At 46.8% G+C, this 243,793-nt stretch overlaps 8 protein-coding genes across 48 annotated transcripts; 4 read left to right on the forward strand and 4 right to left on the reverse strand.

The window, feature by feature from the left end:
- The first annotated feature begins 24,571 nt into the window (after nucleotides 1–24,571).
- LOC111841817 (keratin, type I cytoskeletal 18-like) lies at nucleotides 24,572–32,110 on the forward strand. Its single transcript, XM_023807868.2, has 9 exons — nucleotides 24,572–24,675; nucleotides 26,009–26,388; nucleotides 27,047–27,129; nucleotides 27,590–27,746; nucleotides 28,399–28,563; nucleotides 28,746–28,871; nucleotides 29,704–29,921; nucleotides 30,320–30,339; nucleotides 31,775–32,110. Exons 2-9 carry the CDS (start codon nucleotides 26,017–26,019, stop codon nucleotides 31,888–31,890), a joined length of 1,257 nt encoding a protein of 418 aa, XP_023663636.2. The 5' UTR covers nucleotides 24,572–24,675; nucleotides 26,009–26,016; the 3' UTR covers nucleotides 31,891–32,110.
- Nucleotides 32,111–46,895: 14,785 nt separating this feature from the next.
- On the reverse strand, nucleotides 46,896–56,207 carry LOC111854156 (uncharacterized). Of its 9 annotated transcripts, none has more exons than XM_072714555.1 (6): nucleotides 56,056–56,207; nucleotides 55,929–55,972; nucleotides 55,515–55,822; nucleotides 54,504–55,340; nucleotides 47,122–48,310; nucleotides 46,896–47,052 (listed from the first exon to the last, which is right to left on the reverse strand). In XM_072714555.1, the coding sequence occupies exons 1-6, from the start codon at nucleotides 56,079–56,081 to the stop codon at nucleotides 47,045–47,047; spliced, it is 2,412 nt and encodes an 803-aa protein (XP_072570656.1). In that variant the 5' UTR covers nucleotides 56,082–56,207; the 3' UTR covers nucleotides 46,896–47,044. The 9 variants fall into 9 exon arrangements, with proteins under 9 accessions (XP_072570656.1, XP_072570655.1, XP_072570662.1 ...); XM_072714554.1 differs by having other exon boundaries at nucleotides 55,515–55,828; XM_072714561.1 differs by lacking the exons at nucleotides 54,504–55,340; nucleotides 55,515–55,822; nucleotides 55,929–55,972; nucleotides 56,056–56,207 and adding exons at nucleotides 48,662–48,942; nucleotides 49,012–49,428; nucleotides 49,529–49,572; nucleotides 49,656–49,807.
- Nucleotides 56,208–59,976: 3,769 nt separating this feature from the next.
- On the reverse strand, nucleotides 59,977–62,679 carry LOC140592122 (uncharacterized). Of its 6 annotated transcripts, none has more exons than XM_072714567.1 (5): nucleotides 62,530–62,679; nucleotides 62,403–62,446; nucleotides 61,886–62,302; nucleotides 60,206–61,816; nucleotides 59,977–60,135 (listed from the first exon to the last, which is right to left on the reverse strand). In XM_072714567.1, the coding sequence occupies exons 1-5, from the start codon at nucleotides 62,553–62,555 to the stop codon at nucleotides 60,128–60,130; spliced, it is 2,106 nt and encodes a 701-aa protein (XP_072570668.1). In that variant the 5' UTR covers nucleotides 62,556–62,679; the 3' UTR covers nucleotides 59,977–60,127. The 6 variants fall into 6 exon arrangements, with proteins under 6 accessions (XP_072570668.1, XP_072570669.1, XP_072570667.1 ...); XM_072714568.1 differs by having other exon boundaries at nucleotides 60,206–61,115; nucleotides 61,185–62,302; XM_072714566.1 differs by having other exon boundaries at nucleotides 60,206–61,148; nucleotides 61,185–62,302.
- Nucleotides 62,680–66,450: 3,771 nt separating this feature from the next.
- On the reverse strand, nucleotides 66,451–80,959 carry LOC140592044 (uncharacterized). Its single transcript, XM_072713876.1, has 4 exons — nucleotides 80,876–80,959; nucleotides 79,008–79,058; nucleotides 66,680–67,643; nucleotides 66,451–66,609 (listed from the first exon to the last, which is right to left on the reverse strand). The coding sequence occupies exons 1-4, from the start codon at nucleotides 80,957–80,959 to the stop codon at nucleotides 66,602–66,604; spliced, it is 1,107 nt and encodes a 368-aa protein (XP_072569977.1). The 3' UTR covers nucleotides 66,451–66,601.
- A 7,711-nt stretch (nucleotides 80,960–88,670) lies between these two features.
- rc3h2 (ring finger and CCCH-type domains 2) lies at nucleotides 88,671–116,305 on the forward strand. 6 transcript variants are annotated; one of them, XM_072714571.1, is made up of 21 exons: nucleotides 88,671–89,048; nucleotides 92,176–92,407; nucleotides 94,434–94,737; nucleotides 94,982–95,099; nucleotides 95,605–95,838; nucleotides 96,458–96,633; nucleotides 98,776–98,976; nucleotides 100,115–100,247; nucleotides 100,376–100,494; nucleotides 100,616–100,728; nucleotides 100,831–101,115; nucleotides 103,736–103,938; nucleotides 104,361–104,728; nucleotides 106,128–106,256; nucleotides 106,925–107,074; nucleotides 109,131–109,356; nucleotides 109,809–109,893; nucleotides 110,331–110,412; nucleotides 110,502–110,609; nucleotides 111,024–111,166; nucleotides 111,273–116,305. In XM_072714571.1, the coding sequence occupies exons 3-21, from the start codon at nucleotides 94,507–94,509 to the stop codon at nucleotides 111,397–111,399; spliced, it is 3,231 nt and encodes a 1,076-aa protein (XP_072570672.1). In that variant the 5' UTR covers nucleotides 88,671–89,048; nucleotides 92,176–92,407; nucleotides 94,434–94,506; the 3' UTR covers nucleotides 111,400–116,305. The 6 variants fall into 6 exon arrangements, with proteins under 6 accessions (XP_072570672.1, XP_072570671.1, XP_072570670.1 ...); XM_072714570.1 differs by having other exon boundaries at nucleotides 88,673–89,048; nucleotides 104,340–104,728; nucleotides 111,030–111,166; XM_072714569.1 differs by having other exon boundaries at nucleotides 88,673–89,048; nucleotides 104,340–104,728; nucleotides 109,134–109,356.
- Nucleotides 116,306–117,718: 1,413 nt separating this feature from the next.
- Nucleotides 117,719–178,458, forward strand: rabgap1 (RAB GTPase activating protein 1). Of its 6 annotated transcripts, none has more exons than XM_023831855.2 (27): nucleotides 117,719–117,856; nucleotides 125,938–126,139; nucleotides 134,302–134,331; nucleotides 135,045–135,240; nucleotides 135,664–135,898; nucleotides 136,227–136,401; nucleotides 136,946–137,103; nucleotides 140,348–140,458; nucleotides 140,929–140,995; nucleotides 141,096–141,198; nucleotides 141,287–141,456; nucleotides 141,762–141,930; nucleotides 142,196–142,289; nucleotides 145,618–145,768; nucleotides 163,601–163,714; nucleotides 165,245–165,319; nucleotides 165,825–165,950; nucleotides 166,883–167,026; nucleotides 167,522–167,563; nucleotides 168,222–168,350; nucleotides 171,746–171,838; nucleotides 172,486–172,596; nucleotides 173,431–173,535; nucleotides 173,812–173,895; nucleotides 175,400–175,471; nucleotides 176,353–176,550; nucleotides 176,815–178,458. In XM_023831855.2, the coding sequence occupies exons 2-27, from the start codon at nucleotides 125,990–125,992 to the stop codon at nucleotides 176,935–176,937; spliced, it is 3,225 nt and encodes a 1,074-aa protein (XP_023687623.2). In that variant the 5' UTR covers nucleotides 117,719–117,856; nucleotides 125,938–125,989; the 3' UTR covers nucleotides 176,938–178,458. The 6 variants fall into 6 exon arrangements, with proteins under 6 accessions (XP_023687623.2, XP_023687624.2, XP_023687627.2 ...); XM_072714572.1 differs by lacking the exon at nucleotides 117,719–117,856 and adding an exon at nucleotides 117,974–118,144; XM_023831856.2 differs by lacking the exon at nucleotides 134,302–134,331.
- Nucleotides 148,950–154,456, forward strand: LOC111854165 (probable G-protein coupled receptor 21). Its single transcript, XM_023831867.2, has one exon. It carries the CDS (start codon nucleotides 151,232–151,234, stop codon nucleotides 152,486–152,488), a length of 1,257 nt encoding a protein of 418 aa, XP_023687635.1. The 5' UTR covers nucleotides 148,950–151,231; the 3' UTR covers nucleotides 152,489–154,456.
- A 6,439-nt stretch (nucleotides 178,459–184,897) lies between the features above and the next one.
- On the reverse strand, nucleotides 184,898–238,235 carry strbp (spermatid perinuclear RNA binding protein). Of its 18 annotated transcripts, XM_023831826.2 has the most exons (20): nucleotides 238,129–238,176; nucleotides 237,906–237,983; nucleotides 221,632–221,697; nucleotides 209,203–209,350; nucleotides 206,034–206,245; nucleotides 205,671–205,839; nucleotides 204,860–205,013; nucleotides 202,544–202,638; nucleotides 202,140–202,235; nucleotides 201,646–201,757; nucleotides 201,362–201,459; nucleotides 200,095–200,200; nucleotides 198,161–198,244; nucleotides 197,158–197,366; nucleotides 196,704–196,859; nucleotides 196,118–196,252; nucleotides 195,864–196,004; nucleotides 194,614–194,740; nucleotides 194,483–194,533; nucleotides 184,898–189,845 (listed from the first exon to the last, which is right to left on the reverse strand). In XM_023831826.2, exons 4-20 carry the CDS (start codon nucleotides 209,203–209,205, stop codon nucleotides 189,751–189,753), a joined length of 2,043 nt encoding a protein of 680 aa, XP_023687594.2. In that variant the 5' UTR covers nucleotides 209,206–209,350; nucleotides 221,632–221,697; nucleotides 237,906–237,983; nucleotides 238,129–238,176; the 3' UTR covers nucleotides 184,898–189,750. The 18 variants fall into 18 exon arrangements, with proteins under 18 accessions (XP_023687594.2, XP_023687602.2, XP_023687608.2 ...); XM_023831834.2 differs by lacking the exon at nucleotides 237,906–237,983 and having other exon boundaries at nucleotides 202,544–202,635; nucleotides 204,869–205,013; nucleotides 205,671–205,836; nucleotides 238,129–238,235; XM_023831840.2 differs by lacking the exon at nucleotides 237,906–237,983 and having other exon boundaries at nucleotides 184,898–191,998; nucleotides 202,544–202,635; nucleotides 204,869–205,013; nucleotides 205,671–205,836; nucleotides 238,129–238,235.
- Nucleotides 238,236–243,793: the final 5,558 nt, after the last annotated feature.

Consider the following 243,793-nt stretch of genomic DNA (forward strand, 5'->3'; position numbering starts at 1 on the left):
AAATCGTTTCATGAAAGTACACCCCAATCTGGGCTTTGTGCTTGAGAGTTGCTTTTAAGGGACAGCTACACCTCCGCAGAGAAACCACAGAGTGGCTTAAGGGACACTGTGCATCTCCACGGCTCAGAGGTTCAGTGGTCTGTGTCAGGGGTGTGTGTGTGTGTGTGTGTGTGTGTGTGCGTGTGCGTGTGCGTGTGCGTGCACCTAGGCCGGGTATTCAGAATCAGGGCTGCTGCAATCATACCTTCCGCATTTACATGAGCAAATGGGAATGGTATTCAGATTGGTGGATTGATCTCGAGAGTCCGGTGTACTTTCTGTTTGTTCGGAACAAATGGAAATCAGCAATTGTAAGAGAATTGCGCGGAGAATTGTGATTGCTTCAGCGACAGAAAAAAATCACAGAGGTGGAGTCATTTGAGAGAGATAAGCTGTCTTTGTAATCTCCAGATAACCAGTATCATCATTCTCACCCACTTCTGGACTAAGGAAGATCAGGTCCAGCGCGATTTGGAAACGCATCCTGGCTGGATCCAGCAATTAAGCCCATAAAAAGACAGGGACTTTGGGGATGAGTCAACCGCTACTGCCTTTGATGTTGTGTTGGGCAAACTAAAGCACTGTGACCAGTTTATTATCTGTACTCACGGGTTCATGCAATTCAATTATAATGTTGTCTTAATGGCTCATTTTTGCAAATGGATCATTGTTGCTTATTACAGTTACATTTTAAATACTCAGGTGATACTTTATGTATTAGGTAGGAACCATTTTTGACTCCAGAACTGCCTCAACAGCAGAAAAGTTGTACATCCGGAGAAGCCTTTCTGCATATCACTGTGGTACTGAGCTGTTACTTTTGCACTAGTGGCCTTCCTGTTAGCTGTAACAAGACTGACTTCTTCTGACTTCTATCACTAACAAGGTGTTTTCAGCCGCAAAACTATAGACACCGTAGCGTGTGACAATCCCAGGAAGGTGGCTGTTTCTGAGATGCTAGAACCAACACTCACCACTATCAAAATCGCTTAGATCTGGCGTCTTAGCTGGACAGAACCTGAACCTCTTGACCCTGCCTGCTTCTGTATATATTTATGGGCTTTTTCGAGGTACAGGCCGCTTGCATTAACAGGCAGGTGTGCGTAACGAACCAGTCAGTAAGTGAAAACATGACCTCCATTATACGCAGCGTCTCACAATCTGAGAGGGATTTAGATTCAGATTTAAAGTGACGGTAAGGTGATGCATGGCAAGTGCCTGCTCAATACCCATTATGGTACGCGGTGCCAAATGACCATGGCCAAGATGGCGGTGCCGAGGGGGCGTCTCTGCCCCCCCCACCCCCCCCCCCCCGGACTGGAGAGCAATAGGAGAGGAAGGCAGCAGGCTGACATGGGTCTAAGCAGGTTGCTTTTATTTTTAGTGCAGAATTCATACGGCTTTCAGCAGTGAGACGTTGCGGTGGAACCTCTACCTGTCGTCTGAGCCTTGACTCGGCCACATTCTTGGACTCTGAGAAGAAAAAACCCCAGTTAGGACAGAGAGCCCCCCTTTACCAAAAAGAAGTGCCCCCCCCCCCCCCATCTCGAGCTCTGTCCATAGCTCTCCACAAGAGGGGACCCGAGAAGCTGAATGGCAAACTTCACCCGTCAAAGGTTCCTCTGCTTCTTCTCTGGGAGCCAAGCAGATGTCAGAGTTTGCGGGATTAGGGACAACCTCCTGCCCTTAGGCTATTGGGGGGGGCATTTAGGCTTATGGGGCCACAGCCACACACAGCAGCAATACCGCATTGGGGGGCAACACCGCGGTCCGAACAGTGCAGCTACCAAGGCCCGATTACTAAAATGTGTTTATTCTGCAGGCATTTACACCCCCTCCCCACAAAAAGTGCCCACAAGCCTCTCGGCTTTGGAGCTAATAGCTGAAATTTTGTGCGTAAGTTTGTGAAATAATTGGTCGCATGTGAGTGCAGCAGCGCGTGTTTCCCCAGTTTGCCGATATTGCTGGGGCCAGAAGTGTTCTCCTGATACGCTGATTGCTTCCGCGGGAGTCCGGATCGGCCAGATGGGGCAGGCGGAGGCGTCGCGGCATTAGATCGCGAGCAGGCATCAAAGCGGGGCCCTTATCGTTACGAAACGCCTGGATGAAAGCCACCGGGCCGTTTTACAGCGGGGCTAGCAAGCGGCCCTGCGTTGCCGTGGTTACGTCTACCACCCTCCGTCTCTGCAGTCGTTTGGACCCAGTCAGCGAACAACCCGAGAACAGGCTCCCAAACTCTGGGATGCATCATGGTCTGGGGTTTCCAGGATTCCATTCCTGGCTCTGCATGTGTTGCATGTCCTCCCCTGTGTCTGCTGTTATGGGAAAAGGGGTGGATGGGTAATGACATCACAGAAATCTTCACAGCTTAGGTCCACCATACGTTCCAAACGGAGGTGGATAGTTCAGGTCCAGAAAGTAAAAATCCAGTCCAAAATTTCATTTCAACTAACCAATTGAGTACTCTGTGACTGTTACTCTTTATACTCAAATGGTTGGTTGAAACAAAACCTTGGTCTGGATTTTTACTTTCTGGACCTGAACTATCCACCTCTGGTTCCAATTATATTACACCCACAAGCACCCCTCGGGCCTTTATTAACGCGCCCCGACATTTCCTAAGCAGAGAGCTTGTCCTTGGGCTCGGTCGTGTTGTTCCTGCGGTTCACACGAGGCTTTGTGCTCCCGTCTGCACTGTCCTGTGTCATTCTTTGTTGATCTGGTTTATAACTGGTTTACTTGGTTCTTGTCTTGTCCTGGCTTTGGTTTCTCCTTGGCCCCCCCAGCCATCCGCACCTATGTCCTTCACCAGTGCATCTCATTCCGGATCCTTCTGTCCAGTCAGCAGCCCCACGCCCCTGCACTGATCTGTTACCTGCATGGTCCCGTCGCGAGATGCGGCGTGCAAAAGGGGCGGCCGATATTTTCCCCAATTGTTTCACTAATGCTATCATTGCACAAAATTGGGGCTACCGTAGTGCTGATACGCACGGCCTAAGCAGCCCTCCATCCAATGAAAAACAAACCACAGCTTCTTATATGATTTTTCAATACCACCAGTAAGGGTTGAATCTGACCAGCCAAAGCACATGACAAAAAAGCCTGAACCCCAGCAGACTCCACCCCCAGTTGTTTGGTCAAGAGGGACTCTCCCCTGCAGTAACCTGACTTTTTTTTCTATTTTGACAAATCTGCGTTTCCAGGAAGCAGCTGAGGTCAGCACAGCATCTGTTGCTAGTTACATCCAAGATGCAGGGCTGCTTTGTGTGGGTTGCCGAGGCAACAGGACCTCTGCAATCAGATTTGAATGGCAGCGTCTTCAAAGTCAAATTCTGGAAGAAAACATACAGAATCGGAGTAGCCTGGCTGTTGGACCCTTAGGTCCCTAAGGATTTTTGTTCATATAGTCCATACCTGCAAAAAAGAATTTATTAGTATTTTAATAATATTTTAAGTTATTCTTAATTATTGTTAATTTTTACCGGGTAGGCTGACTCTTCGTCATTTAATATTTTATAATAACATGTTGTAATATCCCGAAAAATGATCAGAAAAATATGAAGCCAGACAGCAAATACAAGGAAGTACAAGATGAAAAAAATCATTAGGATTTTTTTACATGTCTGGTAGAAAAAGCCATGCCAGTACATCAAGTATAACGGTGTCTAAAGTCAAATATTCTGGCATGTTCTGCCTGGAATATCTAACAGAGTGGCTATGTGAGGCGTGAGATGCTGACTATGTGGTCACCAAGAGTTGACACTTGAAGATGCCCAAAAATAATAATAATAATAATAATAATAATTTCAATTTTCTATTCAATGTGGAACATACTCAGCATATTTTCTCCCATACTTTTACATTATGCTGAAAGACAAACACTTTAATTTTATGACCATGTGGTTCTTGCTATGAGCTGCCTGTCAGAGACCTTGAACACTTGTACAGCTCATATCCTTCTGTGGCCTGGATTCTGTCCCAACCTGGACAGACAGTAATGTCTCGACTGCCTTCAGAGTGCCTGAATGCTATAGATCAGTGGCCTGTTGCAGTGGAGAAGCGACTTGGCTCCTTGTCTTGCCTGCCCTGTGGTCCCGTAGGTGACCCACAGTTGGCAGTATGCACCGTTTTCGGGAGAACATGTGCTCTGCATGTGCAAGACCATGTGCAGAAACAGCAATTCTCACTACACTCTGAATATTTACACTTAAGACCTGTTCCTATTATTATGTCATAATGCTTCTTCCACTGTACATGAAATGGACCCCAAAACTGGAACTGACCTCCTATCAGCCAGCGTGATTGCATGCACCCTATTTTACAGATTTGAAGATTATGTGGATGTAGGTTCTTCCAATCCACATATTATACATTCTCGCATATTACTGTAGGTAATTTTCAGATTCCCATTGTATGCGATTGACCTTGGGGTGCGATTAGGCTTGATATGATTTTCACCTGCCCTGTGGTACCTTTGTTTGGATTATCCGGTAGCCTGGAGCCGGGCTTCCCTCAGAAGCTGTCAGTCACCCACTAATATTTGATTCTCGTGTAGCTTTTGGCTGCCATCGCAAGCCTGTCTGGCCGGCCGGCAGCGCCGATGTTGTGTCAGCCCGACCCGGTACCGTGCTCGGCACCGCGGCCGCTCTCTCTTAACCAGAGTGTTAGGTTCTGTCCCCGAGGGCTACATGCTGATTCAATTTTCGCTCCTTCCCCCCTCGTCCTTACAGCTGTTGTTTTGGATTAGCAAAATAGCGGCTGTCAGGCGAAATGATCCCTTTCCACCGCCACCCACCACGGCGGGGAGGCGTGACAGGTATGTCCCGGGGAGCGCTGGTCGGGACGGGGGCCCCCACCGGCGCCATGACGCGGTGGCCCGGCCGCCTCCATTCAGGAGACAGAAGCGGCCTGAGCCAATCACCCCTACGCCCTAATTTATTTTTTTGCGCATTCATTACATACTCCTGCAGTTCTGAAACCCCTCTTTTCCACTTTTCACTCCTGTGGCCCCTGTCAAAGTATTAATATAAGAAACACATAAAGCAAATCATGTTTACTGTGTCTGCGCAGCGCGGTCTGTGCAGAGCCCCTTGTAGGACGTGGCTGTTCTGTCATAACAATGCTGGGAAGTCTCAACAAAGCAAGAAGCGCAGCCATGACTCTCCTGACCTACATGTCCCGGCTTCGGTTCTGCTCCATGCTGACGGACGTCTTCAGTTCTGCTTCGTGCTGAAGAATGCCTTCGGTTCTGCTCTGTGCTGACGTACACCTTCGGTTCTCCTCCATGCTGAAGAACGCCTTCGGTTCTGCTCTGTGCTGACGTACACCTTCGGTTCTCCTCCATGCTGAAGAACGCCTTCGGTTCTGCTCCGTGCTGAAGAACGCCTTCGGTTCTGCTCTGTGCTGACGAACGTTTTCGGTTCTGCTCCGTGCTGAAGAACCACTTCGGTTCTGCCCATGCTGACGAACGCCTTCGGTTCTGCTCCATGCTGAAGAACGCCTTCGGTTCTGCACCATGCTGATGAACGCCTCACTCTACTTCAAAGCCCGTCAGATGGGATGCCTGAGAACTGCAGCCCAGCAGGTTTTAATCTCCCTTTGAACTGACGAGTCTTGGAAAATGACGGAGAAAAAGCTCCATTTGTCCAATCAAGAAAATGAGTAGGTGAGTCGGCTTGGTGCCACATCAGGAAAATGCCTGAGAATGGCGTGAGCTTCTGAGGCCCGGACAGGCACAATCCAAACTTACCGTGGCATCACTCTAACCTTTGTCTGGTGAACTCTTGCCTGCTTTAGAATAATTGTCAATTCTCCTTAATTCTAGCTATAATTACAGATATATTAATTTTGCTGCATATTTTTTCCCAGTGGATTACTGCATGCCCTGTGATGGGTTGGTGCCCCATCTTGGGTTATTCCTTGTGCCTGTAGCTTCCGGGATAGGCTCAGGACCCCCCACGACCCTGAATAGGACAAGTGGTTTCAGAAAATGGATGGATGGATGGATGGATTACTGCACATGCTGAACTCCTATCGCATAGGAGACAGAAAAACATAAAACATATTTAATGGACATTACCCACAATACCCTGGTACTCAGAGGAGCTTATCATCCAGCGACGGGTGTGACCGGACTGGGGAAAGTGAAGGCGTAAGCTTTGTTTCTGGGCCGCACCCTCTCAGAAGTGCAGCTCATCGCGACACTCCTGTTTCCCATCTCGCATCCCTGCCCTTGTAGTCAGGAATGGGGGAGGGACCTTCGGACACCCATATCTCCACCTGGCCCACGCTTCCTCTGGGAGACAATGGCGGGCAGTGCGGAGACCGTCCTGGAGCAGGACTGGGGCAGATTTATGGCGGAGGAAACGCACGCACGGTCGCTGGTGTCAGGTTGAACAATAGAGGATCCTCGGCATGGGGTGTCCCTGGAACTGGGGTGGGGGGATCGTTATTCTAGAACCCTCTTTTCCTACAGCCAGGAACTCCCTTCCTGAAGCGTCTAAGTGTGCCTCTGCGTTTCGGCGCTGGCGGTCCAAGGACCCAGACAAGGTCAAGCTGGGCCTCAACATGCTGTTGGGTCACATGGCCCTGCTTCATGGCCTCCGCCGAGGTCATGCCTGCTGTTGCCGATGTGAATGCGAGTTTATGAACCCAGTTCCCCAGGCTGTCCTTGGCCTGGGGGCCACAAGGGTCAAAGCGGGGGTGGTGTTCCAACATCCCATAAGAAGTTTACGGGAGTGGAGATTCTCTGGCATGAGTGGATGGAGAACCAGCTGCGATTTCAACCTGATATTTATCTGATATCTGAGATATCTGAACCAGAGATGGGCCTTGCACTGGTGACTGGACGTAGGAGGTGAATGCAGGTGGACATCAATCAACATAGTGCTAAAACCCCCCAAATACGAAGGGCTGAGGACCACTAAAGGAACAAGTTCTTCTCACATAAAACCCCAGATAGGGTTAGAGTTAGGTAAGTTCTTATACAGACCTCCAGGCAGTCAATTAGGCTTCCAAATGCTCAGGTTTTATACAGACCCCCAAACGTTAACATGACAGCACAAAATGAAATCCAACCACCCATCTTCCATAACTCTCCAGCTCCAGCACAAGGCTGAAGTGGGCGTGAATCCCAGCACAGGGCGGGAGACCACCTAGAGGGTATGGCAATCCATCACACACAACAAAAATCTACTCATGTTCATCTATTCAGCTCTTGAACCTTGAAAGCAATTTGAAAGACTTACATTGCATTTAGCAAAATAGTACCTTTGGATTTATTTAAATGTTGTATGAGTTATAATAACAATTTAAGCAAAGCCACCACTAATATTTCATCTTAAATAACCTGATAGCACACATACATCTGCCCGAGGTACATAAGTTACGTCTAAACGATGTAATACTCAAGTCGTTTGCTAATTGGTAAGATCTCAAGGCAGTCGCATAAGGCAACTTTAAAAACATCACAGGAAGATCACAAACAGACCATGATTGCTGCAGATCCAAAACTGACCTCTAATATATATCTATATCTTGACAGTTAGCAAACGACAGTATTACATTGTTTAGATGTAACTGGTGTGCATCAGGCAGACACTGGCCAGGCGTACAGTATATGTGCTATGTTGGTAGCAGCTAATAACAATAAAACTGGCAAAACATTACAGTGAGCAACAACACAGATACTGTAGGTAATACAGCAGCCTCTGTTCAGGGACGCAGCGTCACAGCGATGCACGCAGATGCAGGTTGAGCAGCCTTTGTGTTTGTACTGCTCCTATGGCTCCCCCTAAGACCAAGGCGTGGAATTACATGGAAACAATGACACTGGCTGCCAGCGTTTGCACCGTCCAATTTGATATTTGCATTGTACTATGAAGCAATTGTCTTTGTCGGTGCAGGATAAATAGCAGCTAATAAGCATTCGTGTTGTTGCCCACAGTCCAGCAAAATTTGATATAAATGCATGAGATTATTTTGTTTCATTAAGTTTTTCTCCCTTTTCTTTGACAATGCAGTAACAGCCATTCAGAGCATAAAGCAGCCTAAATATAGTGTTTAGGGTTGTTATACCACACGGTGGCCTGGCTGGTGATTGAAACTTTTTCATTTCGCTTTTGTAATGTCATGTGTCTGCAAGGATGATTGGCAGACTCAAGTGTGTGCGGATGAAATAGCTCCCGTGTTAATGAATAGAGCACTGATTGCAGGATCCCGAGCGGCAAATTACAACGCTGCCGCGGTGACGTGCAATTACCGGCCTGCCTTGCATATTCATGGCGCTGCTTTGCATACGCATCGACGCCCGAACTCAAGCAAAGGCCGAAAATAAAGCTAGCCGAAGTGAACTCTCGTTTGTCTGCGGATCAAGGTATCCCTCTCCCCCCCCCCACCCCCCTTTATTGTTGCTTTTCTTAAGCCGATACATTCTGCTGTAAGAAAATGAAATGTGATCCTTTATTTAAGACGTGCCATGTTGTCTTGAAGAGTTAAAAGCATTTTTATGTGTTTAAAAATTATTACTATAGAGTTTAATGGAATGAATGAAACATGACTGCGTCAGTGATTGTGTTGTGCTGTTAGTGATGTTTCAGTTTCAGTTGGCAGAACGAGGTTCAAATGAAATACAGAATTTTTGTGGTATTACAAAAGGCAGAGGATTCTGTATTCCAGGTTATTACAGAATTGTGTTCCTAAGGAAGTTGATGACATATTTTCTTTATTTATAGGTATCATATTGTTTAGAAAAGTATAATTATTAGTATTAGGCTCAATTGCAGTTTCTGTTAAATTTCTATTTTTCCTCCCATATTAATCAGTATCAGGTTTTAACATAAATATAGACATTGTCAAAGATTAATTGTAAATTTATATTGTAATTTTTTATATTATTGAGTTTAATGTTGTCATTGACGTCTTACAAATTGCAAGTTGCCGTAATTAAAAGTATCTGGTGACTTTTAAATATTACTGTTACTATTAATGTTAAAAATAATAGTAACAGACACCTGAAATACTGAAAAAATTAATTCAGATGAATATAATTAATTGTACCTCTAAATATGTGTATGCAAAAATAATAATACGACTTTCAAAAATAGAGAGGACCCTGTGTTAAATGATTAATATACATTGTCTAAAGGAAGAGGAATTAAAGCATCACCTACACTTTGGACTGTAATCAGCAGTGTAATCAGCATTTCTTTCTGAAGAAATGGATGTTATCAATCAGACACAAGGGTGTGATAATCATGTTTACAGTCTAATTGGAAGCTTGTGCAGACGGCCTGACTTTCAGCAGAAGACACAGCTCCTGTTTTATTGGTAATTAAAAACCGAGAGTCTTCCTTTGTATTTGTAAACTGGAACATTGTTATAAGACCGTAGCATATGACAAATTTTATCTGGAAATGTGCTGAAAAAAATAACTGTTTTTTTCAGTCGCATTGAATAATTAGTGTGATGTGATGTGATGCTCAGGAGCAAACCTGTGTACGATGTTACCATACAAAATCTTCAGCTGCTTCTTTCTGTAAAACTACACTGTAGTTACAATGCAGTAATTACCATGCGATAGTCACTCGCAGCCAGAGCCTCTTCTTAGGATACTAAATAGCATAGAGGCCTATACAGATATACTCATAATACTAACAGTATAGAAAGCATAATACTCAATTGCCGAAACCACAGTTTCAAGTTTTATTCATTTAACGTCTGACTTTAACAAATAAGCAGTATTTATGCAGCATAAAAGTAAACGAAGGAAACTACGCGGCTGCGTTTCCATCCTGTTTCTTGGAAACTGAACATTCAGACACAAAGTTAATTTAGGTTCACAGTAAAGAAAAGACTATAAATGGTCTCGGCTATACGTGTATCATGCCTTTAGTCTCGTGTTTCTTCTCATGCACCTAAAGCCCTTTTTAGTGACGATTACGACCTTCATTATATTAGAGAAAAGAAAGATGCAATCAGGACAATACAGGACAGCGGAGGAATCCTGCCGCAGGCCTGAATGGGAGACAGGCCTCCGCTGTCAGGCCTGCTGTATGTTACCGTTCAGAATATTCTTTTTAAACAAATCAGGTTTCAAGCATGTAGTATTATGTTGCTAACCTTCGAAGACAAGCCCAGAAGTTTATGCATAAATGACATTTCAGTTCAATTAGAGAAGTGCGAAAAAGATTCTATAATCAATGGGAGAAAAAAAAAACCAAATGTCCCCACAATGCAATAAAAACCTGTTATTTTGACCTTGTTCAGTCCCCATAAGGGAAAACTGGGTTTTATAAATATGTCACTGTAATCAAAAAACTAAAGGAGCCAAAAGTCCTGTACTTTGATTACTTATGGTTAAGGAAAGGCCTGGGTAGGGCTTAAGGTCGTCATGTTGGCATTAGAGTTTTCCCCATAGAAATGAATGGAGAGTCCCCACAAAGATATAATTAAAATTGTGTATTTGTGTGTGAATGTAATTATCAATTAATACATAATGTATATTATATAAATATGTTTTCTTTATTTACAAATTGTTAATACTTTTTCATTTTTATTTGTAAAACTTAGTTTGAATTCAAAAATTGGAACGTGTGTGTTTCTGAATATTAACGTATGTCTAAAAACATGAAACGCAGGATCATTTGTAGTTTTTGTAATGTAGTGTAAAACTGATATTAATTTGATTAATGGTCAGACATTATGAGCTTTTTACTTACCCTCCAGACGGTGTTAATATTCCACAGATATTTTCACGGCCCATACAGGAAGGGTGGACACCCTGACCTTGGCTGACTGTCCAGACTCAGCAGCTGATAACTAAAAACTGTCACTTACATGCACAATGTGTGCAAAAACAATAACTGTGCAGCCATTTATTTGAACAAGGGTTTGTTTGTATAAATCATATGTTGCTTATTTCTGTGGGGAATCTGTGATCCGCATTTTCACACCAGATAGCAAAAGAATCCCCCAGAACACTTGCCAGTAGATGCCAAAGGTCCTTGTGATTTCTGTCGTATTATGTTGCATGTGTCAGTGTGTTTGTGTGGCGGTATGCTACTTTAGGCAGCCTGCTGCCGTATTTAGTCTGAAACGCAGATCCTGTGGTCATGGAGAGACGTAGACTGGATAGACTCAGTCTGACAGAAAGCCCCCGTCTGCATGGAACAGAGGGATGACATAGCGGGATTGTTCGGTCACAGTCACCGGGAAATGTCATTTTGTATTCGCGAAACACTCCGAGAAGATGACTGCATGGCCCTATCTATTGTTTGTCTGAAGGTGTCTGGGGCTCTTTTCCTGCTTGCGATTGTTCTGTTATTCGTCCTGGCAGCTTTATGAAAAACACATTTAAAAGAGAACGCAAGTATTTCGCCCGCTTTAATCTTGCTGTGTAATTTGTACAGAAAATTGAAAATTATATCTTCCACCACATCACAACGCTGTTAAGAGTTCCCCTTAGGTTCCCGGGCAAGAATTCTTCTGTTAGTTACCCTCCTGTCATTTAAACTCATACCTTAGCGACCACTAAGATCTACTGATAACATCTACTATGGCCCTGTGTTCGTTTTAAGCGACTAGCCATTTTTCCACAAATGAGCGAGCAACCTGTAGACCGAAAAAAAACAATAAATTAGAAGGGAAGTCAGAGAGTGCAGGTGCTTACCCCTGCCATTGTTCACGGCGCTTTTGTATCTGTTTGCAATTTCACCAAAGATTTCAATCGCTGATTTGTTGGCATATTGAGCTATTTTCCCTGGCTAAACTGGAAGCCAATCAAAGGCCACAGGAGCGATGCTGGCCCAGCTGCGGACGAGGCCTGTACTGCAGCTTTGAACGCTGCTGAGATTGGCTCTGCAGATACCAGCAGGCTAATTCTGCTGAACTGTTCACTCAGTGCATTTTCAGTGTAAATAGTAAACACCCAACCGGCATTTTTCATATCTTCTCTTATGGCCTAAACTTACATAGAACTTTCGACCTACGATTGACGTGCACTCAAAATACACTCTTCACTGGAATTCCTGGAAGGTTCAGCTATCAGTGCAGCATTAACCGATATGTGTGCCTATAAACCCATGCCTTACAGAGACCTCACAATCACCCGAACGCCGACGAACATGACCACGCTGGGTGGTGTGCTTTTCCAAAATGGAAAAGGTTTATCTTTATTTTGTATTATGTACTGGTTTCTATGGAATCTGGTTAAATTAAAAAAAAACAGAAAGTGCATAAGACTGAATCATGACTTAGAATGAGGTTTTGCGAGGCAAAAAAAAAAAAAAAAAAATATATATATATATATATATTCACAATTAGCTTATTTTTTATTATAAAGAATGACTACATTTTTACATCTCCTACAATTCCTAAAATAAATGGTTTCAGGATGAGATATACATCAAATTAGGCAAAAAGCAGTACTTCTTGAGCTTCAGGGGCATCCTTCTGGAAGGATCTGGGAAGCAGTGTGCGGTTCACAGTGATCCCAGCAGCAGGCTGGCGCTGTCGTCGTGTTGGGTGCAGCCGCTTCTCTGGGACTAATTTTTGGTGGCGGTGTAATCAGAGATGGCAGGGGGTCAAGTGGGGTGATGAGCAGCATCCTGCCCCAGCTGGAGCTGCACGGCTGAATGGAGGCCTTGATCAAACACTGCGGACAAGACACCGGCCCGCAGCCCCCCCCCCAATCAAGGGGAGTCGGCACGATCGATCCGCCGGGAAAGCTGAGCCGCGATTCGGGATGCGGCGCGGTCAGAGGGGCGGAAGGCGAACCACGGCGTGACGGGGGGTCATGTGACCTGTGGGTGCGAGGCACGCGGCACAGGGTGACCTGGAAATACCACCAGCTGGGAGCCGCTGCCAAACACGACGTACATGGAAGGACAGGACTTGAGGATGCCACCCACAGTACAGGCTCACCGCGTCTAACCACTCCCATTACTGCCCGTATACAGTACTGCAAGGCTGCCAACCCTGCAGAAAAAATCAGCACAGACCAGCGCAATTTCTAGGGCTGGTTTGGTGTTGGTGTAGCTGGTGGAGCAGTGGAGCTAGTGGAGCAGTGTATCTGGCATAAATGTGATTTTACGAGTATGTGAGTCAGCTTAACCATTTCCAAAACTCTCCAAAAATCACCTCAGTCTTTGCAGCAACCATCCAATGTACCCATGTATGTGTTGACTTGACCATTAGCACACCATGGTTAGCTAATCAATGCGTCAGATTATTCAACTAATTGTGTTAATTAAGTGGGCTGAAATACATGGAATGGCTGAGGTGCCCCTGAGGAGAGGTTTGGGAACCGAAGCCGTGTTCATCTAGCCGTCCAGCAAGATAACCAGTCACTTTTTGGAGAATAGAAGGAAATTCTTGCGATTTTTATTCTATTTTAGTTCATTTTCATATGTTCTAATTTAAAATTGTGTTACTTTACTGAGCAAATATACACATTCCACCCAGATAAATAACCTTAAACATTGCCCTTGCCTGCCTAAGACTTAAAAAAAAAAAAAAATCGTGAAAGTTAGACTTTCCATCAAGGTTTTGGAGGTAGCGTTTGGGTTCTGTGTTCCTCGACAAGGTTACGGGGTCCCGCGGTGCTGAACCATGCAGCCCAGGGGACCTTGCGGAGGAAGAGGTGAATGTTGCAATTTGCTCGAAGGTCAAATGAAGGGGGAAGCTGTCGCATCTGATAGCAATCATCGCAGATAAATTATTTATTATTACCGCAGAACACTGCAGTTACATAGATATCAGTTTTATTTATTTTTATTCATTTATCTGATCAAACGTTATCCACAGCAACTTACAGTAGACGGAAGGGCTGCAGTTTATGTGTGCTGCCTGGGATTGGAACCCACAACCTTTGTATTGTTAGCAGAAAGCTCTACTTGTTAAACACCTTGCTTGAATATATGGCAGTAAGAGGCTGTCCCAGAGCTAACAGCTTTACAGCTACTGCTGCCTTAACGTTAGTGCTGGTTTCAGCAAGTCTTTCATGGAATATATATTTTTTGCAGACAGGTGCAGAATGGTGACAGACAGGTCAATGGAGGGCCGCTGCATTGCGAAGCCTATTCCAGGATTTGGTCCTTGTCAGAAGGTGATATTTTGTGCCTGGTGATATTCTCTTTTAATCATAAATAGGATTTTTCACTCCCCATGAAAAAGATCATGTTTTTCAAGTTACCTTTTAAGATATTCTACGAAATTTATTCACGGGAAGCTGCCTGAAATATTATCGCAACTCTGGTAATAAGGTGTAGTTTTTGCTTTTTTCAGAAAGATGTAATAAATATGTTTAGACTTTTTTCTCTCGCTCTCGTTGGATTTGACACAGGGCAATAGTGCCATCTGCTGAAACTGAGCCAGCATAATATTAAAAGGGAACATTCAGAATAACAGGTCCGCTTTGCTACTGAAATAGTTAAGCTCAAACGCAAAGCATTTCTTAATTTTTTGAAACCCCCACCACCCGTTATATCCATGCACAAGAAGGAACCACAACAAAGAACTTGTAGCTAATCACCGAAATTATTCACTCTGACAAGCGCGGAGTCCTACTCCATCTCCGGCAAGGAATACTTTAGCAAAATAAACACGTGGCGGTCTAACAGGTCTGCGTTTCAAAGCAAACTCTTTTGTTTCCTTTATTTTTCGAGGCGACAGTGACTCTTAAGATCCGGCTGGAGTGCAGCATGATTAATTAAAGATTACCTCATTCTCCCACGGGAGGTGAGGCCACATCTTGAAGGCATCATGCCACCGGCAGCGCTCCCATACGGGCGCTTGCAGGCGGAGCCGGGGCACTGTGCTGAGGGCTCCGCCGTGGCCATCGGCCCTATTTAGGTTTCTCTTTAATGAGGTCTGAAGCGCCCACAATGCCTCCCATTAAAAAGGCGTGCCTGCCAGCGCAGAAATAAGTTGCCTGATTGGAACGATGCATGAATGTGCATGCTGGAGATGCATCAATGCTCGGCCTTAGAGAGCCAGCAGGTAGCGTGATGAGACTGAGAAGCGTTCGTCTGCAAACAGATGGATGACAGCTGAACTCCTGTGAAAGGTTGTGTGTTTTTTTTTTTTTTGCTTGAGAAATGAATATTACATGAATTGTTGATATTACACGAACTGCTGAACTCAAGCAATTATCTTTTTAGATTAATGTGTGCGCATATCACATTGTCGGGTAGAGTTTTGCCTGTATGCCGCTTCTCATGTTATTTTTGCAAGCTTATTGACAACAGCTGTCAGTTTATCACATAATTAACCTTCCAGGAAATATGGGGAAAAGAAGGGAAAAGTAAAAGTTCACTAACACTTGTGGCCACTTGAGGGTGCTGCTCCCCAAGAGAGCTTCAGGAACCAGAAAAATGAAATCATTAACTAGTGAATTCCACCAGCCTACATGTTAAGAGTAATCGAGGATTACAGTTTTCTGAAACGATTCTATGCTAATTCAAACAGGTGGTGTATTTTTCTACCATCATCGCAGCGGCTTGTTCTGTTTTATCTGCATATTTTGCATGCGCTCGAAAGGTGACATGTGACATATACCGTACAAGTGTCATTGCAGGCAGTGCTCGGCGCGGAGACGTGAGGATGGAAGTGTGTGAGATCCCGTCACTTTTCTAGTGCCAAACTAGAAATCTCCTTTTATGTGAAGGTAATCCTTGAAAAAAAAGTGCGCATTGTTGGTAAGGTGATGATGCATACTGTAAGTAAGGAGATAGTATTAGGACGGGACTCATGAAAGAATATTGGAAGAATAGTGTTACTGTGAGCAAAGAAAAATATATTTCAAGGAATTAGTAAAGTAATCCCGTGACCCTTCTCAGGATAAGATGTTGTTTCGAGGATGTTGAAAGATTAGGGGTTAAATAGGGGTTTTAAGAACCTGAGGATCCACCCGGGATGCCGAGCAGCAGACAGGAAAATAATTAGCCTGTTTTGGCCTCTGTGCATCACAGCTGGTTTTTATACAAACACTGGAGCATTTATTTAGGTGCAGATGTGCATTGGTAGTAGTTTTGTTGGCTTGCCAGCAGTCTGCCAGGTGAGAGGCTCACCCAGAGGTGACGTCTGTTGCCCTGTGACCTGGCACCTTGGCCCGATTCAGCTCTTTTTACCCCCCTGCCCCCCCCCCCCCAGTGCCCTTTTGACCCGCTCTTCCTACTTACTCTTTGACTCTGACCTAATTCACGCAAGACAACATTTGCTTTCTGAGCAAATACGCAAAACAGGGGCGATCACAACAAGGGTAAAAATTGGTACCTTTGCTTGTCACGGGGGCTGTACCCTGGTAATTGTACCTTTTTAAGGTAGAGAAATGGACTCTGAGGAACGTCCCAAAGGTGCGAACAGCATTAATGTACCATAAATGGTACAGAAATGTTCCTCAGAGTTCATTTCTCTACCTTAAAAGGTACAATTACCTACAGTGAAGGGTACAATTTTGCAGACCCTTGAGGGTACAGCCCCAGTGACAAGCAAAGGTACAAATTTTTACTCTTTTTTTGAGAGTGTGTCTGTTGCACGTTGCGAACAGATGGAAATAAGTAAAAATGTAAAATTACAAATAAAATCTCAGTCTGATATCCTGGGAAAGTGAAACAGACATTAAATTAAAGTCATCCTATTTGTTTTTTTTTTAAAATAGTGTTTTGCAACACTTGTGAAGAACTGAGACTAATAAGCAATGATAATAATAGTTGTCACTTCTGTGGTTGATGTCACAGCTAAGCATTGTGAATTCAAAGCTATACATTAACAACATATGTATTTGTTTTGTGCTCTTTCCCCCATCCCAGCTTTACCTCCGAAGGCAGACGGCCTGCGGTATGTTTCCACAGAAACCAAGATTTACATGGTAATTCGTGCGTTGCATGAATGTATGCTGATTAGAATGCAAAACGCCGGAGATTCGGCTTGAGGGTAACCGCAGAGCCACCACAGAGGATAACGTCTGATTAAGGTGTTGAGAAATTTGCCGTAAACACACATTCCTCCCTACCAGACCATAACAAAACCACTCGCCAGCTAATTATTAGATTTATGAGAAGACATCTCTGCTGTAGTTGTTGATTTCATCTGTGTTCTTCTACCAGGGTTCTGGTGAATCTGGAAGCCATCACAGGATCATCTTCTTCTCTCTGCACCTGGGGCCTCACAGCTTACACCTTATCCCAATCTAGGCCCTTTTCAACTGAGGTCCAGCCAGCTAATTTTTTGTCTCAACCTCCCTGAAAAATAATTTCTAAATTCTAGGATCACCCCTGCATCAACCAGTCACCACTCGCCATTTAGAGACACCGATATGCCCAAACTGCAGGTCTTTGAGCTATGGGAGGAATTCAGACCTCCACCCTAGACAGTCATGAACAGCCTTAAAGTTTTATCACTCATTCCAGCTGCGTCTTTCCGACAGCTTGCCACCTGGAAGGAGAGAAGTCCTGCTGATTGTGTCAGTCTCTTCCTCTCCACCCCAAACCGTCCTCTGCACTTTCCATCAATCATAAAACACATCACAGGTGTAGTAATAACCACTTTGTTTTTAACACCTCTTTCAACACCTTGTTTTTAACACCGTGTTTTGTGCCTCGCGTCTCCACCCTCTGACCTCTTTCTTCCCGAATGCCCCTCCTCTCTGGGTGTTCCTCCCAACCTTCAGAAATGTCTCTGTCTACTACTAAAGGCACCCTTCACTCATTCCACATTACTGAGCTGCCCCTTGTAATTAATATAATTAAAATTACATAATATATTGACATGTAAAAAACGGCATGTCTTTATAATTAATTTATAATTAAAATGTAATGTTCACTATTGCTTATCAATTTTGTAGTCCTTGAACAATTAACCGAAGACTGATTAGTCAAGACGCATTTTTTTGCCTAAGTTAACGTGATTATTATTTCGGACCTCTGCATATCTCTGGGCGTGACTCCAACTAGCTCAGTTTGACTGATAGCCGGCTTGCATAGTGGGTAAAGAGCACCACGGCTGGGAAAGACAGACAGGAGTCTGTTGTCTTTTAACCCCAGTTCGCTACAAACAAAAGGGGTCGCATCAGTTACCCAGCATCTGACTTTTCTTGCTCAGCAGGAAATTTCAGTGGATCTATTGAAACTCAGCCCATTTTAATGGAATGGTTTTGACCCTAAGGTGGTACTAGTTATCAAACCTGTACGACCTCCTGATCACAATGGTCCCTCTGCTGAGCTTGTCGGTTTAAAGGTGGGATTTCCACGCCCAGGTTGGTGGGCAGTATTCCATCCAGCCGCAAAGGGCTGGGTGCTTTGCAGAGGGATTACTCAATTTAAACTAAATATTTTAATTTTTTTAATATTTTATATATTAACCCCTCATGTTATCATGTTCTTTTCAATTCCAGAAAAAGAGAAAAGAAGAGATTACAATTATGAAATCACTGATAAGTTCGACGGCAGATCCCCCACCCCGGTACGCAAAAATATTGTACATTGTAGATCCATGAACATCGAGAGATTGGGAACCCCCAGTTTAAAGAGCGACATGTCAGGCCTTTGCCATTGTTATCCACTAGTGTTTTTCAGTGGTCACTGCTTTTGGTGAATTTCTAACACTTAAAATGCATAAATCAGGCCTAACTTGTAGGCCTCATCTCCCAGGGCAGCAGGTAATAGGGCCCTTAGGGAGACGCCTCTCTTTGTGGTTCTCATTTCTGCAAGAACTTTGCGAGAAGTCTTCTTTAGAGCTACATCTGCGGTACCACCTAAAATGCTCTTCAACTGACTGAATATTAATATTCCTCATGTATCATTTCCAGTACCTTCTATTGTGTTCTGACACAGAGGAATCATTCTTGTGTGTGCTGTTTGTTTCTCCCCACTAATCGTGGTTTTCTTCTTGCACTGTCATGTGCCAACACATCCGTACCTCATTCCAATCTGTACCAGAAAATGACAAACTGTAAATAAGTCACTGGCCCATCCTGTGATGCCTGATTGTATTTGTTGAGTTTCCAGAGTCCTTCTATGTATACAGAGGGGAAAATAAGTATTGACCAAAATTGAACTGTTTGGATGTCATAGCACACATCATGTTTGGAGGAGAAACAGCGCTGCACATCACCCCAAAAACACCACATCCCAACAGTGAGGTTTGGGGGTGGGAGCATCATGGTGTGGGGCTGTTTTTCAGCATATGGTGCTGGCAGACTTCATATAATTGAAGGTAAGATGAATGGAGAAATGTACCGAGACATTCTTGATAAGAATCTGCTGCCATCTACTAGGGTGCTGAAGATGGACATTTCAGCAGGACAATGATCCCAAACACACAGCCAAGGAAGCTTTTAATTGGATTCAAAGAAAGAAAATAAATAAAGCTGCTAGAATGGCCCAGTCAATCACCTGACTTGAATCCAACTGAAAGTCTATAGAAGGAACTGAAGATCAGAGTTCACAGGAGAGGCCCCCGGAACCATCAAGATTTGAAGACAGTTTGTGTGGAAGAATGGGCCAAAATCACACCTGAGCAATGCATGTGACTATCTTCTCCATGCAGGAGGAGTCTTGAAGGTGTCATTACCAACAAAGGCTTTTCTGCTAAGTATTAAATAAATTTCGGTAAGCGTGTTCAATACTTATTCCCTGTGTCATTTCATTTTATTACACATAACTTAATTTACGGACTTATTTGTTTTGATTTCTTTGTATGTGTGGATTACGGATTACTTGGGTTGTTACCGACATCTGGTGTAAATGTCAATAGCCCATTAGAAATATATTTATTGAGAAAATTGTTCATGCTTTCAATACTTATTTTCCCTGCTGTATATTCTGGTATGAGACATTTATACCATTTATAAAATGAGTAATTAATGACAGGCTTTATTGGGACTGAAACAAAGATAACGAGGCCTTTATTGTCACTGGATACATAATACAGTGAAATTTCAAGTACCCATCGCAGTGGTATTAAAACATACAGTGACACACTTAAAAACGAAGGCAGGTAAAAGTAAAGAGAGAATAACCAGGTTTTTACCTAAGTTAACGTGATTATTATTTAGGCCCTCTACATATTTCTTGGCACGAATTGGCTCAGTTTAACTGATGAGTCCATGATGAATCTTATTTTCTCTTATATAGTTAATCTATTTGTACCATGCTTTTTGCTGACATTACCAAATGATAGTTTTTTTTCAAATAAAGAAAACCATTTTATGTTCTAATTCTTCTTAATTGTCTGAGTGTGGGTACTTAGAGATAAGAAAGTGCGTGCTTTGTTTTGTGACCATGTCAGCACGTAAGTTCTGAGGCGGGCGTCAACATGATGGTGGGATACTGAAAGATATTGAGATCGAAATGCAGGTTTTACCACCAACATGGTATTTAAAAATGTAGCTGACATTGTGTTTTTCTTTTTCCTCCAGCGGACGCAGAGCAGACTTGCCATGGGCCTGTTTGTCCGTGTGCACGCAGGCTGGTGACCCTGCTCCAGGCTACCAGCTATAGACATGCTAATAGGCTGTGTTGGCACTTTGCTGGGAACGCTGCTACAGGTGTTTGCTGTTTTTTTTCTTTTTCATCGCAAGGACTAAGGTGTGCCTGGTATTTTTACTAGATTTTTACTAGATTCTGCTTTCTCAGATCAAATGGGATGCAATTTTTCTCATTCCTGGTGTGAGCTCTGTGTTTCTCACGCATAACAATGGAAGACAGAGTGCCTGGAGAACTCTGATTGAATATTGGCTAAAGTAGAAAAAATCAACACCAAAAACGTATTCACTGAGTTGTTATGAAGGCTCTTCTTGTTGACTGCCATTTATTCTTGAATGGCGGCCACATTAAGTAGCCAGTGTGCAGCACTCTGCATGGTGTACTATTACAGTCTATACTTGTCTAACCTAAGATTATCTCATGCGTACTCAGAGTGCTGGATTATCAGGTATCACCTAGCTTTAGAGCTGTCCACCTCCACAATGTGCAATTTTCTTTGCATGCCAGCCTTGTTTGCTTAGCTTTGAAAAAAGTAATTTGGTTGTCTAAAGAGTCCAGCGACAGGAAGCTAAGCAAGACTGTTATTGTGAAATGTGTGAAACATTAGCATTAATCTCACTGGCTGCTTTGCTAACGGACTGAATTCTAAAATCTTTGGTCCTCTTATTTTTGTGGCCCAGTATGGACACTGACAGTCATCACAAATGGGCAGCTTGGACGATTTTGTAAAAACCTCTGTGAAACTTCTGAAAGTGGTCTGGAGTATTTTGCTTGAGTTCTAGTCAGCAGATGCCAGATTATACACTTACAAACCAATGCTTAAGGGTAATAAAACCAGTTACAATGTCTGATCATAAAAAGTAAGAAAGTAGTAAAAGAATCTGGATAAATGACTATATCTGCTAGAATAATAAGGAAGGTGTTCTCATATATGACAATATGTTCTTTAAATGCCATTTATTCTGTTAGTATTTTATGGTAATCTACAATAACACACCAAAACCCCTCGCCATTTCATCAAATCTGTGGTTCCATATCGTTTTTTTTTTTTTTGCCATTCATTCCCTAGGATACTAAGCACTTTACAATATATACACAAGGCAAGAATTAGTCCATGGAAGTATATTGTATATCAGGGGTGTCAAACTGCAGTCCTGGAGGGCCGGAGCCCTGCATATTTTTAGGTTTATCCTCATTTAACACACCTGATTCAACTCCTTGTGCTAATTACCAAACAGCTCTAGAGCTGAATCATTTGTGGTGGAACAGGGAAAGAGCTAAGCTACACAGGGCTCTGGCCCCCCAGGACTGCAGTTTGACACCCCTGATATACAATATACTTCCATGGACTAATTATTGCCTTGTGCTCATAATGTTCATTCGGTTTGTGCATTATAAACACTGATCACTAAGTACCTGCCTTTGGGTTGTTTGGGATTCAGGGGCGAAGGACACCGTGCCTCTGATCAGGTTGGCAGACTGATGCTGCTGTGGGGCCCTTGAGTGTGGCCCTTAACCCCCAGTACCATGGGAGCCACACACCGGCTGACCCTGCGCTCTGACCCCAAGCTCACACCCACCTGTACAGTATGTGTGTCTGTGTGTCTCCTGGAGATGAAACGAGGTGAAAGATGAAGAAAGATGAGATGAGATGAAAAGAGAATAAAGCACCACTGTTCTGAGTCGGGGTTATTTTACGGTTATTATTGTTAATTAAAACCATAACAAAGCATTTTTGGAAACTGAAATAAAATGATACGAAACAAACCTACAACTAAACAAAAACTATACATTACATTACTATACATTAACTAACTGATGTAAAAACAAGCATCAAAAACTACTCATTTAAAAAAACTATTTAGCTAAAGTAATCATTTATCTTTAATGATAATAAAATATGGATCGTATTTTGCCTGTTTTGAGGAAATTCGTGCATAATGTGCACTGTGTATTTGTATAGAATTATTTAAAGATCAGACATATGTAACAGCTCTAAAATTTTGCTAAAATTTAAACAGAAGCTAAAATATATAAACTAAATAGAAACATCTTTAAAAAGCTAATAATATCTATATCTATAAAAGCTAATAAAACACAGAAAACGAACTAAAACAAAACTGGATTTCAAATGAAAATAGAAATTAATATGAAAATAAAAACTAAATAAAAAAAAAATCAAAATGATACTATCACTGTTGTGAGCACACTTTGTTGTGGCGTTTCTCATATCCTGACTGAAGCTCTTCATCATTCATGTCACCATTCGCTGTTCATGTCACCATTCGCACTAGTTACAGCATCTATTTAATGGCAGTTCCACCTAATATGCTCATTCATGAACTGAATATTAATATTCCTCATGTATCATTTCCAGTATCTTCTATTGTGTTCTGACACAGAGGAATCATTCTTGTGTGTGCTGTTTGTTTCTCCCCACTAATCCGGGCTTTCTTCTTGCACTGTCATGTGCCGACACATCCGTACCTCATTCCAATCTGTACCAGAAAATGACAAACTGTAAATAAGTCACTGGCCCATCTTTAGCCGTCCTGTGATGCCTGATTGTGTTTGTTGAGTTTCCAGGGTCCTTCTCTGTGTATACGCTGGCATGAGACAGACCATATAAGAAATGCGAAAATGAGTTTTATTCTTGCAGTTAGTTCTACCATGTTTTGTGTCGACTTCACTTAACATGTTTTTAAAGGCAATTTCCAGATTTTCCCGATTAACCAATGATAAAATGGGTGTTGTTTTTTTCAAATAAAGGATACTATTGTATGTTATAATTCTTCTTAATTACCTTAGTGTACTTAATGATAAGAAAGTGTGCGGTGTGTTGTGTTACCATGTGAGGGCATAACCTGCACGGCGTCAGTCACAGAGACAACTGTGTCTGTAGTCTGTGGGGAACATTATTCAGGTGTGAAAGTTGTGTGAATCATGACCTCATCATAATTTCCCTATTTTGCCAATTCCCTCATGTCGCGTGTCGGAAGGCGGCATGAATCATGGTATCATCATCATTTCCTTATTTTGATGTTCCCACCTGTCAGGAATGTCTGTCAGACTGAAAACGGGTGCGAGGGGGGTGATTTGTAAAACATACACACGCCTCCTGGCCATTCCAGCAGCTCTCCCAGTGAGTCACTGACTGCGATATGATGTGGGGGGGGGGGGCAGAATACATTCCCCAGCAGGACTGTGGTCCCTCCCCGCCTGGCCCCTCCCAGACCTAAGCCCGCTTACGTCACGTGCGAGCACGCCCTCTGCATCCTGTGATGCAGGCCAGGTGTGACTGCCGAAACACACATCCTGCCAAGACAGTCGCTGATTTTTGGTAGCAAGCCTGCGGTATGAGTCTGAAAGGGAGACCTAGCTTGATTGGCTCAGCATGGAGACCAGGGCTGCTCAACTATTTTTCCCAGAGGTCCAAATTCCGGAAGTGACACAAAGCCAATGGACAGAGGCTCATTAGATTTCACCAGCAGCTTAACCACACAATTTGGTCAGCCAATTGAGTACCCCTTGTGTAGACAATGATGTTGAAAATGGCCTGTGCATCCATGATTTAACTTTAATATAGGATGCAACTGCTGCTAACATACAGTTTGTTTGTTCTCAGTAAAGACTCCAGTGCAGCAAAATATACAATGTTTATGCCTGTATTTTTTAACCGGGTAAAAACATACTGACTTCCAAAATAAACATACCAAGCATTTGCAGTTGTGGCGAAACTTGTTGACTTTAAAGCGCGGATTTAATAGCTCATATCCCACCAGTTGATAATTAAGCCACATTCTAACACCAGTGTTAAATATTAAATTCCCTCAGGATCACTTTTGAACGACTAGAAAACCGCAGCAACAACGGCTTACATTTACAAGCTTAAATACAAGTCCAGCCTGTTGTCCAGTCGATTCTCAGTTCTTCTTCCAGCTACTGAAGTGTTGAATATTTGATTCCCTTCGGTGTCGTGTTCCTTGTACCCCAGAGGCTGCTGGTGTTCGGTCTCAGCCAAAGGTTCCGCCCCCACGCAGGATAGCTCAGCCCTTACTTCTTGTGCCATATAAAGGATCACCTGCATCACGAGGGTCAGAACAAAGCCAGACCTCCACCAGGAGCTCTCTTCCAGGAATCAGTCACCCTCCAGGTCAGTGTACCTATGCACTTTTTCATTTCTATACTCTATGAAGCTATGAGTGGTTTGAGTATTCTAAAAACTATCAGTTATGCTCAAATAATCCATACGCATGTTGTGTTATGACAGCAAACATATATATGATATATATGTAAATATATATATGTATATATAGAAATATATATGGATTACATGTGTGTGTTTTATGTGTTTTATATATATATATGGATTATATATATATATATGGATTATATATACATATGTAAATAAATATATATATATATATATATATATATATATATGGATTTTGTTTCAACTTTTTCTCATGAGAAATTTGTCTGTATCACACATACAGCTTGATAATGAGAAAGTCAAACATTCTTTTAGATAGAGAGAACTTTGTACATGAAAGTACATGAAAACACCCTCCTTCTAAATACCAATTAAAATCCTTATATCTTAGGTGGGAATAATGCATGTTCTTCTCCATTCATGTTTAGTGGGCAGGTCCCTATTTAAACACCTCTGTCCTGTTTCCTATCTACAGCTCTTATCGCCGTTGTTCACATTTGTATTACAGCTACAGTTCCATTGTATTTTAAGTTTCATTGCCATTCTTGCATTTTGAGATTATGTTACCGTATGAAAATACATTTGCATTCAAGTCCTGTTACAGATAACACAAGAGGGTAAAACAAGATGAGCCTGTTCCAATCAGGACAGTGTTAGAGATACCGGGCATCCCTTTACAGGCAGGGAGTTTCATTTCAGCTGAAGCAGAGAGAGACCATGCGGCAAACAGCTGCAGTGTTTTACGTAAAAAAATAAGAATCGCTTTGGCCATGAAGTTGTGCTTCACCACAGCTTTCCAGCGCTAAGCAGTCTGTCACTTGATGCAGTGCAGCAAAGAAAGAGGCTTACATCCAATATGTCAAATGTGAAATTCAAATACCTAATAAACCTATCATCCATAATAATACATAATCATCCATCCATCCATCCACTTTCCATGAGTGCTTATCTAGAACATGGTCACGGTAAGCCTATCACAAGAGGCACAGAACATGAGGCAGGAGATATCCTAGAGGTAATGTGTCTATCACCTATACAATGAGATTTAAGCTTTTCCTTTTTAAAGTTTATGAAACTGCTCTGGTTTATGAACAATTTCTACAGTGTTTTATATTAATCTGGAAATGACTAATACAGTACGTTCGAATACGGGATTCTTAGTAATGATCATACAGATTGACAGGATACTGTCCATGTGTCTTCACTGCGGGACAGCAGTGAGTGCCTGCTCTTGTCTTTCATCACTGAATTTCGCCTCTGCTTCCCTCACCAGAGGCCACCATGACATCCGTGTACTCCGTGCAGAGTCTCTCAGCCGGCTGCAGGCCCTCCTTTTCCAGCATGTCGCTCAGAGATAACAGGCTGGCCCTCTCCAGGGCACCGGCCACGTTCTCCGTCCGCTCCCTCTCCATGAGCGGAGATCTCAACAATCTCGGCAGCCATTCTCTCGAAGCCATGCAGGTCGGGGCCAACGATAAAGAGGCCATGCAGGGCCTCAACGTCCGCCTCGCCAAATACATGGAGAAGGTGCGCTCGCTGGAGAAGGCCAACGCCAACCTGGAGGAGAAGATCAAGCAGCTGATGCTTGAGAGAGCTCCGAAAGGGCGCGACATAGAATCCATGATGGTGAAGGTGCATGTGATTGAACAGGAGGTCAGTGTCCAGCACCCCTTAGTGTGAACTACTACTAGTAATGTAATGAGTGGTGTGTGGCTCCAGAGGTTAGGACTCATGAGCAGAAGGTTGCCGTGCTTAAATCAGTGTCTAGTCACCATTTAGCCCTTGAGCAAGGCCCTTAATCCTAATTGCCTCAGGTACACTGTCTGTCCCTGCTCTGTGATCCACGCTTTGACTGATCGTTTACTTTGGATAGAGGATTTGGTCTCCTAATTGAATGAATAAAATGTAATTGCTGCAGACTGTATCCCTTAATCCTAGCAAATTTAACGCAGGCAAGACTGAACACACCTGGGCTTGCAAATCCAAATCCATATAGGGTTCGCTCCGTTAGAAGAGTCTATTCCTATAGACAGCAGTGTGTTGTACATCCCAAGCACTGGTTTTGGTTCCAAACACCAGTTACTCATTAGCTGGCTTTAGCTTGTGGGATAAATGATCAGCCATAAAACAAACAACATTTGCATTCTGGTTCCTGGCGTCAAAGCTCTGTAAGGGACAACAGAAGCCTAAAGTGGAAGACAAAATGAATTATGTTGCAGGGAGAGTATTAGAATACACAAAGCGGGTACATTAGGAGAAGCAGAGCCCAGCGAATGGAATGCTTCATGACACGTTTCGATTCCCAATTCAGGTGAGGAAGAAGACACTGGAGAACGCCCGCATCATGCTGGAAATCGACAACGCCAAGCTGGCCGCCGATGACTTCAGAGTCAAGTAAGTACCTGTCTGTCCTTGGGAGCCTATCTGAGCTGGAAATGCGGCAGCAAACTCCCTTCCAACTGGATGCTTCTTTTGTTACAAAATTCTTGTAATGTAAGACTTTAATTGGTTGGGAGCAAGACATTTTTTTTCCTCCTATTTCCTTTGGCATTGACTGGCTTTGCTAAAACTGATGTAATGTATGTGTGATATAGTCTCATTAAGCACATAATCTCTACTGTAGGTCATAATGATATTAAACTATTTTGATCTTGTCTGTTGCTAGGGCGTGGTTGGTCTCACAAATCACTTGTCTGATAATAGCCTTACACAACATCCCAAGCATTTAATCCATAGGCATGGATGACATGGGTTTTTGTATCGATGATGGTGGTACAGTAGAAATGGCTGTGTACTTTGAGAGGACAAGGACAAGGGCTTGTGCGCCGCGTGACACGTCTGCCCCTCTGCACAGATGGGAAGCGGAGATGGCATTGAGTCAGTCCGTGGAAGCAGACTGCCTCGCCTTGAGAAAGGCCAAAGCCGACCATGAGCAAATCATTGCCACACTGAAAGAAGACATGAAGAGCCTTCAGGACGGGCTACAGTTCCTCAAGAGGAACCATGAGGAGGTGAGCCATACCTCCTGGATCTGGGCACATTATGCAGATCAGCAAGGAGAGTGGAATCTAAGATCTGCTCCATCCCTGACAGATTCTCAAACTGATCTCTCATCAATCATTGACTTCTCATCAGCAAAATTACACAAGGAATCTTCAGATTATCCAACACATATGATAATTTAGAATTCCTCACTCTCAATGCATCTGTTTTTCGGTTTGGAAAGGGTTCCGTTTTCATTTCTAGAACCATCCCCCTGACATCTGGCATAGGTCTGAGATGCATTGTTACTGCTTTTATTTTTATGTTTTCATGCGAGTTTTGGACAGTGGGGTTAGTGGTGCTGCATGTGCAGACATGCGAAAAGCAGACACCCGGCCCTTTATGTTATCCTTTGGTGTGTCGTTGGCTTAAAATTTATACGCATGGTGTAATAATGGCACAAAGTTAGTAATCTGACCTTTATCAACCCTGTTACTGTGGGCAGTCAATTATTCATGCTAAGGGCATTAATTATGAAGGAGGAGTTTTCAACAGCTCTCTCCTCCGCGATATCCACACAGAACCTCTCTCCGCTTTCAGAACACGCAGAAACAAATACGATCTGTAGCCTATCTCTCTCTCTCTCTCCCTCTCTCTCCTCCTCTTTCTTCCTTGCTACAGGAGATAGCCAAGCTACGTGCTCAGTTGGCCACAGACCAGGTCAATGTGGAGGTGGACGCCAACCATGGTCCAGATCTGGGAGCGATATTGGCCAGCCTTAGGTCACAATATGAAGGCATTGTGCAGAAGAACAAGGACGATGTCGACGCTTGGTATAAGAAGAAGGTCAGTGGTTCTTCAGCCAGTGTTGACTCATCATTAATCAATCATCATTAACTGTGATACACTTGCATAACACAGAAATATGTATACGGCAGATGAGATAATTTCTTTCACCATTGCGTGCATTGCCAGCAAGCGCAATGACGTACTTCATTCACATTGCGGCTGCTGTTTTGTTCCTACAGCTCGAGACCATGCAGAACGAGGTGCAGGAGGGCAGCGAGGCACTCCGCCTTGCTCAGAACGAGCTGAACGAGAGGAGACGCTTCCTCCAAGTCCTGGAGGTGGACCTGGACAGCCTACGGAAACAAGTAAGGGCCTGCTAAGCCCAGAGCCAGCCCAAGAAAACCCCTCCCCTCCCCTCCCCTATTAAATCTGTCCTAACCCAGGCCAAATAACAGTCCAATGTGCCCCACACCTGACCTCGGATGCTTCCGTGGACATGACTGTTACTTGCTATGTGTTCATTTTTTTTTTAAAAACATTGTTGGTGGTTCTCGAAATACTTGCCTGAAGAAACCATCAAACTGTTCTGGCATTTTGACCAACCCTCCACATTTATTTGCATTCAACATTTACTTCTGTTAGTCGTCACAGGAAATAAATTACTCATTCACTTCTGTTTTATGGTGAAATTTTACTGACGGTAATGATCTTTCATTTATCTGAGTGAAAGGAGATCGGATGCATAGTACGCCTAATATCCAGGCACATTTTATCAGATAAAAACTTCTCAAGGTCATTTTGCCAGTAAACCTGGGGAATTTTTTTTCCCAGTAGTTTCCACAACTGATAATGAGTAGAGGTGCAGTACTACAGTGTTTACATTTAAATCACATTAGTTATTTGATAACTAAATTCCTCACTGGAATCCCGAGATACTCACAGCAACAGAAATATCTCAATTTTAGGACATTTTGTTTATTGTTTATACATTCTCTGCATTATGCACAGGTGTATGATGCAGGCTTCTCTCTCCCTTCCTCTCTCTCTCTTTCACACTCATACTCTCTCTCTTTCTCTCACACCCTCTCTCTTCCTCGCTCTTTCACCCTCATACTCGTTCTCTCCCTTTCTCTTTCACCTTTGTGCTCTCTCTCTCCCTCTTTCTCTCTCTCTCTCTCTCTCTCTCTCTCCCGCTAGGTGGCAGCTTTGGAGGGTAACCTGGGCGAAGTGACCCACAAGAACGCTGTGGATATGGAGCAGCTGCAGATGACCCTGTCGCAGCTTGAGGACACCCTGTCTCACCTGCGCCTTGATATGCAGAGCAACAAGACAGAGTACGAGCAACTGCTGCGCATCAAGCAGAACCTGGAAATGGAGATCGCGACCTACAGGAGGCTGCTGGAAGGAGAGGAAGTGTGAGTCCCTGCACCGATGTGGATGGCGGCAGTCAGGACAAGCTGTAGTGGCTCACGTTGGGTTCTGGGGGAAACCTTATGTAAGAAGCTGTGCAGATAACCAGTTCTTGGGTTGTGATCAACAGTGTTTATATTGATGTAAGTCGGGGTTCCCCAATTCCAGTCCTGGAGAGCTAGTCTGGAACACAGCTTGCAGATTTCTCTGCTCAGACACACCTGCTAAACCTGCTAATTAGCTCATGAGCTGAATAAGGTGAGTTTGAGCAGGGAAATCTATAAACTATGTTCCAGACTGGCAACCCAGGATGGGAACTGGGAAACTCTGCTGTAAGCCATTACGCACATGTTCATATATATATACATCATATAATAATATAATCTTTCTCCTTTCTTTGTAGGGTTAAGGAAGTCCCTAAAAGTGAGTATTCTTTTTTTATTAATGCAACTTTTTTTTTTAGTCTTCCATGACTTAAGGGTACATGCCACAGTAATATCGACCAACCAACGCAGGTGCTCTCAGCATCAACAGATATTGATTTGTAGAAATGGAACACATGAAATTCAAAATATCCCAAAGCATTAAGAGATAGAAATACCTATGCCATTGCATATTGAGAGCTATTATTTTCATATATTCTTAAAGAAGTGGTGCAAGATTTTTTCAATCCTAAATCTATTCCAAAACATTTTTTACAAATTAAAATAATTCAATTGAATAATAGCTGAAATGAAGAGCGTTACACTCGCATGAACAGTCCGTTGATCCAGGGCAACAGCGTGTGAACGTCAGCTATATATTTTCTTCAGACTCTGATTATCAGACTGCCGTTGTGTACATTCCACTGCAATTAATCGGTCACTTTTGGCACCAAGCCAGCCTTTAACTTGCCTATCTGTCATGGCCTTCTCTTGACTCACAGGTATGATGTCATTGTGTGAATAAAACAATAGTAAGCAGACACTCCCAGAGCAAATGAAATGCTACAAGTTGCACATTATATTGGAGCAGAGGGAGGAAGAGACCTGAGGCAGCCTCATTTTGTCTGCTCCAAGTTGCAAACCTCTAACCTTCAGGACAGTTAACCTGTGACCTGCCACCGTAGTGGATTCTTGTCAAACCCCTCCTCCATTATGGAACAGACAATGGGTTGTGGCACGGAATTAATTATAGATTAATTTAAACTGTACACAAAGTACCCTCCCAAAACAGAGTAGCCCTTAGCAACTGCATACAAATAAGTTGCTGGTTCCTTCTCTCTTTGTTTGATCCCTAGAGCTAAAAAAGAAAAAACACAAAATCACAACCTTGAGAAATGCTTTTAGTTTAGTTAAGTGTGTGTGTGTTTGTGGGGGGCAGCAAGACATAATCAGGTGACAGTCCCAGTTCAGTTTAATTCCTACCACCTGTACATTGTTTTGGCCTTTTTGTATTTGGGTCTGGCAGTAAACTGGGCCAGAGCCATAGACAGATCCAGAGAGAATGCATGAGTAGCAGGAGTCCTGTTTTTTTTCCTTCCCCATTATAGCCACCAAAATGCTGCTTTATAAGTCTCTTGAATTCCCTACTTTTGTTTCCATTTGATCCCCGAAAAGGGAGAAGCTCAAATAAAACTCCGCCCACTGCTTAAAGCTCTGAATCATGTTCTTTTCTCGCCCAAGCCAGTGCATTGTTTCCTGAGATCCAGGCAGGAAGTAAAATTACGTTGCAATTGTGCTACTGTACATGTCATTATCACCCACGGGCGTGCTGCTTTCTCAGATATAGCCTTCTCAGTTCTTTGGCACTGCGGCTCTTTCTGCAGCTCTAGCTGCGCAGTCCAAGCACATGAGCACATTTTTTCTTTGTTCTGCAGAGCAACCGGAAGTTCGGACCAGGAAGATCGTCAAGGTGGTCACCCAGACCATGGTCAATGGCAAGGTGGTGGACGAGTCCAGCGAGGTCGAACATTTTGAAGAGAAGAAGAAATAAAAGCGTCATAATTGCTTTATTCCCAGACTTCACCCGAAGTGCCCAGTTTCTTCATAGTTCCGGAGATCCTTCTGGAACATTCATACCAAAGTGTTGTTGAACCTGTAAAACTTCTGTGTAGCTCTTGTTTCAAATATTTATTTCATGGTAATGAAGTCAAAGGAATATTTCGGTTTCCATTACATGAATTTAATGAATGTAATAAAAAATATTTCAGTCAGCCACTGTCTCCTGGAAATTTTCATCCACAGACATACTGGGCATAGCACAAATGAAATAACACATTCCATTTCTTAAAGATACAGAACACATGTTCTTGGGACCTCAACCTTAGGTTAAAGTACATAAGTGTATCTTGTTAACCACTACATAAGTAGAAAGTCTCAACCTGGTAATGTTTATGTAAGAATAAAAATGTTTAGGAAGAATCCATAGACTGATGAGGCAAAAAATGATTATTTCCTGTCTAATACTTAGCTGCTCCTCAGGATGCTGCCAGACAGGGCCAGTCAATCCTAGGTGACATAGGCGGCTGCCTAGGGCACCAGCTTCTGAGGGGGTGCCGACTTGCCCGCCAGTTTCACTTTGCCTTGGATACAGGGCCCTGGCAGTGATGCTCGCCTAGGGAGCCACACCGGTACTATCGACAGAGCGACTAAAACATGGACTCTACAACAGCTCTGAAGATGTCCTGTGGTATCTAGCACAAAGACATTAGCAGTAGATCTTTTAAGTCCTGTAAGTTATTGTTCTAGCACATCCCACAGATGTTTGATTGGATCGAGATCTGGGGAAATTGGAGGTCAGAACAACACCTCGAACTCTACGTCATGCTCCTAATACCAACAACTGAACAATGTATGCAGTGTGGCAGGGGACACTGTCCTGCCGAAAGAGAGACCTTCCATCAGGGAATAGCTTTACCATGAAGGGGTCTACCTGGTCTGCAACAATGTTTAGGTTGGTGGTGGAAAGATGAACATCCATATGAATGGGCAAACCAAGGATTTCCCAGGAGAACATTGTCCAAAGCATCACACTGCCTCCACCAGCACGTCTTCTTCCTGCAGTGCACCTGGTCCTATCTCTTCCCCAGGTAAATGACAAATGATGCAACAGAAAACGAGATCCATCAGATCAGACCACCATCTTCCATTGATCCAAGATCCAGTTCTGACACTCACATGCCCCCAGTAGGCACTTTTGACAGTGGAGACAGGTTAGTATGGACATATGACTGACCTGCCCATATGTAGCAGGGCATGGTTTCCTGACACATTAATCCCATAAACATTAAAATTGCATTCAGTTTCTTCCATAGTAGCCCTTCTGTTGGTTCATACCACACAAGATAACCTTCATTCACATCTTACATCGATGAGTCTTGGCTGCCCAACACCCTATTGGCGGTTCGTGATTGTTACCTCCTCAGACCACTGTCGGGACCTACTCACCGCGGCTGACCGCGAGCACCCCACAAGCCGGGCTGTTATGGAGACGTTTGACCCAGTCGTATCCAGGTACGTATCCATTTCTTCTGTATTAATCACGTTGACTGAGTCCCAACTGTTTCCTTGCTGTCTTATATATCTCAGAAATGGACATGCTGCATTGTTACAAGAGAGTCACTTCATGGAGGGGTCATCAGTTAGTACACACACACATACACACACACACACACACAGAAATCATAGCTTATGGGTCAGTTGGTTTTATAGCATGGGGAGGTGGTTGGGTTGGCCTGGACAATATACAATGCAGTCCGGGTTACCTCAGAACATCTGGCTGAGGCTTCTGTGCAAAATCAATTCAAATGAAACCTCTGGAAAAATCTCTGCCAAACACAACTGGGGACATCATGTCTTAATAGACTTTGTTCAAGGCCTCAGTCACTGCACCATGAGGACTGTGTTTAGCTGGGATGAGGAGGTGCTGACTAACTCTGGGGACAGTGGGGGACAGGCCGTTTTGAGGAACTCCTTAACCCTGCAGGATATGCACTCCATTCAGGAGACGAGACCGCATTGCCTGTAGGTGTGTGTGCGTGTGTGTTGTGTATATATTACATTGTGGGGACCAGATGTCCCCACAATATGATAATAATCTGCTATTTTGATCTTGTGGGGACCATTTTTTCAGTCCCCACAAGGGGAAACTCCATTTTATAAAAATCTGTGACTGCAATCAAAGAACTAAAACAGCCAAAAGTATTTTGTTTGGCTACTTATGGTTAAGGTTGGGCTGGATATTGGTTAAGATTCTCATTGTTGGGATTAAGGTTTTGCCCATTGAAATAAATGAAAGATATGAATACAAACATGTGATGTGCGTGATTGTGCCCTGCGATGGGTTGGCACCCCCTCCTGGGTTGCTCCCTGCCTTGCGCCCGTAGCTTCCGGGATAGGCTCCAGACCCCCGCAAGCTTGAAGAGGACAAGTGGGTGCAGAAAATGAATGAATTCATATTTGACCTTTTTCCTACATTTGGATGTATTTATTTTTGGACAGAGTATAAAGATGCCTTTAATGCACAATGCCTGTTCCCTGCTGCTTAACAAGGTGGTGGACCTGCACCAATATGAGCAACCATTCTGTGGTGGTCATGGTCCACATGGTCTTATAACGGGCTTTTTACAGGACACCACATAAACCCAGTGCAGAAAACACTATTTCCTCACTGCATTCTCATATTACTAGATGATCAAGCCCACAGACGCTGCTAAACAAATTAAATCATGCTTCATACACATTAAAACAGTTTTTTCCAAAGCAATCATGGCTTTAAATTCAAAATAGAACTGTTAATTTTTATATTTAATCAGTGCAATATTTTTATTACTCTTATGCCTCACATTGAGTCGACTGCATTTCAATTTCGTTGTTCAAGTGACAATGACAATAAAGATTTAAGATCTCATCTTATCTTATCCTATCTCATCCTATCTCATCCTATCTCATCTTAGCTTATCCTATCTCATCTTATCTTATCTTATCTTATCTTACGATGTAGTCAGACGCATTTCACAGCCTCCCCACTCACCACATCTAAGCACTACTGACTACCTGGGAGGCCTCCAGACTCAGAACTGAAAGACAATTTCTAAATAGCTGTATGGTTCAGCCATCAGGCATCAGCATTAAATGTAGATGGAACTTTCCCACAACCATACTGTAGTTCTGCTTCTTCAGTAGGGACTGCATTTTTCATTGCCCTTATACAACACCCATTCCCACAAAGTGATTTACAGAACTCTCCAGAAATCGTAGGCAAAGGAGAAAAAAAAACACGTCCAACAGAACATATGCACGTTAAAAGTAACAATAAAACGTAAGAAGAATTAATTGGGTTGTCCATTACTGACATGTCTTTGTTTGACGAGATAAACACCTCTTTGGTCTCCAAACCTTTCCTCAGGGACACCTCAAGCATTCCACATATTCATTACATGTCACCACCAGCTCAATTAATTAATTAACTAGTTAGCTGAATAAATAAAAGAGGTACTGATTGGCTGAACAAGGTGGGTGTGCTTCAGTCAAAAATCGTATGGGCGTTTTGGACAGTTGCTTCAAATACTGTAGTGGTTTTAGGAGAGGTTTTGAAATGGCTAAGCTGACAGACACGACATAATAGTTTCACACCAACAGGAAGATCATTTAAACATTTTCTTGTCTAAGACTTTTGCGCAGTACTGTATGTACATACAATAAACAGGACTGCAACAATCTGTTTGCATTCTTAGACAGACACTCTGCATTGGCATTTAATTACTGAACATTAGGCATTTATGGCCTGAACATAAAAACATTGTGTAGTTATGCTCAGGCTACACAGCCTTCAAGTGGTTGAACGTCTTTCTGCTTAAAAAGGCTTGTTGATACACAGCCTAACACTAGGCCTACAGTAGTTTCGGACTGTAGGTATACTTTCAACTGCAATCTCAATTGCTGGATTATGCGCTCGTTCACAGACAGCAATTATGCATGTTTTGGCAGCTGTACAGAGGGCTTTCAGTCATGTAACATTTTAATGATCCTAATGAAGTCATTGTTTTGCTCTGTGACATAGAATTGTCAGCCCTCGCACAAGATAGACAGTTTCCTTAGTGAGAGAGACACTGAGACTGTAGTGCACTATAATGCGTTCAGATTACTGGGGGAGAAATTTGACAGTAACCTACTGTGTTTACATAACAGAAGTTATGGGCTCAGATAAGCCCTGTTAAATCATTCATACATCCCTAATGTAGTTTCATCCAATTAAATCCATGTTCTCATGAGTGAATTTATGACATAATCCACAACATTTACAAATGCAGCTAAATCATAAAAATTGCATTCTGGTTATATACTTTTTTAGGTCTTAACCTTGACTTCTCCCAAGGTGTGGGATGATGCTGGACCCTGCACACTTTGGACAAATGTGTCTGGTAGAAAAAGAAAGTTAATGTAATAATGTAGCTCTGGGAACTGGTGGTCCATTGTATTTGGCAAAAGCAACCTTAAACATTATTCTAAATCAGTCATCCATTATGAGATTTATTTGTTAAAATGAAGGTGGAAAAAGCCTGAATGACCTCTGACAGCAGAAACACCACAAGATGGTGCATTTGCTTGCATTTTATACATGTTTTATACATTATTATTATGTTTTTTTTAAAAAAGAAGTTGCCAGGGATTAAAGTGAAAGGCAAGGGGACTAGGAAAGACATCAATGGTCTGTGTATCACATACTGTAGGTACAAGAGTTTTCAGTTCCGATCTGCCTTTGCTAAAGTCATACAGAGTGCCTTTGATGGATAGCCAGAATGGATTTACGTAACAAAAACTGCTGACGGAAACCAGGCTTATCATTTACCTGGAATGTCAATTTCAATAAAATTCCAAATAATAGACTGACAATAAAATTAAAGGCGGCAGGAATCCGAGGTGACCTGCACAGATGGATAGCGTACCGGGAAACAGACAAGAAAGAACATGTCTATTGAGAGGCAACATTTCCAGCTGGCCCAACAGAATCAGAAGAGGACCACAGCTTTGAGCTGGGTCCATTATTGATCCATAATCTTTTAAAAGTACACAGTTTCCAAAATATTTAGAAAACTGGTTAAATTTGCAAACAACAGATACGGAAGAGGCAGCAAAAGGTTCACAAAAAAACACGCAAAAAGCTAAGGAATGGAGTAACATGAGAAGTACTGGATGGATAAAGTGGAAATGTGAAAGGCAATAAATGTGTTTTTACCTGAATGCTCCGGGTCCTAGTTGTAACACGTAACTCTGAAACTACACTGATTCATTTATTGCACATTGCACTTACATGCCAATTTCCCATCAATTAGGTAGCTGCCTGTCTTAAAATGTCATTGATATAATAATATTTTATATTTCTAAATATTTATATTCAATTTATTTCTCATTTGCGATATGACTAATATTTTCCGTGATATAACAGTATGATCTATTACAGATACCCTGATGGTATAAACAAGGCCCTGAAGTTTCATCAAAAGTTTGGAGTGAGATTACATTAGGGGTGAAACGTGCGTCTCACGGTAAAAGCGTGACACTTTAGAGTCCTCCCTACCGCGTTCATCGCATCTTGCTTCTCCATTTCCACCTTTTCTGCACTCCATCCATGTAATAACACACTTTCAGCATAATCACATGTAATTTATTTTGGGAAACAACAAATGTTATTTTCTGATTGGCTGGTAGGTGGCTATTAACTCTGTATAACTTGGGACAGCCATGAACTGGGCGGCAAACTCCCATCCGTTTGCCTGCGCCTCGCCCATTAACTCTATATAACGGGACACCTTGGTGGGTGTTATCCCTTACTTCTCAGCGTGAGAAACACAAGGTGTGGCGTGTGAGCGTGTGAACTGGTTGAAATACGTGTGTCTCACGTTGAATGGGTGAGACCTGAGAGCTCTGCATAGACGATTTAGTTACGATGTACTAAATCCAATGCAAAATTTAGCTTACCGTTAACAAGAAACACTAAATCGAGCTCATGTAATCTCTATAATGTGCACACTATTTACTTTTTTATGCTGTCAATTTGATGTTTGAACACAATCAAAATATTCAAATTAATGAAATAAATTTGAATATTTTGATTGTGTTCTTACCTTTAGAAAATGTGACCGCAAAGCCAGAAGCGGGCGTGAAGTGAGTGAATACTATGGGTTTTACGGTAGTAAATTTATTAATCTTGGGAATAATGTATAATATGACTCCCAAACTAACATGGTCTTACTCTGTTAGACCTGCCACTGGTCCAAACAAAGCTTCAACCAAATCTGTGGCAGATATTAGGTGATATTGTCAACTAATTCTTAATAATCCACATTGTAATAGCTAAAATGAGATACACATCCCAACATGCATGCGGACCATGTATAGCCCCTGTGTATGTCTTGTTGTAAGTACATTGGCAAAAGTATCGCAACACCTGCCTTTACACACGCATGACCTTTAATGACATCCCATTTTTAGTACATATAGGCTTTAATATGGAGTTGGCCCACCCTTTGCAGCAATAACTGCTTCAGCTCTTCTGGGAAGACTGTCCACAAGGTTTAGGAGTGTGTTTATGGGAATTTTTGACCATTCTTCAAGGGTAGCATTTGTGAGGTGAGGCACTGATGTTGTACGAGAAGGCCTGGCTCACAGTCTCCACTCTAATTCATCCCAAAGGTGTTCTATCGGGTTGAGGTCAGGGCTCTGTGCAGGCCAGTCAAGTTCCTCCACACCAGATTTGCTCATCCATGTCCTTATGGACCTTGCATTGTGCACTGGTGTACAGTGATGTTGGAACAAGAAGGGGCCATCCCCAAACTGTTCCCACAAAGTTGGGAGCATGAAATTGTCCAAAACAGCTTTGAACACTGCAACATTAATAGTTCCATTCACTGGAACTAAGGGGCCAGGCCCAACCCCTGAAAAACAACCGCACACCATATTCCCCCCTTTACCAAACTTTACACTTGGCACAGTGCAGTCAGGGAAGTACCATTCTACTGGCAACTACCAAACCCAGACTCGTTCATCAGATTGCCAGACAGAGAAGCGTGATTCGTCACTCCAGAGAACATGTCTCCACTGCTCGAGTCCAGTGGCGGTGTGCTTTACACCACTGCATCCGACGCTTTGCATTGCACTTGGTGATGTAAGGCCTGGATACAGCTGCTCGGCCATAGAAACCCAATCCATGAAGTTCTCTATGCCCTGTTCTTGAGCTAATCTGAAGGCCACATGAAGTTTTGAGGTTTGTAGCTATTGACTCTGCAGACAGTTGGTGACTTCTGCACACTGTGGCCTCAGCATGCATTGTCCCTACTCTGGGATTTTACGCGTCCTACCACTTTGCAGCTGAGTTGCTGTTGTTCCCAATTGCTTCCACTTTGTCATAATACTACTAACAGTTGACCATGGAATATTTAGTAGTGAGGAAATTTCACGAATGGACTTATTGCACTGGTGGCATCCTATCACGGTACCACACTTGAATTCACTGAGCTCCTGAGAGTGACCCATTCTTTCACAAATGTTTGTAGAAGCAGTCTTATACAGCTGTGGCTATGGAAGTGATTGGAACACCTGGATTCAATGATTTGGAGGGGTGTCCCAATACTTTTGGCAATGTAGTGTAGCTGTATTAGCATAAATACTTCTGCTTCAGAGTATGGCGTGTACCCTTACCTGTGATGTTTGTGTTACTTATCCATTACTATGAGTAAGTGTGCTGTGTCTGTTTAAATTATAAAAGATTGAATTTATGGACTAATAAGTATAAACCAAAACAATACAGACATGTCCAGTTAAATGTGCTTCAAGCATTAAACTATGGGGGACAATGCACACCATGAATTTCATATTGTGTGTTTTTATGCATATTCATTAATAATTATACTGTGTCCATTCACCACCAGGGGCTATAAGCAAGACAGGTAAGCTATTGATCATGAAATGCACACAAACATTGAAATATTCATTCAAATATTTGGTATCAATGGTGTGCATTGTCCGTCATAGTGTAAAGCTTAAGGCACACTTTACAGGACACATCTGTATCACTTAGTCAATAAATAAATTGCATCCTTCATACTTTAAAAGGACACAGCGCAGTAATTAATGGTAATGGATAAGTATTGCGAGATCTAATTTTTTTCCCTCCATGTTCCTTACTGTGTCATTTAACCACCATATACATGTTTATGATTCAGGTAGTTTTCTTTAATGAATTTGCCTTTTAATCAATCATCTACACAGCTTTAACTTACCGTTTTGCACTACATTGTAGTAACCCCTTCACATTCAAAGCTTTGGTTATCTGCAGGTTGACTCTGAATAATTAAATGTGAATATTTTGGGAGCTTGCTTCTCAATTCAAACTAACTCTGGTCCTTCTGTACACTATGTACGTTTGTACTGAAATGCACAAATACTGCAAATTTGCACTATATTCTAGATTTTGCACTATATTTTAGATTATATACTTGGTTCTATAGATGATATTTATATTTATATATATTGTAATTTCTCTTTTTTACTCCTACTTTACTTCTTACCTTTTTTCCATCTATTTTTCCACAGACAAATAAGGGCGACTCAGAGATACATTTCACTGCATGTTGTACTGTATGAGACAAATAAATCTCTTGAATCTTGAATTTAAACTTGCCATCAAATTTTATTTGGTTTTTATTTGTTAAGTTTATGGAACATTTTTCAGAAGCACAGGAACGACCCTTATGTTCATTCATGTATATTTCTACTTGTGTTCTTTTTTTCAGCTCATGATTTAGGCATCAGATCATGACTATTCATGCCTCCATCAATATAAATGCCATGCATAACATCATATGTAGATAATGGCCATTCATTCAAAATCATTAACCCTCATTCCAGCAACATATTTAACTTACCGTATCTGCCGACGTATAAGACGACTGGGCGTATAAGACGACCCCCCAACATTTCCACTCAAAATATAGAGTTTGTTATATACTCGCTGTATAAGACTACCCCCTCTTCCGCACACCCCTGTGTGCTATTATTGTTACCGGTATTATACCGGTATTACATGAGTGCCATTAGTATTAGTATTAGTGTCATTACAGTATCTGTCATTGTCACCATTGTACGGCCGCAGCGTGACCGCAGCGCCTCCGGCCGCCCCTGCATGTCCTTGTGACTGGCGCTAGTGCGCAAGTGCGCATGTGTGAGCTCTGCGTAGACAAGGGGCGGGCCAGAGCGCCGCTGCTTCCCGCCGAGCAGAACGGGCCGGTCACGCCGAAAAGGCTGGCACCCCTGTCTCGCTGCTGATGCTCGCCGCAGCCACGCTGATGACCCACCGCGACCGCGCTGGATACCGCGCGATACTGGATGGTATGTAGAATGAGGTGGGCGGGCATCGGGAGGCCACTATGGGCACCGGGCGAACATCGGGAGGCCACAATGGGCACCGGGCGGGCATCGGGAGGCCACTATGGGCAGCTATGTCTATCCCAACTGAAGTGCACCCGGCCTATAAGATGACCCCCCGACTTGGAGGCATGTTTTTCAGGGGGAAAAAGTCATCTTATACGCCGGAAAATATGGACTGTGGACTGTGGTTAAGTGACATGATTAAATCCCGGCATGAAAAATTTAGCAGAAAATAAATAAACTTAGCAGAGTAGGGGGGGGGGGGTTGCCCATGATACACTTTTTTTTTTTTTTTTTTTGGAGCTTCGGATTTAAGCTCCTCTTGTTACTTGAGGTATACTCTTTATTAATCGGTTGTATGTCATTGCGCCACAAAGCCGGAGCTGACAGGGGGGGTTAGTGGGAAAGAGATAGAGAGAGAAAGTGAGAAAGGAGAGAAAGGGGTGAGAGACAGAGGAAGTAGAAAAATAAATAAATGCATAATAAAAATTAAAATAAAATAAGGAGGGAGGTCAGAGAGAGAGACAGGGAAAGAGAAATAATACATAAACAGTAGAACAAAAAAGAAAGAGTAATAAGAGGACAGCTTCTGCATCTTGCTGCTTTACACCGTATCATCACACCAGCTGTTGTATCTGAAAGATAAGATCCAGGGACACACACAAACAGTATACACACAAAGAAACCAGTGGTACTATTATGACATGGGAATGTGCTTGTGTCAGTATCTGCTCCTGGAATTAAATACGTTAATACCAGCGGGAAAAAAAAAAAAAAAATACATATACATATACACTCACCTAAAGGATTATTAGGAACACCTGTTCAATTTCTCATTAATGCAATTATCTAATCAACCAATCACATGGCAGTTGCTTCAATGCATTTAGGGGTGTGGTCCTGGTCAAGACAATCTCCTGAGCTCCAAACTGAATGTCAGAATGGGAAAGAAAGGTGATTTAAGCAATTTTGAGCGTGGCATGGTTGTTGGTGCCAGACGGGCCGGTCTGAGTATTTCACAATCTGCTCAGTTACTGGGATTTTCACGCACAACCATTTCTAGGGTTTACAAAGAATGGTGTGCAAAGGGAAAAACATCCAGTATGCGGCAGTCCTGTGGGCGAAAATGCCTTGTTGATGCTAGACGTCAGAGGAGAATGGGCCGACTGATTCAAGCTGATAGAAGAGCAACTTTGACTGAAATAACCACTCGTTACAACCGAGGTATGCAGCAAAGCATTTGTGAAGCCACAACACGCACAACCTTGAGGCGGATGGGCTACAACAGCAGAAGACCCCACCGGATACCACTCATCTCCACTACAAATAGGAAAAAGAGGCTACAATTTGCACGAGCTCACCAAAATTGGACAGTTGAAGACTGGAAAAATGTTGCCTGGTCTGATGAGTCTCGATTTCTGTTGAGACATTCAAATGGTAGAGTCAGAATTTGGCGTAAACAGAATGAGAACATGGATCCATCATGCCTTGTTACCACTGTGCAGGCTGGTGGTGGGGGTGTAATGGTGTGGGGGATGTTTTCTTGGCACACTTTAGGCCCCTTAGTGCCAATTGGGCATTGTTTAAATGCCACGGCCTACCTGAGCATTGTTTCTGACCATGTCCATCCCTTTATGACCACCATGTACCCATCCTCTGATGGCTACTCCCAGCAGGATAATGCACCATGTCACAAAGCTCAAATCATTTCAAATTGGTTTCTTGAACATGACAATGAGTTCACTGTACTAAAATGGCCCCCACAGTCACCAGATCTCAACCCAATAGAGCATCTTTGGGATGTGGTGGAACGGGAGCTTCGTGCCCTGGATGTGCATCCCACAAATCTCCATCAACTGCAAGATGCTATCCTATCAATATGGGCCAACATTTCTAAAGAATGCTTTCAGCACCTTGTTGAATCAATGCCACGTAGAATTAAGGCAGTTCTGAAGGCGAAAGGGGGTGAAACATCGTATTAGTATGGTGTTCCTAATAATCCTTTAGGTGAGTGTATATATACACATACACACATACATATGCATAAGCAGACCACCAGGAACACTGTCTAAATATTGTCGTACCCGTATCTGCATCTAAGAGGAGGGAGTGGAAGCCACACACCAACTTTCACACACACTCTCACACACACACCCATACAAGGAGAAACAGGGGTAAAATAGGGGATGAGAGCCCTAGGCTCTCCTGTGTGTATTTGTGCGTGTATGTCTATGTGTGTGTGCGTTCTAAGTGTATGTGTGTTGATATGAAAGTGTGTGTATGTGTGCGTGTGCATATGTACGTGTATGTGTGTGTGTGTGTACGCATACGTGTATGTGTACACATTTGTGTATGTGTGTATGTTTGTGTGTTGTGAGTGTATGTATGAGTGTGCAGGTTAACATGGAATGATTCCCAGTGAGTGTGCGAGGCCACAACAACGCCGCCCCGGAGCCCCCAGACGGCCGGGAAAGCCCCGACGGGTCATGGCCCCAGCCGCCCCACAGCGGCCAGGTACCCGGGCCCCCCGCTACCGGAAGGCTGCGCGTCCACCCAAGGAAGGCAGGGGGGGAGGCACCGGGCGCCCCCCACCGGCGAGCACGAGCCAGGAACCCCACGGCCACAGGCGGCAGCACGCAGGCACGGATAGAGCCCGGAGCCCGGAGCACCCGCACACCCCGTGGGGGCCCCGCCAGCCCCGGGGAGACCCGCCCCCCCCCAAGAACCCCCACCCGGGGGACGCCCCGAGAGCCACCAAGCACACCCGCCCCTGGCTACCCCGACCCCCCCTCCCCCAAGCTCGTCTTTGATGTCCGGCAGTAGATGCCCTGGACTTGCCCAGTGGACGGCCCAGAGGATGTTCCCCACCCCCCCAGATCGCAGGCGAGCGGGCACCCCGCCGGAGACCGGCAGCACCCCACAGATGCAGCTGCCCCACCCCCAAGCCCACCCGCCGGCGCCCGCCGCCCCCGCCACACCCAGGACCCCTCACCCCGTCCGCCCCCCAACCGCCCCCCACCCACCTTGATCATTGATGGTGTACATGTGTGTGAGCTAAGGTGTCGTTGAGATATGGGGGAGCATACGGGGAAAAGACACCCACCGGCCCCCCCAAGCCCTAAGTGTCTAAAGTGGAATTAAAATAGAGGGGAAGGGAGCTGCGCAGTCCAGCTGCGGGCTGCAGAAGCAGCCGACCCAGGACCTGCACAGCTCCCCCCGCCCTCCAAAGCCCTATGTGGAGGAATGGTGTGACGTGGATGTATGTCTAAAATGCAGTTAAAATAATGAGGGGGGGTGAGTGGCTAGTCACCCTCCCCCTTCCCTCTGTGTGATGCAGTGTGGTGTTGTGGGTGTGGTGTCTAAAGTGGAATTAAAAGAGATTTTTTATGATGATACACTTTGCTGAATGAAAATACAGCATAATTACAAAAATAATACACGTCTACCTGGTACACTGTCCCCACCTCTCCAAAAAGAGGACACTTGAATTCCCACAAAATAAATTTTGATGACTTCTCAACGATACATTGGAATGATCTGCTACTGTACTGCTATCAATAACATTTGCCGAGAGGGGAGGCTAGCGACCAAAAAAATATCCATCGTAGAAAATTCAGGATATCGTCGCCTGCCTCACACTGACATGTACAATGTCCAAGGCCTGATCTTCACCTACACAGTGTCCACAGAGTTTGTTAAACATTGGACAAATCATTTTTGAGTTATAATGGCAAGATCAAGTGTCTGAGGCTGCCCTTCTCTTTGCCATCAGCATGTGACTCTGCAGTCAGTTTGCTATCATTCATCTCAAAATTTGATCAGGTTTAGATCTTCACCCTTACAACGTCAACATGAAAAACATCCGTCAAAGACTTTGGGTTATAGCCCTGATGGGATTCAATGTCTGAAAATACCTTTTGAGATCACTCTGTGGCATTGCTTCAATTCTAGGGTAATCTCAAAATTTTAGTACATCACCCATGTGATGTCCCTGCAAAGCTTGAAGGATATGAAGTTAGTGTGTGCAGATAGGTCCCAAAACTATATGCATCCCAGTGCAGTGGAAGACTATAAAGGACTTTGGAGATCGGCCATTTTCCTCAAAGGAAGTCAAGGCCTTTTCTAAACTGGACCCTCCCCACTCGTACTGAGTCACAGAGTGCTCTGTCTGTAGCCACATTCACAGCTGGAAGTTCCCTTCCTTAAGGTGTAGGGTATGAATACAACAGCAAGCTTTGTGACAAACCTTCCTTTCTCCAGCAGAAACAGGAGTTGTTGTAACTCATTACCATGATTTATAAGACTTCAGGAGCTGCAACTGTCGCCGTGACCCACATGGTATCGGAAAGTGTTACAGTTTTATATGCCCAATTATAAATGGTTCTCATTCTGATGTTTGTTTTTTGCCCGCATGGTCCCTGCAAATAACATTACAATAAGCTGAACAATTGTTTTCTAAACTCCAGAATTGATTTGAAAATATAAACTAAGTTGTCTGTATAACACAATGCAATGTCTAATAATAATGACAATGCAATGTCTAATAATAATGACATAATGACAGGCTACCAACGATACATCCAGAAAAAAAACTACAAAGACTAACTACTAGAAACCAAAAGGAAACAAGGGACCAAGACTATATCAGGGGCAAGAACAGGCTAGGGAACGGCAATCGACACCAGAGGATTCACAATGACCAGCTCAGTAAATGAACAAAGGCAGGCACTTCAAAAAGAGGACTGAGACAGGTGTGGGTTAAAAAGCCAAGGGCACAGGGCTACAAGACCCAGGTGAACAAAACACTAGTGAACACAGAGCTAAAGAACTTACAAGACCTAAAGCTAATGAAGCAGGGAAACGAGTAGAAAAAGCTGGAACAGAACACGAGGGTAAACCTAGAAGGAACTCCGATGAGGCAGATCATTGAAGAGCCTCAAATCCCTGGCTGAGGGAATGCAGTCTCTGGCACATGGCAGTCTGGGTAGCAAAGGGTTAAGCAGGGAGCAACAAGATGGGATGGCCAGCAACATCTGCCAGCTAAACAGGGAAGGGACACAAAGGGCAGGGTCAGAGGCACCAACCCTGACAATACAGCATGATTACTCTGCCCTAATTGTTCAGAACAGCCCTTGATGTGGTGGACCTTCCATCCAAGTTGTGGAAACCAGTATGGAAAGGCTGTAGAAGCCAGTTTGGAAAAGGCACCTTGTCTGGCAGTCATGTCCACTATCAAGGGTTATGGCTAGACCAGCTATGCCAAAGGGCCACTTTTTGCTGGTAAAAAGTGAGCACTAGGCCTAGGTGGAGGTATAGACAGTCATCCTGCAGGGTATACTGTACCCCTACCAAGTGCCCATAGCTATGAACCAACCTTCAGACTAACAGAAATGGAGTTGAGATATTGGCATGCATTTTGAGTCACATGCCACTAAGGTAGCAATATAATGTAGTTCCCTTTGTTGTTACACAACCATTGACACCAGAAAAAACAGATTGAAGGAAAGGTACACCTTGCAGAGCTCCCTGAGAAGGTCAGATCAGCCACAAGTCAAGGAATCACAGGACAAGTTCACATTAAGCCATTTATTTGAAGCCAAAATGTACAAGTGTCAAGGCTTGGACCAAAGTAGAGAACCTACAAAAGATATGGTGAGCAGAGATCGGGTATGGTGGAGCCACTGGTCAAGTTCGTTTAGCATCAATGGGCAGCTAGACAATTAGTTCCCTGTGAAAGAAGGAACATGTCAGATGTACCCAATGGAAGCTGGCACAACCCAGAAGACCTTTGCCTCACCTGGGATGAAACGCTGCAAGGATTTCCCAAGCCAACCACTTCCAGGGGCCACTGCACTTGGAGACAAAGCTGAGCCAAGCTGGAAGTCTTGCTTTGTAGACCCACTGCTACCATGACCAGAGGCAGCTTGGGAACCGAAGTCTTGAATAGATCCAAAGGTCTGGCCAGAAGCCAAACTGACCGAGTTGCCAGAGCCCTGCTGGGATACTAGGCCCTGGTCACTGGGGTAGTCCTGCTGAGACCCTACACCCTTCTGGTAGAGGGTCCAGCTACTGCAGTTACCTTGCTGAGAGGCCAGCTGCTGGGCACCAGCATAACTCTGTCCAGACCCAAGTTGCTGGGCACTAGTCAGGCCTTGCTGAGAGGCCAGTTGCTGGGCACCAGTTAGGCCTTGGGACCATGGCTGCTGGGCACTAGTCAGGCCTTGTTGAGAGGCCAGTTGCTGGGCACCAGTTAGGCCTTGGGACCATGGCTGCTGGGCACTGGTTAAGCCTTGGGGCCATGGCTGCTGGGCAATAGTCAGGCCTTGCTGAGAACCCAGTTGCTGGGCACCAGTTAGGCCTTGGGACCATGGCTGCTGGGCACTCGTTAAGCCTTGCTGAGAGGCCAGTTTCTGGGCACTGGTCAGGCCTTGCTGAGAGGCCAGTTGCTGGGCAGTGGAGTAGCTCTGCTTAGAGCCAAGTTGCTGGGCACTGGTTAGGCCTTGGGACCATGGCTCCTGGGCACCAGCATAACTCTGTCCAGACCCAAGTTGCTGGGCACTAGTCAGGCCTTGCTGAGAGGCCAGCTGCTGGGCAGTGGAGTAGCTCTGCTTAGAGCCAAGTTGCTGGGCACTGGTTAGGCCTTGGGACCATGGCTCCTGGGCACCAGCATAACTCTGTCCAGACCCAAGTTGCTGGGCACTAGTCAGGCCTTGCTGAGAGGCCAGCTGCTGGGCAGTGGAGTAGCTCTGCTTAGATCCAAGTTGCTGGGCACTGGTTAAGTCTTGCTGAGAGGCCAGTTGCTGGGCACCGGTTAGGCCTTGGGACCATGGCTGCTGGGCACTAGTCAGGCCTTGTTGAGAGGCCAGTTGCTGGGCACCAGTTAGGCCTTGGGACCATGGCTGCTGGGCACTGGTTAAGCCTTGGGGCCATGGCTGCTGGGCAATAGTCAGGCCTTGCTGAGAACCCAGTTGCTGGGCACCAGTTAGGCCTTGGGACCATGGCTGCTGGGCACTCGTTAAGCCTTGCTGAGAGGCCAGTTTCTGGGCACTAGTCAGGCCTTGCTGAGAGGCCAGCTGCTGGGCAGTGGAGTAGCTCTGCTTAGATCCAAGTTGCTGGGCACCGGTTAGGCCTTGGGACCATGGCTCCTGGGCACCAGCATAACTCTGTCCAGACCCAAGTTGCTGGGCACTAGTCAGGCCTTGCTGAGAGGCCAGTTGCTGGGCACCAGTTAGGCCTTGGGACCACGGCTGCTGGGCACCAGCATAACCCTGTCCAGACCAAAGTTGTTGGACACTGGTTAGGCCTTGCTGAGAGGCCAGCTGCTGGGCACCAGTTAGGCCTTGGGACCATGGCTGCTGGGCACCAGCATAACCCTGTCCAGACCCAAGTTGCTGGGCACTATTTAGGCCTTGGGACCATGGCTGCTGGGCACTCGTTAAGCCTTGCTGAGAGGCCAGTTGCTGGGCAGTGGAGTAGCTCTGCTTAGATCCAAGTTGCTGGGCACTAGTCAGTCCTTGCTGAGAGGCCAGTTGCTGGGCACTGGTTAGGCCTTGGGACCATGGCTGCTGGGCACCAGTATAACTCTGTCCAGACCCAAGTTGCTGGGCACTGGTTAGGCCTTGGGACCATGGCTGCTGGGCACCAGCATAACCCTGTCCAGACCCAAGTTGCTGGGCACTGGTTAGACCTTGCTGAGAGGCCAGTTGCTGGGCACCGGTTAGGCCTTGGGACCATGGCTGCTGGGCACTCGTTAAGCCTTGCTGAGAGGCCAGTTGCTGGGCACTGGTTAGGCCTTGGGACCCTAGCTGCTTCACAACCGTCAGGCCTTGCTGTGACGCTGCTTGCCCCTGTACCCTACCAGAGTCTACAAATACCGTAGAAGCATAGTTACCAATAGGGCCAGAGGCAGGCTGGACTGCCACATACTGGAAAGATCCTTGGCCGCCCTGGGAGCCTACAGTGCCAGTCAAGTAGAAGGACCCTGTGCCTTCATTAGAACCAGAAGTGCTTGTTGCCACTTGCACCTCACTGGGCCCAGAGCTGCTGCCAGAAGTTCCAGCACTCAAGTCACATTTCACAGGAAATCCAATGCCAGCACCTGTGGGTGAGACAAGACCAAGAATAACCACAACACCAAGGGTAAGGCATTAACGCTCAAGCTCCCAGCCAGCCTCACAATCCCATATGTAGTCAGTAGCACTTACTTAGTCCTACATCAGTGTAGTAGACTCCTACCAAGCAAATCACCCTGCAGAAGAGAAGAGATCAGCTGCACTCAGCAAATACCTTGCAGTGATAAAACCTCCCAACCCTCATTCAAGCTCAACTTACATTAAATTAACTCCAAGCGCCATCATTTGCTACAAAAACACAATAACTGGACTAAGGTGAAATCAGCCAGAGAGCAGCTGCATGGCCTTCAGTCTTACACAGTTTGTCTCAGCTACGCACTCACATGCAGGATAGCCAGCTCTGTGACACTTCCAGCTTTTAACTTTCCCGCCTCATGCAGTCTAATTAGATGCAGCTGGTAACTATGGAAACCACAACTGGCAAACAATCAGCCTCAGACCTGACAAGTACTGAGAAAAATATGATAGTGGTTCTTCATTTGTACTGAATATAATCGTGGCCAAAAGTTTTGCGAATGACCCAAGTATTGGTTTGCTGCTTCAGTGTTTGTAAATCTTTTTGTCAGATGTTTCTGTGGTATACTGAAGTATGATTACAAGCACTTCATAAGTGACAATTTCGTTAAGTTTATGCAAAGAGTCAACATTTGCAGTGTTGGCCCTTCTTTTTCAAGACCTCTCCAATTCGCCATTACTTGCTGCAATCAACTTTTGGGCCAAATGGTGACTGATGGCAGCCCATTCTTGCATAGTCAATACTTGCAGTTTGTCAGAATTTGTGGGTTTTTGTTTGTCCACCTACCTCTTGACCACAAGTTCTCAATGGGATTATGGTCAGGGGAGTTTCCTGGCCATGGACCCATAATGTCAATGTTTTGTTCCCTTAGCCACTTAGCCAATTGTTCTTGGATGGTTGGGAGAAGTTGGGGGATATTTTGGTACCATTCTTTATTCATGGCTGCATTCTTAGGCAAAAGTGTGAGTGAGCCCACTCCCTTGGCTAAGAAGCATGCCCACACATGAATAGTCTCAGGATGCTTTACTGTCGGCATGACACAGGACTGATGGTAGCGCTCACCTTTTCTTCTCTGGACAATCTTTTTTCCGGATGCCCCAAGAAATCGGAACGGGGATTCATCAGAGAAAATGACTTTACTCCAGTACTCAGCAGTCCAGTCCCTGCACCTTTTGCAGAATATCAGTCTGTCCCAGATGTTTTTCTTGGAGAGAAGTGGCTTCTTTGCTGCCCTTCTTGACACCAGGCCACCCTCCAAAAGTCTTCGCCTCACTGTGCGTGCAGATGTACTCACACCTGCCTGCTGCCATTCCCGAGCAAGCTCTGCACTGGCGGTGTCCCGATCCCACCGTTGAATCGGGAGACAGTCCTGCCGCTTGCTGGACTTTCTTGGGTGCCCTGAACCCTTCTTCACAACAATTGGACGTCTCTCCTTGAAATTCTTCTTGATCCAATATATGGTTGATTTCGGTGCAATCTTACTAGCGGTAACTAGAGGAGGCAGGACCATGGCATCTAATTGGTTGGTCCCACCTCCTCTAGTTTCTTGGACCCACCTCCTCTACAATTTGATTGGTTATCACTCTGAACCAATCATGTTTTTCTTCTGCTCTCAGAACATTTTTGGGTAAGTAAAACTCCCATGAGTTGCTGATTAACTCAAGGATGTTGCCAAGAAACACTTTCTATCCTCACTTATGGTCATGATTGGTGCTGACGGGAAAAATTCTCTTTCTCCTCATGATAGTTGGTCTCGCTCTAAGTTTATAAGGTAAGGATTTTGGTTATATGGAGGAACCTCAAAATAGTGACACTGCTCCTTCGAATTGAGAGAAGCCAGGTGAGGTGGATTGGGCATCTCAGAGGACTCCCAAGGGACTTGCTCTGGGCACATGGCACTGGGCAAAGGCAGTGGGACAGACCCAAGACACGTCAGAGGCACTGTACAGTATGTCCCAGCTGGTTTACAAATACTTAAGGATCCTTCAGAAATCAGTAACGGAGGTCTGCACTGACCTGCTGGGCATGTTGCCACCACAACCCTTACCAGAAAAAGCAGTGTGAAGAAGATGAATCGGCAAGTATCATGATTAAAGTATAGTTCAGGTATTTGTGCTGGTATTTTGTAAGACTGGTGGCTCCACTCCTTTTGGTCTGCATTGTTTTTTTGCCCTGAGGGAAACTGCCAAGTCAGCTCCAATGATACTGGACTCACACGCTCACTGGGGCTCGTCTGTTGGACCCATGTCAGCCCCCAATGAGCAAGTGGCTCACAGGCATGTTCCTGCCTACCGTCTTCTCCCAAACCCATCCTCTCCTCTCGCCATTTTCCTCTATTAGGTCACACAAGTCCACGCAGCAAATGCGTATGTGAGAAACATTATCTAATCTTAATGAAAGCTGTCTGTTAAGGCTCTTCTGAATAGTCTGTTTGTCTGGCCTCACGCCTTGGGGCTTGTTGTATTGTTTTGTGTATGTAAGCTATGTAGTTAAATTGATCTCTGGACTTTGATTTGCGTTGCAACTTATGTGTAATATTACCACACAGCAAATAAATTAGTTAGATTAATTATTGGTTTTTTAAATTGCTATCTCTTCTTAGACCAGGATTGGTACATACTACACTATTATAGCTACAGCACTGGGAATTACATAACGACTTGAGATGGCTGAATAATCATTCGCACCGGTTAAACCTGAGACTGGCTACATAATATCATACAGTGATAAACTGCCTCGCAACCTTAGCCTCATTTCCTGAGCTGCAGTGACCAAACCAACAGACATTGTGACACTTTGAAGCTACCCTGTAATCCCAGAACCAGTCCGCCTGAAAGCCAGTTTTCTCTGACATCACCGCCAAGAATGAGCAAGTTTAGTTAAAAAAGAAGTCTACAAATAACCTTAAATTAAATACAGATCATAAAAAATACTCCTAAATTAAGGACTGAGAACCGGGGACATGAGTCGGTACAAGACGGAGTCCTTCAGAGTCCGGCGGGCGGTGAAAGTGGCCAAGCAGCGGTACCGGAAACGTGTGGAGTCATATTTTCACCTTCATGACTCCCGTCGACTGTGGCAAGGAATAAATACAATCACGGACTATAAGAATAAACACGCCGTTGCTCTGAAAATAAATTTAGCAGAGTAGGGGGTGGGGGCGGGGGGGTTGCCCATGATACACTTTGCTGAAGGAAAATACAGCAGAATTACAAAAATAATACACGTCTACCTGGTAGACTGTCCCCACCTCTCCAAAAAGAGGACAATTGAATTCCCACAAAATAAACTAATAAAACCAACAAGGGCACAGGGCTACAAGACCCAGGTGAACTAAACACTAGTGAACACAGAGCTAAAGAACTTACAAGACCTAAAGCTAATGAAGCAGGGAACCGAGTAGAAAAAGCTGGAACAGAACACGAGGGTAAACCTAGAAGGATCTTCGATGAGGCTGATCATTGAAGAGCCTCAAACCCCTGACTGAGGGAATGCAGTCTCTGGCACATGGCAGTCTGGGTAGCAAAGGGTTAAGCAGGGAGCAACAAGATGGGATGGCCAGCAACATCTGCCAGCTAAACAGGGAAGGGACACAAAGGGCAGGGTCAGAGGCACCAACCCTGACAATACAGCATGATTACTCTGCCCTAATTGTTCAGAACAGCCCTTGATGTGGTGGACCTTCCATCCAAGCTGTGGAAACCAGTATGGAAAGGCTGTAGAAGCCAGTTTGGAAAAGGCACCTTGTCTGGCAGTCATGTCCACTATCAAGGGTTATGGCTACACCAGCTATGCCAAAGGGCCACTTTTTGCTGGCCAAATGAGCACTAAGACTAGGTGGAGGTATAGACAGTCATCCTACTGGGTATACTGTACCCCTACCAAGTACCCATAGCTATGAACCAACCTTCAGACTAACAGAAATGGAGTTGAGATATTGGCATGCATTTTGAGTCACATGCCACTAAGGTAGCAATATAATGTAGTTCCCTTTGTTGTTACACAACCATTGACACCAGAAAACAGATTGAAGGAAAGGTACACCTTGCAGAGCTCCCTGAGAAGGTCAGATCAGCCACAAGTCAAGGAATCACAGGACAAGTTCACATTAAGCCATTTATTTGAAGCCAAAATGTACAAGTGTCAAGGCTTGGACCAAAGTAGAGAACCTACAAAAGAGATATGGTGAGCAGAGATCGGGTATGGTGGAGCCACTGGTCAAGTTCGTTTAGCATCAATGGGCAGCTAGACAATTAGTTCCCTGTGAAAGAAGTCACATGTCAGATGTACCCAAATGGAAGCTGGCACAACCCAGAAGACCTTTGCCTCACCTGGGATGAAACGCTGCAAGGATTTCCCAAGCCAACCACTTCCAGGGGCCACTGCACTTGGAGACAAAGCTGAGCCAAGCTGGTAGTCTTGCTTTGTAGACCCACTGCTACCATGACCAGAGGCAGCTTGGGAACCGAAGTCTTGAATAGATCCAAAGGTCTGGCCAGAAGCCAAACTGACCGAGTTGCCAGAGCCCTGCTGGGATACTAGGCCCTGGTCACTGGGGTAGTCCTGCTGAGACCCTACACCCTTCTGGTAGAGGGTCCAGCTACTGCAGTTACCCTGCTGAGAGGCCAGCTGCTGGGCACCAGCATAACCCTGTCCAGACCCAAGTTGCTGGGCACTAGTCAGGCCTTGGGACCATGACTGCTGGGCACTAGTCAGGCCTTGCTGAGAGGCCAGTTGCTGGGCACCAGTTAGGCCTTGGGACCATGGCTGCTGGGCACCAGCATAACCCTGTCCAGACCCAAGGTGCTGGGCACTAGTCAGGCCTTGCTGAGAGGCCAGTTTCTGGGCACTGGTTAGGCCTTGGGACCATGGCTGCTGGGCACTAGTCAGGCCTTGCTGAGAGGCCAGTTGCTGGGCACTAGTCAGGCCTTGCTGAGAGGCCAGTTGCTGGGCACCGGTTAGGCCTTGGGACCATGGCTGCTGGGCACCAGCATAACTCTGTCCAGACCCAAGTTGCTGGGCACTGGTTAGGCCTTGCTGAGAGGCCAGCTGCTGGGCAGTGGAGTAGCTCTGCTTAGATCCAAGTTGCTGGGCACTGGTTAAGCCTTGCTGAGAGACCAGCTGCTGGACACCAGTTAGGCCTTGGGACCATGGCTGCTGGGCACTGGTTAAGCCTTGGGGCCATGGCTGCTGGGCAATAGTCAGGCCTTGCTGAGAACCCAGTTGCTGGGCACCAGTTAGGCCTTGGGACCATGGCTGCTGGGCACTCGTTAAGCCTTGCTGAGAGGCCAGTTTCTGGGCACTGGTCAGGCCTTGCTGAGAGGCCAGTTGCTGGGCAGTGGAGTAGCTCTGCTTAGAGCCAAGTTGCTGGGCACCGGTTAGGCCTTGGGACCATGGCTCCTGGGCACCAGCATAACTCTGTCCAGACCCAAGTTGCTGGGCACTAGTCAGGCCTTGTTGAGAGGCCAGTTGCTGGGCACTAGTCAGGCCTTGGGACCATGACTGCTGGGCACTAGTCAGGCCTTGCTGAGAGGCCAGTTGCTGGGCACCAGTTAGGCCTTGGGACCATGGCTGCTGGGCACCAGCATAACTCTGTCCAGACCAAAGTTGTTGGACACTGGTTAGGCCTTGCTGAGAGGCCAGCTGCTGGGCACCAGTTAGGCCTTGGGACCATGGCTGCTGGGCACCAGCATAACCCTGTCCAGACCCAAGTTGCTGGGCACTATTTAGGCCTTGGGACCATGGCTGCTGGGCACTAGTCAGTCCTTGCTGAGAGGCCAGTTGCTGGGCACTGGTTAGGCCTTGGGACCATGGCTGCTGGGCACCAGTATAACTCTGTCCAGACCCAAGTTGCTGGGCACTGGTTAGGCCTTGGAACCATGGCTGCTGGGCACCAGCATAACCCTGTCCAGACCCAAGTTGCTGGGCACTGGTTAGACCTTGCTGAGAGGCCAGTTGCTGGGCACCGGTTAGGCCTTGGGACCATGGCTGCTGGGCACTCGTTAAGCCTTGCTGAGAGGCCAGTTGCTGGGCACTGGTTAGGCCTTGGGACCCTAGCTGCTTCACAACCGTCAGGCCTTGCTGTGACGCTGCTTGCCCCTGTACCCTACCAGAGTCTACAAATACCGTAGAAGCATAGTTACCAATAGGGCCAGAGGCAGGCTGGACTGCCACATACTGGAAAGATCCTTGGCCGCCCTGGGAGCCTACAGTGCCAGTCAAGTAGAAGGACCCTGTGCCTTCATTAGAACCAGAAGTGCTTGTTGCCACTTGCACCTCACTGGGCCCAGAGCTGCTGCCAGAAGTTCCAGCACTCAAGTCACATTTCACAGGAAATCCAATGCCAGCACCTGTGGGTGAGACAAGACCAAGAATAACCACAACACCAAGGGTAAGGCATTAACGCTCAAGCTCCCAGCCAGCCTCACAATCCCATATGTAGTCAGTAGCACTTACTTAGTCCTACATCAGTGTAGTAGACTCCTACCAAGCAAATCACCCTGCAGAAGAGAAGAGATCAGCTGCACTCAGCAAATACCTTGCAGTGATAAAACCTCCCAACCCTCATTCAAGCTCAACTTACATTAAATTAACTCCAAGCGCCATCATTTGCTACAAAAACACAATAACTGGACTAAGGTGAAATCAGCCAGAGAGCAGCTGCATGGCCTTCAGTCTTACACAGTTTGTCTCAGCTACGCACTCACATGCAGGATAGCCAGCTCTGTGACACTTCCAGCTTTTAACTTTCCCGCCTCATGCAGTCTAATTAGATGCAGCTGGTAACTATGGAAACCACAACTGGCAAACAATCAGCCTCAGACCTGACAAGTACTGAGAAAAATATGATAGTGGTTCTTCATTTGTACTGAATATAATCGTGGCCAAAAGTTTTGCGAATGACCCAAGTATTGGTTTGCTGCTTCAGTGTTTGTAAATCTTTTTGTCAGATGTTTCTGTGGTATACTGAAGTATGATTACAAGCACTTCATAAGTGACAATTTCGTTAAGTTTATGCAAAGAGTCAACATTTGCAGTGTTGGCCCTTCTTTTTCAAGACCTCTCCAATTCGCCATTACTTGCTGCAATCAACTTTTGGGCCAAATGGTGACTGATGGCAGCCCATTCTTGCATAGTCAATACTTGCAGTTTGTCAGAATTTGTGGGTTTTTGTTTGTCCACCTACCTCTTGACCACAAGTTCTCAATGGGATTATGGTCAGGGGAGTTTCCTGGCCATGGACCCATAATGTCAATGTTTTGTTCCCTTAGCCACTTAGCCAATTGTTCTTGGATGGTTGGGAGAAGTTGGGGGATATTTTGGTACCATTCTTTATTCATGGCTGCATTCTTAGGCAAAAGTGTGAGTGAGCCCACTCCCTTGGCTAAGAAGCATGCCCACACATGAATAGTCTCAGGATGCTTTACTGTCGGCATGACACAGGACTGATGGTAGCGCTCACCTTTTCTTCTCTGGACAATCTTTTTTCCGGATGCCCCAAGAAATCGGAACGGGGATTCATCAGAGAAAATGACTTTACTCCAGTACTCAGCAGTCCAGTCCCTGCACCTTTTGCAGAATATCAGTCTGTCCCAGATGTTTTTCTTGGAGAGAAGTGGCTTCTTTGCTGCCCTTCTTGACACCAGGCCACCCTCCAAAAGTCTTCGCCTCACTGTGCGTGCAGATGTACTCACACCTGCCTGCTGCCATTCCCGAGCAAGCTCTGCACTGGCGGTGTCCCGATCCCACCGTTGAATCGGGAGACAGTCCTGCCGCTTGCTGGACTTTCTTGGGTGCCCTGAACCCTTCTTCACAACAATTGGACGTCTCTCCTTGAAATTCTTCTTGATCCAATATATGGTTGATTTCGGTGCAATCTTACTAGCGGTAACTAGAGGAGGCAGGACCATGGCATCTAATTGGTTGGTCCCACCTCCTCTAGTTTCTTGGACCCACCTCCTCTACAATTTGATTGGTTATCACTCTGAACCAATCATGTTTTTCTTCTGCTCTCAGAACATTTTTGGGTAAGTAAAACTCCCATGAGTTGCTGATTAACTCAAGGATGTTGCCAAGAAACACTTTCTATCCTCACTTATGGTCATGATTGGTGCTGACGGGAAAAATTCTCTTTCTCCTCATGATAGTTGGTCTCGCTCTAAGTTTATAAGGTAAGGATTTTGGTTATATGGAGGAACCTCAAAATAGTGACACTGCTCCTTCGAATTGAGAGAAGCCAGGTGAGGTGGATTGGGCATCTCAGAGGACTCCCAAGGGACTTGCTCTGGGCACATGGCACTGGGCAAAGGCAGTGGGACAGACCCAAGACACGTCAGAGGCACTGTACAGTATGTCCCAGCTGGTTTACAAATACTTAAGGATCCTTCGGAAATCAGTAACGGAGGTCTGCACTGACCTGCTGGGCATGTTGCCACCACAACCCTTACCAGAAAAAGCAGTGTGAAGAAGATGAATCGGCAAGTATCATGATTAAAGTATAGTTCAGGTATTTGTGCTGGTATTTTGTAAGACTGGTGGCTCCACTCCTTTTGGTCTGCATTGTTTTTTTGCCCTGAGGGAAACTGCCAAGTCAGCTCCAATGATACTGGACTCACACGCTCACTGGGGCTCGTCTGTTGGACCCATGTCAGCCCCCAATGAGCAAGTGGCTCACAGGCATGTTCCTGCCTACCGTCTTCTCCCAAACCCATCCTCTCCTCTCGCCATTTTCCTCTATTAGGTCACACAAGTCCACGCAGCAAATGCGTATGTGAGAAACATTATCTAATCTTAATGAAAGCTGTCTGTTAAGGCTCTTCTGAATAGTCTGTTTGTCTGGCCTCACGCCTTGGGGCTTGTTGTATTGTTTTGTGTATGTAAGCTATGTAGTTAAATTGATCTCTGGACTTTGATTTGCGTTGCAACTTATGTGTAATATTACCACACAGCAAATAAATTACAGTTAGATTAATTATTGGTTTTTTAAATTGCTATCTCTTCTTAGACCAGGATTGGTACATACTACACTATTATAGCTACAGCACTGGGAATTACATAACGACTTGAGATGGCTGAATAATCATTCGCACCGGTTAAACCTGAGACTGGCTACATAATATCATACAGTGATAAACTGCCTCGCAACCTTAGCCTCATTTCCTGAGCTGCAGTGACCAAACCAACAGACATTGTGACACTTTGAAGCTACCCTGTAATCCCAGAACCAGTCCGCCTGAAAGCCAGTTTTCTCTGACATCACCGCCAAGAATGAGCAAGTTTAGTTAAAAAAGAAGTCTACAAATAACCTTAAATTAAATACAGATCATAAAAAATACTCCTAAATTAAGGACTGAGAACCGGGGACATGAGTCGGTACAAGACGGAGTCCTTCAGAGTCCGGCGGGCGGTGAAAGTGGCCAAGCAGCGGTACCGGAAACGTGTGGAGTCATATTTTCACCTTCATGACTCCCGTCGACTGTGGCAAGGAATAAATACAATCACGGACTATAAGAATAAACACGCCGTTGCTCTGAAAATAAATTTAGCAGAGTAGGGGGTGGGGGCGGGGGGGTTGCCCATGATACACTTTGCTGAAGGAAAATACAGCAGAATTACAAAAATAATACACGTCTACCTGGTAGACTGTCCCCACCTCTCCAAAAAGAGGACAATTGAATTCCCACAAAATAAACTAATAAAACCAACAAGGGCACAGGGCTACAAGACCCAGGTGAACTAAACACTAGTGAACACAGAGCTAAAGAACTTACAAGACCTAAAGCTAATGAAGCAGGGAACCGAGTAGAAAAAGCTGGAACAGAACACGAGGGTAAACCTAGAAGGATCTTCGATGAGGCTGATCATTGAAGAGCCTCAAACCCCTGACTGAGGGAATGCAGTCTCTGGCACATGGCAGTCTGGGTAGCAAAGGGTTAAGCAGGGAGCAACAAGATGGGATGGCCAGCAACATCTGCCAGCTAAACAGGGAAGGGACACAAAGGGCAGGGTCAGAGGCACCAACCCTGACAATACAGCATGATTACTCTGCCCTAATTGTTCAGAACAGCCCTTGATGTGGTGGACCTTCCATCCAAGCTGTGGAAACCAGTATGGAAAGGCTGTAGAAGCCAGTTTGGAAAAGGCACCTTGTCTGGCAGTCATGTCCACTATCAAGGGTTATGGCTACACCAGCTATGCCAAAGGGCCACTTTTTGCTGGCCAAATGAGCACTAAGACTAGGTGGAGGTATAGACAGTCATCCTACTGGGTATACTGTACCCCTACCAAGTACCCATAGCTATGAACCAACCTTCAGACTAACAGAAATGGAGTTGAGATATTGGCATGCATTTTGAGTCACATGCCACTAAGGTAGCAATATAATGTAGTTCCCTTTGTTGTTACACAACCATTGACACCAGAAAACAGATTGAAGGAAAGGTACACCTTGCAGAGCTCCCTGAGAAGGTCAGATCAGCCACAAGTCAAGGAATCACAGGACAAGTTCACATTAAGCCATTTATTTGAAGCCAAAATGTACAAGTGTCAAGGCTTGGACCAAAGTAGAGAACCTACAAAAGAGATATGGTGAGCAGAGATCGGGTATGGTGGAGCCACTGGTCAAGTTCGTTTAGCATCAATGGGCAGCTAGACAATTAGTTCCCTGTGAAAGAAGTCACATGTCAGATGTACCCAAATGGAAGCTGGCACAACCCAGAAGACCTTTGCCTCACCTGGGATGAAACGCTGCAAGGATTTCCCAAGCCAACCACTTCCAGGGGCCACTGCACTTGGAGACAAAGCTGAGCCAAGCTGGTAGTCTTGCTTTGTAGACCCACTGCTACCATGACCAGAGGCAGCTTGGGAACCGAAGTCTTGAATAGATCCAAAGGTCTGGCCAGAAGCCAAACTGACCGAGTTGCCAGAGCCCTGCTGGGATACTAGGCCCTGGTCACTGGGGTAGTCCTGCTGAGACCCTACACCCTTCTGGTAGAGGGTCCAGCTACTGCAGTTACCCTGCTGAGAGGCCAGCTGCTGGGCACCAGCATAACCCTGTCCAGACCCAAGTTGCTGGGCACTAGTCAGGCCTTGGGACCATGACTGCTGGGCACTAGTCAGGCCTTGCTGAGAGGCCAGTTGCTGGGCACCAGTTAGGCCTTGGGACCATGGCTGCTGGGCACCAGCATAACCCTGTCCAGACCCAAGGTGCTGGGCACTAGTCAGGCCTTGCTGAGAGGCCAGTTTCTGGGCACTGGTTAGGCCTTGGGACCATGGCTGCTGGGCACTAGTCAGGCCTTGCTGAGAGGCCAGTTGCTGGGCACTAGTCAGGCCTTGCTGAGAGGCCAGTTGCTGGGCACCGGTTAGGCCTTGGGACCATGGCTGCTGGGCACCAGCATAACTCTGTCCAGACCCAAGTTGCTGGGCACTGGTTAGGCCTTGCTGAGAGGCCAGCTGCTGGGCAGTGGAGTAGCTCTGCTTAGATCCAAGTTGCTGGGCACTGGTTAAGCCTTGCTGAGAGACCAGCTGCTGGACACCAGTTAGGCCTTGGGACCATGGCTGCTGGGCACTGGTTAAGCCTTGGGGCCATGGCTGCTGGGCAATAGTCAGGCCTTGCTGAGAACCCAGTTGCTGGGCACCAGTTAGGCCTTGGGACCATGGCTGCTGGGCACTCGTTAAGCCTTGCTGAGAGGCCAGTTTCTGGGCACTGGTCAGGCCTTGCTGAGAGGCCAGTTGCTGGGCAGTGGAGTAGCTCTGCTTAGAGCCAAGTTGCTGGGCACCGGTTAGGCCTTGGGACCATGGCTCCTGGGCACCAGCATAACTCTGTCCAGACCCAAGTTGCTGGGCACTAGTCAGGCCTTGTTGAGAGGCCAGTTGCTGGGCACTAGTCAGGCCTTGGGACCATGACTGCTGGGCACTAGTCAGGCCTTGCTGAGAGGCCAGTTGCTGGGCACCAGTTAGGCCTTGGGACCATGGCTGCTGGGCACCAGCATAACTCTGTCCAGACCAAAGTTGTTGGACACTGGTTAGGCCTTGCTGAGAGGCCAGCTGCTGGGCACCAGTTAGGCCTTGGGACCATGGCTGCTGGGCACCAGCATAACCCTGTCCAGACCCAAGTTGCTGGGCACTATTTAGGCCTTGGGACCATGGCTGCTGGGCACTCGTTAAGCCTTGCTGAGAGGCCAGTTGCTGGGCAGTGGAGTAGCTCTGCTTAGATCCAAGTTGCTGGGCACTAGTCAGTCCTTGCTGAGAGGCCAGTTGCTGGGCACTGGTTAGGCCTTGGGACCATGGCTGCTGGGCACCAGTATAACTCTGTCCAGACCCAAGTTGCTGGGCACTGGTTAGGCCTTGGGACCATGGCTGCTGGGCACCAGCATAACCCTGTCCAGACCCAAGTTGCTGGGCACTGGTTAGACCTTGCTGAGAGGCCAGTTGCTGGGCACCGGTTAGGCCTTGGGACCATGGCTGCTGGGCACTCGTTAAGCCTTGCTGAGAGGCCAGTTGCTGGGCACTGGTTAGGCCTTGGGACCCTAGCTGCTTCACAACCGTCAGGCCTTGCTGTGACACTGCTTGCCCCTGTACCCTACCAGAGTCTACAAATACCGTAGAAGCATAGTTACCAATAGGGCCAGAGGCAGGCTGGACTGCCACATACTGGAAAGATCCTTGGCCGCCCTGGGAGCCTACAGTGCCAGTCAAGTAGAAGGACCCTGTGCCTTCATTAGAACCAGAAGTGCTTGTTGCCACTTGCACCTCACTGGGCCCAGAGCTGCTGCCAGAAGTTCCAGCACTCAAGTCACATTTCACAGGAAATCCAATGCCAGCACCTGTGGGTGAGACAAGACCAAGAATAACCACAACACCAAGGGTAAGGCATTAACGCTCAAGCTCCCAGCCAGCCTCACAATCCCATATGTAGTCAGTAGCACTTACTTAGTCCTACATCAGTGTAGTAGACTCCTACCAAGCAAATCACCCTGCAGAAGAGAAGAGATCAGCTGCACTCAGCAAATACCTTGCAGTGATAAAACCTCCCAACCCTCATTCAAGCTCAACTTACATTAAATTAACTCCAAGCGCCATCATTTGCTACAAAAACACAATAACTGGACTAAGGTGAAATCAGCCAGAGAGCAGCTGCATGGCCTTCAGTCTTACACAGTTTGTCTCAGCTACGCACTCACATGCAGGATAGCCAGCTCTGTGACACTTCCAGCTTTTAACTTTCCCGCCTCATGCAGTCTAATTAGATGCAGCTGGTAACTATGGAAACCACAACTGGCAAACAATCAGCCTCAGACCTGACAAGTACTGAGAAAAATATGATAGTGGTTCTTCATTTGTACTGAATATAATCGTGGCCAAAAGTTTTGCGAATGACCCAAGTATTGGTTTGCTGCTTCAGTGTTTGTAAATCTTTTTGTCAGATGTTTCTGTGGTATACTGAAGTATGATTACAAGCACTTCATAAGTGACAATTTCGTTAAGTTTATGCAAAGAGTCAACATTTGCAGTGTTGGCCCTTCTTTTTCAAGACCTCTCCAATTCGCCATTACTTGCTGCAATCAACTTTTGGGCCAAATGGTGACTGATGGCAGCCCATTCTTGCATAGTCAATACTTGCAGTTTGTCAGAATTTGTGGGTTTTTGTTTGTCCACCTACCTCTTGACCACAAGTTCTCAATGGGATTATGGTCAGGGGAGTTTCCTGGCCATGGACCCATAATGTCAATGTTTTGTTCCCTTAGCCACTTAGCCAATTGTTCTTGGATGGTTGGGAGAAGTTGGGGGATATTTTGGTACCATTCTTTATTCATGGCTGCATTCTTAGGCAAAAGTGTGAGTGAGCCCACTCCCTTGGCTAAGAAGCATGCCCACACATGAATAGTCTCAGGATGCTTTACTGTCGGCATGACACAGGACTGATGGTAGCGCTCACCTTTTCTTCTCTGGACAATCTTTTTTCCGGATGCCCCAAGAAATCGGAACGGGGATTCATCAGAGAAAATGACTTTACTCCAGTACTCAGCAGTCCAGTCCCTGCACCTTTTGCAGAATATCAGTCTGTCCCAGATGTTTTTCTTGGAGAGAAGTGGCTTCTTTGCTGCCCTTCTTGACACCAGGCCACCCTCCAAAAGTCTTCGCCTCACTGTGCGTGCAGATGTACTCACACCTGCCTGCTGCCATTCCCGAGCAAGCTCTGCACTGGCGGTGTCCCGATCCCACCGTTGAATCGGGAGACAGTCCTGCCGCTTGCTGGACTTTCTTGGGTGCCCTGAACCCTTCTTCACAACAATTGGACGTCTCTCCTTGAAATTCTTCTTGATCCAATATATGGTTGATTTCGGTGCAATCTTACTAGCGGTAACTAGAGGAGGCAGGACCATGGCATCTAATTGGTTGGTCCCACCTCCTCTAGTTTCTTGGACCCACCTCCTCTACAATTTGATTGGTTATCACTCTGAACCAATCATGTTTTTCTTCTGCTCTCAGAACATTTTTGGGTAAGTAAAACTCCCATGAGTTGCTGATTAACTCAAGGATGTTGCCAAGAAACACTTTCTATCCTCACTTATGGTCATGATTGGTGCTGACGGGAAAAATTCTCTTTCTCCTCATGATAGTTGGTCTCGCTCTAAGTTTATAAGGTAAGGATTTTGGTTATATGGAGGAACCTCAAAATAGTGACACTGCTCCTTCGAATTGAGAGAAGCCAGGTGAGGTGGATTGGGCATCTCAGAGGACTCCCAAGGGACTTGCTCTGGGCACATGGCACTGGGCAAAGGCAGTGGGACAGACCCAAGACACGTCAGAGGCACTGTACAGTATGTCCCAGCTGGTTTACAAATACTTAAGGATCCTTCGGAAATCAGTAACGGAGGTCTGCACTGACCTGCTGGGCATGTTGCCACCACAACCCTTACCAGAAAAAGCAGTGTGAAGAAGATGAATCGGCAAGTATCATGATTAAAGTATAGTTCAGGTATTTGTGCTGGTATTTTGTAAGACTGGTGGCTCCACTCCTTTTGGTCTGCATTGTTTTTTTGCCCTGAGGGAAACTGCCAAGTCAGCTCCAATGATACTGGACTCACACGCTCACTGGGGCTCGTCTGTTGGACCCATGTCAGCCCCCAATGAGCAAGTGGCTCACAGGCATGTTCCTGCCTACCGTCTTCTCCCAAACCCATCCTCTCCTCTCGCCATTTTCCTCTATTAGGTCACACAAGTCCACGCAGCAAATGCGTATGTGAGAAACATTATCTAATCTTAATGAAAGCTGTCTGTTAAGGCTCTTCTGAATAGTCTGTTTGTCTGGCCTCACGCCTTGGGGCTTGTTGTATTGTTTTGTGTATGTAAGCTATGTAGTTAAATTGATCTCTGGACTTTGATTTGCGTTGCAACTTATGTGTAATATTACCACACAGCAAATAAATTACAGTTAGATTAATTATTGGTTTTTTAAATTGCTATCTCTTCTTAGACCAGGATTGGTACATACTACACTATTATAGCTACAGCACTGGGAATTACATAACGACTTGAGATGGCTGAATAATCATTCGCACCGGTTAAACCTGAGACTGGCTACATAATATCATACAGTGATAAACTGCCTCGCAACCTTAGCCTCATTTCCTGAGCTGCAGTGACCAAACCAACAGACATTGTGACACTTTGAAGCTACCCTGTAATCCCAGAACCAGTCCGCCTGAAAGCCAGTTTTCTCTGACATCACCGCCAAGAATGAGCAAGTTTAGTTAAAAAAGAAGTCTACAAATAACCTTAAATTAAATACAGATCATAAAAAATACTCCTAAATTAAGGACTGAGAACCGGGGACATGAGTCGGTACAAGACGGAGTCCTTCAGAGTCCGGCGGGCGGTGAAAGTGGCCAAGCAGCGGTACCGGAAACGTGTGGAGTCATATTTTCACCTTCATGACTCCCGTCGACTGTGGCAAGGAATAAATACAATCACGGACTATAAGAATAAACACGCCGTTGCTCTGAAAATAAATTTAGCAGAGTAGGGGGTGGGGGCGGGGGGGTTGCCCATGATACACTTTGCTGAAGGAAAATACAGCAGAATTACAAAAATAATACACGTCTACCTGGTAGACTGTCCCCACCTCTCCAAAAAGAGGACAATTGAATTCCCACAAAATAAACTAATAAAACCAACAAGGGCACAGGGCTACAAGACCCAGGTGAACTAAACACTAGTGAACACAGAGCTAAAGAACTTACAAGACCTAAAGCTAATGAAGCAGGGAACCGAGTAGAAAAAGCTGGAACAGAACACGAGGGTAAACCTAGAAGGATCTTCGATGAGGCTGATCATTGAAGAGCCTCAAACCCCTGACTGAGGGAATGCAGTCTCTGGCACATGGCAGTCTGGGTAGCAAAGGGTTAAGCAGGGAGCAACAAGATGGGATGGCCAGCAACATCTGCCAGCTAAACAGGGAAGGGACACAAAGGGCAGGGTCAGAGGCACCAACCCTGACAATACAGCATGATTACTCTGCCCTAATTGTTCAGAACAGCCCTTGATGTGGTGGACCTTCCATCCAAGCTGTGGAAACCAGTATGGAAAGGCTGTAGAAGCCAGTTTGGAAAAGGCACCTTGTCTGGCAGTCATGTCCACTATCAAGGGTTATGGCTACACCAGCTATGCCAAAGGGCCACTTTTTGCTGGCCAAATGAGCACTAAGACTAGGTGGAGGTATAGACAGTCATCCTACTGGGTATACTGTACCCCTACCAAGTACCCATAGCTATGAACCAACCTTCAGACTAACAGAAATGGAGTTGAGATATTGGCATGCATTTTGAGTCACATGCCACTAAGGTAGCAATATAATGTAGTTCCCTTTGTTGTTACACAACCATTGACACCAGAAAACAGATTGAAGGAAAGGTACACCTTGCAGAGCTCCCTGAGAAGGTCAGATCAGCCACAAGTCAAGGAATCACAGGACAAGTTCACATTAAGCCATTTATTTGAAGCCAAAATGTACAAGTGTCAAGGCTTGGACCAAAGTAGAGAACCTACAAAAGAGATATGGTGAGCAGAGATCGGGTATGGTGGAGCCACTGGTCAAGTTCGTTTAGCATCAATGGGCAGCTAGACAATTAGTTCCCTGTGAAAGAAGTCACATGTCAGATGTACCCAAATGGAAGCTGGCACAACCCAGAAGACCTTTGCCTCACCTGGGATGAAACGCTGCAAGGATTTCCCAAGCCAACCACTTCCAGGGGCCACTGCACTTGGAGACAAAGCTGAGCCAAGCTGGTAGTCTTGCTTTGTAGACCCACTGCTACCATGACCAGAGGCAGCTTGGGAACCGAAGTCTTGAATAGATCCAAAGGTCTGGCCAGAAGCCAAACTGACCGAGTTGCCAGAGCCCTGCTGGGATACTAGGCCCTGGTCACTGGGGTAGTCCTGCTGAGACCCTACACCCTTCTGGTAGAGGGTCCAGCTACTGCAGTTACCCTGCTGAGAGGCCAGCTGCTGGGCACCAGCATAACCCTGTCCAGACCCAAGTTGCTGGGCACTAGTCAGGCCTTGGGACCATGACTGCTGGGCACTAGTCAGGCCTTGCTGAGAGGCCAGTTGCTGGGCACCAGTTAGGCCTTGGGACCATGGCTGCTGGGCACCAGCATAACCCTGTCCAGACCCAAGGTGCTGGGCACTAGTCAGGCCTTGCTGAGAGGCCAGTTTCTGGGCACTGGTTAGGCCTTGGGACCATGGCTGCTGGGCACTAGTCAGTCCTTGCTGAGAGGCCAGTTGCTGGGCACTGGTTAGGCCTTGGGACCATGGCTGCTGGGCACCAGTATAACTCTGTCCAGACCCAAGTTGCTGGGCACTGGTTAGGCCTTGGGACCATGGCTGCTGGGCACCAGCATAACCCTGTCCAGACCCAAGTTGCTGGGCACTGGTTAGACCTTGCTGAGAGGCCAGTTGCTGGGCACCAGTTAGGCCTTGGGACCATGGCTGCTGGGCACCAGCATAACCCTGTCCAGACCCAAGGTGCTGGGCACTAGTCAGGCCTTGCTGAGAGGCCAGTTTCTGGGCACTGGTTAGGCCTTGGGACCATGGCTGCTGGGCACCAGCATAACTCTGTCCAGACCCAAGTTGCTGGGCACTGGTTAGGCCTTGCTGAGAGGCCAGCTGCTAGGCAGTGGAGTAGCTCTGCTTAGATCCAAGTTGCCGGGCACTGGTTAAGCCTTGCTGAGAGACCAGCTGCTGGACACCAGTTAGGCCTTGGGACCATGGCTGCTGGGCACCAGCATAACCCTGTCCAGACCCAAGTTGCTGGGCACTGGTTAGGCCTTGCTGAGAGGCCAGCTGCTGGGCAGTGGAGTAGCTCTGCTTAGATCCAAGTTGCTGGGCACTGGTTAGGCCTTGGGACCATGGCTGCTGGGCACTGGTTAGGCCTTGCTGAGAGGCCAGCTGCTGGGCACTGGTTAGGCCTTGCGACCATGGCTGCTGGGCACTGGTTAAGCCTTGGGGCCATAGCTGCTGGGCGATAGTCAGGCCTTGCTGAGAACCCAGTTGCTGGGCACCAGTTAGGCCTTGCGACCATGGCTGCTGGGCACTGGTTAGGCCTTGGGACCATGGCTGCTGGGCACCAGTATAACCCTGTGCAGACCCTAGCTGCTTGACAACCATCAGGCCTTGCTGTGACACTGCTTGCCCCTGTACCCTACCAGAGTCTACAAATACCATAGAAGCATAGTTACCAATAGGGCCAGAGGCAGGCTGTACTGCCACATACTGGAAAGATCCTTGGCCGCCCTGGGAGCCTACAGTGCCAGTCAAGTGGAAGGACCCTGTGCCTTCATTAGAACCAGAAGTGCTTGTTGCCACTTGCACCTCACTGGGCCCAGAGCTGCTGCCAGAAGTTCCAGCACTCAAGTCACATTTCACAGGAAATCCAATGCCAGCACCTGTGGGTGAGACAAGACCAAGAATAACCACAACACCAAGGGTAAGGCATTAACACTCAAGCTCCCAGCCAGCCTCACTATCCCATGTGTAGTCAGTAGCACTTACTTAGTCCTAAAACCTCCCAACCCTCATTCAAGCTCAACTTACATTAAATTAACTCCAAGCACCATCATTTGCTACAAAAACACAATAACTGGACTAAGGTGAAATCAGCCAGAGAGCAGCTGCATGGCCTTCAGTCTTACACAGTTTGTCTCAGCTACGCACTCACATGCAGGATAGCCAGCTCTGTGACACTTCCAGCTTTTAACTTTCCCGCCTCATGCAGTCTAATTAGAAGCAGCTGGTAACTATGGAAACCACAACTGGCAAACAATCAGCCTCAGACCTGACAAGTACTGAGAAAAATATGATAGTGGTTCTTCATTTGTACTGCATCCAAGTGTATATATAACATACAGGGGTGCCTGCAGTTCTACACCTGTATGCATTGTGCAAACCCTTGGCATTTAGACTAATTATTACGCAAACGTTTCATGTGTGATTTGCCTCATTATGTCTGCAAGAGAAATGAAAAAAGGAGGATTGAGCTTCATGATTCTGGGCGAGAATATATCTCACCATTTTGTCCTCACTTAGAATCAAGATTGTATGTAGCCCTTGCAAAAGTGGCTGTTTTTTTTCAACCACTGATTTTTTTCTCCCTCCTTGTCCCTTCTGGAGGTCTGTAAGATTGTGATTTTCTCTCACAATTCTTTAGCAATAAGCTTCCCTCCACCCACCCAGATGCCGGGTAAAACATTTGGCCGGACACCAACTTTTCGGTACTATATGTACATTTATTTACGTCCACAATTTATTAAGCAGATTAGTAGTACATCCAAAATATTAATGTGATGCATTTTGTGACACCAAAAAGTTAGTAATCTGTATAAACGTGGCATATCTTTATCTTTATTAAATTCCATTAGCGGGGCACACCGCATAATACTGTTTTGGTATACTATGGTTTGGTACACTATGGTTGGTTATACTATGGTTTGGTACACTACGGTTGGTTATACTATGGTTTGGTACACTATGGTTGGTTATACTATGGTTTGGTACACTATGGTTTGTTATACTATGGTTTGGTACACTATGGTTTGGTATACTATGGTTTGGTACACTGAAGTGGCGGTAAAGAAAGGAACAGCTCAGCAGCCAGGACATATGTTAAAAGAGGAGATCTTGTGAATAAACAAGATAATTAGGTTTATATTACTTTGTCGGGACCAAATGTCCCCCACAATGTAATAAAAACCTGTTTTTTTGATGTTGTGTGGGACATTTTTCATGTCCTCACAAAGATCTGTGAATGCAATCAAAAAAGTAAAAATGCCGAAAGTCTCATATTTTTGTTTGGTTATTTATGGTTAAGGTTAGGCCTGCGTAGGGGTTAAGGGTGTCATGTTGTAATTAATGTTTTCTCCATAGAAATGAATGGAGAGTCCCCACAAAGATATAATTACCTGTGTGTGTGTGTGTATGTGTGTGTGTGTGAGAGAGAGAGAGAGAGAGAGAGAGAGAGACGGGGGGGGGGGGAAACTTTCTTGTTACAGAATTTTAAACTTGTAATGTTATTTTCATTCCAACCAGCTCAATTTTTAACTTGTCCAGTTATGTTGTTTCAGACTGGCACAGCAGCTAAGCAGCCCACTGGGAATTTTCCAGAGTCCCTTGATTGGCCACCCTGGGTCTGGTTAACGGCATCTGGTTTTACTCTCAAACCACATTTTGGTGCAACCTTGCAATTGCACCATTTTTTTACAGATGTTTATATACAGTATGCAGTGCCATTGAAAAGGTTGGATATGCCAAGCGTCTTCAAATGAGAGTGATGGTGTTGCATCACATGACCTGGCCACCTGACTAAACACAGTAGGAATGGTTTTGGAGAAGTTTGTCCATAGAGTGAAGGAATAGTGGCCAATGACTACTCAGCATATTTGTCAGATGACCTCGGCAACCTTCTGAGTCCCAACGTACAGATCTGCCCCCCCCCCCATACACAAACAAATTCAATTGTTTTGTTTAATAGTTTTTTGGTCATTGCATAATTCCATAGGTGTTACTTTACAGTTTTGATGTCTTCATATTTCTAGCTCTCTGTTATTTGTGTTCTTGAAAGGAATCCTGTGGGTTTTATGGTAGCAAATTTATTCACTGAAATATTTGTAATACCACATAATACGTCTCCCAATCCAAGTTGGTTTTATACTGGTGGGCTACGTGGCTACTTGTCCAATCAAAGTTTCAAACAGTTCTGTGGTGGAAATTAGGCGTTATGGTCATCGAATTCTTAATACTGCATATGGTAATAACAAATATACAGGTATATCTCTGAGTCCATATCTTTATAATAACACATAATGTTTCAAATTTATTCTACTGTACTTTTTTAATGAATAAAAACTACACTTTATGGTCATTTAGCTACCAGTTATGTATTTACGATTCAGATAGTTTTACTAAGGAATTTCCATTTCATTTTAATCAGCTGGCTGCACAGTTTTACATGACTGTTTCTCTCTACATAACATTGCCATGCTAACACACCAACAAAAGAAAGAACATCATTGTAGTAGGAAAGCACATCTATAGTTTCCTTTGCTGTCCAGTTTCATTCCCATTGTGTCCTCCAAATCACAGCTCTTGTCAACCCAAGAATTAAATCAGCCTTTTCACACTATCATGATTTTTCCTCACTGTGTCGCCATGTTTGCCAGTTTGGAAAAGCACATGTTCGTCAATCAAACTATCAATGCTCATTGATGTTGGCACTTTCAAATTTAAGAAATAAGGGAGACCACTCCAGCCCTCTGGGTACACAAAGATAAAATTTGCTAGGGGGGGTTGTTCAATCACGCAGCCTGAAACGAGACAAATTACATTCTATATTGGTTCAATACAGGCTCGCATAATATACAGGACAGGTGCAAACTCCCAAAATACTTAATTGCACAACCACACTGACGTGTTCCTTTGGGATAATATAAAAACTGAACAAAAATGTTCTTATTTATACTATATAGACAAGAACAGTATTCAGTTCAATTAAATTTATTTTTATATAGCGCCTTTCACAACAGAGTTGTTCCAAAGGGCTTTACATGGATGTGTTGTGATTCATTAAACATCATTGTACAAATCAAAACCTTTTTTTACTGTTGGTTTTTCAATTGGAGTATACTAATTCATTGTCCACAAAACAACAAGGATGTGACGCCCAGCTCCGTCCAATCCTCGTGTGTGCCACGGCCACCTCGTTACCTCGTGTTAATCCCTGATTGTACTCACCTGTTGCCTGTTCCTTTTGCCTAGTCTTGTGTATTTAGTCCGAGTCTCAGTCACTCTTCCCCAGATAAGTCATTGTGGTGTCATGTTCAATGTTTGTCGCCATTCTGCCCCGGAATAAACCCCCTTTCTACGTATTCCCGGCTCCACTCGCCTGCTTCCCGGATCGCCTGTTCCTGATCGTGACAAAGGAATATTGTCAAACAAGTGTCTTTATCTTGCCTAATGGCTGAACTCACGTTCCGAATGCTTAAACCTGGTTCATCGCTCTCCTTTTAAAACATGCACACGTATATCACACACATATATCATGCACACATATCACACACATATACAGTATAACACACATATAGGCCTATTCATAGTTGGGAGTGAAGCTTGGTATCTGAGTGCAGGGTCAGACCACTTTGTGTCACTTGTCTTAATGTAATTAGATTCACCAGATTTGCATCTGTTCTTTCATGTGACTATAGCAGGCATGATTAAATTCCATCCATCCATCCATCCATTGTCCAACCCGCTTATCCTACTGGGTTGATTTGGGGAAGATCTTCAGGTGTACATTTTCATCCATATAATGGTATTTTGAAGTGGTAGTAAGATCCAGTAAAAATCAAATAGAGAAAAATATAGAATAATAATAACAAATAGCGCTATCCAGTTTAAGTTAAGCCTATTATCAGCCTTCTCTGTGCTGTCACTGTGCACCGTTGCTTTGAGGTCCAGATTGTCACTCATACAATGGGTTTGCAAAGTTTGGAAAAGACTGAACTATAGTGTTCTCAACCTCAATTAAACGCTGCATAATGACAATGGAATTACGAAGTAAGTTAAACCTTTACTTTTGTCCCTTTGTCATGCACAGGAGAAAAAAAAGGCATTGCTTCTCTAGCATTTCACAGTGGATAACAGATGTTATTAACAAATCTGAACAAAAAGGGAAGTTACATCATTCCTAACCTCAGGTGATTAAATGACTCACATTTCAAATTAAAAGCTCCAACTGTAACTGTAACAATTGTAACACATAAACGAATGCCTGGGTGCCAACACGCTCCTCCTCTGACCTTTGTCAGGTTATCCATGATAACTGCTTGAGTGGTGCCTGATCATCATTGTTTGGAAGAAGCAGAACAACTTCTGTAACTGGTCTAATAAAGGTCTTTATACTACTCTGATCCATGGTCTTCACTTCAACCACTCTCACTCGTCCATTCTTCCTAGGAAGGGCAGCCATGATCCTAGCCATAGCTAATTATTGTGTGTAGCTTGATTGTTCTTCAACAGAACAATATCTCCTTTTCTCATGTTTCTCCGAAACTCTGTCCACTTCTTGCTTTGCAAGGTTGGTAAGCATTCACACCTCCGGTGTGTCCAGAATTTGTGGACTGGTACTTGTACTTGTATTCCATTGCTTTGAGTACGGATCCCTAGTTGTAAAATCTCATTGTAGTGGTGGGACTCCAGTCTTCTGTGTAAGAATCATGGAAAGGAAAAGTTTGAATGGAGAATCAGGGTCGCTGGATGGTGGAACATGTGGTCTTGCATTGATTATTGCAGACACCTCTGCCATTAGTGTACACAAGACCTCATGAGTTAAGCAGGTTTTCTCCTGGGGTCAAGGATCCTTCTTGCTAAGCCTATCATCCACTCCCAAGATCCACTCATGTGAGAGGCATGTGGTGGATTCAACTTTCATGAACATCCTTATTCGCTCAAGTATCTTTGGGATTCTGTGAATCCTTCCCCATGACCAATTCTTTAAATGCTGTCAGATCTTAACTCCTTTGCTGGGCCCCTGATGGCAAATAAAACATCGGACAGCATTGATGCAGCTCAGTGTGTCCATTGACTCAATGACCTCAATGTGAACCGCTCTGGAACTCATGCAGCTAAACACTATAATTTTCTCCCCACTTGTCCTCCTCTCACATGTCTGGTTGTGACATACCAGGGTCCAAAAATGTCCAAACCAACATATTTTTAATGGAGGATCGGTTCTGAAGGATTCTGGTGGTAAGTCTGCAATGCTTTGGGTTTCCAGTTTCCATCTGAGCGTTCAACAGTTCACACATTTTTGTGGTGTGGAATTGATGAGCTTTTTACCTTTCTACAATCCATAGTTCTGCAGTTGATATGGCTTCGTCGGTCAGCTGATGACCCTGTTTCACCTGGTTGTGATAGTGCCATACTAGTAGCAGGAAGAAATACTGAGATTTAATGAGACTTAATTTGAAATATAAACAAACCTTCACACCCACATTCAGATCTACAGAAATTGTCTGAATCCTTGGGGGTTATTCCACTAAGTGAAATGTGCTGTGCTTGACACTGTTCCATCTACATACTAGGCAACCCTTAAATATCAATGCAAACTGTAAGTTCTTTTAGAACATGTAACTTATGCTGCCACACTGCTATATTATCTTGTTATCTCGAGAAAACGCATTTTGGTATCTCGAGACAAAGAGATACCTTGGCGTTAAAAAATAATTGAAAGCACGGCCCTTCTCTGCTTCTGTGTTCTTCAGTTTCAGAGACGATTGCTGGTTCTTTTTTTGTGAAAGGTTAACAAATTTGTCCACATCTGTATATTAAAGGATTAGAATTTAAATGTCAGTATACACATACTACAGTACAAATTATCTGCCTCCTGGTCATATGCTTAAATGTAATCGACAGAATCAAAGCTGTCTTAACTGCTCGTTCGACGTTGTATCGTTATCACCGCTTTGGCATGTCGCCTTTGCATGGTCCCTGGGGCTTTTTCATTTGCTGTGAGCCCACCAGCTTTCTGCGATTGGCTGATGTAATCTGATGCCGCAGGGCTGGTCAGCAGGACTAATTATGCAGCTACCAACATGCTCTGCACCACACTGCTTGCATCTTTAAATACTGCATATTAATACACATATTCATGTGCTTAAGTTATTGGTATATATCATAACAGTGAAATGATTGCCGTGGAATCCTTGTGTTGCATTAGCGTGTAACTGTGAGGGTCGTGTAAATTGTTGGCTTCTCTGTCTGTAATGCTGCTAGTATTAAATCAATAGTGGCTGTTAATAGAGTAACTCTCATTAAAAAATAGGTGAAAGTCCTTAAAGTTTATTAAAATGACTCTCCACAATAGGCCTACATTTTTTTCACTCTTTATGTGGATCTATTGCATCGAAAACTTTCTGTGCCCTTTAGAGTCTTAGCGTTTGTAATACTGACTATTTATCCTTTCTATTTGTTTATTGGAATGTTTGCTATTTAATACACTTATTGTAATGCGATTACCTCTGGCTGCTTTTTAACAGTGATACTCTGAACTTCTTATATAGGACTTGGATTTCCAAAATCTTTTCTCTAAAAATAGTTGCCGAAAAATGTTAGGGATCGTCTTATAATCGGGGTTGCCTAACATTCAGGCCAAAACAGTATTTTAATGGGGACTACTTTACTATAAGTTTACAAACGTTAAAGCCTTTGTCATAAGCTTTGTCATAACTGCAGTGATAATATGATAAGTGCTGCATTACACAAATAGACCTCCCAGTGATATAGGCAATTTGTTTATATTAATGCAATTAGCATTATATACATTTTAAAATCTGGAATATGCAAATTATAGGTTTCTAGATGTATCCATTTGTGAATCCTTCCCTGATGAGCAGAACTGAGATCAGTCCATTTGTACAACCACAATAAAGAAATGTTCTGCATCTTGTGTAAATTTCAAAAAGCAAGTTCTATACTGAGCTAGGAAAGCAAATGATTAGAGCATGCCATTATCTCCGCAGGATGCAGAAGAAACTCTCCTGCAGGAGTCTCAAAGGTGTAGGCTTTCCATCTGTACAAATCAAAAGAAAAACCGTAGAATAATCATTCATTTAAGAAAAAGAATTACGTTTCCACTTCAGTGGAAATTACACCATTTATTGATGCGTTAAAAAGGCCACAAGGGTTTGGGAATTTTCAAGCAAGTTGAAGCCCATCACAGCATCTAAGAGAAACACAAACTTCAGCCACTCCCATCAATTAGTCCCACATTACAGTTCCTCGCGCAGACCTGTTCGTTACTTACCGCGTGAAATGAACTAAAGGGAAAGGCTTTTTAAAGCATACGAGTAGCGGAAAGTGTGTTTCTCTGACAATGAACAAACGAAGAGTCTCAAAGAGATGTGTGTCTCACTCCAGACTATTGTACGTCACCCCTGGAAGAGCCAGCTGATGATATGTATTAAAATGACTAATTATTATGAAAGTAAAATAAATATATAATACGTGAAATTCAAGTCACACGGTTTGTGCATCATGACACACCTTGACATGAATTTCTACGGTCCATGTTGTGTCATGCAAGAAATGAATGCTTCCCATAATCTAAAAGTTCAATATTTCCCCAATCTGTTGCCTCTTGAGTTTCCAGCTCCTCTCTGAGCTGTGGGCGCCAACAGAAATCTTACACTGAAATGACGTCACACTTTCTCCCATCATCGTGTCATGCAGGTAAGTGAAAGGCTTAGAAATCGCAGTCATAATAGTACTTCCAAGAAATATGAAGAAATCTCAGACTGACATTCAGTTCTAGTATTTCAACTATGGTGGTTACAAATTGAATGACTGCCCTGCTCTGAAGGTGAATCATCATCCTGTGATGGAGAGCAGGAGAGGCTGCGTCTTCTGAACTTCCCTGATGAGGCCAAATGCAGAGAGGGCCCTTACTCCACAATGAAAGGAACACAAATTAAATTTGGTCAAAAACTCCAGATATCCTCTTTCAAATGCTGTCTCCTAAACTCTTAAAGACAAAAGGTTCTAGAACCTGTCATTGTCACATGGTGGAATTTTAGACTGAAGTTGTCTCAGTTTTAATATAGAAGAGTAGAAAGTATCACCTCTCACCAAGGCGTCCAGCCATGAAGATGTTTCCGCCCTGATAGTATCGATATTCTTCTACCCATTCAGTAGAACTGTGACAATTTGGCACGGACATGTGTGTCGTTTTGTGCCTCAAACCGCATTCCAGTAGTAACAGTCATTGTTTTGTCAGGCATAACGGCATATTTGCCTAAAGACTTAAGGAAGCAATCAGCAATCTGACTGTCCATGAAGGAAGAGGGGTTTACAGCAATGGCCCTGAATCCATATGTGCAACCAGATACTGATCTACAATTCTGTATGGTACTTAGTACCACTTACAGAAAAACTATCGAAACATCCATTTCTCTGTAACTGAACAACAGCTCGCCAGTTGAGTTACTTGAATCCCTTGTAATAAAAATCAATATCAAGTGTAAAAATGACGTGTCATTAATTTTAAATAGTCTTTATGCATGCAAAGGTGCACGTTAGGCCTAGCTGTAATTGTGATCGCAATGCCAATAAGTTTTAAGTATATTATGAACAAGTGACAATAGATAATTTCACGGTACGGTTTCCGAAACGCTTGGATTTCTTCCCCACCCCATTTGGCAAGCACTGGGAGCTGTACAGAGAGACTGGGGTAAACCACTTCTCAGGAGTGAGATTACTGGGGATATCTTCACTACATACCAACATGATAGCCTACTTCAATGGATTAGGATGACAGCATGAGTAAATATTGTGACTGAGACGCTCCCAGGCCCTGAAGCAGTGAAACACACCGCATCAAACCCTTTAATGATGGGTGGGTAAGATCATTGCTTCACCTGCGTTTGGCCTCAAGCAAGTATAATGATATTAAATATTTAAATACAGATGTTTTTACAGGTAAAGGTATAGTATGACAGTAACTCCCAACTGCAGCTGACTTCCACTTACTCAACACTATTCCAAGCATTTGCATTTACAATTATATGACGTAAAAATTTCCACTTGTCACCGAAAGGAAGCCTTGAATGCACTTCAGAGACACACATCATTTTAAAACAAGCACTTAAGTTTCAGCTGAATTTAAATAGCAAACGCCCAAGGCGACACCTGTAGAAATTGAAACCCAACTATATTAGCATCATTTAAAAAATGCTTGGTAAGTTCTTCCCCCTTATGGTCCGTTAACAATTATATGAAAAAGACAATACACTAGTATTGTGAGAAACCATCTCACATATTGATTCTGCATTTCAGGCTAGTTCGGTAGAAAGTGCAAAGGTCTTGAGATAATTGTCAGGTTCTTTCTCAAGATTGTTAAAAGAAAGTCCAGCTGTACCCTTTAAATACCACATAACTGTCACAGAGCTACTCCTTTCATCTCCTTTAGGAACCAGGTGTATGTCTGGTATTTTTCAAGACGGACAACATAGTTCAAATTATGAAGAAACACAAACGTTCATGGAAAAATCACCCTAAAGGCCAAACAACTATCCAGAAATACCATTGAAGTGTGACATGCTATCTCTAGATAAGACTTTTCATTATATCATCAGTCCTTGTATATTTTAAGGCTCCGATTGTTTGGATCCACTTTATGTTACTTTGAAGTCTACAAATCCCCCCCCCCCCCACCCACACAAAAAAAAATTAATTAATTAATAAATAAATAAATAAATAAATAAGCACAATACAAGGCCCGCCTTTTTCCCCAAACACGTCTGCCACGTTAGGGAAACGCGTGAGAGAAAATTAAAACAATCCATTTGATCCCGTAGCAATATTTCCAGTATGTTCACAATAGTTCTCCCTGACGAGTAAATGCTGACATCTAGTGGCCATAGCGTGTTTTGACAAAGGTAAACTATCACAAGTCAAGTATTTTGTTTGATTACTTCTGGTGAAAGTTAGGGCTGGGATTAGGGTTTTTGCAATAGAAATGAAAGGATGGTCCCCACAAAGAAATACATACAGATATTGCAAATTTATTGGTTTTATAACAAATATATTTACTTTATTAATTTATTTACAAATTTTACATATATATGAAGCGACCAGCAGTTTTTAATAAAACATTCATTTAATCGGGGGTGTGTTCTTGTTCCTCTGGTCTATGCTTGCATGGACTGGGTGTTGGGCAGGGTCGTGGGGTCCAGCAGCTGTGGGGTATCTGCGGGTGAAGAAAGATTCACTGATCTTGACTTTGCCGATGATGCTGTGATCTTCGAGGAATCAATGGAGGCTCTGATCAGGGCTCTCGAAAGACTGAGCGAGGAGTCTGAGTGTCTGGGCTTGCGAGTGTCCTGGATAAAGACCAAGATCCAGGCCTTTAATGACTTCTTAGGCCCAGCCATCAGTAGTGTGTCTGTCTGTGGTGAAGGTGTCGACCTCGTTGAGAGGTTCATTTACCTTGTCAGCGACATTTATGTCTCTGGTGACTCTTCCTATGAAGTCAGCAGACTGATTGGGAGAACATGAGGGGTCATGAGGTCACTGGAAAGGGGTGTGTGGCACTCCTGGTATCTTTAAAGTCTTTAGAGTCCTTGTGCTCCCTGTCTTGCTTTATGGCTGTGAGACATGGATGGTATCCAGTGAACTGAGACAGAGACTGGACTCCTTCGGTACTGTGTCTCTTCGGAGAAGCCTTGGGTACCACTGGTTTGACTTTGTGCCGAATGACTGGTTGCTAGAAGAGTCCCAAATGAGGCACATTACCTGCATTGTGAGGGAGCGTCAGTTACAGCACTACGGCCATCTGACACGTTTCCTTGAGGGTGATCCGGCTCACAGGATCCTCATTGCTGAGGACTAAAGCGGCTGGATCAGGCCAAGGGGACACCCATGTAACACCTGACTGATGGCCATTTCCGGAGGGTGGGACTGGATTGCGTGTCGGCCTGGGGGGTCGCCAACCGGGATCTTGAGGTGTTTTGTTGTGTGGTGGGTGCGGCGACGCGCTGAACCAGTGCATGTCCCCTAACCTGACCTGACCTGATTCCTTTCAAATAGTAGTAAATGAAAACTCAAATTCTAGTTCTAAAAGAGCTGATCCAAGTTAAAAGTTTAATTAAAAAGCAGTCGCATTGGGTGCTTTTTAGTTAGTAACACCTTCGCAATAACAAAAATAAACACCAAACATTTGTGTTACTAACAAGCATTGTTAGTGTTGAATGCATATTAATAGAATCAACAAAACTTATCCTAGATCAGAACCGCCTCTGATTGTGTATTGACTCATTTTTCCATTTTCAAACTACTTAAGGTCATGGGGATAATACATTACTAATTAGTTAAATTCGTTCTATGGTAATGTATGGTCTATGTAAAATGTGTATTGACAACATGCAAAGCAATTCTTCTGGCTGAGAACTGAAACTTCTGACTTTATAATTCAAAATTTCAAATTTCAACTTCATCATCTCTTTCCCAAGATGTCCAACAAAGCCAATATTTTCCATGAAGCACATCTTTCCCAAAGAGGGATAGGAAGTTACCCCTGCAGTCATTGCGTGTCGTCTCTTTAATTCTTTCTCTGTATGGTTTCTGTTTCATCCCCTTACAAACCAAGGTTACACTCAGTGGTGGTTCTGGCTTGTATGACGCCAAGCCCCCCCCCCCCCACCAGCAAAGAAAGCGCCATTCAGCACTGTCATTTTTAAGAAATTTGGAACAATAGAAATAAAAATTAAATTTTAAACTACAGTAATTAGACTAATTGCTGACAGGGTTAGTGTCTGTTTGGCCCTGCCCTTTGTGTCTCTTCCCCGTTTGGCCAGCAGGCGTCGCTGCTCATCCCGCATTTCTCTTCTCTGTCTCCTAGCCTCTGTCCCTTAGCCTCCTAGTATAATACTATATTATTTGTGCCCCATCAAGTAAAGTGTTACCAAATTGCTACTGATATGTGTTATTTACAGTTTAATTCCAGTATATCATTTTTTTATAAAATGACACGGTGACCCTGTACTGTAAAAACGAATGAATGCAATTTGCTGCCTTTAATCCAGCACCCTGTGCTGTGTTATTCCCAGCGTTGTGCCAAATGCTTTTGAGACACCTGTGACCCTGCAGAGAACAAGCAGTATAAAGATGAATGAATAATCGATACAATTGATTCACTAATCCAACCTATAAAGTATTATATATTAGTAATGCATTATTCATTTTGTTCAGGTTGTATTTGTGCCCTGAAAGACCGTCATTGTTTCATTTGGTTGACTGTATTCATCACGGCCCCCAGCAGTGACATGCTCTACTACGCCCCCTCCTGGCAAACTCACTCCTAGCTTCGCTATGTCACTGTTATCCGGCAGAGGGTTCTCGTTCCAGGGCCACCGGTTCCTCTTCGGGTTCCCACTGCCCATTCTATCTGGTGCTAACCTGGTACAATGTGAGATAATAATCTGCCAAAAAACAGAAATGTGGTGAAGAAGCCCCCAAATTTAGAAGGGAACGTTTTAGAGCTGAATTCAAAGAGCAGGATTAATTCATTTACATGTGCTCCTTGTGTTTATGCAACCCAACCACAAGTTTTGCATAATAAAAAAAAAACTATGAGTAGTTTTTTTTCAGTCAGAATGGCACTAACACCAGGATCGGCCTGACAGAGAACTCCCAGGCTCAGGAAATAGTGAATGAAAACAGGCATCCTCCACAGTAGAGGTGCAAAGGTCTCCTTCCACAGGTCATACCGCTGGCATCAGCATGGCGTCTGGAGAGGTGCAGGGGCTAACTGAGCGAAAGCCGTGACCCTGTGGCACCCGGCAGGCATCCAGCCTTTCCAGCTCGCACTCCACCGCGAAGCCTCTCACCTTTCCATGGAAGGGGAGCCTGACAGCTCAGAAACCCTGTCAGGGGAGGGAGGGGGGTCTTACAGGACCCCTTACAGGGGTCGTACAGCAGGGCAAATGTGCTGACCCGGCGAGTGGGGAGTAAATTGGTGCAGGTTTTGTGCGATGGTCTGTTATCGAAAGGACAGAGGTGGGTGGCTCAGGTCCTGGGAGTAAAAGTCCAGACCAAGATTTTGTTTCAACCAATGAGCCGAGTTCTCTGTGACCGTGACTCTTTATACTCAACTGGTTGGTTGAAACAAAATCTTGGTCAGGACTTTTACTCTCTAGACCTGATTTACCCACATCTGCAAAAGGGGTTCTCGGTTAAATCTGTCTGGGCTCCCCCCTTGGTAAATTTAGCGGTGGACCCCCCTGCTATGATGAGCTTGGGGCGGGGGGACACCTTCATGACAGGCATTATCAGTTGCAATTTCTCATTTCACCCCTAGGGGGCGCTGGAGGCATACTCCATCCATCCATCTACCGACCACTTATCCAGTAAAGGGTTGTGGGGGTGATATACTATTCACCAATATTTTGATGTGGATATGTAAGGCTTAAGTCTTAATATTAATCAGTGTATATATACTTAGCAGTCCATTATGTTAACACCCATTATTATTTTGTCTTGTTTTTATGGGGCATGAATAAGGGAGATTATTTGACTCTCTTCCCAGATGGGTAGTGGTCCAAGGCCTTCTGACAGAGATGTTTCTTTGCACTATTTAAATCAGCTGCCCGTGTATTTGGGGCTTACTGAAAGCCTTGCGGGTTGCTGAATTTAGCTCGAGGCCTCTTGCATTCCCCCACTGTTCCGTCCGAGTCAGTAGCTGTCAGACCGTGTCACTGTTCCGCTGGTGTCCCACTTACTCTGCAGCGTTTGTCTCTGGCTGCTCTCATTGGTTCCTTCACATTATGATTCTTGCCATGTTTCGTGGTTTTAGAATTGATCTAAAATGTGTTGTACATGTTTGTTTAAAATGGAAGTCCCGTGTTATTCTTAAACTGATGAAAGCAGAGGGGAGGCATGGTGGCGTAGTGGCTGGAACCAGGGCCTGAGTGTGCCCTATAATGAGCTGGCGCCCCTTCCTGGGTTCTCCCCTACCTTGCACCAATAGGTTCTGGACCCCCCTGTGACCCTGAATTGGACATGTGGTTCCAGGACATGGATGATGGGAGGGGAATGGGGTAGACTGTGGAATTTCATATCTCAGCATCAGCAGAGTGATGTCATCATTGGGCCCCTGAGCGTGGCCCTCAACCCTAGATACTCCAGTGACTGTCTGACCCTGCCTTCTCAAAAATGTCACTTTGGCTGCTAGTCAGGTTAAATGTAAACTGTGTTTTTTGAATTGCGAGTCAGTGGGTAGCACTGGTGCCTTACCGCTAAGGCTGAGGGTTCAGTCACCACCTCCACTCTTTGTGCACAGAAATGTAAAACCATCCCCTGTCTCATGCCTATTTCTTCTGGGTATTCTGGCTTAAGCCCATAAACTACATGCAGTTAAGTTAATTGATGTCTCTAAATTGCCTGTAAATTGTGTCAGTGTGTGAGTGTTTATGCCCTGTGATGGACTGGCATCCCATAAGTAGTGTGAAGCCGGAATGGATGACTTCTAAAATAGACATACACTGAGAGATAACGTTATTAGTTATGCCTGCTTGCCAAATCAAATGGCCTCCTCCAGACGTCCAATCACGTGGCTGTGGCTGAATCCAAACAGCATGCAGACAGGGTCATGAAGTTCACTTACTGCTTGACGAAGCATTGGGACGACTATGATGGCTGATCGTATTTATTTTGAATGTGGTGTGATATGTGACGGTTCTGGCATCTGCCTGAATTCTGACATATTCGCAGTGTACGGTGCCTAAAGTTTACAGAGAATGGCGTGATGGCATTTCTTGTTAATGAGGGAGGTCAGAAAGAGACTGGATAGACTCGTTAAAGCTAACAGGAAGGACACAAGTGCAAGAAAACAAAAGCTCATAACAATGTGTGCCGTAGTGTGCAGAAAAATTTCTCTGAATGCAAAACTCATCTACTGTTGTAGTGATTCTGGTGGCAAAATCTCCTTTTGGCAAAAAGTCCTACCTGGGTGTACCCAGTAGAGTGTCCACTGAGTGTATAAAAGCACAGACATATAAGACAGTTGTAAATTACTGTCGCTAAAGTATTTTGTGTATATTAAACACTGTTACATAGCAATGCTGTAGGTCATATTTATGAGTGTCGTTGGTTTATATTGGATTCTATTTTGCATTTGTTTACTTCTTTTAAAAACATAACGTGGTATCGCTTAATCATGCACACTTCTCCGGCAGCATTCTTCGCTTCTGGCTGAGCACAGCATTGTGCTCCGCTCACGAAGACGCTGAGTGTGTGGGACAGATGCCTACAACTGTGTAACTCCCACAATAACAGCTGATCAGCTTCAGTGTTTGGCCAGGGAACATGACTGCCTTGTATTTCCACAAAAGTTCGTGTGTCACTTTCAGATGTGACAAGGTGTGAAGTACAAGTGAAATCTAAGTAAGCCTATAAAATACCAACGACTAACGAATGCTAAAGATATGTGTCTACATGCAAAATATACTTACAATCTGGCCATTTATTAGTTCTCTGTAGTTACTGAAATGGAAATGGGTGACACCAAAACGTGCTATCAGTCATATTAGTGTCTTTTATTGACATATGTATCTGGTTTACTTTCAGTGTTTAACTTGTATCTAAGCTAAACACACAGGAGAGAAAGACCTGCCTAATCAGCCAGCAACTGCACTGCAGGGAGAAACTGGAATACATTAAGGAAACTCACACAATATGGGGAAGACATGCAAATTCTACATACAAGCAGTTGTGGAGGAACAGCGTTATCTACTGAGTCACTGTGCCACCCACACTAAGAATCAATTTGATAGGGAACTTACTGTAAACCCCTGTTTGATTCTAGAAGTTAAATCCCTTTAATGCCACATACCTGCCCTGCGATTGGTCGCCACCCGCTCCTGCTAATTCCCATTATTCCCTGCCTTGTCGTTTCTGGGATATGCTCTGGACCCCTGCAACCCTGCATAGGGCAAACGGGTACAGAAAATGGATGCATGGATGGATGGATATCCCACATGCAGTGTCTCTGCTGGAAGTATGTGCTGCGTCAGCATCCCACAAGAGGCGAACACACAAGTGTTGGGATTAATGATTCAGTCATTACTAGAGGCTACGTGCTCTATTTTCTGCCAGATCAATGTTTGAGGAAAAGGTTATATGATGGGATAAGAGAAGTGGATATGGAGGTTGACTGGGCCCCGTTCCCCAAATGTAACCTATCTGTGTGCATCAGTGAGTACGGATACATTAGAAATGCATTGGCTGGCATGGCCTGAGATGGCTTCCTCCTTCTTTGCAGTCTGCTCCAGAAATGTCACCCTCACTCAGCTCAGCACAGGGTATGTCCACTGAGCCCTTACAGGGCTGCTCTTTAGAAGGGCTTTGGAAGGCACTGTGGGTTCAGAATTTGTGTTGGCTGCTGTAAAGGACCATAATGTACTAATCATCAGCATTATGTCAATTTAAAGACCTTTCAGAGGAGCCAAGGCAAAATATTTATTATTTGTACCATTACAACAGACCTATGTTAAGCATATTGGGGTGGTGTGTGGCTCTGTGGGTACCTGTGATCAGAAGGTTGTTGGTTCGAATCCCATGATCGAGAGAGGGACTTCACCATTGGGCTGAAAAGCCCATTTGCTCCTTTTCTCCCAGCTTGGGGAAAGTCTGGTACAGTACATTAACGTATTGTTATATTGCTTTTAAGGGTCGTAATGTTTTCTGTCACATTGAAATTATGTCACCTCTATGTGAATGTGAACAATTAGTAAAAATCAAAAGATTTTCTTTGATGCTTACCTCAACAGCATGAATAGCAAATGTATGGAAGTTTGCTATTACAGGGACACTTACAGGATGATTGAGATTAAAAGGACAAATACGACTCTTTGATGATTGAAGAGTCATTGTTTAGATCTAGAATCTCATGAGTAATTCTACCATGAGCTTCATCTAAAAAATTGTTTCATGTACATGAAAACGGGCTCAGCTCCCAGGTCTTACACCTGCTATCCATAACCGATCTCAAAAGGATGGAGCCTCCAGCAGAGCACTTTGTAAGTAGGTCAGCACACTCACCTCATTCGTGTGTTGTGTTTCTGAGTGTGTGATGGAGCGCGTCTTCATTGTGAATGAGGAACTGTGGCAAAGTGGGGAAGCTGTCCATCACTTGTCTTCTGGACATTTGCATGTTCTAGCCATTGAGGGCAAGTTCACACATTGCTGGAGCTCATATTGAATTAATCTACTTAAAAAATTGCCTTGTATTTGACACACTGCATGGGCAGTTTTCTCCAGTGTTAGGGAAAAGGTCATCATGAATTGCTAAAATCAGTTGTGACTGCTTTTGAATGTTGTAAGCCTTTAAAAAAAAAAAAAAAAAAGAAAGTATGATTGATTATTATTGTATGACTGACATTATTTGTTAAAAATCAGGTTTAACTGTTATTGAATATATCCTGGGGAGGTTTCGGGGCTGTCTGCACAGCACTGAGGCCGTACAGCTCCACAGCTGTGGCTCTGATTCACAGCATCTGCCCTGTGTGTACAGGTCTGCAACGTCTCCCCGTTTCTGCACGGCTTTGCTACCACAGGCAAAACACATGTGGTTTTACGGATTAGACTGTGTGTCTGGATGAATGCCCGGTGAAGGACCGTCCCAGGCTCACCATACCCCTACAATACATAAGCAGCTATTGAAAACTGATAGATTCATATATTTCTCTGTAATTCCCATCACCCCTGTTGTGGAAATTAATACATTTTCTGCAACGTGAACTTAATGCAATGCAAGGAAGCATAAATTGATATATGGACACTGGGTTAGGTCAGGGAATTTATGCCATGAGATAGGTGACCCACAGCCGAGTGATGACTGAGTGTATGATGGAGCGCGTCTTCATTGTGAATGAGGAAATGTGGCAAAGTGGGGAAGCTGTTCATCACTTGTCTTCTGGACATTTCCATGTTCAGCTTGTAAATAAATCCAAAACATCTGTGCTTTGCTCCTGCAGGATGGAAAGTAAACTCCAGATTCCTCCTGCAGTCCAAAGACACACAGTTATGTGAATTGGTGGGTGTGGGTTTCCCATAGTGTGTGTCCACACCCTACGACGGACTTGCATCCCATCTAGGTTCCCCTGCCTTGTGCACTGTCCCACCTGGGATAGGCTCAGGCCCCCAGTGACTCTATCCTGGGGAAGCGCTTCATAACTGAATAGATGGGGGGAGAAAATGGATAGGATAATGGATATCACCTACTCCTCTATAAGCATGCAAAATAGCGGTTTGCTTTGTTACACAAACAACACAGGTGTCAAATGACTGGGCAGGAAGCATGTGTTTAGCTTAGGTAGAATTCCAATACACTTAAAGATAATCTGATACGTAACCTTAATACAAAGGCAGTAACTCTGTGAACCTGTACTGGATAAGAGGTTAGAAGACGGATAGATGTATGTTTATATAGATGTGGCCTTCACAGTCAAATCATGAAATATATCATAATAAAAATTATTTGCTGATCATTTATGACTTCAGCTGATATGGCTTTTTTTGTGGATAAAAAGTGTCAAAACAACTCAAAAGTTTTCATTTGTAAATAACAGGGTGTTGAGCTTTGAGTGGGGCAGATTTGCTTTGTGTCAATGTTTCTGTACTTGGAAGACACAAAAAGCAGTGTTCTGGTTTGATGGTACATGACTGGGCACTTTATATGTCCTTCAAAAAACAATGTTGTTGTGGGTGAAAAAAGTCTTATGAAATTGGAAAAAAATCAATGCAAAATGATTTTTAGCAGCTGATCTCATGCTGATTGTGCTACATAACAACATGGAGTACATCGATTCATCCATCCGTCGTGCAATCACAGATACTGAGCAGGGGTAGGCTGGAACTCATCCGAGGCAGCACATAGCACAAGGCTGGGGTACACCTTGGACGGGACTCCAGTCCATTACAGGACACACACACACACACACACACACACAAATACACTCATACATTATAGGCAATGTTAGTGGTGCTCGGAGGAAGCCGATGTAACACATGGAACCCAGCAAATTCTGCATACAGAAGGGAATTAATGCTCAGACCCCTCAGCTCTAGAGGAATGGGGCAAAGATGCTGTCCAGCGAGCCACCATGCCAGCCTGGCGTGATATTTAACTTTACGAGAAATTTGCACTTGCAGGACCTGTTAGTTTAAGTTGCTTCTTCCTTACCATAAAACAAATCCTGAAAGCTTGCATGTTATTACTTCTCAATGTTAGGCTGGCATCAGTGACTTACAAACGGAACAGAATGCAACAGTAATTATGTTCACTGTCCTGTTTCCTACAGACATTCTCTGCTTAGTGATTCAAGTCAAGAAGAATGATTAGACAGAAGTCTAAAGGATAATGTCCAGAAGTTAATTATGTCCCCTGACTTTAGGGTTGAGAATGTGTATAGCAGAATTTACTCCTACGTTTCTAAGAAATAATGGACAGAATCCCAGTGCAGCAATGCATCATAAAACACACCCATTTAACTTAGATTGGGAGAATATGCTTGCCTGCTCAGAGCCTTTTGGTCAAGCGATGCACCTGGCTAGAGATAAACAAACAAAAGGAAAGCTTATGCTGGCTATTTGCTTAATTTTTTTGTCAGTATTGGCAACAGGTAATGAATTGACTGTGAGATCTTTGCATTTTAAAAAACACATGCCCTAATATAAACGATGCTTATCCCATACGTCAGTCATGGTTAAGGAATGAGAAACGCGCCTAAGGCCTGCAGGTAATTGTCAGAAAACCGTTAAAATACTACAATAGTTAAAATGAATTGCCATAGAAATAAAATGAACATTTCAAAATATTGTACAGGACACCGTTGAGTTTGAGTCCAACACAGTATTCCTTTGAAACTTCGATTACAGAAAGGCTTTGAAATCCAAATTCGCAGTGCACACTGCACCCGTTATAATGGCATCCTTGTCTCTTTAAAAAGATGCAGCCTACGCCTCAAAAAGCGGCTTGTTCCGGCTTTGCCCCTTTACATCTTTATCCTTGCCCACCCGATGAAAATAGTACCACGTAAACAGAGGCTCGGCGAGGCGAGCGGGACGCCGCGATTTAAACAGCTCCGTCGATCCCGCGGTGTCGGCGTCAAGGCGCGTCGCCGCTGCCGCCGCGGCGGTTTGAGCACATCTGGCCTCGGCGCGCAGCGAGCGCGCGGTGCCGGCGGAGGGATACGAGGCGGGGAGCCTCTCCAGCTGTCAATCGGAGGGAGCGAAACTGAGCGGAGATGTCGCGTCGTCGCGGAGCCGCGACTAAAATCAGAACGATATGTACGTTAAAATTACTGTCGTGACAGGGTATATATCATGTCATGACACGTAGCCCCGTGAAAAGAACTGCGGCTTTTTGTCGCTTCTGTGAAGTTGTTCTTGATTTTTGAAAAAGTATATTCACCATTTCCTCTCCTAGTCGAGAAAAGCGATGGATATTACTCTCTTACCGTAGTGCCTGAGGTAAGTGACTTGACAGTCGTGACTTTAGTCGCTGGTTTCCAGCAACGTCGCATGCTCCTAGATGCACGCTTCTGACTGACACTGATTATATAACATAATCAAAGGCACCAGCGGATCGATAAGAGCTAGGGGCAGCTGTCAGATGCGCCCTGAGCACCTCCAGCCTGAGAGAGTATGTACTGTATAGTAACACCCCAGCAAGTGCGGAGTTCCTCCTGCAGAGGGTCCGCGATCAGTAACGGGCTCTAAGATACGACAGGGCGATAGAAATTTCGCGAAAACGTCGCCTCTTTGGCACGCTAGAAAGTCGGTTCACTTTTTGGCGCTGCGGGGGGAGAAATTCCTCCCGAGATGTTGCCAGCGCCAGGCAGCTTTGCGTAGCCGGGAGCCTTTGGGCAAAGCCGACGTTTTGAGCGCCGTAACCGCTGTAGTGGAGATTTTTGCTACAGAGGTATCCGAACTGCCTCCATAAGGCTTCCTTGAAGGGAAGTTCCCGTTTAAAAACGTTTCTACAGCCCCTCTCAGTACTGCGGTACACGCACACGGCCCTGCACAGTGCAAAGTGCACCTTAAACGTTAAATAAAACACCTGCTAATTAGGCCACGCATAACCGATTCGGCGTCTAACAGGTTAATTATTCATATTAATGTCAACTTATACGGTTACTATAATATTTTTGTTTCACTTTCGCTTGCATTTATAAGGCGCGCCACGAGATTGTTCGGAGTTCATTGGTATGGGTTGCTTAAGTTGCCAGTAACAAGTTATTAATAATGTAACAAAACATTTATGTTGCACAGATCTCTGCATTCAAAGTAACTTTATCCTTTGGTGAGCACGATGACTGCTGCAACATATACAACTTTCTCCCTGGTCTGAAATATACATTACATTATGTACATTTCATGTATTTTAAAATTACTGTAAATGAAATATGTCTAAGCCTATGCATGGGCCATATATGTAAGTAAGGTACTTTGCCATTTTCTAAGATGTTTTTCACTCCAGATTCTTATAAAAAAGCTTTAATTCGTTCATGCTCCACAACATAGCATGTCTTGGTATCCTCTTTTATGAATTGTATGCTAGCCACAACAGTACAGTAAATATAAAACCAAAATACAAATTGGGATATAGTGTGAATAGTATTATAGTCATTACAATTTTGTGGGACGAATACACATTTTTAACTAACCTTTTCCTCCATTCTCCCACAGCTCTTTATATTTTTATATTGTGCTACTTTTGTAGGGTTTTAGAGAAAGTTTGTAGTTGTAGTAATTGCAGTCATGTAGGTTGTGGTTCTGTGTTATTTATAAGTAGAACAATAATTACTTTATTCAAAGTTACAAAGACAGTTAGTCCTTTCACTGATAACAGATATACATTAGATTACATTAACCCAGTGCTAATTGAGCCTGCTGGTGTGATACAGAATGAATCCTCTTTGATATCTACATACCAGAACACATGCTCCCACACTTAGTGACCATTTTACAGAAATAAAATGCTTTTTTCTCTGCCAAATGCTTTGTGTATATATGCATATAACTGGTAGGCTGTGTTATAAGTTATTTGGTTATAAGTTAGTCCTAATTATAGACAACATGATGTTAGTTGTGCTTCCACTTGTGAGTGAACCTGGAATAATAATCGTTTTCTGATCCCATAATGCTAGAAATCACATATACTGTTGCTGTTATGTGTACTGTTAAGTTTTTCCTCATGAGTTTTGAGCCAACAGGTACTTGTGCTGTCTTAGTTTTTGTCGTACAGGGTGGGGGATACTTTTGCATGTCAGACCATGAAAAGCTATGTTCAGCAGCTCACCTGGGGTTCACTGTAATCTCTGAGCTTCCCAGGAGAAGGTGCCAGGGAGCACAAGGGCTTTGACTCTTACCCCGCATCCCTGCTCTGTGCCCCAAGTAAATGGGCGATGCCCTTGGGACCACCGTGGCGCCGCCAGGTCATGTGTGCAGGCAGCCTTGAGGTCTTGTGGTACCAACCCATTTGTGTTTTTCACAGTTCACATCTTGCTGCCATTGTTAGTGAGGACGCGCTGTTCCCTCAGTATCAAAGGAGTTGGACTGCAACGCATCCTTCAGCGTTACCAGTATCTAAGTTTGTTGCTTGGTTTTTCTGTAAAATTGAAACTGAAAGAAAGGGTTAAGCAGAGCTCATGCAATGGGTAAATAGTGTTAATGTAGTTTTTATGACCTTTAGCCAGCTCTCAGTTGTCTGGTCATTACCTTTAAAGCACGTGAATTAAAAAATTTTACGGTGGTATAATTTTGGATAATTATGATTAAGTAACATGTGACTATGACAATTGTAGTATAATATTTGCATCTGTGTAAGTTGCCCTTTGAGAATTTTTTTTCTGAGTGTGGGACTGTTTCAGAAGCACAGCTACGCTTGTCATATGAGGGTGAACAAAGCTTCCTGTTTTTTTTTTTTTTTGTTAACTGTAGATGGTTAGGGGATTTTGCTTTTTCTCTTCATTGCCCTAATCTTAGGGGTCTGTGTCTAAAGGTCTTGTGGGCCACTCTAGCTTATAATAAATTAGATTTTATTGCTGTTTCACTTGAACGTTGGTTTGGACCTGACATAATCCTGAGCTACTTGCACAGTGTTACTCACTTTAATTTTGTTGTTCCCCTGAAAGAATATTATTTATGATCGCTTACCAGAGGGTGCCTAACATAAACGCAAAGGGCTGGTTGGTTTAATGACGCAGTTTAGTATCCTTGTACAAACAGGGGAAGCAGAGGCTATGGGAACGTGTTGCCTGTCTGTGTAGGAGCTTCGTATCACATTACCCTTCTGAGAGGCGTCACAACAAGTATGTGGGCTAAATGTCGACAGCATGCATGGTTACATACATGTAGGAATGGGCCTGCTTTGGGATTTTTTTAAAGACTGTAAATAGTTCTTAAATATGAGTGTCCTTCTGGAACCATTTCCATGTTCTATGCAGTATATGTGTGTAGAGTTTTATGTGGTTTTATAAATGTATGTACAATTTGGTACACGCTTTTTTTCACACCTAGCAGAGGTCAGATAACAGGAAATGGCAGGTGGTCATCCATGTGAATGTGAATCACGCTCGCACTGTGTTATTTACAGCACGACTGTGTCCCATATACCAACTTCCTCACAGAGCCCGCCCTTCCGCCACAGAACGTTTCCCTCTGCGCATGTTTCGTCACTGGCACCCTCGGTGTTTAAGGCAGCCGCCACCTTAAACGTGAGCCGCTTTTTTGCTCAGTACTCCGGAGTGAGATCATGAATGACGGGATGAGCATGGAGCTGCCTGGGACTCGCAGGCCGTGTTGGAATGCCCGGGCTGTTCGGCACGGTATGTCCATTGGCTTTTCCCACGGGATCTGCTTTTCTCATGCCTCTCAAACATGCTGCTGTAATATCGACTGGAGACATTTAACCATTTGCTTTAGTGGCACCCTGCACAACAGGGATGATTAATTTGTGCAACAAGCGAATCAATTTTCATGTTGATATCAAATGATATTAAGTAATCCTGAGTTAGAGAAGTAGAAATGAAGGTGGTTGGTAAAATATATAGTGTGCAATATCTATTGCCCCCTTCCTGGTTTAGTGTATTCCTATTCAGTGTAAACATGTAAGCTTGGTTTTCTTTTTCAGCTTACATCCATTTGTTTTTCAGTACATCTTCGTGGATCTTTTTCAATTTGTATGGTGAAACTGAAGCTGTGCTCATGTATGTAGCTTGCAGTATCCATTGCGTATAGTAGCCAGGCCTTACATAGGTTTTATTATTACTTTCCTGTATATTTTAACAAATTCATGGAGAGTGAAGTGAGGTTTATTGGTTTAAAAGATTCCTCATATTTGAGAAAACAATGTGCCTAATGCAATTTCATTTGTATAGAAGCAAGACAGATGGGAAAGGCTTAAACATCCTATCTTGGGATGTGAGCTGTGGTTATTGATCTTGTTATTATCTGAGGGAGAATTAAAGTTAAGAACATTGTACTGTACGTTCGTTTTTGGTAATACCTCATTATAAAAAGAAGGTGATTAATAGATTTCTGTAACAGCACACAGGTAGCACGGTGTAAGGAGTGTGTTAATAGAGTAACAGCACACAGGTAGCATGGTGTAAGGAGTGTGTTAATAGAGTAACAGCACACAGGTAGCATGGTGTAAGGAGTGTGTTAATAGAGTAACAGCACACAGGTAGCATGGTGTAAGGAGTGTGTTAATAGAGTAACAGCACACAGGTAGCATGGTGTAAGGAGTGTGTTAATAGAGTAACAGCACACAGGTAGCATGGTGTAAGGAGTGTGTTAATAGAGTAACAGCACACAGGTAGCATGGTGTAAAGAGTGTTTTAATAGAGTAACATTATGCAGTCAACACAGTGTAAACAGTGTGTTAATAGAATAACAGTATGCACATAGCACAGTGTAAGGAGTGTGTTATTAGAGTAACAGCACACAGGACCCTGCCTATGTCACACACACCGTTCCTGTCAGTCCTCTCCTCAACCCTCACCGTCTTCGGTTCCCGTGACTATTTATAGTGGCTGAAAGCTTCACATGTAAATCAAAGTGACGTGCGGTGTGTAAAACGGCCTGTTCTGAGACGGAAGCTGTCCCTAACCCCACATGGTTCACAGGGAGCAGTCAAGGGAGGGCCTGGATGATTGCATGAGTGTGTCTGTTAGTGTGTTGGAGGAAATGTTTGCCCAGGAGTCTGCATTATATGATGTGCACTGCATGCACTGAGACTCTCACACTTTTTCCAGAAAGGAAAATCACTATGGATACCTTCATTGTCGAGATAACTACAATCGTAGCATAATCCATGTGCCTAAACTAAATGAGTCATAAACCAAGCTCCCTAGACCCAGTTATACAGTGAGAGTTGAGAGGTGCGGGTGTACAGAACGGGACCCCGGATGCCTGCTCTGTGGCACGTTCGGGAAGGCTGGCCTGTGATCTTGGCCTGTCTGCAGGTGTGAAGGGCAAAGCAGGGGTGAATTCAGAGAGCATGACGCCAGCTAAGGCTTCACGCAGTTAGAGAAAGCCGAGCCTCGCAGGAAGCAGCTCAGCACCGGATACCTTGTGACTGGGGGTGGCATGGGGGGACTGGGTCTGCGCCGCATGCTGCCTCATGTGGTTGTGTTTTGGGGAAGCCCGGTATCTGTTACTTGTTAAGTTGCGGGGATATAATGCAGTATGTAAAGCAACAAAAATAGACGAAACACACGGCAAGTGCTATAGCAGGGAGCTGCTGCTGAAACGCTGTAAGGAAGTGCAGTGGGGCACGTGTGTGTGGTGCTAAATGCGTTCCAGCCTATTAATGGAGGTCTCCTCTCTGGCTTCTCCCCCAACCCTCAGCTGTCTGTGAGCCATCCGGGTGTGGCGGCATGCGATCCCCTTGAGCAAAGCCCCCCCACCAGCAGGTGACAGGATGCCGGTGCAGGCGGCTCAGTGGACCGAGTTCCTCTCTTGCCCCATCTGCTACAATGAGTTTGATGGGAGTGGCCACAAGCCCATCAGCCTAGGCTGCTCCCACACCGTCTGCAAAACCTGCCTGCACAAGCTGCACCGCAAGGCCTGTCCCTTCGATCAGACGGCCATTAGTACGGACATTGACCTGCTCCCTGTCAACTGCGCCCTGCTGCAGCTTGTTGGAGCTCAGGTGAGTGTGAAAGGTTGGTCACATGATCACCACCGGACCAATAGCAGTGATTCGGGCCTTGATATATGCAAATATATGCAAATGATTATTACAGTATACAGGGACACTGGTTTATGGTCGCAGTTGTTTATGGTCTCAGAAGTGTACTTTATTAGCCTGTGTATGTTTTAATCTGATTATTTTACGGTGTTCTAAGTTACTCAAAGTTACTCAAGGCCATGGCGGCCATTGTATTTTTACCCAGGTGCCAGACCGCCAGCCGGTGTCGCTGAGCAGTGTGAGCGAGAACAAACACTATGAGGCGTGCCGCCAGTGCGTGGAGGAGCTGGCGCTTTACCTGAAGCCCCTCAGTGGAGGGAAAGGTATGGCGGCGCCCCCTTCTGGCCAGAAAGCTCGCCTCGCGGACAGGGGTAGGGAGGTACTTCCTGCCCTTTGTTGTTTTATGGTTTGTCACAGTTCGAAGTGGAGAAACATGAGAAAAACAGTGTGATGCATGGAGCCGCCTCGACTATGTGGGAACCTGCCTGCCTGCCAGCTTCTTCTTGTGATTTGAAGCGCAGGTTATTGATTTATGGCCTGTTACAGAAAAACAATGCAATGTGCAGCATGGTGCTGTCTCAGCATTAAAACACTGCTTCTATCGTTTAAACCCCCCCCCATAATCCACCATGGAATTTTGTGGGGAGGCAGGCCACAAAGCAGGGGACACCCTGGACAGGACACCAGTTTGTCGCAGAGTATTCCAGCATGCTTACACGTTGCAGGCAGACATCTCTGTGTTTTTGGTGTTTTTAGAGGAGAGTGGCTGCTTGGCACTAGCTGATATGACTGCTGCCCTCTCCCTAATGGCTTCCCCGCCCGGCCCAGGTGTGGCGACCCTGAGCCAGAGCACGCTCAGCCGGCCCATGCAGCGCAAGCTGGTCATGCTGGTGAACTGCCAGCTGGTGGAGGAGGAGGGCCGCGTGCGGGCTGTGCGGGCGGGCCGCTCCCTGGGCGAGCGCACCGTCACCGAGCTCATCCTGCAGCACCAGAACCCCCAGCAGCTGTCCGCCAACCTGTGGGCGGCGGTACGGGCGCGTGGCTGCCAGTTCCTGGGGCCCGGTGAGTCCCGCCTCCCCCTTCTCTGTTGTTGTTTTCCTTTTGTCTGCTCGGTCCGAGTGACTAAACATACGTGTGTGTGAGGCAGGCGGAAGAGAGCCGACGTGGGCTGTCTGTGTGCGGTGCATGTGCGTGTGTGTCCATGCGCCGCCAGGCAGCGGTTTGCCAGCTCTCTCCCACGCCACCCACTGGTTGCCGCAGATTTCTGTCCATATAGAATAATCGGTCGGCGAGCTTGCATTTCGGCATACCTCACCAAACCCACCCGCTTAGCCCGCCGACCTCAGCAGGCAGCTGGTTCTGTCCCGGACAGGCAGGTGACCTCAGTCCTGTGTTGACGTCACTGGCAGAGCTGTTCAGTGCTCAAGGCTCTGAGAATGTTAGAAGCTACAGGTGACAGGAAGCGAAGCAGCCAGTCTCAGTTTCTGTCTATATTTAACAAAGTGCCGGATTTACCAGTGGCTCATATGAATGAATCTCGTGTGTGTACTGCGGTACCGGGCAGTTTATTCCAGCTACCCAGCCACCTTCCTCTGCTTTGAACTGAATAAATTCAGTGTATGTATCTGTGCTGGTTGCCGTAGTTACCGTTCCGAGTATGTATGTCCTGTGTCTGCATCAGCCATGCAGGAGGACGCCCTGAAACTGGTGCTGCTGGCTCTGGAAGACGGCTCGGCCCTGTCCAGGAAGGTGCTGGTCCTGTTCGTGGTTCAGAAGCTTGGGGCCCGTTTCCCCCAAGCCTCCAAAACCAGCATCGGCCATGTGGTCCAGCTGCTCTACCGGGCGTCCTGTTTCAAGGTGAGGCAAGCTCTCAGCGAGGGGTGGGCTGCAATGTCATATCCTGATAATGTTGGTTAGAATCACATTCCATGATACAGATCATGATCCGTTTTCAAACCAACCAAACAGGAATGCATTAACCATTAAACCAATTAACCAGCAATTCTGTAAAACTGTAAAAAATTAGTCTTTTCTCAGCTTGAATGAGTACATTAAGTTTAATTTGTTTTTTTATTTTCTTCTTTTTTTCTAACCAGTTTAGTAAGATCTAGTTACTAACTTGAGATCCACTGAGACAGAAAATTGTCAAAAAGTGAGAAACATGGACAGTGCTTTTGTTGTGCAGGCTGACATAGCTTTTCTTTCACTTAGATTTGTTTTTGTTGTTGTACTGTTGCACACACAGACATTGTTATATGTTATATGATGTTATAGGTGCTTCCTGGTTTGTTCTGTTATTATAATAATAGTGTCAAGTAGGGCAGTATCACAATTCTTGCAATCACTGAAATGCTTATTGTGGATACAGTTGCAACCGGTCACAATAAAATATCGTTATATCACCCACCACTGTTCTCATCAAAAGGAGACCACTTGTGTTTTCAGAAGAACATACACTTAACATACAGTAAATATAAAATGAAAAATATTGGAATATGGAAGGTAACACTTTCAAATTTTAGGAGTTCAAAAGGGAACTTCTGGTATTAGTTGACTGGGAAAAATCAGACTTTTATACAATGTTTATTCCTTCACAAGTAGAAGGAAAACTGGAATGCTGTACCATCAGAGTTTATGACTGAGAAGTACATATGAAAAATATCAGATGACTTGTTTGTGATTTGCATGGTAACTAGTAGTTTTTAAGTGCATTATTTGAGCTTCCACTCAGAAAGAGAAAATTAATAGTAATGAAGGTGTTAGTACTGATAAATGATGCATTAACTTGCTTAACTTAGCCTGGCATGGGTAGCGGGATAGGAATCCAGGCTGTTTTCCCAGAGTGTCCCAGTGCGCTATATTTGGTCAGATGCAGCAGATCGCACAGCTGCAAGGCCCAGCCATGTGTTACTCCAGCAGAAGGGGCTGCTCTGCCTAACACCTGGGCTGTTTCGGGCTTAGGCTGTGCTCCCCGTGTCTCCCTGCGTCTGGAGGGTTAGGTGCATGTGGAGCTCTTCAGTAACTAGGGTTCCATGGTCTGTGGACTAGGGCTGGGTATAGCTACTGATTTCCCGAATCGATTCACTTCAGATATTGTGGATAAACAAGGTAAAAAGGCGTCGGTGGTGCAGTGGTACTTTTTGCAGTTTAATGTCCGACATGTTTATTAAACATAAGGATATGCTGAATTTACTCACTTTTGGGCATCACAATATGCCTCTCATTAATATTTCAGCCATATTCCTAATTTGCTTATCAGATTGTGGGCATAAGTAGAGGTCCATATAATACCCAAAAGCTAGCGTCTGGACAAAATTTTACATCCGTTATCTAAAGCCCTGTAATCACATTTCATTTGTCGACACTGATTTGTGGCTGTTGACACAACTCGTGGAAACACTGCCAACTTATTTGACAAACTCTATTGGTAGATAATAATGAGTTCTGTTTGCCTGTAGTTTATTTTGAGTAAATTTCTTCTCCACCTCCACGGGAAAAGGCTACAGGCTGTAAAAGGCATATATTAAAAAATCGATCTCAGGATTTTATGAATCAATATTGGATTATGCAAATGAAGATCAGGAATCGATTTTTTAAACCCAGCCCTCCTGTGGACAACTACTGCAGGGCAGCTTCTGAAGGGTCACCAAGTGGGTGTGTGTACAACACATGCCATTGAGGGGGAAGGGGTCGGGACACTCTATGCACATACCAAGGGCCACAGTGATTGAAAAAGATTTAGAATCAGGATGCTATGAGGTTTCTTTCCATTGGCAAATCAAAAATTAGTGATGGAATTCATCTCTGCATCTGTAATAAGTTGGTGTCTAATGATGATCACTCATAGGGCAGATTCTGAGTGGGAGGACACTGGTTCTCACACCTGATTTGACCTGAGTTTTCATTGTCTGAGGACACCTGCGAAGCACTTTTAGATCAGTTATGAGTTTATGATTGAGGTGCGCTAACGCACACTTGCGGGCCGTGCTGCCCTCCTAGGTGACCAAGCGCGATGAGGACTCATCCCTCATGCAGTTGAAGGAGGAGTTCCGCACATACGAGGCACTACGGCGGGAGCACGACGCCCAGATCGTCCACATTGCCATGGAGGCAGGCCTGCGCATCTCGCCCGAGCAGTGGTCCTCGCTGCTCTACGGCGACCTCGTGCACAAGTCCCACATGCAGTCCATCATCGACAAGGTCTGAGCCTCTTCCTCGATCCCATAGGCTAGGGGTCAGCAACCTGCGGCTCATGAGCCACATGCGGCTCTTCTAAGAATGATAGACGCATTCACATTTTCACATCTTAACAAATTATTTGATAATACTTTTGTAAACATACATTATTTATGGGTTAATACTGTATTATTTTTCATTTAGATATTTCTTTAGCTGTGAATTAGGCATTCCGTCGCGCACCTCTGTGACATCTTAACTACATCATCTACATCTTCCTCAAAGTAAATCTCTTCAAAGAGACTATGTCTACGGTCAAATGATATGCTTTCCGGAGTTTTCTACAGTACCTGAGATTGGATGCACGCTTCAGCGTTTATTGGGATTCCTAATTCTTTCATATACTTTTTGTAGTAAATCGTCACCACGCCTTCCCAGGTCTTCGAAAAGATCATTAAATTTTGTCTGATTTCCATATTATAGCCGGCTGAGTTTGGAGTAGTGAGTTTTGCACTGCTCAGTCAGCACAGTTACAGTAGTGAAGTGGAGAGTGAAGGCCAAACGACTGCAGAGCCGAACGGACTTTACTCAAGAAAGGAGGGGTGAAGGTGAAGACTATCGCTACAGAACTGATCAGTGTTGTAATATCAGTCACCTTTGCACTGTTACGCGTCCAAGTGATTTAAAACTGAGACGCTCCCCCCCCCCCGTTTTGAAGTTACGTTTTTATGTTAAATGCATATATACCGATGTTGCATTAAAAAATCGTATCTCAAACTCCCTTCTCTACTCATTGTGGCTCTTTGTAAATCTTGGGTCAAACATTTAGGATGAAATGGCTCTTTGCTTTAATAAGGTTGCCGACTCCTACCATAGAGTAAATGCCTTGATTTCTATACATTCAGGACACCGGATCCCAAAAAACAATTTCTTTTATGCTGTAATTTCAGAACCTCACACATAAATAACAGTCTGTTTTCTCTGTGGGTATCTTCTGAATAGTTACTATAAAAACGATAAAACTGACATAACTTCCATATGCTGTCATGTTTGACACGTGCTGTCCCCAGTCATTCCTTCTGTGGACTTCAATCTCATGTCACAGTGGCTATAACTGAATGTATTAATTGTACTGAATTGTTTTTGCTTTGCTCCATTTAAGCTCCAGTCCCCAGAATCCTTTGCAAAAAGCGTCCAGGAGCTGACCATTGTTCTTCAGAGGACGGGAGATCCAGCCAACTTGAACAGCTTAAGACCTCAGCTGGAGCTCTTGGCTAACATCGATCACAATCCAGGTAACATCTCGGATGTTCTGACTTCAGTGGAAAAGACCTTCAGCGGCAGCTGGGTGTGGAAAAAGCTTGTCTCCCTGTAATTCACTGAGAGGTGACCTTTCGTTCCTGTGTACGCTCTGGCTCTAAAGATGCCGCCTCCCCGACGTGGGACCAGCTGGAGAAGGTGATGCTGGCTGTGAAGGTGGTGGTCCACGGCCTGGTAGACTTCATCCAGAACTTCAGCAAGAAGAGCCACGAAACCCCACAGGTAGCCGCCGCCTCCGAGTGTGTCCCCACGAGACCGAGCGGCGCAACCCAATATGAGATTATCGGAAACAATGCAGCATGCGACACTGCAGCCGTCTGTCACTATATTGTTCTCCTCCCAGCCGCAACCAAACAGCAAGTACAAGACGAGCATGTGCCGCGACCTGCGCATGCAGGGTGGCTGTCCCCGGGGGACCAACTGCACCTTCGCCCACTCCCAGGACGAGCTTGAGAAGTGAGTGGGTGCAGAGATGCTCTGAAGCACGGGTAGCTCGTGCACAGCCTTGCACCCCAGCCTCTAACACGCGGTTCCCCTCTCTCCCCGCCGATGTGCCAGGTTCAGGATGAGGAACAAGAAGATCAGCAACACTGGCAGAAACTTCCCATCCGCCCAGACGCCTTTAGGCAAAGGGGGGGGCAGTGTGACGAGTACCCCTGCAGGGGGGGTTTCTCCAGGGGACTCAGAGAGCGCGGAGAAAGGAGTGTCACTGATGGAGGGCACAGCCCCTCCCCAGCTCATCCCTCGGGGTGGGGAGACTCTGGATGAACAGAAGAGGACGGTCCGGAATGGATCCAATGGAGCGGCTGGTCCCAGTGGCCCCACTTCCAGCCAGAGCGAGCAGTAAGCCAGCCGCCATAGAGTCTCAATATTATAGTGAGATAGCTACCATAGAGTCTCAATATTATAGTGAGATAGCTACCATAGAGTCTTGATATTATAGTGAGATAGCTACCTTAGAGTCTCGAAATTATAGTGAGATAGTTACCATAGAGTCTCAATATTATAGTGAGATAGCTACCATAGAGTCTTGATATTATAGTGAGAAAGCTACCATAGAGTCTCGAAATTATAGTGAGATATCTACCATAGAGTCTCAATATTATAGTGAGATAGATACCATATAGTCTTGATATTATAGTGAGATAGATACCATAGAGTCTCGATAAAGACTTGTTTTTTTTTTTTAGAGATGCACGTCCGATTCTTATTTAGTTTTCGGCAGTCTCTAAAAAGACAGCTCCAATTTCGTGTTAAATCTATTTGTACAATCAATTGCACGAAAGCTCTTTCCCATTTTAGTTGTGTTTTTGGGGGCATTCAAGCTGAACGTTGACACACTCAGTTTTTCTGCCCCTCACTGGGTGTGACTGCGGTGACTTCCGCCTTCTGTGACGTCACGCGCATAGCCTTCGCTGCAGGAGAAGCATAAAAACAACAGACAAGAGGGTGACGGTCTGGAAGCATTTTATGCTTTTAACAGAAACTTGTAGCACAGCAATTTGCAATCTTTGTAAAAACAGTTCTGAGAGTAGCGTTTAGTGGAAAATCCCACTAAAGAAAGCGCACACGCTCGTGCGAGACAACGCGAGTAATATGAAAAAGGCTATGGATGATTTGGGAGTCACTAGCTTGTGATACACGAGGGGCTGCGAAAGCAGCGAAGTGTAAGTAACACTGTTCCCAGTGGGAGAAAAATTGTGGGGCATTTTAAGCATTTGCCACTTGCATATCCTCGCTTGGAAGATATTCAAATTGAACTGTAAAATGCCTCAAAAAGATGAACAAATGAGGTGGCCTGATTAAAGATTTTTTGGCATACATTTTTTCATCTGTATTTGCTAGTTTCAAAATATTAACAATAATATATAAAGTATAAATATATATTATATATATTTTATATATTAAAATATTAAAGTAAAATAGCTCTTGTATCGGTATTGGTGGTTGTGTATCGGAATCGGATCAGAAATGAGAAAATGTGGATTGGCCCCTCCTAGTTTTTATAACTTTACATGAACAGAGTTTAGCACAGTGTTCTATGCAGGCCATCCATTCAGTTATGCTTATGGTTTTGTAGTAAGAGTCCAGCATGACTGTATATGAGCAGCTCATGCGTTCCAGCAACACTATGTGTAAATGGACATGAAAAAATTAACAGACAGCAGAAAGTAATGCTGAAAATGACAGATAAAAACAGTAATAGTGTAAGTCGAACCAGGCCAACTGGAAGCCCACCGGGCTCTGAAAATCTTCAGAAGAGACTTAGATCTGATTGACAGAAATGAGGGAATGAGGAAGTGTGTGAGGTTTTGTGTGGCTGCTAGGTCCTGTCCGCATTGGGCTAGGCAACAGGGAGAGGCCACTAAGGTTCAAAGGTCTGGGTGTTTTTATTGTCATGTACAATGTACAAAATAAGTATGTAGTAAGTAAATAGTACAGTGAAACTTGTTTACTTAGTACCGTAGAACAAAGTACCATATGTATATAAGACGGTCAGTATAACAATTTATGATACATAATAATAAATAAGAATTAAGTAAGGGATAATGTACAGGCAGCCGGTAGTTATCGCAGAAATAAGCCCCTACAGTGTGATTAGGACCCGACGCGAAGCGGAGCGTCTTGTATCACACTGAAGGGGCTTATTTCACGATAACTACCGGCTGCCTGTACATTATCCCGCTTATTACACGGCTACTTGCCACATAAGGAAAAAAACTGGACATGAATATGAATTTGAAACATTTTATTGGCATATTTGTTTTAAATTAACATTTTTAAACGCTAATCTTTGTTGGCGCGGAGGGATTTTAAACATACAAGTAGTACCGGCTATGCGTTACTACTTTGAAGCGGTTATTATTTGAAAAGAACGAACCTGCAAATGTCTCAACTGACCAATCAGAATCAAGCATTCCAGAGAGCCATGTAATAATAGGAAATAACAGCACCTTAGACCAGTGTTTCTCAACCCAGTTCTTGGGGACCCACAGACAGTCCACATTTTGCTTCCTCACAGCTCCCGGTAGAGCAAAAACGTGGACTGTCGGTGGGTCCACAAGGACCAGATTGGAAAACACTGTCTTAGATAAACAAACGCTTGTCATATATATATGTGTGTGAAGTGCATTAGCAGTACAGCCTGGGGAGTAGAGTGTCAGAGCATGACTTCCAGCAGGATGTGCTGAGTAATTAGCTCTGTTGTGGAGGAGCCTGACTCACTGATACTTGTGGACTGACTGCTTAAGATCTTTCATCGTTTGTCAGAGGGGAGGAGAGAGAGATGTGGCTGTGCAGTAGCTCAGGGTCCAATCCCCAGTAGAGACCTTATGTCCCTGAGACCTTAAGATGTACCTTTTCACAGAAGTGCTCAGGACCCAGCTTGGCCTTACAGCCTCAGTGCATGACGCCTTGCGTCCCTCTTGGTTGATGTCCCTCCTCTTGTGCTGTCCCATTCCAGGAAGACTGTATCTCCTCCGAAGACACCCGTCAATCACATCTCAGCTACCTCACCTCATGCCCCAGGCTCCACAGCGGACAGCAGCTCTCCACACCCCAAACATGGGCCCTACATCCTCAGGGGCCCCCTGTACCCTCCGCAGTCGGACATTTATTACCAGGAACAGAGGACATCTTTTGATACACCGTCATACCCCCCATCCAGTAAGTCCGACCGCTTAAATCATTTGGCCTGTCTCTGTTTGTATGAGTAGTGGAGAAGCACAGACGTAATAACAAGCGTCTTTAGGTTTGATGGAACTGCAGTGATCCGATGCATGTGACTCTTGTGACCTAAGGTGTGAATTTTCTTGGAACACTGAGGAATATTGGCAAGAACAGTGTTAGCAATACATGAAGGTCATCAGGAACTTTAGGATAATAGTTTCAGCAAGCCCAGATGTACTGTGGGGGCTGGGAGATTCAAAACAATTTTTGGCTTACTCACGTGCTGTTTACAGTGAAAAATCTGTGGTTGGTTGGCATTTGCCCTGCCTTGAGCATGTGATTGGTTGGAGTTGTTGATAAGTATGGCAGTAACGCACTGTTGTCCTCCATCATTCCAGGTAATTACTATGCCTCCGCAGTGCCCCCGCCGAAACCGTGTGTCACCCGCTTCCTGCGCTCCAGCAACGTGCCCGAGTCCTCGCTGCCCCCGGCCGTGGCTGGATACCCTGAGCAGCCCCCATCCTTCTCCTTGCGGGAGAGGCCGCCCCCCTACGGCCCCGCCCCACAGTACGGCCAGCTGGCGCCAGCACACGGCATCTATGCCCCCGTGTACGACAGCCGCCGCCTCTGGCGGCCGCAGATGTACCACCGGGAGGACGCTCGCAGCAATTCCCTGCCCCCTGAGGTGCTGCACTCGTCCGTGTACCAGCCGCCTCTGAGGGAGCGCTTCAACTCACTGGACGGGCCTTACTGTGCCGCCGGGGAGCAAAGAGCCACACTGCAGAGGGTAAGTGCTCCACATAAGGCTGTCCCTAAGCCTTACCCTAACCCTAACCTATACTGCACTGCTGGGGAGCAGAAAGCCACACTGCAGAGGGCAAGTGCTCCACTTATAAGACTATCCCTAAGCCTTACCCTAACCCTAACCTATACTGCACTGCTGGGGAGCAGAAATCCACACTGCAGAGGGTAAGTGCTCCACTTACAAGGCTGTCCCTAAGCCTTACCCTAACCCTAACCTATACTGCACTGCTGGGGAGCAGAAATCCACACTGCAGAGGGTAAGTGCTCCACTTACAAGGCTGTCCCTAAGCCTTACCCTAACCCTAACCTATACTGCACTGCTGGGGAGCAGAAATCCACACTGCAGAGGGTAAGTGCTCCACTTACAAGGCTGTCCCTAAGCCTTACCCTAACCCTAACCTATACTGCACTGCTGGGGAGCAGAAATCCACACTGCAGAGGGTAAGTGCTCCACTTACAAGGCTGTCCCTAAGCCTTACCCTAACCTATACTGCACTGCTGGGGAGCAGAAAGCCACACTGCAGAGGGTAAGTGCTCCACTTATAAGACTGTCCCTAAGCCTTACCCTAACCCATACTGCACTGCTGGGGAGCAGAAATCCACACTGCAGAGGGTAAGTGCTCCACTTACAAGGCTGTCCCTAAGCCTTACCCTAACCCTAACCTATACTGCACTGCTGGGGAGCAGAAAGCCACACTGCAGAGGGTAAGTGCTCCACTTATAAGACTGTCCCTAAGCCTTACCCTAACCCTAACCTATACTGCACTGCTGGGGAGCAGAAATCCACACTGCAGGGGCTGACTGCTCTACATCCCCTCAATATCCCACTGAGGACCTGTACAAGCTCCCCCGAAAATGCCAGTGCAGCCCCATCAACTCTTTCTTTCAAAGAAGCAGTGCTCATTCTACTGCTATTTGTTGACCCCCTCTTGTTGTGGGAATCGTTGACCACACCCATTTTAGCATGTGACTCATCCTTGTAAAAATTTGACTCCAGTTACAGGCATGCCCTCGGGCAGCTACACGGGGGCCGGGAATAGCCTCTTGTGTTTACTGCTGACGGTCATTACAGCCTTTCTGTGACATATTGACAAGCTCAAAACGGTAGTATCCCAGGCGTTGGAGACTCCTGTGAATGTGACTCCCCATCATCATGTAAAATGTGGAGGGCTGATTACTGTACTTTTTGTATTCTCAGCCTGCGGTATTCGCTGTCTTTAAGTGCATTATGGCCTCCTGAGCGCAGAGAGGTACTAGACTAACTGGAAGTAGAATATTTATAGACTTGACAGTTTTATTAGCCGAGAATTTGTAATGGAATGTAAAACTTCTGCGAAGTCGTGTCAGTGGTGGTGTTTTTTTTTTTTTATTGTCCTGCGTAGGACTCCTACAACAGGGTAGCCCTCGGGTACGAGGAGCTGGTCCGCCGCAAGCCTGAGCAGTGGGCCTCACAGCACGGACCCGGGCCGTCCTCGTCCTCGCCACTCTTCACGGTCGACTTCACACGGGAGGTGTGCTCGGCCATCTTTCTCTATATACATGGCAGGCTTCTGTCTTTCCTTCCCATATAGTCTTCATTGGCCACGATAAACAATTTATTTAGCATTCTGTATTTAATGTTTCTAAGTTACAAAATTATTAGTTTGCCTCATCAGGCAGATAAAATATTTAATTAAAAAAAAAAAAATTTTTTTGTTGTGTATTAAATTATTCTAGAAATTAGTCTGACTTATTAGTTTGTCACAATTTCTACTCGTATACATCTTCTCATAGGGAAATTTCCAGGGTAAAGCAAATATATTTACTGGTGCTTGCCTTCCAAAGACTCCTAAAAGTAGTAACTTACCAGTGAAAAAAATGTACGCAAAACATGTTCAAGAAGTAGCTAGATACTCGTATCATTTGTTTCCTGTTTCCTTTCTTGTATGTTTACTGGAAATGACAGCAGCGTGTGAGGAAGGCCATTAGGTTGTTAACCTGTCACATATCTGGGTATAACCTGGTCATGTGATTGAGTGGGCTTTCTCCCACGCTTCCCCAGTTCTTGGACATGCTTTAAATAAATGTGATTGGTCGAAGCTGTCTCCAGGGCAGCATGAACATCTGTGGGAGTGAGTAAGAAAAATAGAGCATCCCATGCCTGACCCCCCCAACCCCTGCCGGTCTTCCCATCTCCCAGCTCTCAGAAAGCGTGGGAAAAGACTGTGTGGGATGCAAGGAGAGCCTGAGCCAGTACTCACCCTGGTCCTGTGGTACCATCAGCACCTGCATCAGTACCGCGGAGTCAGACCTGCACGGCGTCATGGCGACAAATGCCTCTGAGCTGCCGGTGAGTGGTTTATGAAACCGGACATCTCCTGAACTGTTTCCCGGACATCTCCTGAACTGTTTCCCGGATATCTCCCGGCTGGGGCCCTTTGGGTCTTTTATGGGTCGCGGACACTGCTCTAATTCCCAGTACCTTTACAGCCATACTCACAAAACCTTGCATTCAACCTGAAGAAATGCATCATTTTGGCAGCTGACACATGATGCATTAAAAAGGCCTAGTAATTAACATTTAAACGCTTTCCAAGACACAAACATTTATCTTTAACCCCTTGGGACCGGCGATCCCGCCGGCGGGATCTGACAGAAATTTCGCAAAACCATTTAAATAACTCCGCGAGTTTTTGTCATATACACATTTAAAAAATACTCTCAGAAACCTTAGACGGTCTACTTTTCAAATATATATAGGTAGAAACGAAATATATTTTTACAGCTTCGTGATACGAATTGAAAGAACAAGAGTGACTGACTTAAGCGTCTGCGTCTCGAAGCGGCTCTGATCGCCCACCCACTTGCAAATCGCGCTATTCGCATGATAATAACATGATAATCTGACAGTTAGTATTGGGTAAAGAAATATGTGAATACGCCCATTGTGACCGAAATAAACAAGAGCACATGTCTGGGTAGTGTTTACACTGATCGGCTACAATATAGCACACGGATACGTCTCTGCCGCTGAAGCTTTGCGCCAGTGTTGCCACTTTCAGCAGCGAAGCTCATACCTGTGTTCATAGCTCAGTGGGCTAAGCCTGTGTGCCTGCAATCACGTGGTCGCCGATTCAAACGCAGCGTATTTAGAACGTGAATAGCGATCTTACGCTGAGAGCGGTCCTAAACGCTCCCGACGCAAGTAAAACCAAGAAAGGTGACACGATTTGCTTTTTTGCCTATTTAACCTAATTTTAAAAACTTTAATACTTCTGACAATGGAAGTTTTGAAAAGAAGACAGATAACGGATTTAGTCAGTGTTTTTTTCATGATTTTACATAATGATTTCAGCGAGATATAAACTGAAATACACAAGAAAGATACGCGGTCGATGATGCCCTCGTCCCCAGAGCGTCAATAATAGTCACTGCATCATATTTATCGCTTTCTATATTTATATAGTCACAGTTTTTCATTTTTCATTCCATCTATCAATAAACTGTGAAAGGGATTTTATTGTTGCTACTTTTCTTGCGTTTCAAACTGCCTTTCCAAAGTGATGGGTGTGGGGTGCAGTGACATTCCAGACTGATGGGCCATTGACAGTATGCAAACTACTACAGGTGTGAGGACACCTATCTCATCAATATTCATTGTGAAGACCACTGACTTTGAGAAAAAGAGTGTCACTCCAAAGTTCTAACACTTTAGTAATCAAACCATATAAAATTTCTGAATGTCACTTTCACCTATGTGTAGCCAACCCCTGTGTCTATAAGCTTCAGAGCTCAAAAGTCTTACCTAGAAATGTCTATAATGTGATTTTTTACAATTTCTCAGCATGTCTGAAAATAGGTTTTTGAAAAGTATATGTTTAAAGTTGATTTTAACAAAAAATAGAATAATAACATTCTAAGAGGTCTCAGATTATTGGTGCTGAATAAAAGCAAATGTATCACTTTGGGATAAATGTTTTTTAGATAGGTGAAATATTTTAAAATGTCAAGGCATGTCAGACTACCTCGAAAGTGGAAAAAAGGCCTCAGGGCCCAGGGGGTTAACTCTACAGTTATTAGTTCATACTGATTACAGGTGCAATATAATACATTTTATTTGAACACAATGCTGAGCTTCTCAGTACATTCACAGATATTCATCTAAAAACTACGGTTTCTTTAAATCTCAGGAATAGATAGAAACATAACATTTATATTTGTATTAGACTGGAAATGCATTATTATTATTTATCGGTTATGGATGGGCATCCTTGTGCCCCGTACTGCCTAGGATAGGCACCAGGCTTCCCCGCTGCCTGTCTGGTTGGAAGATGGATGGGTGAATGGATGGATGGATGTAATTAGGAATGTAGGATTTATAAGGTGTGATGTGACCCGCTGTCCAGCAGGACCTGGAAGGCTGCGGCGTGAAGCGGAGACTGCGCGGCCCAGAGCCCTCTGGCTACCGCAGGCCCAAGGAAGAGGACCCCATCATCCCGTTTGGAGAAGGGCCCATCATCTCCAAGTGGGGTGCCATCTCACGGGCCTCCCGCACGGAGTACCACACCACCGAGCCCGTGCAGGCCACAGCCTCCCGGGGCGGGGCCACCACCACTCCCATCAGCTTCCGAGGTGGGGAGCTTCTCCGGCTGGGGCCCTTATGTAGGGCACAGATGATTCCATGCGCTGATTTCCTCACTCTATTATTGCGTCACTCCTGACCTGACAGGACGTGTCAGTATTTCCTACATTATACAGAGAGGCATCACACCTAAATGCACCGTTAAAATGAAAGGCCCCATTCTTTGGGGCTAATTTTAATTATGGAATATTTTTATGCACATAAAGTGAAAGCAAATCCCTCATATCTCCCGGATTTCCATTCCAGCAGGGGGACAAAAAGCTCAAAGTCGCAGTTGTGAATGATAAATCCTCTTTTCTTGCAGAAGAATTGGGGTTTGAATATAAACAAAATGCGTGCTTTCATCTTCGCCCGTGGTTTCGCGTTAAGGTTCCCCCCCGATAAGCTGCCGCTGCGTTACTGCGCCTTCGGTGAGGATGCTAGCTACAGCCTTTCTTTGCAGATTACGGCTCCTACATCAGTCACAGCGACTACAGGTGGAGCTCCCAGGGCTCCGACCCCCCCTGCCACTCCAGCTTCCTCGACAGGTACGAGGCCCGTTCCCCTGCAGCCGCGTGCGGCTCTGCTCTCACCTGCCTCTTTGCTTCACACCTGTAACATCAGTAACAGGCTGAGCCTTGAAGGGCTGCTCTCTCCCAGCGAGTAGAGTTGAGAGGCCTGTTCCTGTTGAAGTCTGCTTGTTATTCTTGTTGATGCATGTTGATAATGTGCGTGAGTCTTTATCCTACAGTCTTCTAATCTGTCGATGCTGTTATTTACAGTTTAGCAACCGACTATATTGAATGTATAAGGAGTTTTATGATTAAATGCACCATGTCCACATTAGCAGCTTAGCACGGGGTTCCCCGGGCTGAAGCCCAGGGGCCTCCGGTCATTAGCGACATCTGGCTGTTGGTGTAAGTGCCTACTGACTGAAGTGCGGGCGTAAAGGTGACATTTGTGACAGCTTGCCACATTTCCGCAGTGACCAGCGGGGAGTCCCCGGGCTGAGAGCCCAGCGCCAGTCTTCCAGCGCCGACGAGAACCGGAGCACAGACCTTCTACAGGTGTGCTGGGGGGGAAGGGGCCTGTGCAGCGGGCAGGAGAGTCGGCTTACATGCGGGAGACCAGCTTAGCCCCCCCTTTCCCTCCGCAGGCTGACGTCTGTACAGACGGCGTGGACGGCGAGCCGGACAGGGACATTGAGCTGGAGCTGTCCGCCCTCGATATCGAAGAGGCCAGCTCACAGGACGACAAGACCCAGGTGCATCCCCTCTGCCAGACTCCTCGCTGTCTCTTCTCAGATTCGTAGGCGTGTTTATCTGCCGTACACCGCTGACCCCCCTCCCTCGGTAGCCGCCCACATGCCGCAAAGGCACAGGCAGTACCTTTCAGAAACGCTGGCTGCCAAGCGGGTTACTTTCTTTATTCAGTACAAGCCTTATTTTCCTGGAGGGACCTTGTGTCCTTCGCCAGTCCATGCCTGAAGGGCACGCCAGCTTACATTTTTTCTCCCGACACAGCAGGATAATTGCTTGTAATTATTTTATGCCAATAATTTTATGTATTTATTGTTATTGTTTATGATTTTTCATTGATTTTAATGATTATTGAGCATCATTTGAGTTGTCAGGATAGAATTTGTGCCAAACTTAATGTGTTTTCTATTTTTGTCCAGATTCAGGAGTCGCTAAGAGCGCCCCCTCATGGTACCCACCTCCCCGACGGTCCAGCGTCCGGTAACGGGCACCAGAGGAGCCAACCGGACACGCTCTCATCAGACAAGATGGGGGCTCACCTGCTGAAGAAGATGGCCTTCAGGTGAAGCTCAGCTCCGGCTCATTTTCACAGAAAAGACAGGTCCCGTAGCAGTCAGCCTGCCCCGCCCTTTTTGGATTGACAGCACTCTCCTGCCTCTGTGTTTCAGGAAGCCTGTCTCCCCCGACAGGCATGGCTCATCTGGGCTCTGCGTCAGCAAGTTAGTCATGAAGACGGGGCGAGGTGATGTCCCCCATCCCAGCACTGGGGCTGAGATGCTGCTCAACGGTAGCTGAGGGCTGGGGGGAGGGGTGGGAGGCGGGGCCACACAAAGACTCAACCTGCGATGTCACGCGGCCTCGCGTATAACTCGGGATGGATGACCCACAGCTCTGGTGTCACGGCGACTGTGCTGTCTAGGCTGCACGTAGTGTTGCATTCTCAAAAATGCGTCATATTTCCCCGTTTACTGTGGGTCATTTGGTTACACAAAAAAGGCCCTTGGAGTGTGTTTTTTAAAAAACTGTATTTGCCTATTCACTTTCCAATAGCTACAGAACTTGGATGTTACCATAGAGCTCAATGATATTAGCAGTGCTGTAAGAGCTTTGCTGACCATTGGTGTACTTTTCAAACACTGGATGGCTTGATCTTAAAGTAGCGGGGCTTTGCAATCATATTCCTCATCGATAGTGTGTTTTATTATTATTACTTTTTTCTGTTGATTGTCTGTTCAGGAAAACAGCGCCCTCTCTGGGGACAGTAGTAGCAATTTTAAGAAAAGATTGGTTTCTGCAGCATTTTGGCGTGACCAAGCAATGAATATTAGGGGAGTGTTCATCATGGCTGGTTTTCGGGGCATGTCACATCTCTGATATTACACAGAACAGATTGTTCCTCTTTTGCTTGTCTGTTGCTGTTAAAAACATAGTTATTTATCTCTTTATCAAGAGCAGTCAATGGGTCTACGATCCATCTAAATATAATGACGCATTATGAATATGTATGAAAACTAAATCATTATCTACTACGAAATTTTTGAATACATTTTTGCGAATTAATACTTTTTTATTGATAAATTTCCACTCTTTTTGTGCACGTGTGCCCTGCAGTGGATGGGCATTCTCCTCTAGAACGATTAACCACTTTGTGCCCCATGGCTGGGATCGACTACCACAATCCTGTACTGGATTATAGTTCAGAAAATGGGTACATCAATGGATGTTGTCTTAAAAATAAGATAACTTTCTTCATGCTAAATCAGTACTAGTAAGTGTGTGTTCTGGACATAAAGTGGTCATATTTGTGTGAATTTTTAACAACAACAGAACAGGTACTCCCCACCATCAGGACGTGTGTGCCCCGTGCCTCTTTGGTAGTGTTTCCCAACCTGGGTCCCTGAGAACCGGATTGGGAAAAACTGCCCAAATGCATAAGCAGCCATGATACTTACAGCCCTGACAAGAAGGAATGTTTTTCTGCGCCATAATATTCTTGCACATTTCAGGCGTTTTCCATCTCTGGCTGGGAGGAGCTGTCTGACTAGGGCAGACAATATGTTCAGGGGACAGATGTGACACGTGTAACCAAGAAAGAACCCTCAGTCCAGCACCCCTATACCCACTAAGCAACTCAGTAGATATGTCAGCCATTTTCAGGCTCGTCCTATGTTTGTTTTTTTGATCATGTTCCTTATTTGATCCGACTTGTACGTTTTCAGTGCTAGTCGAGAGGAAGTTCTTAAAAGCACTTATTTAACAAACAGCAGATGCTTTTTAGACTGATACAGTTTACTTTTGCACAGTTTCTTAATGGTTGCTAATTGCTTATGATCGTCGGTTCTTTGTTTACACTGTTGTGCAAAAATGCAGGACATAACCACGGTGCTCTGCACTAACAGCTAATGGAGAATAACCTGCCTGGCTGTAGATTCTGTGCTGAATACAGTGCATTCATTATTGACATTAAACAGGAACAAGAGTAATGATTTTATTCTTAAATTATAGCGATATTGATGTTCATTTTCAAAATGGTTATTGAGTAACATTTATGAGTATATGTAGGCTGCACATGATGTGTATTCTATATTCCTGTAGGGGCAGCATTGTCTGTTATCACAGTAGCCACAAGAAGTATCTAAGGTTATTGTAAACATCACTAGTACCAAAACCATATTTAAAACTTGAATATCTGTGTTCTGGATATTTTTTTTACTCGAAAAGCCCTCGTGACACGCTGCACACACACAGAGCTTCTTGTAAGTATGCAGGTGTGTCTTGATGACAGGGGAGGCTCCATTGGGAAGCAGAGACGACGGTGTGTCACGTGCGTTACGTGCGTCCGGCCCGGCAGCATTAAAGTGGATTCCGCGATCATTCTGACAGGAGGGACTGCTTGGTTGTTGTGAATGTGTTACAATTCTTGTTTAGGCCTCCTTAGCATATGCTTATATTCGTGAAGTGAAGCTCCTCCTGGGTGACAGGAATTGCACTAGGAGTCGCCGTGAAGCTGAGCAGAAACTGTCAGAAACTGATGTGTACCACATAAAACCAGATAGTTGTTGTTATAGCTTCCGCCCTCGTTTCGTCTGCCCCCTGGCCGTGTCACTGTCGGCCACCGCTGCCCTGTCCCAACGCTCTGGAAAAATTTGCTCTGACTTTCTGGGTTTTCTGTATTTTAAAACATTCTAACTTCCGTGAAGTTGTCCGTCAAGATATTTTGTATCAGGATCTTTTTTTTCCATCATGTTTTGAAATTGTGGTCTGTTAACCTGTTTGTTTTGTGCTGATTCTGTGCGGTTCTCTTGCTAGCTGACTGACATGGTCCATAACACAGAAATCATAGCGCTGACCAGACCAATCACACATGTCCAGAAGGATTAGCGATAACTTAACTCGGACTGTGTTTGTGGCATTTTGGAGGAGGTCCTCTCCTGAGGGGCATTAGGGATCCCTGAAGGTGAAGCTGAATTTTCAGGTACTGAGCGAAACATTTATTGTAGACTTTCTTAGGAAAAGTTAGAACCAACTTGACCAATCCTCCACAGGCCTCTGTTGACTGACTCTAGATAAGCTCATGTATGCTATGCTGTGTGGTCTGGATACATTCCTGGAGACTGTGGATGTTCCAGGACTTACCTATTCAGGATATACATGGCCACATGCTCCTGTATAGAATTTACCAGCTCATTTATGTGCGCTGTAAATTTCTTGCTAAAACTTACAGGCATGGTTTGAGATTTTAAATATTATTGATTTGTTCTGGACTGTGCATGGAATTTTATCAAAGCAGTTCTGCTGTAATCCTTTGCATATGTATGATTCTGTGTGTCCTTTTCATGGCGAGGTACAGGCACTTTTTTCAATTAACCTTTGTATTAGCTGTTATGTGAATGCATATTAGTTTTAGACAATTTGGTAGGTACTGAGAGATTTAATTTGTCTTTTTGACAAAACATATAGATTGCAATGAGAAACATTTTTTATATGAAAAAGAAAATGGGACTGTGGAATTCTCTTAAATATTAACTGCAGTATTCAGGTTTACAGTAAGTCTTACTGATCTCATCTGTTGAAACGAAAGCACTTCTACTCATATAACACATACAGTTCATAATTAGAGTTGGTGTGAAGTGTATAACTCATTTCTGTCAGTGTGTGGAAACATTAAGAGCACACACTATTGTTTTACCATTGCTATTACTAGTCTGACGTCTGGATTTTACATGTATCATTAGACAGAGTATAATTCTGTGCCATACAAAAAACCTCAGGCAGGCAGGCAATTAAAAAAAAAAAGAAACGAGGCAAAACCACTCACACCAGAAGATTGGTCAAGTTGAGTGCAAACTGGAGCATCCAGACTAGAGTTCTGCCTCTGGTTGTTCGAGCTGATTATTGCAGGGGTTACCAAAGCCAAGTACCTACAACCCTCAGGATAGAGCCTCCTTTTTACAGCATCCTCAGCAATAACAGAAGGCCAATGCAAATGTTACATACAATTAATACCGTGTATATAATTTCGGAATTCACCTTGTGCAGCAAGAAGAGTTTTATTCTTTTTTAATTCGTTACACTGGAAAAGGTTTATGCTATGTGGAGTTGCATAGAACACATGGGGTTTACAGAACGTCTGTGCAGGACTCTGGAGGTTTAGAACCACGAGTGCACCGGGTAGAACTCGAGGCCGCTCCGTCTGACCGAAACTGATCCTGATTGCAGCTCCAGGCCCGAGGCCTCACATTCAGAGAGCGAGGCAGAGCTTCATCTTGCCATGTCACACACATCCCCACCCCGACGCGGGCGGAGTCCAGGCCGCGTCCTTGTGGATGCGGACCTGGGCCAACCGAGGCGACGTCGTGCATGCTGTCCCTTAGCTGGGCGATGGAAGACATTATTCTGTAGTTGTGATACAACACACCTGCCGTTGTACATGTTCTGCACATGCCCACTGTGTGGCCACGTCATGTATCGTGGTTAGCTTGCAGCATTTACTGTCTGCTTTTATAATGTTTTATTGTATATCATAATTATTATTACTGGTAGTATTTTATTGGAAATAAAAGAAGTCCTCTTTTTGTATTGTTTAAATTTTAAAAATTTGCTTAGCTGTGATTGTTCTGGAGATAGGGTTGGAAAGACGAGAAGCTTGTTTGTCAATTGTACAACCAGTAACGGAGCTGATGTTTGAATATTTTTACGTCTGTATTAGACATTTTCTTTGCAAATCTATTGTTCGATTGAATTGTAAATGAAATAAAAGATGGTACACATCCGTCATTGTATACAGCTGGCACCATCGTTAGATGGACTTACTGCTCATTTTTATGACATAATCAGCTATATTTAAATATATAAAATATAAAAAAATAAATATAATTTAAAACAAAAAAAACTTTTCAGGAAAGTGGGGTATGCCCAAATTAATGATTTTTATTCCATTTATTTCTTTTTACTTACCACTTGTGAAGGTTTTTGATTTTGCATTTTGGATTACAATGCAAGATGACCTCTGGCTTGTGTGTTATAATGTGGCACATAGAAAAAAGAGTGGATTATTTTTGTTAAATGTTTGCTCTAGCACTAACAGGTCTGTTTTCCTGTATGGAGCAGAACGGTAATATTAAACAAAAGGAGACTGCAGTATCTGAAATGTATTTGCATGCATAAAAATAAAGATGCAAAAAAGTTCATGCCAGTGCAACTGCGTCTGTCGCTCTGTGTACATTACTTTCTTATGGCCTGCAACTCACCTGTTGTTTATGTATAACACGGGCATCTAGTGGTTCAATTCGGTACTGCAAGCACTGTGTCGCTTCATTTCTCCAGCAAGACGGAGCAAGCAGTTTCTGGGTTTGTAGAACATCTTCCCACAGTTCTGAATAAAAGGAAGAATGACTTGATTTGCATTTTTACCATTGATGATATTGCTACTGCTACTTTCACTTTCATTATTTATAAACTAACCACTGGTTTCTTGAATTCCATAAACATAAAAAGCAAGCTATCATTAAACCTATTTACAGTACACAGGAAATAAAATATCAAAATGCCAATAACACACCTAGGCGTGTTTGTTGTTATCCTGCTTAACAAGTCATATATCACACAAAACTGCATTATATGAACTGTGTTCACTGAAATACCGAAATTAGCATCACTTCATCTGCCAAGAACAGAAATATATAAATTCCCAACCCCGTACGCCTCAGTATGGAAAACGGAACTGACTCCTTACACAAAGTAATACTTTAATGCGCAGCAACCATTTTGATTTCCCGTCTAAATGTAAACGTAGTTTTAATGTAATCATATATTATTAAAGAACCAAATATTAATCTTGCGTAATATAAAAGGTTATACGTTGCGTTTTATGGTTATGATGTAATCCAAAAACAGAAATTTCAGGCAGCATTACCGTGTGAATCATTCAAAGTACTACAGTAACAGAGTGCACTGATATATTTCCTATTGTAATTTTTAAATTAAACTGGTAGAGCTTGTATACCTTATTTATTAGGTCCTGCATATACATATTTGGCAGCCCGTCGTGGTTTTAATGTGAACTTAATTGTTGCCCCAGAAATGTTAAATAGATTAAATAGCGATCGCGCGCCGCTTTTGCGTGTATGCATAAAATCAAAGTGAGCGACTGTTGACGTTTTTCTCAGACTTGTAAAACTTAAGGCCCACCAGGCTCGGGGGAAAATGTAAAGCTATTATCGTGCTCAAATTCTCTTGTAGTTTATTTCTCTTCATCTGGAGCACAAAAATTTCAAAATGGTTAGTTCAGAACACGTGACTCGACTTTTTTTAAATAGATAAAATAATATGTGAAAGTTAAGAAATATTTATGGCGTAATATATAATAAGAATTATTATTATTATTACTACATATACCAGAAATGTGGCCCTGATTTGTGCAATATTCACGAAAAACTGGCAGGCGGAAGCATTAGCCCAGGTGCTAAACAAATAGAAATACCTTTCTTACGTGGATACGACAACTGCCCGCAAAGGCCAAATTTAGAAGATCGGTGTGGAGCATTAACGTTTAAAACACATGCTCAGCACTGGAATAAAGCAGCATCTGACAGTTACCCCGCATGTACTCCGGCTAGGCGTAGCGTCCTTTGCGGGACGCGCATGCGCACTTCCAGGGGTTCGGTTTGTGTTTACAGCCGCCCGACCAGTGTAATGTAGTGCAATGTTATGACAGCCCTTTTTGGAATTAAAAATTCTATACAGCAAACAGGTAGGACGTCCGAGAGCTCAATGTCGTTTCGTGCAGGAAATGAAGCTGTCCATTACCATATAAGAGAACCGTTTTTCTTTCTGTTAAAGAAGGGTTGTGCCTAGCTAGCAGCTAGGAGGATAGCTAGCGACAAGGCTCGCTGTGAGCCCAGGCCGTGCAGCGCTCCCTCCGGCTGCTGACTGACAGCACGGCTGCCGCAAATGCCTTTGCCTTACGGGATTAAAATGTCGTCTGTGGCAAGCATTTTGGAGAGTGCTGTAAACTGGGGCGAATCGGGTCGTGTGTGAGGTAAATGCGAAGGGGCAGGTCCGCCGTGTCCGTACGGGCGAACCGTTGATTGTTCTCCTGCAGCCGAGCTAACGGGACCGGGCTAACTAACGTACCCGGGAGTGTGTGGAGGCGTATGACCGGCTCTTAAAATGTCACTTTTGCAGCTATCGAGCTCCCCGTGTCACGGCATCGCCGACTAAATGGCCGTCACGTAGTGCTTTTAGCAGCCTGCGAGAGGACCTCCGATACGGCCGCCGACACAGGAGACATTTTCTTCCTCCGTTTCACGGTAGTTTGAAGGCAGATAATCCCAGCTGAGTACGATTAAATGCCCCAAGTGTGATAACGACCGACAGGCTGTGGTAGGTGGTTAACCGTTGCAGTAGGATGGGAGGCTAGTCTTATTTGTAAACCAGTCTCGCTCCTTCGCCATTATAGCACCGTGATTTCTGCACTCAGTCACCCCTGTACGATAAATATTCATGACTATGGCGTCGTGTGATTCAAAGTAAAAATCATTGGTAAATTATAGGGCGACGTTTTTGCCAGTTTGTTCGACGGCCAGCATCTTTGCATAGGAGACTAGTGACGTAAGCGCCGTACGCATGAGTTTATCTGGTTATTTCTGGGTACTAGTTAAAGCACCCCCCAGCTAGGGTGTCCCCGGTTCGGTATACGCCGCCCCTGTATGTGCGGTTCATTCGAGGTTTTGGTCTGCATTTAATTAATCGAGCATAGGTGCAATGAAGTGTGTCTGTGCTCATTTTCATTTATCTTATAATTTTGTTAGTCTGAGTTGCAGATATCGAGTGGCTTAATTGCTGGGGACAATCGTTCAGGCTGATCAACTTCTCTGTAATCTCAGGTTCAAACTTGTCGGTACAGTTTTGCATAACTTAAAAATAAACGCAATAAGACCTCAATCGTCATATGTGAAACGTCAGTGTCTCAAATGTACAAACCTCTGAACAGGTCTACCGACATTAAAAAATAAGTGACAGGTTCTGCAGAGTTAAACTGATGCTACAGTATCGATGAAGACCTGTTGTTCAACAAAGCCAAGCAAACTACCTGTCCAAAAGTTACAGTGCAATGCAATACGATATGCAAATATTTGAAAACGAAATTAGTTCCTTTTGCCGGAAGTATTTCTTAAGTCACATGGATTGGGGTGGAGTTGCTTGCCTTTTTCCTCTGGCTGGTAACCATGGGCACACTGCACAGCTTTATGGCATAAACAATGAGGAAACATCACTGCCAGTTTTGCAGCTCTGAGGAGGAACAGGTCCATCCAGTGAGACCACTGGATGGTTTTTTCTTTTCTTTTCAAGATGTGAAAGTTGCTGCCTCTGGAGAATACTGCCAGGTAACACCAGTAACTCCTGAGCAGAGACCAGTACCACCTGACCTCGCTGCTTAGTGGCAATGTGTCTGTTATTGCTCTCGCCAGGCGAGTTCTTGGCTGCCAGTGAAAAGATGGCACTGTCTTTCTGGCAGCGAATTTGGCTGAAAGAAGAAGCTTCATCACCTCTTGTTGACTGCTGTTTGGGTCTTTTTGAACATTGCATTTTCATTAACTTCAGAACAAGGATGGCTGTCATGAAATCTGAAATTGGTCATGTTATTTCAGTCTTTCCCAGTCTTTGTACTGTCATGACTCATCTTTCAAGTTGAGCTCTCCTCCTGCTGCAGTATCACAGCTTGGAAAACTGGCCTACAACAAGTTTTTTTTTTATTTTGAGAGGGCAGCGATTGGAACGTGCTTATATTTTATACATTCTCCTGCAGTGGAACTAGTGTTTGAACAGGAGCATTGCTTGGAAATATTAGACTTCAACTGTCAGTGGTGATTTAATAGATTATACGTGGTGCTAATAGGAAGCATCTATGCTTCCAGCTCTTGTAGGGCGACACACGTTGCCAGACTGTTTCAGTTTTCAATGTGAGGAACCATTGTATGCGACCAGCGAGTCCTGCCCATGTGCTGTCCAGTCATAAGACCCTCTGTGTCATGCCTGCTTCTGTACCCGCTGGCTTGCCTTGTGCTGAGTAGCGGCGTGAGGATTCAGGTTAAGAATTGGACTCTCAGGATGACTGACAGTAGCTGCTTATGATGAAATATTATGAGCTTCCTGTGTGCAAAGTTGTGACAGCTGCAGTCTGCAGCTCTTTGCAGATTTGTGGAGTTGCCCCTTAAAGTCTGGATGTCTTGGAAAATCACTTATTTAAAAATGGGATGGCGTGGTGGTGTGGTGGTGAGAACTGTTGCCTTACACCTCTGGGACCAGGGTTTGAGCCTGCCATGGCTCCATGTGTGTGGAGTTTGCATGTTCTCTCCGTGTTACTATGGGATTTCGTCGGGATATTCCAGTTTCCCCCCACAGTTCAGAAACATGCTGTGGTCAAATGGATTAGCCAAATTGTCATAGTTCCTAGTGTTTTTCATCTTGCTGTTTTTGAAGCGCCATCTGCATTGAGCATAAGTGGACATGCAGCAGGCAGCCAGTGACTGTCTTCTGTATTGTTTTTCCTGTATTTCCTTCAAGTTGGATAGACATCAGTATCCCTGGACTTACTGAGATTAATGCTGTCTTTACTGTCAGTGTCTGAGTGCTCTGAGAAGATTTTTTTTAAAATGACGTTTTCCTGGTGTTTGCAGCATCGGGACAGTTTCTTTTATGAAAGCTGGTTAAACTTCACCAGATGAGCGTGTCTCTGAGGAGGAGCAGGGGTCAGGGCTGGCCATCTTACTCGGGCCCCCGCTGAGGCCAACATAGACCATGTAATGGGTATCACTGTGCCTGCTATTACTTGGCCACTGTAATACAGATGCAACTATAATGAAGATTACCTTAGCCTAGGCTATGCAATCAGATAGCAGTAGGATTTAGATTAAGTATATTTCCAGTGTATATTTAGTAGGAGTGTAATGGTTCACACAACTCACGGTTCGGTACAGACCTCAGTTTTGGATTCACAGCTAGTCGGTACAGCACAGAAAAACAGAATTTGCTCTGAAATTGTTATTAAAAACTGCACACAAGCACAATAAGGAACAGCTGCAAACCAAAGGCAATACATTTGTCAATGTGTATGAATAAAACCTAAGAGGTGCTTGTCTGCACATTGTGAAAACAAGTCAAATAAAAAAACTATAATACCATAACAATCATCTAGATTGCATGTTTTCTACTTCCCAATATGGCTGCATATCTGTAGTGATAAACACCCCTGTAGCCTAGTTATTTTTCAGTCTGAATTTCCTGGCAAAAGCGCCTTAAATGCCAGAGGGAGACTAACTCGCTGAGGTTGTCATAGACACATTTGGATGATGTCATCTCAAATGAGTTAGCATGTTCACTTTTGTTTTCAGCAGCATATCTGAGTTCAGTAGATTAAACACAGCTTAGGTCTTTTCAACTACACTCGCTCCGGTGTTGGTGTAATATATTGGAAAATCAAAATGTTCCCAAACCACCAATAATGACTGACTGTTACCAGCATTAGCCATAATCAACTCAATACTTTTTTTTTGTGCTGAACATCTACCTGTGAATTTAAGTTCTGCCCATTTCAGTAAATGTATTCATTTCATTTTGTGTACTGAACTGAAAATGTTGTACTAAGGGGAACATGATAAATACATGTACTGGTACAGTCCTAATACTTAGCTAAAATGACATATTCAGATGAAATGTGGCTGCATACATTCAATGAAGAAAAAAAAAAAGAAGTATTATTATCATTATTTTGGCAAGTTTCCCTTTGAGCGGGGCCCCCTAGAGGATGGGACTTGGTGTAGCCACACCGGTTGAACCGCCCTAATGACACCACTGGTGGCTGGAACTGTTGGGAAATCATGAACTGTTGTCGTACCTGTGGTGATTTCTGCACCATCAGTCCTTTCTGTTCGGTTCCTCTCTCTTACTACAACTTAAAATACTTCAGTTTTCTGTCACCAAGGTAATGTGCAAATCTGAGTTGGCACATCTGAAAATCTTCAGTTTGAAAACTCCAGTTTTGAAACATCACATTACAGATGTTAGTGCTGATAGTTTATATTCTGTTTTAGGCCATGCTACTTCAGTATAATAAAACACCATCTTAAATCCACCTTGCATTGGTTTTATTATGGGTTCTGTAGAATTGGGAACACATCCCACGTGTGTGCTGCCCTCAGGGTGAAGTAACATATAGCTTTTCCTGGGTTTCCCCCATGTGGTGCAGAGAACCTATTTCCAAGAACCTAGAATGGCTGCTGCTGTGAGTGATAGTTAACATGAGGTTTCCTGTTAGCTCTCTGAAATTGGCCAGCAACTGTTGCATGAAGGTTTCTGTCATTGGGGTCAGCTTCTGCCTCAAAAACCTATTTCCTGCTTCTAAATGTAGGTATGCAAGCTTTACTTTAAAGGGATGCATGTTGAAGCCACCCTCTTGGCTTCCCTGCACAGTGATGGAATCCTCCCTCATGGGGCAAATGCAAGCTGTACTTGTGCATTCATCTTTGCTGGATAAGGGAACTCTGCCATGAGGTTGTTCTGCGTCACCTGCATATCACATGGAGAACAGGTGGTTGTACCCGCCAGTAAGCCAGCCAGATGTAGTTAGCTTACCTCAGAAGCGATTGTGAGTTTGATTTTGTGTCATGGTATAATCCACTAAGCCTGTGGTATCCCTTATATCATTTCTTCATGTCTCGTTTTGTTGTTTATATTATTTCAATATAAAACAGTATTTTAAAAATATAGATAAATATATGTATGTTCTGGTGCTAATTTGTCAATACACAGATGTTCCCTTAAAGTTGTTGCTCACATATGAAGTGTTTTTGAATGTTAAAAACAGATCAGAATACTGTTTAGATGTCCAGTGCATATCATTTCAGCATGCTAACTTAATTGTTTAATTCAGTCTTGCAGATACTGTTCCATCGCAGCTAGTATAATTTGATCATTAAAAACATTGAGACATTTATTGTTTATTACATGCAAAAAAGTGCAGTACATTAACATTACTATTGAATGTTCTCTTTACCATCATAAATGTTAATTACCATTGCACATGCACATTTCCATTATATGTGCACATTACAAAGTCTCCAGGTAATGAGCCAGATTTGTTCGTCTGTCTTTAAGTTGAATATGTAGGTAAGTCAGAAAAATCATAATACAGTACATAATAATTAATTATACAGTAATAATAAAAGTACATGCAGTACTGTACTCTACCTTGAGCTGACGAACCGCTGAAGCTGTGCAGTGTTTTGTCACGAATCTCACAATATAGTGCGTTCGTTATTATGAACCATTGTTTTTAACCTGAATTTTTCATATAACAGGCTTTATGCATGTCCGTTCCTAAGTATGAGTTCTCTGTAAGTCGAACATTCATAATGCCAGGACTGCCTGAACTTTTTTGTATGTACAGTGCCGGGTCTGAATTCATTTCATGGTTATGATTTATTCAAGCTGTAATGCAAAGCAGGAGATTAATTTCGAAATTTATAGCTGCCTTTGCCACTAGGTATTATTAAAATCCTAATCTCACCTGTAAAATAAACGTAAAAGTACACTTGAGTAAACTAGAATGCTTTGGTTAAACTTTTGATCGGTGCATTGTGCGCCGTTTAGTGGTGAGTGAAATGAGGCTGTAGACACAACAGGGGGTGGGACTATTATGCTGTCAGTTACAGGCTGATTCATTCCCGTTCCTGTTGGTTAACATTCCTCTTCGACTCAAACAGGCAGCAGATGACAACATACGCTGATTTCACCATCCTGAGTTTCAAAACATTGGTGCATGTTTATTCAACTGTTTTTATTTTCAACTTGCATCTTTAATCAGTTCTGCAGATGATTGAGCTTGGATAAGATGCTAATAAAGGCAAGGTAAAAAAAATAATAACTTTACATTTATGCCAGGTGTAAGGTTACTTTTTAATTTTTGCCTTACTTATAAGTCCTTATGATGGATATGGGGCAGAAAGCAAGGAATTTCATCATTCTTTTAACAGTGTTGTGTGTATATGGCTGGTCCTTGCTTTTAGGAAGTGTAAATGGCGCAGTGTGTGCCCACTGCTTTCGCAGGCAGCTTCCTCCCGTTCCCTCCTGGGCTTCGCTGAGGGTGGGCACGGTGCGGCCGCGAGGCGCGGGATGTCTTTACATGGATTCAGCGTCGCCACCTTCATTGCATTGTTCATCCCACTTGGCTGCTTCCTGTCCTGTGAGCAGTTAGACATCAGATCCTCCATTCAGTCACTTTCCATCCGCACTCAGTGGCTTTGTATTGATTCCCTCCCCTTCCCCTGTGTTGGTAGTTCTGTAAGTGTAATGTGATCTTTTGATGGAGTGAGAACTGCTGGCCTCGGTGGTTTCCTACATGGTTCCATGTGCCAGGGCTCCGTCACACTGTGGCTGCACTTCCTGCCTCCTGGTTCCCCTTCCCATCCATCCATTTGGTAGCCAGCTTCACTGATTTGATTGCAGTTTTTTTTTGTTTGTTTTGTTTTCTTCCTGTGGCCTGAATCGCATGCCTGTCCAGTGCCAGTCAGAGACTTCCCTGCAGGGGGCGGATGGGGGGGGGGGGGCTCTGGGGGTGGGTCAGTGTCAGAAATGCGACTGCTGTCACTCGCAGACTATGTGCCTGCACGGCAAAGGAGCGTCGCACCAGTGGGGGAGAGAGGGAGTGCTGCCCGTGACAGTCACGCAGGGGTGGGGGGGAGCAGAGGTGTCATACCTAACCGGTCCAAAGCTAAGAGAATCGCGAGCATCAAAATCCCCCAACTGCCGTCTGCTTTGATGAACACTTCAGGAGAAGCAGGGAGACGAGCTGTACTTACAGTCTGCTGGATACCTAATAGTAATAAAACCAATAATAATGAATAATAATAATAATAATAAACAAAATAACAAAAATACTAAACTGTAATAATATAGCAGAAATATTAACAAGTGTGGGATCAATGATAATAAACATAGAAAGCAGAAGTAGCAGTTTCTATGTATTTTTTCTATTGATGTACATTTTATTTTGTGTTTTTAATTTTGTTATTCTTTTTTTGTTTTGTTTTGTTTTGTTTTGTTTTGTTTTGCTGTTATCATTAAAGTAGATTAATAGTAGACCAATTGGTAGCTTGGTGCTCACTGCCCCAAAAATGTTAGCTGAAAATGTCATTACCAGCATTACTTTATAATGCTTTTAATTATGTGTTTTCTACTCATGAATTGTGTTAAAATGTTGCTTTAATTTTTTTATTCCATTAAGAAATGTGTGTTACTGTCTTATTGTTCTAAAGATTAGAATCTTCCATTAGATTTGATTGATTAAGATGCTTGTGAAGATGCCTTAAGGTTAGGATATTGGATGCGCCATAGCAACAGGAATATGAGTACACCCACTGGCCCACCCATGTGACCACGCACCAAGCCGCTTCCTCATCTTCATTTTCACCGTTTGCTTGCATGGGGCTTTTCTTTTGTGCTGCCATTACATCACATTTTTCAATCTGAGGAACGTGGCAGCTCCTGAAATGAGAGACCCAACCGTATAAAGATGGGGAGACGTAGCGGCCCCATCCTCCCCCCCCCCGCCCCCCCCGAACACACTTGGCAGGCCCCTCGCATTGCTCACGGCGTGCTCACCTCCAGACCTGGTCGCAAAACGTGGCTTCTGGAGATTCCAAAACACACAGACAATGAGGCCCTTCCTGGCAATGGCTGGAGATCCAGTATTCTAACCTTAACCGTAGCGATGATATGATGAAGTATACGGAGAGCCCCCGCTAAATGGTTTTTTATGGTTTTGTTTTCTAGGTGGTTTTAATAATTTAGCCCCCATTCATGTGCTGCGCTTGGTTTAGCAGTCATGGATGACAAGGCCTCGGTTGGGAAAATTAGCGTGTCGTCCGACTCGGTTTCCACCCTCAACAGTGAGGACTTTGTGCTGGTGTCCCGCCAGGGGGACGAGACGCCCTCCACAAATAACGGTAGCGATGACGAAAAGACAGGACTGAAGGTAAGAGCGCCTGAAACGCTGATGGGGTGGGGGGGGATGTTGCCCTGTGGTTATAGGATCTGGTCTCTTGTGGATCACGGTTGCTGGGTGAATCCAAACCAGACCCACCTCTGCCTCGGTGTCTTCCTGACTGCTTCCTGACCTAATGGCTTGTAATATGTGGGCGCTGATGTAGTTGGCATTTCCAAGTACAGGTGGGTATTGTGTAAGACTGCAAATGTCTGGTATTTTACTCTGTGTCTGTCAGCCAACAAGGGCCAATGGAGACCAAGCAGTCTGAACACCTGTTTAGTAGTGTAACTCAAATATTCACGCTTTTGACAGTTTGGTAGAAAATTTTCATGAGAATTGTTTTTTTTTTAAAAAAAAAACAACGAGGGTTTAATCTCTGCCTTTTTTGTAAGTGTTTTGAGCTTCTCTTCAGAAAATACTCGGCAAATTGCATATTATTTTGGTTTATAAGATATTATCTGTTCTTCAAATACCACAAATAGATATGTTGGAGTTATGCCAGCAAGCTTGGAAGTAATGCTAAAGTTTGATTCAAGTTTCAATTAGAATTGTGATCCAGTGTTCAAAAAAACAGCTTAAATTCTGTGTAATGCAGTCACAGACGCTTGTCAGGTTCCTGACAATATTATGATTTGTCTTTTACATTAAGTCAGGATGTTAAACCATTTAAGATAAATGAAACACACAGAATCCTTGGCAAGAAATTATAGAATAGTGTTAATACTGTGATTTAAAACAAGAAGGTCAGTCTGTGAGAATACCTGTATCTGTAATTCTGATGGCTGCAAAGTTTGCACGTAAATTAGAGCTTTCCTGCAATGTAATTAATTGATACTTTATTGTCCCCGTGGGGAAATTGTTTTTACGCCTCCCTCAGCTTGTTCTTTATAAAGTAAGTTGTCTGCGAAGGGCAGCCACCCATAGTACAATCTAACACCATCACTTATTGTTAGAATGGCTGTTTAAAATCAATCTAAAATCTATCAGGTTTTATAAATTAGCTTTTTGGAGGTAAGAGAATTCTGTGAAGCCCAGCTGTGCTTCTGTTGTGCACTGTGGGCTTGTCTTGGCTTTCCCATCATTGTTTTGAGGTATGTTTTGTTTTGAGTTTCCGTCTGGACCTGGAAGGGGGGCGTCTCTGCTCTGTCCCTTTGGTTTAGTCTTACCAATGCAAATTCCCTACTTATGAACAGCACCATTGCTTTCTAGCTCCATTTTATGGTGGGTGCACCCATCTCATAACTAATTGTGTCGAACGACTGTATCAAAGTGCGGGGTTGGTGGTGTAATGCATGCAGTGTTTGTTGCTTGTGTTAATTCCTCTCCCCTTTAGACAGTAGGTCCTGGGTGCCATTTTTTCACTCTTTTGTGTTTTTGAGTGAGGTGTAGTATAGTGTTGTTGCCCTACATTCATTGTTTGTAGGAAAGAGGGCGATCTTTTACATTTAGGTTCATGTTTTGTTTGTTGTTTTGGTGAAATTCAGGTCTGACGCAAATCGCCCATCTCTCAGAAAATAGGATTTCCTTTGGTCTTTGTTATATATAGCAACACACGCATATTCTAATCTGAACTGTAACACTCACTAATAATCCTGGGCTAAGAGTGCTAGCAGGAAGCTTAGCTTCTCTGCATGTTCTCCAGAGAGCTGCTTCTCTCATCATAAATGTTTAAGGAGACATCATCGGTGCTTTAGTGATGGGTTTTCCGCCACTACCGATAAATTTGCTAAACCTTAATATTGGGCAGCTTTATCAGCCAGCTGTAATTGGTCTGGCTCTACTATGTAGCCATTTCATTTTGTTTGCAGCCCCCGCTGTAGATTATTTAGGAGAGTGCTCACAAATATAGTGATAGTGAAAGCACATCGTCAGTGAGCTACCCGGCTGCAGTCAGCTAGGGATCAGTGGTAACACTGAGACCAACTCCCCCCTTTGTCTGGTTCAGAAAGGAGGCTGGCCTACAGTTACAGCTCATAGCGGTGACTTAGGTGGCCCTCAGACCTCACAGAGACAAGAACTACAGTGTGTAAACGGAGTGCGGTTTGCAGTGCTATGCAGCTTATTTGCAACAAAACAAGTCGTGTTTGTGCACATCTGCTGATGCCAGATACTACACTGGCATGCATTAATTTTCTTGTGCTTAAGCACAAATAATATAAAATGTGAGCTGGCTGCAACGCCTATTTTTTATTGTGTCTTTCCTGGTTTTTCAGTTTCACCTTGATATTAATACAGCTCAGTGTGATTTGAGATGATTCCAAGACATCTGTTTAAAACGAAGCTGGAAAAATATTCACTTTTGTCATATTAAATGACATTTATAAAGTGCTTAATTTATTATAACTGTCTGAAAAAGTTTACAGTGGTACATGTTGTAACTGCTGCATTCCTTTATCCGTATGAATATATGCATTGGTCCAGCCCATGAGGGTTAGCTGTAATAGAGAGGCTTTGTTTTGGCTCTGATAGCAGTTGGAGAGTCTCCAGTAGGGATGGCATGGTAGCTAATTTGCTTGTTAGCCCTTTTCATCCCTACTCAGCCCGTTGCTAGGGAGGTGACCAAAGCAGCTCATCAACCGCTACCTTGTTGGCATGCCCCTTGTGGATATAAGCAGTCACTGCAGCAAGAAAGCATGCATTTATTTATACATGAGTCTTTATATGGGGATAGCAAACATAAGCTGCGCACACTGTAATCAGTGCCTTTGGTGTGTATTTAGGTTTCGTGACCTTGATCAGTGCTGTTTCAGCACTGTGGGTCCCCTAGGCTGCCTCCACCCACACCCAGCCTGCAAAGGGTGAACCGTGTCAGGTTCCTACACTTATCAGATGTCAGCCCCGTATCACAGGTGGCTTGCACAGGCTATAGGGCGGCTAGGGCAGTTTACAGTGGGGGAATCCTGCGTTAGCATGTCTCGAAGCCCCAACTCCTGGCTGATGCTGATGCACCCTGTGACATTTGGTATGGAGTGCCCCACCCCACCCTACCCCACCAGCCAGCATCACTTGTTTGACAGGGTAGCCTTGCTCTTGCCAAACACGCAGTGGGCCGGACGGCCTCTTTGACATGGGTGAATCCTCCTCTTTTGGCCAAGTGTGGCTTTAATATCAGCCCCAAGAAAAGGCATCTGTGTTTCGTCTGGATCCCGCGAGGGTCGCCTGGCGTACCCGTTCTGTATAATATCACTGTACGCTCCAGCATGCCTTATGGGGGCAGAGTAGTGTGACTCGGGCTCATTCCCCTTTTGGGGATCAACGTATGAAGCGAGGTCCTCTGCTGTCCTGATGGCTGTGACCTTTGACCCCTCACAGGTACCCAGAGCTCCCAACACTGTGTGGCATTTGCTTATGAACCTGTATATGCCCAGACCTCATGCTGAAGTTTCTTTGGGTTCTGTCTAGGGCTGTCAAACGATACATGATGCAGTAACAACAACATTTTTTAATATATTTAAAATGTTATAGTGTGCATATTTACTATAGAAATGTATTTATTCCCAAACAAAGTGTCAAAATAAAGACAAAAATAAATAATGCCTATATCAGTCTTGCATGGGTCAGAAAAAGCAACTGCGACATAGAAGCACTTTGCTTCGCTGTTTCCTCGCCTTTCCCTTCCATTGGCTTCCCCGTGAGACACTAACTGAATGTTTTGATTTCAGCTGTGCCTTCTGGCATTCTGTGCAACATCGCGACCGTTATACTGACTTTGTGTACAACCAGGAAGGAATACAATAGATCTCTATTAAAAATCCTGCATATATTATCAAAATACTGCATATCTGCCACACTCAAGGAGACAGTAATGTGTTACAACTTTTAAATGAATGCTAATGCTCCATAGTGCTAACTTTGGGAGAGCAAGAGCATTTTGGCTCTGTGTCAGTCCACCTTAGGCTTTCCGGTGAGGTAACGATTGAATCCCCCAGTGAGCCGCTCATTTCCGTGTCCCCCATTGATGATGTCACATTGTCTCCCTCAGACAAGACCAGATGTATATTTTCAGTTTACTCCATAGTAATGACTGACAGGCATAATATGTATCCCAAATGATTGTGGATTGTTTGATTCCTGTGGCTAAAATTCCATCCTTTAAATCCTATGTCCCTTCCCATAAAATTTACATAGTCTGCTGTTAGCCCTTTTCTCACCTCACCGATTGCTGTCTAATCTTGATTTCCTCTTGGCTACAATAGGATCATGTAGATTATTGCAAGGACTGTACTGTAACCTTTAGGCAACCAAGAGCACAGTCAGGAAAAAAAATCCTGTATTGAAAGATAGACACTGTTCACAGATTTGAGCTCCTTTATGATTCTCCCAATGTTTGCGGCATCTGTGGGTGATCTGAATGAGTCCTTGAAAGGATCACATAGCCCGGGGGGGGGGGGGGGGGAGTGCCCAGTGCTAGGTCTCCATGGTGACAGACACTGCTTCCTTTCTTTTTCCCAGTGCAGCTTGAGCCCCTAATTCACAGAGTGAAGAACAGAGTCAAACATTCTGTGCTGGTGGCAAGGGAGAGTGAGCAGTGGCAGGTCTGACCGCACGAGATTGAGGGCTCTGACCGCATGGTCTGTAAAGCTTTATAATATCAGGTCTGACCGCACGGGATTGAGGGCTCTGACCGCACGGTCTGTAAAGCTTTATAATATCAGGTCTGACCGCACGGGATTGAGGGCTCTGACCGCATGGTGCAGAAAGCTTTATAATATCAGGTCTGACCGCACGGGATTGAGGGCTCTGACCGCACGGTCTGTAAAGCTTTATAATATCAGGTCTGACCGCACGGGATTGAGGGCTCTGACCGCACGGTCTGTAAAGCTTTATAATATCAGGTCTGACCGCACGGGATTGAGGGCTCTGACCGCACGGTCTGTAAAGCTTTATAATATCAGGTCTGACCGCACGGGATTGAGGGCTCTGACCGCACGGTCTGTAAAGCTTTATAATATCAGGTCTGACCGCACGGGATTGAGTGCTCTGACCGCACGGTCTGTAAAGCTTTATAATATCAGGTCTGACCGCACGGGATTGAGTGCTCTGACCGCACGGTCTGTAAAGCTTTATAATATCAGGTCTGACCGCACGGGATTGAGGGCTCTGACCGCACGGTCTGTAAAGCTTTATAATATCAGGTCTGACCGCACGGGATTGAGGGCTCTGACCGCACGGTCTGTAAAGCTTTATAATATCAGGTCTGACCGCACGGGATTGAGTGCTCTGACCGCACGGTCTGTAAAGCTTTATAATATCAGGTCTGACCGCACAGGATTGAGTGCTCTGACCGCACGGTCTGTAAAGCTTTATAATATCAGGTCTGACCGCACGGGATTGAGGGCTCTGACCGCACGGTCTGTAAAGCTTTATAATATCAGGTCTGACCGCACGGGATTGAGGGCTCTGACCGCATGGTGCATAAAGCTTTATAATATCAGGTCTGACCGCACGGGATTGAGGGCTCTGACCGCACGGTCTGTAAAGCTTTATAATATCAGGTCTGACCGCACGGGATTGAGGGCTCTGACCGCATGGTGCATAAAGCTTTATAATATCAGGTCTGACCGCACGGGATTGAGGGCTCTGACCGCACGGTCTGTAAAGCTTTATAATATCAGGTCTGACTGCACGAGATTGAGGGCTCTGACTAGAGGTCGACCGATATGGGTTTTTCAATAGCCGATGCCGATGACGATATTTAGGAGTCAGGGTCAGCCGATGGCCGATATATGCTGCCGATATTTTTTGGCCGAAAATTGGACGTTTTCCCCTCTATTTGCATGATAAAATATCACATTAATAATAACAAACGATACACAAAATTTCTCAACTTAGCATTTATTGAATACTGACTTGTGTTAATTTAAATATAAACTTAAATAACAAAAACACAATACAACTTATAAACAACTTAAACTTATAAACAATAAAGATAGCAGCATCAGAATCTCTTTAGCAGCAAACTCATTCTTCAGCTCCCAAGCTCACCAGTCTGCTGCAGATATTGCATCTGGCTTTTCCTGGTGTTGGCTTTGTGAAATGCTGCCATACAGGATTAGATTTTTGTTCAGCCATCAGACAGCAATTACTAAAACAGAAGAATAAATGCAAGGTTAGAATTTTTATTATAGTACCTTCATCTTCAATTCATTCTACAATTCCAGTATTCCATGCACATTACAACAATTACACTCTAATACATTTTGAAGAAAAAAAAAACACTAAGTGCATCATGGTATGATGAGTAGTGTACACTAACATGTTGTTTCTGTTGTTAGCAGACAGATAGCTTAAAGCCAAATTCACAATCAGAATCTAGTGATCCCGGAAAATAAAATAAAATAACTGTGGTATTGCACAGCCTTGTATGCAAGGACAACATAAGCCCCTAGTGATTGTGACGTTGTCTACGTATAAGCCCGTATAAAGGATAGACATGTTTAATGAGGAAACTAACTGCGCAAAGTCATGCACTTTTTATCTAGACGTCTGACAAATTGTTTGAATCTCCGGTCTCAAATGAAAAAAAGTTGCACAGAAGGACCATTGTCAGCATCAGCTCAAGTAAATGGTAACCACTCTTTCGAACAAACACTTTTCTCCGCCATGCATCGTTCTTAGCAGCTCTGTGTCTCCGAGGACGGCGCTGTCTGTGATCAGGGCAGAGTAACGCAACTCTCACACACGCTGCAGTATTTGAGAGCTGCCTGCTCCGCCCCACACACTCACAGAGTGAAACTCTCCGACACAAGAAAAAAAACATAACTGATAACATCGGCTGATATGGTAATAATTAAAATGTTAACAATTAAAATGATTTTTAACGATTAAAAAACGTCTGTGAGCCCACCAATAAGCGCACAAAACGAACTCTATTAGAATCAATGATCCTTAATGTTACCTGTAAGCTACAGTTGGTTGAAGGCTCATTATCATTACCCCAGTTCCCAATAGCGTAATTCGCGTTTTCTTTTAAAGCAACATTTCATAGCAAACTACTTAAATAAACAGGTCATTGAAAGATCAGAATTTAAGCCTTACCGTTTTATCCCAGGACTCTTCCAAAACTTCTGGCTGTGGTCCTGCACAAGGCAGCATGGGTCACGTGTTCCACAGCAACAATAACACTGGGCTGCCCGCAGACGTGCCTGTCTGAAAATCGGCGTAGTGCACTCGGATATCGGCCGATGCCGATACATTAAAAAATGCTAAATATCGGCCCGATATATCGGCCGGCCGATATATCGGTCGACCTCTAGCTCTGACCGCACGGTCTGTAAAGCTTTATAATATCAGGTCTGACCGCACGGGATTGAGGGCTCTGACCGCACGGTCTGTAAAGCTTTATAATATCAGGTCTGACCGCACGGGATTGAGGGCTCTGACCGCACGGGATTGAGTGCTCTGACCATACGGTCTGTAAAGCTTTATAATATCAGGTCTGACTGCACGAGATTGAGGGCTCTGACCGCACGGTCTGTAAAGCTTTATAATATCAGGTCTGACCGCACGGAATTGAGGGCTCTGACCGCACGGGATTGAGGGCTCTGACCGCACGGGATTGAGGGCTCTGACCACACAGCCCTTAAAGGTATATAATATCAGTTAGTGAATCTGTACAGTATTGGGTGCTGTATACAGAGAGTTGCCACATATATTAGAGCTGTACATCTCTGAGACATCATAGTTGTTCAGTGTAGATATATTGAGCCTATTTTGTTTTTATTGAAGTTCCCTGGTGTCTTCATGTTCTGCAATTAGCAAGGTGGTGCTTTGTGGCAAAGGGAACCCATCTACCTTGTTTTGTGATTTATGTGTGCTGTAAAATCCCATGGACTCGTACATCACTAGCCTGTCTCTGCCAGAAGAGGGAGCTATACCTGTGTTAACTGACAGCTTCAATCCATAGGACTCTGTTTCTGTTTACACATACTCAGGAATGCCTTTTGAACACATTGTTCCCATTTTATGTGGCCCTCTGCCAGGCCAGCTACACTCCACTGCAATTACAAAGGAGAGTAAAGGCTCACAGAATTTCGTCTGTGTGACTTAAATCTGCTGAAACGTCAGGGTCATGCTCATGTTTGTCCCCCTGTGCAGTTAGACACGGAGGAGTGTGTTAGACGTCTCTAAACGTGTTGTCTGTTACGCAGGTAATTTCTGAGGAAGGTGTCAGCTTGAAGGTCAGTCTCTCTCTCCGTCTCTTTTCTGTTGTGGTGACGCTGTCTGTACTGTGTGTCTGTTATCATTTGGTCGTCCATCGGATCATGTTCTCGTCTTTCGCACGATCAGACAGGAAGCCCCAAGCTGAGCCGTGTCCCTGGGCGCCGCACAGCGCTATAGCAGCTTTGGCCGCAGCTCGTCCTCGCTGCGGTCGCCTCGTAGACGCGCCCGGGCTTCCGTGTGCTCTGCCTCTCTCTCTCTTGCTCATTAGCTGCTTCTCAGATGCGTGTGTGCAGCAGCCTGCCGGCCACCTACTGGTCAGTTCAGGGATTGCAGAGTTTTGAGGAAATAAAGAAGCCGAAATATTAAATTCAAGCCGAAGCACTTTTTCTCATTCTTGGAAATTACCAAAAATTTCTGTCTGTCTGTGTGCACTAACATTAAGCTAATATGGTTAATTAGTCACTTGCTTTCTTCAGCCACAGAGATTCTGATAATCATGCAGGGTGTTTGTTCTCTTGTTATCTGCACTGATATCCTGGGTGTCTAGGTCATATTCCAGCAGATATGCTTGAAAAGGGTGAAGGAGTCAGAACCGGCCAAGGTGCCCTCGGGCTCCGTAACGCCGCGCGCCATTTTTTGTGACCGTGGGCCGTCTGCCGCCTTCTGACGCCGCGCCTGTGCTTGCATGCTGGTCTCTCCACCTCCCCCCCTCGCCCCCCCAACCCCGCAGATCGTCGGCAACGGTAGTGAGCAGCAGCTCCGGCGCGAGCTGGAAGATGTTCTGATGGATCCATCCATGGCCGAGCAGGCAGCCGGCGGTGGGGAGCAGGTAGGGGGCGCCATGTCTGCCCCCCCAGGAGCCCAGCCCAAGTTGGAGATGGTGCTGCCTGTCCAGTCCGCCAAGGAAGGCGAGTTTATGTATGAAGGTGAGTGGGGCCCCCAGAGCGGGAAGTGCAGGCCTTAGGGCAGCAACTCTCAGTCCCGTCCTTGGGGACGGTCCACATTTTTGCTCCCTGCCAGACAGTCCATGTTTTTGTCCCTGGGTTTGAGAAAGACGAGATCTAGTGGTGTGTGTTGGGTGGGGTCATCTGGCTCGGCCTAAATAGCGTCAGAATCGTCCATTTATGTCGTTTGATGCTGGATTTTTGGCTAAACTGTGCCTTAGAAGTGTTAAAATGAAAGAATCTAAATAGCTGCTCTTCTGCACAGTATTACGTAGGTGTAATACCTGCAGACCCTGCTAGTGTGGGATAGTCATTTAGCTGAGAATAATTCTTGGCTGTGCTGTTTCTCCCGCATTCCCTGCATGATGCTTGACGCTCTCTGCATTGTGCCCCCCCCCGCCGCAGAGGTCGTCCTGTCTGTGAGGTCCCCTGGCGACTCGTCAGAGCCCAGCCCCAGCACGCCAGTGCCAGACGAGGACAGCGTGGTGTTCAGCAAGCTGACGTACCTGGGCTGCGCATCCGTCAACGCCCCCCGCAGTGAGCTGGAGGCACTGCGCATGATCAGCATCCTGAGGGGCCAGTGCCAGATGCCACTGGACGTCACGCTGTCCGTTCCTGGCGTCTCCGAGGGCACCGTCAGGTAAGAGACAGGCCCCCCCCCTCTGCCCCGCAACCCGCCCCGCGGACCACGGCCGCTCACAAGCCGTCCTGGGAGTCACAGGCGCATTATGGAATGGTACCTTGGTCACGCACACACAGGCTGTCCAGTCCAGCTGAGCCTCATGCAATGGGGCCACCTGCCGCTCAGAGCTACCAAAGGACCTGGAGAGATGCTGTACCTCCAGTGTGTGGCCTAGGGAGACTCGAAGCCACCTTTTCCGTGTGTCTGTCGGCCATGTTGAGACCGACTAGGATGGTCCTGATTGTAATCTCAGCTCTCAGTCTGAACGCCTCCGTGTCTGAAACAGGTTGCTGGATCCTCAGACGAGCACGGAAATAGCCAACTATCCCATCCACAAGATTCTGTTCTGTGTGCGCGGCCACGACGGTACCCCGGAGAGCGACTGCTTCGCCTTCACCGAGAGCCATTACAACACCGAGATCTTCCGCATCCATGTCTTCCGCTGCGAGATCCAGGAGGCGGTGAGCGCTTCATGGAAACGCACTTTCTCTGCTGCGTCACCCATAGTGGTTGTAAGCGCCGAGAGGCTGATGCTCTGGGTAGCCACCCGTCACTAAATTACGCCTGTTGTCAGCATGGGGAACTCCGTGATTGGCTGCCAGCACCACAGCTGGTGTGTTACCCGGGAAACACACATTAGCTGCTCTGGGCGTGATGCTGCCACCAGGGTATGCAGACGTGAATGAAATGATACCTTATTTGCTGCTTCTTTAGTTTTCACGTATCGCATCTTGCTGTCCTTTAAGGGCCCTCACTCAAGGCAACCTTCTGATCACAAGCACTGATCCATTCAGTTCAGCCTCAATCACCACATTATCTGCTAGTCCCCAGTAATCATAGTGCCAGGCCCAGTGTGTTTATATGTGTTTTTTTTTTTCTTTGCTGGTGCTTTCCAGTCCCCTACTCCTGACCTGAGTCTCCTCCTCCTGAATACCCTCTAATATTCCCTAAGGGCTGTGTTCTGGATCTGCCCCGTTTTGACCTCTGCCCTCTGCCATCCTCTAGGTTAGTCGGATCCTGTACAGCTTCGCCACTGCTTTCAGGAGGTCGGCCAGCAAGCCCCTGCAGGCGGCGCAGGCCCCGCCCCTGACGCCCGACAGCGATGTCTTCACCTTCACCGTCTGCCTTGAGATCAAGGAGGATGATGGGAAAGGCTCTTACAGGTGAGGGAGAGCGGGGCATGCGCCGTGTGTGGCCCTGCTCTCCGGGGGGACGTACTCTCTGTTAAGGGCCAGATACCGGCCCACTCGCTGGAGTGTGTGTGCTTTCCATAAAGCCCTTATCGGTCTCCCACTCACACTTTATAGGACCTGACAGGGCTGCTTTAGCTGCTCGCAGTTAGGGCTCAGGACTGCTGCCTCGCACCTCCAGGGCTGCTTTAGCTGCTCGCAGTTAGGGCTCAGGACTGCTGCCTCGCACCTCCAGGGCTGCTTTAGCTGCTCACAGTTAGGGCTCAGGGCTGCTGCCTCGCACCTCCAGGGCTGCTTTAACTGCTCGCAGTTAGGGCTCAGGACTGCTGCCTCGCACCTCCAGGGCTGCTTTAGCTGCTCGCAGTTAGGGCTCATGGCTGCTGCCTCGCACCTCCAGGGCTGCTTTAGCTGCTCGCAGTTAGTGCTCAGGACTGCTGCCTCGCACCTCCAGGGCTGCTTTAGCTGCTCGCAGTTAGGGCTCAGGGCTGCTGCCTCGCACCTCCAGGGCTGCTTTAGCTGCTCGCAGTTAGGGCTCATGGCTGCTGCCTCGCACCTCCAGGGCTGCTTTAGCTGCTCGCAGTTAGTGCTCAGGACTGCTGCCTCGCACCTCCAGGGCTGCTTTAGCTGCTCGCAGTTAGGGCTCAGGACTGCTGCCTCGCACCTCCAGGGCTGCTTTAGCTGCTCGCAGTTAGGGCTCAGGACTGCTGCCTCGCACCTCCAGGGCTGCTTTAGCTGCTCGCAGTTAGGGCTCAGGGCTGCTGCCTCGCACCTCCAGGGCTGCTTTAGCTGCTCGCAGTTAGGGCTCAGGGCTGCTGCCTCGCACCACCAGGGCTGCTTTAGCTGCTCGCAGTTAGGGCTCAGGGCTGCTGCCTCGTACCTCCAGGGCTGCTTTAGCTGCTCGCAGTTAGGGCTCAGGACTGCTGCCTCGCACCTCCAGGGCTGCTTTAGCTGCTCGCAGTTAGTGCTCAGGGCTGCTGCCTCGCACCTCCAGGGCTGCTTTAGCTGCTCGCAGTTAGGGCTCAGGGCTGCTGCCTCGCACCTCCAGGGCTGCTTTAGCTACTCGCAGTTAGGGCTCAGGACTGCTGTGGTTTCTGGTCCTGACTCTGCTCTGTGTGTGTGTCCCCCGCCATGTCATGTGGGCTTCCTCCGGTAACTTCCATTTCCTCCCGCAGTCCAAAGGCTTGCAGATTGGTGAATCAGTGTCTCCAATTTGCCCATAGCACATGAGTGTGTGCCAGTGCAGGTGTGCATTGTAACTGACTGCCATCCCATCCAGACTGTCCCATTCCTGGTGCCCTGTTCCACCTGGTATAGGCAAGCCTCTATTGGATAAGAAGTATCTGGATGGATGGATGGATGGCTTATGAGCCACATGAATATTGTACTGTATTTTCCTCAGGGCCTCATTTGCACATCCTGAGATTCGTCGTCCCCCGTGACTCTGAGTGAGGTGCGATTCTACAGGAATCCTCTGATGTGGTGACTGTTAAGTTGCAGTTTGAACATCACGTGGTGCAGGCTGCTGTGTGTTTTAGGCTGTTTCGGGGATTTTGAAACACCCCTCTAGTCAGCCTCGGGCCCCCACATGTTCATAGGCCCTTGGGTGCTGCCTCTCCAGACGTCGACAGGTTGGGAACGAGCAGCAGGTACCAGCTCGGACTGGCTGCTTTTTTTCCGACTTCCTGTTGGAGTGGAAATAAGCTGCTCATTACTAAAAAAAAAAATAGAAATACCAAAGTTTTCCCTACCTCACAAATGACCGATCTTCTGAATTGTTTGGAAACAAAAGAAGCATATTTTTAGCCTCCTGAAGAACAAAGTGCATTAGTGATTAGGATCTTTGATCTGTGATTTTGTGCACTGAGGCAGGATGTAAGTAGGTATGGGGAGACTCAGAAACCGGGTAGAGTCCTGTTATTGTGTCTGTTTACAGAGCTTAGTCACGTCTGCTCTGTTGGTTAGAATACGGAAGTCCACCATGGAATGTTGTTAACGGTTTGTATGTGTAACTCAGGCTACGCGCTAAACGGCACGCAGCGTTCCTGAGGAGGCCATCAATCCGTTCCTGGTTCCCCTTTGATGAAGCTGTTGGATTAGCTCTCCAGTTAATCTTCCTTTGCCCTCAGAGAAGGCTGGCGCATTCATGCACTAATCTCATTTCATACAGCTCCATGTATCTGTGACCGTCCATAATCCGCAGGAGCTGAAACCAGACTTTATTTATATTCGCCGTGAACGATCCAGGGTTGGCGAACGGGCAGGGGCGTCTCACCACGTCTACCAGCAGGGGGAGCAGTGATCAGCAGCCTGCAGCTCTGTCATTCATTGCTGAGTGTTTACTGTGACGTATATCAGTCGTAAACGGGAATCTTCCATGCCAGTTTAAACCTGTTCATGTTAAGGCACGAGCGGCCGTGTGGTGAGGAGAAGCACGACTTCCTCCTGTTTCTGTGGCTACTAGACTGTAGATTCTGGCTTGAGGTAGATGGTGTGTCTGCATATTCATGGAATGTGGGTTTGGCGTGGGGCTAAATCCCGCGACCAGGGGCCCGCGGCCTCCCGAAAACAATCACGCATGAGGCCGACCGGCCCAGTTATTGGCATGATGCTTGGCGGACCTTTCAAGGTGAAATATTCAAAGCAGGGCGACTGACTGTTTGGGCGAAATGCGTGCTGACAGCATGCAAACACGAGCCTGTGTGCCGAGGTGTACTGCACTGTGCAGAAGTCTTAGGCAGTCAAAGAATATGTTTCGAGCTGTTTATTTGGGTAGTAAATGTCTGTTTGCTCAGGAAAAAGAAACATTAGGATTTATGCAAACGATAACACAATAAAAACAGAATTTCTCCAAAACGGCACCTTGCTGGACGGCTAGATGAACACGGCTTCAGTTCCCAAGTCTCTCCTCAGGGGCACCTCAGCTGTTCTGTTTATTTGTTACTCGTCACCACCAGTTCACTTAATTAGCTGAATGTGTTAAATTGTTTTATGTTGTATTGATTACCCAAGCAAAGCTAGTGATTGAGTGAACAAATATACTGATGTATTGGAAATACTGAGGCGACTTTAGGAGAGATTTTGAATTGGCTAAGAGGACACAATTTAACAGACGTACTCTCACACCAACATGAAGATCGCCTCAACATCATTTTCCTTGACGGCCATTAGCCTTTTCGTACATCGCTGTACCAACGCCGTTTCTCTCTGTCTGTTTCAGCGCCGTGTCGAAAGACAAAGACAAGCAGTGCTTCAAGCTGCGCCCCGGGATGGAGAAAAAGATAGTGATCTATGTGCAGCAGACCTCCAACAAAGAGCTGTCGATAGAGAGGTCAGCCAGGCCTGCTTTTCCCTCCCAGGCAGGAGGGTGTCACCACTGAGCGCTTTCTGCTGAAGTAACTCACAGCTGTACTGCGCCTCATCTGTTAACCATCAATATTTAATGTGTGACACAACGCCGATCATCACTTATTGAAATGTGTTTTTTTTTTAATTATTAAGATCTTTTTAGTTTGAGCTTTACCTAATACTATTTTGGAGAACATTCGTAATGAGTGTAATAGGCTAATAGGAAATACGTATTTTACCTATTATTCACACCTTCGCATCTTGTTTCTTTGGATACTTTCACTGTATATATGTGTAATATTCAGTTGATGTCTTTGGGCGGCACCCTATTGATAAACTCATTAACGAATATGATGAAGAGGAGACCGTTTGGCTGCATTTGTTCGGATCTCGCCTGGTTCCTGTGTAGCTCCAGCCTTCGCTGGTGGATCATGTGGTGCTTCTTGTTGCTAGGTGCTTTGGTCTCTTGCTGAGCCCAGGCAAAGATGTGAGGAACAGTGACATGCACCTGCTGGACCTGGTGAGTGTTCCCTCCTGCCAGTCTGGCCCGGCCCGGCCCGGCCCGGCCTGCCTCCCCCCACTGTCGCTTACATGCCGACGCCCCTGCTCTGTCGCCGCAGGAGTCGATGGGGAAAAGCTCAGATGGAAAGTCTTACATCATCACAGGGAGCTGGAATCCCAACACCCCTCAGTTCCAGTCTGTCAACGAGGAGACCCCCAAAGGTGAGGAGATGGCATATGGACGCTGTTTACGGCGTGCATCTCGCTGCCTGGAAGGACTCCGTTGATGTGGCCCCCTTGTGTCCCATAGATAAGTTCATGTATATGACCACGGCTGTGGACCTGGTCATCACGGAGGTGGAGGAGCCCGTGAGGTTCCTGCTGGAGACACGGGTGCGAGTCTGTTCCCCCAACGAGAGGCTCTTCTGGCCTTTCAGCAAGCGGAGTTACACCGAGACCTTCTACCTGAAACTCAAGCAGGTGAGAATGAGAGTGTGTAGTGTGTGAGAGTGTGTGAGTGAGCGGGGGCCCTCTTTAAGGCAGGGGAGGAGGTGTAAGCATCTTCCCCAGGACTGGGAGGTCTCCATCTACGCTGGGTCATTAGCCTGTTGCGTCATGTTCTGCTAAGCAGCCCTCTGGATTCCACTGGTCAGGGCTGCATCTCCAGCCTGCAGCGTGGTGCCAGCTAATAGGCCAAGTGCAGTGAAGGCCGAAGTGCCCCTGGACTCAAAACCGAGGAGCATGTAGCCTCTGTAACCTGCTGCTGCCGTTCTCCTTCATCCCAGATGGAGAGGAAGGACAGGAAGAGCAACACGGACACGCTGTACGAGGTGGTAAGCCTGGAGAGCGAGTCTGAGCGGGAGAAGAGGAAGACCACGGCCAGCCCCAGCATCCTGCCCTCGGCGTCGCACGGCCCCATGGTGCCTTCACCCCCTGAGGACGAGGAGGAGGAAGGTGGGCCCGAGACTTGCTCTGGGTGGGGGGGATCATATAACACTGGGGTGGGGGAGGTTAGCAGGGTCTTTACTGTGGTATGGAAGTGGGTTTAACATAACATTGGGGGGGGGAAGTGGACAAAGGGTGCCTGGGAAGTGCTCCCCGCCCCCTGCCTTTAAAATCAGTGCTTCCTGCGCTTTGTCCACCGTAACCGTGCGCCTGGCCCTGACCTGCCTGCCATGGCACCACGCCGCGCTGACCCTGCACTCCCCCCCCCCCCCAGACAATGACGAGCCGCTGCTGAGCGGCTCGGGGGACGTGTCCAAAGAGTGTGCCGAGAAGATCCTGGAGACCTGGGGCGAGCTGCTGTCCAAGTGGTGAGCGGCCGGTTCTCCTCTCCTGTCTCACCGTTAGCTTTCACTTCTCCTTTGTCACTCATGCGAAGTACGTCTCTGGTCTGCCGGTTCCATTTGACTGCAGCCTCGCTCACACTCCCAGCCTCCAGCAGTGACCCTTGGATAGCCATTTTTATTATTGGTCTCAGGTACACTCCCGTCCAATGCGCCGCTAAACCCCCCCCCCCCCCGACAAGTCACATACCAGGAAGCTTTATGGGCGAGTGGCTCCTTCAGAGCTGCTACTGGAGGAGGGCTTCACCTTTGGTTGTAAGAAGATAAGAACATAAGAAATTACCAAAGGAGAGGAGGCCATTCAGCCCATTAAGCTCATTTGGGGAGAAATCAACTAATAGCTCAGAGTTGTTAAAATGTTATCTAGCTTTGATTTAAAGGACCCCAGGGTTTTAGCTTGCTCTATACTAGCAGGAAGACTATTCCATACTCTAACTACATGCTGTGTAAAGAAGTGCTTCCTCAAATTCATTTTAAAATGTTCTCCTGTTATTTTCCACTTATGGCCATGAGTTGTAGTATTTAAACTAATACTGAAGTAGCCATTTGGCTGAACAGCATCCAGACCTGTTAGAATCTTATATACCTGGATCATGTCCCCCTTTAGTCTTTTGCTGGGGGGCCACATCTGTTCCGATGTTCTGTGACCCCCAGCTGAACCTCCCTGTGCCCTTTGGCCTGTCCTGAATGTCTGAGCCAGGACTCGGGCTTTTGGGGGGGGACGCCGCAAAAGGTGCTGGGGCGCTTCAAGGTCGCTCCAGTGGGTCTGTTTGTCGCTGCGGTTGCCGTCGGTGATGAGCTGTGGGGTTTTCGTGGACGATAAAGCCAGCCCTGCTTCGTCTAGCCGGACAGAGACCCATGAAGCGTTACGGATCCTTCCCCCGCAGCACATATTACCATTTTAAATGGAACAGATGGACATTAAACTTGGCCTTTCCTCCCCCGCTCCTGTTCTTTTGGCCGTGTTCGTGTTCTTAGCATTGCTCCAGACTCAGATCCTGACATGTGCTGCACCGTCGCCCCTTGTGATTTTTACAGCACCTCCAGACCAGAACGTACTGAGTTTGCAGAGTGAATTTATGGGACGCAGCCTTTTATAGGCGAGTGGAGGCAGGTCAGTAAGAATCGGGGTTCCTAGCTTGATGGAACTTGCATCTCTGGATCATTTCCCGATGGGAGGTGTGACCCGGAAGTCTGGTTTCTGTATTGTCGATATCGTTAGACCCATAAAGCATTCACTGGGGCCCGTAGAGTGCTCACTGGGGCCCGTAGAGTGCTCACTGGGCCCCTATTCTTACTGCCCCTAAATCCACCATGTTATTTCCCAGCGCTGGTATGGGGTGACTTTTATCCTTTCCGAGTCTCACGGTTCCTTCAGGTCTTCCTTCAGTGTCGTTTACTTCGTTCCCCTCCGCCTAAAGTCTGCACTGGGACAGGAACCCCGCACCGTTGAAGTCACTCTGCTTTTTTTGGCCATAGGAAATGAGTTATCGGTCTTTGGGTGGAATTACTTTCACAATTGTGTCCGATTCTTTGTGTCACAGGCAAACGTTTAAGTTTTTTATTCCCGAATGTACAGTTTACCCAAGTTTTGCTAGGCAATACTAGATAAGGTTCACGTTATAGAAACCCTCAGAAGGACACGCACACATACACACACACACACACACTTCGCAGTTTGGAGAATTAATTCAGAATGAGACAATGGATCCCAGATATAAGGTGTTCCGCCCATTTGCAGGCTCTTATTGTCCAATTACACGCCGAGATGAATTCAGACCAAAAGCTCGGGCGTGTTCAGCTCGGAGGCTTTGCCCGTCTACCCTGCCTGCAGATTGGCTTGTTTGTCTCTCTCCCCGCCACCTGTATTTCTGGATGCTCCTTCAGGCGTCCTGGTGTGTGGAACACGGGTAACAGCGGTCACGTTTCCAAACTCGGCTGGGACAGGGAGGTAGCTGGTTTCCCGGTTACAGGTCATCGCCTATAGCTCATGTCCTATTCCTTCGGTAAAACGATCCCCGTTTTGCACTGAGAAGCTTTGCCGGAACAATGCAGCTTTTTCCGCACGTTTCCGTTGTCAAGCTCGTCATTCTCTATTAGGGGAGGCTTATGCAGAGGCGTGTCATCAGAGAGCCCTAACTGCTCTCATTGCACACTTTCAGCAGAAAGCCCTGCCATCAAAGGTCACTCATCAGCTTGGTCACATTGTCTTAGACCGTTGAAATGAGGGACGCTGTAGCACTGAGATGCAACTACATTTCCATTGGGTTTAAAGGCCATGGATACAGTGACTCATCCTCTTCTAATTGCGCTGAAGGTAACACTCAGGACACAAGGGACTGAAAGGCTGTCCACACCCATGCCATTCAGCATAGGGTATTAATACTTAAAATGTGCCTGTCACTTTCTGTAGTTCTAAGGATAGACCTGATATCATTTGTTGATATAAATAGAAGCAGGGTAAAGTAAACCTTTTTATTCTTGTTTATATTTGTTTTTAATGTGGTTCTCTAGGGGCGCTTTTCCACCGCACCAAGTATGGTACTTTTCGGTACTTTCACTTTTCCATTTACATTCCATTTATCCTCTTTTATGACGTTCATGTTGGACAGAATTTTGTTGTCCGAGTTGCCCCTGTGTCGTCATTTCAACATGGCAGCTTACACAGTCAACAGTAATTCTATTTTATACATATTTACAGTATATTAATAGTTATAAATGTAATTGCATGTGTTCGATTTAGAGAATACAATATCATGACCGTAAACAGTATCCTAGCATACAATATCAGATTTTTACCAGACTTTAGTGTATTTTGTTTGTTTGTAGTTTGTTTGCCTCTCGAAAAAAGAATATCGCTATGAATGTACTAAAATATTTTTAAACACTTTTATTGTGGTTTTACTAGTTTGTGTTTCTTGTTTGTATGTCTCTTGGAAAAAAGAATCTCACTCCAAATCTGCAATGATATAAAGCAACAACATGCAACAGCGTGTTCATGGAGGCAGCCATGTTTGTTCCAAGATGTGGTAGCTTGAACGGGAGAGTTCCGACTGATAATCGAACGTACCATTACACCAGTGGAAAACCAACACCTTGATGTACCGAATTTTTTGTATCTTCCCGAAGTACCAAAAGTACGGTATCTGGTGCGGTGGAAAAAAGCTGTAGGTGTATCGAGTATTAGTGTTTTTGAGTTTTCTGTACAGTGATCGGGCTATCGCCATGCTATGAATGCACCATTTTGCAGTCAGCACCTCCTTGACAGTTGCGGGGTTCTCTGGGGGGGGTCCAGGCACATGAACCTGTCCGTTCGGCCGAAGCAGCTCCCCGCACTCGTCCGCAGCGGCATCCCGGAGGCTCTTCGGGGAGAGGTCTGGCAGCTTCTGGCCGGTTGCCATAACAACGACCACCAGGTGGAGGAATACCGCACGCTCATCACAAAGGTAGGCCCCTCCATCAGGCATCATTGTGTGGGGGACTGTAAGCTACTGGTTAACGGACATCTGGGTCTTGAGCTAACGAGCCTCACCATGTGTGTTGCAAAGCTGCCCCCCCTTCCCCGTCTGGCCCCTCCCCTCACACAGCCCTGCCTGCTTTCCATACCGCCCCTCCCCGCTGGCCCAATCATTCCCATTATTCTGCAGTGAGAAGCATTCACAGAGATACTGAGGCTGCTGCCCTTGAGTATGTCCGACTGCACTATTGTCCTAGTCTACAGGAATGGGCCTCATCTGATTTCCCTGTGGTTTGTCTCTCAGGTTGCACAGGGTCTGTTTGGGGGGTACCTGGGATAGTGGTTCTTCACCTTGTGGTTCTGTGGTCACGTGACCTTCAGTCACTTCAGCTGGTGTGGCAGAAATGTGCCCACACCACACGCAGCACACAGTAATGCTGTAACCGTGTTTCCCAGTCCGATCCTCGGGGTCCCACAGACAGTCCATGTTTTTGCTGCCCAGTAGGGAGCTGGGAGAGAGTAAAAATGTGCAAGGAACTCAGAGGGAACAAAAACACAAAGTAACTGTGGGTCCCTGAGGAGCAGATTGGAAACCCTGCTTTATAATGTCAGGTTAACGCCCTTCTCTTCTGTCTGTGCACATCACCATTCAGTGTGCTTAACGGCTCTTTATTTATGCAGAAGCCTTTAAATGCCGACCAACAGTCTTCAACATATATGCCTAGTTACAGGGTTTTACATTCAACTTTTCATAGGATATTTTTTTTGTTGTTTCACGGACACCAGTAATGGGGGCGAGTTCAGTGGATGTTTTACACTTTATTCTGTTATTTAGATGGAGAGCTAAATATGAAACCAACCCGTAAAGCTTCATCTAAATATCACATAATATATTCTTAAAAAAAAAACTGGAAGAATGATTATGAGCAGATGAAATCATGATATAATTTGATTTAAACAAAGTAATGAGAGAAAATGAGTGGAAAGATCATCTGACTTGTGGTCTGAATGTTCTGGGTTTTTTGAGGTCACACACATGCATAGATGCGTCGTTGGGCGGGTGTCGGGCGGGCATCGTTGAGCGGCCGACCTGAGCTTAGGAAGATATGTGCGACAGTGCTGTGTATTCGAGTGACTTTTCAGGTTTTCCTGCACCACGCTTCTGCAGTTTTCCTGCTGTAATGCCGAATTTGTAAGTTGCCTTACATAGATGTCGGCTAAATAAAACTGCTGCTGTTATTATTATAGCAAAAATAATAGCACAGGGGCTCTTTTAGCTGAAGTATGTGGGAATTTTCCATATAGGGAACTTGGGGTTACGGCGGCATTTTTGGGCTTTGCCGTTTCGCCAGCCTCGTGTTTTTCCTGGCCTGCAGCATGTTGTCTGTGGTCACTTCCAGCCGGAGAGTCCCAGGTGTCTGCCAGCCGCCCCCACCCCCCTACCCACCCTCCACGAGTCTTCAGACTCATCACCCAGCATCTAAACAGACTCTCCCCTGAAGCCTGAGAGGCTGCCGATCTTCACTGGGGGGTTCCCTGGAAGATCATTTCGCGCCCAGTGAGAGGCTCCTCCATGCTGGCCCGCCTGCCTTAGGGGAGCCCTTGTCTTAATGGCTTTGGGGACCTGCTGTTCCTCAGTGTTGCGGTGAATAATTATTTGCCAGTGTGATTCTCTTCTGAAACATACGGCTAGTCTGATAAGCAGATAGGGTCATTTTGTTAGTTTTTTCTCAAAACTGATATGTTGCGGTTGTCTGTACCGTGCAGAAGGATCTGAGACAATTGCCTATCAGTGGAAATAGAGCCAGATAGACTCTTTTGTTTAAAATGACATTGGAGTAGCCTTATTCAGCATAAAGTGAGGCAGTGGCTTTACCTGGTTACTGCATCTTGGATGCTCATGATTAATAAGCTGACAATGGAGATTCCTAGAGCAAGCAGTTCTGTGCCTTGGTTTCCCCTAAACAGGAGTGTTGTTACAGTGAGCATACCAGCCTTTCAGAGCGTAAGGCCAGCCTGCTTTGGAGTGAGCTAGACTCTGCTTGGCTGGGTGTGACAGACATACCATGTAGTCGACATGTCCTTCACTTTGTATTTATAAACTGATTATAAACTGCTTTCCTGGCTTGCAGGTTACCTGTGCTCACTATATAACTGAAATCCTCAGTTGTCCTGAAGGGTTCCCCGCCATCCATTTTCTGCTGCTTGTTCTCCTGGTTCGTTCGATTATCCTGTAATTCTTTCTGCTCGTCTCTGTTGTCGTTCCCAGCAAATGTTAGGGATCTCACTGACAGGCCTGTGATTTCGAGACCCAGCGTGTGCTCCTGTGGCGCTCTGATGCTCCTTCCTCCCTTTATCTTTCCTTCTTTATTTGCTCAGAATAAACCTGCAGGAAAAGCCTCCCAAACATAGAGAGCCTTGAATAGAAGGTGCAGGCAGCGAGCGAGACGTCCCGCTTGGCCGCAGCTGCCCCGCAGGTCTGCATGCTTCACAGATTCTTAAATGCTTCCGTCTGTTAGCCACAGGGCATAATGTTTCCCATTAGCTTTGTTATATAAATCTCACGCTTTTTTTGTTGTCTTTCCTCTTCGCGAATCGCTCTGCAGAACCCGACTGCTCCTGTTGCCAAGTTTCGCTTCTTGCTCTACTTAGCTTCTTCTTGCACTCAGATTCTTAAAACCTCACATTCCAAAACCAACCCCAAAACAAAAAGAGTAATGATTCTCTTTACTGTCTGCGAATAAAGGCCAAAATCGATCCCCAGCAGGTCTGGGAGTGGCACCTGTCCTGCAGGGGGCGCCCTCCCTGGGTCTTGCCGCGTCGGCGATGACTTGGCAGATCCTGCACCTCCCTGCATCCGTCGGCCATCCCGCCCGGCTCGGCTTGGCCTGTGGCGTGAACAGATCAGGGCCGAGGCCACGCCCCACTTTCAGACTTTGATCCTCCTGCGCGAGTCCCCTAAAGCCCATCTTCCTCGGCAGGTCACATGGGAGCGAGCACGGACAGTGTGGCGACTAGCAGGGCAAGTACGGAATAAAGCGCTTTTTTGTTATTCAGTCCCCCACATTCTTTAGCAAATGATGAATCCATCTGCTGACTCGCGGTCGCAACGTGTCGTACGATTAAAAGAAGCAGCGGCGGCGAGCTAAAGCCAGCTAGATGGGGGAGGATTTAGCAAATCTCACAAGAGCTTGGATGCCCAATACCAGCTTCCTCATTCAGGGAAATCAATCCAGGCTCGCTCATCGTCCGTTTACCAGTCTCCGTAATGCAGGCCACCCTCACTCCCACACTGTAACCAGTCTCCGTAATGCAGGCCACCCTCACTCCCACACTGTAACCAGTCTCCGTAATGCAGGCCACCCTCACTCCCACACTGTAACCAGTCTCCGTAATGCAGGCCACCCTCACTCCCACACTGTAACCAGTCTCCGTAATGCAGGCCACCCTCACTCCCACACTGTAACCAGTCTCCGTAATGCAGGCCACCCTCACTCCCACACTGTAACCAGTCTCCGTAATGCAGGCCACCCTCACTCCCACACTGTAACCAGTCTCCGTAATGCAGGCCACCCTCACTCCCACACTGTAACCAGTCTCCGTAATGCAGGCCACCCTCACTCCCACACTGTAACCAGTCTCCGTAATGCAGGCCACCCTCACTCCCACACTGTAACCAGTCTCCGTAATGCAGGCCACCCTCACTCCCACACTGTAGATGCTGCAGGAGGGAGGGGTTAAACGTGGAGTGAATGCCACACTGGCGCTGAGCCTCTCCGGTGACCCCAATAATCTCTGCCATAAAAAACAGGGAGGGGAACACAGTGATGCTGGCAGAACGGGGGGAGCATTTATCTATGGAGAACATGTAGAGCCCCTAGAAATCCTAGCCGAGAAGCTGGGAGAACAGCAGAATAGATCCAGCCGACGAATGCCCGAGTATCTCATCATGCATCACGCGGGCATCTGTCGAGCTGCCCCCCCCCCCCCCAGCAAGCAGGCCACTCTCGCAAGGCACAGATCCTGCCAGGTGTACGTGCCAGACCGCAATGCCGCTCACAGCGCCACCGTCAGGTCAGACGCTGACCTCTGCTGACCCGCAGACGGGGGTCAGCTGCTGTGGGTCCTCAGGATGCCGGCGAGGTCCGAGAGTCACAAGGGCGGCTCAGGGGACACGGAGACGACTGTGATTATATACAATAGGACGGGCACTAGCTGTACGGATACAGTCACGCACCCAGAACCTCGTATGACTCTGGCACCTTCAAACACAGGACCGGCCTCCCGGCTAGACTCTGCTTGGCTGGGTGTGACAGCAAACAGCATGGGGGGGGGGGGGTGAACACTCCAGTGCACCGAGTATTATGTCTAATTCTCACATACATGATGCATGGGGCCCTGAAACAGTGAGTAATGTGTGTGTCTGTGTGCTCACATGCGCTTGTGTGTGCGTGCGCTCGTGTGTTTGTCTGGGTCTGTGTGCTTGCTTGCGCTTGTGTGTGCGTGCGCTCATGTGTGTGTCTGTGTGTGTCTGTGTGTGTCTGGGTCTGTGTTTGGGTCTGTGTGCTTGCTTGTGTGTGTGTGTGTGTGTGTGTGTGTGTGTGTGTGTGAGTGAGTGACGGCATGCAGCTCCTCCCTGCTCACGCTTCCTGCTTCAGCTGCTCACTGGCTGGATTTTTTGGGGGTGGAGCTCTCTGCTGCCTCCATTGCTGCAAAGACGGGGTGAGAAGCAGAGAAGAGAGAGAGAGAGAGAGAGAAGCAGAGGTAGGGGGAGGGAGGGAGTGAGACAGAGCGAAAGAGGGAGCAGAGCTGCATCAGGGCCACAGTGAAGGAGGAAAGCTGCTTGCCTGCATTCGGGCGTGGGGCTCCCTCATTTACATTCCAGACACCGCCGCCTCTCTGGGGGATTTGCACGTCTTCGGGGCTCCGTGCACCGCTGTCTGTCTGCAGCTCTCTCGACTAGTCTCCACATTCCGTGATTTTAGTATCGTTATCACTATTATTATTTTCGTGTCAGTGAAGAGAACTCTTTCCGCTGGTTTACCCTGCTGAAGTTGTCATGAAGAGCTGCATCTCTCGCCTCGGGGCCGTCTCGGAGAGCGGAGCGCCAGCTCCGTCTGCCCGGCTCCCCGGCCATGCCTGAACGCTCCAGCCACCGCTGCCGTCACCGTGGTGACACCTTCCTCCTCTAACAGGCCAGCGGCTTCCCCTAACTGAGAAGATAAGGTATCCGTTTGGATTCTCCGTCCCGCTGTTCTCTCCCTCTGCCCTTGGCTGGCACCAGGCCGTGGTACTGCCGCGCGAACTCCCGGAGGACGCAGTCGGGCCAGGACTGCCACCGCAGCCTCCAGCCCGGCACCTGCTCCTCACTTGCTCCTGGGAATGCGCCGGTCCTGTGGGGGGGCCTCCTCTCCGGGTCTCGCTGCATCGCTGCTGACATGGCAGGTGCCGTATGCGCCTGCATCTGCGGACTCTCGCTGGGGCACGTCAGCTGTCAGGATTTGCTGAGAAAGGAAGAGGAGAGGTAGAGGCGGGGGAGAGAAACAGACTCGCAAGGAGGGCCGGGGGGGGGTGGGGCAGGAGTGCGGGCGGTTTCCAGGGCACCCGAAGTAAAATCCCCTTGCCAAAAAATGAGAACTGGGGAGAGCTAAAGACCCACCTCAGGATGAACTCTACTGTGGATATGAACCAGAGCAGCGTGCCGTTTTGTCTTTTGGATGTGGGCTACTCTCATTTCTTTGATACTTGCATCCTGGAGATGGCTATTATTCTCTTCCTCACCATCCTCATCATCTCCGGAAACCTAGTGGTGATCTTTGTCTTCCACTGTGCGCCGCTGCTCAACCATCACACCACCAGCTCCTTCATCAAGACCATGACGTACGCTGACCTGCTGGTGGGGGTAAGCTGCCTGATCCCTTGCCTGTCCCTGCTGCACTACTTGGAGGGTCTGGACGAGGAGCTCACCTGCAAGGTGTTTGGATACATGGTGTCCGTGCTGAAAAGTGTCTCGATGGCATCGCTGGCGTGTGTCAGTGTGGACCGCTACATTGCTATCACACGGCCGCTCTCCTACGCCACGCTGGTGACGCCCTGCCGGCTCCGCGTGTGCATCACTCTCATCTGGCTCTACTCGAGCCTCATCTTCCTGCCATCCTTCTTCGGCATGGGCAAGCCCGGCTACCACGGCGACATCATTCGGTGGTGTGCCGAGTCATGGAGGACCAAGCCTCCCTTCACCTCCTTTATTGTGGCGCTGCTGTACGCGCCGGCCGCCTCCACGGTCTGCTTCACCTACTGCAACATCTTCCGCATCTGCCAGCAGCACACTCGTGAGATCAGTGAGCGCCGCGCCCGCTTTGGCCCACAAGAAGGTGCCACTGGCGAGGGCCAGGCCTGCACGGACAAGCGCTACGCCATGGTGCTCTTCCGCATCACCAGCGTCTTCTACATCCTGTGGCTGCCGTACATCATCTACTTCCTGCTGGAGAGCGCAGACATCTACCGGAACCCAATGGTCTCCTTCCTCACCACCTGGCTGGCCATCAGCAACAGCTTCTGCAACTGCCTCATCTACAGCCTCTCCAATAGCGCCTTCCGCAAGGGTCTCAAACGCCTGTGCTCCTTCTGCCTGCGCCGGGTGGAGAGCAAGAAGCCCCCAGGAATACACGAGGGCGCCGCCGGCCCTAGGGCCACCTGTCACGTATGAGCCAAGCCAGGGATTCTGGGCTTTCCAGGAGTCAATGGTTCTGGAAATAGGTTGGCAGAAGTCGTCCCGTCCTTAGGCTGTTGGGGGAGTAGCCGTGCACCCCAGTCAGAAGCAGGAAGTCGGGTGTTGGATGGGCTCGAACCGCCTGAACCGAGGGGGCGAAGATCACAGCATCGGGGAGTTTATCATGATGTACTTTCAGTAGTCCTTCTCAAACAATAGTCTTCTGCAAAAAAACAAGCTACCGTCTACAAGTATGTCTTAGCATTGTGTGAAACATCCTCGTTTCATTGCCAGGCGAAAGACAATGTTTGACAGCAGAGTGCTACTCTCCAGGACACTTTTGCATCGGATGGAATATTTAGTTGTTTAACTTCAAAACAACTTATTGTGATGGCTTTAATGTCTTCATCTGTGTACTTTTCCAAGGTTTCATTCACAGATGTTTTGTACCCATTTTTTGTTTCACGGGGCATGGCTGTGAAGCATACCACAAGCACGTCGGGCTCCACAATAAGGGATGTGAAATCCCTACTGCTCGGCGAAGGACGGGAAAACATTTGGCAGATTTTTTTATTTTATTTTATTCCAAGGTATTGCTGGCCTGGACCTGAACACATAGCACTGTTAGGGGTTAGGATAGCCGTTATTGTTTACAGAGTGTTGTGTTTCAGAGGAAGGTTACCTTTGACTGCACTAATGTTGTCCCCTCGTCTTAAGCATGCTGTGCTTTATGCTGGCTGGAACCCTGTATTTGGTTTGCGTTAGTAACGATCCAGGAACGTCTCAGAGGAAGGAGAAATGTTTATTTGTTTAGCTGTTTATCTCGGAACAGCTTCTAGCTGACCCATGGCTGGTGACTTGCACCACAAGGTCTTTCTGTAGAATCTTATTGACTTGCTCTCTCAAATGGGAGTTTATTTTCTGCCCGTCAATATGTCAAGCTTTGGGGCGACGTTGCGTCATCGCCCTTTTCCGTGCCGCTTTCCGACCCGCGTTTACGCTGCAAATTTAATCATGAGGGCCGAGGCTGTTTTTCTGAGAAGATTTCTGAATGTGTTGATGGCCAGGCGGAGTCTGGATTGCCCACAATTCATATTGTGAAAGTGCTTTTATCCGTGAAGGCTTTATGTAGCACGCGTCATGGCTGAAAAGGCAGCATTTCGGACAATTCTCTCAGCCGACACGCAACCGATGGAACAGATGCATGACAGGGAGAGATGCTGAGGGTTGAATTGCAGCTGAACAGTGTATTTGCCGCTCATGCAGACATTCTGCCTTTGAGTCTGCCTTGCATGTTGAGAAGCGACTAGACGACTAGACTAGTGGGCAGCCAACTCAGAGCTGGAGCCGCTGTTACACAGGCATGCCCATGCCGGCACTGTCCAGTTAATGCTTGGCTCCACTCTCATTCATTGGCAGTCTCGACACCGGACAGGTTGTATGTAGGTCTCTGGCGAGTGAAAGGCTCAGGCATGGTTGGGTCCAACGTGCCATATGAGCAGGACGCTGCCGTACCCAGGCAGCTTGAAGCCAGTGATTCACGCTCGCGTCTTTGTGTGGAAACGGGTTACTGATAAGGAGGGGGGGGGGCGGCATTAATTCCACATTAACGCCCCGCTGAGTCTCGGCTCTACAACAGAGTACCTATTGCTGTACTGAAATCCTATTTTAGCCTGGTGCTCGTCATGATTAAGTGCACGATAGTATTACTCCTTTTTTTTATAGACCAAAGTTGATTATTTAATACTGAGAGGTTTTTTATTTCTCCTAAAAATTGTACTTGGAGAGGAGAATGTGTAGTTACCTTCCAGTGTGTGATGTTTAATGACTGATAGACTTTAATCATGACTCCTTCTCAGGCCTCTGAATGCAATATTGTTGCATAGACACCTCCTCTTTCATTGTCTTCTCCAGAAGGGTTTAATTTATTGTGATACTTTAGGCACCTTTGAATGCGACTGATGTTTTTTGTCACGTCTTTAGCATGTGTTGAATTAACATTTACAATTTTCTTTTTTATATATATATATATATATATATATATATATATATATATATTTATATATATATGTGTGGAGCATATTATAAATGGAAGAGCGTTTTTATTTAAACCCAGTCCTGTGAGTAGTATTTGGACGTACATTCACGATGGGCTCACAGACTGTTTTCTATCGCTATGCTGTTGCAAGGGACAGTGCAATACTTTTAATGTGTTCCAAATCGAAGAACTATTGTCGGAGACAACGAAAACATATCACCTGTTTATAGGAAAAGGGCTTTTCGTTCTCGTGCAATTCCAAAGTGTTTCCAGTGGGTTTCGAAACGGGAGGTATCAGTCTGTAGATGCTGAAACAGCAGGTGCCAATCCAGGAGCATTTGCTCTCCTTTGATTTCTTTAAAAAAAAACAACTTTTCGGGCAGATTAGCCTTGTACCAGACTTGATAGTGCTTTAATAATACACGCGTCTTGCAGGTTCCTCCTGTGTATCCGAGGCACTGAGCTCTCTCTCATTTTGTGCTTGTGAGGCATGACAGTGAATATTTGACATCGGAACTCCAAGATGGCCCCCATTCGGATGGCTTTGGCGGTTTCCTGTGTCTTTGAAAACGAGTATCCCTTATCAGTCTTGTGTTGTCAAATGTCAAGCAGGGGAAAACGATGTCATGGGCAGAGGCTTAGATTACAGTGCTATTCTTGTGAACTTACATTTGTTGTAACTTAAGAATTAATTTCCACACAGCATCGTGTGCCTGTACAGTTGACCGTGTGAGCGACTTCAGCAGAGTCCTGAAGGTCCAATGTTGAGCAATACTGCATCGGTTATACGTTCATTTGTATTTAAAATAAGGTCTATGAATAAACCGATTATCCTGATCTGATGTTTGTATTTTTACTTTTTGAATGGTGAACTTTGCACTAATTTCTTGTGCTGATGTGGCTTTCAGCAGTCTTGACAAGAGATTTGTTGTTTTTTTTTTTCCTCCCTCCATTGACACAAAAAATGCCTTTTGGACCATTTGAACGAGTGCTGATGCTCGTTTGTGAGTGTGTACCTCCAAGACGGAATGCTGAGCTTATTACAGTCTCGGGGGTGGAAAGCTGTGATGGCATAGGAGAGAGTGAGGTTTCCCTCAGTGTGTGGTTTGGGACACTTTTATGCCAACAAGTAGTCGGTTCCCTTTTTCCTGTGGGAAAACTGCTGCTCTCTGAGAATCGGAGTCAAAGGTTAGCGGTGCCCGGGGACCCGGCCTCTGGTGGTGACCTGCTCCACAGTGCCATAATGGGACATGAAACCTGGCGGGACTCCGATTCTGGGGGACACAGATTTGTGCCGGAACAGCTTGTCCCCGGTTGGGTCAGAAGCTCCCGTATCATTGGCGAGCATCATCACGTCTTGTGTCCGCTCTCCGTCACGCCTCTTCTTATGAGCCGACTGGCTTTGGCTTTCACATCAGAAAGCCAACCTTTTAATGGAGTCCTCTTGGTCCAGAAATTTAGCTCCAAAATATCGTATCAGGGGAAAAATGAAAGCAAACAGTCTATGGTTTTGGTTTTGAAATGTCCCAAAGCGCAGGGGGGTTTGTAATAACTTGTGTGTCTGGCGTGGGCCGTGGTCGGGCTCTGTGGAATAAAGTCGGAATGCTTTCCTTTAGAAATCACAGAGGCCGACATTTTGCTTGACGTCTTCCATGGTGTGTAAATGGGCTGCATTAGTACCTTGTTTTGTACGTTTGGGAAAACACATGTCAACAATATATTTATATACTGGTCATATCTGTATTGACAAAATAAATGTCATTATTTAAAGGGTTCTTTCCTGTTTTCTGGTGCTTTGCCTCATGAGTGTCTGACTGTCCTGAGTGACCTTCACGTTCGGTGTTCAGTGAACACGCTCGGTGTTCAGGGCGATGCAGGTGGGGCACAGCGCCCCCCGCCGTCCGTGTCTCTGATCACCGGAAATGCAGAGCAGTACAAGCCTCTTCCACAGGGCCACTAATTCTTCGATTGCCACGCTTTCGCCGATCTCGGACCGGGGCTCCAGCCTGGCCACCCCCCTCTCCCCCCAGCCCCCGAGCCACGCAATGCCCGAGATGCGATAAGGGCCCAGCTTCCGTGGCTCCCTGCCAGCCAGTTTTCATCGGCCCGCCGCAGGCTCTAGCAGCCAGTCCCGAAAGAAAAACAAAATGCCACTTTAACCATTGTTATGTGACCAAAAAAAAACGGCCATTATAAACAATGATGGAGGAGGGGCGGAGCGGAGCGTTTCCCGTGGAAGTCACCCCTGCACTTGCTGTTATTCTCTCCCCCGCACGCAAAGGGTTGACAGGGACGTCGCTCTCTAATCAGCCCAAGCGGCTGGGCCTTTGGTGCTCCTGGAGCCCATATATCCCAGGTCCATAAACATTGATGGCTATCAGAACCAGCGCCCCCCGCTGGGCTGGGCGTGTCGGTATCGGGCCCTCTGTGGGGCGGCACTTGGGAAGCGGGGGCCAGTCTAGAACACGGTCATGATTTCCACCCGCCGTGGGTTTGTTGTTTTATTTTTCATTCTTCCTGTCTTTCTTCTTGAGCTTTCTTTCGCTTCGTTTCGGCCAGGAAGACCACCCACCCGATACCGTCGGCAGCTTCCCAGTTAGCCTGATAGCTGGCCGTGTGAAATACCGTCATGACATTTTCTGAAAACCAACTGAAACTGCCGGAATTCTGTTTTGCTTTTTGGTCAGTGGTTAATTTCAGGAAATTGCAATTATCCCAGTTAGTGTGTGTGTGCTTTTTTTAGAATGATTAAAATCAGCACACTTCGTAAAACAATTTAAGCAAACAGGCACGGAATATCCTGCCAAATATCCTTATTTTTGCTCAAATACGTATGGCATGTTAAGCTCCTTTTTAGGGGGGAAAAAAAAATTTGTCAATATTTTTTTTAATGTTTTTTTGGTAGCATCATACTTGTCCTAGTAAATAATGATAACCAGTTTGAAATGAATAATTAATAATTTGAGCTTAATTAAAGGTTAAGCTAAAGGGGGGAAATGCATTAAGCTGTTCTTTAAACAAAATGAATCTTTAAAAAATATTTTTTTAAAACCTTGATGGCCTAGACCAGTGTTTCTCAACCCAGTCGTCAGGGACACCTGGACAGCGCCAAAGCTCTCCCAGTCAATCAAGAACTCCTAATACCCAGTACAGGTGTGCAAGGAGCTGGGAGGGAACACAAATGTGGGCTGTCATTGTGTCCCTGAGCATTGGTTTGAGAAACACTAGCCTAAGCTAATGTGTTTTTTTTTTTTTATCAGTGATTGTGAAAATGAAGTTCATAACTGTGCTGAATGACGCCCCTTTACGCCAGTAGGCTGCCATATGAGCCACATGTTGTTGCAGATTCCTCCAGAACACTGAGGCAACACATAAGCCACAGTTACAGGCCATGACAGATTTGTGTCATGGCCTGTAACTGCATTTGGTCTTTTTTTAAATCAGTGTTTCCCAACCTGATTCCTGGGGGACCCCCAAAAGGTCCAAATTTTTGCTCCTTCCCAGCCCCCTGTTAGACATTCCATTTTTGCTCCTGGTAGGGACTGTCTGGGGGTCCTGGAGAACCAGATTTGGATCCATGTTACTGCATGATATATCTTGGGCAGATTCATTGTTTCAAGTTTGGTTAAGCAACAGCACCAGCATCCCTTCTCCATCAATACACTGCAGGAACCACTGGGCTTAGAGAACCTGAAGGACACAGGGCCATGGCGTGAATCATAAGAGTGCCTTTCTGAATTCTCTGACTGCCAGTGTACCTGAGAAACACTGATCTGTAGGACAGGCAGCCAAATGACTGCTCAAAGTGTACATTTTAAGGAGCTCTCTGTGCGGGGGCCAAATGCGGGGCCTGGCACGCGTCAGGGCACCGGCTCTCTGTGCGGGGGCCAAATGCGGGGCCCGGCACACGTCAGGGCCCCAGCTCTCTGTGTGGGGGCCAAATGCGGGGCAGAGTGGATGCCGCACTACTTGCTTCTGGCTCCGCAGATCTATTATTTAGGGACTTTATTTTCTGTTCCAGATAAAAAGAACATGAATAATGTAAGGAGGGGTAATTAATCTTTGAAAAGTGAGCAGGTAATTCGTAGCAGTCATGCATCCACCTCTGTGTCCCACACCGGTTTTGGAGAACCTTTGGAAAATGTCTGGCCTCCCATGCTGGAATCCGCATGGTGGCCGGCAGATGGCTTTTACAGAGTGCTGAACGCAGGATACATCTGGGAACGTGGGAACGGCCAGTCCCGAAAATATGCTGAGTCACTGCAGGAAGGGGATGTCGTGGGAACAACGTGGAGCTTATTGTGTTAGAGTGAGCAGTGCCCTACGGTTCAAAGGTAGTGACGTGTCTGCACTTATCCAGAGTACAGCTCTCTATACTGCCCCGAAAACATGCTGAGTCGCAGCCAGGCCTGCAGGAAGGGGGCGCTGTCTGCACTTATCCAGAGTAAAGCTCTCATTACTGCCCGGAAAACATGCCAAGTCACAGTCAGGCCTGCAGGAAGGGGGCGCTGTCTGCGTTTATCCAGAGTAGCGCTCTCATTACTGCTGTCATTTTGGTCCATATATTCAGAATCTGTAATCATTATTAAATATTATCTAGATTCTCCAGCCAAATATCAGCACTGGATACATGGGAAAGCCCCCAGAAGTGAGCTTTGGTGCTCCGTTTGTGAGCTAGGGGGCGCGCCGCTTTCGTTTCTGAGGTGTAGCACGCATGCCAGCCGCGTGGTCACTGTTTCTGCTCCCCTGCCCCTATTAATAGGTGGATGTGGCCTAAGTTGTCCCAGTCCAAACCTGAATGGAGAGAGGGTGCTGAAATATTTAAATGAGGGAAGTAATTAGTGCTCGTGGAGAGTGAGAGTCCGGGAGACAGAGTGTCCCTGTTGCAGGCCGCCCTGCGTGCCGGCTCTTGTATAGTGAATAAATAATGTGACGCTGGAATTGTTTGATAGCGAACATCAATCACTTTTACAGGGAGAGAGTAATGCCCGTGGGGGCTGTAATGAGCTCTGAGAGAGGAGAAAGTCAAGTCCCTCTGGATGGGGGCCTGATCACTATTAAATGGTTTATACTTTAGTCTGGAATAGGCTCCAGGCCCCCCTGCAACCCATGAGGATGGACGGATGGACGGACAGATAGATTTAATTCGTTAAGATAGCAAAGTGCCTCTGTTTTGTGGCTCGTCTGTACTTGACCCTGTTCCCTTGAGAGACAGACAACGCTCCTGGAATGAGACGCCTCACAGGCCACCTTCTGCTGTTTATGCGTGGTTTTTTTTTTGTCATTTTTTGACATACCGTTCTCTGTGAGCCGTTCTCTGAGATTAGTCTTATTTATACTCCTAAGCACTGCCCATTTTTTAGAATGGCCCAGCTCATACATTACTATATACCAACCTGTCTTTATGAGGAGAAATTGTTTCAATACCCATATTTTCATCAATATATCAATGTTCTGAATTATGCATTTTGAAGAAATTATGTTTCTTATATTCTACAACAAAAAGATGAAACGGAATATTGAGTTAAGCTTGCTAACTCCTCTGGCAGCACCTGGCCACACCAGAGCTACGCTTATTCTGAGAAAGTAGGTGAAATGTTCTGTTACAATTCTACCCTCAGTGTGTGTTGCGTTGTGTTTGGTGAGCTGCAGTGTATTATCATTTGTTAGATCACAGGCTCTAGGAAGGTGCCCTACTTAAAAAATGTATTTATATATTATATATATGATATAATATAATAGACCTATAATAGACAGGGTCCTGTTCCCTGTCCCCACATGCTGTGCCCACCGTGGGCCTTCGGGGTCCTGTTCCCTGTCCCCACATGCTGTCCACACCGTGGGCCTTCGGGGTCCTGTTCCCTGTCTCCACATGCTGTCCACACCGTCGGCCTTCGGGGTCCTGTTCCCTGTCCCCACATGCTGTCCACACCGTGGGCCTTCGGGGTCCTGTTCCCTGTCCCCACATGCTGTCCACACCGTGGGCCTTCGGGGTCCTGTTCCCTGTCCCCACATGCTGTGCACACCGTGGGCCTTCGGGGTCCTGTTCCCTGTCCCCACATGCTGTCCACACCGTGGGCCTTCGGGGTCCTGTTCCCTGTCTCCACATGCTGTCCACACCGTGGGCCTTCGGGGTCCTGTTCCCTGTCCCCACATGCTGTCCACACCGTGGGCCTTCGGGGTCCTGTTCCCTGTCCCCACATGCTGTGCACACCGTGGGCCTTCGGGCTCCTGTTCCCTGTCCCCACATGCTGTGCACACCGTGGGCCTTCGGGCTCCTGTTCCCTGTCCCCACATGCTGTCCACACCGTGGGCCTTCGGGGTCCTGTTCCCTGTCCCCACATGCTGTGCACACCGTGGGCCTTCGGGCTCCTGTTCCCTGTCCCCACACGCTGTCCAAAATCTGTTCTTTGTTCCGCCAACATACCTCATGTGCCTTTCACATCCAGGTCCATCTTCTCTGACTGACTGCTCACTTTGTCCTGGCCTCCATTCACGAAGCAGTCACTGCAGGCAGCGGTGGGTTGTGGGGGTGCGGGGGGGGAGGCGCAAGGGTCCCCCTCCAAAGGTCCCTTACCTGTCATGTGGTCATACACTGATCATGAGGCCCCTCTAAAACAAAACTGCCCCCAGGACAGGAGACTGTCATACAGGATGCTTGTTCATCCACGTCCTGGTGTGAGTGTGGCCTATCCTGTAAGACAAGCTAAAGGCGTTTGCTATGCTATCCTGTGATTGTGCTGTTTACTGCTCGCCTGAATAGCTGTTTTGTTTCGCCTGTATCCTCTGAGCGGTATGGCCTGCATATTTATGGGCAAGGGCCTAAGGCATCTGCAAGCATCTGTTCTCTCATCTGCAGAAAGATATTTGATGTTTAAGATATTATTTTGTCTTTGTGCCCAGCATTGTAGCGGTTAAGGACCTGATACGAGGATACCATCAGGTCCAAGCATCAAATGCTATTTAAATATAAACTATATAAATAATATAGTCTGCAGAAGGGACTTGAGTGTTAATTGCTTCAGCAATTGTATTGCATGTATAACACATGGGCTTTTATTGTAGTCATGGTGGGTAAAAAAGCTAAGCAAAAAAATAATAATTACAATGTCAAGTAATGTCTGGCGCTGGCCAGGTGATGGGGTGGCAGCACTGAGCCCATCCTGCAGATGCTTATGACTTCAGTTAAATGTATTGAAAAGGAAAAAGTGGTAACTTCACTTGAGGGGGCACAAATCCTACTACTGAAGCACAAATCATGAAGAAATCTCAAGATATGCATCACAATTCATTAATGAACAAGCATGAGATCAGTATTTTACAGGTGTTATTCATGTTATTCATGACTTGTTCCTTCAGTAGTTCACAAATGTTTACAGAATTAAGAGATATAGTAACAAATACAGTAACTTCTTGAGATAAGACGTCACGATTCATTAATGATGAATTAACATGAAATCACTATGTAACTACCACTTAGTTTGTAGTTAATTACATAAATAATATTATGTTATCTGTTTCCTCCGGGAACATATTACTGAAAAAAAAGCCATAGTGATAAACAGCATCTGCCAAGATTAGACAGGTGCCGGTGTAGCTGTCTATGCAGCTGTCTGTGGCTGTGATGCGGCTGTTTGCGTGTGGCTGTCTACGTGCGGCTGTCTGCGTGCGGCTGTCTGCGTGCGGCTGTCTGCGTGCGGCTGTCTGCGTGCGGCTGTCTGCGTGCGGCTGTCTGCGTGCGGCTGTCTGCGTGTGGCTGTCTACGTGCGGCTGTCTGCGTGCGGCTGTCTGCGTGCGGCTGTCTGCGTGTGGCTGTCTACGTGCGGCTGTCTGCGTGCGGCTGTCTACGTGCGGCTGTCTGCGTGCGGCTGTCTGTGTGTGGCTGTTTGCGTGCAGCTGCCTCTGGCTGTCTGCGTGTGGCTGTTTTCGTACGGCTGTCTGCGTGCGGCTGTCTGCGTGCAGCTGTCTGCGTGCGGCTGTTTGCGGCTGTGGTGCGTCTGACTGCATGTGGCTGTGATGCGGCTGTCTGTGGCTGTAGTGCGTCTGACTGTGTGCGGCTGTCTGTGGCTGTAGTGCGTCTGACTGTGTGCGGCTGTCTATGGCTGTGGTGCGTCTGACTGCATGTGGCTGTGATGCGGCTGTCTATGGCTGTGGTGCGTCTGACTGCGTGCGGCTGTGTGCGTGTGGCTGTCTACGTGCGGCTGTCTGCGTGCGGCTGTTTGCGTGCGGCTGTCTGCGGCTGTGGTGCGTCTGACTGCATGTGGCTGTGATGCGGCTGTCTGTGGCTGTGGTGCGTCTGACTGCGTGCGGCTGTCTGCATGCAGCTGTGTGTGGCAGGGTTCTGCTGCCTCACCCTCTGCTACCTGGGCAGCAGCAGGGCTCCAGGCTGCCTGTCTGCATTAATTTAAGCCAGCAGACCTCAGGCTGCGGCGCTCTGGGCCCAGTGCAGCCCGGAGCCCTCTACAGGTTTGCTGCTGCCTGCTGATGCGGCTCTGGGGGAGTGTCCAGGGCACTTACTGTTCATTCCCACTCACTGCTTAATAGTTTTTTCAGGCCTGGCAAACACTAAAAAATAAAATAAAGACAGACAGACATCCACAGGTTAGTTAGTGGAACGCGCTCATGGACTTTGTAGTCGTATATGTTTAAGTGGGGGGCAAAAAAACATGCATAGCTGTTTCCCCCCTGGGAATAGTGTAGCTGGGAGTTAAACCAAAAATGTAGTGGTTGAATGTGCTGTAATGCTGGAGCACATTGTATTAATGCTGTTATCACACCGGAGCACATTTCCTGGTTCTTTGCCAGCGGTTAGGACAAGCCTGGCTCATATTTGTATAATTTTACTACAGTTTTGGTTCGTTTTCTGAATAAACTCTCTAAACAAATCCCTTTTGATTTGTTTGCTTTCAGCTTATATAAACATTAAACCCTTTTTTTCCCCAAACAATAATTCACTGCCTCACAGTACTTGCTAATCTTATATATAAACATTCAGAGGCCAGTCTGAAGCCCCCAACTTCAGCGGTGGGACGGGCCCTAACGACTCTCGTGTCTCCCAACGACCTGTTCAGGAATCCCCGCAGGATAGCGCCATCACCAGGGACATCAACCGCACGTTCCCCGCACACGACTACTTCAAAGACACGGGAGGCGACGGCCAGGACTCGCTCTACAAGATCTGCAAGGTGAGACGACTTACTACCCAGCTGTAAATAACGACATATGTTGGGCCGTTTTACTCTAACCCACCGTAAGTGAGGATGTCTTTATGCATTGGGGTTAAGATGGTCCGTCCCAGTTACAGAGATTAGTTATATCTTGTCCAAAGAAAAACGGGCACTTTTCACAGGTCTTACCAGAGAGCATTTTACTTGCATGTTATAAAAAAGTATTTGTACATATACACTTTAAGCACGAAGTAGAATAAAGATGTTGTGTGGAGCAGGATGTTGGTTTGAAGGAGGCCAATATGTCACATGTAATTGTACGCTTTTCCGCGATTTGAATACATATCGAATTTAAACACACCAAAGAGTGCTACCATGTAATCAGATATTTATGCACAGTTGTTATGGCGTCGTAAGTATCGACGGCTTTTTGGGGGCAAAAACGCACGGGTTCCCTTTAATAATTCATGTGTCATTCCAGACTCCAAGCAGGTCCCCCTGCAGGGGAAAATGTCTGTATCGACCGCGTGCCGAACACCACACCTTGATTTATTATCCAGTCTATCTGGGCCGAATCGCTTTCTCATTTAGCGCTCGTTACTTCACTATAAAGTAGGATTCATTATAATGGGTGTGTTTCCTGTAAAAATCCGTGAAGTGGCACGTTGATTGAGGATGTCGGACATATTTCAGAGGAACCGGGAACCCGCCATTTCTCATTCCAGGCTGTAAACACAGAAACAGAGATGAAAGCCTCATTGCTCGCTGGTCAATAGGTTCAGTCTGCAGTTTGGAACACTGGTGGTTTTAGCAAACATTTTAATGGAAAGTGGCATCAGCTGCTTGTGTCAGTTAAGTAAGGTGTCATTTGGATGGGTTCTGCTATGCCACGCCCCCTCCTTATCACGCCCCCTTTGTGCTGCGGCCAGGGTTCTGCTGCAGGATGCCTGTTAATGGGAACCTGACGTGGACATTCTACTCCCTCTGATGTAAATTTTTTTATGTTACGGCTAAAATCATTAAAAGCGATTTTAAAAGGAACAGCATGCAGTGGTTGAATGTGCTGTAATTCATATAATGCTGAACCATTTGAATATGTTGAATCTGAATTAGTGTATGCAGATGACAAGGTGTGAGGAGAGTCTGTATTCTGTAAGCTCACGTTTATACGTGCACTGCCCTCATTTTCGCACGCCGGTTGTTCAGCGTTTTCCTCTGGGCTCTCTGAGCTTTTCTCCTTGAGCAGTTGATGCAGGGACAAAGCCGGAATGAATTTTGGACATGTGGGACGTGCAAACAAACCTAAGCAGGCCCGTTTCCATGCCCGAACTGCAGGCCACACGTATCTGCAAGTCCGGCCTGCATAGTGCTCAAAGCCTTGCTGATATTTGTACTGAAAGGCAGCAGGGAGATTGCGCTCTGCACACTTGGACCCTGTAACAAACTGGGCTTAAGCCCCCACTTAGAAGCCTACCCCCCCCCCCCCCCCACTGGTTAGCCCTGGTTTGGCCGCTCCCATGTCAGGCTGTGCTGGCTTCTCTCCCACAGGCGTACTCCGTGTACGACGAGGAGATCGGCTACTGCCAGGGACAGTCCTTCCTCGCCGCCGTGCTGCTGCTACACGTGAGTCCTCCGCTTCTCCCCGGCACACGACGGGCTCTCATGCGGAGTGATGTCATGCCTCTGAGAGGCATGTCTCCTGGTGCCAATCTCAGGAGCAACACTGGCACCTAGTGGACAATCTGTTTACTGCTTTTCCCTCAGAGCTGATCTGCATCGCTGTGCGCTGTGACCCAGTGTAACATACAGGCACATGTTGTATCATGGGAGACAGTGTGATGATTCTTACGTAAGATTCATATTTATGATTCTTTTAATAGAGAAAAGCAGCACATGATTATCATTACACATGCTAACAAGGCAGGCTGTGTAGGTCCCCCTTAGCTTAGGGTTCGGGTTTAATCAGAATGGCAACCATCAGGGAAGCTGACCCCTGGCTCATACCGTGGGCTGGAATCGGTCGCCGTGCCCCCCCCCCCTGCTCTCACCACGGTGTGGGGTGGGGGTGGGAGCGGGCTTTGCGTCCGACAGACCTGGCAGCTCCTGTCCGTGTTGCTGTTTCACCCAGATGCCTGAGGAACAAGCCTTCAGCGTGCTGGTGAAGATCATGTTTGACTACGGACTCAGGGAGCTCTTCAAGCAGAACTTCGAAGACCTTCACTGCAAGTTTTTCCAGTTGGAGCGACTCATGCAGGTGAGTAGATGCTGGCAGGGGGGCAAGCCACCCTGGAACTCCTGTGTGTGGCATCTGGACACAGTAAGTTACAGTTTTAGGCAGGTGGGGTGAATGTGTGTAGCTGAAGAGAAGATGATTCTGTGGTCATGGAGATGTGGGCCCATCTTCTGTTTATGCGAAGGCGAGAGCCCCACGTCCCCCTTCCATCCTCTGGCAGTGTCCCGCGTCCCCCTTCCATCCTCTGGCAGTGTCCCGCGTCCCCCTTCCATCCTCTGGCAGTGTCTCGCGTCCCCCTTCCATCCTCTGGCAGTGTCCCGCGTCCCCCTTCCATCCTCTCGCAGTGTCCCGCGTCCCCCTTCCATCCTCTCGCAGTGTCCCGCGTCCCCCTTCCATCCTCTCGCAGTGTCCCGCGTCCCCCTTCCATCCTCTCGCAGTGTCGGTCAGCTTACTGATGGCTGACAGTGGTGTTTGTTGTGCTTGCCAGGAGCCAGGGAATGAGACGGGAGGCAGGCAGGTGCTTTCATGCTTTATTCATGAGATGATGGGATTATGGAGGCTTCTGACCCTCAGATCACACACTGTGTTCTGCTCTTTGTCCTGAGCGAGCGCTTAAACTAATAGGCTTTCCTTTAGCAGCAGATTGAATGCCGCTTTCAATTTTAATTTTTAGTGGTTACCTTTAATTCCTTTGGTTATATAATACTGTGTGAGTCTCAGTGATGAATTTGAGCGCCTGTATTACACCCACACAGACTCTGTGTGTGTGTGTGTGTGTGTGTGTGTGTGTGTGTGTGTGTGTGTGTGTGTGTGTGTGGAGTGTTCCTGCCAAGAATACAAAATGTGTATTTTTGTGTCGTAGGAATGTAAATTGCATGTGATGATTGATTGGTAAACGTGTGTGTGGGGGTGGGGGTTTGGATAAACATTTTCTCACATCTCTCCCCCCGCAGGAATACATCCCAGACCTGTACAGCCACTTCCTGAACGTCAGCCTGGAGGCTCACATGTATGCTTCTCAATGGTTCCTCACGCTCTTCACTGCCAAGTTTCCTCTCTACATGGTCTTCCACATTATCGACCTTCTGCTCTGTGAGGTGTGTGAGGGGGGCGGCGTCATACCATGCCTTGGTATGTTTTACATACACTCTGCTTCACCAGGAGACCTTTCCGTCAAGGTTCACACTTTGTGATTACTTTGTAAATGATATACAGCACATATTTTTATTGTGAATGAGTTCAGAAAGGCCGCTCCTACATTACAGCATGTAGATGGGAATACTACCAGTCCTGTAGTCGCTGGTAGGGGGCGCCATGGAATATGCAGTCTGTGAAGGAGCCAGTGCTGTGGTTTACATGCTAATAAAGGCCAGATGGGACGGAGTGTTTTTATTTAGGAGGAAGTGGGCAGATTACAGCTGCGCAGCAGTAGGTGCGTAGACTCTGTGAATGTTTATGGAGTATAAAGGTGCCGTATATGGAGTGTGACTGCAGGGTGATCCTGTCCCACGCCTCACTCTGCCTGCCCTGCTCCTTGCCCCGCTTCATACCCTCCCTGTGGCCCACTGACCTCCTCTCCCTTCTTCCCCCAGGGCATCAGCGTCATCTTCAATGTTGCTCTGGCGCTCCTGAAGGTAAGTCAGTCCGTGTCTGTCCATCCTGGTGAGGGATCCTTTCTCAGGGCTTGGGCTGCTAACGCTAATGGCTCTTTCTCAGGCATCAGAGTGCTAATGCTAACGGCTCTTTCTCAGGGCTCAGAGCGCTAATGCTAACGGCTCTTTCTTGGGGCTCAGAGCGCTAGCGCTATCGGCACTTTCTCGGGGCTCAGAGCGCTAACGCTAACGGCTCTTTCTCAGGGCTCAGAACAGTAATGCTAAGGGCTCTTTCTCGGGCCTCGGAGTGCTAACGTTAAGGGCTCTTTCTCGGCGCTCGGAGCACTAATGCTAAGGGGTAATTTCTCGTGGCTCGGAGCGCTAACGCTAAGGGCTCTTTTTCGGGGCTCGGAGCACTAATGCTAAGGGCTCTTTCTTGGGGCTTGGAGCGCTAACGCTAATGGCTCTTTCTCGGGGCTCGCAATGGCAATGCTAACAGCGCTCAGGCCATAGAAATGCCTTTATTTCCCACTGGACTGTGCAGCTGTGTGGCCACAGAGCCCCGTTGTCACGGCGACGGGCCGTGATGTCAGTGCCATGCCGAGCCCACACAGGCTTTATTTCAGAGAATGCGTGTGGGCCAGCGCCCCACAATTCGGTCAGCCCAGAATCCAGTTTACAGTCCATTCCCTCCCTGCAGACCTCGAAGGATGACCTCCTCCAGACGGACTTCGAGGGGGCGCTGAAGTTCTTTCGGGTCCCCGTCCCAAAGCGGTACCGGTCCGAAGAGAACGCCAAGAAGCTGATGGAGCTGGCCTGCAGCATGAAGGTAATGCCAATGTACATCTTGCAATGCGGCATGTTCACTGCGCATCTCTGTCAGGAGCTCGGCCCTGGTGAACACGGCAAAGCCCGACTGTCCGATATGGAACATCGGGAAAACAGGCTGGAGGTCTGTCAGCCATGTAAAAATAGACTTTATTCCGGAGTTGCAGAGAAGGGATTCCCTTGGCAGAGTATGTCACAGGCACGCACATTGCTGTCTGACATTGCTTGCTCCTTTTTTAAGTTATACTACTGTGGATAAATTTAATTGCCTTAAAAATCTGTGAATATATTCTTTGGAATAATCCAAGCAGGTTGTTTTTCTGGTAGTTAGAAGTGGTTGTTCCCCCGTTTATGCTTGATGCTCTCCGGAGTTGCCAGTAGAGGGCGTAGTCCATCCACAGCCAGATCCCTCCCAACCTCAGGACTGACCTGGCTCGTTCTGCTCCTGCGCAGGTTGGGTACGGCATTCGTGGCACTTTTGTGGGACTAGTCCTCAGGGACGTTCACCGAATGGTCAGCCGGCATCGTCACTTTGCCGGGATTTAAAGCCACAGTCGCCACTGAGGTGGCCCACCGTTGTTACCCGTTGGGCTCTGATGTGGATGCGGTCGTGTGCAGATTTATATGCTGACTCCTGTGTATGATCTGTCCGGTTAGAGCTTTGTCTCTGACACTGAGGATAGTGGCCAGGCGGCCATGTTTGAGAGAGAATGGCAGCTGAAACTGGATCTTTACACCTCTGTCCCCGGAGAATCGGTCTGCTTGCCTGGGCCTGACAGTCAGTTTTAGACAGGGATTAGGGAGATTGCCCGGCCCTCCTGGTGCCCCTGGTGAGTGACACCCCCCCAGCCAGGTGAGAAGGATCAGGCCCGGGAACAAAGAGCTCCCTGACAGCGAGCGGCTGCTGCCCGCTGCTTCCCAGTGCCTCTTCGCTGGTGTCACCCGCTCCCATTTCCCAGCCGGAAGCGAGACGGAAACGGAGCCTGGCAGGGAGAAGGTGGCTCTCTGGATGTGCTCCACGCGACCTAGCTAGCTGCTCCTGCCTGCGCTAGAGGGGAATAAGGGAGGACTGTTGGCGCGTCTGCCAGCTGCTGTGGGCGGGGCTGGTGTCACCGGTGCACACGGCGCGGAGGTGTTAGGGCAAGGCGTTACCTGCGCAGCTGTGAATCAATACATCGTTAGGGTGCGGCTCTGAGTGTCCTGTGTATTATCTCCTGCGTCCGTCATTTGTTTTTCAGCGAGGCTGGTTCTCGGGTGACCACAAACGCAATACATGTTAGCAGCATTGCCGATTTCCCAGTCAAGAGTTTTAAGTGTCTCTGGCGAAATTCAGCAGAAAGGTAAATATTGCTCTTTAGAAGGTGTTTAATCTCTCGGCTGACGGGTGCTTGCTTTGGCAGAGGTTTGCTTTGAAACCCCATTGAAATGCGGCTGACCTTGGTTATAAGGAGTCATGCTTAAATATGCGGCCCTAGATCGAGCCGGAAAGCCTCTCTGTGGCCTGGAACACGGGCCCCCGCTCGGTGTACGGATCTGCACGCTGTTCCCCAGGTAGCCCGGCCTGCTCTGTGCAGAGAGCTGTCTGTGCTCACACCTTGATATGGTGGTGATGTGTAAATGTAAAGCACCCCCCCCTCTGCATTCCAGGCTCGGGGTGCATGTCATCCCATTTTTGCTGCTCTCCTGCTACAGCTGTCAGTGCAGCACTGGGGAACATGACAGATAATGTCGTCCCCCCCCCCCCCCCCCCCCGCCGATCTACTCCAATTTACTCTAATTTACTCTGATACAGCTCCTCTCAGTCCATCTCCATCAACACCCCCTGCGTTCAAGGCTAAGTCTCAAAAACAAACATCTCCTCTAACCCCCCTAATTCAGCTGCAGCCATGGTTTGATACCTTTTATGCTTGTGGGGGGGGGGGGTGGGGTTGACATCAAGTTTGCAGGACTCTGTTTCCCGTGACTGAGGCTGACTTTGTGAGCAAGGTGTCCTCTCACAAGCGACTGTTCCTCATTAGAGGTCTAGCAGCCCAACAGTCCCGGCTCCTGGGGGGGGGGCACGTATTTCAGAAATAAATTCACTTCCCGCTGAGCCCCGGTCCCCATCAGTACATTTATTTCTACTACTCAGGGCGGGGCTTGCCGTCGGTATCCCAGCATGCAGTGCGAGGTCAAAGGCATGGGGCTTTCTTCAGTGTGCTGCAAGGAATGGCTACCCTCCCCCCCCCCCCCAACAAACACACAGACAGCCAATCACAGGCTTGCTGGCTCTCGTATCTCAGATGCCTTTGATTCGGTGGCCCCACGGGAATCAGACTAAAGCCAAAATGCACCGCTGAGGAGGAGCTGAACCGCCGCCGTGTGGCAGCTACCGCGGCTGCCGCCAAGCAGGCCAGACTCTGTGCCGCTCACGGTAAATGAGGGTCATTTACAGTAATAGTTGATTAAAAATAATGTGTCTAAAAAAGCCCCAGCGCTCCACGGTGTGGTTGTTATGCCGTTTAAATCGGCTTCTAAACGTAAAACATGGACCGTAATAGAGGGTGGTGATTTTCACCCCCAACCTTAATATGTGTCATACCTTGGCTAGAATATATGTTTTATTTCTGGCCCATTAATTCGGTAAAATAGCCATTAGCTTAAATGATCACGTTGCCCTGCTGAGTGAAGGACGTGGGTGTCGTCAGGCCAAGCGGGTCGGAGACGAAGGTTCTTTTGATGCCAGACAACTGACCTGGTGATACCACCCCCAGTTCTGGGCCTCACTATGGTGCCCAAGGGCGTAGGTTGTGTTTCTACATCACACCACAATAAAATCAAATCAGCACCGAACCCCCCCCCCCCCAGTCCACACCGAAATCTACGCCCTTGGTGGTGCCCCTTGATTGAGGTGCTTAACGTGACAAATGCGCATATCTAGGAGTGTAATTGCAGAAAACTGGGTTAGAACAAAGACAATGAGAGGAAAGATTTCTGCAACTTGGTGATGGATGGCCTCCCCGAGGTGAAGTCTCTCCCTTAAGCAGCCCGATTGTTGGCTGTCTGGCCTGTCCACACACAACACTCACCGTGACCTCTGTGAGGGTCTCAAAGGGGTTCACAGCTCTGAAACTTTAGAGGTGAAGCACTCTGCTGTTAATTGGTCCTAAGGTGTCCTCTCAGCGAGTTTCTGAGCGAGACTCTTCTTTGCCTAACCCCAGAAAGCTCATCAGAAGGAACAACTGGGCCAAGTCACGACATGGCAGAAATAGGGCAGGGGAACGAGATGAACCCATCTGGGTGAAACCGGTTCCTGTCACGGCTTCACTCTGGCACCTGCTTTTGATCTCCCGCAGCCGTAAGGATACTCCTGGTGTCGTCTTGCTCTCCTGACAGTCGTTCTCCTCCATGCCATAGATTAGCCAAAAGAAGCTGAAGAAGTTTGAGAAGGAGTACTATGCCATGCGGGAGCAGCAGGCCCAGCAGGAGGCGCCCATCGAGAGATACGAGGTACGTGCCGATGACCCCTTTTCCATGGTCACGCCAGGGTCCGGCCCAATCCGCCCTTCCCGGGCATGTCAGTTAGCCTGTTTAGCCAGCAGAGGGCATCCTTCTGTACGAGAAAAACAGGGTCTCCCCATACATTCTGTATTTAAACTGGTCCTGAGAGAATGGCAGGTTTCATACCGGGCCATGAGGATGAGCCTGCTAATGAGGCAAGCCTATCCCGCTGGCGTGTTGGGAAACGTGGGGGTGCAGATGGCGGGTGGGTGTCACCGGGCTGCTCAGACACGCACATCAGTCATGCCGGGCTCCTGTCAGCTCACGTAGCCTCACTGGGACACATGTGTCCTCCCAGAGTTCCGGTGTCCAGTCTGCAGTTTTATATTCGGTTATTTTTAGGCAGCTTGGCGCCCCATCAGGGTGGTCTGTGTGGTCTGGCTAACACCGAAAACCCTGCAGAGTGCATTCGGCATCCAGCGAGTTGGTCAATTTTTAATCAACATCTCAGGCGCGGTTCTCAAAGGCCCTGTCTTTATGAGAACTGTTAAATATTACATCGAGGAATATCTTTCGGCGGCTGCTGCGGGTCCTTTGCCGGGGGGGAGGGGCGTAAACGGGGAATAAGCCGAGTCCACTTGGCTTCTCCTCCTCAGAGGGAGAACCGGCGACTCCAGGAGGCCAACATGCGACTGGAGCAGGAGAACGACGACCTGGCCCACGAACTGGTCAGCAGCAAGATCGCCCTGCGCAAGGACCTGGACAACGTGAGTGTGGACAGCCGCGTCCGCCGCTTCCTGCTTTTTGTTCTGATGACACCTTGAGATGTTTTTTTAGCCGCTGCTAAGACCCGTCTTAAAACACTCTGGTCTACAATAGGCCCTTCTTGAATTCAGCGGGTTACATTGAAGGCTGTAGCCACAGATTTCTACTGATGACATCTGGTCACTGTGTGATGACTTCCTAGTTCAGTCATCTGAGTGATTACACTTGGGACAGAATCAGAACTGGCCACATCATTTTGCTCATCTCTGTCCCCGACGCACCACCTTAAGCGTAACAGTTTGGAAGATGTAGAGGTGTAAGAGGTCAGTGTCTGTCATGCAAGATAAAAAGGCATCAGATATTACGGTAAAGGATGCACCTTCTCAGAGGCCAACAGTGTCGGCCCCCGCCACGGGTTCTGTTTCTGTCTTGTGTTTGGAGTCTGGTTCGCCTGGCTTGGGGCCGGCAGTTTGGGTCTTTTGCCTGCTGTGTTCATGAAACCAGCAGAGCCGGTCCCAGGGAGCAAAGGCTTAGCTAGCTCGGCTTATTTACGTGTGACTGTCACGCTGATAGTTAATCTGTAAGCTGTCTGTGTGCTTCTCCATTCCTAGTCTACCCCGCAGTGCTGTGAGCCAGTGGCTGGCTTGCGTGAGATCCCCATCTCCATGACGAGCCCAGTTCACTCCCTTCTCACATTTGCCTCCTGTCCATCTTGCTCCAATGCGATGAAGATGCACTGCATCTTTCCTCCCAGACCACCTTAACCCGCAGCCCAGTCGCCATTCCCTACAACTGTACTCACCCCCCCCCGTCTCCCCCGGTAACCTATCCGGCAGGCGGAGGAGAAGGCCGACGCCCTCAACAAGGAGCTGCTGATGACCAAGCAGAAGCTGGTTGACTCCGAGGATGAGAAGAGGCGACTAGAGGAGGAATCGGCACAGGTGAGGGGGGGGGGACACGCTGTCCTGTTTGCAGATTCTGCGTCCAATCGGCTTTCGCACTTATTGAGACGACACGGCACTGCCACCGATCCTCTTTTGACTTACTCAAGGGCAAGCATGATAAGTCCTTCTGCAGTCAATAAAACACGACACGCAGTGTGTAGGGTGTAGGGGTCAACTGTGAGGACCAACCGAGGTCATGCAGTTGGAATTGGTCTGCAGGAAAGTGTCGAGGTCAATCCCTCATCTTTCTCTCAAACTTGACTCTGTTTCCAGCTCAAGGAGATGTGCAGACGGGAATTGGACAAGTCGGAGTCGGAGATCAAGAAGAACGGCTCCATCATCGGTGAATACAAGCAGGTCAGACTGGCCGCCAAAGAACCCTTAGCAAATGCACACCCGTAACGGACACAGCAGAAATCAGCCCCCCGGCCCAGTCCCAGTCTCAGTTTCATTTCGCTATTCTGCAACGTACGAGTTTGTACTTCCTCTGCTAGTTTGCAGAAGAGTGATTGACATGTGAGAAGCCTTGAAGCAGGTTATTACCCAAAGCTATCATTTGTATGTTTGCACTATGGCTACATAATTGAAAGGTGTGGGAAGCCAGCGGGAAATGTGGCCTGTATGAGGAAGCTCAACGTATTCATTAGCTTATCGTATGTGACTTGGGATGGGCTGTACACTAACGGAGCCCAGTGTTATGATGTGGCACCCTGTACTCGAAAGAATCTTTCCAGGCACCCATCCATCGTTCAGACTCTCTTCATGGGCAGGGTCTTGCTGAAATATTCTTTTTACAAATACGTTAAAAAACATAATAAGTAATGCCAAATGCCTCTACGGTGAAGTTAAGTGGCGAGCACAGCACTGAAAAATCGGTGTTTGCGTTACGTTGAAAAGCGATTTCTAGCTATTTTTGAGCGACCGCACATTCCTTTCAAGCCAACCCTGCCTACGTCCAAATTAATAAGGCATCCCAGACAAATGATGCTATAAGAGACGCCTCCGCCTATAAGTGAATAATTCTTAAGTCGGATAGCGGGGAAAATGTGCTTCATTAAAGGTGGATTTGGCTTCTCCCCTGTGATCACATTTTAATGGCTGCCGTGGCAGGATGATTTATTGCGGTCGTAGGTAGAGGTCTGCCTTCCCCTCCATGGCATCAAAAGAGCGCTGTACTTTGGCAGCTCAGACGTGCTGGAGTCACAAACAGCCACCAGGTAGGAAAGACAAGATGGCAAGATTTGGGGGAGGTGGGGGGGTTGGGTACAGAGACAACAGTTATCTAAGAGCTGACCTCCCTGCCACTGCCTTCGAAGTGTTTCATTATCTAGTGAAAAATAAAGGTCAGTATTTCTCTGCTCTCTAGGAGTGAGTGAACTTCTAGAACCTTGTGATGATTTTGGCTGGAGTATTAAAGCGATCAAGTCTACCGTTGATAAACGAAACATTATCTCCTCATAAAATCTGCACCTTAATCCATCTTTGACCTTTGTGGACTCAGAGTTAATCCCCCAGTTACTTTCCGGGTTACAGGGACGCTGAGCCGGGAAGCTGCAAACATGCATTCATGAAAGGCTACTTCATTCCATCTGGAAGTTCTTCAGATGGTTCCTTCTCCTTGGAGACTTATCACCCCATAAGACTTTTTTAATAGCACTGGATGATTCCTTCTCACCTGCGTGTTGTAAATAGTGTCATGGGCCAGTGTGTCAAAGCCTGGTATTATCTAGAGCAGGAGAACTTACTCAAATGTCGGTCTGGCAACCATGTTGATGATTTCACCCTTCCATGTCTCATCGCTTTTGGAATGAAGGTCACCTCCTTTTAAAAGCACCCTTCTAATTTCCTCTGTATCCCGCAGATCTGCTCCCAGCTTAGCGAGCGTCTGGAAAAGCAGCAGGCGGCCAATAAGGGGGAGCTGGAGAAGATCCGGGTGAGTCCGCCAGTCTGCAGCCACTGCTGTCACCGCCTGGACACACGGCGATCATCCCCGGTCACACATACATCACTGTGCCCATCGATATCCTCTGCATCCAGTCATGGTCCCTATCGATGGGCCTCCCAGCCCTTCACAACATGAAGATGTATAGGGAGTTTAAGAGCTGGCAGTAAGTGCTTCCTCTGAATGGCTGCTGAGATTTAGGTGCCCCGGGATTGACGCTGATTATCCTATCTGGGAGCTGACGAGGCAGCCATCTTTCTGCCTGAGGGGATCGTCTCTGTGAAGATAGGCTGTCCGTCCATTCGGCTGTTAGTCGGAGCCCAGATGAGAGCTGGATCCACCCACCGGATTCATTCATTCATTGTCTCGCTGATGGCCCACGTCGTGAAGCTGCTCTTCATGTGTGTAGCGATTGTGGGGGGGCGTAAACAATTGTCTCCACAATCTGCCTTCCGTCTGACAGCAAGCAGCTGTGGCGTGTGCCACTCGCAGCACAAATAGTGACAAATAGATGGGGGCAGGAGGAGGTGGAGGAATAATGAGGAGGGGGTCCGGCGGCGGGCAGGGAGGGCCACGGAGCCCAAGATCCATTCCGAGACCCCCCCCCCCATTACAGGTGTAGTAATGGCCAGCATGGCCTCCCCGTAGTGCACACGGTAAACACCTCTGTCTCCATGGTGACAGCCTAAATGCGCCACTGTCCTCCTCATCTCCGTGATGACAGGCAGGATAATGGCGTCCTTGTCACTGTGGTGAAGTAACGACTCCGATTCGGAGTTTAGCCGCACCTGGCACCACATGATGAGTGGCTGCTTGCTCCCACCCCTCCCCCGAGGCTCACGGCCCCCGTCTCCCCCCGTCTGTCCTCGCAGCAAAAGGTGGAGGGCTGTGAGAAGTGCAGCGTGCTCTTCAGTAAGGAGGGCCGTCTGAAGGAGCGCCGTGCCACCAAGGAAGGCAGCGAGGACGACACGGATGAGGAGAAGGAGGCCCTGAAGAACCAGCTGCGCGAAATGGAGCTGGAACTGGCCCAGACTAAGCTGCAGCTGGTGGAAGCCGAGTGCAGGATCCAGGTATTCCCGTCAGGCCCAGCCTCGACCCCTAGGGGGCGACGTGGGTCTTTGTGCTGCCCTCATGATTTCTGCCTACTTTGCGTGTCCACACAGCATTACGCTCCTTAATCCCCAGCCTAGCTCTGCCAGGCTTAATCAAATCAAACAATAACGACGGCTGTCAGATTATGGATTTTGGCTGCTTTACCTTAATTCTACACATTGGCGTGACGACAGGACCTGGCCCATAAAACACGCCGCTCAGCAGTGTCTGTCCATCCCCAGGACCTGGAGCACCACCTGGGTCTGGCGCTGAACGAGGTCCAAGCCGCAAAGAAAACCTGGTTCAACAGGACGTTAAGCTCCATCAAGACTGTGACGGGCACCCAGGGAAGAGAGACGACCTAGCTAGAGGGAGGGGCCAGGCCGGGCGAGGCTGCCACTGCAGTGCCCCCTCCCCCAACCCCCCCCCCCCCCTCCGCTCACGCTCACTCCCGGGACCAGAGTGAATACTCAACGGGGTTTTTAAAAAGGACAATATTCTTAGGGTACAACAGCCCCAGATGACAACATGTACTTAAAATTAAGAAGGCTTTAACTTTAGTGGAGTCTATATACTACTGATTATTTAAAACAGTGTCTCTCAGCCTGTTTCTGGACCCCCAGAAAGTCCAAGTTTTTGCTCCCTGCTAGACGGTTCCCCGTTTTGCTCCCTCCCAGCTCCCAACCTACTGTAAGCTGGGATGGACCAAAACCTGGACTGTTGGGGCTCCCCGAGGGCCGGGTTGAGAGACGCTGATTTAAAAGGTAAGGGTGTGGCTGTGGAGTAGCCAGTAGCCCTTACCGCTGTGGGAGAGCATCTGCTGACCTGCTTCAGGCTACTTGCACAAAACTCCTGTTGATATCTAGGTACAAGTGCTAACAGCCTCCTTTTTGAACTTGTGAGCTTTTTCTGATTCTGTTTAACAATGCCGTTTTTTGTTTTCTATTTACATAAGTACATACGTTCAGATGTATAGATATGTGTGTGTGAGTGTGTGTGTGCGTGTGAGCTGAATGGGGCTCCTTTGACATTTTTACCATGTGGAAATGGAGGTCGGTGCCATTCAGGCTGTAGAAAGCGCGCAGACGGCCTCACGTCGATCATGCCGAATCGCTGCACTCACTGACAGTCGCTATAATCATTGAAAACGCCACTCTGATCATTACTTGATGCTAGTCCACCACTTGGGGGCTTTTTTTCACTGTAAAAGGCCGTCAGCGTGCCAGCTTGGTGCCGGGACCGCAGTGAGGCGTCGGCGAGTCAGTGGACCTCTACCCATGATAGCCAGAATCCCCCCCTAGTTTCCGAGCCCGGCGTTTGACCATGTGCTCCCAGGATGGGCGGCAGGGCCGGATTAGAGATGGTCTCGGCCCAGGTGACTTCTGGCATCTGCTAGTAAGAAGCAGAATTTTTGGGTTGGTGTCTCTAGACGGCCTTTGATAAGGATTTGGAGATGGGCAGCCGTGTGCTTCTGCGCGTGTGGAGGGTCTCTTTCAGGTGTGCTGTAGCAGAGGAGCACCAGCTCTTTGCACCTTAAACATATTTATAATGGGTTCCTGCTGGCTCACGTTGCCGTTGTGATTAGTGGAGAGCTTGTACTGCGGAAGCTGACTTTGAGAGGCATTGGTTTGTATATAGGAAGCGTATGAGTTTGTTTATTTTGTATTCCTGTTTTCCTTGGTAACTATACTAATGTTGCCTAACGTACTCCGTTATGTCGATGCTCAAAGCTTTTTGTCTGAAATGTCAAACCGCTGTTACATTCATTACATGCCAAAATGTACCTTCATCCAGCATTATGGAAGTGTGGATGTTGTAATAGTAATAGATTGCATTGTGTATAATTCATGCATTTAAATATAAACTAAAGAAGTGATAAACACAGACTGACAGATGTCTCCCTCTTTTTTGTTTTGTTAAATTATATGCCACCGGTGACGCCTGGGGTCATTAGACTCCTTATACGGTCATTAGGGCCTAAGCCGCTTATCGCTTTAGTGGCGGTTTTGGGATATCTAATACCATCTAAATATAATTCATATAAAAAGATGAAATATGAAGTTTAAGGTGGGCTGAGGTTGATCGTTATGAAGGTAGAGCCTAGGAGAGAGTGGTTGGTGTTCAGGCTGGTGTTCACCTGGGCCGATGTCCAGCATCATGTCTGATTTCAGTGATTTTAAAAGTTAAGTGGTAAATAGTCCTTTCTGTATAGTTTTATTGTATTCTTGTAAAAGGACAGAGAAACAAAAAAGAAATGGAAGTTTCCATCATTTTGCATAATTTAAAACAATGGTCTAATGTCGCTTATGAAAGAAACCACAGAATTGGCTATGATGTCCAGATTGTCCCAGTCCTGAGGACGTTCTCTGCTCAAAGCAGGTATGAATTAAATGCACATGGTGAATATGCTTCCTATAACTGTTACTCGTTCATATTTTGCGTGATGAATCTGTTCTCTGCTTACCGACACCTAACCCACGACCGGGATGCAGGTTTCTCAGGAGGATCTCGCCTGCGTTACCGCCAGCACGTTCCCATCTTCTCGGGTGATGGTGCACTCTCTCCCCCAGCCTGCCCAGCTGTTCGCTAAAGCCTCGCCTCTCTCTGTCCTCGCCTTTAATCATCTCACGGCAGCCTCCTTCTCAGTGCTGACTCTCTCCAGAGTCCAGCTGATGATTCTGGCTTGGATGTGACTCTCTGGAGTCCTCAGAACTCCCGCCATGCTCCTCGAGGAACGCGGACGCCACACAAGACGGAGGTGGAACAGAATAAGTGCGAAGAAAAGGCTGGGAAACCATAGCAACCAGCAGAAAGGGAACAGGCCGCCTCTAATGGGCTGAGAGTCATAACGAGGAGCATGTGAGGCAGCTCTGTGATTGATGACTGTGCTCCTACACAAATCTCTGCCTGTCTGTAGTCTTTGTTTTCTTTTCGTTCTCATCCCATTATGTGAAGGTCTCTCCGAATCCTCCTCCATGTCTTTTACGGTCCTTTTCTCAGTCATTTCTCATTGACCCATTAAGCTTCCAAATTCAGCTAGCCAATTTCCGTCCTGCTTGGGAACACCTTAAATAAAGCCTCCTACCACACTCAAGACCTGCATGTCAGCATAGCTTTTGATTCACAAAACTGGTAAGCCAGAGTTTTAAATAGTTTTTAAGTGTCTTAATTTGAGCATAGTGATAGACCTAGAAAAACACCATTAATGAAGCCTGTCTGGTTCTGCCAAGCCATAAAATGGAACATCAGTTTGTATGTGTAGTATCAGGTCCACTCCAGAAAGGCTTTTCATGGCATACAGCAAGGTTTGTACAGCAGTGTTTCCGATCCAGTTCTCGGGGATCTACAGTCGGTCCGTGTTTTTGCTCCCTCCCAGCTATATGCCAGACGGTCCACAGTTTTGCTCCCTACCGGGAGCTGGGGGGGATCAAATCCATAGACTGTCTGGGGGTCCCAGAGGACAGGGTTGGGAAACATTTTGATAGAACATGCAAATTCTGCTATGGGCAAAATGCAGCCCAGGAACTCCTGAGCAGCAGATATTAAAATTTTGTTCTGTAGATTTTTGGAATCAAATAAAAAAGATTTTGCCTTTATTATTTTCTTCACATTGCCTATTCCAAGAAGTAAATTTAATTTTTGTCCACATTCCAGTTTTAATGTTCCAATATGGATTTTCCACCAAAAATAGTGGATTAAAACTTCAGGCCTCTATACACTCAAGTAGCTCTTCAGAAGTTTTCACCACTTAGTTGTTTTTATGTTGCTGAAAATACTTCCTTCATTGTCTGTGCTTTGACTTTTAAGTGAAGACGAGTATTCAGTCAGTGTTTCAATGGCTAATCAGCTAGTATTTTGAGTGCCATGATCTTAAAGGTGGCCTCTAAAGAAATGTTACTCAACCCAGTCCTTGGGGACCCCTAGACGGTCCAGGTTTTTGCTCCCTCTCAGATAGTCCACATACTGGGAGTATTGCCATCTGGGGGTTCCTGAGCACTGGGGTGAGAAACATTGCTTTAAAGTCAAGGAAGACCAGTTACACAGGACGATATTTTAAAATCTGTATGGTAATCCATACAGTTGATTAGTAATAGAAACGTAACTGGAGGCTGCCCAGTGACGCACCAGGCAAAGTGTGGTGAATCTCTGGAGGAGCTGTGTAGTACGTTAGCAGTGCATGTAAAGAAGAGCTGGCAAATGCAGACTGACCGCTGCAGACTGACCGCTGCAGACTGACTGCCATTTCGGTGGCTGGGTTCCTGTGTTATGCTGGAATGGCGCACAGCAGCGACATCAGACCAAATATGCGCTGATCCATTTTACCATACCTCTATATGCGTGCATTTCTACAACTGGATATATACCTGGACCAGAAAAAGCATGCATGCAGTCAAGGAGTCATTTAGGCATGAGCTTCCAGTGAATGCCCAGGTACAAGTGTAAGCAGCATCAGAGCAGGAGCTACACAGCACCGTCTAAGATAGAGAGGACCTAATAAGACTATTCAAGGACCAGATGTGGAACATAAGAACACTGATGGAGGGTAAAGTGGCCTCTGGCTAGTGGAGTAGTGTTTCCCAGCCCGGTCCTCGGTGACCCGCAGACAGTCCATGTTTTTGCTTCCTCCCAGCAAGGAGCTGGGAAGGAGCAAAAACCTGGACCGGCTGTTTATCCCTGAGGACTGGGCTGGGAAAACGAGGCACCGCAGCCATGTTGTTTGCATGCTGCAAATGTCAGGAATAACACAGCATTTAAAGTGGCCCGTAATTTTTAACCATGAAGATAGATTGCAGATTAAGAATCAAACAGCAGTCCGAAGTCAGGATGCTGTTACATGTGAGGCTGAGTGTGAGCCTCTCCCCCGTGACGCACCCTGTGTTTGCTGCCAAATTTATTGGCTCGTTCGCACATGTGCTGCCTGCCTTAACCCCCTAACGCCCCTGCGAATCCTGACGCTGCTCCATGTTCGCTGCTGAGATTATCTGTACTGCATGAACTTGGAACACAGATTTTAAAAAAATTGTTGCCACTTTTCATCTCATCCTGTTTGATACATCTGCATTTCCTCTGCATTATTTACAGCAATTTTATGGTTTGGGTTTAACTGAATAGGATTTTAACTACACAGGTATGTGTATTTTCTTAGGTGATTCAATAAGGCTCTGTAATAGTTAAAATGCCTTTACATCTAACGTCGATCCCTGTAACTGTCACTGGTCACTTTATTAGGTACACCTGTTCAATTGTTGAACCAAATATCTAATCAATCAATCTTATATCAGCCGCACAGTGTATAAAATCATGCAGATACTGGTCAGGAGCTTCAGTTAACATCAAACACCAGAATGGGGATAAAAAGCAATTTAAGTGACTTTGAATGTGACATGGATGACAGTGCCAGGTGGGCCGGTATCAGACACTGCTGATCTACAGGGATTTTCACACACAACCATCTCTAGGGTTTACAGAGAATGGGCCGAAAACGAAAAAACATCCAGTGAGCAGCGGTTCTCTGGGTGAAAATGCCTCGATGGCAGAGGTCAGAGAAGAATGGCCTGACTGGTTCAAGCTGATAGAAAGGAAACAGTAACTCAAATAACCCCTCTTTACAACCAAGGTATGCAGAAGAGCGTCTCTGAACGCACACCATGTTGAGCCTTGAAGCAGACGGGCTACAGCAGCAGAAGGCCGCACCGCTAAGAACAGTGTCAGCTAAAAACAGGATATTGAGGCTACAGTGGGCATGGGCTCACCAAAACTGGACAATGGAAGACTGGAAAAACGTTGCCTGTCCAGATGTTTCGATTTCTGCTGCGACATTTAGATGGTAAGAGATGGTGAGAATTCAGTGTGAACAACATGAAAGCATGGATCCATCCTACCTTGTATTGACAATTCCGGGTGGTGGTGGTGTTTAGTGTGGGGGATTTTTTCTTGGCACACTTTGGACTCCTTAGTACCAAATGAGCATCGTTTAAATGCCACAGCCTACCCGAGTGTTGTTGGTGACCATGTCCATCCCATTATGACCACAGTGTACCCAGCTTTTAATGGCTACGTCCAGGATGATAACACACCATGTCACCAAGCCCATATCATCTCAGAGTGGTTTCTCAGATTGGAACATTACCATGAGTTCACTGTACTCAAATGGCCTCCAGTCACCAGATCTCAATCCAGTACAGCACCTACTGGATGTGGTGGAACAGGAGATTTGCATTATGAAGATGCAGCTGACAAATTTGCAGCAAGTGTGTGATGCATCACGTCAGCATGGACCAAAGTCTCTGAGGAATTTTTCAAGCACTTTGTTGAATCTATACCATGAAGAATTAAGGCAGTTCTGAAGGCAAAAGGGGGTCCAACCCAGTACTAGCAAGGGGTAGAGTCGTCACTCACTCTACATGTGTCCACAAATCCAAAAACCTTAAGCTTTATGTTAGCCTTCCGTGAGGGGGGCTATCAAAAATTCCCTTGGCGTCTGAGGGGTTAAGTTTGTTTGACTTTCTGCCTTATGGGTGTAAGCAAAGCATGTTCCATGAAGGCCCAGAAGCTTTTTTTTTTTTGGGGTGGGGGGGTGCACTGCCACACTGTTCTCAAAATGCTCCATCACCTGTTAGCTGATACTTATTTTTAATGAGCGAAATATAAAATTCATTGTAGAGATGTGATATTTCTTAGTGTTCCCTTTTCAAGTGTCATGTTGACAGTTGAACACGTTCAATATATTGTTCAATTATTAATCTGGCTAACAGATTGATGATCTTTAATGCAAGTTTTACCAAATTGATGTCTAAACTATGCAATTATATCCAGATATTTTATGGATTTAAATACAGTCAAACTTGCCATACTGAATATCCTTCCACTGCTTCTCACTTTTAATTTATTTAAAAAGCTTTAAATAGCAGGAGAAGCATCAGCGTTATGCAATTCCACACTCCCTGTTCCTCTCTGCACTAAAAATACTTGCAGGCAGCTACAGTGGCTTGCAGGCAGAATGAACTTGGTCAGTTGTGGTGCTGCCCAGTCTTCCTATGAAGAGGCATGAGCTGCTTGCTGCTGTCCCAATGTCTCAGGCCAAAATAGGGCTGAACTTGCTTACCCTCCAGACAGGGAGACATTGCAAGCTTTGCAGGATTGTTTTCCCCAGATGCAATCCTGCTATAAACAGCTCAGCTATCTTGCAGCCGGGCTCTGATTTATCGGTTTGTTGGCTGCCAGCATCACTTTTCATCGGAGCCGTACCGCCCTACCAGCGGATGATCGAGGAGCCCCTAGCATCACCTACAGAACTGATTACGCTGCAACATGGATAATTTAGGTTCGTTTGCACCTTTTAAGTCCATCTTGTCATCTCCTGGCAGGTGTTGGAATGTTGTGTGGCTGGAGTACAGTCTGGAAATTTCTCCATAATCAACCCGCCTCTAACTGCTTAGAGCACAGAGTGTTATACAGCAGCCACTGTGCTGCAGTCCAGCATTATGAATGGAAAATAGCTGCACAAGCTGCAGAAGGGTAATCAAATCAAAATTCTTGTTAAGGACCCATTAATGGGATTGGCTCCTAATCTACACAAGGTTACTGGAGACTGTACCATATAAATGTCCTGCTGCTATCAATTTTCAGTTTTTGTACAATGATTGAGTCTCAAAACTGGTCTGTAGATGGGGTTGATTTTTTTAACTCTGGTGAACTGTGTTTATAAAACACGATGCTGTAAGTCATGCAAGACGTATTTTCTGAGGCAGATCCATTGCCTTAAGTCGGTGTTTCTCAACCGGGTCCAGTCCATGTTTTTGCTCCCTCCCAGCTATCAGCTAGACAGGCCACATTTTTTGCTTCATACCAATACAAGGGAGGGAGCAAAAACACGGACCATCTGGGGGTCCCCAGGAACCGGGTTGAGGAACACTGCCTTAAATTAACTGAAAGGTAAAACGAGCTGCCGTCTGACATCTTGACAGCCATTTCCAGAGTCCTTGGCTTGCAGTCTCCCAGGTGCCATGGGTGTCGATTCCTGAAATCCCAGCAGATCCATGTTGGTCCAGCACAGCCAGCTCTGTAACGCTGCCAGGTCTCGTCTGTCTGAGTTTTATTTTAGATGCCAGGTTGCTGAGTCCGGTGAGGCAGCATTGTTTACAGTCATTATTCATGCAAAATAGTTAAGTTGTTGCTCAGTATTTTATGGCAATTTGCTCACTTTGCAGTCCCACCTTTAGCGGGCAGACATTTCTCAGGACTTCATCTCCTGAATCACATACTGCTGACGTCAGTTGCTCAGCACTGTTTTATATTTGTTTGACAGAAGGACAAGACAGACAGTTAGAGGAATCTCAGCATTTTATTCTCAAGCAGTAACTTATGGCAGATACAATGACAAACATCACCACGGTGATTTTGCTGCTAATAATTTCATAACACAGAACTAGCAAACATCGGCTGCAGTGATTTCAGTCGGCTTCAAAGCCTGCAGAGCTCACTCGCGTAAGTTGTGCACAAATTTACCATATATCACATTTTTTTTCCTTTACGTTTCAAAAATAACATTTTTGAAGAAACTCCTTGGTATCATTTCGTTTAACAAGTCCATGGAGGTGGGGCAGATTGTTCAAACTTCTCGGCCGTTACCGATAGCAAGTCAAACTGCTTAAATTAATTACAGCACTATGAAGCCCTTCACACGCAAGACTTCACGATTTATGACTGCAACAAATGTTAACACAAAAGGGTCATATGAAACACAGAAGTATTTAAAATGTATGAGTATATATTTTATGTGTATTATATATTTACATAAACACTATACACATGTAGCTCTTCTAAATTATACATTCATACGTTCTACTACAATAGAGTATACAATCCAACCAGCGAGTCTCAATCAGCCGTAGACTTTGCAAACGGAGCCTGGAGCCTCCACAAAAAAAGCTTTAAAAGCACAAATCCGTTTCCTGTCTGTATACGTGTTTGATGGACCGCCTTCACCACGAGGTCATGCTTGTGCATCGCTCACATCACAAACATGAAGAAAATTTGAAATTCAGCAACACACTGCGCTCTCGCCGAAACAGGATCCCGTTCTATTTCAGCACCTCTGCGCTGGACGCACAAACTGAATTCCTAGATATCTGAACCCTAGTCCTACATGTGAACCTTTATCACTGTACTGAAGGGCTAAGATTCTTAAATATTTACACTAAGACAGACTGGAATGGAGTAAGCGCAGGTAAGCGGTTATTAAACAGAGGTGAGTGCGCTGCTGTTGAGCACCAGCAGTGCGAAATCTAAACACAGACAGACCAGCTTGGCTCCTTTGTCTTTGGGATGTGTGTGGACAGGGGAAAAAATCATGATGCTAAAAATCTAGGACATTCAGTGAGAAAAATTTACCAGAGAATAAAACTGGGACCGGGGAATCGGTAAATATGCCCAGATGGGCATAGATTTCATCGGGTAGCTTGGGTTAGACCCGCACACCTGGGGCCACAAGCCTACAGACATCTGAAAAAGCTGAAGGGAACATTGTACAGCTGCCCACCTTTTCCAGGAATCTGCTGAAAACGTCCTGGTGCTAAGCTGGGGCAGACAGTAAGGTGCTTATTTGTTTAAAACGCTTATTTTAGGCAAAAAATTTTGGGGGAAAAAATATTTGGGGCTGCCAGGAGGGCTCCAGCACTTCCTGTGAGCATGGCGGAGGGTGCGGGCCTTCGGTGTGCAGCACACTGACCTCAGGCTGCACGAGGCCTGCTAGGCAGCTGGCTGTTCATTAGCCCTGAGTTTGAGTATTGCTAGTGTGGCTTTGTGCTTGTTCCATCCCAGCATTCCCAGACAGACTCAGCCCTTGGAGTCTCACTAAACAAGCCAGTTTTGTCAGCAGATCTTGAACTAATACAATTCCCTCGCCCCTTTATTGAACCCTTCTTTTCACCATTGTTACCACTGTGGACCGCAGAGATTAACCATTCGCTTATGCCTTTTTGAATCAAAAAGGATACTCTCTAAAGGAAAATTAGCCAGCTTAGTTTACATACCATTTATAGCATATAGACCAGAGCTACAGAAAGTGTCAGATGGTTATGCTGAACGGATTCTATCAATATTCCACTGAAAATCTCAACTGTGTCATGAACACCTTTGGTTACACGTTCAGCAAAGTGACTTTGGAATGAAGGAAATCACGGAAATGTTGAAATTAGTCCTAGTGCCCCTTAAGAATACATTATGAGTGATTTGAGGGAGGACATGGAAGCCTGATTTGTTTCTCTAACAGCTACTTTTAGTTAGTGTTTGTGGAAGACTCAAATACATTCAACTGACTATTTACATCCAGCTCTGCAGCGCAACACTGAAAAGCAGTAATGCAGTAATGCAGAGAGCGCAGCTCTTCCCCCTGCTGCGCCGACGAGCAGCTTAAGTCTGCGTCCTACAGAGGATTCCTACATCTTAGGCTGAAGCCATGGCAGGTCTACAACGACACTCGTGTCAAGACGGAACCAGGGAGAATGTAGGAAGGAACAGCATAAAACTTTCAAAATTACACATCAAGGGTTTGGAAAGTTTTTACATATTCCTACATAGCAAGATTAAAATAAATACTATTTCTGAATATCACAAAGACTTGCCTTTGTCTCACATTCATGTGTCATTATTATTGTTTATATATATATTATATTTTTTCTTTAACCCGATTCAGTGCAACAGAATACACTGAGAAAGTTTCTTGAACAAACGTGTAAACCACAGATTAGGGACAAACTTACACCGAAATGAAGGAATGTGTTTCACCTTGAGTCCTAAATCCAAATTAGAGCCTTCTGGAACTGCGAGGTTACTGTAGAAAATAAAACTTTACAAATTAAAAGTCCAGTTCTCACTTGTAAAGAAATATAGCTGATCTTTAAGAAGCACAAAAAATAGTTTTAAAATAAGATGTGTGTGTGTGTATATATATATATGTGTGTGTATGTGTAGTGTATGTAAAATATGTATATTATATAATGAAAACCAATTCAAACTGTTTACTGATTGTGAGATAGCGAAGGAGCTGCAGGGAGAGCCGTCCTTACAGAGCTCCCTTCACTGACGTCATGCATACTACCGCTAGCTTTGGTAAGCAAACAGAAACGTCCCGATGCCTGATCTTCTGACGAGGTTACATTTGGCGATTAAATGTGTGCCGAAATGCATATAGATGGAGAGCATGGCTATAAGAGACACCTACATCAATATCTGCTGCAAACACAAGGTACTGCATATGATAAGTACTTATACACGATGACGGTGTGGCACACGCGCTCAGGAAGGCGGTGTTGTCCAAAAATAGCATTTCTAATTAACTTAGCCTGTATTGATTGATTCCACGGGAATAAATGTGTTGGGGTTAAAAGTCTGACACCAGACTTTAAACTCTGAAAATAAAACACAGCTATGTGACAGTTATGAAGTCGGTAAATGAAACTGAAAATCCATAAGGCGCGTCCAAATACATCGGTAAGCAATGGAAAACCTCGCAGGCGGGTAAAGGGACGGAGGAGTGATGGACAGAGGATCCACTCACAGCACAGCAGCTTTGAAAAGTCAACTATTTACAATAAACTGATCAGAGAACCTCCCTGCAGTCACTGACCACGCAGCTAAATTAAAACACCCAACTAATTTCGCTGGTCTTTAAAATTGCTTCTGTGATACCGAGGACTAGTAAATAAACAAAATAAAATACCACCAAGTGTTTTTTCTGCAACAATATACAAAAGTTTTATGTGGTTAACCTATTTATTTCACCTAACTAGAAAAAAATTGATAATTTTAGGTTTATGTGACAGATCATGACAGTTTACTTCAGGAAAGGAAAAAAAATGCAGAACTTTACAGACCCAGATCTACTTTAAACCGGTAACAGTGGGGCTGTGTGCCTCCACAAAGAGAGACTATATGAATTTATTTACATAAAGCATGTTCCAGATTGTGAGGGACGTCTATGAGCTTTGGTTCCAAATAAACCAGCTCACAATGTTAGCGTCTGCATTTGAGGAACAGCCGAAAGCAATGAGGGGAACATGCAGGACCACAGGGATCAATCTGAAGAGGGCGCAGCAGAAATGCATGGGGTGCAGCACGTGCAGCCCTTCGGCAAAGTACTCGGAGTACTTTGTGCGTGGGAATCACAGGGCCCAGCACGTCCATCAAACCATGGACAGTTCTTCATTACTATTGCACACTCCATGGTACAATGGATTGTTGTTGACATTTCTATCATATGAGTTAAGAAGGGGAGTTGTGGGGAAAAAAAACAATAGTGATGGACGGACAGAGACGGAAAAAAGCACTGTGCTTCTAGCCACACCCTCACAGAAGACTGAATTAATGGTGGTCCAGGGTACAGCTCAGTAGCTGCCCAGAGAGAAACAGTGTACACCACAGTAACCCGCAAGTCAGCAGGATGCGCTGTCTACTGAAAGGTGTGCTTTGTCAGACGGTACTGTGTATACCATCCCATGGACAGCGTCTCATTAAGGAGAGAGGTGGAAGGCCAACTCCTACCCTCAAATACCAGACATTGAAGGCTGTGCTCTGAAACGCTCAAAGTGGTAAGACACCCCAGAATGTTACTCCAGGCAAACAAGCGGAGGCAACCCGGACTACACTACAACTACAGGTACAGGACATTCAAAAGTCCTTGCTTCGCCACAGAGTACTACCTTTACGTATAAAAAATTGGAAGAATGCTCTACTCTGATTATACTTACGTTATATTCGGAAACTCTAAAATAATTTATCCAAACTATATACACACATACATAATATTTCTACAAATATATTTATAGTAATAAGCACCATAAATATATATGCATACATTTGTAGTATAATCCCACATACACACGCACACAGTGAATATACAATTAAAATTAAATATTGCAGTGCTGTTTCGGGTAAGACTCAATTGAACATTCACATTGTTTCAAGTAAGCTTTAAGCTAAAAGTTCAGGTGTATTGCTATATAATAAAGACCAAGTTCAGCCTTCGATTTTGCTAAAGTTAACTAAAGTCATATTGCTTTTCTGTTGTTGGGGTATATGCCTTATACGTAGAGATAGTTTGACTGTTCTGTACAGTGGAGATAGCCTGGTTAGGCCGAAAGCAGTAAGAGCGTTTAGAGCCACACAACCTGATGGTTCTAGAAGTCAGAGAAGAGATCTTGAGGACCCAAGTGAATAATAAAAGGTGCGATGGTCCGCGGCTGGTAAAAGGGATTGTCAATGAAAAGACCACCTACAGTGAGAAGAAGAGCAGAGAGACTGCAATTAATGTCCGGACCTGCAGGAGGCAGCATTACACATTCCAGGTTGGAAATCTCTGCTCTTTCAGCTGTATGTGGGGTTTTCATTGCATCGGGGCGTATCAGGTTAATAAAAAAGACATCAACAACTGAAGTTGCACATTACCAATTCGGACAAAAAAAATAAATAAAACTTGGAGCCCATTCGTTCAAGATAAAGCATAGAAATGTAAAAACTGTATGCAATAACTCTGTAGTTCAGACAATGTAGTTAGTAACTCTGGAGAGATAAATTAAAGGGTGATTTTGGAGATAGTCTAGTACAATGGCTGCCATCAAGACGAGAGAGGGCGAGCTTGGATGAGAATTAGCAGCAGGGACAGTTTGCGACAGTAACCTCATTGGTCTGGGGGCGGTGGCTTAGTGCTCCCATCCCCCTTTGGAAAGTGAAACTGTACCCAATCAAAACATGGTATTGCTTGATATCAACCAATAGCATTTGGAGGAGAGACTGTGCCTTCTCTCGTCAGCGATGACCCTGTCCCAGCCACGGGCCAGCAAAAGCTTATCCTGACAGATCAGAACTCCCCAGACTCCTGAGCTTCAGCCCCAAACAGCCCAAAGCTGCCAGAAGGACCAGAATTCCAAATGGGCCGCACCGAGCATTGGTAGGGAGTTTGGGAGACAGGGATTGGCTGGAAATTGGTCTTCTGGCTAGTTTTGGGCTATCCCTTCTAATATGAGAAAGGCAGATTTTACTCATAACATTCATCAAAACAGAGGGGAAACCACCTTATATACATGAACCATCAGGCGTTGGAAGATGACAGGAGGAAGATGAAGGCGTGTTGTGAGGTACCTGTGCTGGCCTCATGGGAAAAGACAGACTTGTAGCTCACACAGACACTTCACAAAAATTAAAATAAAAATATGGGACAGTTAGGTAGCAAGTCTTGGTGGACCCTTGTTGCTGCTTTTGATTCCGCCGCGAGTAGCTGTGTTCTTGCCTCTCTGGAGTGTGCGTGTGTTTGGACCCTTTGCCGGGAACCTCGGGAGGAACCAGCCAAGCGGCCTATCGCGTTTGACACACATGCAACTGAAGGCCACAAGAACCCTGTGTGATGGGTGTGTGCGGTCAGCTATCAGGACCACAAACAGGAGCTCTGCCCTGGCCAAAAGGCAGGCCGCAATCGTTTCCCCTTTTTTGATTAATTCCATCACCCATTGATTTCGGACAGGATAATCAGTCAGAGAAACCTCCCGGGCCTGGTCCTGATAGTCTAACAAAGATTGCGACAGAACATTTCATCAATATTATCCTTCGTCGCTAAGACTTCGAGACGTTTTCTGTCCGTTGCTGTCGTTCGCTGCGTGTGTGCAGAGCAGTACTGTAATCTGTTCATTTTCTAGGGCTTAACAATTAATTTAAAGCAGTAAACCATTACATATGTTAGCCAACTGTGGCTTAGAAGCCATTTTTGGAAGAGTTTTAAGAGAAAGGCAATGCTACCACAGAAGCAGAGAGAGGCGGCTAAAGATCAAAAGCCCCAAACCGCCAATCTGGACAAACAAACCACCAGAAATCATCTACCCCCTCCTACGACCCACCACCGTACTGGGCAATTAAGTACCAGCAAGGAATACCAGTGTTAGCCTTAATGCTAAAGCCCCCGAATGCGCTTACGATGCTAAAGGGCTGTATACACCAGTCAGTACTCAGGTGTTGTAAGATACAAAGGTTTATTCACCAATGCTGGCAGTATCGTCTATACATCCTTCACATAGCTGGTCACCTTTACAGTGTGTGTCAGAGCCAAATGTTACGGCCCGTAAACCCTCCCCCTCAGAAAAAAAACAGCACATCAACAACAAAAAAAAGCTTGTATAATTTATATTCCAAGACTGAGGTAACATTTCACAGTACAAATCCTCAAAATTTTTGATGAACAAACCTGTTTTTTTAATTTTTAAAACGAAGTTTTAAAGTAGAAAAGAAAGCACAAAAATTCCCTTCTAAAAATCTGTACAGTTTGGGTTGGATAAGGGGGGGCGGCCTGGGGGCCTCAGTGCTAAAAGAAGGAGTAGTGAGGGATTGGGTAGGCGGGCACTTTCATGACAGGCAACAGAAGCATTCTCTTGGGCAGACCTAGGAGAGAAAAACGGAGAGACGTCTGCGTGTGAGGTCAGCGGTATGGGCTGCTCACTGAGAGGATCAGGGAGGGAGAGTGAACGAGTGCGTGAGCGAGTGAGCCTGTTCACAGGAGGGCACATCTGAGGAACGAGGGAACGTGAAGAGAGAACCAACTACACATCTATCCCACAGGTCATTCGCCGAATCATCTAGAAATCAGCATAGAACCTACTTACGTTAAACAAAAAAAACACACGGACGTCTGGAAGGAGATTTAAGGGAGACGAGCAGATTGCAAGTCGATATGTTGATACTGCATTCTGCTGACATTCTGAAATGAACAGCTACATTTTAAATCAATACCGAGGACTACACTCAAGATTATACTTGAAACTGTGAGACTAATAAAATAAATCTAATTTCATGCCTGGCGCAGCATGTATTTATAAAAATTTTAATAAAGTCTAAGAACATGGATCTTTTAATACCTTTTACCTTTACTGTAATATTTAGTGTGCACAAGAACTGTCTCTTCTTCCAAAGAGAGTGATGTTCAGGAAAGATGATAACGTCACGTTTGCTGAAGGACTCTCGCCTTACAGACTCGGCGCCCCCTATCTGGTGCCGTGTGCAGTGTGCGTGTTCTTGTGGCCTGGGTGTGGCGGCCCACAGCCGCTCTGCCATTTTCTCATGTTTTCTTCCCCCCCCCCCCGTCGAGAAATCACAAAGCAGCAACAGGAGGCAGAACGCCACGGATAACGAAATCAAATCAGGATGGAGTTCGTGGGATTACCGACATGCAACGACTTCCAGAAGCAGTAGACGTGTTGTTATCGCTCAGCCAAATACCTGCTGTCCCGCTTTGCTTTGCCACACGGGGGGCACAAAAGGAACGGTCTTTATGTGGCAGGGAGAGAGCAGGCACCCGGGCGCCCCGCCCACACCAAATGGACGGCAGAGGAGCCCGATCCCACACGGCACCCCACGGTGGAATGTTTCCATATTCTCCCCCTGCACATAAGGCTCATTCAAAGTGCCCAGGAAGGGTGGAAGGTGGGGGCCCCAATGCCATTCTGAAAAAGAGCCCCCGCTTCCTTGGGGTGCCCTAGAAGCTCTCGGCCGTGTGTTGGGTTCCCGTGTTGGGCGTCAGTGGGCAGGTGGGCAGACAGGTGCATAACTGCAGCTGCTGAGTTATTTTCTCGAGAGACAGACACCGGGCTCACCCCCCGGGTCTGGGGTTATTCCTACTGCCCCTGGCTCACCCACCGGGTCTGGGGTTATTCCTACTGCCCCTGGCTCACCCCCCGGATCTGGGGTTATTCCTACTGCCCCTGGCTCACCCTCCGGGTCTGGGGTTATTCCTACTGCCCCTGGCTCACCCTCCGGATCTGGGGCCATTCCTACTGCCCCTGGCTCACCCCCCGGATCTGGGGTTATTCCTACTGCCCCTGGCTCACCCTCCGGGTCTGGGGCCATTCCTACTGCCCCTGGCTCACCCCCCGGATCTGGGGTTATTCCTACTGCCCCTGGCTCACCCTCCGGGTCTGGGGCCATTCCTACTGCCCCTGGCTCACCCCCCAGATCTGGGGTTATTCCTACTGCCCCTGGCTCACCCCCCAGATCTGGGGTTATTCCTACTGCCCCTGGCTCACCCCCTGGATCTGAGGCCATTCCTACTGCCCCTGGCTCACCCCCCGGATCTGAGGCCATTCCTACTGCCCCTGGCTCACCCCCCAGATCTGGGGCCATTCCTACTGCCCCTAGCTCACCCCCCGGGTCTGGGGCCATTCCTACTGCCCCTGGCTCACCCTCCGGATCTGGGGCCATTCCTACTGCCCCTGGCTCACCCCCCGGGTCTGGGGCCATTCCTATTCTTGTTGCCCCTATGCTGAATGTTATTGGGCAGTGCGTGTCATATGCACTGCTGCTCTGTAACGCAATTGGGCTCCTCGACAATGACTCCTTACTAAATGTATACGCAAAAACGAAGCCAAACCTTCCTTACAGAGCCTGGGTAGGTTGTCATGTGAGTGGTGGTGGCAAGTACATGGCCAAAGCTGGCTCTGTGTGACCCCCCCCCCCCCCCCAACGAGAATGGCAATGGAGTCCCACCCCCACCAGATGCTTGCTGGCACCACTTTGAATGGGGTATCCGTTGGCTGTAGACATCGAGGAGGAATGTCCAGAGTCAGAATGGGGGGGAGGGGGTGGGGGGGCGGGCAGGCAGACTGGCGAGCTGCAGTCTGGACACTCAGGCGAAGCACAGCAAGGCTTTGCTCCAACCACAGGAAGAACCAAAAGGTTATGACCGTTTCCATTTTTCATTTGCTTTAAACAAAAGACGAGATTCTCAATTTTGATTTCATTCCCGCTCCCTCTTTTTTTTTTTTTTAAAACTCAATTTCTCTGGGATGGTCGCTGCCATCAGCTTCTCTCTTGTGCCTGTCTGGAAATTGTGGCGGTAATTTGTGACGCTGGACAAGGGGGGCGGTTACGTACCATAAGCGGGGGCGGCGGCGGCCGCGCTGTACCCATAGGGGGTGCCGTAGCCTGCAAGCACATATCAGGCATTAGAGGCGGGGACAGTGGGCGCAGTGGTGTGCGACAGCAGGCAGAGGGCGCTCATGCACCTGGAGTGACGTATCCGGGCGCGGCAGCGGCGGCCGTCACAAAGGCCCCCCGGGCCAGGGCTCCCCGTCCTCGGCCGCGAACGGCCTGGGCTGCTGCAGAAGCTGCTGCGGCGATGGCGCCTTTCGCCTGGGGGGGCAACAGTGAGCGAGCAGATCCCTCAGAGGACACCCCCACCCCATCAGGGTCAAGGCGGTCGCAATACTCTGCAGTCACACATGGGCTCAGCTCTCTCGCCCACTCACTCCGATAACCACATACACTGGGCAGGACGTCTGACGGAACACAGGTCACCAATAGGAACCACCCAATAAACGCGGGAATGTCACATTAGTGGCAGCTGATCTACCACTGTTCCCAAGCAGTACCAATTCCCAAACCAGTTTTCAGCAACCCCCAACCAGGGCACACTGTCGCTTTCTCCCAGCGTCCAGCACTCCTACACCAGGTATTTGGTGTTCTTGACTGTCTGGCTTCTTCTAGGGTGGGTATGAAATCGCATACTTGTTTGCTGCGTAGTAGGCGGAATGCAGAATGCAAAGTGAGCAGTATGTGCAAATTCTCAATATGAGTACAGTATGACCATATGCAAACGGTAGCCAGGTGGCGTGGTACATTCTACGAAATTCCAAAATGTGCAAATGACTGACGCTATGCCATCCCACAAGGCCACTGGAACTACAATCAGAGATGAAGAATGTCACTCAGAAATTTGAGTCAAATCTGTACAAAGGCAACACTTTCTCCACCACCTTAAGTAAAAAAACAATACCCAATGACACATATGAATGCGTTATTTTTGTTGATAGTTTATAATAATTTTTTACTTTCACAGGGGTCATCACTGGGTGAGGTTATATGCAAGATGGCAGCTGCAGTGTGTCTGAGTGCAGGCATGCTGTTCTCAGACATATAGTGTGTACTACATTAACCGTCAAGTAGTAGGCTTCTGACGAAATGCAGTACGTACTGTGTAAGTATTTGATTTTGGACACACCCCATGAGTGTCTGGGTCATTCTTGATCGTTTGGTTCAGGTGTGCAGGGAGCTGGGAGAGAGCAAAGGTGGGACCTGTCTGAAGGTCCCTGAGGACACTGTCTAGGGAAGGTGTGCGTGCTGGACGTGGTGAGATCATCAGCACATCAGGTAGGAGAGACACACACATGTACACACAGACACACAGCAATAAAAGATGCTGAAGCTGCATGTAAGGCAGCTGCGGCCGGCCGACCCAGGATGCTACTGCACCGACCTGAGGGATGATTTTCTTCTTCTTGTTCCCGGCGGCGTTGGGCCCGGAAAAGAGCTTCTCCAGGGCAGCCAGGGCGGCGCTGGCCTTGGCTACTTTCTTATTGGGCCCAGCTCCACGGAACTTCTGGCCGTCCACCTCCACCTGCAGGGATGAGAGGGCAGAGCTGGCGGCTGGGGCGAGGGCAGAGACGGGGGGGGAGGGGGCAGAGCCGAGGGTAGGACTGCGGGCAGGTGGGCAGGCGCCCGCTGACTCGCCTCCATGACGAATCGCTTGTCGTGGCTGCCGCCGCTCTCGGAGATGAGCTCGTACTTGAGGCCGCGCCGCTTCTCGTTCAGCTCCATCACCGGGTTCTTTCCGCTGGCGGTGAGTATAGGGCCCTGAGTGCGTAGCTGCGAGACACAGACAAACTGCAGTGAGGAACCCCCTTTAGAAAGCACCTACAAGACCAACTAACAAGTCCATTCAAAGGGTCTGATTCTCAACCCGGTCCGCGAGGACCTGCAGTCCACGTTTTTGCTCCCTCCAAGCTCCCTGCCAGAAAGACCACATTTTTGCTCCCTCAAAAACCTTATCTATCTGGAGGTCCCTGAGGACTCTGGGTTGAGAAACACCAAAGAATAAGATTTATTAATTACTCATTTGAAAGAGGGGAAGTATAATACATCAGGCATGAGCATGCAATCTGACTGGCTGTACTGGTTAATGACACTCAAACGGGACTGGTGTCGACCCGCCTGGCCGAGTCAGAGCACTGCAGCAGGAGGGGCCAGTGATTGAGGCGCTCCCGTGACAGCGGGCAGGGAGTTGTCCTCGGGGTCTTAAGAGGCGGCAGCCCCGCACCTCCAGTGTGTTGGAGCCATCTGTGGCGGAGTTGCTGGCGTTATTGCTCGGGTTCGAGGACGTCTCGCTCTTGCCCTCGCTGTCCGACTTCTCGTCCGCGCTCATGGAGTCCAGGTCGGCGTCAAACCCGGTGGGGTAGCCCATGGCCTGCAGAACCTGACAATGGGAAGTGATTAAAGATGAGAGGCTGTCGCAGAGACCTGCCGCGTCCTCATGGCCACCATCACCCGTGGCTGGGCTCTGATCCCGGCTAGCGATGGCGAGACCGGAGTGACGGTGCGCCCGTTAGCTTCTGAGAGAAGGCTCCCTATTACCAGCATTCCCAGTACTCCCAGCACCGCGCCCTTAGGAGGTTGTGATTACCCCAGCAATGCCACTTCATTAACCCTTAATGTCAACTGGGGCCGATCCGCTGAATTCCACCCCAAACCCACTGCGGCCCCACCCCCCATACCTTAACCGCCACGTGCAGCTTGGCCGTTTTCTTGGAGGAGCCTGAAGCTTCATAGACGGTGCCGTCGACGTCGACGGACATGGTGAAGACGGGCGCGTGCACCGGACCCGACTGCGACAGCAGCTTGTACTGCAGACCCGGACGGATCTGGTTGAGCCGCATCAAGGCGTTCATGGGCTGATTGCTGTCTATTGCTTTGCTGTCTAGGACTGCAGGGAGGGGAGAGTGAGCCGGAGGGAATGGGGGGGGGCAGCAGGAGGGGGAATACCCAGGGAGTCCCAAAAACAAGGACAGAGGCATGAGGCAAGGCAGCTGTTAGCCAGTATCAGGCATCGCTGATGTAAAAGCAATAGGCGGCGTTAGAGGGGCTTTCATCATAGCGGATGTGTGACCTCATCCCAGTTTATTTATGATGTGGTCTGCTGAAAATGTAAAGGATTTCAGCTGGCTGCTGAAATACTGGGGATTTTTATTTATAGAAACAGTTTAGTCAAAAATGACAATCCAGGATTTAGACCAAGAAGTTAAAAAAGTAGAGGGTAAGATCTGAGGTGTAAGCTAAAGACAAAGAGCATGCCGTTACAGGCTTTGTGTGCGGGGCAAAGGGCCCGCGAGCAGCAGGCTACGGCAGCATGCCGTCCGCATGTCTCCGGGCGTAATGCTTATGAACAGGGGGGTGGGTTCAGGCATGGGGAGGGATAATGAAGGTGTCCCTCTGCCCAGCAAGGTGCACCCTGGCGTTCGCTCTTTTCTGAAAGTAATTACAGCCAGGCTCCGGGCCAATAGCAAGTCACCCACGGCTACAAAACCACAGGACCTCTCTGTCTCCATATGCATAGCCCCCTTCCTCTGTCACTGGCCTCAGTGAGCCTGTCTGGGATGCATCTCCCACTGCCCCCCCAGTGAGGAACCCCCCCAGGCAACCCAGCGGCAGCCTGACATCATTCTGCGATAATGAGCCCAACGGCCTCCTGCATGGCCACCACTGGAGGGCGCCACTTGCCTTTCCTCAGGTTGCGCTTCATCTTCTTGATGAGGTCTTTGTCATCCGTCACGCCATCCTCATAAGGCCTCTTCAGACCCGTCCCTGTGAAGAGCCAAAGGCACAGTACTGTCAGATGGGGAGGGCAGGCATGCAGGCAGAGAATCAAACAAAGAAACACAGACAGAGAGAACCAGACAGACAGAGAGAACCAGACAGACACAGTCAAGCAGACAGACAAACAGACAGAGAACCAGACAGAGAACCAAACAGAGAACCAAACAGACAGACAGAGAGACAGAGAACCAGACAGACAGAGACAGATACATAGACAGACAGACTAGAGATGCGCCTGATCGATCGGCCAGGGAACGGACTCGGACAATTTTCAGCGTGCTCGACCTGACCGGAGACCGGCCGATCAGTCTCTTGTATTTCCGATACAAAACCAGTCCATTTTACACCATTTACAGTCCATTTTAAAGCCTCACAGCCGCATGCAGGCTCACAACCACGCACTAACAACAGGGTACCGTGGAGGTTCTTCACAATTAATCTTGAAAAGGAATAATCGTTAAAATTGCAAAGCTAGCTAGGGTTTTTTTCTAGGACAGAATGAAAATATTTCAGTGAAACTTGCGCTAACTGTCTGCGCTATAATGTCCATGCAGTATGACAGCATGAAAAAGCCTGATCTTAATCTAGCTTACTAGCAATGTAAGAATTGTATGTGCATAACATGCGATGTTGGTATTAACAATATTACCCTGCACCTATTATTATTTGGTAGAGTATAGTACACTTCAGTTTTATTTGGAGGTTTGTAACCTGAGGACTTTTTATTTTAAGATGAGTAAAAAAAGAGAAAAAGGCCAATATCGTGTTATCCGGTGAATTTAAACATGAATTTATATCATGGAAAATGATATAAGTAACTGACATTTGTTTTGTTATTTAATGCTGTTGCACCTGCTCTTCTTTGGTAAAGTAAAATATGCCAGATAATGTTGGGCATACAGCAACTCATTTTCAGTTAATTGTCGTTTGTACATCTTTCCAGTCACAGAGCACTTTACTGAGACTTAGGTGAGAGAAGATCCTGTAACTTGTAAAGTATAACAATTTTCTTTTATTATGAAAATAAAATTCTGCATTGAAGAAAAGCTGATTCTGTTTGCATATGCTGTCACTTATAGTTCTTAGAAAGAAAACTGCAATCAGCAAAAATTGGTATGGGCAAAAAAATCTTAAATCATAATAGGCCAAGAAAATTACAATTGGTGCATCTCTAAGAGAACCAGACAGAGAGACAGTCAGAGACCCAGACAGAGAGACAGTCAGAGACCCAGACAGTCAGAGACCCAGACAGAGAGACAGTCAGAAATCCAGACAGTCAGAGACCGAGACAGAGAGACAGTCAGAGACCCAGACAGTCAGAGACCCAGACAGAGATACAGTCAGAGATCCAGACAGTCAGAGACCCAGACAGAGAGACAGTCAGAGACACAGACAGAGAGACAGTCAGACACAGACAGAGAGACAGTCAGAGACACAGACAGAGAGACAGTCAGAGACACAGACAGAGAGACAGTCAGACAGAGACAGAGAGACAGTCAGAGACACAGACAGAGAGACAGTCAGACACAGACAGAGAGACAGTCAGAGACACAGACAGAGAGACAGTCAGACACAGACAGAGAGACAGTCAGACACGCAGACAGAGAGACAGTCAGAGACACAGACAGAGAGACAGTCAGAGACACAGACAGAGAGACAGTCAGAGACACAGACAGAGAGACAGTCAGACACAGACAGAGAGACAGTCAGACACAGACAGAGAGACAGTCAGAGACACAGACAGAGAGACAGTCAGAGACACAGACAGAGAGACAGTCAGAGACACAGACAGAGAGACAGTCAGAGACACAGACAGAGAGACAGTCAGAGACAGGTACCTTCTTTTTCTGACCACAAGTACTTCTGGGAGGGTTTGCTTGATGGCAGAGGGTCCATCTCCAGGACCTTGTAGATCTGCCCAAAAGCCAGAAGCCGAAGGGCATGCTGGAACACAAAGGTTAATGAGCAAGGAGACAAACCCGTCATCTGCAGATAAGCAGGAACAGAGGAGGGGGAGCCATGTTTAGGTAATGAGGAAGCTAGAGGACAGTAGGCCAGGACAGAGCCGGGAGCCCGGAGCCCGGAGCCCGGAGCCCATCCTCGGCACAGATGACACGGTGAGCGAGCGGACTGCAGCGGAAGCGCTGCCATTAGCTTCTCTGCTCAAACGGGCCGGAAATAAGGCGCAAACTCATTTTTAGGTCCGTTTACCCCCAGCCAGTATGACGGGACTCCTGAGGGAAAAAATTACTTGACGACCTACACATTTATCACACTTCACTTAAAGATTTAGCTCCCTTTCCAAAAATACACCAAGTACTAGGCAGGAAATTTATTTATTTAATACCTTGAAGAGACGTGGGTGTCTTCCTGTGATACTTTAAAATATAACATTTTTAGGCTTCTTATATTTGTGACTTGCTATCCACAAAGCAAAAACAATGCTATTACGGTCCTTAGCGACCCAAAAGAAGAACACGTCGGTAATGATCCGGGAACCTTCCTACAAGTGTAGCTCTCGGGTACATCTTAAACAGCATATCCCAAATTGATAATGACACGCATTCAAATTTTATTTCTATTTAGCTGACAGCGTCGTGTCTGGCATTAAATCTCCAGCCATTACTTAGGAATCCCCTCAACAAGCACCACATGACATTTTAAGCTCTAGTCAGAATGTATTGGCATGAACAGTTTGACAGACAGATGCTGCAGGGGGCCTTAATATACCAGTGATACATACACTGTGTGAGCCTGGCATTAATGCATTATACAGCTCTTACAGAAAGACCTGGGGGGGGGGGGGGGGGAAGGTAAAGGAGCCCCTCATCATTGGGTGGAGTCTTAATGCTTCGCAGATTACAGATTCATGGGAGCAGAGCTGCACTGCGACTTTGACTACAGTGCGAGGGGCTGCCCCAGGGCCTCATGGGAAACCGGCTCGCTCACTAAACACACCCAGACACGTATAAGCTCGCAGTGACATGGCATGGCACTATCCAGGGTACGAGCCGGGGGAGAATCCGCACGGGGCAGTGATCGGCTTGCAGAGAGGGCTGGGTAAAGGGGATCCCTCTGCCCAAATCCGGGACAGCCCGCTCTTACCTGGGCACTGGCAGTGACTGCCTCCGCCTCCTGCACCGTCATGGCGGACAGCGTGTCCGTTTGCTCCTTCTCGCACGGGTCGTGTAAGCCTGGGCCGCCTTGGAGAGACAACCGGCATCCCATCACCTCCCGTCCGGCTACAAGGTCGGACCCCCAGGGGAGTGGAGATCCCCCCCGTATCCAGCAAAGAGCAACTCACTGCCGTCCTTTAAGAGCAGCGTGAGCCTCAGCAGGCAATAGCCACGGGATTCTGCGGCCCCCCGCCCCCCCACGCCGCCCCTTACCTGGGAGCAGGATGCCAGAGGCCAGACACTCCATCACCCTGCGCAGGGCCTCGCCCGCCCCCAGCGGCCGGCTGCATGTGGCGATGGCTTTCTCACAGATCAGCTCCAGAGGCTGTCATCAAGTCGGAGAGGAGTGGGGGGGGGGGGGGGGGCGGTAACACACTTAATCTATTTCCCCACTTACATGTGCGGGTATCTGCTCAATCAGCGTAGGTTATTCACTACAGTGAGGTACAACAAGGGCAGCTGGGTAGCTATCAATCTCTATCCCCCCTGCTGCCACACATTACTGATATGAGGAGTTACTCGACAGAGACCAGTAAATACCCACTACAGCAAAACAGTCATTTTGGGGAATGTTATCTCCATTTTTGTGCCATTCTCCATTGTGTGCCGTTACATAACAGGCTGACACTAAGGTTGAACAAAGGAGTCCGGGCCTCAAACATCCCAGCATGCACCACTGCCTTCCCAGCATGCCCCAGGGCACTCACCCATCCCTTGAGAGGTTCCCATGCAGGTACCCTGTTGCACCTGTCCCGCAGGATTCTCAGCACGATTACACAGGACTTCAAGCCGTTCACTCGCGCCTAGAGGTGAGGTGGGGGGGAGTGGGGGGTTAATGCGGAGTGTCCCACACACAGTCCAGAACAGGCGACCACACACTAAACAGAGCTGGAGGTGGCACAGGAGCACACAAGTCGGGGGGGGGGGGGGCGCACAAATGTGCTGTTTAAAAGCAGCTTTAAAGAGGAAGCCAAAGGAGAAATGTGCCAAATTCTGCTTTTGTAGCCTTGTGTGTTTATCTTTTGGGCTACTGAGAGCGGGCCGGCAGACAAGCGAGGCAGCTGGCCGACACCATAAGGCTGATGGGGAGCAAGGTAAGGAGGAGGCCAACCTGGAACCATTTGGCATGTCGCAGAGACGCCAGAGCGACCAGACAGCTCTGCCGGTCCAGCAGGTCGGGCGCTTCTGCTGGCTCAGTGCGCTCTACTGGTGGAAAGAGCAGAAGAGAACAGAAGACAGACATTGAGCGTGGGGACTGCGGCAGCGGCTGGTCGGTCGGCGCGACAGTCCTATCCACAGCTCTATTCTTCCTTCTTTCGTTAAGCAAATAAATGTTTGTTGCAGCCGCAACTGCAGCTGTACCAGGTCAGCACGTGTCACCCGACAGGGAGGGGGGGCAGATCTCTGGCGACTCCGGGGACAGCTAGGGAGGTCGGAGCTCAGAGACGACAAACGCCCCATTCTCAGAGGACGCTGCAGATGCCTCACTTTCAGCAGTTTTGGGGGCAAATAAAGTTCTAAACAGTAAAAAATAAAGATTTTTTTTTTTATTAAATCAAAACAAACTTCCAGAGTAACCTAGAGCAGCGGTGGCCAATCTTATCTGCAAAGGGCCGGTGTGTATACAGGTTTTTGGTAGGGATGGGCTGATCCACATTTATTCAGTTCAGACAATGAGTAGAGATGGAACTAGTCAGTGGAAAAGAGTTAAATTACATCACACTGCAAATAAGTGCAGAAAATACATGCAGAGCCAATCGTAAAAAGCATAATTAATCATTAATTCAAGCCTGTGACTTACTATTTTAATCATGGCAGTCTGCCACTTACAAAATGGTATAAGCTCCCCAAAGTGGTGTTTGAAACCAACGTTTTATGCGTTTGTAGCTAAATGTTCATGACTTCATATAAAAAAAAAAAAATAATAAAAAAAAATAAAATCCATCTGAGGCCAGTCTGTAAACAAGCAGCAGGCAGACTCTGCTCCCAGTGCAATAATGAATCGTCCCAGTTTGACTTCTGGGAGATGAACTGGTTTTGTCGCTGACAGAGCCCTTGACCTGGCCCCTGGAGAGCAGGGATTTCGGCCTGATTTACTGCCCCCCCTCCCGGTCTCATCGCTCATTTGGCGCATCCCAATGGGCCCCTGGCGAGCCCCCCCTCCCCCAGCCTCTGTCACAGACAAACGCTGTGCTGAACGGGCAGGGCACGGCCATCCCCTCCGGATTCGGATTCCCTCTGTGTGTGAGTGAAGGAACAGAGAGGCATGCGAGTGGTGGAGGTCTGCATGCCCAGGAGCACGAGAAGGAGCATGAGAAGGAGCGCGTCTCCTTCACCGGGCCAGTGAGACCAGGCCGCTTGAAACGCATCGCGCAGCATGCAGGAGGGTCTCCCCATCGGCGCCGAGGAGGCCAACGGAGAATAGTAATGCGGCTGCAGCCATTAGGAGTGCACAGAGACGTACACACCATTGATCATGTCCCTCCCCATGACTAATCGTAATCTAATTACGCTTCTGTAGATAGGGGCTATCTGGGCAACGTTGCCGAGTTTAAGGTCTAATCTAACGGGATGAGCTCGGAATGTGGAAACACCGTCTGCTTATTAAACACACAGACACACACACAGCAAAGCTCTTCCATCAGCTAGGGGCAGATTATCGGGGAACTCCCTGAAGAAACTTCAATGCCAGCTTTGAAGCGTTTGAGAAGGCCCGGGATCGGGTCGATGCGTTCCCACAGCGGGCAGGGCCAGTGTGGCGGCACGTCCCCGGTTTTTACGCCATTAAGACGGGGGATTAGTGGGGCTCACGGCTCCCCTTCATCCGCAGCGGGTCATGATACGATCGAGGCGTCTCTGAAGCACCGCATGGATGGGCATGAGAGCGGCTCGCCGTGCAACAACCCGGAGTCCAGAGGCCGGACAGAGCCAAATCCCAGGTCAGATCTGCACGCCTCTGCCTGAGAACCTAGAGAAGAGTGCAACCTGCAGGAAGTGGAGCATCCGCGGGAAGGACAAAGCGAGGTCTCACGCAGCAGGTCTCCAGCGGCCCAGGGGAGACCAGGGAAGGCCAGTCGGTCAAAGGTGCAAGGCGATCCTGCACAAGCCAGGCACATCTTCTGCTGCTTCGCCAGCAGGTGGCGCCGAGTTCGAGTCTGCATCCTTAGTCAACCCAACAGAAATGGGGCTAGTCCAGCTCCTCACACCTTACCTCCTTGTCCCACTGCGTTCTCCATACAGGGCTGAAGCCTACAACATGGTACTCAATAATCAGCGGCGGCTAAGGGCAGATATATGCCGGTGCATTGTGTTCAGCAGATCCGAAGGGAACGTGGACAGCTAAGTGTAGAGATCAAAGCTACCCCGAAATGCCAGATGGAGCCCAACCCCTCCACGTGGCCCCCTCCTGTCACTGACGCGCCCTCACCTTGGTTACCTTCATCCTCCTGGCCGCCCTCCTCCCTCATCTGCAGAGAGGTCAGGGTCACCTTCAGCGTCAGCTTGGGCTCGGAGGTGCCGTGCACCAAGATGGCCGCCTCCCGCACCGAGTCCGTCACCTCATACGGCTCCTCGGTCAGTTTCTGTGGGCGGGACAAGCCAGTGTCAGGGGGTGTGGGGGGAGCGGGGGGGTGTGCTCAGACAAACACTGCCATCAGCTGTGACACGCTCACTAACACGCACACACAGAAAGACGTACATACACACCCTGAACACACCGCTAATCAGCACCCGGCCCGCAGGCCGCTCCCAACTCTGTGACGAATGCTGCGTGCACTGCGGCGTCCCGCGCCACCCCAGGCCAGGCCCCCTGAGTCAGGCACAGGATCTTCTTCCCGTTACAGTCGATATGATAAATTCCAGTGTGTCAGCAGAGGCTGCATGTGATGCAGTGCCTCTCCCTTGACTCCACGTAAACAAGCCGCCCCCCCCGGTTCAGGTTACGAATAAGCCCCCACCCCAGCGAGACCGCAGATGCGGCGGGCGCATGAGAAATACCTATTACTGGCAGCACACATTCCCGTTCTGGAGCCGCCACTAATTAGAGCCTTGTTCGTCAAACGGATCTTTAAATCTTTTGGCTCCATGTGTTTGTGTGGGGGGTGGGGCATCGGGCCGCTTTCAGGCCAGCGCTCTGGGTATATTCTGCAGGCGTGTGCCAGGCAAGGGGGGGAGGTCCCAGTGTGGGCAGAGCCCGGTATAGTCGGTGGGCACAGCACCGGGTTCCCCGCGGCCCTTACCTTGATGTGCAGCGGCAGCCTCTCGCACACCGTGTGCAGCAGTGTCTCTGTGGGCTTCTCCCGGCACATCAGCACCAGCTCCAGATCCATGTCCTCCTTGATGAGCAGGCCCTTGGCCACCAGGCCGACCCGCACCACGCCGCACAGCACCCCCCCGCTGGGCTCCCTACTTGGGGCGGCAAGCGACACGGGAGCCGTCAGGGGCTACACGCGGTTTCCCCATCATGCCATGGCAGGGGAGTACCGTACAGAGAGCTTCTCGGTCCCCATTAACACCCAAAACCAAACAAACGTAAGTAAACGGACCCACAAAAATACCCAGAAATCACAACTGAGGCGGTGACGGCGCGTGGCTCCGCCTACTTGGCTCCGTCGTCCGAGCCGTTGCTTTCGGGCTCCTGGGAGGCGGCGGCGGGACGGTTCAGCTCGTCCAGCCAGTCAGAGACGTGCTTGAGAGCACACTCCACCGTGGACACCAGGGTCTGCACAGCCTCCAGCTCCTCCGGCGACGGGTAGATGCCAGAGTGCTTCGCCATCACGTGGCGGTCATCGTTGCCGAACGAGCGGATGGACCTCTGTGAGGATGGGAAATGACCCGAAAATCCTGAGGACGATAAACAGCCCGCCCCACTCCCAACAGCCCACTAAACACCCACCCAAAAACCCCACGACATCTTACAGGCCGACACGGGAGAGTCATTAAAAGCAGTTGTTTAGACGATGCCCTGAAATGGCGTTCACCTCCATGTTACTGCACGAATCGATCACTCAGCACGTTTCTATGGCAGGAGGGCGATGAGCATGGAGCTGATGCCCTTCAGTGGCGGCCATTTATAAAAGGCAGCTGTGTCAGAGACTCACCAGTGGCCTTCGCTCCCCCCCCTTATTGGGGCACGAGGGGGAGCAACACACACACACACGCCACAAAAAGACACACACACACACACACACATATATACACCACACACACACAAACACACATCACAGTATCAGTCTGTGTTTGCCTTCAGGCTGACAGGTACAGAGGAAAATCTCATCAGAAATGCCCCCTCCCCCATTAATCGAATGAGGTCACACAGCTCCAAGCTCTTCTTCACAATGTGCGAGTCCCCCCAGCACTGACTCTAACCCCAGCCAACCCCAACCTGGCTGATGCTGCTGGGTTAAGGGTCAGAGAGTCAGCCCCCCCCCCCCCCAGTCCGTGCCTATCCCACCCCCCCCCCCCCAATGGCTGGCCAGAGAATAGTGGCTCCCCGGCTTTCCTTCCATGGATGAGCACAGACTATGCATTACCGGAACGGAAGGGGCGTAAGCTCCCGCCTGCCGATTTAGGTGTCCGCTGATGCACACAGGCCCCTCGCCGTCGGACGTGTACGCAGCGAGCTCCGGCGACAGTGACACGACACAGCGCGCATGGGCTTCCCTCTGCCGCCGCTACGCACCAGCGGGCATCAGGGGGGAGGGGCACAGCCGCTGGTTTATGAGGCGTGGCTAATGTAGCGCGGCGCGTCGCTATAAAACACATGGCGACAGGCAGAACTGCCACGACAGTGGCCCCCCAGGCTCAGGGCCACGCTGTAAATCACAGCCGTTTACAAGGGTGGCCCTGCACCTGACAGCCAACGGCAGCAGCCTGGAGATGGTCACATGCAGGCTCGGGCAGCCTGATCGCCGCTGCAGACGCTCGTCAGCGCGCCTGGCTTTGTGCTCACCGTGCTGTGGGGATATCTGAGGGCGCTTTTCAGGCCCATACAATGTAAACCCCCATTTTATACAAATCTGTGACTGCAATCAAAAAACTTAAAAATGCCTTGTATTTTGTCTGGTTACTTACGGTTGCTGTAAGGTTAGGGCTGGGTAGGGTTAAGTCAGGATTAAGGTTATGTCCATAGAAATTAATGATATGAATATTAACACTATGCATGCTTTGTGTGTGATGTGTGTGATGTGAGTGTGCGAGTATGTGCATGCACACGTGTTTGTGTGTGCGTGCGTGTACACATATACATGTGAGTGTGCACGTATGGACTCACGTGCATGCATGTGTGAGTTTGTGAGTGAAGAGTGTGCAATGAGTGTGTGTGTGTGTGTGTGTGTCACGGACTGTGAAAATTCCCACAGGAGAGGCAGCTCTCAGATCTGACATTTGCTCACATCTACATTATGAATCTTCCCTCCCCGTGTTCTTCACTTGTGAAAGACACTTTAGAAACGCCAGTGTGATAATTCATCACTTCGCCGTTTCTGTTTTTTCTTGAGCCATGTTACCAAAAAAAGCCTCAGACTGCCTGCAAAGTGACAGCTCCAAGAAACACACACGAAAACAAAGGGGGGCACCTCGATTATAATTAGAGGCTGTGAGCGACTAATGGCTTGGCTGCAGCATGAAGACGGGTGCTGCTGTTAGTGACTGGCATCTATCAGCATCCAGGCAGGACCTAAGCAGGACTCGGCCTGTTTGCCGACGGCCTGCGTGACTCTTAAAGGCTGCAGGGGTCACATATGGGAGAGATGAGCGCGGCCTCAATCGGACCTTTAATCGCAGCCGTCGGCGACTCTGGGATACGCCCTTAAAGGCATGGCGAGGCAGGCACTCACAAACCAAGAGCAGAACACTAGTCTCAGACACACGGCCGGCCGGGCAGCCATTAGAGAGGAAGGGCAGCGGGCACTCACACACCCAAGGGAGCCGCGGGGGGAGCTTGCCCAGCGGGAGCTACTTTAAGACACAGGGCTGCTGCATTCTGGGACGAAGGGATGGGTGACATCGCACCACACCGTGACAGAGAAGCTCGGCGTAATCCGAGGGATTGCATGACGGAGGGCTGGAGTGGTAAAGGGGAGGTCGGACAGAGGAGGCATTAAACATTTATCCTTTTATTTTTTTCAGAGCGGGGCAAAGTGGAACGGAGCAGTGGCACGACTCTGCGAACAGCAAGCAGGAAGCGGCTGCTGGCTCCATCCCTATCGACATGCCAAAAGCCGGCCAGAGGAGGCTGAAGATGGAGAGAGAGCAGAGCAGAGCAGAGGGAAGCAGAGCCCAAGGTCATCTCCGTCTCCCTGCAGTGTTCATTACCCAGGGTTATTTATGAACACCCCCCATCTCTGGCTTCAATAATTCATATTCTGCAGTCTCCTGAGGCTCTACTCTCAGAGCTAGTGGAGGGGGGGGTATTAATCACAAGGTGATACCCCCCCCCCCCCCCCCACATGGAGGCTGTGAAACCAGGTGAAGCTTCGCCCAGGCCTTCTCGCTTTCCCCTGCAGAGCCACAGGGGATTCCTCAGAAAGATGGGGGGGGGGGGGGTCACCCTCACAGCAGTGGGAGAGCAGCTCCTGCACTTCAGGGTCCCAACACGCCGGCATGGGGCGTTACCGAGCACGATAAGCAAAGAAGAAACAAGCTCTCTGAACTGGTCTCTTTCCTCTCTCTCTCTCTCTCTCTCTCTCTCTCTCTCTCACTCTCACACACACAGACACACACACACACACACACACATAGACACACACACACACACACACCCAGCATTACCATGGCTGCGCTCCTCCTCCTGCGGCCGCTCCCCTCTGGCTGCGTCGCTGGCTGCGCTCTGCGTCGGGACCCGGGGCCCAGGGCTCGGTCTCCTCATGCGCTCCCCAGCCCTCCCCACGGGCTGCCGGCCGCCTGCTCCCGACCTCGCCTGCAGGAGGAGCAGCAGGAGGAAACATGAGCGGCTGACATGCAGAGGATCTCAACACGCGGTGTGGGACGTATTACCCTAACACTCCACCCCCCCGCGAGGCAGATAAACAGGCGGCGCGGCCAAGCGCCCGGGCCCTTATCGGTGCCGTGTGACCTGGGCGGAGGCACAGCTGGGAGGTACCCATGCCGGCGGACGCAGAGCCTCGTAAATACTCCCCCCAAGATGAGGTTGACTTGAACGCCAGAAAGTGATCCATCAGCATGCCGGTGGCTGTGGAGGTGCTGAAACATGTGGGGGGCAGGCTGGAGGCGAGGGGGGGCTACAACAACATGTTAACCTCTGCACAACATGCTGACCGCCACATACGATCACCACGCCCCCGTGTGTCACCCCGACAGAAAGCCCCCCCAGGGGACCTGGATCCTCATGACCTCACCCGCTAAACAGAAAGCCACTACTGCAGCTTAATGACAAAGGCCAACTGACTGGTCACTGCAAAAGCCACTGATTAAGTTTGTGAGCAAAATATTGCTAAAGTGGTTTTCTGTCTTACTCTGTAAAAAAGATATCTGTGTCCAAGAAAAAAAAAACAGAGTATTGACAATGGATGGTCTGATCCATCTGCTGCTGACTGCCAGGACTGATAAACTGGTAGCAGCACTTGACATCTGAAAAATCCAAACAATGGGACCCACATCCAACATCCTAATGCAGAAATTACACCGAATTCCACCAGCTTGGCTTAACAGCCGATTCCCCGAAAATGAATGAATGCTTTCCACAGCTGAGAGTGAACAAGCAGAGCTGTGCAAATACAGAATACGTCACATGCCCAAGGCTTATCCAGCTGCTCTGTACTTTGCCATTAAAACACCCCTGACTCTTGCACAGGTCTTAGTCTTCCCACGACATACCGTCGCTGCTGCAACCATTCGCTCATCATACGCAGAGGTGTAGCCAGCAGCCTATCACGGGAAGTACAGGGTAATAGGCAGGGGGACACCCTGGATTGGACAGCCGTCTGCTGCAGGCCGCATACACACACAATGCACAGCTTGGAGACAAGTCGCTAAACATTTTTGGATTGAGTTAATAAACCAGTGTCCCCAGAGAGAACCCACGCATCCTCTTGGAAGACATGGCAGCTTGGGGCATGAATCCGACCCGCAGCCAATAATCCCACCCATGGGCCCCTGGTGCCACACAACACACAATACAGCAGCATAGAGTCATAATAATCATATCATTATTATTATTGTTGCTGTTAATAATAAGAGGAAGAAGAATAAGAACAATAACAGTAATAGTAAAAGACAGCAGAGGACAGTACCATACACAAGCACCTGCCACAAATTACACCTCTAACGACTGAACCCCACATCTGCAGTTATTTTTGGCCAGGAGCAGAGGGGGTTAGAGCGGCCCAGATCAGCACAGAGCCCCCGACTGGGGAAAGGAGAGCAGCAGCAAGGAGGAGGAGGGGAGGGAACCGCAGGACGGCACAGCACAAGCGGCCCCTTTCAGCTGGCAAGCCGCAGCTCTCCAGAACCAGTCAGCTAACCAGTCAGCACTGCCCAGCTACGTTCCACTGGTTTGCTTTCAACCAAGACATTGTGTGTTACTAGGATGAGTTCAGTTACATGCTGCACACATTGGATAGATTCAGTCAATTTCTTGATCATAATATTATACACCAATTCAAACCTGAGAATACTGCACAATACATTCATATTTACATTACAAAAATATTTACGAAAGGTGCCAGCATAATTAAATTATGCACAAATAATATCAACCACAAAACACACTGCCCTGATAGATCAGCAGCCCTTTCCTGCCTTAGAGTGAGCCAAACACGCTGTAATTTAGCCAGACAGACACCCCACCCCCATACGCTTACACAGACCCTTGGTGAAATCAGAGGTGACCTTTGACCCCAAACCACATGCTTGGGCGTGCATTTCAGTATTCCGCATTTCCCTGTATTGCCCTGACGGCTCGCGTCGCTGCCGAGCCGGGGCTGGTCCAATCCGGCTCCGTGTTTGTTTACCGTTCGCAGATAAGCCCCCGCGTAACTGAGCACAGTTCAAACAAGCTCTTCAGCTTCCTTTCACACCCCCCTGCCGCATCCGGCAGCTGATTCAACCAGGAAATGTCGTCTGCCTCGATCCCGTGCTGTGTGGGACACGGCAGCCATGATGCAGAGCTGACCCAAACCGTTCCACGGCTGTTATCTCCATCAGATCTGTACGATCACACAGAGGCAGAGTCCTGCTAGCCTTCACCGAGGGTCACTTCCACAAAACCCCATCAACTTCTCCCTCGCTAATCACCCGTGGATCATTCTGTCATGGCGACACCATGAGCATTTCCCCCCTGCATCTCGCCTGACCTGCAGTGAGACCTTTCCGCTTTTTCATATCCCATCAAGGGCAGAGTTGTTGGCAAGATGGATAGAATTTGTCCCAAAGAAATTCCCTACCCCTTCTCAGGAGTCACATTCCTGTGGCATCTTCATACCCTGATGTTTTTACCACAAAACATGTATTCTAGGGCAATCCCAAGTAAATGTTAATGGGAAAGCCGGAGGCCGCTGGCAAGGCGGCTCTGCCGTGAAGGGGCCGGCGCTCCCATCGGCACCTCAAACACCCCCCCCCCCACACACGCAGTTACACACCCGGGCCTTTCCGTGACGGAAACATGACGGCAAAGAGCAGCTGCGGCGGGCGCTGAATCCCCACTCAGAGCATCGCCGCCGTGTGCGCCGACTGTCAGAGCACAATACGGGACCTAATTGGAGTTCAGCTGTACTGAAATCTCTGAAGCGTTAAAAACAAGCTAAATAAAGCTGATTACCTTAGTCAGTAAACCGATATTTTGCACCGGTGGGGACAGCGATCTGCATAATACAGGCAACTGTTGTTGACTTTCCACAGCAAAGATGTCCAGTAATTTCTGGAAAATTGAAGACACAATATCCACAGAATGACCCTAAGAAACCAATGTAAGTTCAGGATGTGTAACAAATTTCAATCGTGAATCAAGTTTTAGTGAAATCTAACTTCTGGGTTCTTTGTCTTTCCATCCGCAGTATTTGTTCTATAATGCGACACATTTTCAGACGTGGAGACATAACAGAGTTTGGCTCTAACTTGGCATGTGAAAAACGATGCCTAATAATATCCATAACCACCTACAGCTACAGCTCTTAGAGAGGCGCATTTAAAAATGCGGCATTTCCCATTACATTACTGACTACGGATGCATTTTCATAGTACATGTTCATTTCCTGCACACATCGACACACATGCATATATTTAGTTTTGCAGAAACCCCTTTGGTGTCGATCTCGATTCGGTGCCGACCTGCTGAAGGTCCTGTCCTCCACCGCGCCCCTGGGCCCTCTGACACAAATCTCCCAAGGTGGATGTGTTGCGGTGTTGCTGTGCTGCATTTTGGGGACCAGTCACCATCCATCCAGTGGCTCAGCCAGGGACATGCTAGCTTACTGGACGAGAGCCTTGCCCTCAGAATTTAATTTTCACACCACTTTCTGAGGGCCCTTGTAAGACCCTCTTCAATTTCGCTAACGTAAGTCTGTTCTTGTAAAGGTACGGAATGACTTTACACACTCCTTTCAGCTGGGGGATGCAATATCTGCTTAAAACATCTTAATGTTAACATGTTAATGGAGCAGACAGGGCCGGTATTATCGGCGTAATAAAGCTGCTCGTTTGCGTCTGAATGTGCTCTTGCCGCTCAGGTCTCCCTCTCCCACCCTGATTTAACAAGCGGTATTCGGCTCACTGGCCTGCCTCCGGGCGAGACCTGCCCAGCCTCTCATTAGCCTGAACGCCAGCAGTACAGAGCAGAAACAGGCTGGGTTTAAGAAAAACAAACCCACCCTCCCTTCTGCATTCATCCTGCGTCCCACCGAGAGAGAGAGAGAGAAAGGAGCACCCAAATTTACAGCGTACGGCACTTAATGTGCCCAGATCCCGAGCTACAAGCCCCCGCTGTTAGACCTGAATGGCTCCAGTGACGCCTCGGCGCCGCAGACGTGCAGATGGTCTTAATGGCCCTTCTGTCCGTGGATGGGGGCTATGAGCTCGCCGGGAACCTGCAACACCGGTTAGGGTGGCAGGCCGGCAAACGGGCAGCTGGCCTGTTTACTCGCACGCTATCTAGATGGTGTTCCCACTCCACCCATTCACCGGGACATTATCCCCCACGCCACGCTCTGCCAGGGGGCCGTTGTGATACACACAGCCAGACAGTCTCCAGACATTTCCAAGGAATCAAAGCTCAAGCCGCCCACCACCCTCTGCCACCTCCAGGGGATGATCTCCGTTCAGGGAGACCGACTCATAAACCCTTTAGAGGCTTACACCTTGTTGTGGCTTTATCCGGGAGTGTTTCTCAGCAGGGGAGCTGGGGAGGCAGCGAGGTGGAGGGCAGCATGGGCAGGAGGGTAAAAATGGATAAAGCATGCACTGCTGGGATGCAGAGGTGTGGAGCGGAATGTCTGCACGAGGCAGGAGTGAACCGCACAAATGGATAATTCCGTCATGAGAACCTACAGTCACGTTAGTCATACATGGCTGTATTTACAGAAAGGAATCACTAGCTTTGTGTTGTTGATGAAGCACTATGGAAAAAAGCGAGACAGCAATCAGATATAAATTAAAGAAGACCCCTTTCTGCACCTCTGAACTGAAGGCAATCTCTAGGCCAATCGTAACACAGACCCCAGTCATGTGATCAAAGGGAATGGATAAGGGTATTTTCAGCAATACAGTACCCTTTAATAAACACACAAATAGCTCCACTTCACCATGCTTCAGTTCAGCAGGGATTAAACTAGAGATGCACCGACTGCAATTTTCGTGGCCAATTCCGATTTCTTTTACAAATGTGACCTGGCAATACCGATGCACAAACAAAAATCAATTTTTCTTCAATGCAAAATTTTATTTTCATAATAAAAGAGATCTTTAAACTTTGCTATTTCCCCCAAAAGTTACAGGATCTTTTCTTTTCTTTTGGTCTGTGACTGGAAAGAGGTACAAATAATTAACTGAAAATGAGTTGTTGAATGCCCAACTTTATCTGACATATTTACCATGTTTAAATTCACCAGATAACACGACATTTAACTTAAAAAAAAAACTTAAAATAAAAAGTCCACAGGTTACAAATCTCCAAATAAATTGGAAGTGTACTATACTCTACCAAATAATAATAGGTGCAGGGTAATATTATTAATACCAACATTGCATGTTATGCACTTATACTTATTACTAGTAAGTAAGATGAAGTTCAGGCTTTTTCATATCGTATTATAGTACAGGGGGCTAAAGTTTCGCTAAAACATTTTTACTCTGTCATACGAAGAAACCTTAGCTAGCTTTGCAATTTTAATGGTTATTCCTCTTCAGTTTAAAGTTTACATCCGATGTTTCACCACGTTTTCGCAGTGGTTCCCCCACAGTTTACTTTGGCTTTACATGTATTACAAATTGCAAGCTTTGTGTCGTCTTCACTCACAGTGAAGAACTTCCACGCTAACGACATGTTAGCACGCGGCTGAGAATGTGCATGCAGCAGTAAGGCTACTGCATGCGCCGCCGTGTGGATGACATGTGGAGCGTACATAAAACCGACCTGTTCGGTATCGGAAAATACATGAGACTGTTTGGCCAGAGTCCGGTCGAGGCCTCTAGTTTGAACACAGTGTACTGGAAAACAGCGCCAGGAGGGGCATAAAGAAGCACCACAGAAAGCCTGCCGTTGGCGGGGGGGGGACACACCAAGATGACAGCGATAAGCTGCATCAAGGCCGTCAGCACCGGGCTCAGGCGACCATGACTGCTCAGCTGAGCAGAGTTTCCTGAGTTTAGTGGCCACATGGGAGCCGGAGCACGAGGCCCGTTATGGAAATGTGTCCCCAGACTTTACAGCGCTGCAGTGTGACAGGGCTCATGTAGCTCAAGCTAAACATCGGAAAGGACAATGTCGGCGAGCACCATACGGAAGGCACAGGCTCAGCTCGCAGACACTCTGCGGTCCAGGCAGGAGGATCAGGAGTCCGAGCGGGCCATGCCACATCAATCAGGCCACATCAATCAGCCCACATCAATCAGGCCACATCTACTCCTGTGCTGAGCATACCCTTAACTGCCACGGCGAAGTTTAAAAAGTAAAATTGAAATTGAATTGAAAATGAAAACACTGGAGGAACATGTAAGCTTAGGATTTGTCCAAATGTACATTTGAATAAACAAATAAAATGTATATGTAAAATTTGCTAACAATTTCCCACAATGCAGTGTGACAGGGGTTGGCAATACTGAGCATGATCTACAGTATGCCTGCTGTACACACACACACACACACACACACACACACAGACTCAAACCACCAAGCTTCAGAAAAACTACAGCTCTCCATTGGTCACGGAGCCTCGGAAGCAGATGATGCTGCCTTCAGTAGCACAGCCAAGCCAGACAGCCAGGGAGAATGTTAATTTCATTGAAATGCTGAAGGAGACAAACAACCGCACAGCAGCTGGGGAGGAACACAAAGTCGGGTTTTGTTTCTCTGAGAGCGCAGATACGAGTGATCATGCAGGCCGTGCTGATAACGGAGTGGGGAGGGTTTGGCCTAGAATCACACGCCGCCATCTTTAAAGCTCCGGAGGCAGGTGTCGGCATGATGATAGAGCCCCGATTGCGCTGTACACGGCAGCGGTAACCCACGGAACATTAGATTACAGCGCGGTTCTAACCCATTATACAGCGCAGCTGGTGGCCTGCGAGAACACACCTGAGAGCGCCCCCCAAAGGGCCACAGGGGCAGCGCAGCGGGGGGACGCTCAGCCATTTACAGCAGCGGAAAAGGCCAGTGAGGTAGCGGGGGGGGGGCTCTTTGAAAAGCCTAATGCTCAGGCCTGGACGGAAACGGCCAGCTGCAGAGAATAAAGGTCTCAGCAGGTAATCTGCTCGCAGCCACGTACCGCGGCCCGGCACTAGAGAGGCCCTCTGTGCTTAGCACACGGCCGCCATAAACAGCCGAGCTTTCAGGAGGAAGAGGAGCCGGGTGCCGGCGACCTCAGCACACGGGCTTTCAGAGCACTTAACGAGAGAAAACACGCAGGCCTAATTAAATGCGGGATGCGTGGCCATTAATGCCAACTGTGCAGATCCCAGTCTTCCCACAGGGACACTCGCGGCCAGTCCCGGCCAAACACGAACGGGGGATTTAATTACCACGATGGGTCTAGTGTGATGCAGAGGCTCGAAACAGCCGACGCACATGGCCGGCAGGAAGCGCGCGCCAAAGAAGCGGCACTCGCCAGTGCTCCAATACCACGCCCTGTCAGCCCACCCCATGCCAAGCAGTGGCCAATCAGGCTCGCCGATCCCTCTCGCGACACCAGAATCAAAAGTACCTACTAAAATGTTATCTTCATCAGGATATTGAAAAGAATCTATTTATCCTGAGTCCTGTTACGTGCCTGCAAGGCTCTTAGGAAACGAGGCCACATCTGGGTGAGGAAGGGGGCTGGGAAAACCTTTTAACAAAGATTACAGCCTTCTGGGGGCCTTCACCGAGAATTAAAAAAGGATGAGCAGAGCTTTTTGTTTCAGGATGCATTTTCAAAAACAACAAACAGCCACGGCATGGATTATCCCTCAAACCACCATCTGGAGAATCCAAACATATATATTTATTTATGAGGTGGGCTAAAGTGAAGGATCAGCTCGCTTCCGTCCAGCTTGGGGGGGGTTTGACTCTGTGGACATCAGATTAGTATAATTACGTAGTGTGAACATGGTGACGAATTTACAAAATAAAACAGAAACTTGCATACAGGCGGAGCTGCTTTAAAGGGCAGGACGCGGATGACGGCCGACACAGCAGCACCTCTCAGCAGCGGCTTAAGGGAAAGTCCTTTGAGGAAGTGTCAGGCCATCTATGTGTTAATGGGGCAGAGACAAAGCTGTGTGCTTCATCTCTGCACAACTCCCTCCCTGCAATTAGCAAGGGGGGGTGGGGGGGGCACGGTGGGTCACTCTGCCGACCAGCATGGGCTCAGGTGACCTCGAGTGGACATGACCTTTTGCTGAGTAAGCGATCGGGAGGGGGGAGAAGGAGGAGGGGTCGGTCTGACCCCCGCCCCCCCCCACCACCACCAAAACCCATCCCTCATTTCTGTTACACTGGGGGGATATTTATGATCCCTGACAGCAGGAACACGACTGCAGAATCGGAGAGGAGGGACATAAGATTTGCATAGCAGACGAAGTTATGAAAGGGAGAGATTTGCATGCCTGGTCTCTCTCTCGCCTGCTCGCTCTCTCACTGGCCCCACCTTGCTGTGCGGGACCTTGCGGCACCATCTGTTCCTGCCGAAAGCAGCGGGGTGGGCCGTGTCACAACGGCAGAGCAGCTTCTGGGCCCCTGGCCGCGGGATCGCACCTCCGGAAGGGGGGGGGCGGCCGGTTTCAATGAGGAAGTACACGTATACCAGCGAGACCATGAGGTGGACAGAGGAAGAGCACCCCCGCATTCCCCCGCCGACTGCCCTGCCTCACAGCACTATGCGGGGAGGGGGGGGAGGGGCTGAATGCATAGAAACTCTAGGGGCCACAACATCCAGGGGGGAGGAGGGGGTGGGGGGCAGTTTGGAGCTGGAGCCCTGATTAGTTCAGCTCAATTCCAATCTCCATCTTAATCTCGCAGAAATCATTTGCGGAAAGAGGGTCTCACAGGCAAGCAAAAGCTTTACCGCAGTGATCCACGGGTCTGGCAGAGGGGCTCGAGATGGCAGCCGGCCATGACCGGCCAATCCACACAGTCACACACACACACACACACATGCAGAGACAGACACACACAGACACACACACACAGTGACAGACAGACAGTCACACACACACACAGTGACAGACAGACAGTCACACACACACACACACACACGCACAGTGACAGACAGACACATACACATGCAGACAGACAGACACACACACACAGTGACAGACAGACACACACACATACATACACACACATACACACGCAGACAGACAGACACACACAGCGACAGACAGACACACACACATACACACATACACACGCAGACATACAGACACATACACACGCAGACAGACACACACACACAGCGACAGACAGACACACACACATACACACATACACACGCAGACAGACAGACACACACACATACAGACACATACACACGCAGACAGACAGACATGCTGCTTAGTGAAGCATCTGGGAGAAACACACAGGGCAGCGGGGGGGGGGGGGGGGGGGTTGGGGGGGGGCTTGGCTGAGCGTGTGGACCTCAGCCTCCTCACAGGAGCAGACAGACAGCCAGAAAAAAAGGAAGAAGAAAAAAATTAGCCTCTCTCAGCAAAGCTCTGGATTTTTAATAACGCCAAGCACACTCTAGAGCCTGGAGGCTGTCAGGGAGGACAGCAGGTCTCTGCCGCGGGAGAGTAATGCTGAGCAGCTCTCTGCTTGCCCCCCCCCCCCCCCCCCCCCATTTAACAGCCCTGTGACCCCGGAGCACGCCACCAACCTCAGGCTCCCCACTTCCAGAGCCCCGCCCAGCTCCAGCTGCCTTTCCCTCAGCTCCACAAATTCCCAGGTGTTGGAGTGGCGAGCGGAATTCTGAGAGGGATAAATGTGGCAGTGGCAGGCGGGGACGGCTCTGCGACAGGTCACGCGGCACGGGGCCGGGAAGCTGCCGGTGTGTCACTAATGAAAACACTCCCCGGGTCTCAGGACACAGCAGGCAGGCAGGAGGGTGCAGCAAGCTGGAGAACCACCCAGGAGCAACTTATTAGAGGCAGAAAAACACCCGTAAGAACCAGCTGTGAACAGACTAGCCGGGCGAGTGGGAGGGTCACATAGCAAGACACAGCTAACCTGTCACGTCTGGGCCACCTGGAGGCCAGCGTCGCATTTCTGCGGCAGCACCATGGGCGGGCATGCGATGGGGACACTCAGAATTGCGAGGAATGGCACAGCGACCGTGCAGACACAAGCAGGTGGCCTCCAAAGCCCACAGGCCTTGTCCTAGCTTGCTGCCAGCTCGAAGCACACACGCGCGCACACACACACACACCAGCAGCTCGAAGCGCGCGCACACACCAGCAGCTCGAAGCACATGCGCGCGCACGCACACTAGCAACTCGAAGCACATGCGCGCACACGCACACTAGCAGCTCGAAGCACGCACGCACGCACCAGCAGCTCGAACCATGCGCGCGCGCGCACACCAGCAGCTCGAAGCACGCACGCACACACCAGCAGCTCGAAGCACACGCGCGCGCGCACACACCAGCAGCTCGAAGCACACACGCGCGCACACACACGAAGCCTGCAGGAAGACGCGCCTTCTTTCAAAATAGCCGTCAGGGAAGAAGCAGCAGAGCACGAGCGAAAAAGGCAGAACTGAGCGTGTGCAGGCTCACTGTTTACGGAACTGTGACCACATAAAACAGAGCAGCAAGCGCGTCACTCAACACAATCAAAATGTCTATTACGGCTCCAATTAACGTCAAGGCTTCCTGCGAAACCTAGCGCTTCACAAGCCGGCTAATAAATTGTTTCTATCACCTTGTGTGTTACTTTGTTCCCTATACTGGCGTTCGAAAATAAACCGTCAACACAGGCAGTTAAGCGCCCAGCTGCGCACATTCACAGAGGCGCTGTATCTGCTGCCAACTGCGCAGACACTCACTGCTGCGCAAGTGTTTTGAGAATACCTGGTTTTAAGCTGAAAAAGCACTAAGCAGCTCCACTCTGGCTGAAGGGTGTTTCTCGCTAATGGAAGAGCGTCGCCCTCCTTACCGGCCTCATGGCCGAAAGCACAGCTCATGAAAATCACACGTTTTTGTGCAGAAGCTCCTGCCGCTGATGCTCATGCCCCCCCCCCAATCTTCCTCCCCCATACACATCATCCTCATCACAATATTGTGACTCCCGGCATTTAGTGCCCAGCCAAGCCGGCAGGGGCTCAGAAATGACACCATCGCACCTCCGCCTGCCAGGCTAACCTGGAGAGCGAGCGGAAGACACGGGTCGCGTGCTGCCAGAGCCGCCCGCTTCCCAAGGACACTGCGGCGGGCGCGTGCCTGGTGGCGCCGGAGTGATGACGTGCTCGCGGCGGCGCTGCCGCGATGACACGCCGCCGTTTGGTGGGATGTCATTCCCGTCGCCCACGTCCCTGCCCATCGCAGGAAGGGTGCTGGCTGCCCCCATCACATCCGCACCATGGTCATGTGGGGCACGTCTAAACCCACCCGTCCACGGGCTGCGGTACCCCGGGCAAGCGAGTGACACTGGCTCTTAAGCAGAGTGTCACGGGTCCAGCAAGCAAAGCAGAGGTACGGTGAGAGAAGATGGGGGCATCCTAGGGCACCCCCACAGCCAAAACACCCCTCACCACCTCAGAGAGGCTGTTGGTGGGAGGAAAGTAATGGGGGGGGGGAGAGCTGGCGTGATTCAAAGTGACCCGACAGGATATTCCCGTCTTAGAAGATGCAGGCGGCGTTCCTGCTGCTAAATAAAGGCTCTCACTCCGTGCCAAGGCAGCCCTCCATAGCTGGTGCCACTCTTCACATTTAAACCTGCGACGGGCACTCAGCAATGCCAACGAGAAGCATCCCGTCCAGCGTGTCGCCTGCCGAAGGCCCGGTACTGCTGGGATGTGATCCAGGGCCCCCTCTCACCCAGTACTGGATAAGTAAATTTGTAAGATAGATAGATGGATGAATCACAGCTTTTTTTTTCCCAAATAACCCAATGGATTTCTTCTACAGTAAGGAAATACAGATAAATTCATCTGAGACATAAGCCTGCAATATTTATGGCTTCTTAACCTTTCTGTAAAGCCTCTTTTTGTACAAGGGGACAAACCGCATGAAAGGAGAAGTTGTTAGACTTCACACGCAGTATCGGCTTGATTAACGCCAACAGTCATGACTTCCACGCCACCTTCTGCCATTTTGGGGGATCTAAAGAGTCAGCAAACTGCCTTAAATATCAGGCAGCAGTAAAGGTGTAAGCAGTCAGCCGGCAGTGAGTAATAACCACCTGTACAGACCGGTACAGCAAGAGCATCCTGCAGCAAACGCGCAGCTCGAAATGGCCACTAGGCAGTTCAGGCGTCGCTCCTAAAGCTCAGTGCAGTCAGGAACACCCACGGCACGGTAGCATACGGCAGCGCCGGGCCAGCGCTAGCCACTCACCTGCTGTCAAAGTGCCCGTCTGTTCTCTGCCGCAGTGTCTGTCTCAGGGTGGGCAGGCCGCTCTTCCTGAGAGGAGAGGGGGAAAATGGGTCAGTACAGTACAGCAAGCTCACTGCAGTCACCTGAACACAGCGGCATGGCGACTCCGTGGTGTAACTGTGCTGCACTAACACTGTGCGTCACCAAGCGGAGAGGTAAGCCTAGGCTTGTGAGTCAGAGCCCTGCACTCACAATCAACAGGGACACGACCAAACAGCCCCAGGTTACAGCCAGAGCTGCTCACGCCCAAATTACCCCACTCCGAGATGAGAGCCGTCAAATAACATACTTATTTCACTGGCGGCAGACACAATACTCTGCCTTAATGCACGCTTGTAATACGACAAAGCGAGCTCGTGCTGGAGAGAGAGATGGCCGACTCGGCCCATGAAAGGTGTGAGGGAATGGCATAAAGATATCAAGACATCGATGGGGGGGCGTCTTTGTGCGTGAATACTTTCAAGCATCCACTTGTCATATTAAGCGGCTAAATTGAACTTTGGGAGATTTAATGGGCCGGCCTAATGAGATATTGCACCTCTTAATCACAGACATGCCATGACACGCTCCACGAGTTATCTTGCGTATGCTTGGCAGAAAAGCCAAGCAGAGGTTTCTGTTTATTCAAAATGTGCCATTGATACAACAGTGTTCAGTCACCAAAGACAAAACCTGTAACATCTATATTATAAGCAGCATGTCCATTTTAAAACAGGCACAAATGTTAACTCCTGGAACATTCTGAATTTCTATATATTTTTCTTAAAAAAATAAATACATAAAAAAAACTTGTTTACTCAAAGATGATCTATGCATGTGTCACGCATAAAGTGAAGTCTATCAGTCAATGACGAAGCTCATTCCTCATTAATCTGACCAATCACACAGCATTGGGGTGGGGCAAGCAGACACCTGAGAATTTCAGAGCAGAAGGCCAAGCTAAGTATTCAATACTGAAATCCTAGAGCACCTGGATGCAGTTTCAGGTGCCTGGATAATGTTTATAAGAACTGCATTACCCAGCATTCTTAGTAACAGCATTTCATTCTACATTCAGTCCGGAGTCCTGGACGGGCCCACTTTTGGAGACCTGCACCCGCCCGCACCTGCACAGTACAGCACCACACCCGCCTGTGCACCCGTGATTATTTCAAAGTTAAATCCGCATCCGCCCGGGTCCGTTAACATTCCGCCCGTTACCAGCCTGTACCCATGATAAATTACACACAATTATTTTTTCTATGCACCTCTCAACGTGACGAGCGCTAGGCCTACATGAATTTTGAATTGAAATGAAAAAGTCAGTTTAACACAAAATCAAATCAGATAGATCTAAGCTATCTATACTGTGACGAGCGTGAAAGAGAGAACACGATGACACGCTTCAGCAAGGATTCAGACGTGTATGTGAATGTTTGTCGAGGCGGTTATCTAATGGTGCGTTCGTTTTTCTCTCGGAACTCGGAAATTCCGAGTTGAGTGACATCACGTCCGACAATCTCCCGTTCGAGCCACCACATCTCGGAACAAACATGGCTGCCCCCATAAACACGCTGCTGTGTGTTGTTGCTTTATATTTTAGCAGATTTGGAGTGAGATTATTTTTTCCGAGAGACAAACAAACAAGAAACACAAACTAGTCAAACCACATTAAAAGCTTTATAAAATATTTTAGCACATTCATAGCAAACAAACTACAAACAAACCAAAGACACTAACAAGTTTGGTAAAAATCTGATATTGCATGATAGGGTACTGTTTACGGTTATGTGTGTAAGCTGCCATGTTGAAATTACGTCACAGGGTCAACTCGGACGACGAAATCTCGTCCGACATCAACGTCATAAAAGAGGCGTGTTTCCGACGTTGTCCAACGTTTTTCTTGACGTTTTCATCCGAGTTCCGACTTGGAGAGAAATAATCGAAGGCACCATAAGGTACCCCTGACATACTGAACACACTGTGATGATGACAATTTGTACATGATAGTTTAATACATACATATTTTCGCTTATATGTTATTGTTGCAGGCTACAATACTGTTTTGATTGACCTGCTACCCGCCCGTGTGTAATGAATTCCCCGCCCGCATAATTCCAGAACATTAAAATCCGCCTGTTTCAGCAACTATCTGCGGTTACCCGTCCCGGTGCAGGACTCTGATTCAGTCTCACCATACCAATTAGCACGCTGTCATCATCACTACGAGCCAGACGAGGAGAGAAAGCCTTGAGCTATAGAAGAGCTTTCTGGTTATTTTCATTCACTGTCTATTAACAGCATTTCCTCTTAACAGGACACAGCATGGATAATAAGCCTTTACAGTCTTCATTTTAGCCCTACCAAACAAGGAAGGAGGGAAAAAGGCCAGATTATTCCTACAGGCCCGAGAAATCAGGGTTCGAGTCACCAGGGCCCAAGCAGAGCAGAGATGCTGAGCATCTCTCATGTGCACCTACTGCAACACTAGCTTTTAGTGCTAATTTGCTGCTCATGGAGGAGTCTCAACAAACAGGGGGGGAAAAAGGGCACAATCGTCACCACAACTGGGGGCCACAACTGTCATTATCAGCTGCATTATTAGTGTGAGACCCAGGATCCCTGTGAAGCTAAGCAGTATCTGGAAAACAGGGGAGCCGAGGCAGGGGGAGGGGGGGGGGGGGGGACAAACGTCAGCAGCCAACACACGCGGCCGTGTGATAAATAATGCAGCGAAGACCAGCGCGACTAATTTCTCCAAAGGGGAGTGTGATTTGCATCTTGCTGCATGCATGCAGTGCCTTCATCTATGTGCTGAGGGTTTCCTCCAGCCTGAGGTGGGGGCAGAGAACAGAGATTTAAAAACTGGTGTATTTTCTGTTACCAAGTAACACCACCCACTCTACATCATACACACTCTTAAATGTGAGAGCAAAATGCAAACATCTGAATAATTCTTTGGACATCCTTGCTAGGATTCCAAAAACATGCAACAAACCAGTTTTGCAACAAACCAATTTCATACCAATACTATGAACCCTACCACCATGCCCAAAGCCTGGCACGGCACTTTTAACTCTTCCTGCCCAACTGATGTGCGTTATGAGTGATTAAGATGTCAGTACAGGGCGAGAGCACCCAGAGATTTTACCATAGCACACTGTCAATACAGGAGGTGGAGGCAGACGTGTTCCTGGACCCTGTTACTCACTCACTGAATAAACCTCTTTGTGATACGAGTCTGAATTCCCACATTCCCCGGGGAGCATGAGAGGCAGGATTTCTGGCCATGGATCTCATCAATAATAGAGCTGGAGCCATCGAACCTGTCGCTGCCATGCAGTCACCGTGCAGCGTCACTTCATGGCACTAGGAGGCCCCCCTCCCAGGCTACCAGCCATCCCACGGAGGACGACAACCAAAACGCAAGCCTCAGTCTCTAAGCAAATGTCTTCTGGGAGCATTCAGATTTGTCAAAAACCAGTCTGGTGGCACATTTTCAACTGGGGAGCTTGGAAACCCGCCCATTCCTGGGAAGTGATGACTCCAAGATAACCTATTGTGCTGCTTCAGATGAGGTTTGTCCTCTCAAGGACAGATGCAGGGCATAAGATTCAGCACGACGTCAAGACCAAGAGAGACAAACAAAAAGAGAAAAAGCCATTAAACGTAAAGCAATCTGTCAGAGCCAAACCAGGCTATAAAGACCCAAAGAATGCTACAGACTTCCCTGCCAACAAACAGCTCAAGGCTTCATATAGAATAACGCACTGTATCACTATTAGGAAACAGGATTTTAAGAAAGAACAGGGGAAGACAGGCATGGGGAGGGTGGGGGGCAGTAAAGCCCAAGAGTAGCAACTGCAAGCATTACAGGCATCTTCCTCCATCACCACAGAGAGCAGCTTACGAGGCCACTTTTGCAGTCCGAGAGCTTTCTCGCTCACCAAGGGTGGCCGTTCCAAAACCCAAACACCAAGAGCCACACAACATCCAGGACCAAGATGGTGCAATTCCTTTAACGAGAAAAGGGCATTTTGGGGTTTGCAGCAATGCATTCAAGAGTTTTTGCATTTAACTATGAAAAAGATAAAACATATTATTGCACCCCTGCAAGAGGTGTGAATGAACTATCACATGTCTTTCGATCTCTAGCTTCAGCATTAGCCCTAAATGCATGAGAGGCATAGCATCGCCCGTTCGAGCGGGACTGAACTCTCTGAGCAGTCACGAGGTGACCCGCGGGTAGTGTAAAGGCATGGACAGCCCTTCACATGTAAATGGGAGGGAATGTCACAACAGCGCAGCTTTCTCTAGCCAGACTCAGCCGCACGGCGTTCACTTGGTTAATATGACAGCCGTACACACACACACACACACACACACACACACACACGCACACGTTCACGCACACACACGTTCACGCACACACTCAAGCATGCACGCGCACAAAAAGACACCGAACACTCCAGCGCTCCCAGCAGGAAGCTGCATGTGCTAATTTTATCTTGCTCAAAGGTGAAAATGAGTGAGTGCTCCGGGTGCCGAGAACGTGCTGTGGTGCGGTGGGGCCCGTGTTTCATCATCCAGGCAGCATCGAACGCCACACTCTCCAAAGACACTCAACGGCGCCACAGACAGCCAAGCAGCCAGCCCTCAACTTTAAAAGCGCTGCCCTTCTTAACGGCCTTCTCTGTCCCCGATCGGGGGACAGTGCGTCTCCTACCTGAGAGACCCGAGACAATTAGATTCCATCGCTGCTCCTTATGCTCAGCCGGGTTGAGGACTCATTACATAAGGAGAGAGCCTCCAGGGGTGAGCAACTCAGGGGTGTGTGACAGCTACAGTGCTGCCGGTTTGAGGGAATGCGTTTTAATTAGGAGCCGACAGACAGCCGAAACACCGGGTGAGGTGTCAGTCCAAAGGGTTTCAGTAAAGCTCTGATTGAGAGCCAGAGGCCAGTGAAAATCGGCATATCCTGTAGCGAGACTAGGCCAGGCCTGCTTTCCCAAGCGTCTCTGCCAAGTATCATTTTCCTAAAAGCACGTCATCTTGCAGGTCCTTACTGCCACCAAATTAGCACCAACAGGCAGCTTAAACTCGAAGCACCTGACCGCAACGCCCACCAGCACACAAAACTGATTCCTGTTAGCACCTTAGGGAGGAAGTCCTTAACTAAATATCACACATCATCTCTCCCCAGTTTAACCCACTACATACTTCTGGAGGACCTATCATCAGGTACTATTCCTACCTATCCAGCATGCTGCTCTTTTTTTGCTTGTTTGTTTTTAAATAAACCCTAAAGGGAATTATTCTCCCTACTCACAAATGGTGTGTCCAAACTTACCATCATCTGTCAATAACCCTGTTGAAAAAGCCTCAATTTTAAAGGCAAAAGCAGACCTCTTTATAACCCGTACAATTATTAGCTAATTATCAGCCGGTCGGTTTCTGAAAGTGCTTTGGCTCCTAATTTTATTTGGGAGATTGCACACACATTGCACCTTTATGTTTCAGTCTTACATACCCTAATTGACTTAATCAAGTTCCTTTTAGTACACCAAAAACTGTCATATGAGACCGAACTGAAGTGCTGGATTGGCGTAGTTTGAGACCTCGGGCCCGGAACCCTGGAGGAGATGATCAACGTAAAGAAACAGTGTGGTCTGATCTAATGGCGCTTCTCCACTGGCCTGTACCACGAAGAGACACTAGTCACAGGTGCCGACTCGCTTCGGTTTTCAACTGCAGAAGGGTCGGCACAGTAAAGGCAGTGTTGGGTTTAGAGAGTAACAGCAACGTAAAACTGGAGAGGTGTTTAACTGCTGTTCATATGGTGTACATCATGATTTACTGTGTGCTAACTCCTGCTAGCATGTATGTGAGATATCGGCATGTTATGTCAGCTGTTCTGCTCAGTACTTTAAGTAAAAAAAGTTCAGAAATTTTCTGAAAAGTTCTGAGTGATCGGGAATACATCGCGATATGCAATATTAGTAATAATTATTAGTAATGTACGCTTTTTCCTTCAGAATATCCATGTACAGAACACAGGTATCTCTATGCATTTCGACCAATCAGATGACCATGTCAGCGCCAGTACGGCTCAGGTATGGCTTGGGTACTTTACAATGGAGAACCGCCAGTTTGCAGTGTGGCTTGGTTCTTGCTAGCAGTGGAAAAGCGACATAAGAGAATGAAAGGTAGCCATCTTCTACCAAGGGGCAGTCTGGAAATCTACCATCTCTCAGTCCAAACATTCACTTCATAAATACCACATAGCCACTGGTCACAGAAGAGCCAAGTAAGAGATGCCTTGGATAAACTATTTGACATCCTACCTCAAAGGTATGGGACTTAAACCAGCAAGCTTCAGGTTAATGTTCACTGTTTGCACAATAACACTACCGACTATGTGACAGATCAGGGAGGGATGCGGCTAAGACCATAACGATGCTACCAAGTTTAAGAACAACAGCGCATGCCAGACTGACCAGTCAGGCCGAGGAAACGATCAGGGCTACAGGCAGACAGGACGGACACATCAGGGAATTTATGCCTGAACATCACGTCCTTAACACTGCTGCTGGCCATGAGTGGGACAGGCACACCATGAGGGACATCTGTCTCAAAACATGTGGGCAGTATCCTTCCTACAGTTTCAAATAGCTGTTTCCATAGCTACCAGATAATTCCAGTGAAATAATAAAATTCAACCACCTTATTGCTTTTTTTTGGTGCAGTGCTCATGCTGCCCAAGTGCAGAGTTCAGGTCTCTGCGAGAAAGGAGGCTGAATCACCTCCTGGGACAAAGCTGTGTCTGCTGCCAGCTCTCAACTCGAGGAGCAGGTAGGGTAGTACAGGGGGTGGGGGGGGGGGCGGCGCGAAGAATAAAAGGCCAGGAAGGTGAACGTTTGCTGACCCAGCTGCAGCCCAAACATACAATCAGCCCCAACCTGACAACAGCCCTCGAGCTCTGCAGAGGAGCAGGGGGACAGGAGCAGGGTGAAGGGAGAGCGGCTCTCTCAATCAGGAATATGCAAGGAAAATTTTAATTTTTAAACTGACAAAACTGGGTCAGAGCATTCCCAGGGAGCCCACTGAGCAAGAAGCCTGTAACGCAGCAAACAGAACAAGGCCGGCCTGCCCCCCCCCCATTCCCCTCACCATCCCCCCCCAGCCTCATTCATTCCATTCCTTCTGGATCTGCAGCACACAAGCGTGGCTTTGTGCACGGGTTCGACTCCCCAAGTGCTACCGGCAAGCAGTATCCATCACCTGCTCTTGGGACTCGAAACCTAATTCGATGTTTTTAACAGCCTCCGGTCCAACAGCCAGGAGCCATAGCACAGGACCAGCTGAGGATGCCGGTGGAGATGGGGGAATCCAGCACCGAACCGCAAAGTGCTGAGAATTCAGAGTGGGGCGACTGGAAGAACGACTGGGACGAGAGGAACTGAACAGCCCTGCAGACAGAGGGCAGCCTCATAAGTACGGAGAAGACGTTGAGCGGGCACAGTGAAGATCCCCGTCGGCCACATGCTCCAGAAAGAGGGCCAGGCTTTTCCTCCGGGAGGGAGAGCCGGCAGGTAATCCACGCCGCACGCGAGCCGACAGTCAGGCAGCTGAAGGTGGAGAAGGCGGGCTCAGCCCTGAACGGAAGCAGATGCACCCTTCCAGAAATAACCCGCAGGTGAGCTGCAGTCTGGCACGCCGTCTGTCCTCCAGCATCCGGCTTCTCCTTGGCCTCAAAACATCACCGCGACTCAGGCTTCCCGTGCCTCCGCTCACCCAGCTCTGCACCAAGTACGGCCTCAGGGGGGAGGAAGCGCGACAAATGAGGGGCGGAGATGACAGATTCTCACAAAAAAAAAAAAAACGTGGCTCAGGGTGGGGGATCAGCCCAGGAACAAACCGAAACATGCAGCCCCACCCCCAAGAGAGAACACCAACAAGAAAGGGGCAATGAAACAAGCCTGCTGTAAAGCAGCTAATGGAGTCTGTGCACAACGGCAATGTGAAACAGCAGCGTCTGACATTCCCGTTAGCGAGAGACGCGCGGCCTCTCTATTAATGTCCTCAAATCACTTAGTCATAAATGCAGCAAATGCACTCCAGTAGTGTATATCACTCCCAAGACAAACTGCCTTAATTATACCTTTTTTAAGTGGGAGAGTGGGCGGGAGAGACAAAGGGTACTACCAATCAGAGCAAAGCAGGACGGAGACAGCAAGGTCTAGCCCAGCACAGACCCACCTCATACGCCCGACAAATTCACAAATTCATCTAACCATCACCCCAACAAGCAAAAACATTCAGCATTTTTAATACTAATTATTAATAATAATAATGACATTGTACTGATTCCCGTGGGAAAATTCTGTTTTCGCTTAACCCATCTTGATGTCCGTGACACAGACAGGTGAGAGCAAGCTTGGCAGGGAAGGGCAGCCACCTGCAGAAGCATACATGCAGCTGGGGGTTAAGGGCCTTACTCAAGAGACCACGGACATGCGACTATTCTGCCGAGGACAGGCTCGGACCAACGACCTTTCAATCACAGACACAGAGGCTTAGCCCGCCGACCCAAATGCTAGTAAAGCAAAGGACGACAGAGGACGACCAACATCTCGAGACGCCTACATTGACATTGGCTGTGCTGGCAGGGACCCTTGAAGACCTGGCTTTGGGCTCCGGGAACTTGCCCAGGCCACCCATCTGCCGCACTCTGGCTCTGTGGTTTAGGATTGGATCAAGGCTGCAGGGACACAGCCGCACTGATCTGTAAATTCATCTATCACACTGCCACATAAGACATTATAATTCCACACAGCACTGGGAGACAAACACACACGCAGATACACAGATACACACTCTGAAAATGCTTGTCTGCAACTTCAAGCTTTAACCAAAAAACCCTACAATGTGTTCGATCAAAACAGTCCATGGCAATAAATACAGTGGCCGCACAGCCACAACCTGTAGGGGGTTAACTCAAGGTTAACCTGGTATTACATTTAATCCCACACACCATGATTCAGGGGGTTCCCATTAAGGGAACTTCACACCAATAACTCCCATCTCTAGTGCCATTCAGATTTAAGCAGAAAAACTGCAGCTGGCTGACCCCCTCCCCATCTTTGTCAATATGCGATTCTGTCATTTCAGGCAGCGGGCGGCTTCCCCTCGTCACTCTGCTGGCTCAAGCGGCAGCAAGCAATCAGGCGCTGGAGGGCTAACTGGTTCATTTTCTAAGGGAACACCCGGGGGTGGGTGGGGGGGGAGCCAAACAAAGGGCTCGTCTTTCTCGCACAGCAGACAGGGATATCCGAGTCGCCGAATCTTAAATTAAATACAGTATCTGCTAGACCGGAACTTTGCACCCTGACATGTTGCGACTGATGGCAGAAAGCCGTAATTAAGCCAATTCCACTGCTCTCTGTAAACAGTGATTAATCATTTAACGATGGTCGAAGAGCTTTATTCGGGGAGAACTCACGGATCAAGTGTTAGGCAGTCGGTAAAACAACATCACTGGCTGATATGCAAATTCCAGGTATATAATATTTACAAGGACAATCTAACCTTATGATTAAAATGCAGTACATACTGTATTTAAAAGCTCACAGGCTGATCAAACAACCCTGTGTGATGTGGACATGTCAGCAAAGGAATAATATCTAGGTATATTTTCCCAAAGCAAAGCATGCAAACTTTACACATTAGTGTGGGGCCTTTTCATATTTGACCTGAGAAAGTGTAACATATAATACAGCCATGAAAACAGCAAGGACAGCTGGCTATCTCAAAGTTCTCTTTACTTAGTTTGTTCACAATCAAATCAAGTTAAGCAAATAAAATGATGACCTACTAAATGTTCCTGGGCCTTTTAAAATTGTGGCCGTACGTAAACATCTGTATAGTACTGAAAGGATGGCGTCCAACCAAATGTTTCTGAAGCCCTGGTTATTATTGTGCACGCGATATATAATATCAATATGATATTGCCCAGCCCTATTACCAAGTTATCTAAGGAATTTCCCAGTCAGGATCAAAAAAGTACATCTACCTACCTATGATTTTACTGAGACACAAATCAAGTGAGGCAGCCAATCACCATAAACTTTTGATTAAACGGGCAGTCACTTTTTTCCCCTCATCCTGCCTGGCAGATGGCACAGATGCAGAAACTCAAACCACAAGGTTCAGAAAGTTTCTACCTGCAAGCCATATGGCAATTCAACAGATAACTCAGATATCATGACACTGCTAATCATCCACACAACTCACCAATGCTCTCATCTGTCACGTGTTTGTGTGGTGGTATTGTTATTGTGTCATCTCCCATCATTGTGCAGTGTTTCTTTGTGTTGCTGTTGCCATTATTGTATGATACTGATATTTACAGTTATTCTTTGTTAACATTCTGTCAACTGGCAGGAGTAATGTAAGTAAACATCTCACAGTACTAAGTACACATGACAAACTTGAACTTGACTTCTCTTCACCTTTTCATAAACATGGATTTGCAGCAAAGAAAAGGATCACAAGCCAGAAAGAGTCAGTCACACAATAAAGCCACAGTGAAAAATCAAAAGACAGGAACATATGGCACGTTTTGATATTATAATGAGAAAAATACTGAGGATTTCCAGCTTGAACTTATTCTACTCCCTGCAGATGAAAAACACACTTGACACAAACAAAACACAAAGGGTGGAAATATTTTTGTCAAACAAAAGACCAGGGTCCTGTATCATAAAGCAAGATTTCTGGCTTAGCCGGATAAGTTATGAGACTTAAGGTAGTTTGGGCTAAATGTAAGTGAATGAATGAAGTCTATTTAAAATGAGGTTCCATAAATCCAACAAGGTATTTAGCTAATCAACAAAACTTGCTTTGTGATACAGCCCCTATTCTCACAAACAAGTGTACGCTACTTCCTCTGGATGCATTTTCCGTTTGTTAACTGCAAATAAAGGAATTCCCCCAACAAAATTTAAGACCCATGATAAGCAGAGGATGAATTGATATCATTATAATATTTAAAAATTCCTACTAATTTAGCCAATCATCCACTTGGCAGGTAACCTTACCCAGAGCTATTCCCAAAAGGTAAAGTACAGCAGTGAATGTGTAACAAGTGCTACAAGATTAAGCCACAACAATGACAGACTAATAATCGAATTAACACAAGTGTTTCACAATATCATAGTAAGCAATTTTAAAATGGAATTCAATTAGGCAAAGCCAAGATGGCAACCCAACCCAACCTAATTTTATCTTGATTAAAAAATAACTGCATTAGTGAAACAGCAGAAAATGTACATTTTAATGTAATTATTTTTTGGCAAGATGAGAGTAATTCGCTGATGGGCGACACAGAGACCCCGCCCACAACACGCCCACAAGTTTCATTTCCAGTAACAGCAAGTCAATGTTCCTATATCCGCCACCTTCCGTCTCCTTCAAAACTGGATTCAAAACGCGGCCCAATACCATGAGTGCTACACAGTTGTAACATGAATTCAAATTAGGCTTGGACAGACAAGCAGCATGTTGAAATACATGGGCCATCTCTGAGACAGCCTCATTACAGAGTGCACTTAAACACCGTGCCATATGGATTGCATCTTGGCATAAGCAGCAAAGGAGAAATGCCGAGGGGCGAGATGCCACCTGACCGGCCATCCTTCTTCATGTCCTTGGCGAATGGACAGGTGACTATAGCTAAGGCATTCTGCATTTGCTAAAAAGAAGAGTAGATCATCTACCCATATCACCTGAAAGCAGTGGAAAGCAGTGGAAAGCAGTGACATCCACACACACACACACCAGACAAAACCCAGAAACAAAACCTAGCCACCCTTTCATAGTAACAAATGACTGATGACAATTTTCCATCAGTTACCTCAAAAACACAGATGGTTCCAGAAATGCTAGGAAGTATTTAAAGAATTAAAACTCAATAAAATCAAAACTTGCAAATTTGCTCTAGTCCTGACAAGTATAGCAGTCAACAAATGTAAATAAAATGTTCCTATTACATAATACAACATTAAGGTATTTTTAATGGTCTAATTTGCGGTCAAAAAGCATCCATTTAAAATGATTCAAAATTACAGAAGCCAAGTATTACTGACTATCGGCTACTTAAAGCCTTAGGACAAAAATAAACTATAGAAACAATGGAGCACAAATTACTAAAGGAATGAAATTCCAAAATATTTCTGGCTAGTGAAGCATTTTTCCTGGAAGTATCATAAATGATTAAATTCTCCAAGTGTCCTACATCTTATCCATATTTCTCCTGTCTTTCAGCAAGTCCGTTACACACGTTTCATTGGGGCCAGGAGGTTTGCAGAAATGCAAGGAGGGACCATTTAATTAAAACTCTGTTTGTGCTGCACGCTTGGTACTTAGGAATAAATAAAAGTTAAGCATAAACCATTGTACAAAAATGGAAAAACAACCTGAATCCCTTAGCAGGCTTAGTCTACTCCAATTACACAGTCAAATACGTAAGTCTTGAAGTAAATTTTACTGTCTTTTCACCCCAGGAACACTAAAATTCAGCTTTACTTTTGTGTCCCCACCTGACATAACAGCATAGAAGTGACATATAAGCCACCAGGCTTTACAAAGGACCAGGGGGGGGGGCACTGTATCCGTCCTATAGAATAAACAAACCGAGTGTAGATTTATATAGCCAGAGCTCTTGACATGTATAGCTTGAATATTTAGCTATGTATATTTCACCACTGTCACTTCCTCTCACATTTACAAAAAAAACTTTTATGTACAAAACACACCTTTTTACCACGTCAAAACCATGTCTGTTTAATATCCATTTCCTCAAAATATTATTGACGTCATACTGCTCACATCATCATCATCCTGTTAACCCCTGAATTAATGCAAACTATTGCAGGGCTCACATTGGACTGCTATGGAGATAGGTCTCCTTTCCACTTCAGCACCTCACACCAACTCCCTGCTCCAGCCCGCATCCACCACATCCTCCAATCAGGGGCCTGACTATCGGCTCCTCTCAGGGCCATTCAACGCACTACCGTTCAGGGGCCTCAATCCAAACCAATATATGGCCTAAGTCCATAAAAGCAAAAAAGATTAGTTAGAAAAGCAAAAACACTCAACTTTTTATATGCTGCTGCTATATTTCTGTAGATGTTACAATGACACACATGAATATCCCAGACAACAAGCTCAAAATCAACAATCCTCAATTTCCAGTTGAAGATAAAAACTAGTCCTTCAACTCCTCAATATTTTGGACTTATGTTCCATTTCCATTCACTTAAACAATAATGACATTGTATGAAAAGCCATTCAGATATCATGTGTACAATCGTTGTGGGTGACTGCCGTACAGGATAAACCCATCAAACAGAAAAGTTCCACTGACAGGTTCCCCATTCCCATCCACATCCTCTCACTTTGGCGGCACCGTCAGCATGGCCTGCTTTGCATATTTTTCCCCTTAGGAGCACGAGTGGCCAGCGAGGAACTTGCTGACTCAGGCCAGCGTCCATCCCTTTCACTCTCACAACAGCGCAGACAGAGAAGGGCCCCTTTGTCATGCAAAGTGCCCACTTCCCTCCCCAGTAACCGCCGTCACTCCCTGCTACTCAAACAGTATGAAGAATCCCAACCTAAATGCAGCTGCATGGGGAGGCATGCACTCACTTATTTGTTATAAGAAATCAGAACGCTCTGAAACAAATATTTTATATTACATATTACACAGACACACATATGAAATACACACACAGACATACATATTATATATATATATATATATATATACACACACACACACACACACACACACACACACACGTTGAGAACAAACTGGCACCAACACAGCTACTTATCTGCCTGCGCATCTGCACCAAACAAGCAGATCACTTATGAGTTAAAACAGTTTGTAACAGAATCCAAATCACACCAAATAACTACAGAAAAAAACAGAAGCCATAATCCTTCCATCTTCCTCATCCTGGCCAGGGTCACAGGAGTGGCAGGGGGGATATGGAGCCAATTTCTGGCAGCATATAGGGCACAAGACAGGGACACACTCTAGATAGGATGCCAGTCTGTCACATGACACACAAAAAGGCAATTTATAGACTCAATTTAACCTATAATTGCATGTCTAGAATAAACATGTAATACAGGGCAAACATGCGAGTACACAGACCAGGACTTGAATACAGGGGTGTGTAACAGGGTTACTGACTGAGCCACTATGCTGCCCCAGAGACAATCAGATAATACAGAAAGCATTTAAACTTAAAATGGAACAAGGAATGAAAAAGCCTCAAAATCCAGCTATACCTGTTCCTGTGGAATCTATGCTAACATGAATTATTCTCTATAGCAGATGCTTTAGAAGGACAAGCGACAACCCAAACAGCAGTAAGCCACAGAAACTTGACCTCTTCTATTAACAGTCTCCTTTAACTTACCGTGAAGTGACACATCGATCACTTGCTGTACAAACTCTTATAACCCCCCACGCGCGCACACATACATACACTATCCCATTAAAACATCGCATGGCACTAATTGCTGCCTGATTTCTTCCCATTACCCCCACAAAGCCATTTTGTTACAACGCACGCACCACGAACAGATACATCAAACTCGGGAAATTAAATACTGCGCCTATAAATAAAACAAGCACAAATTTAGGTCACGTCATATTTTGACATAAAAATGACTAATGGCACCCACGATTATTATTTAAAGAAAACAAAGGAAAACATAACACGCTCCCCGCCAAACCAGATATTCGTGAAGTTTAAGGACCTGGTTATGCTGCTGGATGTCAAAGGAAGTAAAAAATATCCGCCGGCTTACAGATATGCAATAAACGCAAACAGTTCTATAATTAGTTATTTTTTTCCTTCAAAAATACGTTTCAAATAGAAAACACCAGCCATTAACAAATATCACACCCATACTCATTTCGAATAAACAAAACCTAGATGCACACAAACACTGTGCGTTTTATTCAATCGGCAGCAAGTCAATAAACAGCTTCGGAATTAAAGTGCTTGGTGTAAAGTCTACTAAAGTCAAGATAACAGCAGAGAAGAAAAACGACAAACGTAAAATGTGCCCACTGTTTATTGTACGGGCACGGAGTGCAGGAAGCACCTGCTGCCGGGGATCGTGAAAGCAGACCATCGGATGAGCCGGGCACTTCCTCTATCACTCAGATTACTACGAACGACAACCGAAAACTGAACAGACACGGAACACTTGATGGAACGAGTTTCTCCAGTCGCTGTTTTATGGGAAGAAGGTCATGTATGATGACGGAAGACTTCTTCACTTTGGAGGTGGCGATAGCGGGAGACCCCTTTCAAAGCTTCCCACGCTGTTTTATTGGGTCACCCGTCGCTCTGTCCCACTCATGTATCCTTCCAAAAAAACGCGTATGAACTCTATACAACTAGTTAAAGGCGGGTTACCCGGTAAACAGCGATGGTTAAGAAGTTCAGCGGCACCGAACTTGGAGATGAGACCGGAGCTATTTACAGTCTTCGCACAGCAACAGCAAATCCAGCTCTGATCCCCGCGGCTATGGAGCCTATCCGGCCGGTTGGGAAGTTTTGTTCCAGGCTGCACTTACGGGCTAATACTCGCCCATCGATTACAACGCGGCCAGCATGGGGCATACGGCGCAGTGCGAGCTGAGAGGCTCGTCCATGTGGGCTTTTCTTTACAGGGAAACTGGGCTGTGAAGGGGGACAAGACGGTGCGGGTCGCCCTCAACTTGGACAGGCAACGCAGGATGGCAGAAGGCCACCGGAGACACTTGATGTATTGACGGTCCAAAAGAAAGACAAAAAAAACTTCCAGGAAACTTAAGCAAACCTTTAGAAACATAAGTGTTACAGAGAATTAGACAAAAGTTGCTGGCCCGCTACCGTGGCGACCCCCTCTTCCAAGGCGCCCGCCCGCAGATTCATGTTGGCATTCTTGCCAAATGCAGCGGTTTTTCTCTCGGTACAAGCGCCTGATAAATAATTCAAGTCTGCCGTAGGAGCCCGCATCAGAGATGCTCCCACGACTGCGGGCTTTTAAAAAATAAACCAATAAAAAAAATCCCTCGTCGTGACAGCAACCATCACACCGGACGAATGACGAAGATACCCCCGCGTGTGACACTTTCGCAGGGCAGTCACCGTACTGTACACACACATACATCCATGCATACATACGTGCGTGCGTTAGCCGCCGCTAACAGCCTGTCGTAGTGTTACCGGAGGTTATCTTATTCAGTCTCCGCTGTCCTCCCACTGAAAGCATTTTTATAACAAAAACAACATCACCACAGAGCAACTTCCTCACAAAGTGCCACCGGAATGATGTGTAACACGTTCGTTTCCCCCAAATTTCACCACATTTAGCAGCAAGGCAGAAGTATTACACGTATTTAATTACCTCGGTCGAGCTACTCCGGTCCCCGTTTAACGTTACCTCCAGTCAGGCAGCCCCCTCTCTCTCTCTCTATCTCACACTCACTCACCCTCTCTCGCTCTCCTTCTCCCCCCACTGGTTAGCGCGTAGCCCTGGTCACATGACGCGCTAGGCGCAGCCGATTGGCGGACGTGCAGCCGATGAGGTTACCGGCACTCCCCTCCCCCTTGCACCTGCGACAGCCGAGCCGGGGGGACCGAGTGCGATCGCAGTGATCGCTTCGGCTGGACTCGGTACGCGATACCTGGCCGTTGGTGCCGGTGGCCCGCGGGGGCGAAGCGATGCGCGACGGAAACCGCTGCGGAAAGGCAGCGTGTTTTGCGCCGCCAGCCGAATACGATTACAGCACGGATGGTGCAACTAGGGGGACAGAAGAAGAACATGTTTATCCACACATTCAGAATTTGACATATAAAGCCGCATAGCTGTAATCTTTATTTAAAATCATTTGCAATTGTATATCATATTTTTTTTCGTTTCATTTATATATCCGGTTTCCCCGAGTTTTATTTTTTATACTCTCCTGTATTAATAATTTTTTTAGGCCTGTTCATTTTTCCACCTAGAAAACATTCTCTATTTGAAACATTTATTAAATGCCATAGCATATTGGAGTACTTCAAAGCACACATTTGGAGGTCATGTATGAATTCTTTAACTGAGATAATTATTCAGAACGTTCTGTTTCTGTAATTTCGGCATGAAACGTTTGATAGTTTCAGGGAATGTCATTTTGGAATGTAAAATGCATCTGGTTCTCTAACAGTGGGTTTGATACCTATTGAGTTTATGTGACTCAACCTTTGGATATTCATTGACATTGATTCAGTCATCCATTCAGGACAAATCCATCATTATTTTCCATCTTTTTCTTGGCATTGCTGGTTCCTGTGCAGATCATAATACCCTCTAGAAGAAATGATTAGACCTACTTGTCACTATTTCTTTGTCCCGTGAACAATATTGTAATTGACATATTGGTCAATCATGGAATGTTTCTAAGACCAAAAAGTTCAAACATAAATTTTCCTCTTCTGATTCACCTTCTTGCATTCAATATCTTTTGGCATTTCTGCTGTGCAAAACCGACCTCTTGTTTCTCTAGGAAATTACTGGATAAACTACAAGAATGCAATGAGTATGAAATGTTGAAATGAAAAACAATTGCATACGTATCTATCCATTAATTTTCCACACTGTTTATCCAGGACAGGGTCTGTGAGCCAGGAGTCTATCCCAGACCCCACAGGGCATGAGGCAGGGGACAACCAGGACAGGGTCTGTGAGCCAGGAGTCTATCCCAGACCCCACAGGGCATGAGGCAGGGGACACCCAGGACAGGGTCTGTGAGCCAGGAGTCTATCCCAGACCCCACAGGGCATGAGGCAGGGGACACCCAAGACAGGGTCTGTGAGCCAGGAGTCTATCCCAGACCCCACAGGGCATGAGGCAGGGGACACCCAGGACAGGATGACATATTTGTCCTTGTCGTAGGCTTAGTTTCAGAGAAGTGCTTCTCTAGATAAGTATTTGAGAAACCAGCGAAATAAGATTCCATTTATTCTCAGAAAATGGCAAGAAATAAATAGTGCTTATGCTTTAGTGGACCAACAGAATGATAATCCAGTTTTTTTCTGTTAAATCAATATCTATTACAATATCAGTTTCAGACATCTTCATTCTTTAGAAAAGAAATAGAGGTGAAAATAAAATCCCCCAAGATACTGAGCATATACAAACAATAGAATATGTCAAAATATAGAAGACATGCACCATAACAAGTATATCGGATTAATTTAGGTGGAAGGCTAGAAGAAATTATCATTAATGACATCATTAAGTAAAGATGTATAGATTTTACAAACAAAATGTTCTGTTTGTTTTTAATTTAGATATGTTAAATTCCAGTCTGGAATTGATCAAGTCTCAGTTCAAATAAAATGAAATACAAGTGAACAGTGTTTATTTTGTGTTTAATACAATTCTTATATATTCTGTGAAATGAGACAAGACACTTGCAAAAATGCATTAAAATGAGGCATTTGCTGAGTTCTGGAGTTGTTTCCGAGGTAACTTAAGTGTAGGGTGTGACTCTGTGAGACATGTTGGCAGTCTTGCGTCTCTTGTCATCCTGCATGCCACAGAAAATGACATGTCTGTGTTCAGATATGCAGCCTGTCTCAAAATATGTCGCACAAACTGGTTATGTCTTAATTCCTTCCCTGTTTTAAATTCAGAACACTGCTTCCTAATTTACTTATTATATGTTGTTTTCATACCAACCCTATTACTACTCTTCTGTATTATCATAAATATCCAGGCACATATTTATTGGCCTATATACACCAGATGAATATTAAATTTCCATCGGCATACTAGAATTTTACATTTTATATGTGAAGAGGATATATATGTTACTACTGCATCCAATCAGCACTCTCAGTTCTTGTACCCAATCAGAATGCACCCTCACTCACCTGTATGCAGGAGACACCTGCAACCTACCTCCTATTTACTCTGACGGCGATAGACCGCACTGATTCGATACCTTTGTCTCCTCCTTGTTGAACTGTACCTAGCCTTTATAGTCCCGATTGCTGGTTGTGAAAATTCAGACCGTGCTTATGGATTGTGATTTGGATTTTTGTGTATATATGTCACTCTGGATCACTGGTGATTTAGGCTTGTCACTTGGCCACATTCCTGGGATCCTGTTTTGAACCTGTTTTTCCAGATCTCGATTCATTAAACCACAACTCTGGCCTTGGATCTCCAATCTTAATCACGATGGCGTATCTAAAGCATTTCGGGTGAAGACCCGGACTGGCGGGCAGCGGTAATACTGTGGCCACAGCTCTCCTTCCCAGCTTAGAATCAGGTCAAAGGGATGCAGGCAGCCATCATTTTGAACATCATGGCTTAAGGTGGACAGAAGCTGCCGGACACAGCTGGCCTTGAGTCCAAAATATCAGCCCGCATTCTCCCTACCTTTCTGCTCCATACCACAAATGAGGCACAGGATTTTTGGGAGACCATGTGCCGTGTCTATTTTAAAAATCCCACAAAATGTCCTTGCTAGTAAAGAGCATGTATTGAGCAGAAGAGAGAGGCATGTGGGGAATCAGCGAGATAACGCTGCAGAACATTAAAACATTCAACACGCATCATAAATATTAGTCTAGATGTAAGATGTGATCAGAGTAACATCACAACAAAAAAGATTATATATGATACCTCGCAATTCCAGCGACTCTGGTTGATTTTATAATGTAAACCTTCCAGGTTCCATATCTTAATCCAGTGACATCACATTATATATATGATGCTTAACGCTCACGCTGAGTCACAATATGTTTCAGGCTGTTTTGAATTTGCTTTTGTAGAACAGTATATATCCATCCACCCAACTATTTTGCAACTGCTTGTCCTGCACACGGTCATGGGAGAATATTGTGTTTGTGTTACTTATCAGTCATGAATAGATTAATACTCAGCACCCTTAACAAGGATGGGGAATGTGACAGAAGTTCAGCACCCTGTCTAACACTGACCTCAAGCTGCTGCACACGGCCCTAAGTTAGACTTCTGAGGGTCACTGGCTGACAAAAAGGAGAGAGAAGCCGCACAGATGGTCGGCTAAATCTAATGCCCTGCAGGAGACTCGAGCCGGACACCCAATATGCCTCACAGGACTCGTACTGAAGCATTACATACATAATATGAGTGGAAGGAAATTTGATGTTACTCTGCTAACACTCCAAAGAACAATAGGTCTGGGTGAATTTCCTCTGGCTTTATGTATATATATCTCTAATGTGCTCTTTCAGCCAGCTGGATCCGCTCCTCATTGGCCGAGCCTTTGCCAGGCTGGGTCCAGGCGGGCTGTCGGGCCCTCGGGGTGCGGACCAGCCTGAGTGACCGGCGGGTGTCTCGGCACCTCACGCCAGCAGGCCGGTCACCCTAAGGTCCTGTCGTTCTCGCGGGCCTGTAGGGGGCAGCGTGATATGAGAGGCAGCTGCTCCGGAGTGCGAAGCCGGAGGGGGGGGGGAGGGGGTGGACTCTATTGCATTCATACCAACGCTTGGCCCCCGCTCAGCCCTCGAGTAGATAAAAGGTGCTGAGGCTCAGGTTTTTCCCGCGTATCAGGATGCTCCGTAGCAGACTGCGGCCTGGCTCCCGTGGCTTCTTCGCCAAGGGGTTCCAGCAGGGGGAGTCACCTCGCCATCTGGGCTCCATGACAACGTGCACCAGGGCAACGGTTGGCAGACAGTGGAGCACGCGTGGAGTGGGCACCAGGATCGTGGCGGCCAATCAGAGGAGGCGGGAGCGGCGGAGCGGGCGGCGTGGGGCGCCAGCATGTGAAACGAGCATATGCGGGGGAGACGACGGGCAGGTAGCTCTGCCAAACCCCTGCCCCCGCCAGCCCCCCCATCCATTGTCATTCCTTCCTCTAATTTGACAGGAACAGTATGTCAACATCTTTCCCAGCAGCCCTCATTTATTTACCATGACAGCTGCCCGAAATGTGGGGCCTCCTCACTGCTCGTTCCATTCATGAAGCTCGCGCACTTCTGGAAAGGAGACACATGAGCTGGCGGCTGTGAGGACTGTAGCGGCCTGGGGGGAGCGTCTTAAACTGAACGCGCAGGAAGGCACCGTGCGTGTCCATAACTTCAGGAGTTCGCATTTGCCTATCAATTATCTGTCATTCTAGACATTTGGAGTCTACAGCGTGTGCGCGTTGGTTTAGGAACTGTTCTGTGTAAGTGTTCTGGAATTGGTTAGTTAGGCTTAGGTGTTTGCTGAATAAATATGTATATACTTTATTGCAGGGTGCAGATGTCATTCTAGACATTAGGAATCTGCAGAACAGACAGCAAACTGAACATGTAAGTTACTGTGTCGGTGTATTGCTTTTGGAGCTGGTCAGAGGCGGGTCCAGAGAGTAAAATCCAGACCAGGATTTTGTTTCAACCAACCAAAGAGCATAAAGAGTGACAGTCAGAGAGTATTCAGCTGGTTGGTTGAAATAAAATCTTGGTCTGCATTTTTACTTCATGGACCTGAACTACCCACCTCTGGAGCTGGGCTATTAAATATCTATAATCAGGCATAGATGTTCAGGCATCAAATACGTGTTAGATGTTTTTCTATAAATAGCCACATACTATATTATAAGGTGTTGATGCTACTGTACACTTTAGGAGTCTTCAGAATAGGTATTAAACATAAAGTCAGTTAAGTTTAGGAGTTACGGTTTAGGATAGTTATTGGTTCTCAACCCGATTGAGAACCACTGGTTTAGTAGGTTCTGTATAGTTCATATATAATAATGAGTCTATGCATAAGACAAGGAGTAGATGAACCCCCTGCCCCCAGAGCTGTATATACATTTGTATCTGTGTTAGTCTATATTGAATTATGCTTCAAGTACACAATAGCTGTTGTTGCCTTTGTTGTAGCTTCCTGGCTGAGGATGCACCCATCATTCCTGGCTGACGGTACACTGAGCATGCTCAGTGCAAGCCTCCTCACAGGACAGGCTGACGGTCGTGCTTCCTGTCAATGACTGAACAGTATCCCATAAAGCGGAGCCCCACAATAAGGTCACTCTGCTGCCCTTTGTCCT

The sequence above is a fragment of the Paramormyrops kingsleyae genome, chromosome 7 (assembly GCF_048594095.1).
Source record: "Paramormyrops kingsleyae isolate MSU_618 chromosome 7, PKINGS_0.4, whole genome shotgun sequence".
Taxonomy (NCBI): domain Eukaryota; kingdom Metazoa; phylum Chordata; class Actinopteri; order Osteoglossiformes; family Mormyridae; genus Paramormyrops; species Paramormyrops kingsleyae.

Bases quoted from the DNA above. Each gene is read 5' to 3' on its own strand.
- LOC111841817 (XM_023807868.2), top strand. From the start codon at position 26,017: ATGACATCCGTGTACTCCGTGCAGAGTCTCTCAGCCGGCTGCAGGCCC. The intron at 26,389-27,046 runs GTCAGTGTCCAG...TTCCCAATTCAG, and splicing joins TGCATGTGATTGAACAGGAG to GTGAGGAAGAAGACACTGGA. The intron at 30,340-31,774 runs GTGAGTATTCTT...TTTGTTCTGCAG, and splicing joins GGTTAAGGAAGTCCCTAAAA to AGCAACCGGAAGTTCGGACC.
- LOC111854156 (XM_072714554.1), bottom strand. From the start codon at position 56,081: ATGATGGCGCTTGGAGTTAATTTAAT. The intron at 55,829-55,928 runs GTAAGTGCTACT...GTCTTGTCTCAC, and splicing joins CTACACTGATGTAGGACTAA to CCACAGGTGCTGGCATTGGA. The intron at 55,341-55,514 runs CTAACCAGTGCC...TGGTTCCAAGGC, and splicing joins AGCAGCTAGGGTCCCAAGGC to CTAACCAGTGCCCAGCAACT.
- LOC140592122 (XM_072714563.1), bottom strand. From the start codon at position 62,555: ATGATGGCGCTTGGAGTTAATTTAAT. The intron at 62,447-62,529 runs GTAAGTTGAGCT...TCTCTTCTGCAG, and splicing joins GCGCTTGGAGTTAATTTAAT to GGTGATTTGCTTGGTAGGAG. The intron at 62,303-62,402 runs GTAAGTGCTACT...GTCTTGTCTCAC, and splicing joins CTACACTGATGTAGGACTAA to CCACAGGTGCTGGCATTGGA.
- LOC140592044 (XM_072713876.1), bottom strand. From the start codon at position 80,959: ATGGGCAGTGGGAACCCGAAGAGGAACCGGTGGCCCTGGAACGAGAAC. The intron at 79,059-80,875 runs GTGAGTTTGCCA...TCTCCCAATCAG, and splicing joins GTGACATAGCGAAGCTAGGA to TCTGCTGACTTCATAGGAAG. The intron at 67,644-79,007 runs GTAAATGAACCT...TCCACTGCCTAG, and splicing joins ACATAAATGTCGCTGACAAG to CAGCTGGCCTCTCAGCAAGG.
- rc3h2 (XM_023831860.2), top strand. From the start codon at position 94,507: ATGCCGGTGCAGGCGGCTCAGTGGACCGAGTTCCTCTCTTGCCCCATC. The intron at 101,116-103,735 runs GTAAGCCAGCCG...GTCCCATTCCAG, and splicing joins ACTTCCAGCCAGAGCGAGCA to GAAGACTGTATCTCCTCCGA. The intron at 110,413-110,501 runs GTGTGCTGGGGG...TTCCCTCCGCAG, and splicing joins GGAGCACAGACCTTCTACAG to GCTGACGTCTGTACAGACGG.
- rabgap1 (XM_023831855.2), top strand. From the start codon at position 125,990: ATGGATGACAAGGCCTCGGTTGGGAAAATTAGCGTGTCGTCCGACTCG. The intron at 142,290-145,617 runs GTGAGCGGCCGG...GGGGGGGTCCAG, and splicing joins GGCGAGCTGCTGTCCAAGTG to GCACATGAACCTGTCCGTTC. The intron at 167,027-167,521 runs GTGTGTGAGGGG...TTCTTCCCCCAG, and splicing joins TCGACCTTCTGCTCTGTGAG to GGCATCAGCGTCATCTTCAA.
- LOC111854165 (XM_023831867.2), top strand. From the start codon at position 151,232: ATGCGCCTGCATCTGCGGACTCTCGCTGGGGCACGTCAGCTGTCAGGA.
- strbp (XM_023831825.2), bottom strand. The intron at 194,534-194,613 runs GTGCATGAGCGC...ATGTGCTTGCAG, and splicing joins GCCCGGATACGTCACTCCAG to GCTACGGCACCCCCTATGGG. The intron at 189,846-194,482 runs GTACGTAACCGC...TTCTCACTGTAG, and splicing joins CGCCGCCGCCCCCGCTTATG to GTGGTCTTTTCATTGACAAT.